Genomic DNA, 252,114 nt, shown 5'->3' with positions numbered 1-252,114 from the left:
CCAACCCCCTCATCAGAGTCCCCACTCAACCCCAGTTAGGGAGAGTGGGAAGGATGTCCCCAGGGTGGAGACCAGATGGCTCTGCAGACTGCAGATGGGAGGGCTAGGAGGAGAAGCCACTGGGGGATGGGGGATATCCTAGCTGTTCCCGGCCAGCCCCTTCTCTTGGAGGGTGTGGTCCACCCACTCACCAAGGCACCACCAGGCCAGCACCAGGCCAGCTGCTCCCCCTGGTGGTCACCATCTGTAGGACAGCTGCCCTGCCCAAAAGCCAGACCTCGTCCAGAAAATCGCTGTAATTAACTCTATGAGGGCTGAGATCTAAGACTGTATACAAACACTAATGCCACCTCTCCCACATCAGATCTATCGATCTTTGTCCTAAAGTTTCACCGCCAGCGTCCCAATCTTCTCACGACCCTCTGATCACTGTCGTTCTCATGACTAATTTACAGCCCCAGAAAGCCAGCTCAGGGCCCCGCCATGTTGCTCCGTGTCCTCTCCTTGGAGGTTGGAATTTGAGGATATGTGGATAACTGGCTGCTTTCATCCTTATAGAAACTAAGACAGATTCCCTCCGTTAAATGAGAAAAATCTGTAACTCACACACAACCCAACCTAATAACCGGTCCTTCCCATGCCCCTCCAGCTTTTTTTTTTTTTTTCTTTTCCCTCGATTGCTTTCTTGATTTTGAGACTGGCCCAGAACTCATTTTGTAGCCCAGGCAGCCCTCAAACTCAAGATCTCCTGGCTTAGCCTCCCAAGTGCTGGGATGACACCATATTCGACTGTGTGTGCCAGGTTTTCCGTGAGTTAGCTCACTGATGTCACAACAACCCTGTGAGGTGGGGTACCGCAGTCCCTGATTTACAACCCCTGCTCTAAAACGGGGAAAGTGAAGCATCAGACTCTTAAATGATTAGCTTCATAGGGCCAGTTGGTTCTAGCTCAGTAGGAGCAAACACTTTGTTGCCTGGGGTTGGTAGGCTGGGGAACACGTAGCCTCTTGCCATTGAGGTGCTGTTGGAGGACCTGGGGTCCTGCCCAGTGCTGTGCTGCCTCAGTAGAGTTGCTCAGTCTCTCTGGTCCTCACTTTCCTCATTTGTCAATGGGATAATTCATACTATTCATCCCCAGACTGAAGAGAGGGCTCAGTGAGCTAACAAAGCAGCTTTGGGGTTCAGTCAGGTTTGGGTTTTTTTTTTTTTTTTTTGATGGGATTTCATGTAACTCAGGCTGGCCTTGAACTTGGTACATAGCCAAGGATGACCTAGATCTCCCGACCCTCCTGCCTCCGCCCCTGTGTTATCATCGCCAGGTTATGTGGTCCCGAGGACCAAGCCCAGGACTCCATGGGTACTAAGTAAACACTCCGCTAACTGAGCCACATCCCCAGCCACACACAGGGACATGTTGATAAAGGCTCAGAGTGGGGATGGCAGCTGTCGTTCCAGCCTTCAGCAGATGAGGCAGGAAGGTCAAAAGTCAGAGACTAGACAGACTAAGCCACATAATGAGCTTGAGGCCAGCAACAGGGCGCAGGATAACAGCCTGTCTCAAAACAAACACAAGAGGACAATCAGAGAGCTTTCTGCTAGGGCCACCAAGGGGCCAGTGATGGGCCTGAACCATGCCAGCAGCTTCTCCCTCCAGTTTGCCACCAGAAAGATGAAGGCGACGTGAACACATACAAACAGACCTTTACTGTGCACCGACCTGGGTTCTTGATGCTTTGCATGGATTGTTCTAGATAATCACACCACCTCCCTCTGGGGGGGATAGTGCCATTCTTTCCGTTTTACAGAAGGAACAACTGAGGCACGGAGAGGCGAAATCATCAGCCTAGCGCCACATGGTGATAAAGCATTATGCTGTCACATCCAGGGGCAGTGAGCTCTCGAGAGTCACTCTGCCTGGATAGGCCTGGAATAGCTAACTGCCTGTCTCCCCTTCCTGGCACTGTGTAAACACCAGGGTTCTCTTTAATCAGGGATGATGCTGGCACATAGGAAGATTGAAGGGACGCAGATCTCTGAGACTCGCGACAGTGTCTATAGAGCATAGTGTCTGGGCTGCTGTTTGTTTGCTTGAGGCTGGGGACATTTGGTTGACCAGGAAGACGACTTAAGGAAAATCAGTTCTGCCTACCTAGACCTCAGTTTACCAGTCTCTAAAATGGAGATGACAAGAAAATGTCAAGTTCACGGACCTCTGTGCCTGGCCTGGAGTTACAGATATGGTGTTAGTGGCTTCTCCATTTTGTAGTCCAGGGCAGCTGAAGGGAACCAGTAAGGTGTCAAGAGTAGCCCTGGGTCACACAAGGAATCTTGAACCCATGTCTGGCCCCTGGTTTCTGTCTGTAGAGCCTGGGAGAGCATCGGCAGTGTTTTCCCCAATGGTGTCGCCAGGGCTACATGTGCTAAAGGCGTGGAGATTTCAAGATGAAATGCAAGTCTGTGGCTTTGGAGAGGGTGGCCCTGTGTCTGTGACTGTATAGTAAACACACAGCTATTTACTGCGTGCCAGTTTACTGGTGGCCCGTGTACGGGGCACACACACAGTGTGTGCACTGCCAATGGCCACGTGGAAGGAGAGCCTCCCCAGTCAATCGGTTGGTGTGCTCACACGCTCCCGTGGTCTCGGCTGTGTGTTCACCTCCTTGTAGTGTGGGAATGGGAGCACTGGGTGTGAGTCTGGCGTTGACTGTTTTCCTGTGTGTCTGTGTGTAAAAGCAGACAGAGGCACACCAATGTCTTTTTTTTTTTTTAAATGAGAAGGCAGGTGTGTCTATGTAGCTCAGGCTGGCCTCAAACTCACTCTGCAGGTCAGGTTGACCTTGAACTCTCTACCTGAACTTCTGCCTCTGCTTCCTGAGTCTCCTTATATAGCCCGGTTATATTGCTGCACACATAGCCCAGTGTGTGCATGTATGTGTGTGTGTGTGTGTGTGTGTGTGTGTGTTACTCCTGGTGAATTTGAGTCAGCACAACACGCATGCAAACTAACAAAGCAACAACAACAACAAAACTAGTTGTCAAAGGCTGGCAGAACACTGGGTCAGAGGTCAGCGGCCTGGTAAGCTCTTAGGCTGTGTGACCTTAGGCCCCAGCTGGGCTGATTCCCAGGAAGCCTAGCAGAAAACACTCTGGTCTGGAAGCTGGCTCTCTCTCTCTCTCTGTGTGTGCCTACATATGTGTGTGTGTGTGTGTGTCTGTGTGTGTGTGTGTGTGTGTCTGTGTGTGTGCGCGAGCGCGCGCGCATGTGCGTGTGTCCCCTCTCATAGTCCAGTCCACATGCAGCCACATGCTGCCCCTGGGGCCGTGCTGAGAGAGTTAATCTAGCTAGCGGACCAGGGCAGTCTGGGCTGGGGGCCGCCCCCTGGCCCCCCTCCAGCCTGGGCTCCAGTTTCAGTTGCTAGTTGGGGAGGGCAAGAGTGGGGTGTGGCCAGGAGGGAGCCTACGGGGGAGGCGCATCCAGTTCTGGGCCAGGGGGTCCAAAGTGCTTAGCTCCCAGGGTGCACAGCTGGAAATTTGGGGGTCTTCTGTCAGCAGGGGACAGCGTGAATGGGGTGAGCGTCCCCCAGCCCTCCCTCCAGGCCTCTCAGCTCCCCTAGCTGGGAGGCCTATTTTGGGAACAAGAGTGGCCAGCCTGTGGCTTCTCAGGCAGGCCTGACCCAAGAGGGAGGAGAGAGCCTGGGGACAGGGGTTGCATGGGGGCGGGAGAATTAGTGACTCCTCCCTTATTCCCCGGGCTGCTGTGAGACCCCTGACTGGGGGTGAAGCTTAGATACTCATTTGTATATGTCTGTTTCTGTCGCTGTTTAGGGGCATATTAGGCCTAGAGCAGGAGTCTGTGCTTATGTCTACACCCTGTGTTCTTCAGACCAGCAGTTTGGGGAGAGGGTGTTGTTTGTCCCCATTCCAGCCACACCCATCCTGCCGGGGTGTGTGTTTGTGTGTGTGTGTGTGTGTGTGTGTGTGTACCTGTACATAAGTGTGTCTGTGCCCATATGTGTGTCCCTGAAACAGCATTTGACTTCTCTCAGGCATGGGCCGCTTGTCACTCACTGGCCTAAAGTCTTGTTATGAAAGATGTCACCCAGGGGCAGGACAAAGGGAGGGGTGTTTCCCCCTTTTCTCACAGCTTCTAGGAAAGGAGATGGGGTGGCCTGTAGGGATATAACTTCTGGCTGGGCCTCACCCCAGCAGTGTTATACAGGACCCCCCGAGTCGTTGGGGGGGGGAGCTGTTGCCATGGTGGCCCGTGTGCAGCAAATTCCTCCCGGGTGAAGTGGGAGATATTTATACCCAGGGTCAGGGAGAGAGCGGGCAGGCGGCCGAGGGCAGGAGAACTGGGACTGCCTGAGTACGGAGAGACCACTGGCTGAGGTGTGTAGGGGCAGGTGAGGCTGGGCATGTCCTGTTTGTCTCACAGCATTCCACCTGTGTCCGGAGATAGCTTGCTTCCCTTTCAAGGGTAGGTTTGGGGACTCTGGGACCACCTGTCTGTTGGGGGTAGCCTGTGGGAAGCCCCTGAGGAGTCTGCCCTCCCCACCTCTGCCTCAATATTCTGTATGCTGTGTAGTCTCCTGCCCCCATTATGGACTTGTTTTAGACTTGGTTTGGGGTGAAGCAGGGGAGCTAGTCAAGTTGAATGGCTGACAGTTAAGTCCTTAGGCCGCCCTTGACTTAACCCCCATGGGTTCAGGCCCTTTATAGAAGGGGAAGAGAGCAGAGCAGAGGACATTTTTTGACCCTGGATGACTCCTTAGGGCAATGGCATCTCCCGGCCACATCCTGATTGTCTGTGTGTGTCTCCTCTCCATGGCCAGTGCAGGTGAGTCCAAAGGAGGTACCCAGCATCTCAGCCAGGTGGGTGGCAGAGGCAGGGAAAAGCCCCCCAAGAAGACCAAGTGGGAGACCCCAAACTAGATCCCATGTGACAGGAGATCAGGGGTCTCCACATAGGCTCTGATCATGGCTGGCATCTAGGGGAGAGGGGAAGATGCCTGAGTGAGGTAAAAGTGGGAGTGGATGGAAGGTAGGTCTCTGGGTGACAGAAATATGAACAACCTGCAAGGTGTCAGGGTGCCGGGCCAGTGCCGGAGGTTCCAGGGTGCAGAATAGGCTGGAAACCTGCCGACGGCTCAGTAGCACCCAAACTCCGGGCTCAAGAAGATAGGCAGAGCCCCTCATACCTTTCCCTGCCACAGACCCCAGGAGCTACTCTAATTCGGATCTTTATTTTTCTTTCTAGAAGCTCCGCAGGAACCAGATCCATTCACCTACGGTGAGGGTTTCGAGAGGGGGTCTGGGTGTTCTATTCTCTCCTCTCCTCTCTCTCTCTCTCTCTCTCTCTCTCTCTCTCTCTCTCTCTCTCTCTCTCTCTCACACACACACACACACACACACACACACACTCAGGCACACTCTTCCTCCACTCTCTCCTGCTCTAGTTGTCTGAGACTCCCTTGCCTGTCTATTTGACCTCTCTGTCTCACTGGGACTGCACTGTTGGGGAGATGGGTGCCCCATCCCCTACGGAGTGGCCATCCTCGCCATTCCTTCCCCCTTTCCACCACCTCCTCCCTCCCTCCTTCCTCTACCCTGTCCTCTCCTCCCCTCACACATCTGCTCTTTCCCCTTCCCTCTCCTCCTCCTGGCCCTGCAAACTATACCCTTCCCCATTGGTCACCCTCCTCCGGGGCTGCCCACAGATTACCACACCCTGCGGATCGGCGGCCTCACTATCGCTGGGATCCTCTTCATCTTGGGCATCCTTATCATCCTTAGTGAGTGTCTGCACCTGTCTTCTCCACCCCGCCTCCAGCCTTCCCTCCCCAAGCCCCACTCCCAGCAACACACACAGCCTGTGCACTATACACGCCCAACACAGGCTCAGTCTCCAAACACTTCTCCCACATCCCACCCTGACTCCAACCTCGCAACACACAGACCCCACCCCCACCTCAAACCACGCCCCTCAACTCCCACCCAGACCACGCCCCCACATCCTACCCTTCCTCCAGCCCTGCCCCAGGTCCCACCCCCTGCGGCCTCCCCAGTTTGGAGGAGAGCCTAGGGATGCTGGAGCAAGAGGGAATCTCAGCCTATACCCTCCCACTCCACAGGCAAAAGATGCCGGTGCAAATTCAACCAACAGCAGAGGTGAGTGGTCCCTCTGGACCTCCCTCGCTCCTCCCGCAGTGGAGAGGCGGTGGGGGCGAGGCGGCAAATGCACCCATTCTGCAGTCGAACACGTATTAAGCGCTTAGTGTGTGTTAAACCCTAAGCCAGGCTCCTGGGTCGGAGCGATGGTCAAGCTCCCTCTCTGCCTGGCTCAGCGCCCAGCCAGTGGGGGCGCTGGGCTCCCACCAGCCCCGCAGATGGAAACTCAAGCGTGGTGAGGCGAAGCTGGGCAGAAGCAGCCGCGCTGAAATGAGATCACCTCACAGGGCGGCCCAGTTTAGCTCCAGTCCGGATCCTCGCGCAGGATTCCTCTCGAAATAAACCTTTAAAGCACAGGCAACGTAGGCATGCCTTCTGCGTGCTAAGACGATCACAGATGCCTTCCCACCGACCCTCTAGCATGGTTGAGTGCGCACCACGAGCCAGGCGCCGTTTTCTATTATGTATCCCTTACCCCACCCGGGTGAGGTGCGCTCCATCATCCATCCCGTTTGTGCATATGAGGAAACTGAGGCACGGGGAGGTAAGGTGACTTAGGGTCACTCACTGGACCCAAGTCCCAAATCTCCCAAGACCCTGTGACCGTCCCTCTCCCCAACAATGTCAAGTGCCTTCCCCAACACCCCGGAGGCCTCCACCGCGCAGGCTGGGAGCACCTCCTGCCGCACCCTGAAACAGCAGCGGGAAGCTTCTGTTTCTGACGGACCGCGTCTATGTCAAGTCCACGGTGGGGGTCTGGAAATAAGGCCTGCACTGGGGCTTCTCAGAAGCGGCTACCTCTCCTGGTCCATCCGAATTCCTCTGTCTGTTCCTTCCCAGAACTGGGGAACCCGACGAAGAGGAGGGAACTTTCCGCAGCTCCATCCGCCGTGAGTTCGGGGATACTGCGGGGGTTTGTGGGGCAGCTGTTTTTAAGAGCCCCTCTTCTTGGGCTTAGAATGGGTTTGGCGGAGAGTTATCCCTGGTTGCAGACTCCCCCTGACCCCAGAACTCTCTGCATCCCTCTCAGGTCTGTCCACCCGCAGGCGGTAGAACCTCCACCTGGCTCCAGGAAACTCAGCCAGGTCCTGCAGTTGATGGGAGGAAGGAGGGAGAGAGGTTGGCGGGTTGGAGGGAGGCAAGGGGCAAAGTGCCAGTGTGGGAGCGTGGCGAGGAGAGCTTGCCACTCACTCTCTTCACCCCCGCAGAGCCCCCTTGGCACCTGACACCTCTCCCCACCCAGCTGCTCGCCTGTGACCACCTCCAGCGTCCCCTGCATCAGCCCTGCTTCTCGGACACCCCTTGCTGCTCAGACCTCCAATAAAACTCGGTTTTCCTTCTTGATAGCGCTTAGTTGATCTCAGTGCCTCTCCTGCGAAAACTCGGGAGGCCCCCCCCCGTGGCCCCGGCAGGGGGCGCCCCCACCCTTAGGGAAGGGGCGGGGACGTCAGCAGTGGGCGGGGGCGGGGGCGGGGGGATGGCTTGGACGGGGGCGGGCTCTTCGGGCCCCCATTGGCTACAGGCCCCCACTCTACCAGGGCTCCCCCACCTTACCCCACCACATCAGTCTGTCCTGCTTCCAGCTGCTGCAGCCGCGCCTTCGCTGCCTCAGCATTCAGCAACCCCCTGCTCAGGCTCAGCATGGCCACCCCAACCCAGAGCCCCACAAACGGTGAGCGTCGCCTGGGGAATGGGTGCTAGGAAGGAGGTGGGTGAATCTAGGATCTAAGAGCTTAGGGGACAGGATGTGGGAAGAATCCCATACTGGAAGGAAGACGAAGGGGAGATATCTGTCCCTGTCATGGGCAGAAGCCCAAGATCATATTCTTTGACACCCCTTGGGGTTTCTTGAGCACCCTCTCCCAGGTGATATCCTCCCTGTGCGGGACCTATGATTAGAGAGTGACAATCCCAAGAGAAAGGATGCGCGGACCGGTTGCTATGGCAACCGGGTGCCTGGTCCAGCACAGCGGTGGAAGAGATGAGGTTTAAGGATGGGAGCTGATGGTTCTGCAGTCAGAAGAGGTTCTAGAAGACTTCAGCAACCCAAGATGGGCCAGCAAAGGGAGGGATTCATTATCCCATGTTTGCCTAATATAGTGTTGATATTTCTAAATTCCTTGACAGGCAGATGCTAAGAGACAGAGGGACGGTTGAAGGGAGAGAGAAGAGGATGGTGGTGTGACCAGAGATGGACTAAGAACCCCTGAAAGAGATAGAGACTAAGAGAAACTGGAGAGACAGAGGCACAAAACCCCGGGTGCCAGGCTTTCAGAGATGCAGAGTTGGGAGGAGACAGACAGACAGACGACAGACAGAGGAAGGAAGAGGGGCTGAGGCAGAGGAATATAGACAAGTATGGAAGGAGGGGAACGGGTGGGGCTGCAGCACTGCGGTGAACCTGCATGGTGGGAATGGAATGTTGGGGACCCCCTTTCCCAGCCCACATGCACTTATGGTTTCATCGCGGAGACACACTTGTCTTCCCGCATCCAACCGCACTGGGTTTACACTTCCCACCCATTAACCCAGATCCGCGTTCATGTTCATGGGCTTAAACACTCTCTGACTCCCTCCGTGGTTTCCTGATCTCCCCCCTCTGTTGTGTGGTCCTCTGAGGAGGAGGAGGGTAGGATGCTTGAACGGGGCTGGGGGTGCTGTGGAGTCACTGAAGGTGGAGAGAATCCTAATTTCACTCTTACAGCACCTTTCCTTTCCTCTTTCCCAGCAGGGGGGAGGGGGAGGTGCTGTGCGGAGCCCTAGCTGCAGAATCCCAGGCAGGGCGGGGTGAGGGGCTGCAGAGACTGGGAGCCACCCCAGAGAGAGGGGGCAGGGCTGAGCCAGCAGGTCTGGCGGGAGCCCAGGGCTTCTTTTTCGCAGAGGTGGTGGTTAGCAGGATCGATGGCAGCAGACGGGTAGAGGTGGGAGGGCAGATGCCTCGCCAATCCCCTTCTCCCTGTCACAGCCTGACAGGGGACCGCAGGACTTGGGAAACCCCGGGGGAGGGAAAGCTCGGGTGCATTCTTCTCAGGCAGCTTACGGAAACAAATTAATGAATTGTTGAGGAAGAGAACAGAGATGCGGTTCATGCCAGAGAACAGGAGGGAGAACAGAATGAGGATGTGGGCATACCCGGGTCTAGGTCCCTATTTTGAGGAGCGAAAACACTCAGGTCGGCCAGAAGCCAGGTCTGCAGGTGCAGAGAAGGGAGGTAAGATTGTCCAGCTCCAAAACATCACACAGGACCCCACCCAGCCTGGAATACCAGGACCCCATCACCTCGAAAGATGCCCTGGTTTCCATAGCAACCACCTCCTTCCTGATCTCTGCCTGGCAAGTAGCCAAGAGTGGTGTACGTTGCTTTTCCTGTCTCCTGGCTCCACCCTTTACCCAGCCACACCCTGAAGACTGGGACTCCTGTGGTCAGGGGGATCCTCCGAGGTTCTTTGGAGGAGCTCAGGAAGATGCTGGGACAGGCTGGGAATTACCTGGAAAAGGGATGTATGGGAAACCAATGCCTCCATCTTTGGTGCAAGTACCTGCAGCCTAGAAGACTCACTCACTCACTCACTCACTCACTCACTCATTCCAGAAAACTTCCTGCGAACCAGACTGAATGGCTGAGACCAATCTGCCCACCCTCTGGTGGCGACACTAAGACTGCAGCACAGATGACTCTCAAACGCTAGGTCTGAGCTGAATGCTTCTGCATTTTGCCCTACTAAAGTATTCCTTTTACTGATGTTTATCTAAGACTTTTCCTCCAGAGGATCAACTTCTTAAAAAAAAATATTACTGGGCTTTATTTTTTTTTATCACCACTACAAATGGAAAAAAATAGTATTTTTTTTTCTCTCTCTTGCCCTAAAGTGAGGCAAGAAGCAGGTGTAATCCATGCTTGTAATCCCAGCACTCTGGAGACCGAGGCAAGAGGAATGTGAATTTAAGACCAGCTTGGACTACATAGTAGGATCTTTTCCCAAAGAGCAAAACTAAATCACATTCCCCAAACAACAACTCACTTGGCAAATATTAAAGAGACATCAACACCAAACCAAGAGACCTTGGAAGACACACCATACAAACCAGAGCTAGTTATGATCCTGTGTCATAGCCCGCTATATCAGTCAGTTTAGGCTCCAGGTAGCATTGGTAACAAATAGTACCAAAAGTCTCAGTGGAGGCAGACCGCTGGTGTGACTACTCACTTACGAAGATGTAGGTGGAGGCAGGAGGCCTCCACACCCAAAGACAGCCAAAACACTCACGATCTTGAACGTTCATTGGTCAGATCCAAAGTCACGGCCCCACCCATCCCCAGTAGAACCCAGAAGAGGGAGGGCAGCAAAACCATTACCCAGCTCCTTTTCTTGTGGTACAAGCTGCAGAATCCTGTTGTAGAGCTGCAGGAAGAAGCCAACAGCTACAGGGTGGACATCTTTTAAGTTAATCTTTAAAGACATGGTACCACTATGTAGCCCCGGCTGGCCTCACACTCACAGAGATCCACCTTCTTCTGCTTCCCTAGTACCGGGCTTAAAGGCATGTGCTATTGTGACTGGCCAAGGTGGGCATATTATGTGGAAGGATGTCTGAGTTCCTCCTCTCCCTGGCAGGGTCTCATGATAGCCCAGGCTGTCCTTGATGTCTCTGTCTTATTTCCTGCTTCCAAGTGCTGGGGTATAGGTGTGGGCCACCAGCTCTTATGGCCTGCTGGAAGGGATTTAGAGCAAGGTGCAAGGTGAGAAAAGGTTACACGGGCACGTGTGCACACACACACACACACACACACTTTCTGAGGTTAGGGGGACCCACTTAGGGTCTTATGTTTCATGTGATGAAGAAGACTCATTTACAGTACAGAGTTACCACAAGGTTGATCCCAACTCTCAAAGCTGCTGGTGTCTTAGGTGACAGGGAATATAAGTATCAGCACAGCTGCCCATAGTGCACTTGGTGGCAGCCTAAGTGGATAGGAAAACAGGTGGCAGCCTCATGACCTCAGGGGTCCTTGGGTGGCTGGGAAGGTTGAGGGAGTCTTCATGGAAAGCCAATGCGTCCGTCTGGTGGTCCTCTTGAGGGACTGGGCTCTGATAGGTCCACGGCCAATAGGGGTGTGTGTATGTGTGTGGTGTGTTTGTGTGTATGGTGTGTGTGTGGTGTGCGTGTATGCATGTGTATGTGGTATGTTTGTGTGTGGTGTGTGTGTGTGTGTGATGTATGTGTATACATGAGTATGTGGTGTGTGTATGGCATGCTTGTGTGTGTGGTATGGTTGTGTGTTTGTGGTAAATGTGTGGTGTATGTGGTGTGTGTGGAGTTTGTGTGTGGTATGCTGTGGTCCATGTGGTGTGTTTGTGTGTGTGGTGTGGTGTGGTGTGTGTGGTATGTGTGGTATGCATGGTGTCTGTGTATGTGTGCTATGTGTGTATGTATGTGTGTGTAGTGTATGTATGGTGTGGTATGTGTGATGTGTGTCTGTGTGTGGTGTGTGTGTTTGTGTGTACTGTGTATATAGTGTGGTGTGTGTGGTGTGGTGTGTGTGTGTATGTGTGGTGTGTGTATGTGTGTGTGTGTGTGCAAGCATGCATGCTCATGTGTGTCACAGAATGACTCCAAGGCACGTACCAGCTCTCTAAGGGGTCTAGGAGCAGGGTTGTCATGCACAGCTGGGTGGGTTGTGCACTACACAAAGGCATGGTACTGACTGATGGAATTAATGGGTCTGATGAACATCCTATGAGCTCTACCATGAGGCAGAACCGTCCAGCAGCAAGGAATGGCCTATGCCAAGTCCCATAAAGAAGCACTTGGTCCATCTTGCTCCTCAAAGATGTTCAGGAAGCCAGCACTGAAACATGTTTTTTCCTGTTCTCTTCCCCTGTCTTCTTCCCCACAGTTCCTGAAGAAACAGATCCTTTTTTCTATGGTGAGTGTTTTGTCTTGTGCCTGGGATAACCTAGGGCTGGAAGGGAGGAGTGCTTTCTACTGAGGCTACAGGCCACAGGCCACAAGCCGGAGAGGGGTCTGCGGAGGGCAGTGGCAGGCTGGGGAATGCGGTTGGCCTCCTACCTTCTGCAGCCTCTGATGAAGGTTGTGAGCCTCATAAAGCCTGTTTTTCTTGGATTCAGGGTAGAGATCAGCTGGGGTTTAAGCACCAACCTAAGACTTGCTCTTTGGAGACCTGGGAGGGGCAAGCACATTCATTCTGTCATTGCCACATGGACTGCAACAGTCAGACTGGGCATCTGCCTGCCTCAGTAACAAATAGCGCCCAACACATCCGTGGATTATGAGGAGGACCATGCGCTCGTGCACTGAAATAATCAGAGAGCAACCTGGGAAGAGTTGTAAAACAGCTCTAGGGTTCACATGTTGACTTAGCCACTCCCTAGCTGGGTGGACTGGGGCAGTCAATTTCGCCTCTTTGGACCGTCCTGCAAATAAGACGTAGTAACGTTTCCCACCATTGAGGACTACGGAAAGAGTTCCAGTAACATTCCTAAGACACTGAAGCTCTGGGTCTGACGGATATGAGATCTAGCTTGAATCCTCTTCTTTCTGTCCCTCGACCCCGTCCATCTTTGCTTCTGCATAAGGTCCACCTCATAGGCCTTACTACCTCAGCGCCTTTGGGCTTAGCTGTTCTCTCTGCCAGGAACATGACCCCCTGCCCCCAGCTCTCTACACAATGAGCTAAGACTTCTTTCCTTTCTGGCCTTAGATCAGATATTGATTGCTCATTGGGAGGCTGTCCCTGAGTCCCCCAGAAGGAGCAGCCACACCGCACCCTGCCATGACTTGGGGATTTGTGTGTGTGTGTGTGTGTATGTGTGTACATGTGTGCAGTTTTCATTTTTGTTAGCGATTTTTGTTTGTTGATGAATGCTTGATCATCTTGGAGCCAGCCGCTGAAGGGGCAGATGCAGGGTGCACACACCAGTTACCCCAAGTCTCCTCCCTGCAAATAACACGTAGTGCCTGTCTGTGCTGGGTGCAGGTCCTGCACCAGGCTCTGGAGACACCATGGGGAAGTTTCTAGACCAGACTTTTTGCTCCAGCAGCCTCATATCTCACATGTATTGGAGATGAGAATAATTCCTCCCAGCATTCAGAAGCCTGAAGCAGGGAGATTGTGAGTTTGAGGTCAGTTTTCACTGCGTATCTCAAAGCAATACGTTCTTATGAAGGAAACTAGGGGATGGGTTAGAGAGACCTGGGAGCTTGAGACTTTTAATTGGGACGTGAATATCAGTTAAGCCCATGGGCTGGTGAGGAAGTCCTGTACACGGAACATTCGGGTAGAGAAAGCGGCTGGTGCAAAGGTCCTAAGACAGGACGGTTGGCACGCTCTAGGAATAGGGAGGCTTATATAGCTAAGCAGAGGACTGTGGGAAGAGGGGGTACCTGAAGTCCGAGTAGGATCAGGAATAGGTCATCCACTGAAGGACTCTCATTCATTATATCAGTGCTAGACGGACTGTGTTAATCAGGCTAGACTGCCGCCTGCCTCAGTAACAAGTAGTAATCAATGTCTCCATCGAATATTGACTCCATTGACTCCAGGACTAATCGGAGAAGCAACTTGGGGAGCGCCAAAAAATGACTCCGAGATTTGAATCCTGATTTACATTGGTTTCTGCTTAGAATACTGTAGGGGCCATAGAGAGGCCTCAGGAGGCGCCTGCCCTGACCGAAAGGAACAGGGTTCTTGTGGCTGTGGGAGGGAGACGGAGGGCGGGGCAGCAGGACCATGGAGAGGTCTGCCGGGATAGTCCAGGCCTTGATCAGTGAGGCAGGACCAGATAAGGATCTGGGAAGAGGCAAGGGTAGAGCTTAGTGTCTGGGTGAGGAGTGTGGGGTAAGAGGCGCAGAGGTCTGGCCCAGGCAGAGTCTGGATTTTTTTTTTTTTTTTTTTTTTTTTTTTTTTTTTTTTTGGAGCTGGGGACTAAATCCAGGGCCTTGCACACCACTGACCTAAATCCCCAACCCCTCAGAGTTTGGATTCTTAAGTCTGCGACGGAGTTGGGGGCTCAGAGGACAGCTCTCTTGTTCTGCTGGCCTGAGGCTCAGGCTTGGCTGGGGCTGCCCTGTCCTGAGGTCCCCTGTCTCCCTTAGACTATGCCACCGTGCAGACTGTGGGGATGACCCTGGCCACTATCATGTTCGTGCTGGGCATCATCATCATCATCAGTAAGTGCCCTCCCCACTGGCGGGGTCCCCCCTGCAAGTGCCCCCACCTTAGGGGTCCCCCCTGCAAGTGCCCCCACCTTAGAGGGTCTCCCGCCCACCCCACCCTATCCCCACTTGCAAAAGTCTCCATCTTTCGAGGGTTTCCTGCTGGTCCCATCCTTACCCACAAAGGTCCTCGGCCTGCCCTGCTCTGTCCCTTCCTGCCCCACCCGCATCGCGTTGCTCCCTGCTGTCTCTTTCCTAACAGGCAAGAAGGTTAAGTGCAGGAAGGCGGACTCCAGGTCTGAGAGGTGGGGCAGCCCGGGGTCCTGGGACGGAGACTCCTAACATAGGGCTCGGGAGCCTACCCTGACCTCTGTTAAGCCTCCTCCTCTCTCTCTCTCTACAGCCCAACATGCAAATCCTGTAAGTCGGAACTGCCCTCCTCAGGTGAGCGTGGTTCTGAGGGACACTTAGAAGTAGCAGGATCCTTAGAGGGCTACCTGGGGAGGCGGGGGAAACCTGGAAACGGGGGGGGGGGGGTCAGATTCTAGGTCCCTTGGAGGCTGGGGCCACAGAGGGAGAGATTCTAGCAGTATCTCAAGGAGGTCCCAAAGAAATGCAAGTCTCAGAAAGCTTGGTGGGGTGTAGCTGGGGAAGTCTGAGAGGCTGGGAGACGCCAGCACCTGGGAAACCCACACAGACTTTCTTCACCTCTGCCTTCCAGAGGGCCCACAAGGAAAGGGCAGGGCAGGGGAGAGAAGGGAGAGGAAGGGAAGAGAGGGCAGGCCGCTGAATAAAGGCATCCAGGAGAAGCATGGAATACAGATTTAAAATGGGGGTGAGGTGAGCAAGGAATGGTGGTGCATACCTCTAATTCCGGCACTGGAGGCTTCCAGTGAGGTGGGAAGTAAGTAAGGGTGGATCTCTGTGAGTTCCAGGCCAGCCAAGGCTACATGGTGACACTGTCCTAAAGTGGGCGGGGGGTGTTAGTGGGGATGTTTAATGCTTGAGGCCCTGGGTTCAGTCCCCAGAGATGCCCAAACTGGGCACGGTGCCTGTCCGTAGTCTCAGCACACTGGAGTGGTAGAAACAGGAGAATCAGGAGTTCGAGGTCATTCCTAGCTATAGAGAGTGTTTAAGAGAAGCCTGGGCTACACACAAGACTCAAGAACAAGAAGAAGAAAAAATATTCTGGCTGGAAGGAAGTAAGGGAGAAGGAAGCTGGTGTAGAGGAGAGGAGAGAAGGGAGGGTTGGGGCACAGGGACAGGAAGATGTTAAGACAGGGGTTAAGGGGGTGGTAAGGATGAAAGTCATAAAGTCGTGAGGCGTGCCCATGGGAGAATTTTTTTTTTTAATTTTAGAGTTGTTTCCTCCTGAAGGACTTTGGAGGAATAAAAACTCTTCCTTTTACAATGTCTTACTGTAGTCCTGTCTGCACAAGAACTCACTGTGTAGCCCAGGCCAACCTTATACTCACAGTCATCCTCCTGCCTCAGCCTCCCAAGTGCTGGGGTGACAGGTGTGAGCCATTGGGGTGGCTTCCCATTAAAATCTTATGACAGCCAGGTAGTGGCTGTGCACATCTTTAATCTTAGTAGGAGGCAGAAGCAGGTGGATCTCTGAGTTCGAGGCCAACTGGGTCTACAGAGTGAGTTCCATGACAGCCAGGGCTACACAGAGAAACCCTGTATGGGGGGTGGGTATCTTATGACAAAGGGTGGTGCTTAAAGAACTAAATTGAAATGGGGGAGGTTGCGTGAGAAATTATATCATGTTTCATATATTCTAAAAGAGATTTAAGATCATCAAGGGTATCTCTTTGTGGTGCTGGAGCAGGGTGGATGCAGGTGTTTGGTCCAGCCTTGGCTGAGGCAGGAGAACAAAGGCAGCCTGTTCTGGAAGGGAAGTAGAGGCCTGGAGGAAGGACACTTGCTAGATTCTAAGTTGTCTAGGGCATATGCAGAAAAGGAGCTTGGGGGTATAGCATGAGGTGGGGTCTCTTCCAAGGAGACTTTAAGCCTCCCAAAACACTCAGGTTGGCCTTGGGTGTCCACCACAGCAGGATTCCCTTCCTCCATTGCTTGAGATGGGGCAGAGAGCAGCCATGAAGATTTCCCTTTGGTGGCCAGATACCAGGGGTGGGGAAGACAGGAGAACTCCCTAAGGCTTGCCAGAGGACAAGCATCCTTGGACTCTTGAGTCTTTCCTTCCTTAGGTCAGTAACATGGCTTCCCTTCTGTTCCCAGCCCCTGGAGGTGGCGGTGTGTAGGATCCTCTGCAGATTTCCACTGCTGTCCCTGGCCAGAGCGCAGGAGCCTGAGGACCCAGAGAAGGCGGTGGGGACCCAGCCTGGCGCCAGGGAGTGCTCCCCCAATGAGCCGCCACACCCATACCAAGGCCGGAGCCAATGCACCCTGCTCGCTCTCCCTCCCCAGGCCGTGGCAACGACGACGATCCCCAAAGAGCCTATTTGTACCCCAGACCCAGAGACTCAGGCCTCCAGCTCCTGGGATTCAGGAGTCTGTCCCCAGTGCCCTGGGATCCTCGTGTCCCTCCTTCCTGCATCTCCTGGTCTCCTTCTCCAGGACCTTCCCCGCTGTCCCCTCAGGGTCCACATCTTGAGCTTAATAAATGTGCAATCGGTTTCTCCCGGTTCTGTCTGTGTGTTGTCGTCTGTGGGCACCAGAGGACTGGGTGGGAGGCTGAGGCGGCTGTCCTGTCCCCTCCTCCTCCTCCCCCAGGGCCTCCTCCTCTCACCACATCCTTCCTTCCACACCTCCCCAAGGGGTCGTCCTTCCTCTGCACCTTTGTCCCCATCTGCGTCCCTCAGACCCTCAGGTGGAGGCCACCGCCCTCAGTCCCCCACGTCCTCCCCTTCCCCAGCTCCCACCCCTGCCTGTGGGGCCTGGAAACGCGAGAGGAAATGACTGAGACGCTCTGGTCCCCGCCTGCCTGCGTCCTCGCCCCTGGCCACACCCTCCGCCCTGAGGCAGCTCCCACGCGGTACTCTGACACTTCAGTCTGGAGACCTTGGGCTCGGACGTAAGTCCTTCCTTTGCTCTATTGCTTAGGGCCACGCATGCAGGTGGGAAGCAGCTTGGGAGGAGGAAAGGGTTCTCTCGATACCTCTGTACCTCGCATTCACTCTGTTTCCTCTGTGGGCACCCTTTCTACCTCAGTCTCCCCGGAGTCACCTCAGTCCCCAGACGGGCAGACCAGTCCCTCTACAATCCTCCTAGCGCGGGTGCTGGGCGCGGTGGTGCCTGCAGGGCTGCCGGACACCAGCTCACTTTTTCCTTTGAGAGCAGCCCTGTGTTAGTCACCCTTCCTGTTCCCTCCTGGCCCCGCTACTTTGGGCTCCAGCCCTCGAGGGAGCAGACGCCGCGGGCCACTGGCTTCCTCTACTCAGGAACCACGGGTCAGGAGGATCAACTCCAGCTTCAGGAGCAGGGGGTGGCTTCTTTGCCTCAGGGGTGTCAGGAAGCCAGGGTCGCCTGATGCTTCTGGTTTTCTTTGGGGATCAACTTGTAGAAGAAGGGGATGGTGGTTTGGGACTAAAAAAACATCTCTCCCCAAAGGCAGATACCAGAGGGTCCTTGAAGCCAGACCTGCTCTGAGGAGGCTGCAAGGGGAGGGGGTGCCGAGGGGCTATACCTCACCTTTGCCTCCACTTGCCCAACAGATGTCACCGCCCAGTCAGCTGTGTCTCCTCACCATTGTCGCCCTGATTCTGCCTAGTGAAGGTAAGACACCTCATCGGTTCCTCCCCACCCCAAACCCCTCTCCAGCCCCAGGAGGCAGCTAGGTGGGTGTTTGCAAAGCTCAAATGCCGTGTACCATTTCCTCACTCTCCCCCAACCGAGTGAGCGGGCACCAGGAAGTGGGGTTGGCAAGGCAGGCTCTGGGTTGCACTGTCTTTGGACACTTTAGACCTCGGGTGGCTGATTCCAGAGGGTCTGGCTGGAGCCTGTCCTGCTGAGCATCCTCCCTTTCACCTCTGAGAAGAACTTGCTGAGTTTGACTTGGCTGAGAGATTGGTGTCAGTTTTCTACTCGGCGGCCAGGAAACCCCAGGCTCTCAGCAAAGCAGAACTGATGGGTTTTCTGAGAATACAGCCAGGCAAAGGGGTCGAAGCTGGGGCTCGGAGACCCTCACTCTGGTCTGGAAAGTACTTCTAAAAGTGCCTAGGTGGTTGGGCAGTTAGTTCCGTACCTTGTCTGTTGTTCGGTGAGCATACACGGGGGCGGGGTCGACACAGGAAGAGGAAGGAGCTGCTGCCTGCTTAGATGGTGATGAGCCCAATGAATCTGACAGACAGTGAAAGACTGGTTGGGGTGGAATCAACAAGAAGAGGTGGGACCAGGTAAAAATTGTGGCTTTCCCTAGAGTGAGGTACAGCTGCCCTGGGCTCTGAGCCTGCAGGGTCTGTCCTGGTGTGGGTATTCACAGGTGACTTCTGGCTGCAAAGGATGCTGGGTGCCCCCGTGGGAGGAGACAGGGTGTAGCCCATGAAGCATGAGGAGCAAGCCCCTTCCCTCCCTAGCTGTCTGCCTACAGGGCAGGGAGCCACACTCAGTTATTAGCCTCTGCTTTTCAGAGAAGGCAAAGGAGGCGCAGGAAAGGGATGTCAGTGGCCCAGGTCACGGAGTGAGGAAGAAGAGGTCGGCAACAGAATGTGCTCCATGGCCCTGGCTGGCCCCTAGCACCTGCACTCCCAATGAGCCTATCCCACAAGAGTGTGCAAAGGTCCTGTGGCAGTATAAAGACCTAAATCACTCTCAGGACTGTGGAGTGACCCAGTCAAAGCCGATCTCCCTGGGACTTCAGAGTGTCAGGCATGGTAGGACAGAAGACATGAGAAGCAGGTGAGAGACTCACTCCTTCCTGACCACTCAGCCTTGTTTTCTCCAGGGCAGACACCAGAAAAACCCAGATCCAGTTTTACAGCGCACCAGAGTTCTGTGACTACTCATGTCCCAGGTAAGAAAGGTGATCGGTGAAATTCTTACTATGGGCAACACCACCACCATGCTTGAACCAATGAGGGAAATTTATATTTGTGTAACTGGGGGAAAAAAAACCTTAGGGATGGAAGTTCAGTAATGGTTTGGTCTAGGTGCTTAAAAAATGCTACTACGAGGAACCTAGAACCAACTCTTGTTTCTGGTTGTGCTGGGTGGAGTTCATCCCCAGTCAGCTTCTCATTGCCCATAATCTAGAGCTCAATCTTTCTCTATCATCCGTTGCCCCATTTGATTTCAGGGGAGGAGGATTCTCCAACCAGGAACCACCCACTGAGTGCTGGGATGACAGGCACCCCTCCGTGCCTGACCCAGGAGTTCTGATTAGAGCAGATGATAGTGGTTTGTGGTCAGAGAAGTTTGGGAAACTGAGTCAAACACCTTTTTTCAGGAGAGACATCTGAGTCTTGCTGATGGGTGTGGAGGCAGGGAAGGTCCAGGTGTCCTGCTTGAGTGCTTATCAAGGAGCCTGAATTCCTCTCTCTCAGCCTCAAAAGGAAGTAGAGGGCAGTGGGGAAAAGACTTGCCTCACAACTATGAGGACCCCGATTCAATCCCCAGAACTTTTATAAAAGGCCCGGCATAATGTCATGTGGTTGTAAGCCCCAAGGTGGGGAAACAAGCAGGCAGATAGATCCCCAGGGCTTGTCTGCTTAACTTACACGTGGTGAATCTCAAGGGAACAAGAGAGCCTGTCTCAAAGAAGGGAAGGCAGGTGGCTCTTCAGGAAAGACACGGGAATGTGCCTCTGCCCACCTTGCACACATACAGGCATTAAAGGAAAAAAAAAACTAGAGTTGCTATGGAAACCCTCCAGTCTTCACCTGCAATTCTCTGCTGCTCCTTTCTCACTTCTCTCTCTGACCCTGTTTTTACCCCAGTTCCAGATCAAACCAGCCCAGGAGTCCAGACCACTCCTCCCATCTGGACCAGTGAAGCTGGCGGTGAGAGGAAGGGGAAGGGGGAGGCAGAGCCCACACTTGCATCCTTACCTCTGACTTCTGCTGTTTCCTTACTCACCCCAGCACACCATGGCTGTAGACCCTTGCCAGCCGCACTCTATTACTTACTAATTTTGTCCAGACATTAATGCTTTGTAGCCCAGGGTAGCGTTGAACTCAGGGCAGTCCTCTTGCCTCAGCCTCTGGAGTGTTGGCATTTACAGAATGTGTAGCCTGTGTTTATCTAGCACCCAATCCCATTGACTTAAAAGCAAAGTATCTTTTTAATTGACCCATTTTTAAAAGTTGAGCACTAGCTGTTTATAGACACTTCCGGTGCCTGCTCAGCCACAGTGTCCGCTCAGGTCTGTATCTCTTTAGATGTTTTTGTTTTTTGTTATAATTTCTTTTTTTTTTTTTTTTTGGTTCTTTTTTTCGGAGCTGGGGATCGAACCCAGGGCCTTGTGCTTCCTAGGCAAGTGCTCTACCACTGAGCTAAATCCCCAACCCTTATAATTTCTTTAGTTAAATGTTTAGTGGTGTTGAAGGCATGGCACAGTGGTAGAGCCCCTGCCTAGAATCCCCCAGTGAGGGGCTGGGGGCGTGGCTCAGTGGTAGAGCCCCTCTCTAGAATCCCCCAGTGAGGGGCTGGGGGCGTGGCTCAGTGGTAGAGCCCCTGCCTAGAATCCCCCAGTGAGGGGCTGGGAGTGTGGCTCAGTGGTAGAGCCCCTGCCTAGGATCCCCCAGTGAGGGGCTGGGGGCTCAGTGGTACCAGGACTATCATGTACACAATTCTGAGTTCAATCCCAAATAACAAATGAAAGTTGTTCTATACCAGCACAGTTCTATGTCAAGCTCGGGCAAGAGGATTAAAATCTTAAAGTCAGTCTGCAGAGACTCAGTTTTCGTTTGTTTAGTTTTCAAAGAAATGTCCTGGTAATGGGCACACATTTCATTCTCCTGCAGTGTTCAAAAAGAGTCCCCACTCTATCCCAACAAAGTGTCCCAAAGTGACACCTGTTATTTCAGCCTGGAATACCACCATGTGGAGGGAGCCTGCCAGGCAGTTTGGGGAACTGAGCACATCACTCCCTGTCAGTTCTTACCCTCCCCTCCTTTTCTTTGACCAAAGTAGAAGCCACAGGAAGCCAGACAGCAGCCAAAACCAAGACCCAGCAACTGACCGAAATGGCCACTGCGAATCCAGTGACAGATCCAGGGCCACTTACAAGCAGCGAGAAAGGTAGAGAGCCCCGGGCCGGCAGCATTGATTTTTGTTTAATTTCCTCTGTTTTGGGAGTGCTTTTCTTAAAGCAGGCTCCTGGGGAATTGCTAATAAACTCTGTGTGTGTGTGTGTGTGTGTGTGTGTGTGTGTGTGTGTGTGTGTGTGTGTGTGTTCGCATGCGCGCGCGAATGCGTGCAAGCATGTGTGAAGATGTTTGGAGGATTTTGGGTTAAAGTCAGTGATACTTCAAGAACGACCTTAGGTCCTTAATGAAGCTACTTCATAGCAAGCAACTCCACGTTGGAACATTCTAGTATGCCTTGTCCCGGTGCAATAGATGAGCCGACTGACTGTCCTTTTCTCCATTGCTGGGCTGGCACTGAGAAGTGGAGTTGTGAGTTTCCTTTGTGTCTTTTTTCTGTCACAACAGAGCTTTTCAGTTGCAAAATAAACCTTTAAAAAAAGATGTATTGGCTCAAGTCTGTAAAGCCTGAAGGTAGGGTATCAGGCATAGCTGGACCGAGGAAACTAAGCATAGCCAGTATGTCTAAATTGCTTGCTGTGCCTCTCTTGTCTTCGTCCATTTTATTCCTTGGTAGCAAAGTGCCCCATACTCAAGCACACAACCCTTTTCCCATAACCCCTGCCAAGTCTGGGCTTGACTCTCATTGGCCTGGTTGAGATCACATGTCCTGGTCTGATCCAATGGAAGCCTGAAAGCAGGCTGTTCTGATTGGTCAATGAAGCCTCGTTCCCCACTGGAAAAGTCTATACAGCCCAGAACCAGGAAGGAAGTAGTTTCTCCGAGACAAGTAGGTTTTTGGTGGCAGCACGTTTTGGAAAGAGTTCAGTTGAGACTAAGGCCGCAGATGACCCCTTAACCTTTGTGTGATGTCAGAGATCAGGAGTGAGACCATGAGGCCGGCGTGGGGTACATGGCAGACCCTGCCTCCAGCATTTTTAATTAAATTAAAATTAAAAAGAGAATGCCCTGTGTAGTACTTTGGTCCGAACGTAGAAGTGATGCTCAGAATATTTTAAATAAGTATCTCCAGGCTGTAGGGAACCAAGTCTATGAAATCCCGGCTTCTGCCCTTGGGTTTTGAGTGGAGGTTCAGAGGAGGGGCCAGTGCGCTGAGCAGATGATCCAGCGTGGGGAGCGCAGGCAGGTGCTTGTTGCCAGAGTATGAGTGGGAGATGTGTGTGCACTGCACCCCAGATGTAACCCTGTTATTACATCCATATCCCTGTGTCTGCCTCTGAGGCTCCTCCTGGCTTCCACTGTCTTCTGACCATTTTTTCTGCCTATCACCTGAAGGTACCCCGGCACTCTCCAGGATCAAATCTCCCAGCCCACCCAAAGGTTACATGCCTCCATCCTACATTGAGAATCCACTGGGTTAGTACCTCTTTGCCTTGTGGGAAAATTGGCAGGGCTCATGCCACGGAGGTGGCTGTGCCGGAACACTGTGCTGTGAGACTGGGTGGCAGCACACGCCTAAATGCCACCAGAACTAGCCAGGTCACCAGGTGGCATGGTTAGGAGGTTGCTTTCTGAGCTCTGAATTTTCGAAATTGGAATTAAGGCTAGGCTCACGGGACGGCTCTTCTAGCCACTATAGGGTCATTCACACAACTTAAGATCAATTGTGGACCAACAGGGGCTCCATTTGGTCATCCCGATTCTTCCGCTCTGATATCCCCCACTTCCTGCCCATTCAACCCTCACCGATGACTTAGAAGCCATGTGTCCATGTCGTCTGTATAGTCATGCGTGTGCCAGGCGGCTATGAACAAGACAGATATATCTTTGCTGTTGGTGGGCGTGGTGGTATTATTACATCCCTGTAATCCTTGCACTCGGGAAACAGAAGGAAGATGGCTGCAAGTTTGAGGCTAGCCTGGACTACATATAGCAAGTTCCACAACAGCCTGGGCTACATAGTGGGACGCTCTGAAACTGACACGGTAGTGGAGGAAGACAGCAGATAATAGTTGGAATACTTAGATATCAGGTGATTTTTAATGTGTTCTCGAGAAAAACCGAGAAAAGTTAGGGATTAGAGAATGCAGGTACACAGAATCAAAGAAGGCTATGGTTGAAGGAGGTGCCAGGAGCTTCTCATTCTGGGAGAGGGAGCCTCGGTATGGAGGCTCTGAGGTGAGAGGCTGTCTAGTTGGACTCAGGAGCAGGGAGAGGAGTGGGTGCTGGAAGTGAGGCAGATTGAGGAGAGAAGGTATAGAGACTTCATGGCATGTCCCAGTGAGGACTTCCATTTCTGTTCTAGGGCCTGAGGAGATGGAGGCCCAGGTGTCCCCAGTCACTAGCACAGCATTTCACTTACTCACTCCACAAATGTCCGCCAAGCTCTTACTTACATATATCTTCCCCCTCTAGATCCCAATGAGAACAGCCCCTTCTACTACGGTAAGTTATCCTTCCTCTCCCTCCCCTCTCACCCCACCCTCCGCTAGAGATAAGTAGGGAGGAAAGACAAAGGCACCCCCCTCCCTGGCCTGACACCTCCATTTCTTTCTCCACAGACAATACCACCCTCCGGAAACGGGGGCTGCTGGTGGCGGCAGTGCTGTTCATTACTGGAATTATCATCCTCACTAGTGAGAGTGTGGCATGGGCGGAAAGGGCAGGATGGTGGGGGTGGGGGCGGGAGTGGGGGTGGGCTGGGCTGGGCTGCATGGTGACTGAGGATCAGAGACTTGAAACCCCTGGGCAAGGCTGTGCAAACTCAGCAGCCCTGCAGGCCACCCCAGGGGTGACTCAGCTGAGCCTGCCAGTTGTGTCCAGCTGGGCTGCTCTCCTGGTTGCAGCAGGGCTGAGTCAGCAGGGGGCGCTGTTCAGGGGGCGCTGTTCCCAGGGTGCATGCCTGGCCCCCGTTGTGCTTTTCTTCCTGGGCTCAGTCCCATGGTAGTACCCGGATGCGAGAGGCAGAGACACACAGAATGAAGCTATGCAGGCTTGGATGACTGCTAACATATCCACTAATCCCACTTCCTTATAAGCCAAGGGCCAGCTTCATTTGTGAGATGAGAAAACAAGACCTCGTTCACCCTTTTGAGACAGGGTCTCACTGTGCTGCTCAGGCTGGCCTCAAACTCACAATCCTCCTGCCTCAGCCTCCTGAGGTTTTAGGTGTGTGTCTCATTGATCAACAGTTTGGGGGTGTGGTTTGTTTTGAGACAGAGGCTCATGTTGGCCAAAGATAACCTTGAATATCTGTGTGTGTGTGTGTGTGTGTGTGTGTGTGTGTGTGTGTGTGTATGTGTGTGTATGTGTGTGTATGTGTGTATATGTGTATGTGTATGTGTGAATGTGTGTATGTGTATGTGTGTGTGTGTGTGTGTGTGTGTGTGTGCATGTGTGAGTCCAGATGCCATGGCAGACAGAAGAGAGCGTTGGATACCCCAGAGTTGGGCGCTTCAGGTGATGTGAGTCTCCCTACATGGGTGGTGGGACTTGGTCATTACTAACCACTGAGCTACAATCTTAACCTTGAACTTCTGATCCCCCTGCCTCTACCTCCCAAGTGCTTAGGTTATAGGCATAGCCAGTTAATGCAGCACTGGGAACCAAACCCATGCCAGCCAAGCGCTCTATCAACCAAGCCACACCCCTCCGCCCCGACTTCATTTATCCATGAGAGCTAGGTCAGTTGCTCTTCTCATTGCGATCAAATACCCAACTGGATCAACTTAGAGAAGTGTTAACAGCTTAGGAAGGGATCCACGGGCTTGGGAAGTATCGGTGGGCAAAGTGCTTTCTTGAGGACCTGAGTTCAGTCGCCCAGCCTGGGTATCCGGGTGATACCCACCTATGCTGAAGAGAGAGAGAGAGCCAGCCACCCCAGCTGCATCAATGTGCGCCAGGTTCAGCAAAGGACTCTGTCGTCAAAGAAAATACAGCGCAGCCCAACTGAGGAAAACACTCCATGTCCACCTCTGGTGGGGGAGGTTGTGGGGCCAAAGAGGTCACATGAAAAGACAGGAAGTAAGAGAGCAGGGAGTAGACTGGCTGGTCTTCCTATGGCAACACACCCTCTCGAGGACTAACGGGTGGGCGAGCAGTGCTCTAACCTCCTGGGTGCCCCTAGACTCTGCCTCTCACAGCTGCCAACCCTCTCAGTCCCAACCCTGAGTACTGAGGACCCAGCTTCAAAGACGAGGGACACACCCAAGCACACGCACTAACAGACAGGGAAAACAGAAGAGGAGGCCAGAGAAGCAGGTAGCTGCCATCTTCCCATGGCCCCTTGGCTTTTTAACTCTATGCCATACCAGACTGACTCTGATCCAGGTCCCAGCCTCTCATGTCCATGTCCGTTTCTTCACCACAGGAGCCTTTGCACAGGCTGTTCTGCCCCCACTGCACCCTGCAATTATTCATCTCAGTGTGTGTGTGTGTGTGTGTGTATGTGTATGCGTGTGTGTGTGTGTGTGTGTGTCTGCACGCGCACATGCAGAGATCAGAGGATAATGCTCATGAGTTAGTCTTCTCCCTTTTTTAAAACAAAGATTTATTCACTTACTTTATGCATATGGGTGTTTTGTCTGTCTGTATGTCTGCACACCAGACGAGGGCATTGGATTCCATGGACCCGCAGTTATGCACAGTTATGAGCCTCACGTTGGTGCTGGGAATTGAAACCAAGGCCTCTCAAAGAGCAACCACTGAGCGGTCTCCTTAGCCCCTGCTTTCCTCTTTCTGCCACATAGTTCCCAGGACTAGAACTCAGGACGTCTGACTCAGCAGCAAACAGTCTTGCCAGCCCCCTTCCCTGGGAGCTTCCTGAGGCCCAGATTGACCCCCCCACCCCCCAGCCGGTTCCCAGTAATTACGTGATAATCAGTACGGTTTCCAAATCATGGGCCAACAGTTTCTCTCTCTTCCAGGTGGGAAGTGTAGACAGTTCTCTCAGTTATGCCTGAATCGCCACAGGTGAGTGGGAGCCAGCACCCTGATGGGCACCCCAACTGGAGCCGCCATACCATACCAGTTCACCACCCCTGCCTCCCTCCCTCTGCTCCAAGAGCCAACAGAGTGGTCAACATAAATGGATCCTCAAAGGAAGAGGCCACCGGAGGGAGCCAGGCCTAAGGCTAAATGGTCTTCCCACCCTGAGGAGAGAGGTCTCCCCAGGCACTGCTGTGATCCTGCCTATCCTGTTCAGATAAATCCACATGGTCTCTCTTCCGTGGCCTCTGTCTTCTGTGAATTCGTGGCACAGGAATGGGAGGAAGAGGCAGGGCTGGGTTTGGAGCCCTAGGGAGTAGGTAAGGCTACTACATAGTACTTCATAGTAGGTAGTACATACTCAGACAACAAGGACAGTAAGGTTGGGGAGAAGGGGAGGCCTGGTGTGTTCACGGACGGGGGACGTGGTCAGGATCTGTCGTGGTTGACAGACAGGACCTCTGTTCAGGAGCCTGGGTTATAACCAGCATACCCTGGTATCAGTCAGGGCATGGGTAAGCATGATGTGGGGACCCCCGTGTACAGTTACCCTCTTATCTTCACACTGCCGGTCACTCTGCCTGCCCCTCAGGATGCATGCACAGGCGTGAATACGCAGCCCGCACCCTTGAGCTGCCTCCTGCAAAAGCCCACAAGTATGGCTTCAGGAGGACTTCTTGCTTAGAGCTTGTCCACCAGGGAGGCTATGGGGCTCTGGTATGGGCCATGAGCAGAGAGAGCCTGGGAGAGTCCAATGGAGGAAGGGTGGGCTCTGGCAAACAATTCCTGGAGTTCCATGGACTCCTCCTTATTGGGAGAGCCCAGGTAAGTGCAGCCACAAGACTCTTTCAGGCTCGGGGTGTTGTGGGGAGGGATAAGCGTCTTCTCCAAGATTATGGTCAGGGTCACACACAGTCAAGAGACCAAGTCCCAGGCAGGGGGTTTGCATAATGCAGCTGCAAGAACTTCAGGTCAGGGTGAGCTGGGGATTATGAAATCATGTCATCAGGGTATGAACCATGAGGAAATACGGAGAAAATAAGTCATAAGAAAGAAGAGAAGACCTTGGACAGGGTGTGCAGCTGAGCCGCGTGCCTGCCCAATACAAACAGAAGTTTGAACCGGAGCATGCCTGGAATGTCACCACTTGTAAGATGGAGGCAGGGGGATCAGAACTTCAATGTCCTGGGCTTCATATCTCAAGTTGAAGTCTAGCCTGGGCTACAGGACTTCCTGTCTTAAAAATAACCTATCTGGTATAAACAAACATTTTTTTTCACATCTCAGGGAAAAAAATCAAGCCAAATCTATCAATCAATCAGCAACAAAGGTCTCTCTCTGTCTCTGTCTCTGTCTCTGTCTCTGTTTCTCTCTCTCTCTCTCTCTCTCTCTCACACACACACACACACACACACACACACACACACACATCAAGTCATCTGAAAATGTCACTATTTAAGGAAGACCTGTCTCTGTAGCCCAGGCTGGCCTCAAACTTTTGACATTCTTCCTGTTTCCACCCCCTGAGGGCTGGTATTACAGACGTGCGCTTACCACACTCAGTTTCATATGGTGCTAGGGGCTGAGCCCAGGGTCTCTCACGTGCTTGTGAAGCACTTTACCAACTGAGCCCCGTGTACTACTGTCCTTTGTTAGTTCTGAGACAGACACATTTCTTTGCCCAAGCTGGTCTCACACTCAATGTCCTCTGTCTCAGTTCCTCAGCTGTTGGGATTGTAAGTGTGGACCAACCATGTCTTGCTGATTTAAATACATTTCGTCTAAAAAAAATTGCTATGCAATGATAATGAGATGAAGTTTATTCCCAACTATGGGTCTCTTTGTTTTATTTTATTATTTTAGTTTTGAGACTATGGGTCACCTTTAAGGACATTGCACAGCCCTAGGGGAGGAGCGGGGCATACAGACTGCACAGGGAGAAAACAGCCCACAGAGTAGGAGAAGCCGGTCCTGGTTTTGCCCCCGGCCGAGCAATCGTGCCAGAATGCAGATGTTCTAGAATGTTCGTAGGATGCTCTTTCCCAAGCATCAGCCACCATAGCCCCTCCTCCGACCTGTGCCCCATTCTCACACCACCTGCACCACAAGCTGCTTTCATGTGAGGACCAATTCTTCCTTTTACTTTCTTCTATCTTTACTTTTCAGTTTATTTTTTTTTAAGATTTTATTATTTATATGTGAGTTTGTTGTGATTCTCTTCAGACACACCAGAAGAGGGCATCAGGTCTCATTACAGATGGTTGTGAGCCACCATGTGGTTGCTGGGATTTGAACTCAGGACCTCTGGAAGAGCAGCCGGTGCTCTTAACCGCTGAGCCATCTCTCCAGCCCCCTTTAGTTTATTTTTTTATCTATTTATATTTTTATATCCCAGTCGCTGCCTCCCCTCCCGGTCTCCCCCCTCACAGAGTCCCATCATCCCCTTCTCCTCTGAGAGGGTGGGGTCCCCATGGGTAACCCCTCACTGGGGTGCATCAAGTCCGCAGTCTTAGGCACACCCTCTCCCACAAGGTAGCCCTGTTGGAGAACAGATTCCACAGACAGGTAATAGCTTTAGGGACAGCCCCACTCCAGGTGTTGGGGAACCCACACAGAGACTGAACCGTACATCTGCTGCTACACATGTGCCGGGGGCCTCAGTCCAGCCCGTTGTATGCTCTTCAGTTGGTGACTCACCAACTCCTCCTTTTAACTTAATAAATTTATTCTAAAAGCCAGTCCTGTGGGAAGTTGATACTGTTCGATATAAATAGAAGATAGCCATTAAGATAACTGCAGTAAAACTGTACGAGAACAAAGTGTTGTATCGCCTTCTCTCTGAGTATCAAATTGCTGACCAACTTCTGGGACAGAAGCCACTCTTCTCTGTTGGGTGGGGACTGTCTTAGTTGGGGTTTTACTGCTGTGAACAGACACCATGACTAAGGCAAGTCTTATAAAGAACAACGTTTAATTGGGGCTGGCTTACAGGTTCAGCGGTTCAGTCCATTATCATCAAGGCAGGAGCATGGCAGCATCCAGGCAGGCATGGTGCAGGAGGAGCTGAGAGTTCCGCATCTTCATCTGAAGGCTGCTAGTGGAAGACTAACTTTCAGACACCTAGGAAGTGGGTCTGTTAGCCACACCCACAGCGACACACCTACTCCAATAGGTCACACCTCCTCCAATAGGTCACACCTGCTCCAATAGGTCACACCTGCTCCAGTAGGTCACACCTACTCCAATAGGTCACACCTGCACCAATAGGTCACACCTACTCCAATAGGTCACACTTGCACCAATAGGTCACACCTGCTCCAATAGGTCACACCTACTCCAGTAGGTCACACCTGCTCCAACAGGGCCACTCCTCCTAAGAGCGCCACTCCCTGGGCAGAACATATACAAACATCACAGGGACCATCAGATATCAGGGACGAGATTGTCACCCTGACACCCAAAGGAACAGTAGAATTAGGGAGGATCAAGAACACCCACATCTCTGGTACCACTTGCAAGGTTAAAGGTGCCTGTGGCTTGTGGAAAAGTCATGTGTGTTGAAAGTTTAGTCTCAGCTATTGATGCTGCTGAGAGGTAATTGGACCGCGAGGGTGTCAATTTCATCAATGGAGTAAGCCCATTGGTCTAGCCAGGACTGGGTGGGGCTGTTAGGTCTGAGAAAGTAGATTTCCGGGGGTGTGGCTTAGATCCTTCCCGTGACTCAGTTTCCTGGCTGCATTGATGTGAGAACAGTGTTGTTTGAGCCACGTTTGTCATGGTGTTCTGCCTTGCCGCAGATCCGTAGCAAGGTGAATGACCTCTCTGAAATCGTGAATCAGAATCAATCTTTCTCCTGTAAGTTGTTACCCTCGGGTAGCTTGTCACAATAACAGAACGCTGACATCCTTGAGTCTGACCACTCAGGAATTGCAGAACGCACTGGGTACGGTGAGGCTCATGGGTGCCGAGTTTTTATGTAATTATTTTGCAGCTATGGGTATTTTACCTGCATATATGTCTGTGTACCATGTCTGTAGTGTGGCAGAGTCCAGAAAAGAGCACTGGATCTCCTGGTCCAGGAGGTTGTGAGACACGTGATGGGATATTAGCCTGGTTTTCTGAAAGAGCAGCCAGTGCTTTTAACTTCTGAGTCACCACTACCAGACTGTTTGTCACAGATTTTTACAGCAAAAGAGAAACATGTTAAAATATACTAAAGAAGCACTCCAGGGGTCCACGCACACTTCCAAATGGCTGTTCCCAATGCAGTCATTTGTGGACAGCGTTAACTTCAAGTGACAGAATGTGCCAGCTCTCATGGCCTTGATATCATATGTCTCCCACAGCCTCATGCTTGTCTAGCTGTAATGGCGCAACTTTGGATGGTTCTAGAAACACAGGGCCACGTCGTCGGAAGGAAGCTGGTACCGGATATACCTTCCAAAGTGATGTACTGTGTGCTGGTCCCTCCCTTAATCTCTCTGCTTCCTGTCCACAATGAAGTGAACAGCCTCGGGCACACACTGCCACCATCAGGATGTCCAAGCTCATGGGGCCAAGTGACCCAGGACTGATCTATCTGAAATCACGACCCCAAGTGACCCTTGCTCCTTTAAGAATCTTCGCAGCTTTGCAACAGAACTAACCAGAACTAACCAACCAACCAACCAGGGGTACCCAACTCTTGTCTGGAGTGTTTTCCTGGGGCTCCCTCACACAGGTGTATGAAACCACCACCACGCCTGACATTAGCTTTCAGTTGTTGAGGAAGTGGAGTTGAGACTGTGTGGCATGTGGTTTCATGCTATCTGCCTTTAGCTCTGGGAATGGGCTGTGCTAACAGCTCCCTCCCAGCTTCCCTTGAATCCAAAGATAAAAGACACACACACACACACACACACACACACACACACTTGTTCATTTTCAACTTGCCTTCTTGGCACAATTGCTGGGCACTACTATCTCCCTCCTGGAAAACTCGCCCTTACCATTACTCTTAGCTCCACTCCTCCCACCTGCCCTAACCTTAGTCAGTCAGTTGAATCTAGCCCTTGCTAAACATCTCTGACCACCTGCCTGTGGGAGCAGCCACAGCCCACTGCTCCTCCTGAGATCTCACATGATTGTCTGGTTCTCCTCTCCCCAAAGCATGATGAAGCCCCTCTCTTTCCTTGTGTCTCCTTTTTCCTCCAAGGACTTGGAAGTCCAGCCTGTACCTTCCACTCAGCAATTGGCCCGTGGCTTTCTTTACTGACAGATCGAGAACCAAGTGGGGAATAGGACTTCAGCATCAGAACTACCTTTACAGACTTTATGACCCTCACTACAGATGACACCGTTGCACCCCCTCTAGTGACCAGAGAGGGGGACATTCTTTTTATTTTCCTGAGAAAGGGTTTCCCCGTGTCTCCTTGGCTGTTCTGGAACTCCATCTGTAGACCAGGCTGGCCTTGAACTCATAGATCCATCTGCTTCAGCCTCCTGAGTGCTGAGATTAAACATATGAACCACCACACCTAAACAGACCATAGAGCAACTTTCTTGAGCATTTCGTATCCTGATAGCAGTGCATGGTATAAGATTCTTCTGGTGAAATGTCAACAAACATCTATTCACTCAAACAGGGCACTGTCGGACAGACCAAGAAATGACTCCTCCACCTAAGTCTAATTTAGTGACTCTGTGACTCTGTAAATTTATGTGGGTTGCTCACAGGAGTAGGGTAAGGGGGTTTGAAGAGCAACATGGGTGATTTAAAAGCAGCTAAATCGCTGACAATCCCACTTAGCCTTGGGGGCAACTCCTTGAAGCTGCTTACTTTACTTGTAGGCAGCTTAGGGTCCTGAGGGAAAAAAATTCTTTAGCTGTTGTTACAGGCTCTTTAACCCTGAGGAGAGACCCTGTGAATCTTGTAAGTTTCAGGAGTTTTCTGAGATGTCTGAGTTGGTTTTACAGAAGCAGGAAGCAGAGAGCAACTGTAGAAGAAACGTCTGGTCTAGAATCTTTGAGTATATGTTGGCGGCTGGGGATGGAACTGAGGGCCATGCATGTACTAGGCAAGAACTCCATGCTTAGCCACACCCTTGCCCCTCACTGGGGGACTCTGGCAAATGCTCTGGCAGACAGGATTCACCTTCTGAAGAGCCCAAAGTCTCCCAAAATAGCTCTACCACCATTTCAGATGGTGAGCCTGTTATGTGTATGTGTGTGGGGGTGGGGTGGGGGAATCTCGGGTTCAGATCACAACAACAGAAAGACATAACTTTCTTGTATGGAGAGAACCAGACATTGATGGATAAGACCTGCTGACCATTTCATGTGGTGAGAACTCTGCAGGCACAATGGTGGCTTAGAGTTTTATTTCTCTGTCTCATCACAGAAATTGAAGTATGTTCGGGTCTGAAGAAAGGTGTTCTCTCTCTCTCTCTCTCTCTCTCTCTCTCTCTCTCTCTCTCTCTCTCTCTCTCTCTCCCTCTCCCTCTCCCTTCCCCTTCCCCTTCCTCTCCCTTCCTCTGCCCCATCCTCTCTCTCTGTTCACGTGTATGGACTATCTTTTCTTTAAATATAAAAGGAAAAGTAAATCTTGACACTGCAGTTTCTTAGGACTTACAGGGCTCAGCCACATGGAATCTCCAACTTGGAGAACTTCCAGAAATCTCTCCTGGGTTCCCCTGAGGGTACTCATTAGCCATCCGAATGCTTCTGAGGCTAAAGCACCTTTTTTTTTTTCCTGCCGCCCTGTGGTCTGTCCTCCTCCTCCACTCTGAGACGAGGTGTGCTGAATGGGACTCTTGCCAAAAGCTAATGGAGTTGGTCTTGTCATTCATCCAACCTCCTGCATACAGTTGTCAAGGCTTTTGCTTTGGAGGACTCAAAGCCAAATTGCACTAGCTGGAAAGAATCTTTTTAAAGGGAAAGGTGACTCTTGACACTGTGGCCTCTTGGGACTTTCAGGGCACAAATGCATGAGCCTAGATATTCCCATGTGAAGTGTATATGCACGGATATCCCATGCCCGCCTGGGTGTGGGGTGCTGGGTCTCAGGCAGGCTGGTGAATGGCTCTGGCTGTCAGTGATGAGAGATAGGTTAAACAGGATTTGAAACAGAGTGTAAACTGCGTGTGGTGGCTCACACCTAGGCTGGGAGACAGCTCAGTTGGTAAAATGCTTACTGTGTGTCTTAGTTAGGGTTTCATTGCTGTGAAGAGACACCATGACCACAACAACTCTTATAAAGGACAACACTTAATGGACTGGCTTACAGTTTCAGAGGTTTAGCACGCAGGCAGGCATGGTGCTGGAGGAGTTGAGAGAGTGTGTGTGCGCACACACACAATTAAAAGTAATTAAAACATCTCCTTAAAGCATCATTAAAGATTCTCCTTGGTGGTTTTATACGTGTAAGGCCTCTTTGTGTGGCACAGTCGTGGTCCCTCATGGGCTCATGTTTTAAATGTCGTGCACTTAGTATATGGTGCTCTTGAAGGCTGTGGAGACTTTTGGAGGCAGGGTCTGGCTTGAGGAAGGAGACTACTGGCCGGGTGAACCCTAGCAGGTGATTCTTAGCCTTGAGTATTGACCTCTGCTTCCTGATCCTCTATAATGTGAGGACAGACACACGCACATGCACACACACACACATGTGCACGCACACACCAAGCAGATCTGCCATATCTTCCCTCCTGTAGTGTGAGGGACTCCTCCCTCTTGCTCACTCTCTCTCTCTCTCTCTCTCTCTCTCTCTCTCTCTCTCTGACACACACACACACACGTACACACACATATGCACACACCAAACAGATCTCTCTCTTTCTCTCTCACATACACACACACACACACACACACACACACACACACAGAGTCAACATTGATAACACAGCCACTCCAATGTAAGTTTAAGGGGAAGGTTTTCACATCACAGCACAGTGCAAAACAAAACAAAACAAAACAAAACCAGGTAGATGGTGCCTGAAGACACAACCAAAAACTGTCCTCTGACATCACATGTGCTCACATGCAAATGTACATCAGCACATGTATGTGCATGCACATACATGCGTAGCCCAAAAAAGCAATCAAGCAAGCAACTGAAAACCATTCCAGGTACCATCACTAACTTGGCTATTTTAAACTACACTTCCCAGAATTCCCTTCACCCAAATGGTAGTCTTTCCCTTGATCCTCCTTCAGGCTTTCCAACTATGAGTGTAGTTTGTGAACTTGGCCATCTGATTGCTCCAGCAGGACACCCACACTGTTTGTTTGTTGTATAGATACTGAAGTGTCCTAGGCCAGAGGCCTGACTATGGGTCCAGACTAATCCAGGTCTTGCTCCGGACAGGAAAAATGAATGATCAGGACAAGAGAGTTCATCAGCATAGGGACTGCAGAAAGTCAAGAGCACAGGGGTCCTCTGCTGTGAGCTCACAGGCCAGATAAGAGTCCTACAGACCTGGACTGTTAGCTGAGTTTGGTCAGACAGGGCCTTTTCAAGATAAGTTGTTGCCTAGGGGTAATTTAGGCTCCAGGCACAGGGCTTTGATTCATCACACCCATTGCTCCTGAGATCCCCGTGAGAGCAGAAGAGATTGCCTGAGAAAGATGAGTCTCAGACCCAAGGAGCAGCTGGTGCTTAAATAACAGCCACCTCTTGTGCCTTGTTACAACACTCTAAGGTCAAAGGCAACATAAACTGACTGAAGTGGCCAGCTCAATTCATCCTGCTGGCTCTAGTTTGCACGTGTGGGTTCTAAGTCGCTCTTCACTGTCCCTGATCACACCTGCCTGATCTGCTCTACGGGCTTTGAACTCCAGCACCATCCCAGGGGCCACAGCTTCAAAGAGTCTCACTAGCTCCAGGACTTGTTCAAGGCTAAACTGTGCATCTACCTGTGTATGTATAGTGTATATATATGTGTGTGTGTGTAGAGTGTATATATTTATGTGTGTGTATATATGTGTGCATGTGTGTATATGTGTATATAGTGTGAATAAATGTGTATATATGTGTGTGTATGAGTGTATAGTGTGAATAAATGTATATATATATATCTGTGTGTGTATATGTGAGTATATAGTGTGAATAAATGTGTATATATGTGTGTGTATGAGTGGATAGTGTGAATAAATGTATATATATATTTGTGTGTGTATATGTGAGTATATAGTGTGAATAAATGTATATATATGTGTGTGTGTATATGTGAGTGTATAGTGTGTATAAATGTACATATGTGTGTGCATGTGTATGTGTGTCTATGTTCATAGTATGTATATACTTGTACATATAGGTATTATATATGCATGTGTGTGTCTGTGAATAGTGTGTATATATGTATGTATGGGTTTGTGTATAGTCTGTATAATATGTGTCTTCATGTGCAGAGTGTATGTATACTTGTACACATATGTGTACATAAATATGTGTGTGTATCTGTGTATAGTGTATATATATAGTGTGTGTGCACGTATATTTCTGTGTCTAGCATGACTATATATGTGTATACATGTTTATCAGCACATATTGTATTGTATATATATTGTTTGTATCAGTTTAGTGTGTATATGTGTGTGCATGTTTGTATCTGTATATAGTGTGTATATATATGTGTGCATATGTGTGTCTGAGTATAGAGTGTGTGTATGTGTGTGTGTGTGCGTGTGTGTGCGTACACATCTGTGTGCATGTATCTGTGTGTGAATTAAAGATTAAGCTTTGCTAATACAGACTTTGGTATTCAGAATGGCTCAGAAGAACAGAGAACAGAGTTTCACTGGGGGTGGAGCTCAGTGGTAGAATGTTTGCCTAACATGAATTCCTGGGTCCCATCCCCAGCATCATCAGAGGAAGAGGAGGAAGAAAGAAAGGAGAAGAAAGAGGAGGAGGAGGAAGAGGAAGAAGAGGAGGAGGAAGAGGAAGAAGAAGAGGAGGAAGAAGAGGAGGAGGAAGAGGAGGGCAGAAAAGAGGAGAAAGAAGAACTTATAGATGAGCCTTGAGCTCCCTGGGACTGCTCTCTGACCTAATTAGATTCAAAGGAATTCATTCTTTCATTACCCCATTTCCAGTGAGAAGGAGAACGGCAATGGCCCATGGCAGGAATGTGGCTAATTGTTACTCAGTCACTGGTAGTTTCCTGTGTCAGGATCCTGTAGATCACAGGTTTTGTGTGACAGAGTTTTACCCCCACAGGACACCTCAGTAGAAGTGATATATGGGGGCCTGGTCTCACCGTGCAGAAGAGTTGAGGGACAAAAATGGTGAGCTCAGAGCTTTAAGGGTCCAGCTCAAGTTCTCCCAGCCAAGAACTAACCAGCAGACCCAGGCCTGCTTAGCTTTGGGGAACCAGGTGAGGTCAGGGACATATGCCCAGGAGCTCCATAAGGGATCTGAAGCTCCCTATAGACTTTCTACATGAACTGTGTTTCCCAGAGTCACTGGTTATGGGTTTGAATAACAATGGCCCCCACACGCTCATGTATTTTAATGCTTAGTCACCAGAGAGAAGTGGGGCTTCTTGGTAGGATTGAAAGATTAAGGTTTGGTGATAAGGAATTCGATACAGACCAAGAGATGTGGCCTTGTTGAAGGAAATGTGTTGCTGTTGTGAGGCCGTTAAGGTCTCAAAAACCCCTGCCAGTCCCAGTCTCTCTCCCTCTCTCTCTCTCTCTCTCTCTCTCTCTCTCTCTCTCTCTCTCTCTCTCTCTCTGCTCATGGATCAGGACATAGCTTCCAGCTATGGCTCCAGCATTATGCCCTGACACTGATGATAATGGACTGACCCCCTTTAAACTGTAAGCCAACCCCCCCCCCCATTAAATGTTTTCTTTATGTGTTGCCAGGGGTGTGATGTCTCCTCCCACTGACTTAAGACAGCTCTGAAAAGCAGACACCAAGTCTGATTTTTAGGATGGTTCACTTACAACAAAACGTGAGCTTCCAAGCTTACATATGCCCTTTGTCAAAGTCTGGGCCTGGGTTGAGAGGAGATGTGATCCTGCCTGAAGCATGGGGGCCACAGGATCAGATTCCAACATTCCTGGTGTCTTACTTAGCTACTGTATATTGTTGCTGGGAAGAGACACCTCAATAGAGGCAACTTAAAAGAGAAAACATTTCATCAGGGCTGGCTTACAGCCTCGGAGGGTTAGTCCATCACCATCGTGGTGGGGAGCATGGTGGCAGGCAGGTAGGCATGGTGCTAGAGCAAGTCACTCACATCCTGACCTGGAAATGTTGAGGGCAGAGAGAGGGAGAGAGGGAAGAGAGAGGCAGAGGGTGGGATGAAAGTGGCTAGTCACTTAGTCACCAGGATCTTTGGAAACGAGGGCCATGTTGATGTGAATGGCCAGTGCTGCTGCCAAGGGCCATGTCTGGGTCTGCAGTCCTCCTACAGCCAGGGTTGGATTGGTGTATGTGGCCCATGTTACTACCCAAGGTCATGCGGATGTCTATGGTCTGTGCTGCTGCTTTAAGCCATGTTGATCTTTTTGGTCCATGCTGCTACTGAGGGCTGTGATGGGTCCACGGTGCTGCTGCAGCTGGGGGGTCGTGTTAGTGTTCATGGCCCTGTTGCCACTGAGGGTCAGGCCAATGTCCATGGTGTATGCTGCTGCCTGGAGCCATGTGGTTGACTCTAGTCCGTGCTACCACCTGATGTCATGTTGATGTCCATGGGCTGGGCTGCCACAGGGGACTACATTGGTGTCATGATCCATGTTGTCCTGGAGGCCATGTTGATGATGTCCATGGCCCATGCTACAGCAGAGAGCTGTGTTGATGTGCGTGGTCTGTACTGCCATCAGAAACTGTGCCGAGATCCGTGCGGCTCACGCTGTCACCAGAAACCATGCTCCCACAGACTGAAAAGGCAAGGAAGGTACTTTAGCAGTGGCATTGATGACCACAGGTGCACAGTTGAGAAAGAGGGACATGAATGGCTTCTGTGATGATCCCTATTCTCACCCCACCCCCCAAAAAGAAACAGTCTAGACAGAGAGCCGTGAAAGAGAACCCTTTAAAATTGTGACAAGAATGCTGAAGTGTATCTCTTCATAGGTCTTGGCTCCTAGAGGGGATGTGAGTGGGGAAGGACCTGCTTTTCTTTAAGGGGCTGACCACTGGGAGTTTGACCATGCTTCAGTGAGTGTATAGACAACACAAATTGAACCTTCTCCTTCTCCCCTCCTTCTTTTGAGAGATGGAGGTCATAGTGGTGGTGGGCGGACCTGGGAGGACAAGGACGTGAGTGTGATTAGGGTGCATGATGTGAAGTTCCTAATCAATGAAACTAATATTTTGAAAGAAAAAAAAAAGAAAAAGAAAAAAAGGACGGAAAAAACCCTTAAAGTCCACTCCCAGTGACACAATCTGCAACAAGGCCACACCTCCTAATTCCTCCCAAACGTTCCACCAACTAGGGACCAAGCATTTAAAACTATGAGCCCATGGGGGCCATTCTCATCCAAACCACCATTCCTGGGGATCGCAAACCTCTAGATCCTTTTTCCTTTTTTTGGAGAAGTTTTTTTCCATCCGCACATGCAGGTGTGCCTTCCATTGCCTGGAGCTGCTGGGGCAGTTTTCCTGCAGTGGTTGCTTTGTGGGGTGCAGCTGATGCTCCCGGGAATCCCTATTACTTCTTCTCAGACCTGCTCCTAGACTTCAGGCTCAACCGAACTCAGAGGCTGAGAGAGACTCAAATGATGGTGACTTTGTGGTGACGTAGAAACTTTTAATCCCAATCCGTGGTTTCTACCCCACCTTTGACTATTTCATTCCGGATAAAAGACACACGCAACCTTTATATTCATAACAAGCCTTAAACAGCACAAGAGCTGGGCAGATGTCTACCCTCTATGTTACTAAAATCTATTTCCTGTTGATAACCTCGAGTTATTACTTACTAAGTTTTATCTGGGCTGCTCTTAACTTCGGTTGGCCAGTCCTCAGGCCACATTTTCATGACTCACCCAACCCACAGCAGCTTCTCCATTAGCCTCCTTCTCCCTCCTGGTTCTCCTCTGATTCCCCAAGCCCAGAAACCCTAAACCCTGCCTATGTCTCTAATGTCCAGCCATTGGCTGTTGAAATCTCTATTTACCAATCTGAAATAATTTGTGAGCATGGTTACATAGCTTCTACCTGTGGACTCGCTTGTCTCTGGGGCAGCCAGTCTCAAGGAACCAATATTAGCATTAGAATACAAGCAGGGCAGGCCAAACCATTATGTTGTGTGCAGGGGGTGGTTCCAATACTAAGGTCCTGTTCCCCAATTGGTTCTTGATCAATCTATAAAAATGCCAAGGGCCAATTGCTTGGTGGAAGGAAAGAGACGGGACTTCCAGGTCCCTGTAGGTAGGCTAAGAGATGTAGGAAGAGGAAGGGCGACTTCACCAGGCTTCAGAGGGAGAAAAGGTGACCAGCCACGTGAGATCTCAGGTGGAGAGGCCATAGGCTGCTTCCCCAGGCAGGAGATTAGCAACTCAACTAAGCTGAGGGCAGTTTTGGGGTTGTTGAACAAGGAGAAGGTAGCCAGGATGCTAGGCTAATGGCAGATTAAGAGGTGCTGAGCCAAGAGTACTGGGAAGGGCATGTTAGCCCAGGGAGATTAGAAGCACCCAGAAATTGAGCCAATAAGGCAGGTTGATACTGAGCTACGTGTGTTTTCATCCACAGATCCAATATTCGCTGGGCAGGGGCTGGTAGCGCCGTACACCTGGAGCTTAAGACGTGGTAGTAGGATCTACATGCTACAATTGTTAGATTCACTTATGCCTACACTCCAGAATGGTTAAGGGGCCACTTTCCACTCTGGGGCTTAGAAGTAAATGTATGAAGTGACTCACAGGAGTCTTTGACCAGCTCTGCAGTGGTCCCTGTAGGTCAGAAATTCTAATAAAATGACACCATTGAACTGGAATTTCTATGTTGGGAGGTTGTGTGTGTGTGTGTGTGTGTGTGTAGGTGTGAGTGCACATGTATATGTGAGTGTGTGTGTGTGGATGCATGTGTAGGTGTGAGTATGGAGGTCAGAGGCCAACACTGGGTGCCATTCCTTAGGAGCTGTTCACCTGTTTCTAGGGTTTTTTTGTTTTTTGTTTTATTATATTCATGGCCGGGTGTGGTGGTGCACACCTTTAACCCCAGCACTTGGGAGGCAGAGGCAGGAGGATCTTTGTAAGTTTAAGGCCAGTCTGGTTTACATAGCAAGTTCCAAGCCAACAGGGATATATAGTGAAACCTTGTATCTTAGTAAAGGTACAAGGCAGCAGGAGGAGAAAGACACTGGGCATTTGAAATCTCAAAGCCTACCCTCAGTGACACACTATCTCCAACTAAGGCCACACCTACTCCAACAAGGCCATACTTCCTAATAGTGCCATTTCCTATGGGCCTATGAAGACCATCTTCATTCAAACCACCTGTCTCAAAAAATGTTGTATTTGTAGGAGAGAGAGAGAGAGAGAGAGAGAGAGAGAGAGAGAGAGAGAGAGAGAAAGAGTGTGTGTGTGTGTCTGTGTCTGTGTCTGTGTCTGTCTGTCTGTCTGTCTGTCTGTCCTCTATGGGTCAGAGGACAGCTCTCTTTCCACCTTCACGTGGGTGCCAGAGGTCAAACTCAGGTCATTAGCATCACCCAGCACTTTATCCACCAAGTCATTTCTCCAGCCCTGAGAATTTTAAGTGGAAAAGTGTGTTTGGAGTCTGAGAGATCAAGGGTGGTTGTGGTACTCTGCTGACTGATTTGTTTACTTAGTTATATGAGACAGGATTTCACTGTGTAGCCCTGGCTGGCCTGAGAGCTCACAATGTAGACCAGGCTGGCCTCGAACTCACAGATCTGCCTGCCTCTGCATCCTGGGTGCTGGGATTAAAGGTGTGCAACCACTGTGCCATGCCGTGTGGCGTTTCATTGCAGAGACAAGGAGAACAGGTTCCTACAGGGAGTGGCGAAGCCAGAATAGCAAGATAAGCACTCTGACTCACAGGTGCAGTTGGCATCCGTGGGCTTACGTGCGATTCCTAGAAAGGAAACACTTCATCCGAAGGGGTGGGTTCCGGGTCCAGAGTCTTGAAATACAACCCAAACCGCAGAGCCAGAATCAGAGCCTCCAGTCATTTCCCACACTTGGATGTGTGACTGGAGAAGAGGCTGGGTACCTGTGAGGAAGGAATTTGGGATGCTGCCAAAATGTCATGCTGTCTGCCTCTCTCTCGGATACTGTTTCTCCAGATAGAGCTGCAGGCGTATTCAGAGGAACTATGCAGTGGAGAGAGAGAAATGATTCAGCTTTCCAAAGATTACTACACTCAGGGCCTCTTATTCCCAGGGAGTCAAGTGTCACTGTGGCCTGTTGGCGGGGAGGGGCACTGGGGAGCAGTGGGGGGATGGGTAGGGAAAACCTACCTTACAGAATCCCTGAATCCACTCTGTGGTTATTTTCACACACACACACACACACACACACACACACACACACACACACACACACACAGTTTTTTATGAGGGAGATGTCCCCCCCCCCCATAGTCTCAGACATTTGAATAATTTGGTCTGCAGTTGGTCATGCCCTTTGGGGAAGACTTAAGAGGTAAGCCCTTGCTGGAGGAAGGATGTCCCCGGAGCAGGCTTTGATTGTTTAAAGACTTTGGCTATTCCCAGTTTGCTCTCTCAGCTCCGTGCTTGCACTTCAGGATGTAAGCCTTCAGCCTCCTGTTCCTGCTGCTCTATCTCTGTTCCACCATTAAGGACTCTGACCCTCTGGAACTGTAAGCTCAAATAAGCTCCTTTTGTTGTTAGTCACAAAGGAAATTGAATTCTCTGAACTCCCAAAGACAATCCAAATATCCAGCAATGAGCTCAACCTGGGCTACAGGAGGATTTCTGTGGGTCTCCCCACTCTCATGAATCTTTGCCCAATACTGTCCACAAAGGCAGTGGAAGCAGAAACATCAAACAGGGGGTTCAGAAGCCCTGTGAGTATGCACGCTGAGTAAATCACACGGGGTCCCACAGTGGGGAAGCATTTCAGAAATCTCAGGTGATGGCTGAACAGGTTTTGTCACGTCAGAGGAAATTGCTCCTATAAACTAATTGAGTCTGTGAGACACGTCTCAGGCAGAGGCCCTCCCCTGAGGGCTTAGAACTCCTGGCCAAGGTGGAGGAGGAGAAACCCTGCTAACAAGGGAGTCCTGCCTTACTTGCTGAGCTCCAGAAGGCTACCCAGTCAATGGTAGGTTGGATAGCCTTAACTTTACCACAGATTCCTGGTGGTTAGATAAAAGCCAGCATTCCTCAGGAACTTGGCAAACTGGTCCCCATCTACCAGAAGGTATCCTTTCCCTCACCTCTAGCAGAAGCAAACCAAAGAGCATGCTGGCCTCCTGGCTCCCTCAGTATCACAAGTGCCTGCTACACATTTCAACGTCCATGCTGGCTTCCTAGCCCTTCTCACCCCTCCCCCACCCTAACTCCCCTAGCTTCCTGTGGGCTTCTCTTCCCACAACAACTCATATAACCCTGATATTCTCAATATGCGCTCTCTCTCTCTCTCTCTCTCTCTCTCTCTCTCTCTCTCTCTCTCTCTCTCTCTCCCTTCCTGCTTCTCTTACTATTTTCTCTATTCTCTCCCCCCCCCGCCCCGTTCTCCCCTTTCTCACATATATCCCTGGCCTCATCCAGTCTACTGGCCATGCTCCATCCGCTTCTTTCTTGCTCTGCTCTGGACTCTTCCAGTGCCTCTGTTCGCTCATAGCTACAATGAACCTTTCCTCATAACCATGCAGGGGAATAGCCATGTCATCATCAGTTTATGCTTCTATAAGTTGCCTTGGTCATGGTGTTTTATCACAGCAGTAGAAAGGTAACACACACACACACACACACACACACACACACACACACACACACACACTTGGCGGGGGAGCAAATAAATAAATGCAGAAAGACTGCCACATTGGTCCCTTGACTGGTGCAGTGAGGGATGTTAGGATGGGAAGGGACAGGTGAAGAAGCCATTCCAGTGCTCTCCATGCACAAACACGGCAAACCAAAAACCTGGTGGGACTGTGCATATTGGTGCCACCATGAGGGACTGGAACCAGTTGGTGAGTTTTCACAAGCAAGTCAGCTGGGATTCTGATGAGCGTTTACAACCCAAGGCCTCTGAAGAGCAACCAATGCCCTTAACTGCTGTGCTGACCCTCGGGCCCCTCTCCAGAGAGTTCTGATAGGAAAAGATAGCTTTGAAGGTGAGTGAATGTAGGAGTTTGCTTCTAAAGAGTACACACATCCCTTAGGGTCCAACCCAAGGTACTTTCACATATGGACACTTTCCAGGTGTGGTGGATCAGCTTGCCATGTGTGTATGTGTGTGTGTGTGTGTGTGTGTGTGTGTGTGTGTGTGTGATCTGAAACTGATCAGTATAAACTATGAATTTTGAATGTTGGTCCCCTGCTCCAAGACATCAGCTTACGGTGACATTCTCACATAGTGCTGGATAGCAACATGAACCTGGAATGACGGGTGGCCATTTTAGGCTGAGAATATGCTGTCCTTTGAACACCTGGACACAGCTGTACATGAATCGAAATATCCCCACACATTATGAATTACGCATAGCAGCAAGTTCTGTCTCTGTCATTTAAGTCTGTTTGAACTGGGCTTTCTAACTGTCGCCATACAGCTAGAAAGAATAAAAGACCCTACACCTTCTTCACGGATGAAGCGTGTTTGAGTTCTAGCATAAGACAGGGAGCTGGGGACAGTGTTAACAGTGGCCAACTTTATTGATCGCTTCCTGCATATCAGTGCTTTTTAAACATCAAGGAGTCTCTTACCATCCCGGAACAATCCTCGGAGCTGGTTTCTAAAGAGCCAAAGGTTCCTTCCCCCTACCCCACTGTCTTAGGGCTTTTATTCCTGCACAAACATCATGTCCAAGAAACAAGTTGGGGAGGAAAGGGTTTATTCAGCTTACTTTTCCACATTGCTGTTCGCCACCAAAGGAAGTCAGGACTGGAACTCTAGCAGGTCAGGAAGCAGGAGCTGATGCAGAGGCCATGGAGATGTTCTTACTGGCTTGCTTCCCCTCCTGTCCCAGCTTGCTCAGCTTGCTCTCTTACAGAACTGGCGACCCCCAGCTCAGGAACGGCACCCCCACAATGGGCTGGGTCCTCCCCCCTTGATCACTAATTGAGAAAATGCCTTACAGCTGGGTCTCATGGAGGCATTTCCTCAAGGGAGGCTCCTTTCTCTGTGATAACTCCAGCTTGTATCAGGTTGACACACAAAACCAGCCAGTACACCCAGCCCACGCCCAGGAGCAGGCAGGAGTTTATAAAATAGCTCGACTTTACAAGGCCTAGGCAGAGGACCAGGAGAAGCCACGACACTGGACATTTCACAACGTACAAATAGAAGTTTACTGGCTTTTTGGGCTCCTCCCTGGGTTTTCTTCCCCCTCAACTTCTGAAGCTTTACTGGAGCGAGCGTGATGAGGGCAGGACTTGCATTAAGGCACTCTGGTAGCTGTCAGGATGGCTGGACTCACAGCATGAGGTCCATCTCAGGTGGGTCATTAAGTCCTGCAGTATAAACCACCCCGTGCCCTCAGAGGTGTTTCATTAGCACCCCGTGTCGTTAGACACATCTTACCTAAAGCTCCGGGAAGCACCATATAATATTACTAAGGATATGGGTTTATTCCTATGAGTTCTTAATCTCGTGAGTAATAGAATTTTAAAACCTGGAGTAGCAGCACACACCTAAAATCTCAATACTCCAAAGGCAGTGGCAGATAGACCTTTGAGTTTGAGGCCTGCCCAGTCTACAGAGAGAGTTCCAGGACAGCCAGAGCTCGTTACACAGAGAAACCCTGTCTTAAAAAACACAAAACAACCTCCCCCACCCCACACACACCCCAAAAAATTAAAATGGATGAAGATGGGAGCTGGAAGACTATTTATTTGAGTTTAGAAAAAAGTACAACAGGGCAGATGTAAATCTCGGTGGCTGTCTCCAAAAGATAATCATTGTGAACTGCAGATGTGGGGACGAAGAGAGAGAAAGCCTCCTTCCCAGAGTATCAGGGAAAGCGTGGTCAGGTGGCGGAAAAAAGTGATCAAAAGAAAAACAGGGAAGTAACTGTGAGAAGTTCGGGCAGGCGAAAGCACAGGCAGGCGAAGAGGTGCTGCACCGCAAGTGTCGACCGGCGGAGGGATGCTTTGTAGGATATATAGTATCACATGGCTGAAATACAGCTACCTTCCTAGGATACTTCTGAAGTTTGAAGGCCAGGCTCTCTCCTGGCAGCCTGAGTTAGTAGCTCTCCAGAGTGCTCTAACAGAGACTGACAAGAGCATCTGTCATGCATCCCGGGAATCACCCCGTGTGACTGGCTCAGCATAAACCCCCCAGCGTGGCCCGCATGTTAGCATTGGCAGTCTTGTCCCTTCTTTTTCACCCTGCTACCTACTACCTTGTTTCCTCTTGGCATAGGAGTTCCTTCTGTAGCTGCTATTCATTCTATGAAACGCTGTTCCTCGTATTTCTTTTCTTTTCTCTTTCCTTTTCTTTCCTCCCTTCCTCCTCTTCTCCACCACCTCCTCCTTGTCCATCTCCTCCTCCTCCCCCTCTTCCTCCTCCTTTTTGAGACAGAATCTTGCTATATAGGCCAGGAAGGCCTCAGGCTTATGATTCTCCTGCCTCGGCTGTTCAAGTACTGGAATGACAGATGTATTTCACCACATTTGGATTTCCCAACATCCTGTTGTTGTTGTTGTTATTGTTGTTGTTGTTGTTGTTGGTGGTGGTGGTGGTGGTGGTGGTGTGTGTGTGTGTGTGTATTCTTGCATGTGGTAAACAAAGGTCAATGACAGGTGTCTTGCTCAATCATTCTACACATTTTCGAAAAGGATTTATTTTTTCATGTATGTATATGTCTGAGTATATGTCTGGACATCACACGCGTGTAGGTACCTAGAGTTAAAGACAGTTATGAGCTATCCAATGTGGGTGCTAGGAACTGAACTCTGGTCCTTTGAAAAGGCAGCAGTAGTTGTCTTAGTTAAGACTTCCTTTGCTACCATGAAACACCATGGATGGTTAAAGCGAGTCTTAAAAGAAAGGGTCTATTTGGTTTACACTTCCATATCACAGTCCGTCAATGAAGGAAGTCAGGTCAGGAACTCAAGCAGGGCAGGAACCTGGAGGCAGGAGCTGATGCAGAGGCCATGGAAGGTACTGTTTACTGGCTTGCTCAGCCTGCCTTCTTATAGAACCCAGGACCACCAGACCAGGGGTGGCACCACCCACAATGGGCTGGGCTCTCCCTCATCAGTCACTAATTAAGAAAATGCCCCACAGGCTTGCCTACAGCCTGATGTTTAAGAGGCATTTTCTTAATCCAGGTTCCCTCCTCTCAGATGACCTTAGCTTATGTGAGGTTGATGTAACACTTTCCAGCACAAGTGGCCCCTTGTAACACATCACCATTAACATGCAGCCTGTCCTTTCTCATTCATCCCATGGTCTCACACGAACAGCCTAAATAAAAGTCCCCCAGACTTCCCAAACTCAAACACATTAAAAGTTCAGACCCTTTAAATTATCCAGTCTCCTAACAAACCCCAAATCTCTTCTAAAAGTTCAAAATCTCTCAACCATGGGCCTACAATCTTGGCACCAAGGGGCTTGGGTCACTTCTCCAGTACAGCTCCCAGCTTGTTTTTAGGCTCTGGCTGGCTTCACTCCACCACTGCTGCTATTCTTGGTGGTCATTCCACAGTATTGGCATCTCCAATGCTTAGGTCCCTTGCTACAACTGAGCCACACTCTTACCAGTAGCTTCTCCTGGGCTCTCTTCAGAGACTCCAGCCCTGCCACATAGTGCCAAGCCTCGGCTGTTCTCTATGACCCCTCATGCCTTTAATGTCTGCACCAGCTAGATGACTCTTTCACTACCAAGTTCAGGTGCCAGCATGAGGTACAATCTTGGCCACTTCCGGAACACAGTGTCTGGATGCTGATCCTGAGGAAACACCTCCAAGAAAACTTCACCTCAATGGTGCTTGTCTCTTCTTAATCACAGTTGATTCTTCAGCCCCAACTGATCAGCATCCATTGTCCCAGTAAAGCAAGTAAAGTTTGACCTATGTGGCTCTGGTCTCTTGTTAATCACAGCTACAGCTGACCAGACACCACAGCATCTTCACATAAAAGGCCATGTAGAGTCTTGGCTCCCCTCTGAAACTTCAGAAGCCAGACCTGCACTGCTCTCAATATTCTTATCATCAAACCTCTGACAGAACAGCCTACTGAGCTCTCAATACTTAAAATTCCCAAAGCTCCCAAAATTTCCAAGTCCTTTTACAATCCTCCCCAAAACAGTATGGTTATGCCTGTCACAACAATACCCAACTCCTGGTACCAATTTATCGTCTACGCTTATTTTAGTTAGAGTTACTATTGCTGCAATAAAACACCATGACCAAAGCAACTAGGGAAGGAAAGTGTTTACTTGGATTACTGTTCCATATTATGGTTCATCCCTGAAGGAAGACAGGACGAGAACTCAAGTAGGGGAGAAACCTGGAGGAAGGAACTGATTAGAGGCCATGAAGAAGTGCTGCTTACTTACAAGCTTACTCCTTGTGGCTTGCTAAGCGCACTTTCTTATAGAATCCAGGACCACCAGGAATGGCACCATCCGCAATAGATTGGGCCCTTCCCACATCAATTAAGAAAATGTCCTACAGGCTTGTGTACAGCCTGAATTTACAGAAGCATTTCCTTAGTTGATGTTCCCTCCTATCAGGTGAGTTTAACTTGTGTCAAGCTGACATAAAACTATCTGTTGTGGGGTATCCACAGAGAAGACTGCTTGGACATCAGTTAAGCTAATACAAAGTCTTTATTAGCTGGCTGGTGCCTGCACTGGGTTTCAAGATCCCAGTGTAGCCCAAAGCCTTTCTTAGGGTGAACTTTTTTTAAGCACAAAAAACATTATCCTGAGTTGACACACTTCAGCTAACAAGAACAGTTAGCCAGAAGCAGAACTACAGAAGCCAAAAGCAAGGTTAGCACATTTAGAGACTTACCCAGGACTGTGGGCTTTGATGGACTAGCCTTAGTTTTTATTATTGGCAGATAGTACTATATATAAGCTGAGTTCTACATGACTGGCACTTCCACCACGGGGTCAGTTGTGCTAAGATCTGAGGACCTACTAAGTCTGGGGCCCTGTTACACTCTCCACTGGTCTTAGTAAATGAGTCAAGCCATGGACTTACCCTGTTTAAGATGCAGAGTCTAACTGTTAATCCAGTCAGAATGAGAATAGAAGGCCCAGCCAGTGCCCTACAACAGATTAGTTAGCCAGAGGGACCAAGAGAACAAAGACGGATGCCAATTATGTCCCCAACGATGGCAATATTTTTTTCTAATTACTTCTGACCAAATTAACATAGAAACAGCAGGTTTCTCCCAAAGTCACACAGCTCCCTTTGTCTCATGAGAGGTCTTCCACCTCTCTGATTTTGTAGGACTGTTTCTGCAAGGAAATGTAACTTGCTTTAATTCAGAAACTGAAGTGTAAGTCCTGATCTGCCTAGTTTACAAAGCATCAGAAGAGGCACATTTAGTCAAACCATTGGTACACACACACACCAGATAGTCTCAGGGGCTCGATAATATTGCCGTTATCCAGGTGAATTAACCCGTAAGGCAGAATAGCAGGCATCAGAATAATAAGAGGAGTGCCTAGGTTAAACGTGTTGGAAACTAGATCTTTATAAGTCCTCGAATGTTTATTTGGGCTGCCCTGAGCCAGTGAACTTTGTCAGTCAAAGGGCTGACAGTCTGTTAGTTCCTTTCTCTGTGTAGCACGGTGGGGGAGGGGGGACAGATCTAAGCATAATCAGAAATCCCAGCCAATTTCTGGCTCTGGGTGCGTCAAGTGCTTTGTAGGGGGAGAATTGTCCAAGGCTTTGGCATGGATAGGAAATCTCTATTAGGACCCTAAGTCTGAGGACCTGGAAGGGCAGGTTTTAAGGGGGAGGGATAGTAAACCTATGTCCAGGGCCCATTCCAGTGAATATAAAGTCTACTTCCCCAGGTTTTTCTTGTTTTGCAAAGGCCAGGATCTTCCTTCCAGATCTTTAATTTTATCAGCATTGGATTACATTGGAGCTGAAGGGCTGAGGCCTGCTGAGACCTTGATTTTCCACAGTCAGGGAGACAGTCCATTTGGCATCGGCAGCTGTGGCTTCTGCTTTCTTTTTTTTTTTTTTTTCCGGAGCTGAGGACTGAACCCAGGGCCTTGCGCTTGCTAGGCAAGCGCTCTACCACTGAGCTAAATCCCCAACCCCTGGCTTCTGCTTTCTTGACCTGGTACAATGGATGCATGGTGAGATGCCAGCTACCTCTATAGCTGTGGCAGTGAAAGAATCACCATGTAGGGGTCCTTTCCAAATCTGTTCCCTTTGCCTATTGCTTGATCCAGTATCATGGGGCTCAAACAAAGGGATATTGCTGGTGGACTCAGTCGGCTGGGTCTCTCAGCGAGTCCAATGCACAGCCTTTATGAAGGACTGAAGAGCCTATAGCGACCTGAGAAAGGGATGGTTAGAGAGTTCTGCCAACTGCTGGTCTCCGAGCTGGGGAAGCAGCGGGGGAGGTTTTCCAAACGTAGGGGGTAAGTCCCCCGCTACATGGGGTGCCATGGGCAGAAGCAAAGCAAGACCTCTCTATGTGTTGCTGGACTCTAGTCAGAGTTTTATAGAGGTTTTTTTGTTTTGTGTTTCTGTGGTTGTTTTATGTCCTAGTCTTTTTTGCCCCTGGCCAGAACTCTGAGGTCTAAGTGCACAATGAAGATTTCAGTCTACATCAAAAGCTTTTAGCTACTAATTGAGAGTTTTTTTTCCTATGAAAGCCAGGCTACTGCCAGACCCTATTGCTAGGGGGAGACCAAGTCAGGGGATAGTAAAAACTATCTGAGCAGTTTCCGTCTGGGTGGGGAACACTTCTACCTACCGGAAAAAGGTATCTTTAAAAACTGGCACAGCTTTTCCAAGCCTGGCAGGCTGATCCCTGTGAAGCCGGTTTTCCCAGCGTCCGCAGGTGTGTTGGCCTCTCGTTTGGACTGCAGCCTGGGCGAAGGCTCTCTGTTTCGGTTTCACTTTGTACAAACCCGGCATCTGGCTGAGACATCTGGGCTAGGCTGTCCAGTGTAGGAATAACACCTCTTGCTATGAGTAACTCAGTTTTCATGGCTCTCAGAGCCCGGTGAAGGTCAGTTACCAGAGTCCCGCCTGTTGTTTCGGGGAGAATGGTCTTTCTCCCTGGTGTCCTCCATCGACCTGTGGGTGTGAGTTGTCCAGTTCTTGCCCAGAGTCTCAGTCAGTGTATGACATCAGAATATCAACGGCCCCCCTGGTTTTAGGTCTGTTTGTCTGACAGTCAGGTCAGCAGCCTGGCAATGGAGGACCTAGCCAAATAGCCTCTAGGAGGGCCAAGACTTTTTTAATGTCCTTTCCCAGCAGCAAGAAGCCCTTTTTCTTTATAGATCATGTCCCATAGTAAGAGCACCGATTGACCGTGTGTATATGGTGGCAGACTTTCCTTTTCACCATCTGAGAGCCTGGGTCAGATCCATCAGTTCTGCTCTCTGAGCTGAGGCACCTGGCTTGGGCCCAAATCATTTTAGTCAATACATCTCCCATGTATTTAGTTTTCTCTTTAACCTTCTGACACACCTGACCACATGATTGTACCCTGTAGCCACAGGATAGCCCACCTGTTGAAGAGCTATGGTGGCTACTGTTGGTCTAATGAAACTCAGATCTTCTAACTCATAGCACCCCATAGCAGAAGGTCAAGACTCTCCTCTAGGGACACCAAAACACGAGATGGCTAAGGATTGTGTGACCCAATACCAGGTCCTACTCCTGGACCACCCTCGAGTCTAGTTTGAGAAGCCCACTGCCATCAATCCTGCTACCTTCTTTCCTGATGATGACCTCACAGGTGTCATCCATGACTGTGACAAGCAAGCACTTCTGCTCCCACACAATAGAGGTCCCCTACCTCAATTCTTGGTGACCTGGTAGAGCCAAAAGGATTCAAGTCCCCAGCAGGAGGAGGCACAGGTCTTAAGCAGGGTAGTGGAAGGGTCTCACACCAGAGAAAGCCATTGATCAATACAAGGAAAGAAAATTGTAGAAATACATAGAAACACACACACACACACACACACACACACGGGAGGGGGAGGGTGTCATTGAATACAAACGGCCCTCATAGATTCCTATGTTGAATGCTTTGCTACAGAGAATGACATTATTAGAAGGTGTGGCCTTGTTGAAGTGGGTGTGGCCTTGTTGGAGTGGGTGTGGCCTTGTTGGAGTGAGTGTGGCCTTGTTGGAGTGGGTGTGGCCTTGCTGGAGGAATTGCATCACTGTGGAGGTGGGCTTTGAGGTTATACACACTCAAGCTCTGCCTAGTGTGGTACACAGTCATCTTCTTCTTGGAACACTTGGCTCCTCCAGCCCACGTCTGCCCACATGCTGCTGTTTGTCCTGACATGATGATAATGGACTAAGCCTCTGTAACTGTAAGCCAGCCCCAATTAAATGATTTCCTTTAAAAGAGTTGCCGTGGTCATGGTATCTAGTAACAGCAATGAAACTCTTAACACACACACACACACACACACACACACACACACGCTGCACATGGGGGATGAGAGAGAGAGACAGACAGAACACAACCAGGGCGGCCACCATACTATCATACACATGAACAGTCAGAGGAATCCAGCAGCTGAGACCTCTATGTGTACAAACAAAAGGTACCTTAACCAGATTTACCCCTGGAGGTGACAGACCAGGCAACTTTTTAGTTTATTTATTGGGGGGGGGGGTAGAGGTGACAGATTCCTCCAAAATGTTAGGTAGCAATTCACTAAAGGAAGTCTTTGGGACCTGGACCTCAGGTTGCATGCCCCCAGGGGTCCCCTGGCCACGGCACTCACCCTTGCTCCAAGGGGTTCTGAGACACCCCCAGACCCCCTCAGTGTCTTGCTCTGGGACCTGAGTGGGACCTTCAGAAATGTTGTGGGGTATTTACCAGAGAAGACTACCTGGACACAGGTTTAAGCCAATAGGAGGTCTTTATTAGCCAGGCAAGGACTACACTTCGTGCTTGGGGATCCCAGGGTAGCAAAAAAAACCCCAGAATCCTAAAGTGACATACTTGTTAACAAGAACAGTTAGCCAGGAGCAGAACTTACAGAAACCAAAAAGCGAGGTCTCCGCGTTTAGAGCCTTTCCTAGAGCTACGGGCTTCGATGGATTGGGTTTTAGTAGGTGGTCCTGTCTAGGTGCTGAGTTTTACAGCCTGGGTGGCTCTTCTATCATGGAGCCAGTTGTGCTAAGGCCTGGGATGCTGTTACCCTAACCCTAACCCTGACCGCCTCTCCATGCCTACACCGCACCGACCCTGCAGCTCATTAGCTTGGCTCACTGGGTGGTTAATGAGCCAAGGGACCTGTCCGTCCTTGCCCCCACCCCCGAATGCTAGAGTTAGGGGTGCATGGCAAAGCACCTAGTGGTTTCTAGTGTGCTGGGCGGAGGATCTGAACTCAGGCTTACATGGCAAATGCTGTATAGGTTTATCCCCTCTGCCCTCTTGTTTTCTGAGATGAGGTAGTCCCATACCAGCTATATAGTTGAGGATGACCTTGAACTCCTCATCCTCCTGTCTCTACTCCCTGGGTGTTGGGATTGCTGGTATGTGCCACCACCCCTGGCTTCCCTTCATTCTTTATCGAATTAAATCTCCTCACCCTTAAAATCCCTGGTGAATCTCCTGAACCAGGGACGCCTTCTGGGGTCTCTCCAGTATCTGGCACAGCTTTACTGAATGAATGAATGAATGAATGAATGAATGAATGAATGAATGAATGAAATTGATTCCTTGCCGTGGAGGCTCCTCTTCCCAGGCTTATTCACAGTTTCCTCTCATCTGTCCAAAGCTGTTTTATCTATCTTCTGAGACAGGGTTTTCTGATTCCAGGCTGTCCTGGAACTTGCTCTGTAGACCAGCCTAGTCTCGAACTCAGAAAACCACCTTCCTCTGCCTCTCAAGTGCTGGGATTAAAATCATGAGCCACCATGCCTGGATGAAACTATTTTCCAAAGCAAAGGCACAACCAGGCAGTGATGGAGGACGCCTTTAATCCCAGCACTCAGGAGGGAGAGGCAGGTGGATTTCTGGGTTTGAGGCTAGCCCAGTCTACAGAGCAAACTCCAGGACAGCCAAGGCTACACAGAGAAACCCTATCTCAAACAACAAACACCAACCAACCAGCCAAACACCACTAACAACAAAACCCAAAAAGTTTAGATAAGATACAGTATTTTCACCAAGTAATGCATATTTATAATGAAGTAGATGTTGTGGCTTCGAAGCCCTCAGACAAAATGTGGTGAATTTTAGTCCCTGCTGTAAGTGATAAGAAGCAAGAACAGAGGAGGCTATGGGAGACAGCAGGGTGGAGAAGCAGACAGATCCACCCAGGGGTTCATAAAGTCACAGGGCTGATGGGTATCCTCATCTGGGGACTTCTCAGTGGGCTGGGAAGCAGGCAGGGGACAGCCCTTAGCTGACCCTTGAGGACAGAGGTGGGACCTGGCTGGAGGTGAAGGCAGGCTCAGGCTGCGGGTGAGCTCACATAGCCTGCCGGGAACTCTCTCAGGATTGTATTTAGCTGAGCTAATTACATCATAAATCATTGTTATATTCCACCCAGAATCCTGCAGCAGACTAGTGTCTGCATGAGCTCAGTGAGCCTGCACCACAGCCTGTGTAAGTGAAAGAGACGGAGACAGAGGGCACGTGAGTGTGCACGTGCTCGTGCTGACCCCTTTCTGCCTTTTGGGTCTAACGAGGTGTGTATACTTACTATCAAAAACAACTTCTAAAGGCTGTTATAGAAAGGAGGAGGGCTGGCGAGATGGCTCAGTGGGGGAAAGTGCTTGCCGACAAGCTTGTGGACCTGAGTTCAATCCCTGGGTCCCACACCATGGAAAGAGATGGCCTAACTCCCACATGTCATCCTCTGACCTCCACATGAGCACAGTGGCACACATGCGCATGCACACACAGAATAAACATAACGAAACAATAAATACAGTTAGGGGGCAGGAAACAGAGGGACAAAGGGCAAGAAGTCGTGTGGGAAGCAGCATGGGGTTGGGAATTTGGTACGCAGTTCAGAGCTTCTGGGTTCCCAGCCCCAGACTCTGCCAGACTCTGGGGTGACAGCTCTGACAACAGCGGGTCCCACACAGTAACTTCCGAGAGAGTAAGAAAAGTAGGGTGCTGTGACCTGCGAAGGGAGTGCATGGGGAAAGGGCATGGCTCTGAGGAAGGGCTGGGGGAGCAGGACAGAGCCAGGCTAAGTTGGAGGGGGTCCTCCCAGACAGAGGGAAGAGCTACCACAGAAGCACAGAGGCCAGAAGGAGCTGGGTGAGTGTGAACCAAAAAGAGGAAGTGGGGATGAGGTGGGCAGGGAGAGGAAGAGAGAGTGGGGGAGGGGAGGGGAAGGGTAGGGAGGAGAGGGAAGGGAGGTAGGGGAGGGGAAAGTGGGGAAGGGAGGAGAGGAAAGGGAGGTAGGGGAGGGGAGAGTGGGGAAGGGAGGAGAGGCAGACTTACAAAGGATGTTCTTCTGGTAACTCAGCTACCTCTAGGAGAGATGCACACTTGTGATCCCAGTACATGAGATGCTAAGGGAGGGGCAGTGTGAGTTTGACCCCAGCCTGGGCTGCATGGTGAGACCCTGTAGAAAGGAAAGGACAAAGAGAAGGGAGGGGGAAGGGAGGGAAAGGAGGGCAGAGGATGAAAAACACCCCATCTCCTCCTTCCTGTCCTCACAGATGGCTGTGTCTGCCCCTCACCACTTCCCCTTTAGCTCCTCTTTACACCCAGTTCCTGAGCCCCTTCTGAGCAGTCAGGGGACTTTGCACAGTCCCAGCCTATGTCATTCACCATTCTAGCCATCTATCATCTAACCATTTATCATCTATCCATCCATCATCTATCTACCTATCCATCAACCATCCATCCACCCACCATCATCCATCCATCATCTATTTATTACCCATCCATCATTTCTCCATTTATCATCCATCCATCTACCTACCTGTTATCCATCCATCCACCCATCCATCATCTATTTATCACCCATCCATCACCCATCTACCATCTATCCATTTATCATCCATCTACCATCCATCCATCATCCATCCATCCATCATCTATTCATCCATCATCCATCCACCATCCATCCATCATCTATTCATTTATCATCCATCATCCATCCATCCACCCATCTATCGTCTATTTATCACCCATCTACCATCTATCCATCCATCATCCATCTATCATCTATCCATCCATCCATCATCTATTCATTTATCATCCATCCATCATCCATGCATCCACCATCCATCTATCCATCCATTCATCAATTCATCATTCATCCATCATACATCCATCCATCATCTATCATCAATCTACCTATCCATCAACCATCCATCCACTCATCCATCATCCATCATCTACCCTTTATCATCCATCCATCTACCACCCATCATCCATCTATCATTTATCCATCCACTCATCCAACATCCATCCACCCATCACCTATCCATTTATCATCCATCCATCCATCTACCCACCCATTATCCATCCATGATCCATCCATCCATCCATCTGTTATGTGTCTATCCATTTACCTATGCCACCTATCATGTTTTCCCATGGATCACACCTACTGATTTTCCACAGGTCTTCTGCCCCATCCTTTCTACTTTGCAGATAATTTCTGTGATTGTGTGGCATTTTGGGAATTTAGGAGTTTTTCAGAAGGTATAAAAATGCTAGGGGCCCGAGAGGGTTGTTGATTGTTGTTGGTCACTCGGGGGGTGCTTGTGGTTTGTTAGTAGTTGTGCTCAAAGGAGAAACAAGAAGAAAAGGAATTAGATTTGGGAACCTCTCTCCTTTCCTCTCTAGCCTCTTTTCTCTCCTAGTGTTATGGGGTTAGAAGGATGGGGAAGGATGGTTAGAAAGAGTGGAAGAAAAAAGAACCAACAAAGTGGAAAAGATCAGCTACAAGTAAGGGGTTGGTTGAAAGGGTAGAAAAGGGATGAGGAGGGTAGAAGAACCACCCACAAAGTAGCAAAATGCCAGCTACACCCATCTATCCATCCATTCTTCATCTATCCATTCATCATCCATCTATCCATCCATCATTCATTTATCATCCATCCATCCATCTATCATCCATCCATCATCCATCCATCCATTCTTCATCTATCCATTCATCATCCATCCATCTATCCACCCACCCATTCATTTATCATCCATCCATCATCCATCCATCATCCAATCATCATCTATCATCATCATCTGTCATTCATCATTCATCATCCATCCATCATTCACCCATCCATTCTTCATCTATTTATTCATCCTCCATTCATCTATCTATCCATCCATTCATTCATTTATCATCCATCCATCATCCATCATCCATCCATTCCATCATCATCTATCATCTATGCATTCATCATCCATCTGTCATTCATTCATCCATCCATCCATCCATCCATCCATCCATCCATCCATCCACCTGTTATGTGTCTATCCATTTATCCATACCACCCATTATGTTTTCCCATGGATCACTCTGCTTCTGATTTTCCACAGGTCTTTTGCCCCATCCTTTCTACTTCCTGTGATGCCTCTCTGAGAAGGCTTTGCCATCCACTTCAGCCACATAGTGCCATGTTCCTGCCAGCTCGTCATGTTCAAACAGGACACAGCCTGTGCGGTCTCTAAGAGACATCTGTCTGCCTCATTCATTCATTCTTCCAGACTCTCCTCAACTTGATCTGTGTAACCTGGACACAACCAACCCCTCTCTCCAGACCTCAAATGAGCATGTTGTTCAAGTGAAGCCAATGGGAGACATAACTGCAGGAAAGATCTTCTCCTGGAAAGTGAACTTCTCCTTTTGATGCTAAAGTAATGTTGGGATTGCTGGAGGCCATGTTTGCCTCTAGGAGAGAATATGCAAGTGCAGAGATCAATATTAAAGAGAAGAGAGAACTGGGAGGGCAGAGGGGAGGGAAGGAGAGGGTTCAGTGAGTCACATAAGCACTTGGATTCAGCCATTCCTGAAACCTGTGCTCCCTAGAGTTGTCCATAAAAACCAATAAATTCTCTTCTGTGCTGGGGTTTCTTCCATCACTTCTGATAGAAATCCTGATTCCTGATAAAGCCTCAGAGATCTGCAGAAACTGTAGCTGAGGTACTCTAGCCTGGAGGGATATGGACAGAGGCTTCCTTCTCTCAAAAACCACTCTTAGCCCAGGGACTACAGCTCTCCGAGACCTGAGCATTTGACTTTCACTCAGCCTGGGGCTGCAAGTCAGAACTGAAGTGCAAGGTCGCAGGTAAATCGTGCAGAAGCAGCCAGGAGGTATGGAGTAGAGAGCTCAGGGCTTTGCATCTTTCATGAGCAAATCCATTTTCTTTAGTTTTTCTTTCCAGGGACAGCCCTAACTTTATTAGCATGCTTATTAATTCTGGCAACTATCCAGGAAAGGTAACCTCCATCCCTGTGTGGTCCACCCCACCCCACCCCACACACCCCTGCCTCTTTAGTGGTGATTGATCCTGGAAAAGGTTGGGGTTCATGCCGGCCAAGAAGATGCAAAGAGAATCCTGCTGGGGCTCATGGGTCAGAGGCTTTAGGGGAGAAATGTTTTTGTTTTTAAAAAGTAATGTGGCCTGGGCTAGGGAGTGGGTGGTGCTGGAGAGATAGCTCAGCCCTTAAGAGCATTGGCTGCTTTTCCAGAGGTACAAATTTGGTTCCTAGCACCCACATGGTGGCTCACAACCATCTGTAACTCCAGTTCCAGGGGATATGATGCTTTCTGGCCTCTGTGGGCACCAGGCATGCATGTGGTATGCATATACACAGTTAAAATAAATCTTTTTTTAAAAAACTAATATAAGAGATCCAGCTGTGGTGATACACATCTGTGATCCTAGCACTTTCACATTCAGGACAAGTTCAGGGCCAGCCTGGGCAACTTAGGAATATTCTTTCTCAAAAGAAAACGTAAACACATGGCTGAAAGTGGTAGAGCTCCTGCCTAGAATCCCCCAGTGAAGGGCTGGGGGCGTGGCTCAGTGGTAGAGCTCCTGCCTAGAATCCCCCAGTGAAGGGCTGGGGGTGTGGCTCAGTGGTAGAGCCCCTGCCTAGAATCCCCCAGTGAGGGGCTGGGGGTGTGGCTCAGTGGTAGAGCATCTGCCTAGCACCCACCAGACCCTGGATTCTATCTGCAGTAGGAAAAAAAATCTCCTCTTTCCCTCCCTTCCTCCTTTCCTTGCTCCCCACCTCCTAGCAACCAAGTGGGAATCAATAGCAGCTATGGAGCTCTCTCCAGCTCCTCCTCTACCTCAGACTGACATCTTTTCTTTGCTCCCATGTGTGGGAGGTGAAAGGATGGTAATAACATTCTTCTGATTTTAGCAGAGGAAAAAAAAACACTAATATTTATCCCTCTGAGACTACACGCCAATTTCAATATTATTCTCAGGGCAAGAGATTATGAAGGAAGACAACTGTTTCCAAACACAGCTTTGTGAAATGCAGTTTCACTCCACAAGATGAGTTGAGCTCTCTGAAGCTCCCTTGGCCTTCAAAGAACATGGTTGAATGGGATGTAGGCAGATGCGTTTGTGGAGGCCAGAGGAGGACACTAAGTATTCTCTATCTCTCTCTGCCTTACTCCCTTGAGGCAGGATCTCATTGAACTTGGAGCAAGGGTAGAGGTCTGACAGCTCCAGACATCTTGTCTCTGCCCCATCATTTTGTGTAGTGATTTTCTCTAAACTGAAACATTTCATATTGGAAGAAACCTGCTTAAGACTCAGGAAGGAAACAACTTAAAAGTCTTAGGAAGTTCCTGAATGTGAGCAGGTACAAAAGTGCTCTCCCCACTCCACAGATAATAAGCAATAGGAATGCAGAGGAGAGGAGACTCTCTGACCTGTTAAGTTCTCTGTGAATCACAAAGGGAGCCCCAGGATAGTAGCTTTTGTAGTCATCATCACCCCATGTGGTGGGCTTGGTGATGCGGCTGCTTCTGCAGTTCAGTCAACTCCCTACTTTACCAAGTTGGACTTTGGTGTGACAACTACTTTGGTCTGTGTTGGTATAGTGGTTTGAATAGGAATGGCTCCTTTAGACTCATGTGTTTGAATGCTTGGCCCACAAGGAGTGGCTCTATTAAGAGGTGTGGCCTTGCCTGAGTAGGCGTGGTCTTGTTGGAGGAAATATGTCACTACGGAGGTGGGCTTTGAGGTCTCCTATTCTCAAGTTCCACTCAGTGTGGAAACCCAGTGTGGAAAACCATCTTCTACTGTCTGTGCATTCAGATGTAGAACTTTCAGATACCTCTCCAGCACCCTGTCTGTGTGCCCAACCATTCTTCCCACCATGATGATAATGGACTAATCCTCTGAACTGTAAGTCAGCCCCAGTTAAATGTTTTCCTTTGTAAGAGTTGCCTTGGTCATGGTGTCTCTTTGCAGTAAAGAACACTAAGCCAGTTGGGTTCCTTATCTGAGATGAGTTTGTTTGTTGAGGTCTCCCTACCATGGAGAACAAAATCCAATAAACTGAGCACTTAGAAAGAGGGAAGATGGTAATCAATCACTCAGTCAATCAATCAATCAACATGGTTATAATATTTTGCATCCATGTAAAACAATGACTTGGAACCATGGCAAATGTTTTGCCACTATCATGGACAACATAACATGTCAAAGAGACAGAGTCCATGAGGATGCTTCTCAATTAGTGTGCCCACCAGTGGGGAACTTCCTCTCGTGATGAGACTACCTGTATGGTAAATAAAAAGCTGCTTAGTTCTTTGGAATTTATTCCTCCCTCACGTACACACAAGAGTTTCTCACATGATACAGACAGGTGGGTGATGCCCATGAAGTATGGATAAACTAGTATAACGAAGGAAATTAAATATGTGGCTCCGATCAGTGACTTCTCTGAGGATGCTCCTAGCTGGCCACATTGAGGATCCTTCCTGCCCTCTAAGCCCAGTCATAGTTGTGAATGATAAAGGGGACCCCATATAGAAGGGAACTGTAAATGTTTTTTTTTTTCCCTAGCACTGTCCCAGTTTGCTTTCTATTACTGTGATAAACACCATGACCAAAGGAACTTGGAGAGGAAATAAATTTCACCTCACAGATTATAGTCCACCACTGAGAGAAATCATGGCTGCAACCTGGAGGCAGGAACTGATGCAGAGGCCATGAAGAAGTACTGCTTACCAGCACAATTTGCCTTATAAAATCTAGGACCACTTGCCTAAGGGATGATGCTGCCCACAGTGGACTGAGCCTTCCGACATCAACCATTAATCAAGAAAATGCCCACAGACTTGTATACAGGCCAATCTGATGGAGGCATTTTCTCAAGTGAGGTTCCTCTTCCCAGTGACTCTAGCTTGTTCAAGCTGACGAGAAAACAGCCAGGTAAAGCACCAACCACAAAACCTAAGCCTGATTGCTGCTATGGCAGCTTGTCGTCAACCCTGATGATTCTACAGTAAAGTTATAAGAACAACATGACCTCTGGTGTGCACCAGGGTTGCAGAGTATCTTGGATGAAACATAAGATAGGTTTAGAACAGGTGGAGATGTTATCATTATAGGGTTTAGATTATGTAAATGTTTGCTAGGCCAGAACTCAGGCCGTTTTTTTATTGTTTTATTTTTGTGGCCCTAGGGATTAAACACAGGGCTTTGCACATATTAGGCAAGGACTTAGTCACTGAGCAACACCCCCAGCCCCTCACTGGGGGATTCTAGGCAGGGGCTCAACCACTGAGCCACACCCCCAGTCCCTCACTGGGGGATCCTTGGCAGGGGCTCTACCACTGAGCCACACCCTCTGAGTCCAACTATGTCCTTGAACATTACAAAGATAATTAATAGGAAAACATAGTATGGTCACCTTTGACAAGCCACTGCCAGCCCACTAGCCTGGTAGAGCACAGCTGCAGACACTATGGTCTTCCACAGATGTAGACGCTGTGCCCCAGCAGGGTACATGGGAAGGGCTGGGCAGTAAATGGAAACCTGCCTTCGGAAACAGGAAGTTAACAAAGAAAGGCTTTGTGGGTAACAGATGAATCACACACCAAAGGCGTAAACATCTTGCTATAAAAATCACTCACTGCAGAAGCCAGGCCTGTTGCTGGCCTGTGGGGGAAGGAAGGGGTGGTTAGGGAAAAGATGGAGTGGCATGCCCTGTGATAAGGACAGAAGGCCAAGGTCATGAGGCCTGGAACCTGCAGGGCCCCTATCTGTGCTTGGCCTCACTCCTCAAGCACCCATATCTTCCTTATGATGGCTGAAGCCAAGGACATCAAAATCAGAGGTAAGGCCCGAGGCTTCGCACCAGCCTGGGAGCTCAGAAACACGGCCTCTTAAGACCTATTCAGCTAGGTAGAGCCTGGCCAAGGATTCCCGTAGCTCTCCAGAGGCAGGCTGAAAAGCCTCAACTCCCCTGCTCCAGGGACCATCTACGAGGCCTGTGCCCACACATGTCCCTCATTCTCTCCTCACACACAGGACAGAATGAGCACTAACCTTCCCTCACACCCAGAAACACAGACAAAGAGAGACAATGCTACCAAAAGCCTTTTTATACCAGGGACCCCTCCATGTATCCTGTCCCTGAGGACCACCCGGCGTCCAACCCTTCATTGTAAGGACTGCTGACTCATTCGTTTCCCATGCCCTCTCTTGACCTCGAGCCACATGGAACCTAGCACGGGTAAGGGAAATGGTGGTACAATCCTAAGGGCACCAGACACCGAGGATGGACTGCACGGTCGCCTGGTCACTGTGTGTGCCTGGCCTCCATCTATCAGAAGGGCTATCGGTGCTGTTTGCTACAAAGTCCACCAAAGCCAGGTGAACTGCCTCATGGGAACCTCACCTGGATTTTTTATCATGGGAGCCCCTTAAGTACCAGCTGCCGTGACAAATAGCACACTGGTCGCAATAACAGAAGTAAAATGGGCAGAGCATTTTGTACTATTCTGGAGGTTCAGGCATGGGGAGCTGAGGGGGGGGGGTGGGAATCCCTTGAGCCGGGAGGTGGGTGACCACCCTGAGCAGCATAATTAAACCCTATTTGAACAACTACCGAACAAGGAACAATCTAGGTGTGGGAAATATACACCAGATATTCCAACACTTCAGAGTCTGAAGTGGGGCATTCTGAGTTGAAGGCTAACCTGGGCTAACATAGTGAGGCCCTGGCTCAAGGGGGGAGGGGGAAGGAGGGAGAGCGAGGGGGGAGGGGGAGAGAGAATATGAGAATTAAAAAGAAGCAAAAGAGGAGGGAAAACCATAAAGAGATAGAAGGGCAATACTTTACCAACAAAGAGGAAGAGGTTGAGATGGGAGGAAAGCTGGAGGTAAATGACAGAAAACAAGGAAGCCTGGCATGGGTAGAATTTACCCAGAGAATTCTGGGGGAAAAGACATCAGTCATGGAGTTGATGGCCATTTGACAACCAGAGGCTTTTTGCTGGTCAACGGTCTCTATGATTTCTGTTTCACCAACCTTTGGCAGCATGGCTATGACGAAGCAACCCCGCCTCTCTGAGACTCAGTTTCCCCACTGGAAAATGGAGACCACAGTCTGCACATCTGCAGGGTGGCTGGAGAATTTGAGACGTGCAGCCAAAGTTGATCTTACCTCTGTGGAGCAGCAGGCGGCTTTCCACAGGGAGATGCCACTGCGTCCACCCTGCTCTCGCTTGGCAGACAAATCAAAAGGCTATAAATAGACATGTCTCGCTTCTCATAAACGCGTTAAATATGACTTGGCATCCTGCCCAGGCTTCCTGTCAGGGCAGTGGGCAAGGACTGTTCTCTGCAGGGGTCTGCTGGGCGTCAAGGTCACTTGCAGTGGAGAGGGCGGGGACTGGCGATGTCCCTCCCAGACACAGGCTGCTACCAACCCTCTGAGTCCCAACCACAGCCTTGCCCAGTGACTCAGGCTGGGCCACTGGCCCGGTTGCCTGGAGTCACCTCTCTGGCTCAGCCTACATTAGGTCAGACTGTCTGCAAATGAGTCCTGGGACTCCACTCAGGCATTGGGGGAGGGGAAAGAAACAGGAAGCAGCACAGTGGTCTAGGAGAGCCTGGGATGTCCTGACTGCCCATCTGACTCCAGGAAGATCTCAGAAGTGAAGCTCACCCCTGACACCCTGACATGCAGAAGTGTGTTCTGGACATGGCACTGTGAGGTCCCCAGTGCCTGGGTTCAAGTCCCAGATGCCTCTGTTTCCCCACCTGTGAAAAGCAGAAAATAACAGTACCTCCCTAACAGGGCAAGGGGATTCCTGGCTCTCAGCATAGAGTCAGAGTAGAGGATCTGCCCTGGATTGGGGAGGGGTATGCCGCTACTATTTGTTTTGTTTGAATTTTGAGACAGTGTCTTACAGTGGAGCTCCTTGCTGGCCTGGAAATCGCTATGTAGCTCAGGCTGGTCTCAAACTCACGAGGTCCACCTGAGTGCTGAGATTAAAGGCATGCACCACCATGTCCTGTGTAATTGTCGTAGTGTTTATAAAAAGACAAAGGGAGAGGGAATATGTTTGGTGGATATGTGGTAAGGTGTGGGGTAAGGAGGTGCCTCAGTGGGCCCATGCTGACGGTATAGTATAGAATAGAGTTTATTCAGGATATGGGGAGGGGAACTGAGAGGGTAGTAGAGATAGAAAGATAGATGATAGATAGATAGATAGATAGATAGATAGATAGATAGATAGATAGATAGATAGACAGACAGAGCAGAGAAGTAGGAAAGTAGAAGCCGGCCATGAGCACATGGAGAGAGAGGGGGAAAGGGAATGGGGAGAGAAGGAAAGGGGGCGAGAGGAGAGAGTGGGAGCAAAAAGGCAAGAGCAAGAGAGAGCGGAGGGGGTGAGCGGTCCCCTTTATAGTGAGTCAGGCACACCTGGCTGCTGCCAGGTACCTGTGGGGTGGAGCTTAGACAAAATGCTAACATTCGTTATTTATTTTTATTTTTCTGTAGGTGTGCATGTACATCTGCTTGTCTGTGTGTGCGCCACATGCAAACAATGTCAGAGCATCCTGGGAAAGGATGTTGGATCTCCTGGAACTGGGGTTATAGAAGGTTCAAGCTGCCCTGTGGGTGCTGGGAACCAAACCCAGGTCTTGGCAAGAGCATCAAGTGCTCTTAACTGCTGAGCCAACTCTCCAGCCGTTATTTTGAGACAGGGTCAGACTGTAACCTAGGTTGACCTTGGCCTTGCAATCCTGACTCTCTTGGATGCTGGGAATATAGGTATGTGCCGCTCTGCTTGGATTAATATGACTGGGTTTTTTTGTTTGCTTGTTTTTTTGTTTTTGTTTTTGCTTTTGTTTTTTGTTTGTTTGTTTGTTTAGCTAGAACTGTATGGCACTCAAAAGCAAGGACTATATCAAAGATAAAATGATGGTGTGTTTGTAATTTCAGTGGTTGTAGGTATAGGCAGGAGGGTCAGGGGCTCAAACTGTCATCCTAGGCTACATGGCATTCAATGCTGGGCTGGGCTATCTGTGACTGTCTCTGAAGCAGGAAACAAATGAAGCCACCAAACTAGGTTCATTACCCAGACCCAATACTTCCAACTAGTGCACCCTTAGATGTGGATTTAGTTTCTCCATGCTTCTATTAATCATCCGTAAAATGAGAATGCTGGTTATTTATGATGTGTTATGAAAATTAATACTCTAGTTAGCCTTCACTGTCAACACAGCCTAGACTTGTCTGAAAGGATCAGATTGACCTGTGGCCATGTCTATAGGGGTCTGTCTTGATTGCTAATTGATGTGGGAGGAGCAGCCCACTATGGGCGGCACCATCCCTAGGCATAAACAAGATCTAGCTGAGCATGATGAGCCTGAGAGCAAGCCAGCAGTGTTCCTCTGTGGTTTTAGCTTCAAGCTCCTGTTTTGAGTTCCTACCTTGACTTCCCTCAGTGGTGAACTGTAACCTATGTACAAGTGTAGGCCAAATGAGAGTTTCCTCCCCTGAGCTGCTTTTAGTCAGCATTTTGTTACAGCAACAGAAAGGAAACCGAAACACTCTGTACTTAAAACAGTACTCAGCACACAGTACCGAGACATGGTTATGGACGCTGTTGGTCATACTGATCTAAAGGTTCGCTCTACTTCTGTTGAGACCATGATTTAGCTGAGCCGAGGAAGAAGTGTCTGACTAACACCTAAGACATGCAGGAAAACGTAGAGGCAGATAGCTCTGGAGACCTAAACATCTGGATCTAACTGTGCCTGACTTCTCTGAGCCCGTCTTAGTCTAAGCTGTTTTGCCTGGATTTCTGTTCCATGTAACACATGCGTCCTGGCCCATACAGAAAGCTACCGAGGGGCTCTGCACATAAGTGAGGACCATGCGGAAGGCAGGAGGGGCAGGGAAGGGAGCCAGGTCAAGAACAACAGGCTGGTGTGGGGCAGAGTGACTGTGTTGGGGGTCCCAGCTGGGTCAACTTCTTCCCTATAGAGAGTGCCTGAAGACCGCTCCCCCAGGGGTAGAGCCTCACCATGTGACACTCACCATTTGCCCATCACAAGCCGGAGTCCATTTCCTCGCCCTTGCATCTGACTTTGTAAGCTGTCTGGCCAGCAGACAGCGGTGAGAGACAGTGCAGGGGACTGAAGCTCGAGCTCTGGGGGACTTTGCAACTTCTGACTATTCTTTTGGCCACTTGCCCTGATCTTGTGAATAGAACCAGGCTAGCCTGTTGGAGAAGTTGGGGGGTGGGGCTGGATGCTCCCCACATGGGTTCCCATGCATCCTCCTGAAGCACAGTCACTCAGAGATGATGATGTAAATAGATGTGAAGGAGCTGGGCCAGGCCCTAAGAAGTGCCCAGCTGTGGGACCCTGTGACATATATACCTAAGGAAAACAACTTAATGGCAGACGGATGTATTACAGTTCAGGTTTGAGAGCTCTTGGTTTGTGGCTGGCTGGCCTGGTGGCTTTCAGACCCGTGAAAAGCACAGCATAATGGGGGTGGGGGGAGAGCTGATTAGTTTGTGGCAATCAGGAAAGGGAAAGAAGGGGTCAGAGTGAAGATAAGGGAGGGGGGAGAGGGGAGAGGAGAGGAGAGGAGAGGAGAGGGGAGGGGAGGGGAGGAGAGAGGAGAGGGGAGGAGAGGGGAGGGGAGGGGAGAGGAGAGGAGAGGAGAGGAGAGGGGAGGGGAGGAGAGGGGAGGGGAGAGGAGAGGAGAGGAGAGGGGAGAGGAGAGGAGAGGAGAGGGGAGAGGAGAGGAGGGGAGGAGAGAAGAGGGGAGGGGAGGGGAGGAGAGAAGAGGGGAGGGGAGGGGAGGGGAGGGGAGGGGAGGGGAGGGGAGGGGAGGGGAGGGGAGTAATTTGAATCTCCAAAGGACACTCTTCTAAGCAAACTACTTCCTCGGACCAGATCCCACTCTCTAGTTTCCGCCATTTTCCAAGAATGTCACCTAGAAATCACAGCTGGGAAGATGAAAGTTCCTGCCAGGCCAGTGTGATGGCCTGAGTTTGAATCCCTGGGATCCATGTTAAAAAGCTGGATTTCCCTGCCTGCGCCTGTAGCCCTAGCGTTGGTGGGCAGAGACTAGTGCGTCCCAAAAGCTCACATGCCAGGCAATGAGACTGAAACAATGAGTTTCTGGTTCCACCATCAATCCTGCCTCAAGGCAATATAGAGGAAGAGTGATGGAGAAAACCCCCAAATCCTGCTCTGGCTTCTGCCTCGTGCAGAAGGCTGTGCACACACACATGCTCACAATTTATGACATCATCCACGGATGAATCCACTCATCCGCTCAGGCCCTCATTACCCAGCAGCCTCCCTAGGGTTGCATCTGAAAGCTGGAGACAAGACCTTCTTGGGGATACTTCAGGTCTAATGCAAACTACCAGGGGGGCCCAGCCTGCAGCCTGCACCGTGGTGGGGAAGCACTGTGCTGTTATTTGAAGGGGCTGATTCTGGGCCGGTCTCTTATGTGATAGTAGGTAATTATTACATCTGGCTCATTCCAGTTTTGTCAGATGTTAGAAATATCATCTGATGCTGGATAGTGGTGGTGCACACCTTTAATCCCAGCACCCTGGGAGAGGCAGAGACAGGGGAATCTCTGAGTTTGAGGCTAGTCTGGTCTACACAGCAGGTTCCAGAACACAAAGAAACCCGTCTCAATATATATATATATATATACACATGCATACTCTGATGTGTCTGGAGCCCACTTAGGTGAGCTCCTAACAGTGGAAACATTAGACTGCTGCCAGTGCTGCTAGTTTGACTATCCCCCACCACTCAAACTCCACTAAGTAACACCCAGCTCCCCTTACCCTCCCATACCCTCCCCCACATACAAACTAGAAGTTGAGAATAGAAAAAAAAATAACAAAAAACAAAAAAACAAAAACAAAAACTACAACAACAAAACCAGCCAAAGCCAGGTGGTGGTGCATGCCTATAATGTCAGCACTTGGGAGGCAGAGGCAGATGAATCTCTGTAAATTCAAGGCTAGCCTGGTCTACAAAGTGAGTTCCAGGATAGCCAGGGCTACACAGAGAAACCCTGTCTTGGAAAAAAAAAAAAGTCTTGCCTACAAGGTCATGCATCTGATAAATGTCAAAATAAACACGGAACTGGAAATTTTCTCAACTAAGAGTAGGCACTGCTCTGGCACAGGTCTTGAGTGTGGTTTCCGGCACCCACATGGAGCTGTTTACGGCTGCCTGTAATTCCATTTCCAGGGGATTAGATGCCCTCTTCTGGCCTCTGGAGGTACTGCAAGCACACCGTACACAAATTCCTGAAGTTACACGCACATACACATAGAAGCAGATGAATTTTTAAAATAAAATAGTGGGGACGGAGAGATGGCTCAGTGGTTAACAACACTGGCTGCTCTTGCAGAGGACCTAGTTCAACTCCCAGCACCCGCATGGCAGCTCCCAACCACTTCTAATTCCAGTCCCAGGAGATTCAGTGCCCTGGGCTAGCCTCTTTGAACACAGCATGCACACGGTACACAGGCGTACATTCATATACACGAATGAAAATGAAATAGAGTGCAGTGTTTGCACACACCCTTAGTCCCAGCCCTGGGGAGGCACAGGCAGGTGGAGCATTGTGAGTTTGGGGCTAGCCTAATCTACATATTGAGTTCTGGGTCACCTAGGGCTGCATAGTAAGATCCTGTTTCAGAAAATAGAATAAGGAATCTCAAAAGAAAATTTAAAAACAAAAATAACCATGAGGCTGGAAAGATGGCTGAGCAATTGCAAGGTCCATATTGCCAAGGACCTGAGTTCGGTTCCCGGAACTCAAGCTGGGCTTCTCACAGCCACCTGTAACTCCTCCACCAGAGGGATCCAATAACTCTGGTGTCTGTGGGCACCTGCACTCACATGCACACGTGTAGGCTTAGATTTTTCAAAACCTACTTTAATAAGGGTTCTCAAACGCTTTGACCCCTCCTCCTAGCCCACCGTCCAAAGGTAGGGGAAGAAAAGATGGTAAGCAGGACCAGGGGAAATGGACCAATGTAGGAGGAGTTCTTTGGGGTGATTCCGATCTCCACTGTCAGGATTCCAGGAGTTCAGTTCAGTACTGTCAAGATACCAAACTTGAATCAGCAGTGGTGGCACAATCCAGCAGAAACCTCCAGGCCTCTGCCAAACCAGCAGGAGTCAGCGGAAGCCACCAAAACCAGCCAGGATGCCAGGAGAAGTTTCCTGCTGTGCTTCTCTCCATGAAGTGAAGGTCATCGAAGACCAACAGAGAGCTGCACCACTAGCCATGCAAGTGCACCGTCACTGTCTGTCGAGTCCTATTTATGTTCTCTCCAAACATCACATGTCCTCCCTCAGGTCTAGCCTCAGCAAAACACCATGTGAGTCTGCATCACATGACATGACCAAAAACTTATACTTCATACAGAGAGAGAGAGAGAGAGAGAGAGAGAGAGAGAGAGAGGAGAGGAGAGAGAGAGAATAAAAAATAAAATTTTAAAAACACAGTAAACAGGATGTGAAGGGCAGCAATGAAGTCACACATGGATTTTTATTGAGGAAAAGACAAAGCTACAGAGGGACAGAAAACTCTGGTTGATGCACAGGATCCTCCTAGTTACTCTGAATGGGGAGCAAGGACCCGTGTTGGGGCTTATCCCCGTTCTCTGTGTTCAGACATGCATGCCATTGTAGGATGATGCCTTACACCTTCCAAGATCCTGAACTACAATCCCAGGCCTCACCCTGGAGATGCTGTGTTAGGTTGCACTGAGCCCCACCCCCACCCCCTTCACCCCCTGTGGCCTTGAAACTTATTTTCTTGGATGTATGCCACCACCTTGTGGACAAGTCTGGGTTGCCCTGATTGAGAGACTACACTGAAAGCTCAGTGAATGGCATCCTAGATGAGGAAGCCCCGCCAAGCTCAGCAAAAGCCAGACTGTGACTGCTAACTTGATTGGATAAAAACCTCCTAGGAGATCAGCAGGCCCACCTCTGAGTGTGTCTGTGAGGATATTTTCAGGGACAGACTGTGAAAGGTCTGACCTAACCCATGGTTTAACCAGTGGAGAGACTCAACGTTTAAAAAGAGGGTGCTCCCCACCAGATTTCTGTCCCGGAGCACGTGACCTCAACACCCCACTAGGAGGACCTTAGCAACTGGTCACATAGCAGAGAGCCCATAGTTCTCCATGCTAATGAGGTATGTAGACTGGCCCTGTGGGTTTGGCCAATAAACTTCCCTTCCCAGACATTCCTTTCTGCAAAAGATATTTAATCTCTGGTCCTCCCTGAATAAGTCATATGCATCCATTTTCCACCGTGAATAAATAGTTTGGACAAGCAAGGGTTGTCGCTCTCATCCAGAGCCACCTCGAAGGGCAAGCAAACCTTTGTTACCCATCCAGGATGGCCTGGCACTCACCCTGAGCTAAGCCAGATTCTCACCCCCACCCCCACCCCCACCCCCACTCATCTGAGGCCTGTGGGGCTACTCTCAACTCCTCGTGGTTCCCAGCAGCATCAAGGTGCCCACCTAGGCTGGGCTCCCATCTTTGGCTGCATTTTGCCTCCCCTGAGCGGTGTTGGTGTGCCATGAGTCAGTGTCCCGATGGCATCGAGGAAGGATCATAGCCAGGTACCCTCGAGTTTCATCTCCCCTCCCCCAGTGACATCTCAGCTCTGCAGTGGGGGCAGAACGTGGACCCACAGTAGTGTGAGTGTGAAGGAGATGAACACTGTGTGTGAGTTAAGGTTGTGTGTCTGAGGGGTGTGACACACCGTTCTGAGTGTCCACCTCCTCTCTAGTCTGTTATTGTATGTTTACCGAGACCCTTATCTTCCAGCTCTTTCAAAAGTCAGGCATACCACAGGGACATAGCAAATTTCTGACCTAGAATTGTTTAGCTAATTAGGGAAAAATATTAATTTTATGAAAGTATTTAAGAGGAAGGGACAGGTATCAGTCAGCATGCACCAGGCTAGGCTGTGGTGACAAACATCTCCCATGTCTTAGTGGCTTACAATCACACCAGGTTATTTCCTGGCTGCCACATCTGCTGTGGCTTGGCTGCAATTCTGGTGGATGATTAGCCTTTATCTCCAGCACTGGGGGGCTCTGCACAGAGAGCAAGAGAACCCTGGGCTCTCGGGTTCTCTCTCTCTCTCTCTCTCTCGCTCTCTCTCTCGCTCTCGCTCTCGCTCCCTATTAATTTTAGTCTGAAAGTGTCTTGTGTTAACGCTTCTGTACCATAATGAGGTCAGAAATCGCCACCTTATCCTATGCTGAGGAAGCAGAAAGCCAGGGAAAACTGGGAGCTCCCCGACTGATTGTTCTAAAAAAATAGCTATGTGGTGGGAAGACTCCATGTTGTTGGAAGGACTCATTTCTTGCTGTCTATAACTGAGAGATCAGGCTGATTGCTGGCTGTCAACTAGAAGCCGTGGCAAAATCCCAGAGGCCATTTACAGAAGTTTCTATGGTCCATAGCCCTGCAGTTCCTTGTCACACAGTTGATGAAGGAGTTGGCCTCCTTGCTGTGACAAAATGCCGGAGATTATCAAGTTAACAGGAGAGGAAGTTTACTTGTGACTAACAGTTCCTAAGACCTGGGTGCAGGGTTGGTTGGTTCAGCTGCTTCTGGGCCAACCTAGCAGGGCAGCAAGGCAAGGGTGCATGGCACAGGAAGTTGCTTACTTCCTAGCAGCCGAGAAGCGAAAGGATGGAAAAGCACCAACAGCCCTTCAAAGTCACAGCCCTTTCCCTCTGAAGGTCCCTCTGTCTCCCAGTGATGCCACGGGCTCTGTGCCAGGTTTTACCAGGTGACACTATGGGGGGACATGGATTGAAACCACAGCAGATGTACATGACATCAGGCCATCAGACGCTCTGCAAAAGTCTGAGACAGACTTGTGTGATACCACCTCATCGAGACAATGACCGCCCAACAGCTTTGTCAGAAAGTCAGAAGCAAGGGCCCCGGAAAGACAGTTCAGCAGTTATGAGCGTTAGCTGCTCTTCCACAGGGTATAGGTTTGATTCCTAGTCCCCATACGCCTGATCATAACCATCTATACTGCAGTCCCACGGAAGCCCGTGGCTGCTTCTGGTGTGCAGACATACATGCAGATAAAACATGTATAAAGTAATGCCAACTCTAAAGTCAGAAGCAGGGGCCTCATCTCTGTAACTCAATGCCTGACAAAAAGCAACTTCAGGAAAGATTCATATTGTCTCCCTGTGGGGACAGTCCCTGGTGGTGGGAAAGGCACAGGGTGGGCAACATGGGGCAGCTGGTCACATTGCATCTGCAGTTGGGAAGCAGAGAGATCAGTGCTGTGCCACTCTGCTTGTTTTCCCCTTTTAGGTCATCTGGGAACCCAGCCTCTGGAGTGGCAGCCACCCACCATTAGAGTTAGGTTTCACCGGAAATCTCTTCACAGGCTCACACAGAGGTGCATCTCCTGAGTGGTTCTAAATCCATTAAGTTGACAGCTGGGTGGGAGGTCACAGAGGTCCCATTGGTGCTAAGATCTTCCACTTTGGTTAGGAACCTTCAGTGCTGTGTAGACAGGCCACTAACTCGACGAAGAGGTTTCAGTTGGTTGTCACTGTTCCTTCTCATGCTGCCACTGTGGGGTCTACTTCGGGTAGAGGACACCTGGGGGTTCCTGCTGGGGAGGATGCGTTTGTATGTGTGTGTGTGTGTGTGTGTGTGTGTGTGTGTGTGTGTGTGTGTGTGCAGGTGTGTACATTCAGGTGTGTAAATGTGTGAATACAGGTGTGTGCAGATGTGTACATACAGATGTGTGTATGGGTGTGTGTTCAGGTATGTGCAGATGTGTACAGATGTGTATGCAGGTGTGTATATACAGGTGTGTACAGGTACGTGTGCAGGTGTATGTGTATGAGTGTGTGTTCCTGTGTGTGTTATATGTGTACAGTAGGACAGTGTCCTGTTCTCTTTCCCTCTCTCTCTCTCTCTCTCTCTCTCTCTCTCTCTCTCTCTCTTTCTTTCTCTCTCTCTCTCTCCCACCTTATTCCCTTGAGACTGAACCCAGAGTTTGGCAGCCAAAACCCCATACCCTCCTGTGTAACCTGAGCCCCAGCTCTGAGGTTACAGGCACGCAATGGCCACACCTACCTTATTTTACATAGAACCAAACCAAGTCCTCATGATTTTACCCACTGAGCCATCTCCCTAGGCCCTGAGATCTCTTTTGAGTGGCCCATCCATTACCCACTTTCCCCCAAGCTCACTGTGTGACCCGGGCCTTAGTGTGCCTTCTGCGCCTTAATGTTCCCAGCTATAAAACAAGAGGCAGCTGACAGTAACAGTCACTAGCGGTGGCTTGTGGGGACTTGATGTTTATGGGAAAGTTTATGTCTTGGCACATGAAGAGAGCCAAAAATGTTGACTATTTTTATCATTGTTGTTCTCGGCATCTGCTTTCACAGCCAGTCCCAACTCACTCCAGAGAACCTTCTCTCATTCTGCAGGAACCTTTGAGTCTGTGGTGTGTCACGTGAAGCCTTGTGGTACATGTGGGGAGCTTTACCCTGTTTTCCTGGGCCTACATTCTGCCCTAGGAGTCCTTCCTATGTTCCCTGTCAAGACTTCACCATGCAAATTTAGGTCAACAAGTCTTAAGAGGCATTAATATTTCATGTCTTGCTCTTGTGTTCTGCTAAACCGTGTGTGTGGTTTCTGGGAACAGTCAGGTCCAGCCGTTCCTGCTGATCAGCTGAGCAGGGCCCAGCGTCTTGTCCCAGAGCAACACTAGAGGCTCTTCCCTCACAAGAATCCTGAACAATAGCATGTGTCTAAGCTAAAGGGATGATGTGTGAGTGTGTGTGTGTGTGTGTGTGTTGTGTACTGTGTGTATGCAAGAGAGAGACGGACAGACACATACAGACAGACAGACACACACACACACACACACACACACACACACACACACACACTGTGGCTATATCTGTGACTTAGTAGAGGAAGATGTCCTAAGGGACAAGCAGGGAAAAGCACCAGGGATCCAGTGCAGACCGAAAGGGGAAAGGGTGGTGCTCAGAGATGCCCATATGTGTCCTCCATCTTGTCCCTGGAAGAGAGGGTTGAATGACAAGGACACAATATACAATGGAGACACCCGTTGGGATGTTATTAATATCCCTTTCCAGTTGACGTGTTCCTTTTGGGTGGGGGGAAGGAAGACCCAGACTCAGGAAACTTGGAAAGTTCCATGGTTCACAAGACCCTCCCCATGGCTGCACAAACAGCAACCATTCTCTGGGGAAGAGCAGACTCTTCGGTGGAGCTGTCTACAAGTTGTACAGAAAGTCTAAGAAGGCAGCTTTCATGCGTGACATCACCTATGCGGGATCCTATGACATCACCTATGCCGGGCCCTCATGAGTGACATCATTTATGCTGGACCTTTGGGTGATGCAGTTGCTTTAGAGTCACTCTCGCTCACATAAGTGCACCCCCCCATTCTCCTGTAAGGAACCCCAATAAACTCACTAGTTCACCAAACCAGTTTTACATAGTCACTTCTTTAGTCTGTCATTAGTGTCTGATCTGGGATGAATAGATGGTTGTTCACACCTCCTCAGAGAAAGTCATACCACAGAACGCTGCGAAGGTTCCCTCCCTCCCTTTCTCCTTCTGGGGAACCCAAGAATTCCAAATCTCCAATGACTAGACAGACTCCCCTCAGTTTTCCTATCTGTACAATGAGGTTATCGATAGATTAGCCGAGTAGGGAATACAACAAGGAGTGAAGGGGCCCCTGGATTTCACCCTGGTCTGTGTTGGCTCACACCCCTCCAGGGCCTCACGTGGTGGGTGCTGCTTATGGGTGGCTAGAGCTAAGGACGGGACAGTGGAGAGATACCAGGTCCCCTTGGCTACAGAAGGCTCAGTTTATTTCACCAGGAGGACCTGATTCCTCTTCTGGCCGCAGGCAGGACGGAAGACCACCTTACAGAGAAACCCTCCGACGGCCAGCACAGAAACAATCAGCAGCAGTAACTTCAATCCCCTAAGAACGGAGTCCGCCTTGCCTGGCTGGATCCTGGACCTCCAAGGTCCCTGGGCTTTGGCTTGTCCCTCAGCCTCCAGCTGACAGGCAGAGGGTGTGGGGTTGAACTGGGCTATGAGCTCCTGTGCCACAAAACATCTGTAAGTGGCCGGCTGGAAGACCTTGAGGTGCTGGCCACCGCTGTGTAGGTCCATGACAGTGTTGATCTCCTGGCCAGAGAGCTGGTCCTGCCATGTCAGAGGGTTGTCGTTGACTTCCCAGTGGACGGGCCTGCATGGGAGGAACACGGGGTCAAAGTTGTTCCCTCCACGGAACACTATAAAAGTTACCAGCGGGGTGCTCAGGAAGTACGGCCTGGGAAGTGTCTGGACCTCTACCTCTGACTAGCTGGGTGGCCTGAGCCAAGGACACTAGTTTCTCACGAAGAACATCACCATTTACCCACAAGGCCCAGGCTAGCTAGACCTAGGTCTTGAGATGGGAGGTTGTCCACCCAAAACTCCATGCATTTCCCAGAACCTCAGGATGAAAGCACATTTTGAAACTGGGTTACTGTCAACGTGTTACAATGACATCATATGGGGGGGAGTGGCCTTGAGGTCCAGTATGTCCGGTGACCTTTTAGAGCCAAGACAGATAAAGATACCCAGGGATGAAAGCCAAGAAAAGATAGAAGGGGGATGAGCAATGAAGCTTCCAGCCCAGAAATGTCAGAGAGCCTCTGGTTCTCACAAAAGCTAGGAAAAAAAAATCAGCAATGGACTCTCCCCAGCATCTGAGCTTGTGAGGAGTAGCCGCTCCCCCCACCAACCCCCGACAGCTTGCTTCGGACTTCCAGACTCCAATGTGATGAGAAAATACAATTATTCAGTATTCTGGTTGTTGTTGTAACATTACTTGTTTTTGAGACAATGTTTTGTGTTACTATGTAGCCTTGGCTGGCCTGGAACTCACAGGGATCCACCTGCCTCTGGCTCCCAGTGCTGGGATTAAAGGCGTACACTACCATGCTGAGCCACCACCATGCTCAGCCAGTTCTATCGTCTTAAGCTGTAGTACTCTGTGCTGGCACATGAATCCAACTCAGGGTCAGTCTGAGTTCTCATTGCGGGCCAACACACCAGAGAAAACCAATTAAGGAAGCCAGGAAACAGAGAGGAATGGGAAGGAGGTAGAGACAAGTCTGTCTCTCTCTGGCACACCCCACTGACCTACTTCCTTCAGTTTAGTCCTCACTTTTTCTCCCGTCTCTCAAAAGCGCCATTCAACTCTGACTCTATCAAGGAATTAATCTCAGGACCCAATCACTCTCCTAAAACCTGTCAGTCGGTAACCAAGCCCTGAACACATGGGCTCTTGGCAGGGGGGAACCCTTCATATCTAAACAGTAACAATTCACATTCATCCTCTAACAGTCCGTACTCACCTTAAAGCCAAATGCATTCATTTAATCCATACCCGAGAGTCCCCAACAATTATGTGTTCATGTACATGCAAACATGCACGCATACATGAATGTGAGGCCAGGGGTCCATGTCTGGTATCTTCCTCAATCACTGTTTACCTTTCTTTTCTTTTAAGGCTTTATTCATTAACTCAGCCATTTATTACATTTATTACGTTTATGTGTGGGAGTGTTTTGTCCCCATCTATGTGTATGCACCACACGTGTGCCTGGTTTCCACGGATGCCAGGTCTTTAGATGCTCTGGAACTGGAACTTTGAGTAGCCACATGGGTGCTGGGAACTGAACCTGGGTCTTCTGAGAAAGCAGCAAGTGCTCCCCCCGCCCCCCAGAGCTGGGGACCGAACCCAGGGCCTAGCAAGCGCTCTACCACTGAGCTAAATCCCCAACCCCGCAGCAAGTGCTCTTAACTGCTGGGCTATCTATCACAGGTGTATGTCTGTGTTTGCATGTGCAGAGTGCAGATGACTGAAGAGCAAGGTCCCTCTGGAGTTGGGAGTTATGGGTAGTGGTAAGCCACCAGACATGGCTACTGAGAGTCAAACTCAAGTCTGAGAGAATGGTAAGCGCTCTTTACCACTGAGCCATTCCTCCAGATCCTTAACCTCATTTCTTTTGATAGGGTATCTCCAAATTCTGCTAGGCTGGCTAGTAAATGAGCTTCAAGGATCCACCTGTCTCTGCCCTAACCCCTTCCAGAGCCATTGTTATAGATGGAGGCTCTCAAGCCTGGCGGGTGTTGGGGATCTGATCTCAAACCCCAATACTTGTCCGGCAGGCATGCTTTGGGTAGGCGTGGCCCCAATATGGTGCTTTCAGAATGCAAGGCAGACTCAATCAAGCCCTGAAAGGTGAAGGAGCCAACAGAGGCCAATTGTGGAGGGCTGTTAGTGCTGCCGCAGCAACACTAACGAAAGAAAGAAAAACGTACTCTGCTAAGACTCCCCTCCCCAACGTAACTGACAGGAGCCGACAACCCGACCGTGTCATCACCAGGACACAGACAATTTTCCACACTTGTAGAGACCTGAGCACACCTTGACCTGGAACTTTTAACAATTTTTGCTTAGTTCTTCCTTCTCCAACCAGATCTGATGAGTCCACCCTCATTGGTCCTAGTTCCACCTGATTTGCATATGCACACTCAGTGGTGCCCTGGGATCTCTCTGAAATTGGCCTCCCTGCAGTTTTAGGAACTGCAGGAGTTAACAGAGGAGGGAGGGGGAGAAAATTGTCCCTCCAAGATTCCTCAGAGTGCCCGAGGCAGGGAAGTCTCTCCAAAACTCTAGCAGTGGCTGCAGACAGACAGACTATTGCCTACTTCTGCTTCCAAGACCCCCAGACTCCTTCAGGCTACCAAACTGAATTCGTGCCTTCAGTGGCTTCCCATCCTCCAAGATCCACTCCTTCTGAGCCCAGCGCACTGTTCTTTGAGACCTGCAAGTTCTCTGAACCTCGTGTGGGCTCCTCTGACCTTCGCTGGATGTTTCGTCTGGCCATCTCTGTCTACATTCTGACATTGACGGAGAACACCACAGTTATACTCAATTAATCTTGAACCACAAACCCCATACACTCATGTCTTCCTTCCCGCTCTGGTCTATCCTGGACCGTTGTTTTACTCCCAGCACCCTCCACCAGATCCTTGAGAATCTCAAGGCCCCTGAGAAGTTAGCCACACTTCTTGTGTGAGCAACCCAGCTTTCTATGGCTTTAGGGCTTGAGCTCCACAGAGTGTGTGTGTCGCTAACACTGACGGTCGTGATGCTCTTTCTCAACATATGCTTTACAGGGCCATCACGCACTCAGAGGTCCTCTGGCACTGACTACCATGGTTCAGATTGATGGGTTTGTGGAGTTCAGATCACCTTTATCTTCCAACTGCCTCTCTGGAGGCCATCCCAGGGTGGATGGTGGTGGTGGTGGTGTGTGTGTGTGTGTGTGTGTGTGTGTGTGTGTGTGTCTGTGTGTGGCCTGAAATTGCTTGTGCAGACAAACCTTCCTGGAAAACGACCCTCCACAGCTCCTGCTTTGCGGGGTCACACCGTTTGGGCATTGTTAAGGCTGTGCTGAGGGGAGGACCCACAGAGGACATGGGGAAGGACCTTGGGACTTGTGTGTCACCTCACTGTTGGGCTTTTATTCTTTAGGGCTACATAATAGCTGTCCACACTCTACCTCAAAGCAAGGTCACAGAGAATCACAGGAAACCCTTCCTCCTGCTCTATGCTGTAGTGATACCCTTGCTCAGTCCTCTGATCTACACCTTGAGGGATCAAAGTTCAATAAAATGGTTGGTGGCCAAAGACTCAAGTTAGGGAGAAGGAACACCTCGTGCACATCTTGGCCTTGGGGGAGGATGATGCTTTTAGGCGATATCTAATTATTATGGTTTTGATCAACCTGAAGAGATGGCTCGGTGGGTAAGAACACTGGCTGTTCTTCCAGAGAACCTCAGTTTGATTCCCAACATCCACATGGCAGCTCACAAGCATCTGTAACTCCACTTCTAAGGGATCCAATGTCCTCTCTGGCCTTTTTAGGCATCACAAACACACACATGGCACACATACATACATGCAGACAAAATAATCATACATATCAGATAAAAAAAATTAAAAAAAAAAAAAGGTATAACGGCCTACTGGGAAATCACTACGGCCTAACAGTTTGCTGCATTTCAGCGATATCTGCTCTTGCTCTCTATAGAAGGGGCATCAGGGTTAGAGACGGTTCAGTGGTTAAGAACACTGGGTGCTTTAGTCCCTAGGAGATCTGGTGGGGATTGGTAGGTTGATATTGTTCTTCCTATGGGGTTGCAAACCCCTTCAGCCCCTTCAGTCTTTTCTCTAACTCCTCCATTGGGTCCACAAGCTCAGTCCAATGGTCGGCTGCAACCATCCTCATCTGTAACAGTAGGGCTCTGCAGAGCCTCTCAGGAGACACCCATATCTGGCTCCTGTCAGCCAGCACTTCTTGGCACCGCAAACCACCAACCAATGAGTACACATGGAGGGACCCGTGACTCCAGTCACACATGTAGCAGAGGATGACATTGTTCATCATCGATAGGAGGAAAAGCCCTTGGTCCTGTGAAGACTCGTTTCCCCAGTGCCAGGGCATTGAGGTTGGAGTGGGTAGGGATGGAGTGGGAGCATCCTCATAGAAGCAGGGGGAGAGAGAAGAGGGTACGGGAGAGGGGGGAAAGGGGATAACATTTGAAATGTAAATATATAAAATATCTGAGAAACATAAAATAAAATAAAGAACCCTGGGTGCTCTTTCAGAGAACTGAGATTACAGCCCCAACACCCATGTAGCAGCTCAAAACCATCCATAACTCCAGTTCCAGGAGACCTGACACTCTTCTGGCTCCCAAGGGTGACATACACACACACGTGCGCACACGCACACACGTGCACACACACACTTTAAGTATTGCTACTAATCCTGAATATTTAAGTATCACAAAATACATTAATAAACAACAGAAATGTTCCTCTTTGTCACCTAGGGCATATTTTAACATCATTTTATAGAATAGGTGAGATTGCTTTTCTTCGTGTTTACAATGACCTTATTTGTTCTAATAAAATGATTAATAACTTTAGCATTTCTTTTCCTTTTCATGTGTATGTGCGTCGTGTTTGCGTGTCTGTGTGTAAGTGTTCACCTGTGTGCAGGTGCATGCACATATGTGTTTGCGTGTATGCCCAAAATTGATGTCTGAAATCTTAATTTTTCTCCTGCTTTGTTCATTGAAGCAGGGTAGAGTAAAATCCAGAATTCATCGATATGAGAACTCTATCTAACCAGGGATAACCAGGCTACTCTTTCTCCAAGGACTCCCTGTCTTAATTTCCAAGGCTTAAAGAACAGGTGAGCCACCACACCCACACGACATTCCTGTGGGTTCCAAGGATTCGAACTCTTGTCTTATAGATTGCACAGAGAATGTTTTAACTATTGAGATATCCTCCCACCTCCAGCTTGGGCCGTCTAAAAAAAAATGTAAAACATTAGTCTTAGGAGATATGAACTCGTGAGGCAGAGGTAGATCATCTCTAGGAGTCTGAGGCTAGCCTGCTCTATATTAGTTTCAGGATAGCAACATAGGGAGACCCTGTCTCAAAAAGAAAGCAAACCAACTAAACAGACAAACAAACTATTCACTTTGGGGACCAGAGAGATGATTCAGCGGTTTGGAACACTTCTGCTCTTGCAGAGGACCCAAGTTTGGTTCCCAGCATCCATGTGAGGGGGGTTAGTATTACCTAATTTGAGCTCCAGAGGACCTGACCTCTGCAGGTACCTTCAACTAATGTACACATAACCACAAACATACAGACATTAAAAAATATAGGAAAGAATTAGTAAATTTAAAATGTTCGCACTGCTTTTAAAACATTCACAAAATATCAGCCCACAAAACTCCTAATTCTCGTTGCTCTTAGTGATGCTACACTTCACCACAGACGATTTCATGAGTAATGTTCCGTTTAAAATGCTTTCAGCAGAGAATGGCCCTACAGATTCCTCTATGTGAATATTACGAGCTGACTTAAGCAGAAAAGCAGAACTTAACTGGAAGCCCTCAATGAGACAACCGGAGCCTTGACAGAAGCCGGCCCCGTGAGTGATGTCAATCCTGTTCACATTCCAGAGAAAATCTCACCGATTTATTTGGAAGGCCATGTTGCCAGTGAGCAACATGGTCCCCTGAATCTCTGAAGTATCTTATCATTTCAAACAATCCATAGAGAAATTAGTAAATATGAGTCTTAAGAAAGCAAAACAAGGGCTGGAGAGATGGTTCAGTGGTTAAGAGCACTGGCTGCTCTTCCAGAGGTCCTGAGTTCAAATCCCAGCAACTACACAGTGGCTCACAACCATCTGTAATGGGATCTGATGCCCTCTTCTGGTGTGTTTGAAGACAGCTTCAGTGTACTCATACAAGAAACGAGAAAGAGAGAGAGAGAGAGAGAGAGAGAGAGAGAGAGAGAGAGGAAGGAAGGAAGGAAGGAAGGAAGGAAGAAAGAAAGAAAGAAAGAAAGAAAGAAAGGAAGAAAGAAAGAAAGAAAGAAAGAAAACAAAACAAAACCCCTCTTCCCATAGAATCAGTATCCTTTTGGACATACATTCTTGCTGTTATGTTTCAGATTAAAGACATGTATCCAGCATCCCTGGCCTTGTCTTTGCTTTCAATGGGCTGACCTACCAAGATGCCCCTACCAGCCTGGCACAGATTCACCATGAAGAACCCTGGGGACAAGGGACCAGGAGCATGGATGGTGTAAAGGTCCCATCACCTGTAGATGGTTGCGAAGGGACAGGTGAGCAGTGCCGATTCAGACCCCTCCGTGAACCTGAAGTTATCAAAGATGATGTAGTGTCCACCCATCAGATTGCCTCCGCAGTTCTCATAGCAGGTTTCCACCTGCATCTCAGGCCTTACTCGGGCATAGAACACGTCCACACCTCCAAGGTAGAGCCCGCAGGGTACAGGTTCCTCCAAGGGCTCCTTGATGTAGCAGTAACCCAGGCGTTTGCGCTCTCCCAGACTGTCACATTTGCTGCATCTCTGCCAAGGTCCCCACTGGGTATACACTACCTCTCTGTGGCCCAGATTCAGTGTCTGATTCATTAGGGGCTTCTGCTCCAGGTTTATATGGGTGGCATGCAGCCTGTTGATGTCCTGGAAATCAATCTTGTAACTGGTCACTTGGTTTCCATTCTCGTCCCGGCATTGGTAGAGGCCCGTGTTGGACGGTAACGGGTTTTGGATATGGATCCCACCGTCTGGTCTCTTTCTTATATTGGGAACACTGGACGGGTTGATGGGCTTACCATCTTCACTGGGCCCAGAGATTAACCAGTGTGCACCGGAAACACTGCATTCCAAGACAACGTCATTGCTGGAGAGGAGGGCCAGGACACATTCCTTGGCCTTGGGGCAGCTTACAGGGATGTGGGGCCCCAACACTGGGAGAGCAAAGCTGAGCAGTATCCACAGGATGGTAAACATGGTGGACTGGGAAGATGGCTGTGTATTGGCCACCAGCCTGCACATTGTGAGGTCACTCATGAACTCAAGCCTCTCAGTCTTTGGCAGTGAGGGGAACCGAGAGGCTATGAGGCCACCAACTCCCTCCCTTTGTGACAAGTTGAGATGTAGTTTGCCTAGTCTGGTCTTTATCACCTGTTTTCCCGAGAGATGAGTTTCAGGCCCAGGCGCTGGTACCACACATGTGAACATTAGGCAACTGTTCCTACATGGGTAGACTGTGTCCCGACAGTCTCACTGCGTACGTAGCCCAGACTGGCCCGGAACTCAGAGATCTGCCTGGCTCTGCCTCCTGAGGATGGGATTAAAGGTGCGTGCCATCACACTCTACTTTTTAAAAATCATTGAGAGAGAGAGAGAGAGAGAGAGAGAGAGAGAGAGAGAGAGAGAGAGAGAGAGAGAAGAGTGTGTCCTGTGGTCTTGTGTATGTACAGGAACCTGGAGAGCAGAAGAGGATGTCAGATTCCCTGGAACTGGAGTTAGTTACAAACCTCTATGTGGTTGCTGGGAACCGACCTTGGGTCTTCTGGAAAAGCAGCCAGTGCTCTTTGCCACTGAGCCATTTTTTTTTCTTTTTTGTTGTTTTTGTTTTTCTTTATATGTGTAGGTGTTTTACCTACACCTATGTCTATACACCACATGTGTGCCTTAGGAAGCCAAAAGAAAACACTGCATTTCCTGGAGTCACAGAACCAAACTCAGGACCTCTGGAAAAGCAGCCAGTGCTTTTAACCACTGAGCCACCTCTCCAGCCTGACATACTCAAACTTCTTAACCCTGGGGATGGATCCGTAACCGAATTCTTGCTGGTCATGGTTCTGACTTCCTCTATCTCTCTGACCACCCACTCGTCTTAACTTGTGCCCTGTTTTCCAGAGCATTCCAGCCAAGCAGAGGGGTGCCTGCTTCAGAACCTTCACATGGATCGGTCCCTAACTCTTCCCCCATCTGCAAAATTCATCTTAAATAAACACTGTTCACAATTTCCTCCATTCCCAATCCTTTTGTAAACATCTTGTCAGACTGGCCTCAGTGTCACCTATCAACTTTGAGGTGACCCAGACATGATTTCCTTTGGTGTCTCCTGTGCACAGGTGTTTGGTGACTATCGAGGGCCAGCCATCACTCAAATAAAGAAACAAGGCACCTGCCCCCTTTGCAACACACAAGGTCACACACTACCAGCTGTGTCAGCTGTGAGTGAATTTTTAGAAGGCTACTAGGCTGATGAATGTGGACTAACTTCTCCTAAGGAAAATGGACCCTGGTCATTCTCAGGACCTCAGCTGGTCCATATAGAGCTGTGCTTTTATACAGATTTTTGTTGAAAGCTACCTGATTTTTTTTCATTTATTTACTTTGGATTCTGTTGTTTTTATATGTATTCACTTATTCGTGTGTGTGTGTGCGCGCGCGCGTGTGTGTGTGTGTGTGTGTGTGTGTGTGCGTGTGTGTGTGTGGTGTGTGTGTTGTATGACAAAACTTTTCCTGGGGAGTCATCACATACACACATGTCCCCTCATACAACCCTAGGGCAGATGCCACCAAGTTGCTTACTTATGATTGGGGTTATTTACAGTAGCTGAAACAGCTCAAAGGCAGCTGCATCACCAAAGCCCACCCCAGGATAAGTGACAGGTCACAAAGGCAGACTTAGCAGGTTGGAGGGTGTCCTTTCCAGTGCCTCAGTTGACCTAAACCTCTTCCAGGCTGCTCACCTGGTTTCCAGGTCCAGTCTCAGAATCTTCTTTGCAGCTTTTATTCTTTACTCTGGCAGGGAGGGGCCTAGAGAATCTAGTCAGTTTCAGGGACTTCCTGAAGCTGTTTTGAGTGGCTTAGCTTCCTGCTTAAGGAGTTTCCCTGCAGGATGGAATGTTTCGATCTTGGGGGGGGGGGGCTGTTGCACACAGTTTCTTGTTGTGTATGTATGCCTGCACAAGCATGTGTATGATTCCAGGCACACATATGGTGACTGTGTAGGAGGTCAGAGGATAATTTGTCAAAGACATTTCTCTTTCTCCACTATATTCTCTTTGGGGACCAAACTGGGGTCACTGGATTTGGTGGCAAGTGCTTTTCCTCACTGAATCACCTGGAAGGTCTTGCTTTGGTTTTTGAGACAAGAGTCTCACTGTATAGGCCTAACTAGTCTGGAACTCTCTGTGTAGACCAGGCTGGCCTCAGAGTCACAGAAATACACTTGCCTCTGCATTCCGAGTGCTGGGATTAATTTAAAACAATTTAAAAGGAGATACTAGTGTTGCTCCTAATGACATAAAACGATGATAAATGGAGCTAGAAATCATGGTGTGTCTATCATTTCAATACTTAGGGGGCAGAAGCAGGAAGATCCTGAGTTCAAAGCAAGTCTAGGCTTCACAATGCATGGGGGTAGCTTGGTGGTAGAATGTTCTCCTAGAATGCATAAAGCCTTGAAAAGCCACAGAAAAGAACGCAAAGACAACAACATACTACAGCTACACACAGGTGTCTTTTCTAAGTAAAGGTGTCAGTTTCTATGGCTGTGAAGAGACGCCATGGCCACAGCAACTCTTATGAAGGGAAGTATTAGTTGGGGCTCACTGAGTTTCAGAAGTTTAGTCCGTTGCCGTCATGGCAGGGAGCATGTCGGAATGTAGGCCAACATGGTGCAGAAGAAGCCACTGATCACAGGCAGCAGGAAGAGAGAGCAATTCTGGGCTTGGCACAGGGCTTTTGAGAACCCCAAAGCCCATCCCTGCCAGTGCTACCTTCCTCCAACAAGGCTACACCTCTGAATCCTTCCGAATAACGCCACTCCCTGGGGACCAAGCATTCAGATGTATGCGGCTATAGAGGGTCATTCTCATTCAAACCACCACAGTAGGCGAGAGCCAAAATCTTCTTGATACTTTGATGGAATGGATAAATTCACTGGGGGGGGGGGGGGGTTCAACGACACTATCACAAGAAAGAGAACTTATTTATAACTAAAGAAATTAACTCAGTAATTTAAAATTTACAGAGAGAGAGAGAGAAAGAGAGAGAGAGAGAGAGAGAGAGAGAGAGAGGCAGACAGACAGACAGAGACAGCCTGCCATGGGGCTGGAGACGTAGCTAAGGATTCTACATCCAGATCTACAAGAAGAGACAATATGTCACAACTAGCTGCTCTCTACTTCCTGCTCCAAGATATGAGGTGAGGAGAGTCTGCTGTGAGGAGATCCCCCTACCATGGCGCCTACCCCACACCACATCTGCACTTTCATGATGGACTGTATCCCCACACGCTATTGCAATGTGACCAGGAAGCCTCCTGCTCCTGCCAACATACCTCATTGCCTGCTATCTTGTCTTCTCACAACCATCAACAGTGTCCTTCTGAAACTCAAAAGCTTGGGAGCCCCAACACCATGTTCTCAGCACCAGAGAGATTTATTTGACCCAGAAGGACAGAGGTCAAGGAATAAGAGACAAAGACCGAGGAGATGGGGAGGAGACAAGGGAGAGTGGGCAGGGGTATTTGTCCTGGAGTGGGACAAAGGACTGCCTCTGGATAAAGAGACGTGGCACATCTAATTAATTAATTAATTAATTAATTAATTGGCGGTTTATACTTTTGTTTTTAAAGATTTGTTTATTATATACATAGCATTCTGTGCTGCATATATGCCTGCAGGCCAGAAGAGGGCACCAGATCCCATTACAGATGGTTGTGAGCCACCATGTGGTGGTTGGAATTGACCTCATAACCTCTGGAAGAGCAATCAGTGTTCTTAACCTCTGAGCCATCTCTCCAGCCCAAATTGGCAGTTTATAAAGATACAAAGGGAAACCCCGTGTTAGGATGAGGTGTTTAATTTTAACTGGGCATGCTAATTAGGGCAGCCAAATGGGGCTTTGGATTGCTAGACTTCAGTACTTTGCTATCTGGACCTTCCTCTGGAGGAGGAAGTGGCCACATAAAAGGGAACAGACCGTGGTGGCCAGCTTTACGAATGTACGCTAACAGGTTTTAGCCAGGCAGAGAAGAGAAGGGCAAAGCCTGCCAGCCATGTTTGCCATGCTCAAGCCGGCCAGAATCCCTTCAGAATTGGCCCCTAGAATTACACTGTGTCTGTTACCTTTCTGTTGCTGTGATAAGACACTGTGACCGAGGCAACTTACAGAATGAAGAGTTTATTTGGGCTTATGGTCCCAGAGGACTAGCAATCTATCACGGAGAGGAGGCATAACAGCGAGCAGCAGGCAGGGCTGTGAGAACAGGAAGCCGAGAGACGACGTTTTTCAGCCCCATTTCGAAGCAGATAACAAACTGGGCGTGGCATGAAGCCTTAAACTCTAAGCCTGCCCCCAGTGACGTACTTCCTCCAGCAAGACTGCCTCTCCCTGTAACTTGTCCAAACAGCGCCACCAACTGGGACCAAGTGTTCACACACCTAAGCCTGTTGGGGATATTTCTCATCCAACCCCACCAGAATGAAAATAAAGAAACACGCAAGTCACGGAATAAACACCCACTAGGAAGGGGGAGGGGCCTCCCATCAACCTTCACATACCTAAGTCGGTATATACAGTCAACATGTTCATTATAAAGGAGCCATTAGGGCAGTGGTTCTCCAACTGTTGGTCCTAACCATTGGAAAACACATTATTTCCAATGGTCCTAGGAGCTGAGACACAACTCAGTGGCAAAAAAAAAAAAAAAGAAAGAAAGAAAGAAAGAAAGAAAGAAAAGAAAATGCTAGATATAAAGTAGCAATGAAGATAACTTTATGGTTGGGGGTCACAACATGAGGAACTAACTGTATTAAAGGGTCACAAGGATGGGCAGGTTGAGAACCACTAATTTAGGGGCTAGAGAGGTGACTAAGCGATCAAGAGCACTAGCTGCTCTTCCAGAGGACCCAAGTTCAATTCCCAGCACCTGCAGGAGGGGTCACAACCTCTGTAACTCCAGGTCCTGGCAATCCATTGCCCTCTTCTGGCCCCTGTGAGCACTGCACACTGTACACAGACACATGAAGGTAAAACACCCACGCACATGAAAGACAAATACATAAATCTCAAATAAAAAATAAACTGTGTGATTCTTTCGAGAATTAAAAGGAACAATTAAAAAGAACTAAAATATCCACGGTTATAAAAACCAAGGATATTCAGCAGGGAACATCTGATGAGCTATCTTCAAGAAAGTTTTCTAAGTCTAGGTTTTGGGGCTGTTTTTTGTTTTGTTAGTTTGGTTTTGGCTTTATTCTTTCCACAGGGTCTCACTATGTAGCAGATTCGTCTACATTCTTACCAATAGTTTTTGCAATCAATACCTACAACTGTTGCTATTTTTTGTCCTAAAGTTATTATGTCATATCACGTCCCTTTGCCATCCACAGGCAGAGAAACCAACAAATACGTGCTGGGTGTGGTGGTGTGCAATCTTAATTCCAGCATCCAGGAGGTAGAGGGAGGCAGATCTCTTGTGAGTTCAGCCTGGTGAATAGCAAGTTCCAGGCCAGCCAAGGCTACACAGTAAAGATCCTGTCTCAAAAACTAAAAAGGAGGAGAAAAGTCCCAGACGTCATGACATTGGAGCAAGGACAGAGAACAAACCACACCCATCAGGGTCCAGCAGCAGGACCTCCAATCAGTGTTTACATCAGCTGAGCTCGGGCCTGAGGCTCCGAGCTGCCTGTGTGGGCGGGAACTATGTCTTTCTCAGTCCCGCCCTTTCTCTGCATCGTTTGCCCAGATCCCAGCTCAGACGCTATTTCTGGTGTGGAAACATCTAAGCAAATCGATCCCTCTAGACTCTGACCATAAAAGCTTCTGGGTTGAGAGGAAGAGTTTGCTTTACTATCGGAGACCCCTAGCACCAGATAGCCTGGGAGACTGGGCTTGGGTGAGGGCCAAAAGAAAGGCTGTTAGCATCCTGCTCCTGTTTGTTACCTGTAAATGGAAGCCAAGGGACACTTGAGTGGAGCATGGTTGTTGGGCTTGTCCAGCTGATATAGGTCAAAGACGAAGTACGGCTGCTTGGTTTCTGTGGCGGTATCACAGGGCACCTGGCAGGCTTGTATCTGGAGTTCAGGCCGCAGGCGGTTATCCGTCACCTTCTCCTCTCTCATGTAGAGCCAGCAAGGCATGGGCTTTTCTAGGGGTTCCTCCACATAGCAGTATCCTAGACGTTTGCGCTCACCGGGCTTTTGGCAACGGTTACAATGTTGCCAAGGATCCCAGCGGGTAAAAACCAGTACCTTGCCTCCCAGGTTCATGCTCTCATTTCCCATGGGCTTTTGGCCCAGGTCTTTGTGTGTGATGTGCAACAGTGCTATGTCCTGGAAGTCAATCTCATATTCTACTACACGGGCCTTGTGATCATCCAGGCAGCGGTAGAGCCCTGTCTGGGAAGGCTTAGGGTTAGACAACTGCAGGTCGCTCCCAGACAGTACCTTCACATCAGGCATGGAGTTGACCAGGGACAGTTTGTCCTCTAAAGATGAAGAAAAATACCAAAGTGCTTTGGGGTAGTTACACTGTAGGATCACGTCATTGCCTGAGAGCAGGGCGTACTGACACACATTCTTATAGGGACAGTTGATTAGTTTCTGGGCCCACAGCATGGGAAGAGAAAGACCAACCAGCCACAGAGTGGCCAGCATGGCTGACTCAACTACACAAGGAACTTCAGAACCTTCTTGGGCACTGTGATGTCACCCACAGAACTTGGGCACCACCAGCCCTGTGAACCGGGGTTCAGCGAGTTTCCAGACATATACATCAAACATAACAACTTGGGCTGGAGAGATGGCTCAGCAGTTGAGCACACTGGCTCCTTTTCCTGGAGACCTGGGACTGACTCCTTGCACCCACATGGCAGCTTACAACTGTAAATCCAATCCCTCTTCTGCTTCTGTGGGCACCAGATACACACGTGATGCCCAGGCCTTTATGCAGGCAAACCAATGACTATAAAATAGAAACGGAATGAAATGTGCATATGTGTGTGTTACCTATATAACTTACATGTCCCCAGGAAATAGATAGAATTATTCACCCTCCACATATCCGGTACTCAGACAATGGTGTGCTTTGGTACAGACATCCACTAAAGTTCACACTTTGGGGTCCCAGATGGTGGTGCTAATTTTGCTGGCACTAGAAACCTTAATGTTGATCTCACTGAACAAGAGTAAAGACCGCTACCCAAACTCTTTGATCAAATCATGCAAGTTTTATTTTCTGTCAGATGGGCTCTCTAAAGTGGAGTTTGAGAAAAATAGCATCAAACACAGGAGGGGGTGGAGTTTCCGTGAGCTCCAAATCTTCAAGGCCAGAGGGTTTTTTAAGGTTTTTTGGTTATGTAGGACCTCAGAGGAACATTTCAAAATCATTTGGCAGAGCCTCTCCTCAGAGTGGAGGTCAGGGTATAAAGTGTAGGACGTGTGCAGGAGATGTGTCGGATGCAAGTTTTATAGAAATAAGGAATGACCTTGGAACAAGATGGCTCTTACTCTTAAGATGGAGTCATGCTGGTCCATCAGTGGGACGTAGGACCCAGTTAGCATTACTACGGCAGTGTCCTTAGGTCTACATTGTCCCTGTCCTCTTCCTGCCTGCCTCTCTGTGCCCTGGCCTCGATGAAGCAAGCAGTGGACTTGGTTCTGTGCCTCTCAAACCATGCAATGCAAGCCCCAAGTGACACAGCCCGCCAGCCGTGCCCAGAAACCTTTGAAACCATGAGCCCCCCAAAAAAGATTTAAACAAACAAACAGCACCCCTGTTTCTCACCAGTTATTTGTCACAGAGAAGGAAAGTACCTGACGTGGGAATGGGACAAGGGCTTCACGTCCATCCGAAGGGGGAAGGAGAGGTGCTGGTCTCCACTGTTTGTGAAGTCCAGTGGGAAGCAGTGACAAAGGCCTCCTCCCCTGGAGTTAGTAAAGACTTTTCAATCATCAACAAATCGGGCCCCTCCGTATTGCTGGGACGTACTGACTGGGACAGCCTAGATTTCATCATCTAAGAAGCCCATTCTGGACTCTTAGCTTCAAAACCCCGTTCTTTTCTCACACTCATGCCCAGCACTGGGTAGTAGAGAGTGCTCCCCCTCAAGTGTCCCACAGATGCCATCTGAAACAAGACTATTTGCAGTGGGGGGAGGGGGAGGGGGGAGGGGGGGGTCCTGTTTCACATGCTGGCTATTAAATGTTCTGAACTGGGAGGGGGAACCCTCTTCACTTGCTTATATGCTACTCACTGTAGTTGATGGGATAGCCCCACCTAACTACAGAAGGGCCAGGGAACGGAGAGGTGGAATGTTTGCTAAGCAATGTTGTCTTTGGGAGGGGATAAGCTAGGTGATGAAAATCTGATTAGTAGAATATCAGATGACAGGAAATGATTTGGAAGGAGGGCAGTGGGGGAGAGAGGTTGGGGATATAGGCTGAGACTACTCTCGGGCTTTATGTGGAAGACTTTATCTTTGGAGACACGGTCAAAATGCTGAGTGAAGTGGGGTGATTAGGGTGGGCTCTAATCCAACACATTCTTTCTTTCCTATGTTGGAGATGATGGCCAAGTTTTGGATATCGGTAACATATTGATAATAACGACATCTACAGAACACAAAGTAACACATGCCACTCACTGGTACAGGGTTACAAGCAGTAAAAACGACAGCGGTGGCAATTTCCTGGACTTAAGCCGTGATTTTAAGCCACTCGGGAACAGGGTAGAATTTTCTGAGATGCCTTTGCCTTTGAAAGCGGCCCTAAGGGAAATGATAGCAGGAGTCAGAAGCCGGAAGGGAATTCTAGTAGCCAAACCAGCCATATGTGAAATGACCCATTTGAACCAGCCTGGTTCAAATGACCCAGACCCGTATGGCTGAAGTCAACTAAGCAAAGTTGGTTGGGGAAGGTCAATGAAGCCAATGTTTGTTTGTTTGTTTGTTTTGCTTGGGAGGGACTACAGCAAAGTTTTGAGCGGAAGGATGTGACCTGACACCTTTGTACAAAACAGAGAAGAAAATGGTAGGAAAATGGTAGGTTCCCAACTCACCAGGCACTGGCCAGTTCATAATTTCCCAGAATGAGTTTCCCCTTGCGCCACCAGGGAGCAGCAGTGCTGCGCTAAGAAGGATGAGAACTTCTTGGCGGTGCCCGGAGTGCAGGTGACGGCCTGGGAACCTTTGAACCGAAACAGGTCTATTTGTCTCCAACCTTGGCTCAGGGCCTTTAAGCATCAGAACTTCCGGAAGCCTGACCAAGAGTGAGGGATACCCGAGGGGGAGGTGGAAAAGGAACAAGTTGAGGAAATGAGGGAAGTAAGGAAACTACCGAAGTACGACTGGAACTTTTTAAAAGGCGCTGTCCCCATGAGCGTCCCCTAGGGGGCCAGAGCATCTCTTCTAGTGCGACCTCATTGATTCCTCGAATCATTCAAATGGGGAGCCCAAAAAGACCGCAGCACCTCCCCCACCAGGACGAGAGTGGGAAGGCAGGCGGCGTCACCAACATTCCCTTGCCAGCCGGACCTGGCTCTGCCTGGCACCTCCCCGCAAGGCGCACCTAGGCGGGTCCATCAGCGCCGGGGACAGGGGTGTGGACCAGCAGCGAACAGGTGCGCACAGGTCCCGGCCCCTCTCGGCAGGTGGAATTCGCCCAGAGGGTCTCTGTCCTCAGGGAGTTCGGTCCTTTCAACTTTGGCCAGAGCAGCAGGTGGCTGCACAGGTCGCTTATGGTGAGGGCGCCCTCCTGGCAAAGCGGTCACTTGGTTCAGGCCCTGGAGGCAGGAGCGCACCTGAGTCAGCCCACTTCCGGGGAGGGAAGCTCGCAAGGCCCGCCCCCGCCGCCCACCCCCAAGCCCAGCCCCGGGGCTCCCACCCTTGTGTACCTGGGCGGTTCCATTCCCGGGAGTGTGCAGGGGGGTAGAATGACCCAGAGAGCCACCGCTCACCAGGTCAGTTGTCCCCGGGAAGCCGAAGGCATGAGCTTCGCCCAAGTTCTTTTTATGGGTTAGAACTCCTCCAGAGCGGGGAAAAAGAACTTGGAATAGGGGCGGGACGGAGCACGCACCCTTCTCCGCCTTGGTTCTCGCCGCGCCCCCTACTCTCGGGATACTTGGGAGGGGACGCGCGGGCACCGTCGCTGCTAGACGGCCGCGATGGCGCCGGCGGCCGGCGCGTGTGCTGGGGCGCCTGACTCCCACCCAGCTACCGTGGTCTTCGTGTGTCTCTTTCTCATCATTTTCTGCCCAGGTAAGGATTGGGGTCCCCGGTGCTGTGGGACGGCGGGAGGGCGATCCAGGAGGTGGATAGAGGGCTGCTGTTCTCACCGACCGTGGAGGACCCGCCACGAAGTCGGGGGATGGTTGGTGCAGGCGTGCAGATTCGAGATCCCCAGAACCTGCCTGGTTGGGGAGACCCCTGTGTGCCCGAGGAAGGGAGTTTCTTGTGGCGCCCAGCCCGCTCTTCAGCCTTTGTTGGAGATAACAGGAAGTGAAACTCTAGGGATCTTACGCCTGAGAGCTGTACAGAGAAGGGGACCCTTTGTGGGCAGGAGCAAGGGTCTCCCGATCATGAGATAGGCTAGCCATTGGGACCTTGGAAGCACCCCAAGATTTCTAAGTGTTGGGGTAACGGGGAGAGGTCATTCGAGGGCTGAATCAGGCGAAGAGCTCGAGAAACCGTGCCCTGGCTTGGAGTGGGTGTGGAATTGGGGACTTCCCACCCCACCTACCTCCCGGGTATCTGTAGGGTGGACTTTTGAACCTTAAATCATCTTCCGCCGGCCGGCGCTCACCTAGGTTGTTGAGTGCCGGCTTGAGTGGGGGCCGAGGGGTCCCATCTACGTTTGGATGTGCATTTTGAAGAGTCTCTGGGCAGGAGGCTGCGGGCACTATATTCCAGGGACCTAGCCCGTATGGCTACATACTTACCACTTTTCAGCCCCGTAGTGTATGAAGTGGACATGATTATCTGCCTCACCAGGCTCGGGGATTAAGGAAGAATATGCCGTGCTGTCTAAGCGGTGTGGCTCATCGCTGTCCTGGTGCCTCCCTGGGCTTGGTTATCCCTGCTGACTATGTTCTTCTTCTCAGACCCTGCCAGTGCCATCCAGGTGACTGTGTCTGACCCCTACCACGTAGTGATCCTGTTCCAGCCAGTGACCCTGCCCTGCACCTATCAGATGAGCAACACTCTCACAGTCCCCATCGTGATCTGGAAGTACAAGTCATTCTGCCGGGACCGTATTGCCGATGCCTTCTCTCCTGCCAGTGTGGACAACCAGCTAAATGCCCAGTTGGCAGCTGGCAACCCCGGCTACAACCCCTATGTGGAGTGCCAGGACAGTGTACGCACTGTCAGGGTGGTGGCCACCAAACAGGGCAATGCGGTGACCCTGGGAGACTACTACCAAGGCAGGAGGATCACCATAACAGGAAGTATGTGGGGCAGGGTGGGAGGAGGCTCTGTGGGGGCTGGGGGCGGGAGTGTTTGAGGGTCCTGTCTTAAATGGGCTAAAGAGGGAAAGGATCCTTCCAGTTACCCACCTATCCAACCACCTGTCCACCCACACATCCATCCATCTATCCTTCCATCTCATTATCCCACAATGAAGCCTGGACTGTATACCAAGTTTGTTCCAGGCTCTGGGAACATGGACAGAAATAAAAGCATCATATCACCCTCTTATAGAGTTTAGGGTGCTATAAGGGAGACAGACTAAACACACAGTGTCAAAAGCTTGCAGGTAAAACAATGAAAACTAGCAGAGATTAAAGTAGGGGTTTCCTTTGTAATACTAAAGTGCCAGCAGTAAGAAGTAATACTTTAGCCAGCTGTGGTAGCACATCTATAATCCTGGCACTTGGGAGGCTGAGGTAGAAGGATCTTGAGTTTCAAGACCAGCTGCATGAGTGAGACCCAAGGCCTGCTTTGTGTTTGCCTGGAGTGGGTCAGCTCAGGTAGACGGCACAGTAATTGAATACTCCATTCCATTATTGTCGTGTTTTCAGAGGTCCCTAGAGACAAGTGTCTTGCTGGAAGTTACACGGTTGATAGCAGCTGAGTTTGAACTCCACTACTGTAGGCCTAGTCTCCAATCATTCATTCACTCATTATTTTTGTTCTCTGATGGTGCTAGAGATGGATGGAACCCAGGGCTTGGCATATGGTAGACAGACCTAGGTGGCTAGCTCTACCACTGAGCCACACCTCCAGCCCCTCCCTGGGGGATTCTAGACAGGGGCTTTACCACTGAGCCACGCCCCCAGGCCCTCCCTGGGGGCTTCTAGGCAGGGGCTCTATCACTGAGCCACGCCCCCAGCCCCTCACTGGTGATTCTAGGCTGGTGCTCTACCACTGAGTTATATCTACAGCCACTGACTTGGTGTTTGCCAAGGATCTATTGTGTCCCAGGTGCTCTTAGAAGCCCTAGGAAAAGGGTGGTGAGCAGTAGCCCAGATCCTGTCTCTGTCCCAGATTGCCTTCTAGAAGTGAGACTGGCGGTGAGAAGGCTCAGGAAGAGTAGGCACACCAAGCATGGTGGTGCACACCTCTGATCCTAGCATAGGGCAGGGGGAGATAGATAAGGAGTTAAAACCACCCTCAGCTAGGTAGCAAGTTGGAGGCCAGCCTGGCTACATGTTCCTTGGCTCAGGGTTTTTTTTGGTTTTTGTTTTTGAAGGTTGAGAGATTTCAGATAGTTTTATGAGCTATGAAGAAAGTAGCTTGTGGTGATGTGTGGAATGACTGGGGTACACCATCTTTGCCAGCGTGATTTGAAGAATCCCTGGGCGGAGGAAAGACATAAGACAGCAGTGGGCCAGGGGTGCAGGCTTCCTGTGTAAATGGAGGCGTCCGTTTGCCTTCCAGGGTTGGTTTTAATTTTGTGGGAGCACAGAAAGCGGGTGACTCCTGACTATAGGATGTTCCCTCTGTCCCTGGCAGGACGCAGGTGAAAAACAGGGTCCCAAGGGATCAGACTTGCCTTGAATCCCCATGGAAGCTCAGCCCTAAGCTTCCGCTGCTGTGAAGCTGGGGAGAGGAGGGGCTTCTTGAGAACTCCCATGGGGCCTAATAACCATCAGAACACCATAAATACAGAGAAATCCTTGAAGGCTGGCTGGAACTGGGTGTGCTCTGAGGGACGCAAAACTCAGTAATGTCTGTCAGGATATATCCTGGGGAAACCTCATAGCCCAGAGCCCTCAAAGATTGGTTGTCTCCAGCTGGCTTACCTCAGTAATGGTAGGTAAGCGGCTATCTTTTCTGAAGTCCCAGTAGCCATGAGAGCCTCCCTCCTCTTCAGCATTGAGGACAAAGTATTTAAGAGGCACCGGAGAGGTGAACCTCTTCGTTGGTGCCCTGAAGGCCACCTGCCCTCCTACTTTTTAAGAGCGAAAGTAAATGTGACCTGTCCCCAGCTACTTAGGAGGCCGAGACGGGGTGTGCACATGTTATGTGTAGCAGAAGTTCAAAGTTGAAGGCCACTCTGGGCCACTTAGTGAGACCTTGTCTCCGGTAGTAAAAAAGAATTGGAATACATCCGGGTGGTACAGCTGTACCTGTCTAGTATAGGATAAAGACGTAGGTTATCCTCAGGAAATGCAAAAGAAAACAGTGATAGAAAAAACAGATGCCCATCTCCCAGGGCCTCCCTTCCACTTCTCTTGCTTTGGGAGCTGTGGGGTATAGTGGAGGGCCTAGTGTTAACTTCCTCGGGTTGCTTGGAGCCATGTTTCCCCCAGTACCCCTCTTCCACGCTGTCTGAACAGATCCTGAGGGCGTCTGAAATCATGAGGCATCCCTGTGCTGTGTGTGAATAAGGAGCCCAGGCCCTGTTCCCACTGGAGACCAGTATCTTGGTCTCTTACCTCACACATGGAATCATTGCCTAGCCCCTGTGACCTCGGGGGCCAGCAGGGACCAGGAACAGGGTGTGCCCCACAGGAAGGAGGTAGGCCCAGGCCTTAGGAATGATCAAAAGAAGCCGGAAAGCCTTCTTTTCATGGGTTCTGCAAACATCTGATGAGCCAAGTACAATACGGCAAGGCCCAGATTTGGTCCTGGAGGCCCCTGGTTTTAATGTCTGGCCTATGTAATCATTTCCCATGGCAGGGGGTTCCTGTTCACGCCTTTGGCTTTGGAAGAGGTGTACTGTAGAGCACATGGGTCAGGAAGGAGTAATCAAAACCATGGCCCATGGGAGATAGAACAGTTGGGTAGGCACCACAGGCAATGAGACTCCCTACCCGCTAACCCCATGGATCCTGGGTCCCCTTGTGGTATCTCCGAGAGCATTAACCATGGGTGCTCTAATTCACAACACCTGACACCCACTGTTGGACCGTAGACACCTAAGTGGGAATTCATGAGTTCAGAGAGCAGTGAAGAGAAAAGAGTATTTAGGGCAGTCTTAAGTTACTGAGCCTTTGAGGGTTCTGTGTGGAACACAGCTGCTATCAACGAGGGCTAGAAGCCTGACCTTGGAGAGGGAGTCAGTCTTCAAGGTTACCCCGGGCAGCCTTCCCAGAGCTGCGCAGCCCCTGCTTGGACGCCTGGCACTTGCTGTCACTCCTAGGGCATGTCCTTTATACTGCTTCTCACCATCTGAGGGGCAGTTTTAACTGGTCTGAGGTGCCGTAAGGACAAACTTTTCCTCCAGAAAGGTTCTAGATTCTTCTCAGGGCTTCTGAACTGTCTGATTACTGAAGAACTCTGGGAGCCTTTGTGTCTCCAGGAGTTCACTCTGCAGCCCGGGCTGGTATCGAACTCACGGTCTTGTACTTCAGCCTCCCGAGCCTCCTGTGCCATCAAATCTGGCTCAAAGCTTTTGCTTTTATAGTTAGCAAAGGTAACGTTGAGTTCCAGGCCAGCCAGCCTCAAAAGAGGAAGTCGGTCAATAAAGAACTGAACATAGCTTTTATGCAAAGTAGAATGCCAAAACTAAGAAAGAAGTATTTAAATGAAGTAAGTGGCAGCTTTGTGGGTTTTGTTTGGTTGTTTTGTTTTGTTTTGTTTTTTTTTACGTGCCTCTTTGGCCTAGCTCAGAGAAGCAAGATTTTCCAAGCAGCTTTGGTCAGCCGTGAGATTATTTATCACATGGAAAACTCCTTTGACATTCCTGAGAGGTTAAGGGGAAGGCTGGTTGGGTGTGAGTGCTGCAAAATAAGTGTGACCCTGGCGTCCCCTGGAAGGACCAGGGAACTCCAGGGGACACCCCTGGCCACCCTGTGAGAATCTCTGCTTTCTGAGGAAGGTTAGTTACACTCCTCCTGGAATGTTCGATGCACTTCTTCTCTGTTCTTTTGTTTGTTACGGCATAGGGGTTGGGGTGGTCTCACTGCGTAGTCCAGGCTGGCTTCAAACTCCGTCCCTCTGCCTTAACCTCCCCAGAGCTGGAGACACATGCCACCATACCCCCAGCCGTGTTGAATGCTGCGTGAGTAGATCGGGTGTTTATTTGATAACCCGATGGTTAGAATTCTGGGACGAGCAGTACAAGCTAAGGAGAGGGGTAGCCTTCCATAGAGTCAGAGGTAGCTGAGGCTTACTCCATTATTCTGCCATGTTTGTAAGACAGAATCAGCATGGGAGCAGGGAGAAAAGCTTCCGTGGATGGGCCGTGTGAGAGGCCGGGGAGTGAACCTACCTGGAGAGACGAAGGATGGGCTGAAGGCCACTGAAATCATGGGGACGACATTGACATAGCTAGTGACCAGAGATCATTGAGAGCTTTGCGGGCCTGGGGATTGTGCTTGGCACAGTCTAGATGGATTCTGGAAAGGGCTTTCTCTCTGAGGAAGCTTTAGACCTTAGCAGCTGGTGTCTCTGTAGGTGCCAGGTACCATGGATTTGGGCACCCAAAGTTAACTGCTATCATGGGTGTGGTGGGCAGGTTGTCATGCAGGCTCCTGGGCCCATGGGACCAGGTGACAGGCAGGTCCTCAGGAGCCTGTGGCAGAGAAGACCAAGGTCATGATCCCCTGGGATTCTATTGGCTAAGTGTGTAAAACACTAAGAGTCTCCAAGCAGAGGCTTCCCCTACCCGCCTTGCTAGGTTGATGAAAGGATGGAACTAATTAGGGCCTGAGTAGTAGAGAGGACACCGGATGTGCTAAAAGACTTTCATTAGCAGTGTAATTAGCAGGCACCTTGCCTGGGGCTGCTTCAGACCAGAGCATCCCCAAGCCCCAGGGCTGACCTGGAATGTAGGGTCAGAACTGAAGGAGATGGGAACTGGGAGTATCTGGGAGTGTTCGCTGGCTCTCCCACGCCCACTCCTTGGTGCCCAGGCATCTCCTATCTGGGATCTGGCCTACTTAGCTCAGCTGCCGAGCTTTGCACACCACCCCCAAGGCCTGATGAGGGAGATCAGACTTGGCTTGGTAAGAAGCAAGTGTCTAGGATGAAAGCACAGGTCCCAGGGTCAGACTGTCCCCTCCTTTGGCTGGATTGGGTCATTCCTCTACACCAGATGTCTCATCCCCAAAACCACAGTGATAATTATGTTCACCTCCTAGACTTGTTTTTTTATGTCAGTCCTGGAGATGTGAGAAGGCGCCCTGTGTACTAGGTGAACATTCTACCACAGAGCCACAGGCCCGGCCTGTGCTCCTTTATTTTGAGACACGATCATACTACGTAGCCTGAACTATTGTTCAGTTTGAGGCTATGCTGCCTCGGCCTCTTGAGTGCAGTATGAGCAGCCGGTTACGCCATGGCTAGCTAGCACCCAGACGCTTTCAAATAACCCATCCTTGGTGTTCAGAGCAATACATAAAAAGGTGTATACTCTTGGATGAATGGTCTCACTTTAGCTGGTAGGTACTTGTCTGAAATCCCAGCACTTGGGAAGCTGAAGTGGGAGGATTTTCCAGTTCAAGGCCAGCCCGGGATACAGAGTGACGTACTGTATCAAACACAACCTGGTGATCTGATACTTCGTTCTGTGTGTAAGTGATTTTGCCTGGGGATGTCAGCAAGGGTACTGGATCCCCTGGGACTGGAGTGGAAGATGGCTGTGAGCTGTCACGTGGGTTCATGAGCTGAACCCTGGGTCCTCAGCAAGAGCCATCTCTCCAGCCCCAACCAATGATGTACTTTTGCTCCCTCCTTAAGCTGTAGCGGGGCTCGGCCCCTACTGACCTTAAGAGGTGTCTTCATACTGTCTCCTCCTGACCCAGATGCTGACCTGACCTTCGAGCAGACAGCCTGGGGAGACAGTGGAGTGTATTACTGCTCTGTGGTCTCGGCCCAAGATCTGGATGGAAACAACGAGGCGTACGCAGAGCTCATCGTCCTTGGTGAGTGGGGCTGCGCTCAGAGGGCACTGGAAGCGGGGGAGCGGGAGCTGGTATGCCTTTTGTCCACTCTTGTGTGTCCACCCTCTGTCATCCAGCTGGGCCCTGTCGCCTGCTTTGCTCCCTCCCTGCAGCACTGCCAGTCACTTGGGCTTCTCCATGCCCTGCACCCAAGACAGGACCCTTCCTAACCTCTGTGGCGTTTTAAATCAGCCAGAGTCAGAGTCAGTGAACAGAGGAATCTACCTGTAGCTCATCTCTGGTTCTAAACCACACAGACATGGAGGCAGGTGTGGTGGTTGGTGCTTTTCATTCCAGCACTCGGAGGCAGAAGCAGAGGCAGGTGCATCTCTGAGCTTAAGGCCAGCCTGGTCTACAGAGTAAGTTCAAGGACGGACAGAGCTACAAAGTAGACCCTGGACAGAGTTAATTGGTAGTGAGAACTTCCCTGAAGTGGGGGTCTGTCCTTCTGGGTCCCTATAGAAAATAGTGGAATCGGGAACCTTTCCATCACCAGGGTTACTTAGAATCCCTGATAAAGCAGGTATGGTACAGTGCAGGCTGGTACATTGTTGCCGAGGAGATAACAGCAGGAAACCAAGTCTGTACCTGTTTGGTAAAGTCATGTATTTTGAGAGGGTGGTGGCCTATTTGGGAGGCTGAGTCAATACAATCAGGAACCCCAGGCCAGGGGCTGGGGAGATGGCTCAGCCTTCAAGAGCACTGACTGCTCTTCAGAGGTCCTGAGTTCAGTTCTCACTACATGGCGGCTCACAACCATCTGTAATGGGATCCGATGCCCTCTGGTGTGTCTGAAGACAGCGAGTGTACTCATGTACATAAAATAATTCTTTAAAAAAAGAAAGTCCTAGGCTAATCTTGAGCCACATAGTCCCTTTCAATTATTTTCATTAGACCTAGGCTACATTGAGTTTCAGGCTATACAGTGACTTTCTAGCTAGCCTGGGCTAGCTGTTTAAAAAGGAAATAGAAGGGGCATTTTCTTTTGAATATTTCCCTATGTATTCTGGGTCTGGAAGGCTAGCTGTATAACTGAGGTTAGACCTACCTTCTGCCACATCTCGAGGGTCACAGTGTGCCCTGAGTTCCTTGTCCAACACAAAGTTTGTCTTCTACCCTTTTGGGGAGGTGGTGATGTGTGTGATTTATGCAGTGTGTGAACATTTGAGTGTGTCTAAAACATGGCAGGGGAAGGGTAGAGAATTCCAGGATCTCCAGTCTGGCCAGCTGGCTTCCTTGGCCAGGCCAGTCTGAAGACAGCACAGAGTCTTTCACGACATGTGCTGGATGTGAGAGAAGCTTCAACCATGCAGTGCCACCCTCACGGGTGAGCAAGTACGTGGTGAGAACCGGGTCCAGAGGGCTCAGGCCATAGCACAAAGGGCAAATGGTGGGATCCTCCCTCTGGTGACCTCAGGACCTTTGTTGGCACACATGGTCAACAGTTCTTGGAACCACTGAGGATCTCATGAGTTTTGTGCCATGTTAGTGGCTTGTATCTAGCTGTTTATAGTATTAAAATTGAACTTGGATTTTAAGCAGGGTCTCGCTGTGTAGCCCAAATTGGCTTAAACTGGCAACCCCCATTTCCCCAGTAGCTCATCCCTCTTGAGTGCTTAGATTATAATTATAGTATGTGATCACAACTTGTTGAAACCCTGCTTTTAAAATCCCAAGATAACTCAGCTGGGAGATGTTAGCCACCAAGGTGTTGTGTGAGGGAGGGAGGCTGTGGAAAGCCCAGCTGTGCTCTCCAAGGAAGAAGGAGTGTGCCTAGTATCCACAGTTTTGACTTTTTGAACCTTCAGTACATTACGTAGCTAAGGCTGTTTTAAACTCCTGGTGCTCCTGCCTCAGCCACTGAGTGCTGGGATTAGAGATATACACCACCACACCCAGCTGCCAAGCACAACAAGGTGTGTTGGTGTGGAGTGTGTGTGTGTGTGTGTGTGTGTGTGTGTGTGTGTGTGTGTGTGCGCGCGCGCGTGTGCGCGCGCGTGTGCGCGCTCTCCTATGCTTGTTGGGCACAGGGCCTCCACCATACCCTAGAGAAGGGTCTTGAAACTTATGTGTGTGACCTGATTTGTGAACAGAACTCAATTTTCCTGGGTCACAGAACCAGGTCCATATGTTTTAATTTGCCTTCATGGCCTTTTACTCTACTGAAAAAAAAAAATTACTGTGGGCTGCAGTGTAGTTAGGTGGTAAAGCACATGCTTAGTTAACATTCATGAGGTCCTGGGTTCAAGCCCCAGCATTCAAAAATAGATATATTGTATTTTGCAATTGTGTCGCTATAAAGAATTCATTGTGATATACTTGGTATTTTTTCATACTTTACTATTTAAGTTTTAATATATTCTTTAATATTTCCTACAAGTATATATAATGTTTTGGTTATATGCATGTACATAACCCACTCCCCACCTCCAACTTGCCCCAGATACCCCTAACATGTTCCCCTTCCAAATTCAGTCCTTTTTAAAAGTCCAGTTATTGACTATGATCATGGGTGTGGGGCCATTCACTGGAGTATGGGCAAACCTACCAGTAGCCACACACACACACCGCAAAAATGACTGACTCCCCCTGTAGCCATAAGTTGCCCAGAGTTCTTCATTTTGAGCCCTGAGGGGTGGCTCTGCCTCTAATCTTGGAACTCAGGAGGCTGGGGCAGCAGGATTGCTTCACATTCAAGAGCACCTGAACTGCAGCGTGAGACTGTCAAACCATGGGGTTTTGGTGGGCTCTAGGGTTCACAGACTTCACCTAACAGGACCTGTGTAGATGGGAGGATGACGTCAAACCCTTAGGTATATGTGATGGGACTTCTGACCTCCAGGCTGGACTGTCCTAAGTCACTATTGTCCCCTTTTCTGTTAGGGACACGTTTTCCACTGACCAGTTGAAGCTGGGTGTTCTTAAGCTCGATGGCTTGAGCTGGCCATGGCCAACATAATCTTGTTTCTCTTTTGTCCCTCCAGGCAGGACCTCAGAGGCCCCTGAGCTCCTACCTGGTTTTCGGGCGGGGCCCTTGGAAGGTATGGGGTGGAATCCTTGGTGGGGCTTCTCTTGCCCCCATAGACTGCTTCTGTATCTAGTTGTCCTCCCTAGCCTCTAACTACTTCTCGCTGGAGACCTCCACTAAACCTGCCCCATTCTGTGACATCTGTGGCCTGGCTGTGGGCGTGGGGTGGTCTGGGCTGGTTGAAGAGGTTCTGGGGCATAGGCAAGGGACTCGAGTGACTGGTGCCTGCTTTGTTCTTGTGGGGCTCGGGTACGGGCTGTGGCTCTTCCCATCCTGAAGGCTACTGTTTGTTGCTCCAGCCAGGCTCCCTCTTGCTCTCTGCTTTGTCTGTTTGAACTCAGGATAAGGTCTCTGACGTGGGCACTGAAGCAGGCTGTCCTGGGGTTGGTGTCCCTCTGTTGCTGCGCCCCAGTCTTGGGCACAGAGAACCAAGCTGTAGTTGCAGGTTCTCTGAGGAGCTTTGCAGGTAGTCCCTTGTCCCTGTGCTGGCTCCATAGCACCGTGTGAAGCCTGGGTGCCCTGCCCGTCCCTGTTATTCCTTGGCCCTCCCAGCTCAGAGACCATTCTCCTTCTTCTGCAGATTGGCTCTTTGTGGTCGTGGTCTGCCTGGCGAGCCTCCTCCTCTTCCTCCTCCTGGGCATCTGCTGGTGCCAGTGCTGTCCTCACACCTGCTGCTGCTATGTCCGATGTCCCTGCTGCCCAGACAAGTGCTGTTGCCCTGAGGCTCGTAAGTGCCCCTTCTCTGTTCCCCGCACTGGAACTCTGCTGGGCACATTGGTTTGCCTTCTAGATCTGGAGACTAAGGCAGTGTGCACAGCAGACCATTAGAACCTGTTACCTTATTATTCACTTACTTCAGCCTTTAAGTTCCTCTCTCTTGAGACTTCTCTTACTGTTGTGTTGGGAATTGAAGCAAGGGCCCTGTATGTGCTAGGCAAACACACCCACTGAACTTCAACCCTAACTTGGAAGTTTTTTTTCCCTTGAGAGGATAATTTTATTGCTGTGGCTCATAGACCACAAAAATTAATAATGCCCAACATTCCAAGATATTATTGTAGATAATATCACAGGAAGGTAGAGCTCCCTCCCATTAAAAAACAAAATCCAGGTGGGTGTGGCAGTGTTCCTAGGCAATCCCAGCACTGTGGAAAGATGAAGACAGGGAGATCTGAAGTTTGAGGTTAGCCTGGGCTACACAGGATCCTGTCTCAAACAAAGCAGAAACCTCAAGTGGAAAGGTAAGAAATTAAATGGAGTTTGTGGGCACACAACCACTCAAGCTGCACATCCTATGTGCAACCTCTGTATTAGATATATATAGCCCTCACATCCAAGTGGGTACCTGTGGAGGGCTTGGGACAGAAATAAAGAGGCAGATACATAAAGCAGTGGAAGGGAGGATAAGGAAATCGGTAATTCCATCTCCGTGTCCTTTAATTTCCCCTGGGAGGCTGTGTGGATACCTCTGCACCCTGGTACGTTACCACAGAAGAGAACAGGCCAAGTGGGGCTTTGAGGCCAGCTAAGTGCCTGATGGGCTGATACAGGCACAACAGGAGCTGGAGGTTTGTGTGTGGCTAGCACTTGGGGGGCCCACATAACGTGCTCCACACCTGCCCCTGTTGGACCGTGCTGTGAGGTCAGGGAGGCCTGCTGTGTACTCTGTGTGACACTAAGAGACAACTGTAAAGTGCCAGGATGAAGCTGCCAAGCTGTGTGCTTAAACCACTGCTCTCAAAAAGCCTTCTCTAGTCTTACTGACCGTGCTAACATGGCCCGTGGGTCCATTTTACAGATGCGGAGAGAGCCCCAGAAGCTGTGAGCACTCTGCCCAGGGCTGGGTCCATCTAGACTCCATTGTCACATACCTAGGAACCTATTGCTTCCCCATGGGAATTTCCCTGTCCTCTCTGCCCCAGTTCCTTACCGCCTTACAGGAAGTATTAGCCTGATGCTGATTATAACCTAGCCAGTCACTAAATTAATGAAGGGTCTCCTCGTGGACAGAGCTGAGCTCCCAAATTAGAGGAAGCCTGTAGCGTCCCAAGGAGAGCCCAGTAACTTTTGTATTGAACAAGCATGCCAAGCAAGCACTCTACCACTGACCTACATTCTCAGGCTTCTTTTTACTGATTTCAAGACTGCATCTTCCTAACTCAAGCTGGCTGGCCTTAAAACTCTGAGCCCTTCAAGACTGGAGAGATTAGCTGGGCAAGGTGGAGCACGCCTTTGGCCCTGGTGCTCTGTGAGTTCAAGGCTAGCCTGGTCTACAAAGCAAGTTCCAGGATAACCTGGGCTGTAGCACAGAGAAACCCTACCTTGAAAAAACAAAAAGCTCAGTGGTTAAAAAAAAACAAAACAAAAAAACAAAAAAACCACACTTACTCTCATGAAGAGGACCAGAATCTGATTCTCAGCCCAGCACCGCCCACTTCAGGGCTATCTTATTCCTCTGGCCTCCACAAGCACCTACACTCAAATGCACATATCCACACCCCCCAAAACACACACACACACACACACACACTCTCACTCTCTCTTATTGGAAGTCAGAAAGTTCAGGAAGCCAGGGCTGGTAAGATGGTTGGTTCAGTTGTTCAGCTGTTTCGAAGCCCCACAGCAGGAGGTTGATCCCTAGGCCCCCTGTTGGGGAAGGAGAGCAAATTCCTGCAAGCAGTCTTCTGACTTCCACACATCCAATAAATGGGAGCAATGATGATGGTGAGAACAGACAAAAAGCCTCCAGCTCCCATAGGCCTTGAACAATTCCCCTGCCTCAGTTTTCTGGGTAGGTGGTATCTGCCACCCATTTCTCGCCTAAGAACAGTTTACCCTTGAACTGTCAAGCTAGAATCAGTGGGGGGGGGGGGGGGGGGAGTATGGCCAGCATTTAGAAACCCGGAAGGTACTCTATTCCTCTAGGGCAGGCAAGGTAACTTCTGGGGCCCTCTCACTCCACTTACTGCATCTGCAAGGTGACAGGATGTTGTGGATCCTACAGACTTGACTTTCCCAGTGTGGGCTAGGCCTAGGCTAGGCTAGGACAGAAGTTGGCCCAGAACAGGGGCTTTATTTCTGTAAAGAGAGTGACTTTGCCTGCTAATGCCTTTAGATATAGACCTGTCCTTCTTGGTTTCTATGTTTGCCAAGGCAGGAGGATCACAAGTTCAAGGTCTACCTTGGCTACAGAGTTTAGGATTCTTCCTCGGCCACAGCTCAGTGGAAAAACACCTAGGAAGTGTGAGGTTCTGGGGTCCTTTCCCAGTACCAAAACACAGGCAGAAAGACCTTGGAGTTTCACGTAAAATCTTTCCATTGTCAGCTGTTGGCAAACCATGTGTAGATTGGGGCCCTGATGTATCAGTGTGCATCACTGTTCTCCACTCCTTGAAAAGTCAGATAGGATGTAGGGACTTGGTGAAGGCTGTGTCCCCTGGCCTAGATAGAGTACTGCGGGGATGGTATGGAGGGGCAGAACCATGTCTCCCAGAATCCCATTCCAGCATGGGACTGCACAGTTTCTGATTACTGCCAATCTGCCTTCCCAGTTTATGCTGCTGGCAAAGCAGCCACCTCAGGTGTCCCGAGCATCTATGCCCCCAGCATCTATACCCACCTCTCACCTGCCAAGACCCCACCACCTCCGCCTGCCATGATTCCCATGGGCCCTCCCTATGGGTACCCTGGAGACTTTGACAGACATAGCTCAGGTAAGGCCTGGGGGAAACCAGACAAGGGGTGGGATAGGGCTGGAAGGGAGCATGGGAGATTGGGAGTAGCCAACTCTGTTCCAAATGGCAACCAGTCACTGACAACCAATGTCTAACTAGTTGGTGGCCACAGCTCCCAAGTACCCCTGCTGCGTGACGTGGATGGCAGTGTATCTTCAGGTAAGAACTTGTTATTTTGAAGTGGTTGTGCCTGGAGGGTTGATCAACATGCATCCCCATGAACCAATCACCTTGTTCCTCTCCTCAGAAGTACGAAGTGGCTACAGGATCCAGGCTAACCAGCAAGATGACTCCATGAGGGTCCTATACTATATGGAGAAAGAGCTAGCCAACTTTGACCCTTCCCGACCTGGCCCTCCCAATGGCAGAGTGGAACGGGGTGAGCTGCAGACCTGAGTCTAAGGGGGATGAAGCATGCTTGCTACCAATCTTGCGGAGACAATCTTGCATGCAGTGCTCCCAGGGGAGGATGTGAGGGGTGTGAGCGTGGGTAACAAGGTTGGACCCATCTTTGTACCAGTAATATCTCCCTTCTCTACAGCCATGAGTGAAGTAACCTCCCTCCATGAAGATGACTGGCGATCGAGGCCTTCCAGGGCTCCTGCCCTCACCCCCATCAGGGATGAGGAGTGGAATCGCCACTCCCCACAGAGTCCCAGAACATGGGAGCAGGAACCCCTTCAAGAACAACCAAGGGGTGGTTGGGGGTCTGGACGGCCTCGGGCCCGCTCTGTGGATGCTCTAGATGATATCAACCGGCCTGGCTCCACTGAATCAGGACGGTCTTCTCCCCCAAGTAGTGGACGGAGAGGACGAGCCTATGCACCTCCAAGAAGTCGCAGCCGGGATGACCTCTATGACCCGGACGATCCTAGGGACTTGCCACATTCCCGAGATCCCCACTATTATGACGACATCAGGTCTAGAGATCCACGTGCTGACCCCAGATCCCGTCAGCGATCCCGAGATCCTCGGGATGCTGGCTTCAGGTCAAGGGACCCTCAGTATGATGGGCGACTATTAGAAGAGGCTTTAAAGAAAAAGGGGTCGGGCGAGAGAAGGAGGGTTTACAGGGAGGAAGAAGAGGAAGAGGAGGGCCAATACCCCCCAGCACCTCCACCTTACTCAGAGACTGACTCGCAGGCCTCACGGGAGAGGAGGCTGAAAAAGGTGAGCTGAGACCCTCTGACTTAAGACCTTCAGAACCCCTCTCCTACAGCCCATACACTTAACAGTTCTTCTTTTCTCCTTTTGCAGAATTTGGCCCTGAGTCGGGAAAGTTTAGTCGTCTGATCCACGTTTTGTATGTAGCTTTTGTACTTTTTTTTTTAATTGGAATCAATATTGATGAAACTTCAAGCCTAATAAAATGTCTAATCACAAGATCTATGCATCTATTTTGCTGCGCGGCTTGGGAAGAAGGGGGACTAGCCAAAGAACGGACCAGACAGGATCTCAGCCTTCTCCTTGGCCAGCCGCCTGGAGTACGTGCCCCAAGCCGCCTCCGCCCTGCCCCGCCCCGACGTGCGCATGCGCCCCGCGTCCTCGGGAGCGCGAGCGCGCGGTCCCGTTCCCCATCCTCCCGGCTCCTCTACGACCTACTTTAGTCTTCAAACCCTGTGCCCCGGCGATCTGAGCCCCGCGTCCGTGTTGCCGGGCGTTTCAGCCCGGCCTGCGTTCCAGCCCGCGGTGGTCCCTCGTAGAGTCCCCGGGCCTGCGCGCGTGCGCGCCCGGCCGCCACCAAAGACAGACAGCGCGCGCGTTCCCCGGGGCCTCCCCTTCCCCTCCCCCGCGCGCGCGCCCGCCCCGGGATCGCGCCGTCGCCGCCACCGCGCGCGCGCAGCTCCAGTAAAGGAGGAAAAAAAAAAGAAAAAAAAAGAGAAGGGGGGGGTGATAGAAAGCGGCGGCAGCTGCAGCCACGATCCGCCGCCGAACCGGGCCAGGCCGGGCGGCGGACGCGAGAGCCGAGGATCTGGGAAACAGGGCGGCCGCCATCCGGGCAGGGCCGAGTTAAAAAAAAAAAAAAAAAAAAAAAAAAAAGAAAGCTCAAGTCGCGGCGGCGGCGGCGGCGAGCACTCAGGGAAGCAGGCCCCAGGCCGCGTGCGGCGGGGCGGCGGGGCGGCGAGCCGGCCGGCGGGCGGGCGGGGGGCAGCTGAGCTGTGGCCCGGAGCCTCGCGCCGCCCGGAGCCGGCGGCGGGCGGAGGCGGCAGGAGGAGGCGGCAGCTGCAGGAGTAGCGGCGGCGGCGGCGGCGGCATCTCCTCCTCACATGACCCCACTGTTTGTCCCCGTGATCAGCGCGAGCGGCTCCCGTGTCTCCTCCGTCCCCTCCTGCCGCGCGGCGTGAGCGCCGGGCTCGGGCCCCCCCGGCCGCCCGCCCCCTCCCCTCCCTCCCCTCCCCTCCCCCCCCGCCCCCCCCATGGACATGCTGGACCCGGGTCTGGATCCCGCTTCCTCGGCCACCGCTGCTGCCGCCGCCAGGTAAGCGCGCCGACAGCTCGCGCCCCTCCGCGCGCCCTGGGCCCCGGCCCCTCAAGCCCCGCGCGCGGGGGCCGCCATGATCCCGAGCGGCCTCTGGGCCCGGCTCAAAATGGAGGCCGCGGGGAGGGGATCAGGGCGGCCAGGGCTCGGCAGTAGTGCTGACCCTGGTGGGGGCCGGGCCTGGAGGGCGGGCGGCGGGCCACTGCGTCCCGGCGAGGGGTGCGGGCCTCGCTGACCCCGGGCCCTGCCCCTCGTGTGCCCCCGCAGCCACGACAAGGGACCCGAGGCCGAGGAGGGCGTTGAGCTGCAGGAAGGTGAGTGTTTGCGGGGGCCACGGGGGCTGCGGCCCGCGCCGGGGTTGCAGGCCGGGGACACCGGGAAGCCCCACGCGCCCACTGAGCGTGCCCTCTGCCCTGCTGCCCCGACAGGCGGGGACGGCCCGGGGGCTGAGGAGCAGACGGCGGTGGCCATCGCCAGCGTCCAGCAGGCGGCGTTCGGCGACCATAATATCCAGTACCAGTTCCGCACAGAGAGTAATGGAGGCCAGGTGAGGCGGCCGTGGGCCGGGAGCCCGGAGGGCCAGCGCCGGGGCGAGCTGAGGGAGGGCAGACGCGTGCGGCGGGACAGGGAGAGGCTCCGACCTGTCCCCCACCCGGGCCCCAGCGTCGGTCTCGTCGCTCTGCCGCCCCCTGCAGGTGACATACCGCGTAGTCCAGGTGACTGATGGTCAGCTGGACGGCCAGGGCGACGCGGCTGGCGCCGTCAGCGTCGTGTCCACCGCTGCCTTCGCAGGGGGGCAGCAGGCTGTGACCCAGGTGGGTGTGGACGGGGCAGCCCAGCGCCCCGGCCCTGCCGCTGCCTCTGTACCCACAGGTCCCGCAGCACCCTTCCCGCTGGTAGGTGGCCCACAACTTACAGGGAGGGGTTGGGGAGGGGGAAGGCCCAGGGGGTGGGGTATATGACACACAAATGATGTTCTCTGGGCCAGCGGGCTGTGTAAAGTCTGGTCAAAGTTTTGCACAGGCGTTGGATAGGTCTTTTGGAATTACTTTGTAAAACAGGAAAAACTTCTTAGAGAAAAGAGTAGAGCTAATGTTAGTTGAATTCCACACACACAATATAGTAAACAAGCACTGATACCAATAACTAAGGTGGGAGAGCAGGGGTGGCTAAGGGTGGCCTATGTATACTCCTCCCTAGGCTGTAATTCAAAATCCATTCAGCAATGGTGGCAGCCCAGCGGCCGAAGCTGTCAGCGGGGAGGCACGGTTTGCTTATTTTCCAGCATCCAGTGTCGGCGATACCACAGCTGTGTCTGTTCAAACTACAGACCAGAGCCTACAGGCCGGAGGTAAGGGGAGGAAGGATTCCGAGGGTAAAGCTAGGGAAACCACTTAGGCAGTTCCAACTTGACCTGTTACTGATGTCTATTGCACATTTCCTACAGGCCAGTTCTATGTCATGATGACACCCCAGGATGTGCTTCAAACAGGAACACAGAGGACAATTGCACCCCGGACACACCCCTATTCTCCGTATGTGCCAGGCCCATTGTTGGGAGGCAGAGGGTAGGGAGGGTTTGCTGCGCTGGTCAGTGTACAGCAGGCGTGGGGTACGGATTCTGTTAGCTTTTGCTTCTGAAGTATCAGTTTTGTTTTTTTTTTTTTTTAAAGATCTATTTACTCCCTCTTTTCACGGGGATTTTCTTTGCAAAGAAAATGGTGAAGGGATAGAGAGCTAACTCAGTGGTGGAGCACTTACCTAGCATTTTGCAAAGCCCTGGGTTCGATCCCCTATACCCTAAAATCAAAGGTGCTTGTCACATCTGATAGCTTGGTAAATGCTGTCATTTCCCTTCTGTTTTAGGAAAATTGATGGAACCAGAACTCCTCGAGATGAGAGAAGAAGAGCTCAGCACAATGAAGGTGAGGGGGGAGCGCTCCTGGGTGCCTTGAGCCCATTGCCCGGCACGTCCAGATGCTGGAGTAGTGCGTGCTGAGTGGGTCGGCACTGAGTGCTGATGGGTGAAAGGCAGCAAGGTGTTAGGAGAGATGGAAGGCGTGGATTGGGTTTGGCCAGATAGTTCATCTTGCCCAGCCTGTGATTTTACTTTGTCGGCCATCCTCTTGAAGAGGCAGACCCCCCAATCTGCACGTGGGTTTTGACCTCATTCGTCCTCCGTCTGTAGCTGGGCATCCTCTGGCTAGCTGAAACAAGAGGGTACTTCTGTTCCTGGAAGCTACATGTTCCCCGATGAGGTCTTGTTCTTTAGTGCCATTCCTTGGTCTCCCAGCCTTGATTAGTCACCACTGCTAAGCACATAGCAGCACTCAGGGTAAGGTAGTTCTGATACCCAAACAACCATCACTCAACAAATATTTACTGACCCTGGGTCCCGGGCCAACACAGCACAGGCCCTGTGCCAAGTCTGCAGCCTGACCTAGAGAGTCAGAGTTGCTACTGAAGGACAGCTTGTGACTTGAGGGATTGCTAAAATGCTGAAGTGAGGTCGCCCCAGGAAGATTTTTCTGGGAGCCTGGCAAGTAGAGGGACACACAGGCCGAAGAGAGTCAAGTTCTTTCAAGGGTACTGTTTGCTTGTTGCTAAACTTCTGTGCACTTTCTTTAAGAATGAGCCAGGGCGAAGGCCTCAGGTGTCCAGGCAAGACCCTAAGACTTGGGGGTGCTTTGATTTAAATGGGGTTGGGGGCACTGCTGTTCTAAGTGGCAAGTTCAGGCTTTCAGCCAATAAGTACATACCCATGCGAGCCTCCGTCTGGACCTCACAGTGGAGACCAGCATGAGACAGACTGCACACATTCGCCATGTGCCCTCAGCATGCCGGGTGAGAGGAAGCTGAGTAAGTGAAGCAGAGTTGTCAGCACACGCTCGCAGGCCTCTCGGGAATCTGATAAGCACAGATAATTGTCTAGGCCCAGTGCAGACACAGACACTTTAAGTTTGAGGAAGAGCAGAATGGGGAAGGGAAAGAGGAAGGTCTCAGTGCTGAGGGAAACCTACCAGGCTGGCTCATGCAGGGTCTCTAGGAGCTCTTCCCTAATTGGTCTTCCTGGGGTTGTAGTCTGATCACAGGAAACCATCATGGGGTCTGTGTGTAGACGAAGAATGATAAGATGATGGAAAACCAAAACCCAAGAAGTCCTGTGTTAGAGAGAACGTCTGAGAAGGGAGAGCCCTGGTCTGAAGTGTTGGGATTCAGAGGATGGGCACAGGGAGCTGGAATCGGGAGCTGCTAGGTTGAGACCTAATACCTAGGTCAGGTGGCTGTGAAGGAAAGGGGTAAACTGGAGCTGGTGTTGTTTTGGTTGTGATTTGGGGAAATTTGATGGTCTCAGAGTGGGTTACTCAGCCTCTTACAGCTCCTCTACCCAACCTGCGTCTGAATGTCAGTCTGCACCTGTGTTGTCGCATGTAAAGAGATAGTAACAACCCACAGTGTTCGAAAGGCCCAGCCTTAACTCCAGCCTCCCGCTGAGCACACCTCAGGCTGAGGCAGCCTACAGTGGGGATGAGAGCACTCACTGTGCCTCACCCTGGATTGTTTTTCATCCCCCCAACAAGTGCTTTTCATAACCTCATCCCTTCATCCAGCCTCTGGCTTTTAACCTGTAGAAGGTTTGAACCACCATCTGTCTGTCCTCCTCATGGCTTGGCAGTCTAGCCTACCAGACTGTCTCCACTGAAGGTCACCTATGACAACCTCATTGCCAAATCTGCTGGCTTTCTTTCCTGTCTGAACTCCAAACATCTGCTGTGGTTGTTAACCTCATCTCCTCCTCGTCATCCTCTTCATCTTCCTCTTCATCTTCCTCTTCATCTTCCTCTTCCTCTTCTTCTTCCTCCTCCTCTCCCTCCCCCTCCTTCTCCTCCTGTTCTCTCTTACTCATCTACCCTCTTTGTTTGTCCCTCCCCTCCCATTCCTACAACAACCTGGTATTAACAGGCTCTCCAGGCTGAGCCCTGGGGGGTCATAGGAGAGGTCCCTGGGCTGTCTTTACAGATAACTGGGAAGCAGCATTCATGGGCATTTCATAAGGCCTAAGCCTGAGTGAGTTCCTTTCCATTTACTAGTAAGTACCAGCAGAGGTGCACCGAAGCTCTAGTTGCCACAGCCCAGCCCCAGAATCTCTTATTTCTTTTATCCAGAAAGGTGGTTGCCTCTTCCCATCCTCCTAGGGCTTGGCCCAGACCAAAAGATGCAGTTTCTACTCCTTGGGCATCTGAAATTGCCACCTAAAGTCTCCCATGTTTGGCTGCCTGTAAGGCTTCTGATACCTATGTTGCCCTTGCAGAACACTGTCTGCCTTCCTGAGAGGCCCTGAGGCTTCACTGCCAAAAACTGAGTCGGGCAGCTTCCAGAGCTCTGTCTACCCTTGCCTTTCCAGGACTCTGCTAACAAGAGTTTCCACTGGCTTCTCTTTCTGTTTGCCCCTCTGGCTTTTCTGCAGGGGGTGGGAGTGGGGATGGGGTCCAGAGGGTGCCAGCAGAGGCCTGAGGAAGCTGTGCATGTTTGTATTAAGGGACTTTGGGGAGCCTGTCGTTAATGGTGGTAGAAGTGCAGGTCTTTCTGTGACTTCTGACTTTAAATGCTGGGCTAGATAGCTCTTTCTATTTTACTGATGTCCACCGTACTAGAGTCCTACTTGGGCTCTTCATTTATGGTGGTGCTTGGGGGTTTGGTTTGTTTTGAGTTCTTTGTTACAAGGCACTGGGACTACAGCCTAGGGCCTGGAGCATGCTAAGAAAGTGCTCTGCCAGCAGCTGCATCCCTAGGGTCTCCCATTTGTCCAGGTTCATCTTGTACTTGGAAGCCTCCTGCCTCCGGCTCCCTAGTAGCTGGGATACCCAAATATTTCCTTTAAAAGCTGGATATGGTGATATATTCTTGTAATCTCAGCACTGGTGAGGCTGGGGCAGAATCCAGCTGGACTGCATAGTAAGAGCCTGTCTTAAAAAACAAACAAACAGGGTTGGGGATTTAGCTCAGTGGTAGAGCGCTTGCCTAAGAAGCGCAAGGCCCTAGGTTCAGTCCCCAGCTCCGAAAAAAAAGAACCAAAAAAAAAAAAAAAAACAAACAAACAAACAAACCTTTTCCTGATGCAAGCCTATAGCTACAGACTTCGCCTGTAGACTTCCGGCCCATTTGGACAAACAGGTTCTTTTGTTCTGTTTTGTTTTTTGCTTTTCGGTTGTTTTTCTAAATCGACTCTCTCTTTTTTTCTTGTAATAATTTATTTTTATTCATTTTACATCTAGGCCACAGTCCCCCTCCCTCTCCTCCCAGATCCCCTTTTGCAGATCCCCCCACACACACACATTGCCCCCTCCTTGGGTACTACCCCACCCTGATGCATCTAGTCCCAGAAGGACTAAGTACATTCTCTCTCACTGAGGCACAACCAAACAGTACAGGTAGGGAGAAGGGACCGAATGGAAGGGAACAGAGATCAAAACACACATACACACACACACACACACACACACACACACACACACACACACACACACACAACTTGTTAGAGGACCCACATGAAGACCAAATTGCACATTTGCCAAAAGTGTGTAGGAGGTCTAGGCCCATGCTCCCTAGTGGATAGCCCAGGCTCTGAACTCCCATGGTCTTGTGTCAGTTGACTCTGGGTCTTGTGGTGTCCTTGACACCTCCGACTTGCTCATTTCTATCCTCCAGTTTCCCAGACGACTCCCCAAGCTCCACCTTATGTTTGCCTGGGTGTCTGCATCTGCCTCCGTCCACTGTTGGATGGAGCTAGAGTATCATTAGTAGTGTTAGCGGGTGGCCCTCTCAGATGAGATGGGTCTCAAGTTGGGGCAGTCATTGGTTGTCCGTCCCCTCAGTCTCTGCCCATCTCTATATCTGCACATCTTGTAAACAAGACAGATTTTGGGTTAAAGGTTTTGTAGGTAGATTGATGTCCCCCTCCCTCCTCTGGAAGACCTGCCTGGCTACAGGAAGTGACCCTTTAGTCTCTATCCCTCTCAGGTAGGAATGTCAACTGGAGTCACCCCCATAGACTCCCTATATTCTCCCGACAATTTCCATTCTCCCTCTCAGCCCTCCCCTGCCCATTTCTCTCCCCACACCTGACCACCTCCTTGCCCCCTCTCCTACCCAGTTCCCTCTCTCCACCCACCTCCCCTGACTCTTTGATTTCCCCTTCTGAGTGAGATTGGTGTATCTTCCCATGGGACCTCCTTATTATCCAGTTTGTTCTGGTCTGTGGGTCCTGAACTTTATGGCTAATGTCCACTTCTTAGTGAGTACACACCATGCCTGTCTTTCTCAAGTTCCATCCATTGTTTGCAGAATTCACCATGTCTTTGTTTTCAGTAGCTCCATTGTGTAGAGGCGCTACGTTTCCTTTATCCATTCTTCAGTTCGGGGCATCTAGGTTGTTTCCAGTGTCTGGCTAGCACAAATAAAGCCGCTGTGAGCGTAACTGAGCAAGTGTCCCTGTGGTATAGCGGGGCATCTTCTGGGTATGTGCCCAGGAATGCTATGTCTGGGCTTTGAGGTAGAACTATTCCCTGTTTTCTTAGGAACTACTAAATTGATTTCCGAAGTGGCTGTACATGTTTGCACTCCCACCAGCAGTGGAGGGTGTTCATTCCCTCGCTCCACATCCTTGCCAGCCTGAGCTGTCCCTTGAGTGTTTGGTCTTAGCCATTCTGACCAGCATAAGATGGAATCTCAGGGTCATTTTGATTCGCATTTCTCTGATGATTAAGGATTTTGAGCATTTCTTTAAGTGCTTCTCGGCCATTCAAGATTCCTCTGTTGAGAACCCTCTGTTTAGCTCTGCACCTCATTTTATAATTGGGTTGTTTGGTTCGTTGGGTCTAATTTCTGAGTTGTTTCTGTCTGTCAGGTATGGAGCTAGTGAAGGTTCTTCCGCAGTCTATACTGCGTTGTCCACAGTGCTCTTTCTTTCCCTTACAGAAGCTCTTCAGTTTCATGAGGTTGGACAAATGTTTTTATTGTCACTTATGTCAAAATATTTTCCAGTTGTATGATTTTCTCTTTGACCCTAGCTTGCTCAGGAAGCATGTTGCCCTATTTGCAGGCCTGTTGTAGGGCTTCGGATCTCATTTTTGGTTTCTCAGTTCTCTAGTCAGAGCACCGCAGAGAAGATTCCAGTTATTTGAGGGTTTGGAACTTACCTGGGCGCTGTGGGAGGACTAGCTTGGAGAGAGTGCCACAGCACCATGGTGGATGTGTGTCTGCTGCTGTGAAAGGACCTCTGTGCTGCAGGGAGGCAGGCTGGCTGAGATAGCTAGGGGGTTGTAGCCTCCTACTTTCTTGCTTTTCTTGGTGGTGGAGAGGTGTGCTAATGTCTCCCAAGGTGTTTGTCCTACTCTTCATTGGTCCTGGCAGGCTGTGCTATGAGGTATGGGGGTGGGTGGAGGGGTTGGCTGGTTGGTTCGTTTGTTTTTTGAGACCATGTCTTTTTCTATAGCCTTGGCTATTTTAGAACTCACTCTGTAGACCAGACTGGCCTCAAACTCAGAGATCTATCTGCCCTGCATCTGTCTCCTGAGTGTTGGGATTAAAGGTATGTGTCACCATACACGGCTGGGAGAGTGTTTTAAGTGCTGTGTTCTAACCACAGGGCTTCTGTTGTCTAACTGGCTTTCTGCCAGTCCAGTATGTAATGGTTTTTCCAAGCCAGGGACCTAACCATGTTACCACCTGGACACAGGCTGTGGACAGCTTACGTACACACACACATCACAAGTGATTTATTATCTTTTGTGTGGTCTTGATCTTACTTTCCATCTACCTGGGGTCCCTTCTCTCAGAATCCCAAATATCACTTCACAGTAGCATCATGAGCACCAACCAGCACAGAGCCTGGATTGAGTTCACTGAACCCCAACCCCACACCTCTATATTTTGCAAAATAAAATGTACACCTGAGGAGCTCTGCCACGCACATCTGTCCTTCTTAGCCTGGTGGGTTGAGGTGTGCCCGTCAGAGAAAGGTCATGCCTGGGCCCCAGCTCTGGACGAATGGAGTGTAGGAGGGTGGGGAAATACTTAGTGAGCCCTGTGGAACCCTAGAGATAGAGCAGTCCACCAGGGAACACAGTGGATTTCTTCTAGGCCCTAGCTAGACTCAGCTTTGCTGCCACCGTCCTCCACCAAGTCCCCAGAAGACTGTGCCACACTGACAGTGACGTGCATGAGCGAGCCCTGAGCTTGGTAGAGACATATCCCAGCACTTGCTGAATTCAGCATGGCTGAGTTCTTGGCAGGGCACTGGAAGGATGCCACAGAAAGAATCATTGCTGTGAAAAGGACTGGGTAGAGTGGGAAAATCGGCTTTGGAAAATGAAGTCACAAGTCACTGAGGCCAAATTGGGAGGCACCTGACAGTAGACCGACCAAGCAGAGGCAGTAGATGCCACCTGTTCCCAGGCCCTGAGGTCCCTTAAGGGAATGAGCAAGGCGTGAGGTCAGGTCTGAAGAGAAAGGGGACTGCCCTCACCCAGCCCTCTCAATTAAGGCTTTGCCCATTTTCCATTCTTATTGCCCTTGTTAGGAAACTCCCCCTTGCAGTTTTCCACAGCCGTCAGACTCTAGGCCCAGCTCCCCTCCACAAATGTAGCAGGTCTCTTCAGCCCTCCTGACAAGAAGGTGGAGGGCTATGAGGAGATTTGGGGGTGTGCTGTGCACAGAGGCAATGAAGGGCGGGAAGCCTTGCTACATAACAAGCTGTGAAACTGGCTCCAAGTCAGGTGGTTCCCGGCAGGCCTCCTGAGCATACAGCAGGCCAGAAGAAGGCATAGCTGTCCACTGCACAGTTGTCACTCAGCTAACGGTGGGAGGTGTGACCTCCGGGGTATGGCGTTCACATTCCCGGGTGAGGTGAGGTGCCCAGGGCCAGGCCTCCGGGGCATAGCTTGCTAAGGCTGTGGAGGAGAATTTTCAACCACGGGCAAGCCATGGTCAGATTTTCATAGTGAAGATGAAAAGGAGCCAGGATGGAGCTCTGTTGGTAGAGTGGACGTCCGTCCTAGCCCTGGGGAGAACCAGATAGTAGTGGCCACTTAGGGGATGGAGACAAGCAGGTCAGAAGTGCAGAGCCCTCCTCAGCTACATGGTTAGGGCCCAGCCTGGCCTACATGAGACACTATTTCCAAAGAGACCAAAAAAAAAAAAAAAAAAGAGAGAGAAAAGCAAAATTACAGAGGGCAGAGTCTGTGGACACACAGAGAATGAGACAAAGGGGTTACAGGAGCCGTGGGGGTGCATGAGTGAGCTAGGCAAGCAGTGGAACAAGTGTGCAGCCATCCATCCATCTGCCTTTGTGGGTCTGCCCTGACAGCCTGGCACTTAAGGGCTGGCACCTGATTCTGCTCCTTGTGAAGCAGTGTGGTCCGTGAGGAGACAGCAGCTGTGGGTCCTCATTAGCGCCATGACTGGGCATCCTGTGCCATACAAGTTTCAGTAAGTCTGTCCATAGAGCCATGGTTGTCACTGTTTCCTGTAGTGGAGCGGAGAAGGAGGGACAAGATCAACAACTGGATTGTCCAGCTTTCAAAAATCATTCCAGATTGTCATGCAGACAACAGCAAGACAGGGGCGGTGAGTGTCCCCAGTCCCTTCCAGAAAGTGGGGCTAAGAGCTGGGCTGTTCCTCCTCCTGATTCTTGTCTGCCCTACACTCCAGAGTAAAGGGGGCATCCTGTCCAAGGCTTGCGATTACATCCGGGAGCTACGCCAGACCAACCAGCGTATGCAGGAGACCTTCAAGGAGGCAGAGCGGCTGCAAATGGACAATGAGCTCCTGAGGCAGCAGGTGGGTACAGGCCTGGAGTCCAAGGGGGCCCAGTGTGCCAAGGCCTAACCCTGCTATCGTGTCCCCTGTGGTGCCTGCAGATCGAGGAGCTGAAGAACGAGAACGCCCTGCTTCGAGCCCAACTGCAGCAGCACAACCTGGAAATGGTGGGCGAGAGCACCCGGCAGTGATGCCCGCTGGCTCACCCTTCAGCTGCTGCCGGCCTCTGCTGCCCCTCCCCCAGCCCTTAGCACAGAGAGGGAGATGCCCCTCCCCAAGCTGCGTTTTTTATAGTAGATTTTTAACAAAAACAAGGAGACATAATGCATTTCTGTTGATACATTGCCCACTACCCTCCCCCATGCGGAAATGATGTCCACCTGCCCATCTGTCCGTCAGCCTCCCTTCTCGGCCCTCACCAGCCCATCACTTATAGTGGGCTCATCGGGAGGAGCGAGGGAGGAGGACAGAGGCCCCGCTGCCCGCTGCCTCCTTGGTCTCTAGAGGTATTGAGACAGGGTGCTTATGGGAAGGAGGGAGCTTTGGGGATGGGGGCCTTCCCTGGGGCCTGGACCTATGCAGGGAGGCCAAGCCCCCCCACCCCTCTTGTTTCTGGATCCCTGCTCCCCTCTGGGTGTGTGGGTGTGTATGTGTGTGTGTGTGTGTGCGCGTGTGCGTGTGTGTGTGTGTGTGTGTGTGTGTGTGTGTGTGTGTGTGTGTGTGTTTTAATTTTCTTTATGGAAAATGGACAAAAAATAGAGAGAGAGGTATTTAACTGCAATAAACTGGCCAGTGTGGCCCCGCCTTGTCTGTCTGTGTGTCCATGTTGGGCATGGGGTGGGGAAAGAGTCCTAGGGTCCTCTTCAGGTCTAAGCTTAAGTTATACTGTGGCTCTGTGACAATGGCTGGGCCAATTAGCTGAGGCCCTGTGGTGCAGATTAGGGGTATGGGAGCTGGGGTCAAAGACATACCCCCTGGTGACAGAGGGGAGGCTGGAGTCTCCTAGGTCAGTGCTTCTTGAAAACAGGGCTAGTGAGTATTCCTAGGCTCTGGGGCTGAAGCCCTCCCCTCTGCACCAGCCAATGATGGGGCCTGGCCTTGAGCCCCCCACCCCACCCCCAAGAGAGGGCAGATGGCCAGAAAGCCAGGCTTGGCCCGGCAATCTGTCGCCTCAAACTGTAGCTCTGGCGCCTGGGCTGTGACCCCTGCCCTTGGCTGATGATGAAACCTGTCCTGAGCGGCCACAGTGATGCCTGACAGTCAGGGAATACCATCATGTCCCCAAAAGACTGGCTCCCCAGTCCCAGGTCTAGGCCTGCCTGCCTCTCAGTTTCCCCTTGTTGTACTTTGTACCTTGCCACAACCTTGCTGGTCTCTTGTGTCTTGAGAACCCTGTCTTTGGCCTTACCAGTTCCTAAACCCCCCTTTGAGGGAGCATGTGGAACAAATGAGAAGCCCCAGTGAGTAGCCGCCGAGGGGTAGAAGCATTCCCAGAATTGGGAATTGGACAGGGTTGGTTCCGGATGCGCCCTGTGTGACTCTGGCATGCTGTCCAGTAGTCTATCTGTGGAGTAAACGCTTTGTACACCACGGAGTCCAGGTAATAGAAACCAAACCACAGCACACAGGCTTTAGCAGTACCCCAAGAACCAGCTACAAAAGCCCTGGTGTGGCCTGTGTACCAGTCTCTGGTGTATGGAGTCCAGCACGGCATGGGGAGGTTCTGGCATAATACCACTGCACTTGGAGCTATGTGATAGGCAGTCGCCTCCTACTAAGCCAAGTCTCACACTCTACTGTGTCACCTGTGCTTAGAGGGAGACAGCATTTGAGGACTGGATGATCATGAAGCCAGACCCCTGCGGTCAGTGACTGGAAGGCAGCTTTAAGCATAAACACTAATAGAGCCCAGGAGGAAGCAGGCAGCCACTTAGAGGCCAAGTAGCACCAGCTGTTAACACAAAAGTGAGTTGGCACTGGTATTAAAGACCCAGAATCAGTACACTCACTGGCATGTGAAGCCAGTGCGTTAGTTCATATGCTGGCCTATGAAATGCCTTGGCTCCAGCTATGAATGACTGCTGCCACTATAGGCAGAAGGTGACTCCGATGTGACAGCTACCTCATACGGTCTTCATGTTGGACACCACGGCGCATGTTGGGGCTGACACAAACTCTTGGGCATCTGTCCAATCCCTTGGCCACGGTGCCTAACTCATGCTGGGATGCACCCTGCATATATGTTCCCCATTGCTGGATCCTGAGGTGCCCAGCGAGTGACAGCCATACTGAGGACACTGAAGGGGGGAGAGGCACAATACTTCCAGTCACCAATCAATGTTTAGGGTAAAAGAGGGGGATTTTTCTGAGAGCCATGGGGTGACATCACAGGTGGCTGGCTGGAGGCTTGTTGTCCATGGCTCTGCCCCACCTTCTGAATGCACCTCTGCTGGCTGAGAGTGACATAACCCTGTCCCCTGTCACTCTGTTCCCGCTTATCTCTCCCGCCTGTTTGGCGCCACTATCTTCTTGGAAATGAGTCAGGGCAAAAGGGAGGGGGCTCAGGTGACCCTCCTCCCACTGGTCCCATAAAAAGGACTGGGACTGGCTCCTAGACACCAGCTCAAGTCCTTGGACTACACTGCAGGACAGAAGGCAAGATGGCACTAAGCACTCGGATCCAGGCTGCCTGTCTCCTGCTTCTCCTCCTGGCCAGCCTGAGCAGCGGTGCCTATCTCCGGCAACAGGTGAGCACCCTCACTGTGGTGAGAGAGCCAGGTCCCAGGGAAGCAGGGGTTCCTCAGCACTAATATTTAGGAGGGCTCAGCTGTGATGGCAGCTGTTGGCAGGACAAGGGTGGTCCTCAATGGAAGGGCTGAGAGGCTGCACAGGGGTCGCTGAATCACTCTCATCCCACTGTGGAAAATGGACAGGAGGAACATGGTGGGAGCCAGACAAAATGTTCCTCCAGCTGTGCCGTCCCGGTCAGGGCATCCCTCAAGCAGCCTTTAAAGTGACTATTTAGTAAAGACTTACTGTGGATAGCGTAGAAGACAGTGGGCAGAACAACTCATGAGAAAGGACCACAGGTGGGGCTGGGGATTTAGCTCAGTGGTAGAGCGCTTACCTAGGAAGCGCAAGGCCCTGGGTTCGGTCCCCAGCTCCGAAAAAAAAAAGAACCAAAAAAAAAAAAAAAAAAAAAAAAGGAGAAAGGACCACAGGTGAGGCTGAGAGGCTGTCAGCCAGGCAAAGTATTCTGTAAGAAAATGATAGAGAAGGGGCTGGAGGGATGGCTAGCCGTTAAGAACCCTTCATGCGGGGTTGGGGATTTAGCTCAGTAGTAGAGCGCTTGCCTAGGAAGCGCAAGGCCCTGGGTTCGGTCCCCAGCTCCGGAAAAAAGAACCAAAAACAAACAAACAAACAAACAAACAAACAAACCCTTCATGCTTGTGCAGAGGATCTAGGGTCAGTTCCTGGCACCCATATGGTGGCTCACAACCATCCTCAACCAGTTCCAGGGTAGCTGATGCCGTCTGACCGAGATGCTCATTCAGCACTAGGCATGCATATGGTACGCATACATATATGCAGGCAAAACACTCACACATAAAATAAGAAAGAAAACAGAAAATAGTACAGGTCCGAGTTTGGTGTGGGCACTCCAAAGGTGGAGTCGGGAGGATCCGGAGTTCACAGTCACTCCCGGCTCTCCTGGCTATACAGCAAGTTCAATGCCAACCTTGGCTATGTTTAAAAAAAAAAAAAAGGTGGGGCAGCAAAAAGATACTAGATTTGTGCCTTGGAGCTGAGACAGCAGAGTGGGTGGTCAAGGCAATCACAAGACCCCTGAGGACCGTAATCTGATAAGTGGAGCCGGTGTTGGAAGTAAAGAAAGAGCGGTAAAGTTTCTGCTGTGCCAAGCTTTGTGGACAGCTTTTCCGATGACGATCTGTCCTCGGATTGCTCAGAGTCCGGAGGGAAAGCCACACTCCACCTGATGGTGCTCTAAGTCAGTGTGCTATGTGGTGACCCGGTTATAAGAGCTAAGATGCAGGGAAACTTGTTGGGAGTGTTCAGCAGAGTACAAAGAAAGTGGATGCTCTTAGGAAATGGGACCTTAGGAAGGGACCCGTGTTGAGATGGAATTCCTAGAAGGGTCCCTAAGTCCCTGGGGAAGAAGCAGGCAGAGTCAGAAAGCTATTCTGGGGACTCCACAGTACTCAACACCTCTTCTGCTTTCACAGACGAGACAGACTACGGCTCTGCAGCCTTGGCATGGGGCAGAAAGCAAGACTGATGACAGTGCGGTAAGAGCATCTGGGACCTTCTCTCCCTGATCCAGCCTCTCCTATGCCCAAGCGGGGCGGCTTATCTCTCTCTCTTTCCACAGCTGCTGATGCTGAAGCGAAGGAAGCGAGACACCAACTTCCCCATATGCCTCTTCTGCTGTAAATGCTGTAAGAATTCCTCCTGTGGTCTCTGTTGCATAACATAGAGAGCCAAGAGCCTTGTCCTGACCTCTCAACACACTGCCTCCCCTCCGCCCCATTATTTATTCCTGTCCTACCCCAGCAATGACCTTGAAATAAAAATGATGATTTTATTTTCAAACTCTGGTGTCTGGGTTTTTTAGCTTCCCCCAACCCCTTGCCAAAGACACGGACTTGTTGCAAGCCCTGTCACCCAGGGACAAACAGTAGGTGGGATATACAGGTTTCTGTACATTGAGGCTGCTAGAGAGCTGAGTGAAGCATTTCTTGTCTGTTCCTCATTTTGTTTCCTACTTCAAAAGATCGGGAGTTTATGTTGCAACCCAGGAAAAAAGTTGAAAAGACTTTCCTCAGAGTTTTTCTTAAAAAAAAAAATTGTTTAAAGTGCGCGCGCGTGTGTGTGTGTGTGTGTGTGTGTGTGTGTGTGTGTGTGTGTGTGTTGATTGTGAGCATATGTAACAACCAAAATATCCCCAACTGGTATGAAACTTGCTTTGCCAAACTCACAGAGATTTCCTGCCTCTGTCTCCTGGGTCTTGGGATTAAAGGTGTGTGTGGTATCTACCATATCCAGTCAGTCGTTCTTTTCTTTTCTTTTAATTCTCTCTCTCTCTCTCTCTCTCTCTCTCTCTCTCTCTCTCTCTCTCTCTCTGTTTCTTTTTTGTTGTTGTTGTTTTTTGAGACAGGGTCTCTCACTGGATCTGGAGCTCACTGATTTCCTATAAACTGTCCGAGCAGCAGGTCTCTCAGGTCTCTAGGGTCCACCTGTCTCTGTCACACCAGCCTGTAATGTGGGTGACAGCACTCAGCTTGCACAACAAGTACTTTACCCACTGAGCCATCCTTCCAGCCTGATTGTTCTACTTTTAATAGGGACACAGATATGTGAGTCAAAACTCACTATCATCCCAGCTTGTACGATTTCAACAGCCCCAATGATGATGACGGACATTGGTCACTTGGCCTCTCTTGGATCCTGGAAGGGAAACAATAGTCTAAACATATGGTGCCCTGGGAGCTGGCAGCTATGTCCAGAGGCATGCAGAGAAGGACATCTGACTGGAAAGCTTTTTTTTGTAAGATATATTAATACTTTAAATATTGGCAGCTAAGCTGGGTATGGTAGAGTAGCAATAACAATAACAAGTTCTTTCATCAAGTGCCCTCCTCTTCCCCAGGACTGGGTTATCAAACACAGGCCTCACGTAGAACAGCCTGATACTTACCCAACTGATGGATTGATTACCTGAGCCAAGAGACAGACATTTGTTTGTTTGTTTGTTTGTTTGTTTGTTTATTGTAGACAGGGTCTTATGTAGTCTAACCTGGACTTGCACTCTCTAAGTAGCCAAGAATGACCTTGAACTTCTGATCCTCCTGTCTCCACCTCCTGAGTTCTGGGATTATAAGCTCGATTTCATGTAATGTGGTGACGCACACGCAGGGCCTCGTGATTTCTAGCAACGGCTCTACCGTCTTTATTCCTGTATCTTTATCCCCGGTTTATGTTTGAGACAGGGTCTCCCTCTATATGTAGCTCAGGCTATACTAGAATTCACTATGTAGCCTAAGTTGGCTTTTAAAAACTTGCTGCAATCCTCCTGCCTCGTGCCAACTAGAACTTAAAAAGTCCATCTGTAGGACAAACTTAGCCAAACTAGAAGCCAGCAACAACCTCACCCACCACAACCTTTCATCAGAGACTGTAAGAGGCTGGCCATCAGAGGAAGCTAAAAAGGACGGACACCCCACCCCGTCACCCCACCCCGCTCACCCCACCCACGCCTACTATTTTACAACCTTGAAACTTGGATTCAAGGGCACCCTGGTCTCTCTTGTTGGTTTTACTTTGTTTAATGTAACAAGCACAGGCTTGATGGGACACTGCAAAACCAGAGGCGCTGATCACAAGGCTGATAGAGTTGAGTTCAGGGACAAGGAGCATACTCAGTACGGCAGAAGCAAACCCTCCCCCACGCTGACAATGACGTCATAGCCCCTGATTTTTACACACACACACACACACACACACACACACACACACACACACACACACACACACACACACACACACCACAGCACGTGTACCGGAAAACGTCTGAGCTCAAGAAAAGCTCCGCCCCTGGCTTGCTCCGCCCCCTGGCTTGCTCCGCCCCCTGGCTTGTTCTTTCATACTCGCCTGAAGTCTCTCTCCCTTCACCTACAGTTTTGGGATGTGACTTGAGTATTTCAGAATGAAGGTGGTCGATAGAAGCCAGTCATCCCCGGGTGAATTCGGGTCACCATATTACCTAGATTCGGAGTTTGCTCAACCCACTGAAAGGCCTTTTTTCTTAAGACTCAAACAGCCTGGTTGCTGTAGGAGACAAGGCAGAAGCTAGTTAGGTGGTCCTTGAATGAAGACACAGGGCTTGGCTCCCCACAGTACTGGTGCTTCTTCCTGTTGAACTCAGTCAAGGAGAAGAATGTAGGTTTTGAAAACTGACAAATGCTCCCTAAACATGAACAATCAGTATCGACAGGGGGGAGGCAAGGTCTCTGTCACAGTTTCACTGTAGCCCCAGCTGTCCCGGAAGGTGCTAGTAGACTGCGGAGCTGGAAAAACGACGGGGCGGTTAAGAGCATGTGCTGTTCTTGCAGAGGTCTGGAGTTTGGCTTCCAGCATCCAGGTCAGGGTGTTCCAGCCACCTCTAACTCCACCTCCGGGGGGTCTGAAGCCATCTTCCTTGAAACTCCTCTGCCAAGAGGGGGAAGTGGAGGAACAAGCGAATGTGCAGGCTGAAGTGCAGGAGAAGAAAGATGAGGAGGGGGAGGGAACTTGGCTTGTGTACCCTCGAAGGCTGAGGAGCAGAGGTAAGGGATGCTGCGTCAGGATGCTGCCGGGGCAAGGGCTGGTTCGAGTTGTTGGACCCTGTGCTACTGTTGGTAATAGTCTCAGTAGATCTGGGACATCGCCATCGCGCTTTCTAAGATCACCCGAGAGACTGAGCGCCTTCCTCACAACCAAAACAGTCCCGCTGGCCCGCTGGCCTGTGCCTGCAGCATTCTCAACTAGTTCTGTTCTCACTTGTGCCGAGTGTAGCTCGTGCACAATAAACCGTCTTCCTCACTGTCTCAAAAATAAACATAAGGGGCTGGGGATTTAGCTCAGTGGTAGAGCGCTTGCCTAGGAAGCGCAAGGCCCTGGGTTCGGTCCCCAGCTCCGAAAAAAAGAACCCCCCCCCAAAAAAAAATAAACATAAAATAAAAAGGAAACAGGTCAGTGGAGGCGTGACTTGAAGGTTGCTGGAAGGGAGTCTGTGATTGATGGTGGCAACCGACCATTCACAGGAACCTTTGAAACCATAACTAAAACATAGGCATTCTCTGGTTTGCTGTTCTCTGGGGCTTTCTGTTACATGAGCAGAAGTGACCACCGTACAGCACTATTGATCCCACCGAAGAGCTGCGATGTTCCTTTTCTCACGTGTGGACGCAGTTCTCCAGAAAGTCCTAGAACGCTAGATGTGAAGCAGAGGGATTACAATTTTGGTGTTCGAGCCAGAGTGGTGGTGGCACACACCTCTCAGGAGACAGAGATAGGTGATCTCAGAGTTCCAGGTCAGCATGGTCTACAGAGTGAGTTCCAGGCCCGCCAGCGCTGGACAGAGAAACCCTGTCTTGAAACAAAGAAACAAAACCAAGACAACTTTGGTGCGAGTCAAGAGTGGATCTTATACAAACGTAATCAAAACTATACTGCTGAGTCCCTCCCTGGAGATTCCCGTTCACTAGGCAGGCGAGGCTTAGAGATCGCTGGTTCTGAGAAAAAGTTTCAGGATGTATCCCTGGCTGGCCTGGAACTCGCTATATATACCAGGTTGGTCTCAGATTTTTATTGATCGCCCCCGCCTGCGCCTATTGACTGTTGGAATTAAAGGCCTGTAACTGCCAGGCTTGGCTTGCTTTATTTTGTTTTATAAGGTTTATTTTTCATTTTTTATACCCATGTGCGTTTGTGTGAGTATTTGCCGCGTGCGTGAAGGAGAAGGCACTGGATCTTCTGGAGTTAAAAGAGGTTGTGAACTGACTAACATGGGCGCTGGGAACTAAACTGGAGTTCTGTGGAAGAATGTTACATGCTCTTAAGCAACTGTCTGTCTGTCTGTCTGTCTGTCTATCTATCATCTATCTATCTATCATCTATCTATCTATCTATCTATCTATCTCTCCACTCTCAATCGCTCCATCCCTTGCCTTTCTTGAGACAAGCCAAGGCTGACCCCTGACTATGTAGGTGAAGAGCATCTTGGACTTCTGACCCTCCCTCCCTCCTGTCTCTACCTTCTGAGTGCTAGCATTATATACATGAGACATTATACCCGGTATATGTGGGGCTGGGGTGAGAACACCGGGTTTTATGCATACTAGGAAAGCGTTCTGCCAAATGAGCTATAATCCCAGGCCTTTGAACTTGCTCCAGGACAACGTGCTACTGTTGCTGCCGCCGCCGCCGCCGCTGCTGACCTGAGGACCACACTCTGGTGACCCTTGACATGAAGCCAGTCCCGATTATAAGCAACAAAGGAATTCTGGTCTGACCAAGACCCAGGTCCTGGCCCAAGACGGCATTAAGGGATAAAGTAACTGACATGACCATATTGTCCGGAGATGTTTGCTCTAGTCTGCATGCTATATCAGATAAAATTGGGCTACCAAGCAAAAATCATTACCCTCTACAAAATTTCTGTGTCCACCCCCATATATATATGCGACCCTAGTTACAGATGGGATCTTTTTTGAGGGAGTGGGGGATAAGACAGGTCCAATGTAGAAGAGGATGACCTTGATCTGATCCTCCTGCCTCCACCTCCCAAGTACTGGGGGATTACAAGTGTGAGCCACCACACCTGGCTTTGGTGGTAGGTCTTTACTGAAGGTAACAGTTACGATGAAGTCATTATGGTGGGTCTTAATCTAATATGGTCGATGTCTTGGCAAAAGGGGGATTTGAACAAAAACAGATCCAGGTAGAACGAAGTGCAAATATTCAAACCTTGAATTGAGGGGGTTAGGGGAAGGGCAGGAGTAGAGGCTCTCCTCAAAGCACAAAAGGAAGTAATACATTCTAGTTTGGACCTTTGTTCCCAGCCCTCAGCCCCCAGCCCTTGCAGACGGAATATCTGCTTTCTTGAAGGCATCAGCTGATTTAGGTAACAGGTAGCCCCCTTACCTAGCCCTCCTCTCACTCTCAGTCCATCTGACCCACCCTTATGGGTGGGCTCCTAACCCCCTGGCTCAGCCACAGACTCACCTGCCCCTGTGAACTGCCTCATTCCTGGAACTGACATATCACCCACTCTACAGAAACACCAGCTCAGTGACACCAGTGTGGGCAGACATCTGTGGCATAGGGCCCCTCAGAATCTTCATATTCACCCTCAAAGTCCAGGCACCAGGTCCCTCTCTTCTCCGGAACCCAAGCTTTCAAGCCCCACCCCACTTTCAATGAACCATTGTCTCAGACTGGGAAAGGCACGGGCAGAGTCTGACATCATGAAGCCCGAGGTGGGGGTGTCGCTGCCCCCCAGCCCCAGTCTTCCCGACTCCTGATCCACTCCCTGGTCTAAGGGATTTCCCTGATCTCACTCCTGGAAGAAAGGACTCTCCCACCCTCAACCCCTGCTTTGGCCTTTGCAGTGCAGTGAAACTTCTCTGTGGACCTTGCCACCTCTAACACCCTGTGTGCCTTGCAAAGCCATGCACGATTCCGGATGACTGAGGACTCCACACGCAGAGGGTCCTCACCCAGCTCAGAAAGCCACTGTGGCCCTGTGTGCACAAATGCCTAGCTTTAAAGACCCCAAGCCAATACACTGGCAGGCTTCTGTGGGAAGTCTGCTTTCTCAGAGCTCCAAGCTAGATGAGTAGGCAGGGACAAGACAGAATGAATCCCCAAGGGCAGGGTGGCCAGCTTCAGTCAGGTCAAGCTCTATAGAAAGGACAGTTTCTAAATGGAAGGGCAGGGACCACACATGGTGGCACACATCTATAATATCAGCACTGTGGAGGCTTAATCATGTTGTATCCAAGGCTAACCTGAGCTGCAGAGTGAGCCCGAGGTCAGCCTGCACCGAATAAAGAGACAGACTCACAGAACGAATTAAAAAGGGGGGTGGGTGGGTCAGCAAGATGGCTCAGTGGGTAACAGTATTAATGCCAAGCCTGATGACCTGGGTTAAATCCCTGGGACCTACAAGGTGAAAGGAGAGAACCGAGGTACATGTGCAAAAGCACACATAGAGGAGAGAGGAGAGAGAGAGAAGGAAGGAAGACAGCAAGAGAGAAAGAAAGAAGAAGCTAGAGAGATGGCTTTGTAAGTAAAAGCACTGGCTGCTCTCTCACAGGACCTGGGTTCAAGTCCCAGCACTTACACAGTGGCTCACAACCATCTGTAACTCCAGATCCAGCGGATCTGATGCCCTCATCTGACCTCCATGAACATCAGGTCTGAAAGTTGTGCACAGAGAAACATGCAGGCAAAAAACACCCATATACATAGCATAAATAAATCAAAAATAAGGAAATCAATAAATGTAACTTTTTAAAGAGGGGGACCCGCTGGCTCCAGAGTTAAGTGCCATGCTTCTGGAAGGGCAGGCTGGGGTCCACAGGATGGCACGGGGACAGCTTTCCAGGAATGAGGGTTAAGAATGACATCTCTGAGTCCCAGGGTGCCACGGAGCATTAGAAGAATAGAAAGAAGGACTTATTTTCTGTTTAACAGGTGGAGACAGACTCGGAACAACACAGAGCCCTCCTTCTCACCAAGGGAAGGTCGTGATCTCAAGGAGACAGCGGCTAAGGTCATTTCGGAGGACAAGAAGTGTCAAGGAGAAAACAGACCAGGAGGGGAAGCACGGGGGAGGTGGTGGGGTGATTCTCAGAAAGGTGGAAGTGACTCTGGAACCAAAGTAAGAGAGGATATGTTTCCCCTTCCTGGCAACCAGTCTCTACCTGTCTCTTGGGACCAAGGTTACAATGTTGCCACCAATTCCTCAGGGACAACAGGTTCCACCTTTCAACCTGGAACTTTCGAACGATAAGGCCACTCCTCCCTCCCCAACCCCCAAGTTGGGGTGTATATTAATGGAGGAAGGGGAGGAGCAAGGCAGACCCCCATCTTCTCCAGGAAGGAGTTAGTAGGAGCTGCCCAGCCTCAGCCCTAGCCCTGTGGTGACAAGGGCCCCTTTGTGCCCCCCTCCCCCGGGGGCAGGGAGGAGCTGGGCCCTGGAGGCAGGCGGCCCCTGGCACCCAGGGGGCAGAGGAGGGGCTGGCAAGTGGGGGCCTAGACCCTGGGAGGCCAAGGGACTACAAGCCCGACCAGCGGAGCAGAGCGCGCAGAAGCCAGACCATCCAAGTGAGTACTGAGGCAGAGAGGGCTAGGGTGAAACACCCCCAGGGGGTCAGGAGCACTGGTCACCAGGGCATGTGTAAGGCCAGGTATGCCAGGAAGCAGGGGAGTGCCACTGTGAACCGCAGGGCCACTCATTTTGAACGGGGCAGGGTGCTGCTTCAAAATGGGTTTCCAAACCAACCAAAGACCTTAGTGGTGGGGGGAGAGACAGCAATGGAGCCTTAAGAAGACGAGACAGAAAGAAAGGACAAGGGGAACTCACTCCTGGACATACCTCATGAACGGTGGAAGCTTCTGGAAGGCCAGCTCCCCTGCAATTCGAAAAATTGGGAGAGATGAGACAGTGATCCGAATTGGGGGAGAAGGGGAGGGTCAGAGCCATCGGCACTGGAATCCACCATGTGGATATGGTGAGGCCAGCAGGCTGTGCACACGGTGAGAGTGACAGTGTGCACGTCCACCTCCCCTGTGTAGCCTTCTGTATCAGTGCTCCTCGTCGCCTCACTGTACTTCACGGAAGAGACTTGGTAGGTGTTTTTTTCCCTATCCCCACCCCTCCCTTGGATTTGGTTTTGTTTGTTGAAGCGGGGCCACTCATAGCCCAGGCTAACCTCCAACTTGTTAATCTAGCCGAAGCTGGTTTTGAACTCCTGAACCTCCTGCCCTTCCTTCCCAAGTTCGGGGAGTGACAGGTGTCCAGTCGCTGCTCCTGGCTTCTCTAGTGGAAAGTTAACACTATAGAGATGGGGTCTGTTTGTCTTGCAGATATTAGCCCTGTGAGTCTTTAGAGAGCTTCAAATCATTGTCCTAACTGGGGTTGCTTAGATCTACATCTCAAGACCAGAATTTGCCCAGAGGAGAATGCACCCTGTGTATGACTGTATCACCCATCTGCTTGTGCTGAATTGATTGGTCCTCACCTCTGGGTATCTCCCGTTCCTTCCAGTCACAGGTGCCAAGGCCACAGCTGCCCTGTGCCCATAGATGTGTCTGGGTGGAGTTCTCCGTAGCCCACCTCAGTGTGTTCAGGTTCTCGTGACTTACACACTTGCGAGCAGGACAGCCGAAGCCATGGCCTCCCAAGTGTGTGTGTCCAAGGCTGAGGGCAGTCAGGTGGTCTCTTCACAGCTTCTCTGTAGACAGAGGTGTCTCGGGTAGGGAATGTGTCCTCATGGGTCTCCATATCTCCATTCTGTAAGTCTGTTCTGACAGACTAGCATTTCCCTACTAGCATTTGCACGCTTCTGAGCATGCATCTGCATCAGTGGGAAGAGGGCAGCCGAGGCTGGGAAAAGCAGCTACTTCAAAATCCTGGCTCTAGTCCCGATCGACCCACAGGGCAGCAGGGGCCAAGGGGCCATCACCTCTGGCTCCTCTTGGCCCCTTACAGAGCCCAGTCAGGAGCAACCAATCTCACTCACACTCCACCTACCCCCAGGAGGTCCCTAGGATGGGGCACCCACACCCCCAAAGGAACAGGGATCTTTTGTATTGGCTACAGGCCTCTGGTGAGGGTGGGGACACCCTAAGCCTGCTGCGGGTGGGAGAGGGCGGCAGGAATTCACACGGCATGCTGGGAATGCTGATGTTGTGAAACCCAGTCATTGATGGGGCTGGGTCCCTGCCTGCCACCCCCAAGCCTCATCTGCTCCTTCACTGCACTCACCACTCACTGTCCTGTCCCCCTCATCTCAGACCTACCATTCCCTTCCTTCCCCACGGCTCTCCCACACCTCAGCTTGGAGTGGGGTGGGGTGGTGTTGTGGTGGTACATTATCTCTGAAGCTGTGTGGGAGCATCTCGGGTATCCATGGGTACCAGAGACCACAGGGGTGTTCTTACAACATGGACACCGCCCATAGTACACATGGGAGAGCAGGGTGGTGTGTGCTGAGTCTTTCACCCTGTAAGCCCTGTCTGGCTTGTGTTCTAGGTTGACTGGCCACTTGGAGCGGAATCAGGAGACATTCCCAACTCAGGGAGACTGAGGTGAGGGGTAAGACACCAATGTTTTCTTTATCTGAATAACTGCTTCTTACCCCAGGAGGAGTGTTGCTTCTGCCTTTGCCTCGTGCTCTCTGAGAGGCGGAGAAGTAGGAATGCTTACTTAGATCACTACTAACCTGCCACTGCCGTGCAGGGACAGCGCAGCCTGGCTACTAAGTCTGTAGACCAGTTACATGACCTTGAGCAAGCTATGCACCCTCTGGTAGTGATTTCACCTACCTCGAAGACATCAGAGTTGTAACACCATTGTCCACTTGAGCTATGAGAATGACAGACACAAGACGAGCAGATCCCTGAATGATCTGGCTGCCCACTGCGGGATGGTGGCGTCCTTTACTCTAGAGCTACCTGCAGTTAAAGGCAGGGGAGAACTGGGGCTCCATGTTTGAGCTGGGCGACTTTGGGAAGCTTGCTTAACGTCCCTGGGTGACTGGTTTCAAGCCTGGGGGCTGTTCCTGGCTCGAAGCAGCCAGCTCCAACTGACAGAATGTGGCAGGGTGAGACACTGAATGAAGCCTGGCATTTATAAATGACAGCAGCTAACCTTGGCCCAGCGCCCCATCCCCACCCTCATGGTCTTCTGAAAACTTGCTCTTGTCTCTCTCCAGCCCTAGCTCGCCCACTTGCTGGACAAGATGATATTCCTTACCACCCTGCCTCTGTTTTGGATAATGATTTCAGGTAATTCCTGGTGTCCCGGCCCCCACATTCCAGCCCCACGGCCCACCGTGGGAACCTTTGGAGATAACGGGATGGGCTCCATCCCTCAGCTTCTGTGCTTCTGCCCCTCTACAGCTTCTCTGCTTCTGCCCCTCTACAGCTTCTCGAGGGGGGCACTGGGGTGCCTGGATGCCCTCGTCCATCTCAGCCTTCGAGGGCACGTGTGTCTCCATCCCCTGCCGTTTCGACTTCCCGGATGAGCTCAGACCGGCTGTGGTACATGGCGTCTGGTATTTCAACAGTCCCTACCCCAAGAACTACCCGCCAGTGGTCTTCAAGTCCCGCACACAAGTGGTCCACGAGAGCTTCCAGGGCCGTAGCCGCCTGTTGGGAGACCTGGGCCTACGAAACTGCACCCTGCTTCTCAGCACGCTGAGCCCTGAGCTGGGAGGGAAATACTATTTCCGAGGTGACCTGGGCGGCTACAACCAGTACACCTTCTCAGAGCACAGCGTCCTGGACATCATCAGTGAGTCGGGTCCCCCAGGGTTGGGTGGGAAGAGAGGGAGGGGCAGGTGGGTGTCCCCAGCATCTGGACCACCTGCTCTGGATGACAGACCAAGAAAAGGTCAGTTTAGCTGGGTGGGCCACGTGGATGACAGACACAAACAAAGCAGGCCCTAAGCGGTCTGGCTGCCCTTACTCTTCCTAAAGACAGAGGGCTGGGATCAGAGATGAGGGTTCTAGATGCCTGCTTTAGTGGAGTGACTTTGTGTGCCTCGATCGAGTTCTTTGGCCCTTGGTTTCCCACGCACAGCCATCGGGTGAATGGTTTTAAGGGTGGGAGCTGTTTGCAGCACCAGCTGGTAGAGGCCGGGCTCCTGCTAGGCAGGCGCATGGTTTGCAGTAGAGACCAACACTACTGGGACTAACAGCTGACCTCTTACACTTGCCTCGAATGGTTGTATTCCTAATAAGACAGAGGATGGGGGTGGGGGTATCACAAAATGGCTCAGGGGACAATGGTCCTTGTCCCCAAGTCTGACAACCAGATCTGATAACTGGAACTCATGGGTAGAAATGGTGCAAGAAGAGAAAGAACCAACTTCTATAGGTTGTCTGTCCTCTGATTCCACGGGACATGCACATGCCCACTTGTGTCCATACACATACATCCATTTGTGCGCTCTTACACACACACACACACACACACACACACATACACACACACACATAAATGTAAAAAAACAAAGACAGGCAGACAGACAGAGGGAAAGAAGAGAAATAAGAAGACAGGGCCTGGGGGTTGGGGATTTAGCTCAGTAGTAGAGCGCTTGCCTAGGAAGCGCAAGGCCCTGGGTTCGGTTCCCAGCTCCGAAAAAACGAAAAGAAAAGAAAAAAAAAAAAAAAAAAAAAGAAGACAGGGCCTGGTGGTATAGGCCTTATTCCCGGCTACTTGGAAGGCTGAAGCAGAGACTACAAGCCCATCTGGGATACTCAGTTAGTTGAGGCCAGCTTTAAAAACTTAATAAGACCCTCAAAATAAAAAGTAACCAGAGGGATGAGGATGTATCAGGTCCAAGGGTTGATCCTCAAAACAGGAGATTGGGGGGGGGGAAGAAGTCGGGGGGGGAAAAGGCAGGGAGCTGTGACCCGGTTTGGCAGTTAAATAGAGGTCCCTGCCCACCCTCAGGGACTCTCGCTGTCTGATTTCTGAGAGGAGTCCCTAATTAGAGACCTTAGATTAAGTTTCCCAGCAGTATTTGGTCTTTGTGAGTAGGCACACTATAGCCCTGCTGTGGAGAGACCACAGCACACACCACACACTCAGCACATGGGAGTATCCGTGGATCACACCCCTAAAACCAGGCACGTGCACCCACAAAACACACAGCTCCCCACCCTTATAACACACCCGTCTTAGCTTGCGGTCTATTGCTGTGGTAAACACAGTAACCGAAAGCAACACGGTAGGACAGGGGATATTTCAGTTAATGCTCAGGTCAGGGCCCATCACTGAGGGCTGGGGTGTGAACCCGGAGACAGGACCTGAAGTAGAGACCACCAAGGAATGCTACTTCCTGCCTTACTCCTCAGTCTCACACCCAACAACTTTCCTACACCTTCCAGGACCACATGGCCGAAAACGGTACTGCCCCACAATAGCTAAATCCTTCTACATCAATGATCAGTCAGGAAAATGCTCCGAAGAGAAGACTTACCGTGCGGGCCAATCTATAGAGCCATTTTCTCATTTGAGGCTCAATCTGCCCACATGACTCAAGTTGACACAGAGCCAAACAGGACAATATCATATACCTATACAATACATCACACCCTGACAACTGTCCCTCCTCCCCAACCCATCGGCCCACCCTAGTAGGGGACATATACAGGGACCACAGAGGAGCTTGGTGAAGTAGAACTTCCACATGCCACAGAAGCATCCTGATAGGCTGTGTGAAGTGCTTGGGGTGTGTGTGTGTGTGTGTGTGTGTGTGTGTGTGTGTGTGTGTGTGTGTGTGTGTGTTAGGGGTTGGGAGTGACCAACACCTGGAAAGGATGTAACTGATGCGAGACACTCGGCCGGATAGGTGGGCATGACCACAACCTGAGTCTACTTCCAGAACCCTCCTTTTTCTCCTCCTCAGACACCCCCAACATCGTGGTGCCCCCAGAAGTGGTGGCAGGAACGGAAGTAGAGGTCAGCTGCATGGTGCCGGACAACTGCCCAGAGCTGCGCCCTGAGCTGAGCTGGCTGGGCCACGAGGGGCTAGGGGAGCCCACTGTTCTGGGTCGGCTGCGGGAGGATGAAGGCACCTGGGTGCAGGTGTCACTGCTACACTTCGTGCCTACTAGAGAGGCCAACGGCCACCGTCTGGGCTGTCAGGCTGCCTTCCCCAACACCACCTTGCAGTTCGAGGGTTACGCCAGTCTGGACGTCAAGTGTGAGCCTGGGTGCGGGTTGGGGCAGGGGCGGGGACTGGAAGAGACCGGGCACGGAGTGGCAGGATAGGGAGACTGTGGGCGGGGCTTGGATGGGTAGGAATTGGGGGCGGGGCCTTGGTGGACCGCGTACTGGGGCGGAACCGGTCTGGAGGGTGGCACCTGGAGGGAGGGGCTTGGGGCGGGGCCTACGCTGGTTGAGTTAAGTTAGATCTGGTGGGGGGTAGGACCCAGAAAAGGGGCCTGGAAGGTGGGACCTGGGGGCGGGGCCTGGGCTTGTGGAGCAGTCCTAAATTTGACGCACCCATCCATCAGCCCGCTGACCCCTTGCCTTATTCCGGGCCTCAGACCCCCCGGTGATTGTGGAGATGAATTCCTCTGTGGAGGCCATTGAGGGCTCCCACGTCAGCCTGCTCTGTGGGGCTGACAGCAACCCGCCACCGCTGCTGACTTGGATGCGGGATGGGATGGTGTTGAGGGAGGCAGTTGCTGAGAGCCTGTACCTGGATCTGGAGGAGGTGACCCCAGCAGAGGACGGCATCTATGCTTGCCTGGCAGAGAATGCCTATGGCCAGGACAACCGCACGGTGGAGCTGAGCGTCATGTGTGAGTCCCCAGCCGCGCATTTTGCCGCAGTCGTTTAATTGAAGGGCTGAGGATTCCGTAGGCATCAATCAGCCTCATTCCGTGGACCTGGTCGTAATAAGAGACAGATGCTGTTGGAGCAGGTCCCTTAACTGAGAATCAAGCACAGGCCATTCATGCATGTATTCATTCATTCATTCATTCATTCATTCACAAATATGTATTGAGGCCCAGTGCCCAGTGCTGGGGATAATAAAGACAGTTACAGCCAGTGTTCACTCAGCTCTCCCTGACTGGCATCCCCTACACCTCCTGTTCAGCTCCTGGAAGCCTCTCCTCACCATCCTACTTTAGAACCATGACCACCCAATTCCTCCTCCCTAAGCTTTCGTTTTTTTCCATAGCACAAATCTCTGGCTGAAAATGCATTTTATTTCCTACACAGCATCTTTTCATAAGCCTTACACAGCTAGAATAGTTCTTGCCACTCAACAGGGTCTTGTCCTATGTCGGATGACCGACCTTATTCTGTGAGGCTGGAATTATTAAGCCCATTTTCAAGATGGGAAAAATGAGTCCCGGCATTAAGACACAAGGTTTGCATAGCTAGGATGGGGTAGGTAGTACCAGCATCCAAAGGCAAGCTCCCAGACCACACACATAATTCCAACATTCAGGAGGTGAAGGCGGGAGGATTGATTGCCATGAGTTCAAGGCCAGTCTGGACTAAATAATGAAATAAAAGGCCAGCTAGGGCTGCATGGCATGAGCGTGTCCCAAAAGTAAATGAACAAATAAACAACATTAGAAAAGAAAACAGACAGAATGACAATTCATAGAAATAAGACAACCAGGACTGGATGGGACTGTCGCAGGTCACATTTGGTGGTGGGGGTTGGCCAGCAGTTTCCATGGGTTCTGATTTTTTTTTTAAAGGCTGTGACTGCCTCTTTTTCTTTTAAATAATTTATTTTTCATTTTATGCACATTGGTGTTTTACCTGCATGTATATCTGTATGAGGGTGTTGGATCTTGGATTTACAGTCATGAGCTGCCATCCGGGTGCTGAGAATTGAACCCTGGTCCTCTGGAAGAGCAGCCAGTACTCTTAACCGCTGAGCCATCTCTCCAGCCACAGGCTCTAATATTTTGTCTTCCCACAGATGCACCTTGGAAGCCCACAGTGAATGGGACGGTGGTGGCGGTAGAGGGGGAGACAGTCTCCATCCTGTGTTCCACACAGAGCAACCCGGACCCTATTCTCACCATCTTCAAGGAGAAGCAGATCCTGGCCACGGTCATCTATGAGAGTCAGCTGCAGCTGGAACTCCCTGCAGTGACGCCCGAGGACGATGGGGAGTACTGGTGTGTAGCTGAGAACCAGTATGGCCAGAGAGCCACCGCCTTCAACCTGTCTGTGGAGTGTAAGTGCCCCTCCCCTTCTGCTTCCATCAGTGGCTCCGTGGGGACACTTGGGTGACTGGGAGGCACCCATGCGTCCCGACCAGGGTCAGCTTTGTCTGTCCCTGATAAGGATGGGGAACAGGAGGGGAGCTGAATCCATACAAAGAATCTCCCATTGAGAAGCCATGTTCCCGTGATGTGGGAGTGGGAGGAGCTTTTGACCAATGGGGTTCAGGGTCCTGTGGTCACTGTTCTTCTATAGAACTAAGAAGGTAACTGTGTTTGTCCCTTGGAGAGCATTGCTAGGGACCAGGTGTTGTCGGATGTGCTATATGCAGGGACCTATTTCATTTTCACTCCACCAATACCCTCTTTACAGAAAAGGAAACCGAGGCCCAGAGAAATTAGGACACTTGCCCGAGGTCACACGGCTAGAGAGTAGCAGGTTTTTGAGAATCAAACCCAGGCAATCTGGCTCTGCTCTGCACGGCCTAAAGTCGGTCACCCAGAGCTCATCCATTGAGCTGTTGCTCCTGGGAGGTGGGGGATGGGACCAAGGAGATGCCAAGCTTCTTAGCAGACATAGCACAGCCAGAGGAATGCTAAGGACACACTACTAGCTAACGTCCTAGAAGTATAAGCAAGCATACACTGCCAACTAGCACCTGACCTGAGCTCTCTGTGGAGGATGCCCTCTGCTTCACCCAAACCTACTCCCCAGTTCAGGTGGTAGCAGCCAAGTTCCAGTTCTTACTTCTTCACGCTTTCTAAGAATTTCCAAACAAAGAGTGCTATCTCTGTGTTTCCAGTTCCCTAGGCTTCCTTCTCAGCCTTGCCTGCCTTATAGCACTGACCTCTAAACTGAGCCTCTTACATTGCTGCCAATGGAACCCCGGGCTTTATGTGTGTCAGAGAGGGGCTCTACCACTGAGCCCTGCCTCCAGCCCCTCCCTGAGGGATTCTAAGCAGGGACTCTACCACTGAGCCACGCCCCCAGCCCCTCACTGGGGGATTCTAGGCAGGGGCTCTACCACTGAGCCACGCCCTCAGCCCCTCCCTAGAGGATTCTAAGCAGGTGCTCTACCACTGAGCCACGCCCCCAGCCCCTCCCTCACTGGAGGATTCTAGGCAGGGGCTCTACCACTGAGCCACGCCCCCAGCCCCTCCCTCACTGGAGGATTCTAGGCAGGGGCTCTACCACTGAGCCACGCCCCCAGCCCCTCCCTCACTGGAGGATTCTAGGCAGGGGCTCTTCCATTGAGTCATGCCCCCAGCCCCTCCTTAGGGATTCTAGGCAGGGGCTCTACCACTGAACCTCACGACCAGTCCCAGCTCCTTTTCTGCAAAAGGAGATGACAGAAACACCTCACAAGTAAGATAACTGTGTATTCTTAGATATCTTTTTGTCTTGTCCCATTGGCCTTTCCTTGGGACTTAAGTGGGTGTTTGTCGCTGGAGCCAAAGATTTGTTTGCTTCCTCCTCTATGCAGAGGTAAATACATGTCTGGGATGCTAAGCATTTCCTACCTGTCTTTGGAGTCCCATAGCCTCTTAAGATTTATTTTTTATATATTAGCCCTCTATCTGCATATACACCTGCATGCCAGAAGAGGGCATTGGATCACGTTACAGCTGGTCATGAGCCACCACGTGGTTGTTGGGAATTAAACTCAGGACCTCTGAAAGAGCAGCCAGTGCCCTTAATCAATGAGCCATCTCTCCAGCCCAGAGTCCCATAGCCCCTTGTGAGCTAACAGCACCTCCCCCTTCTCCAGGGACCAGGAAGGGAGCTCGGTTGGTAGAATGCTTACTGAGCATATATGAAGCCTGGGTTCCATCCGCAGGGTTGCATAAACCCCACATGGTAGCACACAACCCAGATCTGTCAGTCAGGAGGTGAAGACAGAAGAATCAGAAGTTACCCATGGTTACCTAAGGAGCCTGGGGCCAGCACGGGTGTCTCGTGTGTGTGTGTGTGTGTGTGTGTGTGTGTGTGTGTGTGTGTGTATGTTGATGATATATTGTTCATACTCTCATGAAAACAACTTAGGGGAGACATGTTTATCTCATTCATTTCCAGGGGACAGTCCCTCATTTTGGGGATATCATGTTGATAGGAACTTGAAGGAGCTGGTCACATCACATCCACAGTCAGGAATGGAGAGCGCTGAGTTAATGCCAAGCTCAGCTTTCTCTGCTTCTCATTCGGTGGGGGGTGGAGTGAGAGGCATGAATGAGTGTTGTTCACAATCAGGGTGGGTCTTCCCTCCTTAACTCAATTAAGAAAAATCCCCCTCTGGCATGCCCACAGACCAGTCTCACTGAGACTCCCTTCCCACAGTATTGAAAATTAACACCATGACAGTGGGGTACCCAGGACTCCGCCTCTAAAATCCCAAAACCCCAAACCAAAAGTCCCCCTTCACCTTTACTTCTCCATCTTGAAGACTCACTGGCCGCACTCAGCCAGTAGATGGCAGAGTTGGGATGCCAAAGTCAGGTACCCCCAAATTTACTTCTGAAACTTCTGGGAAGCTGGAAAGATACTGAATCCGCACATAGGCAGGGCACCAGCACTCGAACATCTGGAGTGGACACTTGTCACCAGCATGCTGGTTGTGATGTCCTGGATGGGAGCGGTTCAGAAATGTTCTAGGATCGTCCGTTTTGTTCAGACTCAGTTGTACTCAGTGCCTTGAGCTGAACTGATTGCTCACCGGTACAGCGGGCAGAGTGCGCATGCGTGGTCCCTCTCCGCTTTAGCTTTGCAGAGATGTGCACTGAGGCTCCAGCCGGAGTTACCCAGCCCTGGTGCACATTTATCTGCTCCTGGGACTTGCTGCCCACCATTGTTACTGGCCCATTGCTTTGGGCTTAAAAGTGGGTGGAGTCAACGAGCTGATGGTCTTTGGCCTGCGTGAGCAGATTTGGGCCAGAATTCACTCAGTACCAGCTTGGTCTAGAACCGGCAGAGAGGTGTCAGATAGCTTAAAGAACATAGTTTTAAAAGCGTAATTTAGGGGCTGAGGAGGTGGCTCAGTGGGTTATGTGCTTCTGCATAAGCACAAGGACCTGAATTCAAATCCTATGCACAGGGTTAAAAGAAATATGTACCAGTAATCTGGGTACTGGGAACAGAGACAGGAGGATTCCAGGGACTGCTGGCTAGCCGGTTGGTGAGCTCCAGTATTAGGGAGAGACACTGTCTCAAAATGTTAAGCGATAGAGAAATGCACCTAGTGTCATTCTGTGACACTCACATAGGCATTCACCCATGATGCACAACTCCACATAACTGCACATATCACAATTCTCTTACACACACACACACACACACACACACACACACACACACACACACACAAATGCATCATTTAGCTGGGCATGGTGGCTCAAGCCTATAAGCCCTAGCTCTTGGGAGACAGAGAACCACAGAGAGTTCCAGGCTATTCAGAGTTATATAACAAGACTCTGTTTCAAAACCAGATGAACAAAAGGCACCACTCACTGTTCTAATGTAACATTTATACTGGGGAAACGAGGACAGAAACCCATTCAAGACTAGATATAGGGTTGGGGATTTAGTTCAGTGGTAGAGCGCTTGCCTAGCAAGCGCAAGGCCCTGGGTTCGGTCTCCAGCTCCGGAAAAAAAAAAAAAAAAAGACTAGATGTACTCTCATGTAAAGCTATGAGAGCAGGAGAGGGATGTTGATGGTAATGAGGAAAGGGACGGAGATTCAAGGGGTCCCCAGGTGAGGAAGCAAGGTGAGGGGCAGGGGAGAAGGAAGGAACTTGCCAAAGGAGGCTGTAGCTTGAATAGGTCAAACGACCAAAGTCCATTGGTCCCCTCAGGAAAACATTACTCCAACCATCATGATCAGAGGCCATGACCAAAGTTAGAGATGGCACAGATGGAAAAACACAGCTGTTTTGTCTCATATCCAGGCTGGAGTCACCCCAAAAGCAGAGGCAGGGGAGTCTCTCACAAGGCACATCCCAAGTCCTGTGACTCACATGGATTGGGATTCCAAAGAAGAAAGAATCCTTGGGGCCAGGCACAGTGGTGCACTCCTTTAATCCCAACACTCGGGTGGCAGAGGCAAGTGGATCTCTGTGACTTCAAGGCCAGCCTGGTCTGCAGAGTGAGTTCTAGGAGAGCCAGGGCTACAGAGAAAGCCCATCTCAAAACCCAAAAGGGTGGCAGGGCAGGGAGTGGAGAAAGAAAGAAAAAATAGGAAGAATCCTTGGATGGCATGTTGGTACCTGTTGGATGTCACAGTGGCCTGAGTCAGGTATCTATTAGGAGAGCTTGTGTGCAGAGGGAACTGTGATGTCCTCATCAGGTACAGAGTGGGAATGAGTGTCCTTCTGGGGTCCTTCCATTTTCTATCTCTTTAATCTCCTTATGACTGTTTCCAAGCACAAGGGCCCTGATGATGTGGAAGAGTGGAAGGATGTCGGCTTAGGCTGATGGATTTGTTTCTTTGAGCCAGGATCTCACTATGCAGTCTTGGCTAGACTGGAACTCTCTAAGACCAGGCTGGCCTTAAACTCACTGAGATCCACCTGCCTCTGCCTCACCAGTACTGGGATTAGAGGCTTGCATACACTATCACAGCCAGGGCTGGCCAGTGTATTACACTGTTTAGGGCATCTAACCACCTCAGCCAGGACCTGTGAAGGCCCATGTTGCTGCAGGATTGTACTCAGTTTGAATGAACAACACGAAGTGGGCAGGGTTACAAAGTGGTTGGGAGTTCCAGGTTTCTGAGCCAGGACCCATACAGAGCTCTCTAATTCACCTGACTTTGTCCCTACCAAGGAGTCCTGGAGGCCCAGCTTCGCTCTTACTTTAGCCTTGCTTTTAATCTTGCAGTTGCTCCCATAATCCTTCTGGAATCGCACTGTGCAGCGGCCAGAGACACCGTGCAGTGCCTGTGTGTGGTAAAATCCAACCCGGAACCCTCCGTGGCCTTTGAGCTGCCTTCCCGCAACGTGACTGTGAACGAGACAGAGAGGGAGTTTGTGTACTCAGAGCGCAGCGGCCTCCTGCTCACCAGCATCCTCACGCTCCGGGGTCAGGCCCAAGCCCCACCCCGCGTCATTTGTACCTCCAGGAACCTCTACGGCACCCAGAGCCTCGAGCTGCCTTTCCAGGGAGCACGTGAGTGATGTGATCTGGGGGCGGGAGCCAAGGGAAGGTGAGGGGCCCTCTCGGATCCACCACACCCCTACTCCTGCTACTGATCCAGCCACTGAGCATGGGCCAGCTCTCTAGACTGATAAAAAAGCGAAAGATGTTATATCTAGACTTGTCGTCCCAGCTACGTGGGAGGCTGAGTTCTAAGCCTTTTCAGGAAACTTAGTAATACTGGAATTGGCTCAGTGGTAGAGCCCCTGCCTAGAATCTCCCAGGGAGGATCTGGTACTCAGGGGTCAAGCATTTACTTAGTACTCAGGAGGCCATGGGTTCAAAGCCCAGTACTAAAAAGAGAGAGAGAGAGAGAGAGAGAGAGAGAGAGAGAGAGAGAGAGAGAAAATCAGTTTGTAACTGATGAGTAGAGGCTTTCTAAAAATTTGGACTCTGCCTCCCTGGGCTGTCCTGAGATCCCAGACATCCTCATGCCTACCAATAGCCCTGAGGGCTCCTGGTCCCGTTCTCTATCCCTAGACCGACTGATGTGGGCCAAAATCGGCCCTGTGGGTGCTGTGGTCGCCTTTGCCATCCTGATTGCCATTGTCTGCTACATCACCCAGACAAGAAGAAAGTGAGTGCCTACCAGGCTGATCTGGGGACGTGGAGTCTGGTAGGAGAATGTCGAAGGCTGGGGTGAGCTAGCAGGGGTAGTCCTCTATGTGCAGGGAGGGCAGTTACTGTATGAGAATGTCTCCTTGGGGACACCTAGGTCCATGTTCTATGCTCCTCCTGGCCTGCTTGAAGCTCCCCTACCCGACCTGTCATAAACACGGGAGTGCTGGAAGCAGGGAGAAGAGGAAGCCATTCCGGTGTGTGGAGAGGGTGTCCAGGAGTCCCCAGTAAAACTGACGTTCTGTTCCACGCCTCCCTGCAGAAAGAACGTCACAGAGAGCCCCAGCTTCTCAGCGGGAGACAACCCTCATGTCCTGTACAGCCCCGAATTCCGAATCTCTGGAGCACCTGATAAGTATGAGGTGAGGGCCACACCCCTGTGGCTCCCAGTCAGCTAGGGAAGGACAGGCTGGCAAGGTCACCAAGGGTGGGGGTGGGGCGAATGGGAGGCCAGACTCCTGGGTGGGTGTTTGGACTGGGTCTGGAGTTTGGGGAGGAGGCCCCTCACTGAAGCTGTGCAGGAGGGTTGAGGGGGTGGGGCCTGGGTAGCCCCGCCCTCCCTGCCTGTGCCTGTGACTGCATTTCCTTCTTCAATAGTCCAGAGAGGTCTCTACCCCGGATTGTCACTGAGAGCCCCAGGAGGTAGGTTCCGGGGGCCTCAGTGTGCCAGCCTCCAGGCCCGAGTTGGGCCTTGGGGGTTGGTGTGCATGTATGTGTGTGTCCCAGTCAAGCGTCTGAGGCACTCCGGTTAATCCCATCCCTGCTCAGCAGCCCTGGCCTTGTCTGTTCCTTCGCTGATCCCTTTTTTTTCTGTCTGTGGCCACTGCGCTATTGTGTGTCCAAACGCTGGTCGGGTGGGAGTCAGGAGTCGAGAACTGGAGAAGTGGGGAATCCTACCACCAGGATCCCCTCAACTGAGAGAAACCCTGCCTTATCCAAAGGGAGAAAGGTTTACTGAACGAGGCTCTCGCAAACTTCCAAAAGGGTGGTCCAGCCAAGGTTTAATCTAGAGAGGTGTTCTGGGGATTCAGTCATGCACCCCTAAAGCTATGTTCTCAAAGACCGCTTCTTAGAACCAGGGATTCTTAGGCAAGCACCGAGGTTAGCGACAAGGGATAGTGGTTTTACTGGTATCGGCACTCGGAAAGGCCCCGACCCCTGACCCCTAAGTGGGACCCGGTGACTGTGGAGCTCCCTGAGCTGGTGGCCCCTGAGAAAAAGGTGCCAGCAGCCCAGTCTGCATGGGGTGGTCAGAGAGACCCATGCTGATGGGCTATCTTCCTCTCTCCACAGAGTGAGAAGCGCCTGGGGTCCGAGAGGAGGCTGCTGGGCCTTAGGGGGGAACCCCCAGAACTGGACCTCAGTTATTCCCACTCAGACCTGGGGAAACGACCCACCAAGGACAGCTACACCCTGACAGAGGAGCTGGCTGAGTACGCAGAAATCCGAGTCAAGTGAGGAAGCTGGGGGCTGGCCCTGTGGCTCACCCCCCATCAGGACCCTCGCTTGGCCCCCACTGGCCGTGGGCTCCCTTTCTCTTGAGAGTGGTAGGGGTGGGGGCGGGAAGGGGCGGGGCAGGAAACAGTGAGGTCTTAGGGGCCCGGCCTCCCCTCCTTCCCGGCTGCTCCTCTCTGCCAACATCCTGCACCTATGTTACAGCTCCCTCTCCCCTCCTTTTAACCTCAGCTGTTGAGAGGGGTGCTCTGTCTGTCCATGTTATTTATTGTTATCCTGGTCTCCTGTCCCCTTACCCGGCCCCAGGACCTGTACAAAAGGGACATGAAATAAATGTCCTAATGACAAGTGCCAGTCTAGACCCATCCTTTGGAGGAAAGGGGCATATTAGTAATACTTTTCTCGTTGCTGTAACAAAATACTGGACAAAAACACTTTTGTAGTTACTTTCTGTTTGTATAACCATAAGCAACTTAGGGAAGAAAGTTTTTTTTTTAATTTGTCTGTCTTTAAAGATTTATTTATTTCATCTTATGTGTATGTGTGTTTTGAGTGCATGCATAGAAATACGCCCTGTCTGGAGCCTGCAGAGCCAGAAGAGGCCTCAGATCTCCCAGAACTGAGTTACAGACGGTTGTGAGCTGTGGTGTGTGGGTGCTGGGAATAGAACTAGTGTCCTCTGGAAGAGGAGCGAGTGCTCTTAACCACTGGGACATTTCTCTAGCCTCAAGAAAGGGTTTGTTTTGGCTTATGATTTCCCGTATAGACTTCACCCTGATAGGAAAGACTTGGCAACAGACACAAAGGCAAGAGCAGGAATCTGGCTGGCCACATTTTCATCCACGTACAAGAAGGACAGAGGGAGAGGGAGAGGGAGAGGGAGAGGGAGAGGGAGAGGGAGAGGGAGAAGGAGAGGGAGAGGGAGAGGGAGAGGGAGAGGGAGAGGGAGAGGGAGAGGGAGAGGGAGAGGGAGAGGGAGAGGGAGAAGGAGAGGGGGGGAGAGGGAGGGAGAGGGAGAGGGGGGGGAGAGAGAGGGGAGAGAGGGAGACAGAGGGAGACAGAGGGAGAGAGGGGGAGAGAGAGAGAGAGAGAGAGAGAGAGAGAGAACACTTGCCAGAGAGAACAGGAAGTGGGGTTCACACCTCCACAATGAGCATCACCAACTGGGGACCCTGTGTCCAAGTCCATGAGCCTATGGGAAAATCCTTTCACTCAAACCACCCTAGCAACTTACGGAAAAGGGGGTGTATTTTAGCTCATGGTTTGAGGTTGTAGTCCATCACTGCAGAGAAGGCATGGCCATAGGACCCTGAGATGGCTGTTCACATGGCAGCCACAGTTGGGAAAGAAGAAGGGAGGACTGCCACTTACCACCCAGCTCGCTTTCCTTTTATCTGGTCCAGAACCACAGCTCACACCATGATACTCACATTCAGAGTAGGTCTGCATAGCTCTACCTAGAAGTGTGTCTCTTAGGTGAGACCCAAGCATGTTGACAATGAAGAGTAACCATCACAGGGAGTCCGCCTGCCATCTTGTTTCTAAAATAATCTCAGAGTTTTGCCTTTACCTCAGCTGGGCCCTGTGTTGGGGGCAAGATCCTGAGCTCACACTTGGCAAGCCAAGGGCTTGTCCTGTCTGCCGCCTAGTTGTCATCTAAGGATTGTAGCTGGTCTTTGCGATTTTGTGGATTCTTTATCCCACCCTTTATCCCCCACCCCCATTTCACCCCTTAACACTAGACAGGAGAAAAACAAGGAGAGAGGGGAGAGAGGAATTATGAAAATCTCTGAATCTAATTTCTTTCCCTTTGTTTCTTTTTTGACCACGGCTACTAACAAACTAAAACCAACCTAAATGATCAACAACCATTCCCCCTTCTCACTCTAAGGGCCCTAGCATTTATATGCCCTCTGAAAAGTTCCCAGAATTCCAAACATCGCCTTTGCTAGAGCACCAGGCAAATCACAGTCAGCTGCGGCAGACAATCTGAAGCAGCCCCACATCCCCAACTTTGGAATTAAAATGAAAGCACATTCCTGCAATATTTCTTTTCTCTTTTTAAAGAAACCAAAATTCCAAACTTCTCAAAATTGTCACTACAAGGATTCTCATTTCGGTTTCATCTATGGTCACGCTGGTCACCTGGCAGCACTTTCTCAGACTCTCACCAGTTAGGAAGAAATCTGCCCATTCTGAAGAATTCAGACTCCCCGTGTGCTTCAAAGCCCGCCATTCCCTGCTGTGGGCACCTGGATGGCTTATTCTCTCACCCCCCTTACCTGTGGCTCTTGCGGATAAAGTGGGAACCATAGACCCAGCACCTCACAGGTGTCCGTGGGCTGCACTGCTGTCCCCGTACCACCACACTGCACCTCAGACCTTCAGCTTTCCAGACAAATATTAATCCCTAACTGTATACTGAACCCCTGTAGGAAGATGAGGCTGTTGGGGAAAAGGATGAATTCCCCTCCCCGAAAAAGGGCTATAAAAGGGTTCTGTAACTCAAATGGGGAGTTGTGTACAAACATCTATTCACCCTAGACAGGGCACCCAGAACAGACCAAAGAACTGACTGTGGTTAGGCACAGAAGCATGGGTGACCCAGAGACAATTGCATTCTTGATAAGCCCAGCATGAACGGTAACTCACAAAAGCTGCATGCCTGGATCTTGCAGGCCACAAACATGGCTGCCCAGAGTCTCCTCTCCCCAACGACTGTCACTGCTTTATTCCCCCCCCTTAAAGAATTATTATATATAAGTACTTCAGACACACCAGAAGAGGGCATCAGATCCCATTACAGATGGTTGTGAGCCACCATGTGGTTGCTGGGAATTGAACTCAGGACCTCTAGAAGAGCAGTCAGTGCTCTTAACCACTGAGCCATCCTGTGAATCCAGCAGCGTTGGGATTTGGGAACTTATTACACAGGCGAATCCCCACCCACCCACACGTCCCCCACCCCCAAAGGACTCAAAAACTGCAGCGGTCTGCAAAAGGTGATGTCCTCAATGTTTGAGAAGCAGCTGTCCGAGCCTGGGGCTTTAAAGTGGCTTCTCTAAATCTTCTTTCTTGCTGGTACCTGCAACGTCCACTTTTGAGCCACAAGCTTTGTCTCTAAGGCCACTCCGTTACCGTGGTGCCTCCCACCATTTCAGTTGGAACCACCAGCAATGAACAGGGTCCCAGGTCTTCCCCCACTGACGGACAGCTTACCGTCTTGCAGGTCAAGGACATGAAAGGTTTATACACAAGGCCAAACTGCAACCTGTCAGACCTGTGCCTACGGAGATGCGTGGGGCTTTCGGAGCAGGGGACAGAAGTGAGGCTTAAGGTTTTTAGGGGTCAGAGGCCCTGCAGGAGAGTTCCAACTGTGTCAAGGCCCTCCCCATACAAGTGATGGCGTGGCTTGTAAAAAATCCCAGGAGATGAACTGGGTGCGGTGGCACACGCCTATGATCCCAGATCTCATAAACTGAGGCAAGAGGATCATCATGAGTTCGAGGCCAGCTGGACTATATGGCAAGACCCAACCTCAACCCCAACACCAGGAGCTAGAACAAGAGCAGCAAGGCAAGATGAAGCTGGGGTAAATTTGTCTTTTGAGACAGCTGGGGTGGAAGTTTGGTCCAATTGCCACATGCACACCACTTGTTGGTGGGCACGCCCTGACACACCTTACCAACAGACCCTGGCTCCAGCTGGTCTGGCCTGAGAGAACTGCATCCTGAGGACTTTGCCCTTGGGAGAAGAGCAATGTCAATAAATGTCAGTAACCTCCACACGATCAAAGGACAGTGTAGATCAGTGGTTTTCAACCTCCCTGATGCTGCCGCCCTCTAATACACTTTAATACATGTTGTGGTGACCCCCAACCATAAAATTATTTCATTGCTACTTCATATCTATAAATTTGCTATTATTATGAGTCATAAATATCCAATATTCAGGATTTCTGATCTCTGACCCTTTCACTGCCACCCCCGTGAAAGGTCGTTTGCCCTCTGCCAAAGTGGTTGTGACCCACGGGCCATGAGCCATGCTGGTGCAACAGATGGTTTAGAAAGGGTGGGTGTCCTTATAGAGGCCTTATTTAGGGTCTATCAAGACGAAAGCATCATACTGAACTGGTAATTTCTTGAGCAGTAAAAGCACAGGAAGAGATCAAGTTTAAAAAAAGAAAAATTCAGGAGCTGGAGGGATGGCTCAGTGGTTAAGAGCACTGGCTGCTCTTGCAGAGGACCTGGCTTTGGTTCCCAGCACTCTTGGTGGCTCCACGAACAACAGCCATCTGTTACTCCAATTCCAGGGGATCCAGCACAGTGTATACACACGTACACGTAGACTGAACACTCGTACGCATGGAATAAAATAAAACGAAGAAAAAGGAGAGTTAGAACCAAAAAAACCCAGCCAAAAGAGAAAAAAGTCAAGGAAATTGGGGGGGGGGGGGTGTTGTACTCCTATGTTGCAAGCATTTAAAAGGCCGAGCCAGGAGGACCTGAGTTCAAGGTCAACCTGGCCTACATAGTAATATGATGTTACAATGTAACACAATGCAATACAAGAGTTGAAGTTTGCAAGGTATGTTTTTATGTGTCTGTGTGTCCCCCCTCCTTCTCTGTATGTGCATCCACAGAGGCCAGGGGAGGAGGCTAATCCTCCTGGAACTGGAGCTGCAGGAGCTTGTGAACCACCTAAGCTGGGTAGTGGGAAGTAACCTCAGTTCCCCTGCAGACGCAGTATGAGCCCTCCACTGCTGTGCCATCCCTCTGGCCCCTTGAGTGAGGTTGGCTTAAAAGAACAGAAGACGTGAAAATAATTCAGGTCATTTCTGGATGGGACCACAGGAATCGGAGGCTGTGAACAAAACCTTCAGAGTTCATGGTTGGAGAAAGGGGACAGTGTGGGTCAGGACCCGTGGAAAAGGACCCAATGGGACCAGAGAATGCCTGAGAGAAGAGAGGAGTCCAAAATGGCCCCTGCTACTTCCTTGGATGCCAAAACATGAGAGGGATGGGGAATCCTAAGAGTAGTTTCCTCTGGCCATGTCTGGGCCTGGGGACAGGAGGGGCTGATGCTCTTCCCTTGGGAAATACCAAGTGAGCAGAAGTAGGCATGAAGACACAATGACTTAGTACCATAGAGAACCAGGGAAGAAGAGGGGCTGGCTGGAAGAGGGCTAGCAGGGTCTCCTGTGTCTGAGATTGGGAGCAGGGGCTGCGTAAGTTATAAGGAGGACCACCATCACCAAGCCACTGCTACGACTTAGGCCTCTCTGCTCCGAGGGGCCCACCAACCTCCTGAACGTTCCTGGGTGCAGAGTTCAAGACGGACATTGAGATGGACTGCTGTGAGTAAGAAGTTTATTAGAAGGGTTATTTTAATGCTGTGAGCAGACAGACAGACAGACAGACAGACAGACACAGCGGTGTCAGGGGCTCTGAGTTCAGGCTCCCGAATCAGAGACAGACAGCATGGTATAGCCTCTGATAAGAGGAATCGGACCCCCGGGGGAGCTGGGTACCTTATCATATCTTTCTAAGGAAGGGTGTTTTTTTTTTTTCTTTTTTTTTCTTTTTTTCAGAGCTGGGGACCGAACCCAGGGCCTTGCACTCGCTAGGCAAGCGCTCTACCACTGAGCTAAATCTAAGGAAGGGGTTTTTAACAGCACAACCTTCCGGCCAGGATCTCTAATTTCCAAGCAGTGCGTGTTTCCAGGTGAGAGATCCCAACACCTGGAACTCTGTTAGCAGAGCCTGAGCCATCCCTCTGGGTATCTGTGCACGAGGAGGGGCTTCAGGCACTGTGGCCTCAGCAGCAGTCTGGTCTGGATTCGAGCTCCTGAGTCACTTCTGGCAGAGGTGATGTAATTCAACCCTGACCTGCTCCTACCCCTAGAAACAGGCCCTGGGGAAGGCACATCCATTATCCTTGAAAGGACTTGAAAGGCATAGGACAGACCAAGTTCACATTCTCAGCACAAAGGAAATTCATTTGTCCCAAGGGACAAAGGGCAGGGACTAAGAGACAGAGACAGGAGACAGAGGAGAAGGAGAAGAAGAAGGGACCAGAGAAAAAGAGGAAGGATATTTGCCCTGAGGGACAAAGGCCTGCTCCTGGATATAGGGTCTACAGGCAATGGTGGGTTATAAAGGGGGAAGGGGAAACCCTGGGTTAGAATGGGGTGTTTAATTTTAATTGCACATGCTAATTAAGGAGGCCAAAGAGGGTTTTTTTGTTTGTTTGTTTGGTTGTTTTTTTTTTTTTTTTTTTAATAGCTGGACCTTGGTGGTCAGCCCCAGAGGGAGGAAGTGGCCAAATAAGGGAATAGATCTTGGTGGCCAGCTTTAGGAATGTAATCTAACTGGTTTTTAGAAAGGCAGAAGGGAGGGGGAGAAAGGCGAGGCTGGTCAGAGCCATGTTTGCTATGCTCTGGGCAGCTTCATTTCTCACTTCCCTTCATTTCTCACTGCTACATCCAGAGCTCTCCTGAGGATGGGCTGGCAAGGCAGGGCTGGGCTCTTGCATCAATGGAGGGAAGTGGGGACTCACAGCCCAGAAGCAGCCACTTCCCTTTTTCCCCCACCAACTCTGCTCTCTCTCAGACTCACCTGCTTACCTCACAGGTAGGACAGCAGGAGCAGGGTGTCAGACAGGGGTTCCCTCGCCACCCCACAGGGCAATCTTTCTGAGCTATCTTCTCTGCAGAGTGAGTGGGAAACCGTACTTTATTCTCCAGGGTCCTCCTGTCCAACTCAGTAGTCAGAAGTGTGGTCTCTCAGCGCGACCAAACACCGGGCAGAAACAGCTCCGGGGAGGAAAGAATCACTCTGGCTGATGGTTTCACAGACATTTCTGCCCAATGTGGTGGGAAGTCGCATGGTATTACCAGAGTCTCCTCACATCCTGGAGGACCAGGAAGTAGAGAGCGAGACAGGGCTTGGCTGTATAAACCTTCAAGGCCCACCCCTGGGCTCCCTCGAATACCATTTCCTGGGAGCTCCATGCACAACCTTCCAGAATAGCCCCACCAACTGGAGAGTGTGTGGAGACTAGAGCCCATGGGGGACATAACAGCTACCAGGAAGTCACAGGCCCGCAGAGCATCTTCAGTAACATCACCTGCCTTTTGCAGAGCACCCGGACAATTTGTGCCTCAGACAAACGGGAAGCATTTCATGCACTTACGATTTGGAAAGGGTGACCATACAACATACCCTCAAAACTGATCACACCAACATCATCACTGTCCTTAGACTGGAGGCAGATGGAGACGTGGACTCTAAAGCCCAGGTTTGTTTACCACGCGCTGTGCTATTCCATGTATGATCTTAAAAGCCCTGGGCGGGTTGGGGATTTAGCTCAGTGGTAGAGCGCTTGCCTAGGAAGTGCAAGGCCCTGGGTTCGGTCCCCAGCTCCGGGGGGGGGGGGGGGGGGAGAAAAAGCCTTGGGGAGGGGCACCAACATCACTCGTGTATCATCGTCCGGTCCAGGAGCCTGGGGTTCACTACCAGGTATGGACTGCCCGCCCCGAACTCCCTCTTCTTCCTGGCTCCATTGCTTCCCTAGTGAGAATGTGACAGTCATTCTTAAACAGAGACTTTATCTCATTGGAGGGAAAAAGAACAATATCAAAGCTACTATTCCCTCTATTCCCTGGACTTCTCCGGAAGCCTTTGGCTACCCTGAGACATCCACGACCTGTCATGCAGTTTCCTCCTGTGACTGTGAACAGGTTCAGCATCGCGGGAGGCAGAAAACCCAGACTTCCCTCCGGGAACTGTGATGGATTCAAGTCCAAGGAAGTCCTCCAGCTAAGTCTGTTGTAACTTGGATGTCTGGTCTGGAGCCCCAATCTAAAATCGATGCTTTATTAAAATTTTTATTATCCTCTTCTCTCTCTAACTCTCTCTTCTGTCTCTTTCTTAGTTAGGACCTCTTAGGACTCCTGCATGCTGTAAAATATTCTACCACTGAGCCACGCCCCCAGACCCTCACTGGGGGATTCTAGGCAAGCATTCTACTGCTGAGCCACATCCAAACCTCATTTTAAATTTTGTGACAGTCTCACCAAGTTATTCTGGATAGCTTTGAATGAACTTTGTTGCTCAAGTTGTCCTTGAATTTGGGAATCTCCTGCCTCAGCACCTGCACCAGGCCCAGTTTTAATTTTTTTTTCTTAGCTTTCTACTTTTAAGTAATTATAGACACAGGAAGTTGCAAAGATAGAACATAAAGATGTGTGTGCTAGTCACCCAATGTACGTAATTACAGTAAGATATCCTCAGCAGGGACCACACAGTAGGAAAGTGTGTGTACCGCTCCAGTGTCTTATCTTGCAACTTTAGATGGCTATGACAGTCACACACAGTCAAGATAGAGTCCCTCTGTGACCACTAAGACCCTGCCCTCTTGTGATAAACCCTGATAGTTCAGCCCTCCTTCTCCCTGTCCTGATGCCCTGACAATGGCCCTCTCACCCTGTCCTGACACCCTGACAATGGGTCATCTCATCCTGTCCTGATGTCCTGGCAACGGGTCATCTCACCCTGTCCTGACAGTACTTGAGAGGCTGTGGGGAGAGGACTGTGAGTTCCAGGACAACATGATTGTACATAGCATGTTTCTCAAAACAAACAAAAAACCCCAAAAGAACAACAACAGCAAAACCCAAACAACCAAGCAAATACAATATTCTGTCATATCACTCCCTAACAGTAACTATTTTCCCAGCATTTACAGCATAGTATACGCAGCCAGAGAGGAGTTAAAGCAGACAGGAGCTCAGTGGTCCAGCACCTGCCAAGCACATGCAAGTCGCTGGGGTTGACTCCTAGCACCACAATAAAATAGAACAAAGTAACGAATGAGAATAAACACACCTGAGGCTGTGCATAAGTTCCAGGCGGTGTTTATATAATTGGCTTGAGCTGGCTCAGTTGTCACAGGCATAGCGCCAGCTGGTCTCCACGCAGCTCACTTTGTTTAACCACCCACCCATTGAAGGACATGTTCCTTTCCCCCAGTGTTTGGCTGTCACAAAGAGAGTAGCAGTGAGTAATTTGTTGCACAGGTTTTTGTACACAGGCAAATTGCTTAATTTATTGAGGACAAAAGGCCTAGGATATAATGGCTATGTCAAGGACAGGTACAGTTTGCCCAGTCTTTGAAGAAACTGGCAAACCATTAGCTGGGGTGGCTGTGTCAGTTTACAATTATATCTGCAGGGTATGAATGATCAGGCTCCTGCCCCTCAACAGCAGCTGACACTGCTATCATCGTCACCATCGCCACCATCATCATCTGACATCATCATCATCACAATCACTGTCACCATCATCATCACCATCACCACCATCATCACCATCACCAACCATCGCCATCACCACCATCATCTTCTGACATCATCATTGCAGTCACTGTCACCATCACCCTCATCATCATCACCACCATTATTGCCTGACATTATCAGCATCACAGTCACTGTCACCATCACCATCATCACCATCATCGTAGACAGCAGTGGGGGCCTTGTGATCATAGTCATCATCATCACCATCCAGAGCTTCATGTTTGTCTGTAACCCCAGCCTTTGGAAGGTAGAGTCAGGAGGACCAAGAGTTCAAGGTCATCTTTCCCTATATAGCAAATTTAAAGCCAACCTTGGATAAAAGAAACTATGTTTCTTCTTCTTCCTCCTCCTCCTCTTCCTCTATGATGATGATGATGATGATGATGATGATGATGATGTAGTTGGTTTAGAACTCAAGATCTTTGACCCTCTTGCCACTGTCTGCCAAATGCTGGGATTGCAAATTGTACCTCTAAGGCCAGTCCAACAGCTCAGTGTGTTTTTATTTAAGTTCTTCTGAGACCTTGTTATGGTCCTTGTTAGGATTTGCCCGATGCCTAACGGTGCTGACTGTCCTTCCAGGTGCTTAAATGCCATTGTGCATCCATCCTCCTCAGTGAGAAATTCCACACCATTACCCATTTTCTGACTGGGTTGACTTAATGACTGACTCACCAACCGTACATCAAGCCATTGACAAAGGACACTTCGGTGGTGATTTAGATTTGTTTATGTATCTATTTCCTGTGTGGCTGTCTTGTCTGCATATACATCTGTGTGCCTCATACACATCCGCTGCCCTCGGAAGTCAGAAGAGGGCGTTAGAACTGCGAGGACTAGAGTTGTGAGAGACCACGCAGGTGCTGGGACTAGAACCTTCCTCTGCAAGAGAGGCCAGTGTTCTTAACTGTTACCCTTCTCTCCAGCTCCAGTTCAGTGGTTTAAAGTATATAAATGGAGTTGTGAAACTATCACCACCTCCAGGTTTAGAACACTTGCTCCCCCCACCAACCCAATCTCATGAGCACTTGCTGCTCATTTCCTGTCAGCACCTCTGTGCTGCTCACCCAGCTAACCACTGAATCTGCATTCTGTTTCAACACCCTTTCTCGGGACTTTTCACACCAGTGCCATTGAATCTGTGGCATCAGGTGGTTGGTGTCCTCCCAATAACACGTTCCAAGTTCCTCCATATTGTTTTTACTCTTGCCGTAATTGTCAAGGAATAGTCCACGGTCTGCATTCATGGCATTTTGTTCCTTCCGACGCACTCGATGGACACCTGGGTTACTCCTTTCTGTCCTTTATTAATAATGCTTCCCCGAGCATGTGCTGAGGTTTCTGGGTGAGCATATTTTCACTTCTCAAACAGATCTAGCTGACTCGGGGTAGAGCTGCAGATGGATTTAATGCTTAATCTTTGAGCAACTGTTTGGAAGGAATTTTTTTTTCACATCTACTCTGGCAGTGTATAAAACATCCCATTTTGGCACAGGCACCCAAGCTTTTCGTATGATTATTCCTTTTCGTTTTGGTGGTTGTAATAGGTGTGCCATGGTTATGTCTCATTTGGATTTCCCTAAAGGCTAAATGATGTCAAAGGCCATTCTTTCCTCTCTCTCTCCCCGGTCTCACCTAGCCCATGCTGACCTTGAACTGACTAGAGAATGTAAACTCTGTCCCCACCTTCTGCTTGCTGAGATTTCAGCACACCTACTTTACGCAATGTGGGGAATGAACCTAGCACTGCCTGACCGCTAGGCAGCCGCTCTACCAACTGAACCACATCCCTGCCTTGACATATTTTTATGTGGTTATTTTCTATCTGTAAATCCTCTCTGGTAAAATACCCCTTCATGTTACTGTGTAGCTCTGGGTGGACTGGAACTGGCTATGCAGACCAGGCTAGTCTCAAACTCCCAGAGATCCTGCCTCTGCTTTTCAGCATTAAAGGTGCATGCTATCAGTTTTAAATTGAGTGCTTCTTTCTGTCTGGTTCTGTTAGCAGAAGTAGGGACGGAATGCAGGACTTGTGGGTGACACACAGATGCCCTACATTAACCCAGGCCCTCATTCCTGAATGAAACTTCCTCTTCCTCCTTCCTCTTCTTCTTCCTCCTCCTCCTTTCTCTTCTTCTCCTCCTCCTCCTCCTCCTCTTCTTCTCTCATTATATCCCTACTTCATTTTCTCCTCACTCCACTCATTTCACTCCCCCACCCAACCCCTGCCCAACTCCCCCACCCCAACCCCAATCCCTTCTAAAAAGAGCAGGACTTTCAGGGATATCAAACAAGTTGCAATAAGACTGGGCACAAATTCTCATTTTTCAAGACAGGGTTTCTCTGTGTAGCCCTGGCTGTCCTGGAACTTACTTTGTAGACCATGTTGGCCTTGAACTCAGAGATCTGCCTGCCTCTGCCTCCCAGTGCTGAAACTAAAGGTGTGAACCACCACCATGCCCGGCTCGACTTTCTCTCTCTCATTTTTGAGACAGACCAGTCTCGAACTTGCGATCTTCCTGCTTGAGCCCTGGAGGATTGGGGTTACAGGCCAGCACCACCATGCGTGATCAATCTGCGAACTTGTGGAAAGCCTGTCACCTTCAGCTTCCCAACTGCTGGTATGTAGCTTTGAACAACTATACCAGGCTTACGCTGAGCTTTTAATGCTTAATGTACGTAAGTGTGTGCAGACAAACACTTTCGTATGTAGCCCGGCTGTCCTAGAACCTTCTATGTAGACCAGGCTGCCTTCAACCTTCCAACAATCGCTCCTTTGCTCACCCAGTGCTAGAATAATGGATGAGCACCCTCCTGCCTGGTTGAGAGTTTAAGGAATCCTATTTATTATTTTTATTTATGTGTATGTGCCCATGTGGGTATATGCCACATTCGGGCAGTGCTCCCCCACCTCCCATCACCCCCCACCTCCCATAACCAACCCAACCGCCATCTCCACACCCCAAACCCTGCCCCCTTTCACTGCACCTAAGGTGCTTGATCACATATTGGTGAGAAGTACATGGGCAAGAAATACATCAGGATGTAAGCTTGCCCTTGATTGGATCTGATGGGAAAGATGGCAGCCTTATGAGGTTGCCTCTTTAAGCCTTTGCAAAATGTGACCCATCACCCTTTTCTGGGAACCCAGAAGTGGACCCAGCCGGAGTCCATCATCCTTGCCAGTATTAAATTATAGCTTGCTGCAAATTTGGCTCAAAATTGTAGTAGTCTTATTCTCTCCTGGCGGGATCAACAAAACCCCTGTAATCGGGGTGACAAATGGTTGTGACCCACCATGTGGGTGCTGGGAACTGGATCCAGGTCCTCTTCAGGAGTGTTCTCTTATATAACCACTGAGTCGTCACTGTCTCCTCCCTCTAGCTGCTTCAGTGCTATGTGGTGTGTGGTTTTCTCACCGAAGTGTCATTTGTCCGTTTGCTTTAAGGCTCTTTTTTCTCCCCCTAGAACTTTCTTAAATTTAGAGCTACTTTTAGGAGCTTGACTACGTGTTTTGGAACGATGTTGGAGAATTTATCTTCCTTCACTCGGCTGCCTGAATCTGCATCTGTAGACTGCAGGGATGCTATCAAATTAATAAACTCTGCTACCAATATTTCTTCAAATGCTTTTAGGCTCAGCTGTTTGATCCCCTGGTCTCCAGTTGGAGGCGCTGTTTAGGGAGGCCATGGAACCTGTAAGAGGTGCAACCTTGCCGGAGGGAGCGGGGGTCAGTGGGATTAGGCTTTGAGCATCCAGAACCTCCGGCTTCCAGGTCGTTCTCTCTAGTTGAAGATGCCATTCCTCCGCTTCCTGCTCCGGCCTCCTCCACCATTTGACTTCTCCCTCTGGAACCTCAAGCCAAACCAAACTTCCCGAGTTGCTTCTGGTCCTAGGCCTTCATCAACCGCCACGGAAAGTGATTAAGATGGCTGCCATCTTGCCCCAGCCCCATGAGCATTTTTTCCATAATGGCACCTTTGAAATCTTTGTCGGATGTCTCTTTCCTCTGTTGGCTTGAGATGTCCTTGTCCATGGTACGATGGGTGGTTTTCAGCACTATGAGCACCTGAAGTCTTGTGACCTGCACTTCAGCTGCCATCTCTGGCTAAAGCCATTTTTATTTAACCAATCGTTTTAAATCAAGGAACAAGGTTTTAAAGGTAAGGATTCACTTGTAGGGCCCATTCCTCTAGGGACAGGATTTAGCATTACGATATGCAGCAGCAGACCAAACCTCTCAACAATTCAGAGTTTCTAACTGGCTTGAGCTTTCAGTCTGCTCCTCTGAGCCTTCATGTGCTTCTGAATAAAGCCTGAGAGTTTCACTGTACTTAGCAGAAGAAATAGGGGGAAGGAGAATTGGTCTTTCATATCCTCTACTTTGAAATCTATGGATTCAGCCAAAATATGGATGGAAAATATCATTAGTCCTGGCACTAGGGAGGGAGAGGAAGGCTGATCTCTGTGAGTTAGGGGCAGTCCTAGTGTACACAGCAAGTCCCAGGCCAGCTGGGGCTACTTAGTAATTAGAATCTAGTGTAGATGGGGAGGGGCATCTGAGGCTCCACCCCTCCTGAAAGAGTTCCTGGTTGTTACTTAAAGGTGTACACCACCATGCCCAGAGAGTTTCTCCTTTTCAACCACAGTTCTGGTCAGAGATCAAATCCAGCCCTTTGCAGTTCATTTGTGGAGTTTCTCCACCTTGGTTGTGTCCTGCTATATTACTACTTGTGGGGGAGGCAGTCTGGGGTTAAAAGTAGGTCCTTGCACATATCAGACAAGTGCTCTACACCAAGCCACAGCCCCAGCCCCTCACTGGGGGACTCTAGGCAGAGGCTCTACCACTGAGCCACGCCCCCAGCCCCTCACTGGGGGATTCTAGGCAAGGGCTCTACCACTGAGCCACGCCCCCAGCCCCTCACTGGGGGATTCTAGGCAGGGGCTCTACCACTGAGCCACGCCCCCAGCCCCTCACTGGGGGATTCTAGGCAGGGGCTCTACCACTGAGCTGTGGCCCCAGTTCTCACTGGGGGAGTTGAGGTAGGGAGAAGATGGCTACTCTTCTACCATACTCCCAGGCCCCCATCTTTTACTTCAAGACAGTGTCTCATTAAACTGCTGAAGCTTGTCTTGAAATTACTCTGTAACCCAGAGCCGATCTTGTACTTTTGATCTTCCTGTTTCAACTTCCTATAAGGAAAGTGGTTCTTTTTCCCCCCAGGACACACCCATCACCATCTTCTGCAATTCTTCTTAACTCTTCCTAATTCTTTTTGTGTGCCTAGCTACCCTTGGGCTACTCCCATGTCCAGGATCACACACAGAGCACAGCACCTTAGACAGCTTGAGAAGGGCTACAGTAAAGCCTACTCCTATGTAGAGGGCACATACCATTCACGTCTTCACAGAGAACACTGGAGAAACCAGGAATGTTATAGGCACAGGGGTGTCTCCTCTGCGAGATATCATGTGTACCCTATATATTTTGGTGCTCACTGACCTATCTCAGTTGGAGGCCACACCAGATCCTAGACCCTTATGCTACAGATCCCACCTTCATGGCCACATGGACTTTGACAAGGAGTTCCCTGCCTTTTTGCGGTTCCGTTTTCCTCCGGGTCAGGAGCAACCCCTGAGCTTCTGCACTCATCTTTTCCTGACCAGCAATGACCTTGGAGACATGTTTGTGTAGCACAGTCCCTGGGCCTGCAGAACGGAGGTCAGCTCTGCCCTCATGTTCCCTGCCATCTGTGGAATTTGCATCTCTTTTTTTTTCTTTTCTTTTTTCTTTTTTTCGGAGTTGGGGACCGAACCCAGGGCCTTGGGCTCGCTCGCTAGGCAAGCGCTTTACCGCTGAGCTAAATCCCCAACCCCTGAATTTGCATCTCTCTAGTGGCTGCTGCCTGGTTCTGCCACCAATACACTTACTAATTAGAACACTCGCAGTACAAGTGACCGTTTCAGTCTCAAGACTTTCCCATTTGTAGGGCTGCCAGATGGGACAGTGGGTAAAAGTGGTTGTGGGCAAGCTTGACAACCCAAGTTCGAACCATGGAACCCACATACATGTGGAAGGAGAGAGTTGGCCCCAGGTTGTCCTCTGATCTCTACACAAGCACTGGTGCAAACATACGTACATACACACACACACACACACTCTACACACTCACACAAACACACCATATATACCATACACATACACACACAACACACACACACATACACAATGCAAACACAAACAACTATACCTATAACACATACACAAACACAAACACCAAAACACAAAAACATACAATACAAACACACACAATACCCAAACACACACACTGACAGACCACACACATACACACTCACACACACCACACACATACCACACACAGCACACATGCACAACACACAAACACACACATATAGCACAAGCACATACAACTATACACATGACACACAAACACACACGCAACACACAAAAGCATACAACACACACATACAAACATAACACTTGAACGAACACACACACACACACACACACACATACTCGTGTCTGGGCACCATCACAAATAAATAAAAAGGAAGTAAAAAAGACTTCCAATTCAGCAACTCTTCCTTCCCCAGAGCTCTGGTCCTCCCCTAGCCCATGGAGCTACTAAAGTATCCATGCCCGTGCAAGATCCCCCTGCTCCCGCCTTTGATGGGATTGCCAGTAGTGATAAGATGGTCAGCAAGCTAAAGCCACCTTGGAGAAGACCTGTTCCTTTCCTAGCGGGCTGGAGCTCCAGATCTGGGGAAGAAGGATTGTTGGATAGGATCGTATGTGAGTATTGTGTGTTCAAGTGTGTATTTGTGTATTGTCCGGCTCTAGGAAGACCTGGACAAGTCAGCTTGGAAATTCATCAGACGTGGAAGACACACAAGCCAAGACCTGACTGCAGAGAGTCAATTTGATTCCAGGCTTTAGTTCTCCACTGTGGCCTCTCTTCCCCACCTTTTTACTAGTCTCAGGGGCAGAAGAGGAAGGGGGCGTGGCCAAGCTCGTGAGAGTTTTCTTACTTTGACTCTCTCAGATCGTGCTGGGGATCCTGAAGCTCGAACACAGGGGGAAACAGGTAAAACCATTTTGATCTTTTCTCTCGCTCTCCACAAATAAATACGCGGTGGCCTCTGTGTGCTGGCCACGGAAGGGAACCTGCTGTGTTTTTTCATCTACTTTACAATAGGCACAGACAGACCTCATCTCCAACCCCCCAACCCCTATCCCTCAGCCCCCACCCCCACCCCCTATTCCCCATCCCTGTCTTTCAGCGTTCCCTTTCCGGGCTTTCTGGGTCCTCTGAGGTAGAAGCTGTTGAGTGCCAGGGAGGAAATGATGGAACCAGGACGCTAACCTCGAGGCTCTCAGAAGGTGAGCGGATCATGGGTCTGACTGTATGGCCCTGTTCTATGCCTCTGGACTTAATGACTGTTGCTGCTGCATCCCACTCTACCTCCTCATCCATCCACCCCCAGGCTCAGGTCCCCGCTTCTCATGCTGTATCGGGAGGGTAGGTAGGCAGCTTCACTCTGGAACCACCTGCTTCCTGCTCTGCTAAGGATGCGGCTGGAGGCCCTACGGGACAAGCTTGGTGGTCCGCTGGCACCTGCAGGCTGATTGTTGCTACAACCTTTGCTGTAACAACTCCCACCCCCACCCCCCACCCCCAGCTTGTCAAAGTGTCGGAAAAGATTAAAATAGATCTCACGGCCAAAGAAGCATGGCCACTGCCTAAGTTCATCAGACAGCTTGAAAAGTCCCTAGGTAAAGCCTCCGGTTGAACTCAGCTTTTCCCAAGTGTCTGTTGACCTTGAAGATGTCTCCATGCGCTGCATTCCCTGATCCTGGAAACTAAGATCAGCTCTACCTCAGAGGATCTGCCCCAGCCTCTGCCAGGCCAACCCCCTCAATAGAGGCAGAACCCAGCCCAGCTCTCTCAGCAGCTGAACTAGCTTTCCCCACATGGCCCTGATCACCCAACAGTGCTTACTACCTGTGCCCTGTGGCCGTGGAGATAGATATCTGGAGAGGAGGAGGTGCTAATACTGTGCAAGCTATGGGAAACTTTGGTAGGGTGGGTGTAAGGGAAGGGACACAGCTCTGCTCTGACACCGGAGACACACTCTGTTGGCACATCCTGCAAGATCCCTGGGGACTGACACAGAGATCACAGCTACGTGAACAGAGTTAAATTTAACTCTACATAAAGTGTGGGATGGTGGAGGCCAAGCTCAGTGGGGAGAGAGATACTGGGTATCCGTTGTAAATTCCCTTAAATGCACAGTTAAGTTCTGTCAGGCTAGTGTTATAAAGTACTACTTACTCAGTACCTACTTACAATGGCTTGGGAAGCCAGAGTAGCTTCAAGCTTGTAGTCACAGATCCAGGCTCCCAAATTCTGGGACTTTTAGGTGTACACCACCATGACTGGTCCTATGTATTGCTTCTAAAGCAAGACATTCCCCATGACAATCTGGCTTCTTCCTTTTGGTCAGACCGTGGGTGATCAGACAATGGGAGGTTCTCCCCCTCTCCCCACAATCCTCTGGTAGCAACTGGCTGATGTTAGAAAAGGGATCCCTTGTTCCCTATCAGCACCTGGGGCTCAGGAGGGGTTTGTGCAGACCACTCTCTGTTTCTAAGGCTTTCTAACTTCCTCCAGGTGTTCTGCTTATGTCATACTTCAATATGAGTTTAGTTTTACTTTTTGGTATAGTATTATGGATGGAATCTAGGTCCTTTGCTTGCTAGGCAGGGGCTCTACCACTGAGCCAAGCCCCCAGCTCCTCACTGGGGGATTCTAGGTAGGGGTTCTAGTGCTGAACCCAGCCCCCATTGCCTCCATGGGTGATTCCTGTATCACAGAGATATACCCCCAACCCTCTTTTTATTTTTGTTTTGAGACAAGCATTTTGTTACTTTGACTTGGGCCTGAACTTGCTTTGTAGCCAAGCTGACCTTGGACTTGCAATTGTGTTGCATCAGCCTCTGGAGCACCTGGAATTCCAAGCCGAACTGCCAGGCCTCGATCAGGTTTGTTTCAATGTGATTCCCCTCACTGCCACCCTACCACGCCCCAAGTCTTTCCACTCACTCGGTCTGACTCTATGTATAACTTTGCAATGGTACCCTTCTACCTGAGTCTGGCATTTGAGGCATATAACTGGCAGCACAGAGCCTGAGAGAACAGTTTTAAGAGTTATGAAAGCCATCAAGGTGGCTCAGGGGTTGAATATGCTTGCTGCACAAGCCTGGTCATTCCAGTTGGATTCCTGGGACCCACTTAAAGGTGGAAGGAAAGAGTCAGCTCCACAGAGCTCTCCACAGAGTTGTCCTCTGGCGTCTACACATGCACTTCGGCCTGCACGTGCCTCATACATCAGCTCTGCACTCACCCACATACCAATAATATAAAATAAAAATTTTAAAACATATAAATGGACGGGAGAGAGAGACAGAGGAGAGAAAGCCTGCTTGAAGAAGTACAGTGTACCCAGAAGAGGCTCTATGAGCACCCCAAACCCACATCTCTATCCCATAACCAGGTAGCTACCCCCCAAACTGGAAAAAGGAGCCAGAGTTGAGTGGACAAAGGACAAGCAACAAGATGGTTCAAAGGCAAATTCCTTCTGTTGTTGTGGCTGTTGCTGAAACAGGGTGTCAGAATGCAGCCTACGCTGGCCTCAGACTCCCAGCAATCCTCCTGCCTCAACTTCCCAAATTCCGGAGCTTACAGTCACACACCAACACAACCAGTTTTGCAGACTAACTCTTCTTTTCTTAGATCTCACCCAGACAAGCCATCATGTGTGTCCCCTGCCCGTGGCTCCTCCTGATCCTTGGTAAGTGCTGAGGCCCAGGCTGGGTTTGCAGATAACAGCGGGTGCAGAGAGGGGATGGGCCTAGGGCATCGGAGGGGAACCACAGGGAGGCAGTGTGAAGAGAGAAGGACACTCTGTGCTCCTGCCCCACCGCGTTTCCCCAGTGTCTCCCTCTCCTACTCCTAGTGGAAGTCCCCATCCCCCAGTAACAGCTTCTGACCAGATTTGTGCCTTTAGGACATGTGGCTTCCTTCCGCTCAGCAACTGGATGGTCTGTTGAACATCCCCAAACCCTCTTTGCCTGGGAGGGAGCCTGCATCCAGATTCCTTGCAAGTACAAAGTACCAAAGCCTAGGTCGCGTTTGGACAGCATCCTCCTTTTTCAGAACTATACGTTTGACAACACCACCAGGGATTTCACAGGAAAGGTCCTCTATAACAACACGAAGGCGAGCATAGAGACTGAGCTGTACTTTTCTCAGCAAGACAGAGTAACATTTCTGGGAAACAGATCGAACAATTGTACCCTGAAAATCGACCCGATACATGCCAATGACAGTGGGAAGCTGGGCTTGAGGTTGATCTCAGGGACTGACAAATGGATGGAGCACATTCACCTCAACGTCTCTGGTAAGGCATGGGAAGGCAGCTGACTGTTCTAGCAGTGGCAAAGAGGGATGGGGAAGTGCGGTGTTACCTGATCAGAGTTAGGGTCTCAAACCCTGGAAGAAACAGCTGAGGTGCCTAGTTAAAATATCAAAGAGGGCCCTGCCTCAGGTTCTCCCAGCATTCCTCAGTCCCTACTTGGTACAGAGAGAGTGGTTGACACCTGTTCCCCCCCACCCCCCATCTCTAACCCAACTCTCCAGCCCAAGGGCTGGGCTGCCCCCCATGTCTGCCTCTCCTCCCCCTCCCCCTTCCCTATATAATCCAGCCATCTGGGTAGCCTGCCCCCTCTCTTACCTTTTGCCTTCTTTCCTGGCTGCTACACCTGGTTCCCTTCTCTCCCCTCTTCCTGCCCCTCCTAACCTGGTTCAGGATCATATCCACTCTGGACTCGACTCTCTTCTTTTAAGCTAGGAGAATTAAAGGAATTCTTTTAGGCTAGACGAGGATTGCACGGGGCTCAGAGGTGACCCACAACAGCAGCCAGGGGCCTCTGCCCTAGATAGTATCACCGGTCCACACTGAGCTGTCTGTGCTGGGCCTCTTGACATCTTGGTCTAGTGTGGTGGAGATTTGAGCACTGGGCCTCAGGATCACCCCACTAAAGCAATGTTGTGCTTGGCTGACTCTTAAGTCTGAGGCTGTCAGACACGAGCACGTCACCAATGATTAGCAGTACACGGAGAATTAAACCAATCGATCAAATCAGATCACCCTGGGTGATTCTGAGGTCATTTAGAAATGTAATAGAAGAAGGAAGTGAGAAACCAAGTCAGTGTTAGATACACTCTCCCAGCAGGCTTTGTGTTCCCAAGGCCTTTCAGAGTAGTCAAACTGAACAAAAAGCTAACGATAGTCTTGCAAGGGCTTCCTCTGGGGTGCCACGGGGCAGGATGCCTGAAGCCAGGGGTGAAAGGCCTGTCTGTGTCCCATCCCCAGCAAGCAGGCCTCTCTCTTCTTTCCCCCTAGAGAGACCGTTCCAACCTTACATCCAGCTGCCATCGGAAATCCGGGAATCCCAAAGGGTTTCTCTGACCTGTGGACTGAATTTCACCTGCTTTGGGTATGACATCAGCCTTCGGTGGTCTCTGGACGGGTCCGAGGTCAGCCCTGTCACCTCTTCCATCACCTCCTCCGTTGAGAACGTCTATACAGAGAGCAAGCTCACCTTCCAGCCAAAGTGGACAGACCACGGAAAGAGCATGATGTGCCAAGTCTGGCACTTCTCCCAAGTGCTCTCTGAGAGGACAGTGCGTCTGGATGTTAAGTGTGAGTCTCTGGGTGGGAAGGACGCCACCTGTCACCTTCTTCCTAAATCCTGTCGAGTTGCACCAAGGGTGGGAAAAGCCTGTGTCAGCTGTCGGTCACCTGTTTCTGGGGGTGGCTCAGGCTCTCCATACAGTCTTTTCTGTCAGTCCTAGTCTCAAGACACATTCGTTTTAGCCTTTGCCTTGACCTGAACCTCATTCGGCAACCTAGTGAAGTGGCCTGGAATTGGGCACTCAGGAGGGCAAGGCTACAGAGTAAAACACACTGTCTCAAAAACAAAAGGGCTGGAGATGTACTTCAGCAGTATGGTGCTTACTCAGCACTTCTGAGACCCTGGGCTAATCTCCAGCACCAACCACCCAACCAGTCAATCTGAAGCCACAGCACACTTTGAAGATCACCTCCTTAGGGTTCATTGTTCTCCAAACATGTAAGTTTTTACCTCATTATTTTATGCTTCATTCATTCATTCATCCATTCATTCATTCACTCATTCATTCATTGAATGAATATTTACTGTGGGGCCTGGCATGGTGGAACATACTTTTAAACCCAGCATTCACCAGGCAGAAGTAGGTGGAGCTCTGTGAATTTGAGGCTAGCCTGGTCTGCATAGTGAGATCTAAGCCAATCAGACACTACCTTAAAACAAACAAACAAACAAACAAACAGCCAAGCCTGTGCACTGATTCGGTGCCGGTCTTGTCTTGAATGCCGGTGTAGGCTGAGAACACAGCACTGAGTTAGGTTCTGCCTGTGCGGAGTAACAGTTGCAATGGAGGAAACGCGTAAGAAACATGAATCAAGAAACACAAAGCAGAATTGCTGGGAGGAGATATGTGCATTAAGGAAAAAAAGAGGGCCGGGTAGCTAACTCTTGAGCTTGCCTAGCCAGCCCGATAAAACTCCTTTGAATTTCTTTTACGCTTAGCACTCCGTGATACTACGCCGTTTATTAACTTTTAAAAGATTTTTAAGTTTTTATTTGTATGCGTACGAGTGTTTTGCCTGATTGTATGTCTGTGCACTGACCACAAGAATGGTGTTTGTGGAGGCCAGAAGAGGGTGTTGGATGCCCTGGAACTGGAGTTACAGACAGTTGTGATCCTCTCTGTGGGTGCTGGCAACCTGAGTCTTCTGGAAGAGCAACCAGTGCTCTTAACTGCTGAGCCATCTCTCCAGTCCCATAATATTTTTTTTAAAGTACTTAGGAGAGATGGTTCCATGGTTTAGAGCACCTACTGCTCTTGCAGAGGACCTGAGTTCAAATCCTAGCACCCACACCAGGCAGCAGACGAGAACTCTGTCTCTGCAGGATCTGAGTCCCTCTGACACAGATACACACGATGAAAGGAAAACAAACTTTTTTTTAAAAAAGTACTCGCCTTATAAGAATAGGGACTTGATTTTGAACCCCAGAGCTCACATTTTAAAAGCTGAATGTAAGCAGGGTATGGTGGTGCAGGACTTTAATCCCAGGACTCAGGAGGCAGAGGCAGGTGGATCTCTGAGTATGAGGCCAACCTGGTCTATAGAGCGAGTTCTGGGACAGCCTGGGCTACACTAAGAAACACTGTCTGGAAGAACAAAAGGTCAACAAAAGACTTGAGTGTGGTGGCCTTTGCTTGTCTCAGCTGTGGGGAGGATCCTTGGGACTTGCTGGCCAACGAGTCTGGTATAATTGAGCTCTAGGTCAGTGAGAGACCCGGTTTCAAAAAATGAAAAAACAAGGGGTTGGGGATTTAGCTCAGCGGTAGAGTGCTTGCCTAGCAAGTGCAAGGCCCTGGGTTTGGTCCTCAGCTCCGAAAAAAAGAAAAAAAAATGAAAAAACAAGATGGATGGTTTCTGAAACACAACACCCACAGTTTCCCTCCAACCATATCCACTTGTGCATGTGCATGAACACACAAATACCTCAAAAAAAAAAAAAAGGTAAAAAGAAAGGGGGTTAGGAGGCTGGTGATGGTTAGAGGCTTGTGTGAGGAAGGTGCAGACCTCAGCTGCCGTGAGGGACTAGAACAGGCAGATCCTAAGATCTTAAGAAGAAGGACCAAGTGCAAAGGTCCTGAGGTGAAGCAGTGTACCCATGGCAGAGGCCGAGGACCCGAGAGGAGTGTGGGTCAAGCCTGAGCCTTTCGAGGTAAGAGCGGAAGAAGTATAGAAGGGAGGCCACTGGTCTCCTGGGCTGTACAAGCCCAATGGATAGCTTCAGTGCCAATCTCTGCCGGCAGAGACAATGTGGTCAGGGAACGGACGACTGGGAGCAGGCAGACGGGTGAGGAGCTTGGACAATCACCTGGGTGGACTAAGGAATCACAGATGTGTGCACTGCTATTGTCAGGAAAAAAGTGCAGCCACCAAGCATTCCCTGTCCTCTCTGCAACTGCTTCTCTGTCCCTGCAGACACCCCAAAACTGCAGATCACGGTCAATCCCACAGAGGTCAAGGAGGGCAACTCTGTGACCATGACATGTCAGGTTAACAGCAGCAACCCGAGTCTCAGTACCAAGAAGGTATCCTGGTTCAAGGATGGGAGCTTCCTGAAGGAACAACAGGAACAGGAGGAGCTAACTCTGCATTCAGTGACCAAGGACATGAGAGGGAAATACCAGTGCCGGGCTTCCAACAACATAGGCCAAGGACAGTCCAAAGAAGTGGCACTCACGGTGCTCTGTGAGTTCCCGTGAAGCTGGTGAGGGAGGTATGGAGTTAGCAGGGCCCTCAAGAGATAGCAGAGGCTCAGGTGTCCACGGGACAGGCTCCCCTCACCTGTCCCGTGGCTGCCATACGTTCTTTCAGATCCTCCGGAACCCTCCAAGGTTCACATCTATCCCTCACCGGCTGAAGAGGGACAGTCAGTAGAGCTGATCTGCGACTCACTGGCCAGTCCAAGAGCAACAAACTACACCTGGTATCACAATGGGGAAATGGTACCCGGAGCCAGCCATGAGAAGCTCCAGATCTCTAATGTCTCCTTGTGGCATGCTGGGAAATACTCTTGCTTGGCAGAGAACCGTCTGGGTTGTGGAAAGATAGAACAGGAAGCTGAGCTGGATGTCCACTGTGAGCAGCCGACTGACTTCTTGATTTTGGAGGAAAGGGGGAAATGGAGAAGGAAGGCAAATAGGGTGTAGGGGTGAGGGGTTGTGGGAGTAAGGAGGTGTAGTGGGTGTTGGAGGTAGGGTGAGGGGGTATTCAATGTAGAGGGTGTTGGGTTTGGGGGTACAGGGGGTATTGGGTGTGGGGGTGAGGGGTGTAGGGTATAGAGGTGTTGGGTGTGGGGTGTAGGGGTGTTGGGGTGGGGATGGAGGGGGTGTCTGTTGTGGAGGTATGAAGGTGTTGGAAAGACAAGCAAACAGGCTCCTGGTGCTTCACCGCTGCCTTCTAGACACTGACCGAGAGCCTCAGCTTACGGTAGTTACTTAGTAGATGTTTGTTGAATGGCTTTCACCAGCCTGGTGGCCCAGATCTGTCATCCCAGCTACTGGGGAAGCTGAGACTAAAGGATCACAAATGTGAGGCCTGCCTGGGCTGCAGAGAAACTTCAAGGCCAGCTTAGGCAACTTAGTAAACCTGGCTCAAAAGTAGAAAGTGGACCAGAGATGTAGCTCAATGACAGAATACTATCCTACAATGTTCCAATAAGAGACTGGGAGCGTAGCTCAGCAACCAAACATTAGTCTAGAATCCCCAGTGAGGGGCTGGGGGCGTGGCTCAGTGGTAGAGCCCCTGCCTAGAATCCCCCAGTGAGGGACTGGGGGCGTGGCTCAGTATAGGATACTTAGCATACATGAAGCTCTGGATTCAATCCCCAACTGCATAAAAGAAACAAATGTAGCAACACTTACACAAACGCTCTCAGCCCTGAAGGTACAAAGGCAGGAGGATCATAAATTCAAGGTCATCTTGGCTCTGTAACAAGTTCAAGGCCTACCTGGGCTATGTGAGACCCTGCCTACTACTAGGATTACCCAGTCAGGGGCATGGAGACATAGCATTAGTAGGCAACGGGCAAGGCCCTGAAGAAGTCCTGAGCGATCTGAGAGCCAGAGGGACTGTGTCATCCTTCTGCCCCACTGTTTGGCATTCCTTAGCACTTCACAGCTTGCTTTGGAGCTGCTTCCAAGACACAGACTTGTTTGTCGGGCACCTAATGGCTTGAATACAGACAGGGTCCTCCCACCCCCCCCCATATTCTGAATGTCTGGACATCTGGACAGCAGTAGCTAAGTCTCATGCCACTCTAAGGGTATCCTTTGGGAGGATTCTGGAAGGCTAGGCGCCCAACTTGATGGGGGCCTACAAGTCACAGTCACACAGCTTTAACCGGCATGGGCTCTGGCAGTGTGCCTCACAGCTGCAAGAGGGAGTAGGAGAGGACTGATTCAGGGACAGTGTGAAAAGGCTCTGTGAGAAACAGTCTTGCGACTGGCCCAGGGTGGTTCAAGTCAGCCATTTCAGCTATTCAGGGGGCTCAGGGGGGGATAGTCACAAGTTCAAGGCCGACCTGTGCAAGTTTACAAAACCCTGACTCAAAAATAAAAGGTTAAAAAGAAAAACAGGTTAGGGGTAGTGTAGTGGTACGGGGCAAGAGCATGGGTGTGACTTCTGGTGCTTGCAGAGGGAAAGAAAAGTAACCATTCTTCAATCACCTCTCCGTTTTACCCTAAGATGTTCCCAAGGCGGTAACCACAGTGATTCAAAGCGTCACACCAATTCGGGAAGGAGACAGCGTGACCCTAGACTGTAGATACAACTCCAGCAATCCAGAGGTCACCAAGTATGAATGGAGTCCTCAAGGTTCTGGGAGCGAGGTCACACCTGGAGTGCTAAGGATTCAGAAAGCGACATGGGATTCCCCGCCCATCAAATGTGCTGCCTGTAACTACAAGTGCTCGTGGTCCTTCCCTGTCAGCCTGAATGTCCACTGTGAGTGACAGGGATGTCCAGTAGGTGGTCACATTGAGATATGTGGATGGGAGAGTGAGGGAATGGGGACCTGGACCACAGGCCACAAGAGAGGATTGAGGGAGGACACATAGGGCTCCGGGCCAAGGAGATGGGAAGTCCTAATGAGGGAAACAGGAAGCTTTGGGGACATCAAGGTAGGAAGAGAGCCAAAACATCACCTGAGGCTGTGGCCCTGCAGATGCCCCCAGAGCCGTGAAGATACTGAAGGTGAGCCCCGCATCGGAGATCCACGCTGGGCAGCATGTCCTCCTCCAATGTGACTTCTCAGGGAGCTTCCCCACAGAGGTCCGCTTCTTCTGGAAGAAGAATGGGAATCTCGTGCAGGAAGGGAGATACCTGAACTTCAGCTCCATCTCTCCAGAAGATTCTGGAAATTATAACTGCATGGTCAGAAACTCCATCGGAGAGACCTCGTCACAGGCCTGGAGCCTGCAAGTGCTGTGTGAGTGGCAGACTTGGGGACTAGACGTGAAGATGGTGAGGTGACCCGCTGCCCTGGCCTGACTTGGGTTCTCCTTTACAGATGCTCCTCGGAGGCTGCGTGTGTCCATCAGCCCTGGGGACAGCGTGATGGAGGGGAAGAAGGCCACCTTGTCCTGTGAGAGTGATGCCCACCCGCCCGTCTTCAAGTATATCTGGTTTGACGCCAATGACCAAGACCTCCACTTCTCGGGCCAGAAACTGAGGCTGGAACCCCTGAGAGTTCAACACACGGGTTCCTACCGCTGCCAAGGGATCAACGAGCTAGGCACGGGAAAGTCACCACCCAGCACCCTCACGGTTTACTGTAAGTGCCCCCTGCCATCTTTCCTTGGGTTCCTCTCCTGTCCCGGGAGCTGCAGTCCACTCCCTCTTCCTTCTCCTGTGTCCAGCCCAGGCACACCCTGTGACCAGTAGCTCCTGAGTGGAAAGTCCCCCATCACCCAGTCCTGCTGTACGGACCTGTCTTCCTCCACACGACAATCTTGCCCTTGGTGGATAAGACCCTTAGTTCTTTTCTTTTTGATTTTTTTGTTTTTGTTTGTTTTTCAAGGCAAGGTTTCTCTGTGCAGTCCTGACTATCCCAGAACTTGCTCTGTAGACCAGGCTTCCCCGGAACTCACAGAGATCTGCCTGCCTCTGCCTCCCAAGTTCTGGGTCTAAAGAGATTTGCCACCACCACCAGCTAAGATCCTTATTTCTTATCTCTTGATATTTTAGTGTTTTAAACAAGATAATACAAGTATGTGTTTGTTTTTTTTGTTGTTGTTATTGTTTTTTTGGTTGTTGTTGGTTTTTTTTTTTTTTTTAATGTTCTCAAGCACAAAAAGGAAGCTGAAAAGGGCATTGAGAGGTCGGAGTGGCAGTATCGTGGGAAGGCCAGGGCCAGCCTGGGCTATGTAGAAAACAAAAAAAACAATCCTGTCTACAAAACCCACCTACACTCTTCTTATTTGTTTGAGATAAGGGTCTTGCTATGTAGCCCAGGTTGGCCTTGAACCCCAGGCTCAGCCTCCCCCGGGGATGTTGGGATGATAGATAGGCGTCACCATGGACAGTTTATGCCTTCCCTCTTTCAAATGACGGTAGCCCATCCCATATCCTTAGCACCCTCTTCAAGGTAGAGGGGTGCCAAAACCCTTGCGTGGGCACACCTGAAAGGACAAGATAGGGAGCTGGGTCTGCCTAGGCGCTCTTTAAGTTTTGACCATCTGATCAAATGGCTCTCGGGGCTGCATGGTAGCGACAAAGGGAGGGTGATGGGCCTTGCGTGAGAGCTTGCATGGTGGTGTCTTGCTAGAGGCGAAGATTTGTCTCTTCTCTCCTATCAGGGGTGGGGAGACAGGGACCGCTTCTCCATCCCCTACTATATCACTCTCCATATGTGGAGATCTGTAGGCAAGAAGGACCAGGCTTCACGAAGGGAGAAGGGCAGGATGTTCTCTGTCCGTCTTCACAAGGCAGAGTGGGCCTGTTTACCTTTCTTCACCAGACAGCCCAGAGACCATCGGCAAGCGGGTCGCCTTGGGACTAGGGTTCTGCCTGGCTATCTGCATCCTGGCCATCTGGGGGATGAAAATCCAGAAAAAGTGAGCCCTGTCTACTGCCCCCTCCTTCTTCCTGCACCCTCCCCACAGCCCAAAGCCTGCCAGGGTCATCCCCACCCCGCCCTCACCCCCTCAACCCTTAGATGGAAGCACAACCGGAGCCAGCAGGGGCCTCAGGACAATTCCAGTGGCCAGAGCTTTTTTGTGAGGAACAAAAAGGTAAGACTGAAAGAACCAGAATTGGGGCCCATCTAAGGCCAGTGGGAGAGTTCCACCGCAAACCTCCAAGCACAGAGACCCCTCCCTTCCAGGGAGTAGTTAGTTCCCGGAGCAACTGCAAGCCAAACTGTCAAACAAAGCCACCTGTGACTCCCAGCTGACCTCCCCTTGACTCCCAACCATCCCCCCTGGAAAGTCCAGGACAGTCCACTGACCTCGAGTCAGCTTGGAGGCCACTTTACCCCATCAATAACACCCTGCCTAGTTACCGACTGTTTGAATTCTGCCCCAATTGTTTGCAACTCCCTGTCAGAGTCTGCTCGGGGTCGTCTCCCCTTGAAGTGGGAGGACCCCAACATGTCAGAATTAAACTCCTCTTGCTTTTGCATCCATCACTGTCTCCGTGAGTCTCATTCAAGAGGTCCCGGAAGAGGTTCAATTCGGACCTCACAAGACAAGAGGAAGATGAGACCCAGGGTAGCCCTAAAGACAACAGAAGAGAAACATGCACGAGGACACAGAGGCACCTGCAGCCTCAGTGTTGGAGAAGATGAGGCAGGGCCAATTTGAGGCCAGCCTGGCTTGTATAGTGCACTGTTAAGATTCTTTTGGGGAGGGGTTGGGGATTTAGCTCAGTGGTAGAGCGCTTGCCTAGCAAGCGCAAGGCCCTGGGTTCGGTCCCCAGCTCTGAAAAAAAGAAAAAAGAAAAAAAAATTCTTTTGGGGAAAAAAAAGCCTCCAGAGAATTGTTGGGGTCAAAGGCCATGGGCAAGGCATGGGGTCAGGGAAGAAAGACACAGCTTCAACCTTGCATCTTCCAGGCTAGAAGGACCCGTCTCACAGAAGGCCCCCAGTCCCAGGGATGCTACAATCTGGCGATGGATGACACCGTTAGTTATGCTGTCTTGCGCTTTCCAGAGAGTGACACGCACGGCGCTGGGTACAGTTTGGTAGCTGTAACTCCCGAGGGGCATGGGAGGAAAACCTTGTGTCCCAGTCTGCCCTCTTTGTGCCAGGCCTGTGCCAGGCCCCACTGTCCACTCATTCCCTCATTCTTGCTGCATGGTGAGGTAACAGGCCTCAGAAGGGACCCGTGTCTTTAACTCAGAAGCTGGTGTCCCGAGGCAGGCTGCATCGAGAGTTGACTGTGTTGTAGTACATTCGCACAGCCATTTTCACTAGCTGCTACTATGGTGCTGTGCACATAAGAGAAGAGGTGTTTTCCCCTAAGGGGCTGGGGTTGCGGGAAAACTCACGGGTAGCCATCTCCTTTCTCTCAGAGGTGCAAGGAGCCCAGCAACACAGGGTCCTCCTCCAAACGACGATGACACAGTCACTTACTCGGTGCTACAGAAGCGGAATATGGTAAGAGGGCAGAGCTACGGAAAGTGGGGGGCCCTGGGGTCTCAATTGAGAGCCAGTCATGGGACACACATGACAGACAATGAAGTTGGGAAAACAGCAGCAGTCCTAAGTCTGTTTTCCATTGCTATACTTGACTGCCCAAGACCCCATGGTTTATAATGGAAAGAGATTTATTTTGGCTCATGGCTGGTTCTGGGAATCTAAGGCCAGGGAGCTGTATGTGGTGATAGCAGACCCCTGAGGCGACACAAAGTATTCACAACTGGGGCATATGTCACAGAGAACTCAAGTTCCTAAAACAGTCTCTGCCTTGATTATCTATTAATCTATCTATATAGTTACCTCCCATAGAGCCCACAGTTTATACATTTCCAACACATGAAACCCAGGGAACGGGCTGGAGAGATGGCTCAGTGGTTAAGAGCACTGACTGCTCTTCAGAGGACCTTAGTTCAATTCCCAGAAACCACCCGGTGATTCACAACCATCTGTAATGGGATCCGATGCCCGTTCTGGTGTGTCTGAGGACAGTGATGGTATATTCACATAAAATAAATAAAATTAAAAAAAAAAAGAAACCCAGGGGACACACTCACACCCCATAGTTGCTCAGGCAGAGGGCAAAAGTAGGAGCCTGGACAGGTACCTGAGTATCTAAGAGGCACAGCATAACCATTTGTAGACCAGATGACCCCATTTGGACAATGGAGACCCAGTGGGAGGGCTTGAAAGAGAACGGAGGGAGGCTGGTCACCACAAGGCCTGGCTTACCTTCACGTGTTTTGCAGGGTGACTATGAGAATGTGAGTCCAAACTGCCCCGAGGATGAGAGCATCCATTACTCAGAGCTGGTTCAGTTTGGGGCTGGGAAGCGGCCCCAGGCAAAGGAAGACGTAGACTATGTGACCCTCAAGCACTGAGGTGGGTAGTAGCTGCAGTGGCAGGTTCTGGAGCCTAAAGAAGACTACAACGTCTTCAGCTGCTGCGGCTCAGCTGCTAAGAGACAGGCAGCTCCCCACATGGTCATCTAAAAACCTGCGCATGCCCACACGGTCATCTAAAAACCTGCGCATGCCCACACGGTCATCTAAAAACCTGCGCCCGGCCAGACCTAGCGGCTGGCCCAACACTGTGTAGCACCTGTTTCTCCAACCCCAGGCACCACCGCCATCTTCTTCATTCCAAGCCTCCTCATCTGGACGACGTGTTCCTGCTGTGATCCGCTGGGACCCTCATTAACATTTCTTCTTCTCTGACCCCTTGATACTCCACCCCACTCATTAATCTTACTACCCACTTCCTGGCCCTGGGGAGAAATCCCCCAGGAAGTGCAGAAATATGGAAGCAAGAGGCACTGTCCCCAGCTGGTTTTTCTCCTACAAAGATGTCTCTGAGTAAGTCGAACCTTCTGTGGAGATCATGCCTTCCCTCAGGGGTACTGGACGCTGAGCAGACAGAACGGCATAGAAATATATATATATATATATATATATATATATATATATATATATATATATATTTTTTTTTTCACTAAATGCTTCGTATTAAAAATGGCACGGCTGCCACACGAACTCTTTTGTGTTGGTGATTGGTGTGATTATACCGGAAACCTGGAGGTGGGAATGGCTTCTTGAAGCCTATAGGGAGTGGAAGAGACTCTGGGTAATCTCATGATCTAATCAGCTCATAGGGGCACCATTGTCTTGCGGTGTTGGTATTCAACTTAGGGCTTCACGAATGCCAGGCGTGACGGTTTGACCATGCTTGGCCTAGAGAGTGGCACTACTAGGAGGTGTGGCCCTGTTGGAGTAGGGTTGCCATTGTGGGCGTGGGCTTTAGCCAGTCTTTTCCTAGCAGCCTTCAGATGAAGAGGTAGAACTCTCAGTTCCTCCTGCATCATGCCTGCCTGGATGCTGCCATGCTCCTGCCTTGATAATGGACTGAACCTCTGAAACTGTAGGCCAGCCCCAATTAAATGTTGTCCTTATAAGAGTTGTCTTGGTCATGGCGTCTGTTCACAGCAGTAAAACCCTAAGTAAGACACGGAGTAAGTACTCTGGAGCCACATCTTCCTCACTTGAGGTAGGCAGATGCTCTGCCCCTCACTGGGGGATTCTACTTCTACTACTGAGCCATACTGAAGGCCTCCTATTTATTGTTGAAAGGAAAATTATACAGATTTAAGGTTTAAAAATATGAAGTTAAAAGAGTATGTTTCAAAATTCACAACCTCAGGACTAAACACTGTGAAAAGCAAGTCCAGGCAGCCCCGCCCTGCCGCTAGAACTAACAGACCAGAAAAGAAAAGGAATGCAGAACAGACCAGGAGTACCAGATCTGACTCACAGGCCACCTGGCAGGAAGAGATAAGCCTCCAGCCCCCGACATCCAGGACGCCCCAAACCTGCCAATGTGTGTAGCTATACCTTATTACCTCATCATGTGAAATAGCCAATCATATGTGAACATGTCTATGTGCCTCGTTTGAATCCACCAATCCCCGTAACTATGCATCTGCTTCTGTACGCCCGCTTCTGCTTCCCCAATCCCTATAAAAGCCCCATGCTGGAGCTGCTGGGCACGCAAGTCCTCCGAAGAGACTGTGTGCCCGCAGGTACCTGTGTTTTCCAATAAACCCTCTTGCTGATTGCATCCGAGTGGACTCGGCTCGGTCATTTCCCTCCTGAGGGAAAGGTCCTCTCCAGGGGTCTTTCATTGTGAAACAGTATCTTAGTTCACTCTGCAGCTCAGGCAGGCCTTGAACTTAGAATCTCCTGCCGGAGCCTCCCAAGTAGCTGGATGATATGCCTGCGCCACGGGAGACGTTAGTTTTGTTTCTAGGAGAGCATAGTGGCCTGCAGCCGGGGCGAGTATTAGTGCACGTCCTGACTCTCCTGTTTACCCAGCTGAGTGATCTTGGCCAGAGCTTTCCGGACATGACTGAGCCTCGGTTTCTGCAAGATGGAGATGTTGTTATTCTCTTCCACATATGTGGCTCAAGGAAGTAAAGTTTAGTCTTCTATTCCGTGGGGGTAACACTGAGAAGCCAAGTGCAGGAGGCAAAACTCCTAAAACCCTCAACCCCGGATTCCTATCGTTAGTTCAAAGCCAGCCTGGACTACACAGGAGAGACACAGTCTCAAAAACAACAAAGAAATAAGGGGAAGGGATTCGTTCTCCCAGCTGTCCTCAGCAGGGGACCTGCCAGGGTTCTTTTTACCACCCAAGACCACCTGGATCTCCCCAGTTTGCTCCAATGATTCAAGATCCCATTCACGGGTTCAGCCTAGGGAGCGGGGTATGCCTGACCAACCACAAAGGCAAGGACGGTGGGACTCCTGGCACCTAGGAGGGTCTCCTTCCTTCCCTTTCTCCCTTCTCATCTTTCCCCAGAGCCAGAGGGAGGTACCGATTCCCTCTTTGTCCCCAAATTGACCTCAGGTGAGCACCGCTAACTTCCCTGGAGGCCAGTGGGACCTTGAATGCTGTTTAAATGAAGGGCTGATGAGAAGGCTCTGTGATCAAAGGCGCCTGCCTCCAAATCCAACAACCTGAGTTCGATCCCCAGGCCCCACATAGTAGAAGGACAGAACTGACTCCCCCAAATGGTGTCTGCACACTTTGGCATGTATACACACACACACACACACACACACACAAATGTAAAATAAATATTTTGGAGGCTGGAGAGGTGTCTCAGTAGTTAAGAATGCCTGATGCTTTCAGAGTGATTTCTCCAGGTATCCCCATTTTTTTTAACATCTATTTTTACACTAAAAAAACCACCCCGGGGCTGGAGAGATGGCTCAGTGGTTAAGAATGCTGACTGCTCTTCCAAAGTTACTGAGTTCAATTTCCAGCAACTACACGGTGACTCACAACCATCTGTAATGGGATCTGGCACCCTCTTCTGGTGTGTCTGAGGACAGCTACAGTGCACTCATAAATAAAATAAATAAATCTTTTTAAAAAAAAAAACCATCCCACTGTTTAAAGGGGAAAAGGAAGGTTTTAGGGGCTTCTATACTCACGATGAAGTTAAGCAATATTCGACTACTAACTACTCATTCAGATTTAAGACAAGCATTTGGTGAATATCTACTCACACATCTTGGGGCTGGAAATTTGGCTCAATATGTAGAGCCACAGGCATGAATGCATGTGCCCTACGTCCAGCACTATATGAAGGGGGCATAGCATTGCTGCCAATAATCTTAGCATGGGAAAGGTAGTGTGTAGGACCAGAAGTTCAAGGTCGTCTTCCACTCCACAGCAAGCTTGAGACAAGCCTGGGCTGCTTGAGACTTCCTCTCAAGACACAAACACAACAACAACAATAAAACAAACCCTATGCCAGGCAGAGCCCGTTGTCGAGGTGCAAGAATAATAAAACCCAGAGCCAGGGTCGTGAAGCTTTCAAAGACATTTTGAGAGCAAGGTCTCCGAGGAGCAGAAGGCAGCCCTGAGGTTGGCAAAATCAGGATTAGGCTTCCTGGCAACCACCAGGTACCTTCTTATCCTGTCCTCAAGGCCAGCTGCTGATATAAAGCTACTTCATGACCCATTGACCACGAGATGTGGCTGTCAACAGCTTTGCTGAGGCGTGAAGGACAGGTGGCCAGGAAGTCCAGAGGCCCGGACTCCAGAACACAAACAGTCTTTCACCCCAGGTTAAGCCATTATCCCAGGACCAGAGCACCTATGGGGCACCCTGGGCACATCAGACTTGGCACTCATGAGGTCAAGTCTTTTAGCAGGGATAACAGACAACGGGGGTCATATGGTCAGAGGGACAGGGAAGGGCCACAAAGCTATTTGCATAGGAAGATTGTGGACCCTCAGTGAAAATGTCACTGTGTAGAATTAGACCGGAACTGCCAGTGTGTGTATGTAGGCAAAACAGAAATAAAAAAAAACAAAAACAAGAAACAAAACAAAAAAAAAAAACCCTATGGGTCTGGGGATGGAAACCAGGGCCTTGCGTAAGCTAGGCAAACACCCTACCCCTGAGTTGTGCATACCCCTAGCCCCTCACTCATAGAGTCCAGGCAGGTGGTGGACCACTAAGCCATGCCCACAGCCCCTTCACTGGTATTTATTTTGAGACAGTGTCATTAAGCTCTCTGGGCTGAACTTGAACTCACCCTGTCACTCAGGTTGGCCTTGAACTTGTGATCCTCCTGCATCAACTTTCTGGAATAGCTGGAATTACATACAGGTTGTACTGCCAGCCTTAGGCCACTAAACGATTCTTTGGCTGTTCACATATGAATGACAACAGTACCTACTTTGGGTGACGGAGTCTTCAAAATGCTTTTCGTTGTTGTTGTTCTTGTTGTGTGACCTAGAAATGAGTCAATAAAGCAGGGTATCTGCCTGTGAAGTCACCCAGCACCAGCAGTGGGGCAGATTCAGCTACCAATGGGTTCGGACGGGCAGTGGGTGCGTCAGGAGGGCACAATGCCATACCCCATGAACCCTGCTTCCTTAATGTCCTCACCCAAGTCAGTCATACCCCCATCCTTGCTCTCGCTCCTATGTCTGCCCTCACCTCCCGCAGACCAGCATAGGATGCCCCATCAGCTGCTCATCCAGGCTGCGAGTGCCTCCGCCTAATGGCCACCCCGCCCTTCTCTCCCTTCCAGCTCACTGACCACCCCCAGCATCATCTGGCAGCCCTGCGAGGGGACTCCTGAGTCTCAGAGGCATCCGGCAGCACTAAGAGGTGAGTCCCATTTTCAACAGCTCCTCTCTCTTCTGGGTTTCTGTGCCCAAGATGTCCCCTGAGGCGTAACACACTGATGGGGACTGGCCTGGCCTGCCTTCGGGGCTATCTGTTCCCTTAGCACCTCCTTTGCCTGCCTCCCCTGCCTAATGTGGCCAGTATCCAACAGTGATCTCAGTGATCTCTCTCTCTCTCTCTCTCTCTCTCTCTCTCTCTCTCTCTCTCTCTCTCTCACTCTCACTCACTCGCTCTCGCTCTCGCTCTTAAACAATGCCTCACTACGTATGTAGCCCTGGAACCTGCTCTGTTGACCAGGTTGCCTCAAACTCACAGAGATCTTCTTGTTTCTGTATTCTGAACGCTGAAATGAAAGGTGTACGCCATCACTCCGGGATTTCTCTCTTAAAAAAGAAAAAAAAAGTATATGTGTGTGCAGAGGCCAGAAATGTTGCACTGGAGTTAGAGATGACTCTGAGCGTCTGATGTGGGTGCTAGGATCCATACTCCAGTCTCCTCGAAGAGCAGCAAGCACTTAACTGTCCAGCCATCCCTTGAGGCAGCCCCTGGTTTCTCTCTGTTGCAGGTTCTTTCCTACTGAGTGGGTATAGAAACTCTGGTCACAGAGTAAGGGACAAGGAGTGAACTCGGGGTCTCTGATACCCATAAAGCCTGCTTCTGACTTCCCTCTGCTCCTCTTTCCCCAGAGTCTCAGGGATCAGACACTGTCAGTTTGGCTCCGGAACCTTCTTTCTTTTCCTGTTACACCCAGTCATTATCTTCATCCAAGAGGCGATACTGTGGAAGAGCAGCTGGGAACTGAACGCTTGGACTCCTTGATTCTGATCCGAGGACTGTTGCTAACCAGAGGCCATTTCCTTCTGTAGGCCTTGGCATCCTCGGTGGCTCTAGGACTGGCTTCTGATGCTCTGGGCAGGAAGGACGCCAGTGTGAAATTCTTTTCTCTGTAGATGAACTGAATACAGTGGGCAAGAGGAACAGTGACGAGAGGCACCCACTCGGCCCCATGGACCTGCCCCCACAGCTCTCCTTCGCTCTCTATGTATCAGCCTTTGCACTAGGCTTTCCATTGAACTTGTTAGCCATCCGAGGTGCAGTGTCCCACGCGAAACTGCGACTCACCCCCAGCTTGGTCTACACTCTCCATTTGGCCTGCTCTGACCTCCTACTGGCCATCACCCTGCCCCTGAAGGCTGTGGAGGCCCTGGCTTCTGGGGTCTGGCCCCTGCCACTCCCCTTCTGCCCAGTCTTTGCCTTGGCCCACTTTGCGCCCCTCTATGCAGGTGGAGGCTTCCTGGCTGCTCTCAGTGCTGGCCGCTACCTGGGAGCTGCCTTCCCCTTTGGATACCAAGCCATCCGGAGGCCCCGCTATTCCTGGGGTGTGTGTGTGGCTATATGGGCCCTTGTCCTTTGCCACCTGGGACTGGCTCTTGGCTTGGAGGCTCCCAGAGGCTGGGTGGATAACACCACCAGTTCCCTGGGCATCAACATACCCGTGAATGGCTCCCCGGTCTGCCTGGAAGCGTGGGATCCTGACTCTGCCCGCCCTGCCCGACTCAGTTTCTCGATTCTGCTCTTCTTTCTGCCCTTGGTTATCACTGCTTTCTGCTATGTGGGCTGCCTCCGGGCCCTGGTGCACTCGGGCCTGAGCCACAAACGGAAGCTCAGGGCAGCTTGGGTGGCTGGAGGAGCACTTCTCACACTCCTGCTCTGCCTGGGGCCCTATAATGCTTCCAATGTGGCTAGTTTCATAAACCCGGACTTAGAAGGCTCCTGGAGGAAGTTGGGGCTCATCACAGGAGCCTGGAGTGTGGTGCTCAACCCACTGGTCACTGGCTACTTGGGAACAGGTCCTGGACAGGGGACAATATGTGTGACCAGGACTCCAAGAGGGACAATTCAGAAGTAGCAGCCACCTCTGGAGGAAAGGGGCACTGAGTGGAATTGGATGACTCTGACTCTGCCAGGCCCTCAAGAGGACCACAACTCAGGAGGCCTGGCACAAAGCCATTGCAGAAGTCACACGTTGGAAGGGATACACCTGGAGAGGACAGTGTCCTTATACAAAGAAGAGAGCGGAGGACAAGAGCTGGGCGACAAGAGACAGTATACCTGCCTGACACACCTCAGCTTGCTCCCACCTGCTTCTGGACTTTTTTTGTCCTAAGTGCCTGCCGTAGGCTGTGCGCAGCCCTCTCCAGAGGGTGAGGAGAAGCTCGTTCCAGATCAGGAGGAATGCCACCATCATGACCCAGTTTTGGAGTGTTCACCTGGTATAATTTCTGAGGGAGGAGCATTCTCTTGTCTGAAGAAAAGAGGCAGCACCATGGCCCTGCCATACCGTGCTCAACCATTAGAGGGCAGCACTGGAGCGGAGCGCAGAAAGCTGGCTGGAAAGCTTGCCCAGGGGTTTTGTGGGCCTGAGCTCTGTCAGAGGCAGCTGCCAACTGTGGAGTAGGTGGTTGCAGGTACCACTTGGAGTGTCTCGTCCTTTGGGTTGTCTCATTTCATCATCATGCAACCCTTCTGCTTAGCACTCCTCCTCTCGTGTGTGTGTGTGTGTGTGTGTGTGTGTGTGTGTGCGCGCGTGCACGCGCGCGCGCGTGCTTTACTGGAGAAATACAGAGGCTTCAACCTGCTAGGCAAGTACTCATTGGCTGATCTTTATTCACACACACACACACACACAGACACACACAGACACAGACACACACACACACACACACACACACACACACACACACACACACGCACTTTGTTTTAGCAGACAGAGTTTAGGTGTGGTCTTGAACTCCTAGGCTCAAGCGATTCCCCTGCCTCAGCATCCAGAGAAGCCGAGAGAATGTTGGCACAGGGCACAGTTCCCGAACTCACACAACCTGTTGGTTCAGCCAGGTGCCTGGGGTTCCGATGGCAGGTTGTAAACCAGACTCAGTGCCCAGCAGAGGGAGCCATCACCAAGGCCACTCTGTCTCCTGTTTGCTTGCCCAGGGAGCTTCTTTTCTGATTTTTTTTTTCTTTTCTTTTTTTTTTCTTTCTTTTTTTCGGAGCTAGGGACCGAACACCCAGGGCCTTGCGCTCGCTAGGCAAGTGCCCTACCGCTGAGCTAAATCCCCAACCCCCTTCTTTTCTGATTTGAGCAGACAGCGTACACCCCTTCAGCTAACTGTTCTGGGGTGCAAGGCAGTACTCTCAGACAAGGGATGCCTTCCCCAAATTACAGTGAGAAGTAGCTCCAGTCATGACCACCTTCATTTTGGGGATGGCCTATAGGAAGCTTTCTTGATGCAAAGGTGAGGTGGGATATGATCCTTCCAAACAGGACCCCTACGGCTTAGTGGACATTTAGAAAAACTAGTGGTGTCAGCTGTATTGGCCATCATTTGGAGAAGGAGAGAGCCCATGAGAGGAAGGGCAGGGGGGTAGTGGCCATGAAGGAGACAGACACTTGGGCATCTCCGAGGAGGCCAGGTGTCAGAATCAAGCTTGTTCTTCTCATGAGAGTGAAGCCTCTAATGAAGATCAACAGCAGAGGGGGCAGAGCACCCGAACTGCTTCATGGGAATTAGCCCTGTGGGCAAGTAGATCGCTGTGAGTTCAAGGCCAGCCTGGTCTACTTAGTGAGTTCCAGGACAGCTGGAAGTACATAGTGAGAGCCTGTCTCAAAAAAAAAAAAAAAAAAAAGAGAGAGAGAGAGAGAGAGAATAGAAAGAAAGGAAGAAACGATCTCTTTGAGGCTCTAAATTCGTTTGAATGTAGGGTTTTTGAACAGTAGATCCATAGCACTGAGAGGAAAAAACAAAAAACAAAAAACCAACCATAGTAGGCGTTCAGCAATCGGCATGGAGTAGGAGCTCAGCAAACATTTGCTGAAGGCATAAATACTTTGATCTCTTGCCAGAGGCGTTCCATGTTGGTTATTTAGTAAACATGTAGAGAGGAAGCAGTGGCTGAAGAACCTGTTTCATACACCAAGCATCCCTCAGTTCCTGTGGGTCCTCCTCCCAGCACTTCTCAGCCTGCCCCCAACCCTAAACCTCCCAAGGCCCGGGCTCTCCCAAGGCCCGGGCTCTCCCAAGGCCCGGGCTTCCTTAGCCTGATCCCTGTGTAACTTAGCCATTTGGCTACACCAGTCTCTTGGCTTCTCGACAGAGACATCTCTGTCAGGGGCTCCTCTCTTGTTCCCCCTCCCGCTGTCTCCTCTCATGGTCCAGTTTAGACTGCCAGCCATCGTCTGCCTAGACTTTCTCCTTCCTCTGCCTGCTTTCTCCCTTATATCTACAATAAAAAAAAAAATCTTCTTTATACTTTAGAGTAGCCAAGTCCGTCTTTCATTTCATTTTTCATTCACCATGAAAGCCATAAATCATAGTCCTGGCTTCTGGGCAGTGGGGACACCAGAGCATCTCAGCAAAGGTCTGTGCAGCACCACTGCCAGTCACAGAGCGGCTAGAAACCTCTGTCCCATGCCCCAGGGCACCTGCTGGGGTGGGGGCCACTGCCCCCAGTTACATGGGCTTCCTCCCACTTAGGGAATAATCCACTTCCTTCCCCGGCCCATGAGAGAGAGTGATTCACTGGGTTGAGCCACCCTACCTCCAACTAGATCTCTTGATACCCAACTCCCCCAGGAGACGAGCCTCCTTTTAGCATCTCTGTCTTTATTACTTAGTCTCTCACTAAATGTGAGCCCCGAAGCAATAAAAACTGCCTGGCTTACAGCAGCACCTTTAACAACACTGGGAAAATTCACCCATGCTAAGTATAGGAGCCAGTCTTTTTTTTTCTTTCTTTCTTCTTTTTTCTTTTCCTTTTTTTTTTTTTTTTTTTTTTTTTTTTGGAGCTGGGGACCGAACCCAGGGCCTTGCGCTTGCTAGGCAAGAGCTCTACCACTGAGCTAAATCCCCAACCCTGAGCCAGTCTTTAAAGAAGAGTTTGCAGGTGTGTACTCCATTTTCACAGCCCCAGAAAGATCCCTTCCGTTCCTTACACCGGGTCTCTCCATCTTCCCCCTCCCAGCCTTGGCTCCCAATCACTAATCTACTCTCTGTCTTAAAATATTTGCCTATTCTGCACATCTCATGCAAATGAAAACGCGTGAGACGGAGCCAGTTGTGCCCAGCTCGCTTCACTTACCATAAGTTTTAGGGCTCATCCATGTGGTATGCTTGGGCAGTTCCCCCTGACCATGCTGTTATCCCGATGCGGCTGCTTGTGGAAGGTTCGTCTCCACTTGTGAGCCAAGGTCACTAAGGCTGGGACAAAGTTGATGCATGAGCCAGCCAGAATGTGCACGTGTTCAAGTCTCTTTAATAAATATTCATGGTGGAATTATCGGTGTTGTGTAAATGTATGTCTGACTTTTTTAGAGACACCACCAAACTGACTTTCAAAGGGTCTACCCCATGGGGCGTTCCCCTCAGCCGTCCACAAACACTGTGGTGTCTCCCCATCTTTGCCAGAACTTGGTTCTGTCTGTTGTTGTGCTAATAGCCATTCTCATGTACACGACCTGGTTTTGCGCTCTGTTCCATAAGTCTGTGCTCCAAGGGATGGGGGGTGGACTATCCTTGATGATAAGCAGAGCCAGATGTGAAACACGTACCCCCCACCCCAACCTCGTGATGCTTAAGAAGGAAGGGGGCCTAAAGAGTCACTTCCCTGTCATGAGCAAAAAGGACAGTGGACACAAAACAGTGGTACCCTGAGGGCCTGTTGTGGACGGACTATGACCCCCACGAAAGATAACTACAGTCGCCATGGTCTGCACCACCACCATCACCATCAGCACTGTCATCCCAGATCCTTGCCTGCACCACAAGGACCCCCGAGGGAAGAGGGGCTGTACTGCTTTATACTATGTACATAGCACGCGTTCTTGTATTTGAGACAGGGCTTCGTTTAGCCCAGGATAGCCTGAAACTGTGTGTAGCCAGGAGCTGATGGTGACCCTGAACTCCTGATCTTCCTCCTAACTTCTGCATTCCAGGTACGTACCACCATGCCTGGTCTACATGCTGGAGCTGGAACTCAGGGCTTCAGGCACAATAGGCAAGTATTCTACCGACTGCTGTCAGCCCAGTCCGAGCGCTCTTTCCACTGAACTACCTGCCAGGCCAACGGGCAATGCTTCAGTCGATGACATTGTCTTGGCGCCTCTGTTCTATAGAGCAGGAGACACAGGGTTGAACTCATTCGTTCCCAGATCGCAGAGTTCACAGGGAACAGAGCTGGCTGCAGCGCCCAGCCCTCCACTTCCCACTCTGACGAGTGCTGGCTTCGCATCATCGTTCTAAAGAGGCACACGGAGATCCCGCTGAGGGAGATAAAGGCGAAGCAGGATGAAGGAGGGTCCGCCCTGCGACTGTCTTCACTGTCTTCGCAGACAGGCACACATCCTTGGAATTTTGCCCTTTCTTTTTGCATATGGACACAGCCCTGATAACTAGCTCAAAGCGGCTTTTGTGCAGTTCTGCAGCGAGTGATGTCATAGGCACAGGCAAGTCTTCATCATTTCTGCTGGACAGCCTAGCTCACTGCCCTGGTGCTGTAGGAGCTAGCTGGGTGCTGGGCGGCAGCGTGCCAGCTCTCCAACACTCTGGTGAGTGTGGGGCTGAGGGTTACACAAAGAGGTGGCGCCCCAGTGATGTCTGCGCTGGGTGAGGGACAGGAAACCAGGCAGGTAGGCAGGACCACCTGCAGGGGAGAGTATGTGGGGATATGGTGGTGGGATGCAGGCAGTGTTGACAATAATCTTGTCTCCCTGTGAGGGAACCTAAAGACTCCCCAACTCCCAACACGATCCTCATGTGTCTCTCTGTCTCACCAGCATCTGTGACCATGGACACAAGCTTCTTTCCCGGCAACCACTGGCTTTTCTTTTCAGTGGATCTGTTGGTGTTCCTCGTGGGACTACCCCTCAACGTGATGGCCCTGGTGGTCTTCGTGAACAAGCTGCGTCGCCGCCCGGTGGCCGTGGACTTACTTTTGCTTAACCTGACCATTTCGGACCTGCTTCTGCTCCTCTTCCTGCCATTCCGTATAGTGGAGGCGGCCTGTGGCATGAAATGGATTCTGCCCTTCATCTTCTGCCCCCTTTCTGGCTTCCTTTTCTTCACCACCATCTACCTCACCTCCCTCTTCCTGATGACGGTGAGCATAGAACGTTTTCTGAGCGTAGCCTACCCACTGTGGTACAAAACCCGGCCCCGGCTGGCCCAGGCTGGTCTGGTCAGTGGCATCTGTTGGTTCTTGGCATCAGCTCACTGTAGTGTGATTTATGTCACTGAATACTGGGGAAATGCAACCTACAGCCAGGGGACCAACGGAACCTGCTACCTGGAATTCCGGGAGGACCAGCTGGCCATCCTCCTCCCCGTGCGACTGGAAATGGCTGTGGTCCTTTTCATGGTGCCCCTGTGTATTACCAGTTACTGCTACAGTCGCCTGGTGTGGATTCTGAGCCAGGGAGCCAGCCGGCGCAGGCGCAAGAGAGTGATGGGGCTTCTTGTAGCCACGTTGCTCATCTTCTTTGTCTGCTTCGGCCCCTACAATATGTCCCACGTGGTGGGCTACGTGCGCGGTGAGAGTCCGACCTGGCGGAGCTACGTGCTTCTCCTCAGCACCCTCAACTCTTGTATTGACCCTCTGGTTTTCTACTTTTCATCCTCCAAGTTCCAAGCCGACTTTCATCAGCTCCTGTCTAGGCTGATCAGAGCTTGTGTGCCTTGGACTCAGGAAGTCAGCTTGGAACTGAAGGTAAAGAACGGAGAAGAGCCATCCAAGGAATGTCCGAGCTAGAGAAAAGAGTGGACCGGAGGAGGGGTGTGGAAAACACTGGCTCAGCGCTTTGGCCAGCAGAGAGCTCTCCGGGGTCAGGAAGGAGTGGGCACGCCTTCGTCTGCAGGTTGTTCCCTACCTCAGACAGACTAGAGTGCACTGTAGACACTGCAGTCACTCAGCTTGCCCTGGGCGGGTGTGCTCGCATTCGAGACTCTCCATGTAGACCCCCTTCCTACCCTTTCATAAGCCCTGAATTCCACTCTGAAAAGTTGTGAGAGACTTCGCTAGAAGACAGGGCCACGCCTCTGCCTTGGCTGGCCAACTTCAGAGCCTCCCTGGGTGGAAAAGGGAGGGAGGGGATTGCCCAGGGCTGGAGCTGAGCTGAGGACTTGGGGCGGGGGAGGGGTGCGAGCCACTGACTCCTCCTAGTGGGATTCCAGGAGTGGGGGAACAACCTGCCATTGTGAGGGTTTTCCAGACAGTCCCTACTCTTCTGAAAACTCACATCTTCTGGGATACTTAATGAACAATGGCGAGCAATGAGAAAAATTATCCCAATAAATTCAGTACCTAGGCAAAAGAAAACAATGTTTCCTTATCTCCTTGGTTTTTCTGGGTAGGGTATGTGGTGGGTGGAAGGACCCATTCAGACTCTGAAGGAACCCAGGTGGCCGCAGAGGATGGGGCTGGAGGGCTAAAACAAACGAGAGCTTTATCTTTTTTTTTTAATTTAGGGTTTGGGGGTGTAGCTTATTTGGTGACCGAAAGTGGGGTTCAGTGTAGAAACCAAAACAGCTGCTCCGTGGGTGAAGAAAGGAGAAAGTTTATTCCAAACTGCCAAGGCTGTCTCCTGGAAAGCAAGGAGGTGGGAGCGGGAAGATCCTCAGGGTTAAATGGGACCTGGAGAAAGGGCCCGTGGGGAACTCATGCCTCAGCCCAGCTTCTCAGCCAAGAGGGATTCTAACACAGGGCATGAGGCCTGCGTGTACTCTCCAATGCCTAATGGATGATTTCCAAGGCCAGGAGAGCAGGGCTTTGAGGCTTCCACTCCCAGACGCTTCCAGCCTTTCTGGTGTCTGCTGGAGTCCCCACAGTCTTCTTTACAACTCTTGGCTGCAATGCCGCAACCCTTTAACACACTTCCTCCTGTCAGGATGATCCCCAACCATAACATTATTGTGTAGCGACTCCATAACTATTAAGTTGCTGCTGTTATGAATCAAAATGTAAGTATCTGTGTTTGCCCATGGTTAGGCGGCTCCTGTGAAAACAAGGGGTCTTCACCCACAGGTTGAGAACTTCTGCCTGAGAAGTCTCCCTGAGAGTCATTACTAAAATAAACCCAGGCAGAGAATGGAGGAAGACACATGTCAGGATCCTGAGTTCAAGGATAGCGTGGGTTACAGATTAAGACCCAGTCTCCCAATGAAATAAGGGCTAGGAATAGAGCCCCGCCCTGGATCCCTGGCCTAGCAAGTACGAGACTCTCTATTTGATTCTCAGTGTGGCAAAATAAGTAAGTCTTGCTTGTGTTAGCATTTCTTCTAGGCTCCACCCAGCAGTTGCCTAACGATGGCCAGGTCCAAGCTTGGCTTGCTATAAAAGGACTGTTTGGCCTTCCTCTGTCTTTCTCTAGCCTTTCTCTCTCCCCGTCCCTCCCAGTCCCCCTCCTTTCTCTTTCCCAGTGGCTTCTTCTCTTCTTTCTCCCCTCTCTCTGTCCTCTGTCACCTCTCTTTCTCTGCCTCTACTCCCTTCTCAACCCTCCCCCGCTTCTCACTCCCCAAATAAACTCCATTTTATAGTAGACCAGTTATATGTCTGGTACTCGGGGGGGGGGGGGGGGATGCCTTAGCATCCGATAAGACACCGCCTCCTGCTGCATCATACCATGTTTCACAAAACACATTAATGGTCCCAAGACTGGGATTTGTAAACTTGAAGGTTCACGGTCTCACTGTCCCATGGAGTTTCTGGTCATTGGATTGCTAAATCTCCCCATCCAAACATCAGCGCTTTGGTAATCTACCCCGCTGGTCAGTGTAAATAGTCCCTAGAGAGGGCTGTTGAGCTCCCAGTCACCCTCTGGTGTCCTCAGGGACAAAGGTATTCACAGTCTTCACGGCTGACCCTTCTCCGTGATCTCCTGCCTGAGGACCTCTTACCTTGGGTAAGATTTCTCTCTCCTTGGGACAGGGCTCTTCCCCTTTTGCTCAAAAATGCCAGTACTGGGTGACCTGGTCTCTCTTGGGTCCCAGCCCCCAGCCCCAAGTGATAGAAATAATAACTTTTATTCTGACTGCGTGGGTCTCTCCTCTTCCCATTACCTCCAGACTGCCTATGGGATGCTTTCTGGACTTAAAGGCTTCCAAATTCACACACTAAATTGGGCCCCAATACCCACTAGATGATACCTGTGAATGGCCACTTAGCAGCCTTTTTGAAGAAGCTTTTATAACTCTTGCTCCCAGAAAAATGGAAGGTTTTCTATGCACAGGCTTTTCCCTACGTTCACGCCAAACCTCTTTATTCTTCCTGACCCTCGACTCACGTCCTCTCCTTGATCCAGTAGACTTGCTCTCTCACTCTCACTCCCTGCTCCTGAAAACATTCTCCAGATTTTGTTTCGAACTTCACTTTCTCTGCCACACCGCTGCTGCCAAACGGTTACTCTAAGGGGCAGTCTTTTTTTTTTTTTTTTTTTTTTTTTTTTTTCGGAGCTGGGGACCGAACCCAGGGCCTTGCGCTTCCTAGGCAAGCGCTCTACCACTGAGCTAAATCCCCAACCCCTAAGGGGCAGTCTTAAACTGGACAAAAAGCCTTAAAAGGGCTGGACAGTTACTAGATCCCTAGCCGGAGCAACTGCTGTGTGCTGGCTTCAGACCTGCCTGGAGGTTCAGCCTGGCACAACATGGTAGCAGGGGCTACTGCAGTTGCAGGGAGAGATCTCCTCAAAGGCACAAAATGTCCTGCCTGTCAGGGAGAAAAATGTCTGTTTGTCTCTTTATATGTCTAACAATTTGTCTCTTACATCACCACACTTCTGTAAATAAAAGCCATTCCTGGGGGATGGAGAGATGGCTCAGCGGCTAAGAGCACTGACTGCTCTTCCAGAGGTCCTGAGTTCAATTCCCAGCAACCACATGGTGGCTCACAGCCATCTGTAGTGGGATCTGATGCCCTCTTCTGATGTGTCTGAAGACAGCGACGGCGTATTAAATAAATTATTTTTTTAAAAGAGCCATTCCATTCTAAGAACATACCATTCATAGAACGTGTGATCCCCGCCACCTTTGGTAAGGGTAGGGGAAGAGAAGTGGAGCTACAGTTTCAGCGCCATCTTAGCTAAGGGCGATCACATGACTGTCCACCATCTTTATTATGGGCAGTCACTGCTCCACCGCCTTACTTGAGAAGAGCCTGTCTTTAAAAAAAAAAAATTTATCCCAAGATACTTTTCAGTTAAGACAAGCTTTTCATGCAGTTTCTATCCTGACTCAGTAAATAGTAATTTTAGTATTACTTTAAAGATTTACAACATTAAAAAAACTGAAGACCACTGCCTTAAAGATATGTTTAGTCTTTTTGCTACTGTTAAGTTTCAATGTAACCTTTTTTTTGTTAGATACAATCTAGAGCAAATAATTAAAAACAGACACAAATTGTCTAACTCAGGTATACTTAACAGATACTAATTCTCAATCTTGTCAGAGATCTGCTGAATAGAACGTTAAGTGTTTAGGCTTACTAAGACAGACAGAGACTCCCACATCCTAACAGTGACCCACAAAGGTCTGCCAGAAGATATGGGCACAGCGACCAAGGACTCTATCTGGATTGGGGTGAGATAACCACTGAGACACACTGCTCTATTGCCCTGCCTACTGCCAGGGCTCGGCCTAAACTGTGGACAAACAGACAATACCTAGAGAATTAAATGTCTCATATTGCCTAAGATAAGGTGAGGCAATTCTCCCATGTTCGTCCTCCACAGGGAAAGGCCTCTTATCTTCTGGGCCTGATGACCAGACTACCTCTGCCCAAGTTGTGATGAAGACCATAAGGACCTGGGGAAAACTATTTAGGGAGCGGACTATAGACCAATGCTGTCACTTTAATTATTATATAATATCTAGATTATAATTTATTCTCCCCAGCTTTCTGATTACATTGACAGTTAGAAAACAGACAACTAGGGGCTGGGGATTTAGCTCAGTGGTAGAGCGCTTACCTAGGAAGCGCAAGGCCCTGGGTTCGGTCCCCAGCTCCGGAAAAAAAAAAAAAAAAAAAAGAAAACAGACAACTAGATCCTTACCCCACGGTACTCTTCCACCATATCAGTTCATTAGTCAGTTTGTTAAACTACCGGAGACTACCAGATCTCATATCAAAATGGCAGACAAGTTTGCCTTTCTCACAGGCTGCATGATAAAAAGGTAGACAAGTTTCACAAGTAGCCTTCCGCAAATGTCACCTGCTACTTACTTCTCTAAAAAAAACCCAGTTTGCAGTGACTGCTTCCCAGTGATTAACCCCGTGTCTCATGGTCAATAATCAAATAAAAGGCTTCGGTTGTGAAGATCTCAGTGAGGGTCTAGAAAGGTGTTTTAAGATCAATAATCATAAGATATAGAGGTTGAAGGACACACGAACTTAAATGATGATAAATGACTTAAGGCATAAAGTGCTTCATATTTCTTCCCCTTGCTATAACACTCTTATATTGAGACTTCAAAGGCTCAAGATCCTACCCCAATGGAGTACTGATAAATTAGCCTAACTCTAATAAAACACTCCACTATGTGATCCACTTTCATAATCACACGTTTAGATTTTAAGTTTCCCTTGGTTGTTTTTTAACTATAGACTTAAGGTGTTTCTCATGTTAAATCTATACGACCAACTGGCATATTCACAAGGTCAAATTTTTAAGTTTCCTTTATTTGTCTTTTAAACGTAAACTTAAAAATGTTTTTCATTTTTGCTAAATTAGTATTCATTCAGTCTTCTAGACAGAGGAGGAAATCCCCTCCTGCTCCACAAAAAATCCCTTCTGCTCCACAAAAGGTTTTGGTCTTCCCTCAGCTCATCTTAAAGACTGTTCATGCTGTTAACAAATTTATCTCTTTTGTATATTTATAAGGAAACCCACTCAGATCTCTCTCTTCTCATGGACCAAACAGGTCCCATCTAGATAAGTACACATGCCAGCCAATAAGTTCCTACCTGTTGCCTATTCCAGAGGGTGGGATTCCTCCCCTGGTCCCTGGTTTTGGGACTCCCCTTACCCCAACCACCAAAACCTAAGGATACCAAATGTACACCTAAAACGAAGTTTTTTTTCCCCAAACCTACCTAACTTTATTTTCTGCCTCTGATAAATATATGTGTTTCAACATCTTGTCAAATCCAGGCGTTTACTAAAAAATCTACATCCAGGACAGCTCCAGAGAAGCAACCCACAGAAGCTCCAATCTACTCCCACAGACGCTTCTACTGGGCCTTCACCCTCCTACCAGCAGATGGTCCCACAGACCCTGGACAGCAATGAAACAGCCAACCCTCCTGAGTCTGGACCAACGTCCCCATTCTCATTTCCTTAGGTTTCTCAGAGACAAAATTGTTGCCCCAAAGTCAGCAGGAAGGAGGTAAAGATCATGATGACCCTACTCCTGCTTACCGGCACCTCTTCCTAGTTTCTCAATTTTTAATTAAACCAAAATGGAGGAACATTAGCATTTCTTCTAGGCACCACCCAAGAGTTACCTAGCAACAGCCAGGTAGGAGCCCGCCTGGCTTGCTATAAAAAGATTGTTTGCTTGTTCTCCCTCTCCCTCTCTCTTCTTCTCCCTCTCCCTCTCTCTCTTTCTCCCTCTCTGCCTCTCTGTCCCCCTCTTCTCTCTCTACATGTTCCCAGCTGGCCTCTTCCCTTCTTTCTTTCTCCTCTCTGTCCTTCTCTGTCCCCTCTTTTTCTCTGCCTCTCCTCCTTTCTCAGCCCCCTTCTAATGCCCCAAATAAACTTTATTTTATACGAGACCCATCGAATGGCCAGTACCTCAGAAGGCAATGCCTGTGCATGGGCCCTCTGCATCATGCTGTCACATCATGTCACTGCATAACATATCAGCGTATCCTTAGAAAGTTAACCAGAGCACTGCTGTCCCCACCCACTGCCCTGCAGAAGACCTTCCTTGCTGTAGCCTCTTTTTGCTGCTCTGTTTGCTCTTGAGCTCCAAGGAGGACTCCACATATTTGGTTTCAACTATCCTTTGGTTTTATTGGGGTACCCCTTGACAGAAAGCAGATCAGTGGTTGTCATGGGCTTGGAATAGCTAAAATGGAAATAGAGACAGGGGAGATGCCCCCGGGACATTACTGAGCAATGGAGAAATTCTGTAACTTGATAGAGCTGGAATGGCAAGTCCTGAGTCAAAGCTATAAGCTTAGGGTGAATGAATATTCTTGCCTCGGTAAGGTTTTGTGTGTGTGTGTGTGTGTGTGTGTGTGTGTGTGTGTGTGTGTGTGTGTGTGCACTTGTTTGTGTGTGCCCATACACAAATGCACATGAAAGTCAGGCGTTGACATCTGGTATCTCCTGCCTGAAGATCTGAATTTGATTCCCAGAACCCACATGGAAGGAAAGAGCTAACTCTCCTAAGTCATCCTTTGATCTCCACACACAGACTCCAAGCCTCACTCAAATGAGCCAATAGATAAATATCCCAAAACTAAAGTTAAAATTTTCTGTCTTGTTTTGCTTTTGAACCCAGGTCTTGTGTACTGTGCATGCTGGCTTCAAGCTCAGCATGTAGCAGAGAATGACTTTGGACTCCTGACTGATTTCCTTCTTCACTTTCTAAGGGCTGGGGTCACAGGCTCCAGCCGACCACACCCAGGAACAAAACTTCCCACAATACAGCTCCTTACCCCATCCTTGTGCGTCGTACAGATGCCAGCATTGTTTTATTGTAATGATTGACAGTGTATCTGCTTGTTTCGGAGGAGCGTGTGTGGGTGCATATGTGGAGGGAATGAGCTCTCTCCCTGACCATGTGGGTCCCTGGGGTTGAACCCAAGGGACCACACCCTGCAGCAAGCACCTTCACCTGCTGACAGCCACCCCACAGTCCCCTTATTTTGAACCAGAATCTTGCTATGTACCCTGGACCGGTGCCAAACTCATCAAGATTCCCCCCACCCCACCCCGCCTCCCAAGTGCTGGAATCGTAGGCTTGCAGCATCAAACCGTAGTTATGCCTTTATTGCCTCAAAAAGCCCCATGGAGGGGCTGACCTTGACATTGGAGCTTATGTGAGTCACTCTGTGGTGTCCACTAACTCGGTTTCTCAGAACATGTTCCCACTGTTAAGAGGGGCAAGGGACCTGCTCACTTTTCAAAAGTGTTCTTACCAGGCTCTGGTCTCAGTCAAAGTCTCTGCTCACCCTGCAGAGCTTCTCTGAGGACCGTGTCCCTTACTCACAGAAATGGAGAACACAAGTCCTGCGTGTGCGTGCGTGTCTGTCCGTGTTTTGACTGTGTAGCCCGGGCTAGTCTCAAAATCACAATGATACTCCAGCACCTTGAGTGATGGGGTTATAGGTACGTACCAGATTTTCTTTCCTTTCCTTTCTTTTTCTTTCTATAAAATAAAAATTATTTTATATGTACGGTTTTGCCTGCATGCATGTGTATGCACCCCTTGCACCTCACTTGCACGCCAGGTGCCCAGGGAGGCGAGAAGAGAGCATCAGATCCCCTGTAACTAGAGTTGTAGTCGATTGTGAGCCGCCATGTGGTTGCTGGGAATTGATCCAGGTCCTCTGGAAGAGCAGCTAGTGCCCTTAATCCCTGAGCCATCTCTCCAGCCCCTAGTTTTATTCTCTTAAGGATATGCTAATTGTGCAAAGGAATTGGTGTGGCTCTGACACGTTCAAACCTGTATACAATGTCCTTTGCTCATCCTGACTCTCTCCTTGTCTCTTACTCTCTCCTCGCTCCTGTACGTCCCCTTCCTTCACCCAAGTCATTTTCTTTTTACTTCTGTCACTTCCCTTTTAAGATCTCGACTCCAGATAAGAGAGGAGACACACAGCATTTGTATTTCCCGCAAATGACCAGCGCGCGGTCTCCACAACGCTTCCACCCCATTGTTGTCTGGCTGGTTCACCTCTGAGTGAACCTCTGTGGAGAGGCAGTGCTGCCTGCTTGCCCAACCTCAAATGTCCTTTCTCTTTGATGTGATTTCACCTTGCATTGTGACTAGGATTTACTTCTGTGTACTCATTTGTGGGATGTGACTCTTCTCACTGAACAAGGAGCTTACAGCAGCCAATACCAACTACGGTTTCTCTACACCATGGCTATCCTTGGTACTAAGACCATCGCCGGTTTTTACTGTTTTGAGGCACAGCCTCACAATGTAGTACACAGGTACATGCTTGCGTGAGTCTGTCTCTGTCTCTCTGTGTGTCTCTCTCTCTGTCTCTCTCTGTCTCTCTCTCTCTCTCTCTCTCTCTCTCTGTGTGTGTGTGTGTGTATACACATAGAGGTCAGAGGGCACTCTAAATTCCTTTTAACCTCTGAGCCATCTCTCTGAATGAAAAAAAAAAAAAAAAGAGATACAAAAAGGAAGAACATGACTGCTCCTAGGTATGGTGGAAGAGAAGGTTTATTGTGGATATGAGGAAGAGTATAGCCGGAGACAAACACATCTGGCAGAGTCCAGAGTGGACATGACCCTGAGCCAGGTGAGGAAAGGGGAGGTGGGGGGGAGCCAAGAGAGCAGGAGGGTAAAGGGTAGACCAAAAAAGGGCAGATAACCAAAAGGGCTGGATTATATGAGGAAAAGGGAAGGCCAGCCCAGCACCTGGGCTGGAGAAGTTTAGGTGGGGACAGGGTTTGTCAGCCACACCCCATAAGGGGTAGGGACTGAGGGATGCTGGGAGAACCTGGCAACTAGGTCTGCTTTGACATGTTAACTAGGCACCCGGGCCACTTGTCCCAGGTTTGAGGCCCCATATTCCCCAACTAGAAATGCTGCACAGACTTAAAATATTGATCTTTTGCAGCATACCTGCGACTCTGCTGACAAGAGAAAATACCGTGTAGTGAGCAGCTTTTTTTCTTTTTTTTGGAGCTGGGGACCAAACCCAGGGCCTTGTGCTTCCTAGGCAAGCGCTCTACCACTGAGCTAAATCCCCAACCCCTAGTGAGCAGCTTTTAAACTTGATCCTTAAAACTTGGTAATTGCGGGTGTTAGGATTCTCCAGAGCATTGACACATGCTCACTGGCTTATGTGCATAGGTGACTAGGGGCAAACCGGAAAGAGCTGGAGTTGCAAGTGAACAGCAATGCCTTCTGCTGGTGAAGTCCTTGTTGGAGGAGGTCAGCCTCTTGTCCTCGTTAGGCCTTTGACTGACTGGATGAGGTCCACCCGCACTGCAACACACCACCTCTTAAGTGTAAATCTTATTCTAGAATATCCTCACGGAAATGCCCAGGATAGAGCCAGGCAGGACAGCCCAGACTAGCGACCCCAGGAATTCATTAGTCTTCATTATTCTAATTCCAATCTCCCTGAGGGAGACCCGAGGTGGAGCTCTGGGTATAGCTGGCTGGTAGGGAGCTTCACTGAGGTCTGGGTCTGATTCACAGTAAAAGTAAGCCCTGGGAGGAAATATTTGCATAATGAATGAGAGTCATTTGCATTTCCTCCTGTAATTGCTTTTCCTTATTTGACTTGCAAGAGTTTGGTGAAGATCCTCTGTGTGGAAAGCTTGGCATCTTTCAGTCTGCTAGTCCTGCTAGCCTGATGGTTTTCCTGAAACATTGGAAGCTCTGAGTTCCCTCCTGTTCCCTGGGGAAGGCTTTCTTCTTCTATACATCTCATACTACTGGAGTTTGTTGTAGTTCCCTGAGTTGCTTTTAGTTTTTGTGAAACCAAAGGGGAGCCACATTGTCCTAAGTTGTTACTAAGTCTCCGTACCTTACAAGAATGAGTTTCTGTTCCCTAAACCTGGTGTAGCCTGCAACCCATGTGTCTCAACCTATGTTGAACTTCTGACCCCAAGGTGGACGGACGCCCACTCCTTGACCTTGCTTAAACTCCTGAACCCGAGATATATGACTGCCCTTAGAATGTGTCTTCCGAGGAACCTAGATACCTTCCGTCCCTGTGATGCAGTTCCCACACTTACCCTCCCCACAGGCAGCCTTAAGCCCTGGGTCCCCCAGTCTTCTGTCCAATGATCTCAATAGCTGTTTTCTACTAACCCTAACCCTTTTCCATAAAAGAGACCTCAAAAGTCAGTGAGGGGTCGCCCTCTGAAATTCCTACTTGGAGAGAGGTAGCTGACTGTTCAGTTCTTAATACAGTTTTTAAACCAGATGGTCGTGGAAATAAGTTTCTCCCTCAGGTCTAACAGTTCTAGCTATCATCTGTCTGTCTGTCATCTATATATCATCTATTATCTACCTATCTATATAATCTATCTATCTATCTATCTATCTATCTATCTATCTATCATCTATTCTCTCTCCTCTCTCTCTCTCTCTAGCCCTAGTCTCACTATGTAGCACAGGCTAGCCTTGAAATCAGAGATTCGCCAACCTCTGCATCCATACCTGGGATACCTTTATTTTTTTGTTTATTTATTTTAGACAAGGTCTCTAATAAATTATTCTCCATTGGTGAAATGAGCCAACTCAAGCCAGATTAGAGTATATAAAGGCAGATTGGGGGGGGAGGTCGTCAGCCCTCAGGTAGATTCACTGATCAAAAGGAACAAGGCCAAGGAAGTCACCTCGGGGAGGGAGGCAGAGGAGAGGGGAAGAGAAAGAGAAAGAGTATGTGCACATAGGGAGAGACCAATGTGTTTAGATGATATAGGAAAAAGCCTCTGGGGGAGGAGAAGCCCCCTTAGTTGGCAGTTCAGGGTAGAGGGCAGGGTGTGCTAGCCATACCCTATAACAGGTAGGGAGTAAGGGTCCCTGAGGGATATCAGGAGGCCAGGCCTGCTTTGGTACGTTAAATATGCATCAGCAGTGTTATATAGCCCAGGTTGCCCTTGAGCTCCCTAAGTAGCCAAAGATTGCCTTCAATTCTGGTCCTCCTGCCCCTACACCGGGGATGCAGGGATGGCAGGTGTGAACACACGCTTGGATCCTTATTTCCGTCAACAGAGTTTTAAACAGTTGTTCTTTTTTTTTTTAAGATTTAGTTTTATTTTTTTAATATTTTATTTATTTATTATATATATGAGTACACTGTAGCTGTTTTCAGACACACCAGAAGAGGGCATCAGATCTCATTACAGATGGTTGTGAGCCACCATGTGGTTGCTGGGATTTGAACTCAGGTCCTTTGGAAGAGCAGTCGGGTGCCCTTAACCACTGAGCCATCTCTCCAGCCCTAGTTTTATTTTTAATTATGGAAAAGGGGGGTTGTGTACGTAAGAGTAGTGCTCACAGAGAGACTAGAGGCTTCAGGACCGGTGACATCACAGCGCTGTCTTCTTAGGCAGGTGGCTGACCCTGTGAGTGAGGCAGCCTCCTTTACTGCCCTGATTTGCCTCAGTGATGGACTGTGGTCTACAAGCTGAAATAATCTTTTCCTCCTCTAAGATGATGCAACTCAAAGTGTTTACCCACAGTAATAGAAAGAAAACAGAATACTGAGTTAGACTAGACAGTGAGGTGGGGGGTGGGGGGGAGAGGGGGAGAGAGAGAGAGAGAGAGAGAGAGAGAGAGAGAGAGAGAGAGAGAGAGAGAGAGAGATGCAAGTTGCTTGAAAACACAGGGAGATTATTAGCCAGACTGAAGAATACATCACTGAACATGAAGGCACCTCCTTCTCAGTCAGCAGAGAAGTAGAATCCTTCAATGAGGGGCTGGGGGTGTGGCTCAGTGGTAGAGCCCCTGCCTAGAATCCCCCAATGAGGGGCTGGGGGAGTGGCTCAGTGTTTGAGTATTTGCCTAGCATGCATAAGATCCCGAGTCAAATTTCTTTCCCCACAAAACAAACTGAAACTCCATGGTATAACACATTTATTGGGAAGGAGGGAGGAGGTTTTCAAGAGCTGTTTCTCTAGTAGGACAGAGTTCTGCTGTAATTTCCTCTTGGGCATGCAGTATCTCCATTAGTATCCAGTGAAGATCCTGGCTGGCTGGTCCAGTGCTACTGCTCACAACAGAGCCCTAATGGCGGCCTCAGGGCATCTGGGCCAGGCCTCACCATTCATTGCTTTTGCACAGTGATCCCTGACTGAGACACACTAGAAGACCCAAGTTTTAAATCCACAGTCCATTCTCAGCTCTTGACTGACCCCAAACCGAGTAAAATCTTAGAACTACTGATACGCTGCAGGCGACTCGGCTCCTCCCTTATTTCCCGGTAAGACTATGACATGACCATGTAATAACTGTGTGGTTAGGTAACCCCGTTTTAGCAGTTATCACTTTTTTCCCCCTAGAAACTGAGCACTAGAAAAAAGGGAAGTGGGGACTGGAGAGATGGCTCAGTGATTACGAACACTTGTTGCTGTTGCCGAGAACCCAGGCTCAGTTCCCAGCAACCATGAGGTGGCTCACCGCCTTCTGTAACTCCAGTTCCAGGGAACTTGACACCATTTTCTGGCTACCATGGGCACTATATGAACATGGGACAACAGACATGTAGGCAAAACACCCATACACATAAAACATGAAAATAAAAGAAAGGTTGGAAAATGGCCTAGGCTGAGTTAGCCTCTGAGAGACACTGCTGGGGTTGCAGGCCCCCTCCCTGTGGCTGGCACACTCAGAGCCTGCCTCGATTTCATGACCACTATACTCCTTAGTGCCTCATTTTGTTTTTTATTACATGCTGTCCCAATACCCTAGCACGCACATCCGTGTGTGTGTGTGTGTGTGTGTGTGTGTGTGTGTGTGTGTGTGTGTGTGAATGATGGTGCATAGGCAGAGGCCAACTTTGGAAATCAGTTTTCTCCTTCCACCCTGTGAGTTCAAGGGACCAGACTCCATTTTGCAGCCCTGGCAGCTGGAAGTGAAGGCACAGTAAAGAAACCCCACTCCCCTCTCTGCCTTCTGTGTCCTCTAAGCTGCCTGTGGAGATCTAAAACAACATACTCTTTTTTAAATTTTTAAATTTATTTTTTTAAGATTTTATTTTATTGTATATGAGTACACTGTAGCTGCCTTCAGACACACCAGAAGAGGGCATCAGATCTCATTACAGATGGTTGTGAGCCACCATGTGGTTGCTGGGATTTGAACTCAGGACCTCAGGAAGAGCAGTCGGTGTTCTTAACCACTGAGCTATCTCTCCAGCCCAACAACATACTCTTTTAACACTGAGTCAACTTGCTGGCCCTGGTGCTCTGTTTATAAGAAGGGCCTTCTGCCTCTAGGGTTGACCATGAACCCCTGATCTGCCTGCTCTAACCCCCAAATGCTGCCAGGACAACTGTCCTCATGCACCCTTCCTCTCCGACTCTTCCAAGCTTGATCTTTAAGTCGCCCTCCTTTTACTTTAACCTGCTCCCTCGTTGTTATCACAAAATACCAACAAGAAGCAACTCCAGTGAGGAAGGGCTTCTCGTGGTGTACACTTTGCAGAAGTACAGTCTCCCGTGGTAGGAAAGACATGAGGCAGGAGGGAGGGGAGGGTACAGGAGAGGGGGCCAGCAGGAACCCATTGCATCCACAGCCGGGGGTGTGGGGGCAGAGGAAATGAACAGAGCCAGGCTGGGCTGTGAGACAGCAGGACTCACTTCTGCTGTGTCCAAACATTTCCCGATGGACACTCACTCTTCCAGCTTTTTTTTTTTCTTTTCTTTTTTTCGGAGCTGGGGACCAAACCCAGGGCCTTGCGCTTGCTAGGCAAGCGCTCTACCACTGAGCTAAATCCCCAACCCCCTCTTCCAACTTCTGATGCAGTCTAGTACCTGCATCTCATGTTCAGGGAACCATCGGGGTGTGGATCTGAGCAGGAAACAGAGTCCATCTTCCATCAGAGATGCTGGACCGTGCTCTCCACGATCCCTGGTTTTATCCAACTGGAGAGTGGAAGTCTGCACCCGAAGCTCATAGCACAAGAAAGAGAAAGCAAGAATTACTGGACACGTGAACCTGCAGCTTGTCCAAATACAGGTGTACATGGAGGTCTTCACTGGACTGTGTTAGTCAGAAGACTTTTCATCTGGCCCTGGCTGCACAGCTTCCTTTATTCCTTGGAAAATCTCCAAGCCACTCAACGTCTTATCATTAAGGCCCTAAATGAGCCAAACTTGGCTTCAGTTGCTGCAATTAAGAATCAGCGCTGTGGGCCTGCCCTGCTAAGATAAGCTAAGAGAGTCTGCACTCCCCAGAGAGTTATCCACCCATTAGCAGTCAGAAGGAGACAGGATTTAAATAGCCCAGAGATGCTGCTACATTGTGTCATGGGCAGGTCTCACAAGCTACGTGACCCATGAGATGCAGCCACCATGAGGCTGGCGGCTAAGCCCTACTTCTTCTCTATGTACATGGGTCCTGTTTATTCAGCAGACAATGTGGGTGAAGGGAGTGTGGCTGGACAACGTGTGGCATGGGGCTCGCCACGGCAGTGCTAAGCCTAAAAAATAATCTCAAGGAGAAAGACCAAGTCCGTGATTGTCTAGTTCAAGCAAGCTTTATTTTAGAGGTGAACCCGGGACAGGCCAGTCTCACCCCAAGTCAAGATTTTAGAAAGAGAGCCCAGGATGGGAGGGAAGCGAGGTTTTTATATCTCAGGGGTAGGGAGCTTTCCAAATGGGGGATCTGGCAGATAAAACAGGAAGGGTTACAGGAACAGAATATATGCATAACAAATTAGTCCTTGTTATGAAGAATAACATGGGGAGGGGTACCATGGTGGCCCTTCCCAGGTGTACCCCTGAGAAATTATGCATGCAGCAGATCTAGTATAAAGGGGGATTATTGGAGGAAGTGAGGGGAGTCAGGGCCTGGGAAAGAGGTTGAGGCAGAGGAGTGGACATATAGTCAGGCAGACAGAGGGGAGCAGAGCCATGAGGGCAGAAAAGGGAGGGTAAGGCAGAGAAGGACAGACAGGGAGAGAGAGAACTGTCTGATGGAAAAAGAGAGAGAGAGAACTAGAGTTCTCTTTTATATGCAGCCCACACTGGTGGAAGTGGCAGCTAAGGCAGGTTATGATGGTTAGCAATTGCTAGGTCACCAAAGGCAGGCCAGCAGAACAGCCTGCAGCCTACATGCTAACAGTCATGATGGTCTCCTGAAACAAAGGCATGATTGCCATTCCTGGAGCAGGCAGTACAGAATCATTTGCCCTTAGGGTCACAGGTTGGGCAGAAAAACAGGTTTAATCATTTCAAGGCTGGGGTTTGGGGAGATGGGGATGGGGGGGAGGAACTGAGGTGGGGTGGGGATAGAGGCTGGGGACATAGGGGGTAGGGTGGGAGGATGAGGGGGGTATCCCTGACACCCAAGGAACTGGCAGTTTTGTAGGTGTCTCATGCTAGGAAAACACTGAATGAAGTCAGATGCTGGCTGGAGGGGAAGCTTGTCTCCACTCAAAGAATGTCACACAACTCTAACAACTTGTCAGAGACCTTTGTAGGGGAGGAGGATCCAGACAGCGATGGATCAGTGATGGACAGACTCACTCTCAGAGCCAAGACTGCTCAGTTAGGCAGACCTTTGTCCCTTTATTTAAACCGAAATCTCACACAGGACCCCCAAGAAAATGAACTTGGGCATCACTGGACATCTGTATTCCTCTTCCCGGTGTAGCCACGTGAAACAAATAGCTTTCCCTCATTTTGGCCATTGCTTGTCGCTTTGACTGGCCATTGAGGGCGAGAGACCCTTTCTGATTGGTTGGGGCTGCCAGGTTCCAGGTTTTAACCCTGCGTGACCTGACAGCATTAGCCTTGCCGGCTGCTGTTGAGGTTCGGCTTACTGTTAGGTACTGTGATACTAAGCGCAGGCGTCCAAGACTTGCTTGCCCCAGGGATGAGATTGTCTGCCCATTGACCCAAGTGACACTATGTGACCTTGCCCTCAAGTTATTTCTGATAGGTGAATAAAGACACTAACGGCCAATAGCTGGGAAGAAGAGACATAGGTGGGGGTTAGGGTTCCAGAACCACAGAGAGGAAGAAGAGGGGAGAGGGGAGAAAGACACCTTGGGTTAGGAGTCAAGAGCAGCCCAGATGAAACATAGTAAGTAATAACTCAGGGTTATGGATAGGAAAGTAGATTCTAGTGGCACAGAGGGTAGGTATCTGCCCAGCTCTAGTGCTGTTTAAGGCTTATTATAAATATAAAAGTTGCGTGTGTGTGATTTATCTGGATTCTAAATGGTCATAAGCGGAGTAGAAACCCTGAATTGAGATCAAATAGTTCTACAACAGGTTGGTTTTATCAGCGCGTGGGAAGAGGAATCTCAGTTGAGAAAATGCCTTCATGGGCCTGTTGGCAACTCTGTGCAGACATTTTAATGACTAACAGTTGGCATGAGACGCAGCCTACTGCAGGTGGGTGTGTCAAGCTGGGTCCGTGTCTCAGGGTCTCATCAGAAAGCTGACTGAGCAAGCCGTGGGGAGCAAGCCAGTAAGTAGCATTCCTCCGGATCCTCTGTCCCTCACTTCCTGCCTCCAGGTTCCTGCCTTGAGTTCTTGTCCTGACCTCCCTCAGAGATGACCTGGAAGTGTAAGGCAAATTAACCCCTTCCTCCCCAAGTTGCTTTTGGTCACGGCGTTTATCACAGCAGTAGAAACCCTAACTAAGATATTAGCTGAGGGTATCTTTGCTTGCCTTTAACTTTACTGGGTGGTATGTTTAGATTAACTTTTGAAACAAATCTACTTGTGCAAGCATGCATGCATGTGTGTATGTGTGGTGTGTGTGTGTGTGTGTGTGTATGTGTGTGTGTGTACGCGAGTGTACATGGACGTAGGTGTCCTTGGAGGCCAGAGAAGGTGTCTGTTCCCCTGGAGCTAGACTAATAGGAAATTAATTATAAGTCATTTGATGTGGATGCTAGGAACTGAACTTAGGTCTGTGTTTTTAATTTCTGAGTCATCTCATCTCTCCAGACCCTGGCAAGGGTTGGGGTATTATATACATAAATGTATCATCAGAAACTCTTTCCTATGTACAACAATGCCAAGCAACCAGAGCTTCCAGGGACTAAGCCACTACCTAAAGACTATACATGGACTGACCCTGGACTCTGACCTCATAGGTAGCAATGAATATCCTAGTAAGAGCACCAGTGGAAGGGGAAGCCCTGGGTCCTGCTAAGACTGAACCCCCAGTGAACTAGACTGGTGGGGGGAGGGTGGCAATGGGGGGAGGGTTGGGAGGGGAACACCCATAAGGAAGGGGAGGGGGGAGGGGGATGTTTGCCCGGATACCGGGAAAGGGAATAACACTCGAAATGTATATAAGAAATACTCAAGTTAATAAAAAAAAAAAAAAAAGAAACTCTTTCCTAAAAAAAAAAATGTTCCAGGCAATAGTGGTACAAGCCTTTAATCTAAGCATTTGGGAGGCAGAGGGCAGGCGGATCTCTGAGTTTGAGGCCACCCTGGTCTATAGAGTGAGTTCCAGGACAGCCAGGGATACACAGTAAACCTTGTCTCAAAAAACAAAAACAATCAAACAAACCCATAGAGAAAATATCTTGTGTCCGTACGGGTGTGGCGCCCGTCAATAATAAATGTGATGGCCTATAGCTTAGGCAGGAAATAGGAGGTGGGACATCCATTAGGCCAAAAGGATTCTGGGATTGTGCGAGGAACAGCAGATTCACCCTGGCTGTGAGGTGACAGACTCACGGTGCCCGAGCACAGGTAACCAGCCACATAGCAGAATGTAAATTAGGATGCATGGGTTATTTTAAGTAATGATCTAGTCAGAGAAGGTGGCTCTGTGGCCAAGGTATTTGTCAATGTATTTTGAGCTTATTTTGGGGACTATGGGTTGGGAGGTAGAACCAGACCTCACTTCAACAGAAATAAAAAAAATTTGAAGATTTTCATGCACATGAATGTGTACCAGATGCATGGATGGTGCCATTGGAGGTCAGAGAAGACATAAGATCCCATTGGATCCCCTGGCACTGGAGTTACAAGTGGCAGCGAGCTGTCCCCTGTGTTCTGGGAGCTGAACTCTGGTCTTCTAGAAGAGCAGCCTGTGTTCTTTACAGCTCAGCCATCTCTCCAGCCCCATCCTTGGGGTATTTATCTCTTTCCCTTTGTTTCTGCAGTGTTTGGGGAATGCACTCAGGACCCGTTCGTAACAGACAAGTGTGTCATAGCAGATCTATGTCTCCAGCTCAAAGCTTTCTCCACAGCAGCAACGATTCTTCCGGGAAAGGTAAGTGTTCCCTGCAGGTAGTGTCCCTTCCCGGACTTCGCACTGCGCTGAGAGCAGTTAATGGGTATCCCTTCCCACAGTCCTTTTCCACTCACCAAACTGTACCCACCTCTGCTTCCCCCTCATTCCCTGGCCACCATTCTGCATCCTGACATGGCTTAGGAGTCCACGGGATCTGGGTCCTGCCAACTGCCTAGACCTCATTCTCTATCTCGGCTCTTATTTGGTTTCCTCATGGTCACTCTGGCCCCCCTGGCTACTTTGGACCACGGCTCACTCAGGGCTTTCTGTCCCTATGCTGCGACTGTCCCCAGACAGCTTCTAGCTCCTACCTCACATACTCTAAGATCGTTTGAATGTGAACTGTCCCTCCCAGGCTCATACGTTTGAGCACTCAGTCCTCAGTGAGGAGTGCTGTGTTGGGGGTTGTGGAACATTCAGGATGGGGATCATGATTCGTAAAGACATTTGTAAAGAGGACACTCGGGTTGGCCTCTAAGAATGATAACTCAGCCTCTCTTCCAGGCCTACCACCACTTCCTGCTGTGATATAAGCAAGCCACAATCTCCTGTAGCCATTAACTGAACCCGCAGGCACCATGTCTTCCCTCAGATAAGCGACTGTTTTACTTAGGGTTTCCGTTGCTGTGAAGAGACACCCTGACCACAGTGACTCTTATAAAGGAAAGCATTTAATTGGGGCTGGCTTACAGTTCAGAGGTTTATTTAGTCCATTACTGTCATGGTAGGAAGCACAGGTAAGAGCTAGTGATGATAACCTAGTGACCTTGGATGATCTAGTGGCCACACATGGAGTGTGCCTCTTCGAGCTGATGGGATCAGTGTTAGGTCAAGACAAGAGTGAACGGTGCCTCTTAGGATCTAGGCCTAAACATCAGAAGGATGATGCGGCCATGTCTGTATCATGGAGAGGGACGGGTACCACTCTCAGGATGTTGGAAACGAGTGCCTGGAAATCCTGCTGTTTTAGCAGGGGATGCTTCCTGCCCGTAGCCCATTGGTGGCTTCACAAGAGGAGTGGTCAAGTTGAAGATGGAGTTGCTGTGTGGAAGGTTCAGCTTACAAGCCATTGGAGAAGCATGGCTGGGCACAGGCAGCGGCCTCTAGCTCTTGGGCTGGCCAGCGCTTCTTCCTCCTTCCTCCTCTCTTCCCTCTGTCCCTCCCTCTTTCCCTCCCTTTTGGAAAGGGTCTCACTATGTAGCTCATACTGGTCTGATCCTCCTGCCTCAGCCTGAGTGCTTGGACAGCAGGCTTGCACTGAATTACTGGCTCATTCTGACGTTGCTGCAGCTGTTGCTGCTCGATGCAGAGTTAAACACTGAAGCCCTGTGTGGACTGGTATCAGAGGGAGCTGCGGACCCTGATTGGCTGGTAAGAGGGAGCTCCGGACTCTGATTGGCTGCTGCAGCCTATCACGACTCATCGGGACTAGAAAAGAAGATATGACCATGGAGTGGGCGTGGAGGACGGACAACTCTTCAAGGGGGGTGTGGGGGAGAGAGCGTCACACTTTCCAGTTTGCTCTTCTGCACTCTTCTCCAGTTCCAGGGCAGGCAGCCAGTCCAGGCTCCTGTCTCAGCCTTAGTGGCCCCTTCTTGCCCTTCAATTCGGAAAAGCCTGGTCCTGCTGCAGGATCGGTCTAGGTACTCTAGACCTGGACACTCCTCAACATCCCCCCGCCACTTGAGCACCCCTTCCCAACCCACATCAGGTTGTTCTTATTGCTACCCAGTCTGTTTGCCCCCTTGCTCAAGACCTGTCCTGCTCACTCATGTCTCCACCACTCAAAATGGCCTCCCTTGTTGAAGGAAGTCTCTGCATACCTGACAAGCAGACAGCAATAGTAGGGAAATACTGTTGGCCATTTCTTAGCTCATTTTTAGATTCTTATATCTATCACCCTTCCAACCCTTATCAAATTTTCCCAGAATTCCAAACAAACTATCTGCTGCTGGCAAAAAACACACCCCTCCTAGTGCACGAGATAAATCGTAGTCACCTGCTATGAGGCAAGCCCATATCCCATACTAAACATAGTCACATAACATAACTGTTTTTTGTTTTTTTGTTTTTTAGGAAACCAGAATTCCCACCTCACACCACAGCTATTTCTAACGCTGCAATGGGCGTGGCTCTACCTAAGTTGTCACCGAGTGGAAAGGTCAGATGCTGCCTTCCCATGATGCAACAGCAAAGGCCTAAAATCCCGTTCCACACAGAGCCTTCACTGCGGTTTCCCTTTCAGCGTCTGGGTGCGGAGTGAGAATACGCAGGGCCTGCAGAATGCGGGGTGTGTGTGTGTGTGTGTGTGTGTGTGTGTGTGTGTGTGTGTGTGTGTGTGCCAGGCGTGGTAACTACCGCCAAGGGGACCGTGCAGAGAGGGCGGCTAAAAGAAAGACAGCCTGGAGTGGGCGGCTGGACCTCGTGGTAGAGTAGCAGTCAGAGTGCGGGGATCTGGCTTGTGGGAACTGATAGAAATGTTTCATTTTTAATCATACCGTAACAGGAAGGGCTCCGTGGTTATGGGAACTTGCTGTGGAAGCTCCTCCATCAAGTTGAGGGCCAGGAAGAAAACACCAAAGGGATATGCCCCCTTGGAGAAGTCCACAATCTCATTAAATAGTGTCAGCAGCTGGGGTCCCAAGTTTGGAAGCAGCATTATTGGAGTTAGGGAGGAAGGGGGTTGGTGGGGGGGTGTGGGATGTGGGGGATAGGAGTGGGACAGTGGGGCAGGGTGGGGGATGGGTGTTAAGGAGGTGAGCAGTAGAGGTGCATTTCACATATAACAGTGACCCTGGAACCTCAGCACCAGGCTGTCCTTTGACCTTTCTGTGACTTAGATTTGGATAACAAAACGGGAATAATGGACAAAGCGAAAAGTGCAGGCACTGGGCTGCTTTTGCTTGTTCCTATGGGAAAGCACTCGTGGGCTAGCCCAGGGCTCACTGTCCACGGAGACGTCCAGATGCCTGGTCCAGGCATGGGTGCTAGAGTTTTGGTTCCCTAACGATGAAACTCTTTCCAGAAGTTATCCCACATCAGTACAGACACAAGGTGCTGACAGGCACCTGCTGAGTATCCCACCTGTCCGTCTGTAAGACAGTCTCATGCTATTTTGCCCAGGCAGACGTTGAACTCCTGGGCTTATACCACCCTCCTGGCCTCAGCTTTCTGAGTATCTGGGAGATGTACATCACCACAGTCTGCCCCATCTTATATACAAGGCTCAAGCCCCTGTGAAATTTGGTGTCTTCAGGAAGTAATCTTGGAACTAGGCCTTTTTAAAAAATTTTTTAAAGATTTATTCATTTATTATATGTAAGTACACTGTCGCTGTCTTCAGATACACCAGAAGAGGGCATCGGATCTCTTTACAGATGGTTGTGAGCCACCATGTGGTTGCTGGGAATTGAACTCAGGACCTCTGGAAGAGCAGTCGGTGCTCTTAACCGCTGAGCCATCTCTCCAGCCCCCAAGAACTAGGCCTTTTTAAATACCAAAGAACAACTACACTCACCGCGGCATGTGCATTACACACATATTTGTGTTCACGCATAGCTATATGGTTATACATGCATGTATATGTACACACATGTAAGACAAATCCATACTCATTTCCAGGCTCACAGCAACCCTCCTATAAAAGTGGACTGTCATGCCCATTCTACAGGAGAAAAACTGAGGCTGGAGAACGCGAGCTATCCTGTCCAAGGTTATGAAGCCACCCAGGTTCCAGCCTCCATGCTTGGTAAGTAGGCCTTATGGATCAGCTATAGGTTGGGCAACTTGGCAAAGCCTCCAGAGAGATGGTAACTGTGATGGTTTGTATATGCTCAGCCCAGGGAGTGGCACTATTAGAAGGCGTGGCCCTGTTGGAGTAGGTGTGTCACTGTGGGCGTGGGCTTTAAGACCCTCATCTTAGCTGCCTGGAAGTCAGTCTTCTGCTAGCAACCTTCAGATGAAGATGTAGAACTCAGCTCCTCCTGCACCATGCCTGCCTGGATGCTGCCATGCTCCCACCTTGATGATAATGGACTGAACCTCTGAACCTGTAAGCCAGCTCCAATTAGATGTTGTCCTTATAAGAGTTGCCTTGGTCGTGGTGTCTGTTCACAGCAGTAAAATCCTAAGACAGTGACCCAGCCTTGAGTCTAGCTGCTCTTACTCTTAAACCTGTCCGTGGTCTGCATGAAAATGGCCCCCATTGGATCATATATTTCAATACTTTGTCCCCATTTGGTGGAACTCTTTGGGAAGGTTTGGTGGGTGTGGCCCTTTTGGAGACTCATGAGTGTAAGCATAGAATCTTGCTAAATTGTCCAGGCTGGTCTCATACTTTGATTCTCCCACCTCAGTCTTCCTAGCAGATGGGATTAGATAGATACAGACCTCAGATCCACTGCCTTCTGCTCTTAGTCAGGGCTGGGAAGCAAACCAAGAGTCTCTATATAAATATTTCTGGGCTGGTGAGATGGCTCAGCTGGTAAGTAAAGGTGCTTGATGGTAACCAACCCAAATTAGACCTCTGATACCCGGGGGGGTGGGGGGACGGACTGTGCATAAATGTTTTTGGGCCTAAGAAACGGCTCAGCAGGTAAAGACACTTGCATCCAAGCCAGACGACCGAGTTTTGATCCCCCAGGACTGGACCAATGGATATGATGAAAATGAACTGACTCTGGAAAATTGACCTTTGCCCTCCACAGGCATACTGAAGTTCTGATTCGCAAGCTCCCCTTTCAGCGTCTGGTGCTGGAAATTGCTCAGGACTTCAAAACAGACCTGTGCTTCCAGAGGGAATCTATTGGTGCTTTGCAGGAGGCAAGCGAGGCCCATCTGGTTGGCCTTTTGAAGATACCAACCTGTGTGCTATCCATGCCACACGTGTAAGAATTATGACAAAAGACATCCAGCTAGCACGCCCCATACGCGGAGAACGTGCTTAAGAGTCCACTATGAGGGGAAACAGTTCATTCTCAAAAATTTTTTTTCCTCTTCTTCCTGTTATCAGTAGTTCTGAATGTTAGATATTTTTCCATGGGGTGAAAGGTACCGAAGTCTATAATTCCAAGTGGAAACATAGGGGACAGAATCAGGTATTGGCAGTTTCTCCACGTTCATTTGTGTGTGAATTTTTAATATAAATGCAAGATGTTAAAGCATTGATGCAAGCAAAATGTTTCAGTGAACACATTTCAACAGTTCAACTTTATAACAATTATAAATAAACATGTTAAAATGCTCTGGACAATGCCAGCATTTGGATTTTTTAAAAATAAGTAAATTTCTTATTGACAGCAACTAAATGGTGTTTGTAGCATTTTGTCACACAGTAGACTCCATCCATTCACTGTACTTTTCTAACGGAGTTGTCCTACATGCGAGTACCTATTTTTAATGTTGTCTGTGTTCTGTGCTGTTCTGTATGTTTGCTATTAAAATACATTAAATTATATAAAAAAAGAATACATAAAGTCCCTTAATACTATGTAGGCTGGTGGTGTGACTCTGGCTGAGCACTTCTGAGGTACTCAGGAGGCCCTGAGTTCAAGTCCCAGCAATGCAAAAAGAAAGAACCCGCATGCGGGCATGAAGAATTTAATTTCCAGAAGGGCTCCCAGCAGCTGCAGGGAAGATATGTACGCTGGATAGGGGTGGACCTGACATAGAGGTGGGAGCTTTCTTGGTTTTAACAGACCAGAGGCTTGTAAAAAAAAAAAAAAAAAAGAAAGAAAGAAAGAAAGAAAAGGAAGGGAGTGAGGCTGACCTGGAAATCAGTAAGAGCCACACCCCACACCTCAGTCTGGAATTTTCCTTCTCCAACTGTACCTTCCAACCCTTCCTGGTTTTCCAGGCTTACCAGCTGGACAGGAGCAGACCAGGATACAGCAAGAGCAGCCAAGGTTGCCAAGGTGGTAGCAAGGTGGAAAGGCACCCGCATGGGTCTGAAGGTCATGGGAACTCTGCGGTTTGACCTCTGTCCCAGAGATGAGAATCTGGGCCTGTGGTCTTCCTGCATAGGCAACAGTGGGTGGGGAAGGAGGCAGAACTCGGGGGGTGGGGGTGGGCGTGGGCCTCTGGCCCAGATATTTTCTCGACAGGAAGTCTGTGGCATTCGTTCAGATCCAGAGACGTGAACAGCTATAGAAAAATAGAAGCATGACAGATGGAGAACCCAACTGTGCTGTCAGTCAAAAGACAGAGGAGGGAGGAGCAACGGCTTAGTGACTAAGAGCACTGGCTGCTCTTCCAAAGGACCCCAGTTCAATTCCCAGCACCCACTTGATGGGTCACAACTATATGGACCGCCAGTCCCAGGGCATCTGACACCTTCTTCTGGCCTCTGTGGCACTGCGTTCATAACAGTCAAGTGCTCCACAGATAACTTTGCATGCAAACAAGAATGCCCTTACTCATAAAGGACCCATAGATGAATCTAGAGAGGCAGGTGACAAGCTGCAGGTTTTCAGAGGAATTTCCTGAAGGATTAGCCCTTTCCCAAGAAGACGAGGGCTCAAGACAGTGGAGCATGAAACGGTGTGGTGGAAGCAGGGGGATAAGGACTTCAACGTGGTCCTCAGGGACGTACTGAGCTCAAAGCCAGTCTAGGCTGGCTTCTCCTTTCCCTCACTAAATAATCTAAGGGACTTCAGGGAAATCTGAGAAAACTGAGGTTGCTGTTCTGTCCCAAAACTCATAGAGGACATTTTGGGGACAATAGGTGGCTGGGGAAATCCTAGACCCACTGTTGGAGTAACTGTTGATTCCCAGCTTGTGTATATGGAGCCGGTGGCTCTATTCAGAGCCGTCTGGACCACCTGGGATGGAGAGTCAATTGCCTCTGACTGTATGAAATGTACCTGCTGCCCTTGGAATACCAGGTGATGCAAAACTGGGGGCTTTATCCTGCTCAGCCTAGTGCTGAAGGAACAGAAAGCTGGTGTGGTGTGGCAGGGAGCAGAGGGTGATGCTTATGTAGAACACGGAGAAGGAGAGGAAGCTGGAGGAAGAGTCAAGGTTCAGATGATAGAGTGCTTGGCTGGCATGCAGAAAGCCCTGGTTTCTTTCCCCAGCACCGTGTACACCTGGCATGGTGACCTGTAATGCCAATACTTAGGAAATAGGGAAAGGAGGATCAGAAGTTGTTGTGGAGTAGCCTCCCCCCACAACATAAACTTTCCCCTCTGGGAGGAAATTTCTTAAGACATAGGATATAAAAGGGAAATGAAAATTGGGGTATGTTAGGGCGGGATGTTTACAAGGAAGCGAAACAATAGGTTGTCCTAAAGAGGGAAGCAAGTAAACAAGTCAGCTTCAGGAAGTTCCTAGAACTGACCAGATTCTTTAGGCTCCTTCCTCCTTACAGGAGTATGTGAACAGTTAAGATTGCTTACTTGAGACTTATTCTTAGACAAACTGAACTGCTTTGAAGAGGCTCAGACCAAACATCCTAGAAGAATCACCAGCTGTGGTGATTGAATGGGAATGGCCCCATAGGCTCATATATTTAAATATTTAGCCATCAGGGAGTGGCATTTTTTGAGAAGGATTTTTTCTTTTTTTTCTTTTTTTTGGAGCTGGGAACCGAACCCAGGGCCTTGCGTTTGCTAGGCAAGCGCTCTACCACTGAGCTAAATCCCCAACCCCTTTGAGAAGGATTTTGAGAATGATTAGGAGGTGTGGCCCTGTTGGGGTAGGTATGTTTTTGTTGAAAGAAATGTGTCTTGGGGTAGGAGGTAGGGTTTTGAGGTTTCAAAACCCAGGCTCAGTATTTCTTTCTGCTTGTGGATCACAATGTAGATCTCAACTACTTCTCCAGCTGTGCCAAGCTTCCCACCATGTTGTCAATGGACTAAGCTTCTAAGCTGTAAGCCTGCCCCAACTGAATGCTTTCTTTCACAGGAGTTGCCTTTTTTAGGAGGTGTCTCTGTGGCAATGAAACAGTGACTAAAATGCCAGCCAAGCAATTAGCTGAGTCCCCAGAAAGGTCACTCTCCTTTGTTGAGTTCCTACAGGCTGTGCAATTGCTCCAGGTCCCCAGCTTTGTGAGTTGTCACCATGATGGGGTGGGCTTTTGTCATGCAGCTATGTTTGAGTCCTTCCTGCACCTATAGGTAACCTCTCACCCATACTCCTATGTCACCAAGGTAAAACTCACTGATTCACAAGGTCAGACTCTGGTCCATCATCAGTTCCCTACTTGGGGTTCACATCTCCCCAGGAATGGTCTCACACAGCTGAAGTGCAGAGCCGTCTTCTGTTATACAGCATAGTTGAGGCCAGCTTGGCTCAAGCTTGGCTATAAGAGACCCTACTTTTTAAAAAAATAAAAAAAGTGCCATGCCTTTAATCCCAGGGAGGCAGATCTCTTAGTTTGAAGCCAGCCTGGTCTACAGAGTGAGTTCCAAGGCAGCCAGGGCTACACAGAGGAAACCTGTCTTTAAAAGAAAGAGCCATTGGGTACATACCTTTAATCCCAAGCACTAGGGAGGCAGGAGAAGGCAGATTTCTAAGTTCAGTGTCTACAGACTGAGTTCCAGGACGGCTAAAGATAAGCAAAGAAACCATGTCTCAAAAAACAAAACAAAACTAAAACAAAAAACAAGACAACCAAAATATTTTTAAAAAGAATGAACCAGAGCTTGGATTTCTGAGAACCGTCAATAGTGCCGTAGAGGGTAATGTTCTGAGAAAGCAGAGTGAGCTGGTCTCCTCTGAGGAAAGCCCACAGCATGCCTAGTGTACATTCTTGAGATCCCAGCACGTGGATCACTGAGCTAGAAGGGTCAGCCTGTTACATGACTGGGGAGGGTAGTGTCAGGGAAGACCTAACGGATGGCTGTTCATGTGTGTGATAAGTGCCCTTTGACCTTCCCCTTCCCCGTCAAGAGCCGTCTGGTATGATTGGTTTTATGTCATCTCAACACAAACTAGAGTCATTTGGGAAGAGGAACTCTCAGTTGAGAAAATGCCTCCATCAGATTGACTTGTAGGCAACTCTATAATGTATTTTCTCAATGACTAATTAGTATGGGGGTGCTAGTCCCACTGTGTGTAGTGCCACCCTTTGGCTGGTGGTGCTAGGTTGGGTAATTAAGCCTACTGTGCAAACTATGAGGAAACACCATCGAGCAACATTCCTGCATAGTTCTGCTTCCGTTCCTGCTGTGAGTTCCAGGTCTGCCTTCCCTTGATGGTGGACAGTTGCCTGGAAACCTAAAATGACAGCAGCCCTTTTCTCCCCAACTTGCTTTTGGACATGGTGTTTTAGCGTATTAATAGAAATCCCAGTTCTAGGGGTTGGGGATTTAGCTCAGTGGTAGAGCGCTTGCCTAGCAAGCGCAAGGCCCTGGGTTCGGTCCCCAGCTCCGGAAAAAAAAAAAAAAAAGAAATCCCAGTTCTGAGCAACCCGATTCAGAGAAGTATCAAATCCCCCTGGATATCATGACAACCCATCAGGTGTCAGTGTCACAGAACAGAGCGTGGGCTGTGAGCAGTCATGAGGCTGCCTAACCTGCCCTGAGCACAGCCATCCTCAGGGGGACCCATGGATACTGGGCAGCCAGAGGCTAGCAAAGTTCCTGGTCATGTGGGAAGGATCCGTCTCTGTGAGATTGAGCAAACAAAGAAATGAGTTGACTCAGTCACCGGCGGGTACTCCTGCTGTCTCTCAGATTCCCATGGGAACTCTGACCATGTAGACAACGGAAGGAAGAAGTGGCAGAGAAAAGGAGGCCGGTGGAGCAGCCAGCAGACCGTCGAGGGACATCCCAGGAACACAGACGCGATGGCCAGCGCTCCGGCTTCACTCTGCATGGACTGTGAAGAGAGGGGCTGCCCTGGGACCCGTCAAGAAACTTTGGAAATCGTCTGATTCAACAGACAGGGTCTTGCTGTGTAGCCCAGGCTGGCTGCAAACTCTGGATGCTTTGGCCTGCACCCCCCAGTGCTGGGATTACAGCGTGTGCCATAATACTTCACGTCTACTGCCCCTTTCCTAGGTATCTGGAGACTCCAGTCCAGGGCAGCATCTGACGCCATCTAGTCTCTCCACTGCTGTGACACCTACCTCTGTGGTCCTTCCTGGACCAGCACTGAAGCACACAGCAGGTCCACCCCCTGCTACCACCTATCACTTTGGCTTCTATTGCTTGATTTTAGAGCTCCAAGCACCTATACCACACTGCCGTGGATGACCAGATTCCTATATTGTGAAATAGTGTGGTGTCTCAGTTCCACCCAATTACTGAAGCCAGGGTGCCACCTAACACAATGATGGGCCATGTGACTTTGTCTCTCGGAGTCGAAGCTGACAGCTGTTTACCTTGACTTAAATTGCATCCACCCGATGCCAGGAAGGACTCCCAGGACCACACGGCTGCTGGCTCTGCCTAGCATGAGGCATTCTCTTTCCCGTGTGCTGAGGACTTCCTTTGTAAACTCCATGAGTCTGAAAAGCAATGTCTCGCTGTAGGAGACACAGTACTGCCACAGAGGGGAGCACGAGGGGACAGGCAGAAAACACGACTGCCCTGCTCCTCCAGCCTGCCTTTCCAATAAGCTTCTACTCTAGAGTTAAATCTAGGTCTTCATGAATAATTATTGTAAAAAATCATAAACAAAACAACACGGACTAGCAAGCAATAGCAGGTCTCTTTCTTAGTTCTCCTGTGCTATGGTGTGAGTCTGAAATGTCTCCTGCAGGCTCCTGTTTTTACTGCCCAGTTGGCTGAGGATTATTTTGAAGGCTGTGGAGATTTTAGAAGGTTGGGCCTGCCTAACGTAAGTAGGTTACTAGGGGAAGGCCTTCAGTTTTAAACACCTCACAACCCCTGCCACCCCTCAGCTGGTTTCTGCTTTCTGATCTGAGGGCAGTGAGGGGCTCAGAGCACCAGCCTAGAATCCCCCAGTGAGGGCTGGGGGCGTGGCTCAGTGGTAGAGTCCTTGCCTAGGACCTCCCCAGGGAGGAGCTGGGGGCGTGGCTCAGTGGTAGAGCACCAGCCTAGAATCCCCCAGGGAGGAGCTGGGGGCGTGGCTCAGTGGTAGAGCCCCTGCCTAGAATTCCCCCAGGGAGGGACTGGGGGTGGGGCTAGAATTCAAATGGCCCTAGAACCCATTTCTAAGACTAGAAAAAAAACAAAAAACAAAAAACGAAAAAATGGAGGGGATGAAGGGAGAGAGGGAGAAAGGAGGAGTGGAAGAGAAGGCAACATGCTCTTCTTGCCCATGTTTTCTCACATATGTGTTTTGGGGGGGATTTTTCTTTAATTTATGTAAGTGTCTTGTCTGCATATAGGTATATACAGCATGTATGTTCAGTGTTCATGGAGGTCAGAATAGGCAGTCCAACCTGCCGAAACTGGAGTTACAGTGTGAACTGCCACATCAAGTGGCTGCTGGGAACTGAACTCAGATCCTCTGCAAGAGCAGACAATGCTCTTAACCACTGAGCCTTCTCTCCAGCCCTGCGGAGACCCTTGGGAAGACCATCTAACACCGAGGAGCTAAGGACATGGAGAGAACAAGGGTTGGGGGAGAAGAGTAAGAGGTGAGGAGTGTTTCTGAGTGTGCAGCCCTTCTGAGAGCAGCCGCGGGGACCCCTCACAGGGAGCGAGCCTCCCTGTCTGTCATCTGTAGCCCAGCTGGCCTTAGCCTGCAGAGTAGCCAGGATTCAGGCCTATGGCCCCACTCCCAGCTCTTACCTTCTAGGAAGGTGCCTGACGCTTGAGGGAAGGACACACCCCCCCACCCTGATGCTCATGCCTTTAGCCTCACTGGATCACCCTGGGGGTGCAGTGCTGTTAGGATTCCCATGCTGGTTTGCAGGAGGAAAGGAAAGTTCATAAAACCAAATCTGACCCAAAGTTCCCAGTGCAGAGGCTTGGACGGCAGCCCACAGCGGCCCGACTGTGCACTGAAAACAAGACACGAGCTAGGGAAAGCCGGTCTGTCCCAACTTCAAGGCCGAAGGAGATTTGGGGTGGACAACAGGAGACTACAAGGAAGTTAGACAAGGGAGGAATCAAAAAAACGGGAAGCCTCGTTCTGAGGGTGAGACTGACCTGCTAGACATTGCTAGAAGAAACAGATGAGAAGACAGAAAAGCGTCTGACAAGGGGTAGGGCTGGAGGGTGGGGGCGGGTGGGGGGCAGGTGGGAGGATAAGAGGGAGGATAAGCAGGAGGCAGCGTCTAAGGGTTTGGGGGCAGGGAGACAGGAAGTAGGGTCAGAAAAATCTGTCGAAGTTGGAATAGATCAGATCTCCAGGGAGAGGACAGAGCTGCAGGCCCCCCTGCTTTGGGTTTGAGAGGAAATACTGCTCAATCAGACCTGCCTTTCTCTCTGGTCACATGACCCACGCTAGTATAACAGCTTCCTACCAACCAAGTTCCTTATGATTTCTGGCTCCCCCTCCTTTTTCTGTACGAAATTGGCTGCGACAACTGCTAAAACTCCTCTTGCACCTCAGGAACCCCCAAGAAACCTATCAGAAGCCAAGCAAGGCAAGCCAGCTTAGCGTGTGCAGGCAGGGGCATGATGCTGGGATTGAGGAGCGGCTGTGGGGTGAGGAGGAGGCTGGAGGATGTCTGTCAGAGCAAAAGAGTAATGATCAAACCCAGAGGCTGGGAGTGGGGAGGTGAGGAACCACAGAACTCACAGAAGAAGTGATGGGGACGGGGGAGAGAGAGACTATGTGTTCCCAGCAAAGGTTACTAACCAAGTGGAAACAGAGTCACTTCCTGTAGAGAAGAGTCCTGTATACAGTCAAAACCCCAAGCTTAAGCCAGCCACCTGTGCCCTCTGGGCTTCCATAAATGTGTGTCTAAAATTTGGGGAGAAACAGGCCATAGAGCAAGGAACTGGCTTAGGCTTCCTCATTGGCTACCCTAGTTCCCCCCTTTTTGGTAGGATCCACAGCCCTGGACCAGAGGAGAACCAGGTGGAAGAAACCCCTGAACTTGCCCAAGGAGGTAAGCTGATGGGATGGGAAAATGGGAAAGGGTGGGGAGTGGGCACCTGAAGCTGAGGAGAGCCAGGGTCGGCAGGGCTTGTTTGCCTTCTAGAAGTTTCCTTTTTCTTCCAAGACACACCTTCCTGTTCTTTCCAAGCCTCTATGGCTGCCGTCCTCTCTCACCAGCCACAGCTAAGCAGCAAGAAAGGGAACGGATCATCGCAGCCACTTCCTATGAGCTGTGAGGCTACGGGAGGAAAGGGGCCCTGGAAAGCAGAGGGGGAATTCCCATGGGAAGTCGAGTTGGTCTCCGCCAGAGACACAGGATGGTAAATGTAGTAACTGCAGCTTAATATCCCGCCCAAGGCTAAGTCAATAATTGCTCTGGGCAGTTCTGGCAGGTGGCTTGAGCAAGCGGTGGTGAGCAGTTTGGTCTGGGGACAGGAGAGAACCAGAGAGGATGTGAGTAGTCTGAACCCTGCAGAAAGAGGCTGTACGCTCTACAGGTGGGGAGCCCCTGATCCTGTATCTTTCCCCCATCTTCCAGAATGACCCCAGACTGGCACAGTTCCTTGATCCTCACGGCCTACATCCTCATCTTTCTTACTGGGCTCCCTGCCAACCTGCTGGCCCTGCGGGCCTTCGTGAGCCGGGTTCGCCAGCCCCAGCCTGCACCCGTGCACATCCTCCTGCTTAATCTGACCCTGGCGGACTTGCTGTTGTTGCTGCTGCTGCCCTTCCGGATCGTGGAAGCTGCATCCAACTTCCGCTGGTACCTACCAAAGATCGTGTGCGCGCTCACGGGCTTCGGCTTCTACAGCAGTATCTACTGCAGCACGTGGCTGCTGGCGGGCATCAGCATAGAACGCTACCTGGGAGTGGCTTTCCCGGTGCAGTACAAGCTATCCCGCCGGCCACTGTACGGAGTGATCGCTGCTCTGGTGGCCTGGATCATGTCCTTTGGCCATTGCACCATCGTCATCATCGTTCAGTACCTGAACTCAACCGAGCAGGTGGGCACCGAGAACCAAATCACCTGCTATGAGAACTTCACCCAAGCGCAGCTGGATGTGGTGCTGCCCGTGCGACTGGAGCTGTGCCTGGTCCTCTTTTTCGTCCCCATGACAGTCACCATCTTCTGCTATTGGCGCTTTGTGTGGATCATGCTCACACAGCCCCATGTTGGGGCTCAGAGGCGACGCCGGGCGGTGGGCCTGGCTGTGGTGACGCTTCTTAATTTCCTGGTGTGCTTTGGACCTTACAACATGTCCCACCTGGTGGGGTTCCACTTGAGGCAGAGTCCCTCGTGGCGGGTGGAGGCTGTGGTGTTCAGTTCCCTCAATGCCAGCCTGGACCCTCTGCTATTCTACTTCTCCTCCTCCGTGGTACGCAGGGCCTTCGGGAAAGGTTTGCTACTACTCCGCAATCCCGGCTCCTCTATGCTGGGCAGGGGAGCCGAAGAGACAGTGGAGGGGACCAAGACAGACAGGGGTGGGAGTCAAACAGAAGGGGCACAGAGCTCTGACTTTGTCACCGAGTGAGTATAGAGTCGCCCGGATCTTCCCGAGCGTCTAGGTCACTCAGAAGTTGGGCTGGTTAGCAGAGCTCCTGAGACTTGGTAAAAGATAAAAGGTTATAAAAAAAAGAAAGACACCCCTTCACACACACACACACCCCACCCCTTTGCCACTGTTCTCTCGGATCTGCAGAACCTCTTGGCTGAATTTTCCTGCCCAAGGAAGCACAGCTCCAGGATACAAGAAGAAATGGCTGCACCCCTGCACCCCTTTTCACACCTGTGAAATTACACTGGAGGCAGGGGCTCAGAGGCAAGGTGACTAATAGGAGTGTGGCTGTTTTCTTCAAGGTTGGAAACACCACCTAGAGACATTGGTCTGGCTGGTGATGCTGGGAAGAAGCCAATGGAAAAGACAGGGGAGAGATGGTGGGAAGAAGAGGAATTCTGGGAAAGCTCTAAGCCACGGGCTTGCGGGGGGGGGGGGTACAGGGCTCCCATCTCTGGTGATCTTGGTCTTTCTGTATCCGATTGAGCTGTGCCTTGCACATGTGCTCCGCTGATGTTCGTATTTCGGTCTTGTCTCCGCCGTTACACTGGGATCTGGGTTACCCAGTGCCTGGTTTATCCTCAGTGTCACTGCCCCGGGACTAGGTGCAGATCCATGTCTTGGTACCCATCTGTCTGACATTGACAATGACCTGCATGGAAAGAAAAAACAAATCTGGTTTGGCAGGTTTAAAATAAATATTATGAAAGTCTGAAGCAAATGTTCAGTTTTTGGCACATACTTTCAAATGACAATATCGTAAGGGCCAAGGGGTTGAGGGTCCCACCTGGGCCTGCTGATCTACCAGGCAGCTTTGAACCTGTTCCTTCTGGCTCAGAGCTCACAGTTCTCTGTATCAAGCCTGTCTTCAGAATCCTTTGCCTGCCCGGTGCCCTCTCTCCCTTCTTTATTTTTTTTTTCTTTTCTTTTTTTCGGAGCTGGGGACCGAACCCAGGGCCTTGCGCTTGCCTAAGCTCTACCACTGAGCTAAATCCCCAACCCCCCTCTCTCCCTTCTTGATCTGCCTGCCTAACTCACTTCTCCCCAAGGAGCCCAGTGACCTTCCTCTCTAGTGCAATTAACTCTAACATGACTGCAGAAGTTGAGAAAGGAGGATTGTTAGTTTGAAGCCAGCCAGAGGCTACGCAAGAAGACTGTCCTTTTTTAAAAAGTATGTTAAAAATGTAAAATCACCAGAAATGAAAAATTGTTGAGACAGGGTCGCCCATAGGTGGCAGAGGTTGGCTTTGAACTCCCTGTGTAGCCAAGAGTGACCTTTAACTCATCATCCTCCTGCCTCTACCCACTCCCCAAGTGTAGAATATAGGCGTGCATCACTTCAACTGTTCTGGAAATGAATTATTAAACTCAAGGACCAATGAAATTGGCCCAGCTGGTAAAAGCATTCACTTGTATAAATCTGATGACCTGATTTTGATTCTTGGAACCCACAATAAATAGGATGTGATGGTGTGTACCTATAATCCCAGTACTCCTGAAGCAATGGGAGTTAGGGACAGGGGTCCAGCTAAGCCTGGACTACAAACATGGCAGAGACAAGAGATTCACCTTTACAAAGTGGAAGGAGAAAAGGGACTCCAAAGTTGTCCTCTGGCCTCCACATGCATACATACACATATACAGGCACACACACACACACACACATAGTCACAAACACACACACAGACACACACATACATAGACACACACACACATACACACAGGCACAAGCACACACACAGTCACAAACACACACACAGACACAAGCACACACACAATATTAATAGACTAAAGTTATTTATTTTTGAGGCAGGTTACTGTGTAGCCTTGGCTAGTCATCAGCTCATTATGTAGACCAGGCTGACCTTGGATTTACAGAAACCCATCTATCTCTGTCTCTTGAGGGCTGGGGTTAAACCATGACTGGTTAGAATAAAATAATTTAAAAGCCAACTATAGGCCGATGTGGCAGGAGAGAAACGCAGGCAATGTTCTTGCTTACAGTGAGTCTGACACATGCATGTAGCTTGCAGATGAGCTCAGCAAACCACGGAACTGAGAATGGGACCCCCATCGAAGGAATCAGAGAAAGGACTGGAAGAGCTTGAAGGGGCTTGAGACCCCATATGAACAACAATGCCAACCAACCAGAGCTTCGAGGGACTAAGCCACTACCTAAAGACTCTTCATGGACTGACCCTGGACTCTGACCTCATAGGTAGCAATGAATAGCCTAGTAAGAGCACCAGTGGAAGGGGAAGCCCTTGGTCCTGCCAAGACTGAACCCCCAGTGAATGTGATTGTTGGGGGGAGGGCGGTAATGGGGGGAGGATCGGGAGGGGAACACCCATAAAGAAGGGGAGGGGGAGGGATTAGGGGGATGTTGGCCCGGAAACCGGGAAAGGGAATAACAATTGAAATGCAAATAAGAAATACTCAATTTAATAAAGATGGAGTAAAAAAATTAAAAAAAAATCAGATAAGATTTTGAGGGCCTGGAACACAGTTCAGAGTGTTAAAAACACTGCATGCATGGACCGGAGTTTGGATTCCTAGAACGCACATTAAAAAGTCAGCGGTGTGGTACACAGCTGTAATCCCAGCGCTCCTGTGCTGAGTTTCCAGCCAGAGACCAGAAGATCCCCTGGAAGTGTGTGAGTGGGCAGCTAGCCTGCAGATAGGACAAGGTAGAAGAGAACACAACCCAGCTGCCACACGCACCATGCCACACCCATCTCCTAAGGTCCCAATGACCAATGAAGGCGCAATCCTGCCAGCATTCATGCTGTGGAACCAAGGAGTTTATTGGGCTTCCTTACAGAGCATAGGCGAAAGCTTAATTACAAGGCTGTATGGCTGCTGCTCTCCCCAGCAGGCTATCCCTGAAAAGCCTTTACCCGGCTTACCTACAGTCACATAGATGGAGACTCCCTCTCCTCACTGCCCCCCAAGACCCCGAAATATAGGCTGGCCTCCTCCCAAGGCCTTACTCAATTAAAACAGGGTTGTATACAACCGGTGGTAGAGAAGGGCTTGGTACTTAGGCCAGGGTCTCTCCATGAAGGGTACGAACAGTCAAGAAGGTCATCCAGGGCAACCCTTTTGCAAGGGTGTGCCGTTGAACTCAAGGTGGCGGTTTCTTGCCACAGAGGTTTGGCCCTTGCGACACCCAGATCTCCACACATAGAGCAAGTGTATAACATCTAATGAGATAAAAGTTAACAGCATTGGGAGCTCACTGATAATGTGAAGGGCATTAACTGCTCGGCACTGTGGTAGAGAACGGGCTGGAGAGGGTTCCGGTAAAGACCAGGTCAGGGGATCAAATCCTAGGCCTTCCCCCCAACACACAACGCCTGCTCTTTCTTTGCACTGGATTGGTCTAACTATTTGGCCACGTGGCTGGGACCTGATAAGACCTGTTTTATGGAAGACGCTGTTCAGTGTGGCCCCACAGGGTAGAGCAAAGACAAGAAGCCACTGGGGATGTTCAAACACATTAACTGCCCCAGTAAGACGGTCACTCCCAATTTCCATGAACGTTGGAGGAAGAGACAGCAAACACACACACACACACACACACACACACACACACACACACACACACACGAACACTGAGTAAGCGGATTTCCGATAAGCATTGAGCCGACTAATTGCTGGACCTCCAGCCCTGCCATCCCTGGGTCGTTAGCAACTACATCTACGTGAGCTCTTTTTCTGTTGGTAGGACAAAACATAAGAAAGGAAGCCTTTGGAAGAAGGCTCGATGGTAAGAGTCCTTTCTGGGCAAGCATGGGGACCTGGGTTTGAATCCCCAGGAGATGCATAAAATGCTAGGCATGGCTAAGTGTGCTTGAAGGACAGAGACAGACAGATCCTGAGAGTGCCTTAGCGAGGCAGCCTAACCAAAACCAAAATGATGGGCTTCTGGATCAATGAAAGTCTCTGTCTCGAGGCAATAAGATGGACAGAGGGGATACCCAAAGTCTTTCTCTGACCTCTCCTTGTACACAAGGCATCCTCAGGTGCATATCACACACACACACACACACACACACACACACACACACACACAGGAGGGAGGGGGAGGGAAAGGGGGAAGGAGAGAGAGAGAGACAGCGCTTTTTTTTTTTTTTTTTTTTTTTGGTTCTTTTTTTCGGAGCTGGGGACCGAACCCAGGGCCTTGCGCTTCCTAGGTAAGCGCTCTACCACTGAGCTAAATCCCCAGCCCCGAGAGACAGTGCTTTTACTATACTGAACAGCTTAGAGGCACAGCATTGAGCCTTGGCTATCCCCCGTATTAGTCATGCTGTTCCCTGGGAACTGTGGCGAGCTGCCACAAGGAAGAATCACACAGCATGCATAGCCTAAGCACAATAGAAACTCGTAACTGGAGTCCGGTTTCTACTGAGTCTATCGCTTTCACCTCAATTTCATAAAGTCTAAAAATATCATTGATTTGGGTCATCTCAGGTCCAGGACCCTCTTAGAAGTGACAGCTTGCTGAGGGGGTAGAGATCCCGAGGACACGAACAACAAGGTATCTGTGCTACCTGGCGGCTTCTGTAGTCGGGGAAGGAAGTAGTTGAAAACCTGTTGAAAGCCGGAGAGACGATGATGGCTCCATGTCCAAGAGAATATGCTTGCAGAAGACTGAGTGCAGTCCCCAGCACCATGTCTGGTGGGCACAATCACCTGAAGCTCCAACTCTAGGGGATCTGTCGTCCCCTTCTGGCCTCCTTGAGTATCTGCATACATGTGCGTGTACCTGCATGCAGACACACGGACACAGATACACACAATTAACTGAAAATAAAATAATACCTCAAGAAGAAAAAAAGGGGGGCTCAAGAGCCAAAAAGAGTTAACAAGTAGGTCGACTTTGTATTAGGGATGTGGAGGGGAAGGGAGGGGAGGGCAGGGCAGGAGAGGGGAGGGTAGAGGAGAGGGAGGATGGAGGGGAGGGGAGGTTGGGGGGAGGTTGGAGGGGAAGAAGGATGGAGGGGAGGTTGGGAGGAGGTTGGAGGGGAAGAAGGATGGAGGGGAGGGGAGCTTAGAGGGGAGGGAGGATGGAGGAGGGAGGTTGGGGGCAAGGAAAGGCCCCAGCTTGCAGCTCTTGTCAGTTTCTAAGCCCTACAAACACCTCACCCCTGGGGCCAGTTTTTGCCAAAATTAGAATACTGAGTATGATTTTGCCAAGGGATGCTGATGAGAAACTCATGCACACCAACCCAGCAATCAGACCCTGGAGAGGAAACTTCCTCATTCCCTAGCAGCAGGCAGAGAGGGTCTGCTTGAGGGTTTCCATAAGCATCGCTCAGCCTTGCTGCCTGGGCCTCCTCCAGGAGCATCCGGGTGACTGTAGAATTCTGGGGCTCTGTCGGTACCCCCTTCCCTGCAGCACGATGACAGATGGGTAAACAGAAATATTAGTGCCTGGTTAATGAATAACACAGACGGCAGCTGCCAGCAGGAAACAGAAGTGGAGGGAGCTGGAGGCAGACCTGCAGGAGCGAGGGGGTGGGGGGTGGGGGAGTTGGGGGATGGGGGATGGGGACTGGGAGATGGGGGGTGGGGGATTACCACTGAGCCCCGGCTTCCCTTTTCAGATGCCACCATACCCCAATCTCCAAAACCTCTGACCACAGCAGAGTTTGTGTACATAAAGTGTGGGCATTCTGGTCCATTTCTGTGGTCGGAGACAGTTGGGGGATGGTAATGGCCCAGACAAAGGCACCCTCCAGTGTTTCATCTCCACTGGCTTTAGCCTCCCTGCCTCTCAGCCCTGGGCCTCTGAATGTTTTCCCTCCTTGGCCTTGCTTTTTACCTCCTGGGGTTAAAAAGACTTTTGCCCTGTTTTCTTTTCCTTCTCGTTGTTTTCCTATAGTTACAGGAAGTGAGGCCATTTCTCATCTACAAATTGCACATCTAACCAGGAAACTGGGGCAAAGATCGCCAAGCCACATAGCAGTAGCCTTCACCCAGTTACCCACTTGGCAATGGGTGGAGTGTCTGCTGAGGCAGAAGACTTGATGATGGTGGGACACTGTGCTGGCCCCGGTCAGCTGTGGTCTTGCAGCTTACTCAAGGAGGGGCTATCCTCAGCTCCAGAGTAATCTCAGGCTCCCTCTCTCCGTGATCCGCCACCCCCTGCCATCTGTCATGCTGAATGGTGACCAGCCTCAAGGAAACAGGAAAGTAAATATACGGGTCACAGGTTTAGCTGTGTTCACTGAACATGTGTGCAGCTGTGTGCTGTTTCTATGGTGTCACGACAGACACAGGCCCACCTGACCATCAGGGTCATGGACACTCGGTCATCCACAAACTCTGACCAGGGCCAGGACTGATCTCATGCTAGCGACCCCGAGGTGGATAAGAAGTCTGGGATCCTGAATACAGGTGGCTGGCACTCAGCAGAAAGGGAGACAGACTGAACAGTAAATAAATACCTTATCTTGGGGGACACGGGGAGGGGAGCACAGGAGACAGAGCTGTGATGATACTTGTGTTAGAAGATGATATGATGACTGCTGTTAGTGTGTACGCAAAACCAAGAAATGAACAAAAATGCGAAGACAAGATTTTTGAAAAGGGAGAAAGAGGAGGTAGGTGACTTTGGAGGCAAAGGCGGGAGGTGGTCTGCAGGGGAGACAGGCCTGGGGTCCACAGGAAGATCTTGTCTCAAAGAGAGAGAGAGAGGGAGAGGGAGAGAGAGAGGAAGAAAGAAAGAAAAGGAGGAGAAAAAGACAATAGGAGAAGGGGGGAGAGGGCATGGACATTGAAGGAAACGAAGGGAAGGATTCCAGGGAAGGAGGAAAACCTAAAAGCCTGGAGCATACTGTGACCTCTTGCCTTAAAGGCCAGAGAACAGGAAAACAAACAGAAGACACTCAAGAGGAGATACCCAACACTGTGAAGACAGGAAAAGCGAATCAAAAGTAGAAAATGACTTCTCCGGGCACAGTGGGCAGCCGCTTTTAAACAAGAGGGTTGAGAATGATGCAGACCGATCGCACCAGTTGAGAACCAGAAAAGGAATGCTCCAAGCAAAGAGCCTAAGACCAACCCACGGCCTGAGCCGGATGACCGAGTGCCCAGAAGGTCTCTAAGGCTCAGGGCAAGAAGCATGTAAACCGCCACACCTGATCTTTCTTGTTAGTTTTAGAAAACTTAGGTAAGGATTGGAGAGGTTGCCCAGTGCTTGTTGCTCTCACAGAGGACGCTATTCCCAGCACCCACAGCTCAAAATCACCTGTAGCTCTAACTCCAAGGGGGATCCAACGCCCTCTTCTGGCCTCTGAGAGCAACTGCACACAGGCGTGCATACACACACACACACACACACACACACACACACACCTACATACACACGATATAGTAAGTGTGAGATATTACCATCCTTAGCCCTATGCATCATGGCCACTTCCCACTTTCTGGTGGCAGCTGCTTCTGCCTCTTTTCAAGGGAATATTATCTTACTTAGTATTAAAGAAATGTGCTGGCTTTATTATAATTCTTAATATCTTCTTAACATCTATAATTCTTAGCTTTTAGTTTCTGATTTGATCTCTTAATTTGTCTAATGGTGACATTGATCTAGCTCTTTTTTCTTGCGCAATGAAACGTAGTGTGCATGCATGGTCCTTCCAGCCTGCATCTTCCCGATGTGTGGTAACTATGTCAGAGTGACACCCTGTGTTCACATTATCCTCAATGCATTGGGTCCACTCAGAAGGAAGCACTACAGCTCCTTTTTCTGCCCTATACACTTTCCCCTTTGTCTTTCTCCCTCCACCCCCAGAATAAATAATTTCCCGGTTCTGTTTGTTTGTTTTTTAAGATTTATTTTATGTGAGTACACTGTAGCTGTCTTCAGACACACCAGAAGAGGGCATCAGATCTCATTGTAGATGGTTATGGGGCGACCATGTGGTTGCTGGGAATTGAGGCTAGCTGAGATATCCCAGTTTCCTTCTGTTGTAATAAAGCCGTGACCAAAAACAACTTGGGGAGGAAGGGATTTATTCCACTTTACAACTTTAGCACATTATTGGGAAAGTCAGCACAGGAACCCAGAGGCAGGAGCTGAGGCTGAAGCCACGGAGGAACATGGATTTCTGGCTTTTTCCCAATGGCTTTCTCAGCTTGCTTTCTTATACCCCCAGGACTACCAGCCCAGGGTGACCCCGCCCACAGTGGACTGGGTCCTCCTGCATCAATTAGCAATTTAAAAAAGAGCCTACCGGATGTGGACATGAGCCAATCTGATGGAGGCAATTTCTCAGGTGAGGTTTCTTTCCTCTTCCCAGGCGACTCTGGGCCGCGCTGAATTGACCTCCGAAGCCGGCCATGACATAAGCAGAACCAAACATGTGTGGGCTCTCTGCTGTGGGTTCGATGTGCCCAGCTGCTTCAGTTCCGGCTTCGACTTCTCTAAAACGATGGACTGTACCTTGAATTTCCAAGCCAAACAAACCCTTCCCTCTCCTATGCGGCGTAACTGACACGAAGCTTGAGTAATGCGGGGCCTTTGTGCCATTGCTACTGCACACCTAAGCATTAGCAGGAAGTCAACGCTCTGATGGGGACCGCGTCCTGGTTACCACCCTTAAAGCCCATCTCTCCCTTTTCCCTACTCATTCATTCATTCATTCATTCATTCATTCACTTTACATACTGATTGGAGCCCTCTCTGCCCAGTCCCCGCCTCATACAGGCTCTCTCTCATCCCCTTCTCCTCTAAGAAAGGGTAGGACCCCCTGGGTACCAACCCAACCTGACATATTAAGTCACTGCAGAGCCAGGCATATCTTCTCCCACCGAGGCCAGACAAGGCAAACCAGTTACGGGAACAGGATCCACAGGCAACAGTCATGGTTGCCCACCCCCGCCCTCGCTCCAGTTGTTGGGGTACCCGCATAAACACCAAGCTGCATAGCTACATATGTATGGGGTTGAGGGAGGCCCATCTCCTAGAGAGTCACTTCCTCAAGCCAGGTTAATGCCTTCTAAACGCTCTGCACGGTCCCCCGCACAGCGCCCCCTGCTGGGCACTGGGTGTTTGAAACCATGAAGACATCTCACATTCAAACCACAGCTGCATTCCTCAGGCGTCATATTGCCACCCAATGTCCAGAGGCTCCACGGCCACCGCCAGCTCCTGAGCCTTCTGTGGATTTCACAGTGGCATCTTGGTCAATGCTTGGCCTTTCCCACTATTAGCTTACAGTCTAAGGTCAGCCATGTTCATTACCAGTGACTGCTCAGTCGTGTTTCCAGCTTTCCGGTGTTGCGCATCTACTCACATCCTCCTTCAATTTATGGGTACCTGTTTCTAGGCAGTTTATTGTCCTTAGGTTCTGGTTTCAGGGGTCGATAAAGGGAAATTCGCCGGAGTGAAGAAATGTCACAGCAGTTAGGTTGCTCTGGTAGAGAACCAAGTTCAGGTCCCAGCCCCACATCACACAACGCACAACTGCCTGTAACTCCAGCTGCAGGGATCTAGCTCCCCCTTCTGGCCAGTGCTGTCACCTATACACATGTGGCAAATACTCAGACACATATATTAAAACTAGACCTTTAGCTTCCTGTCTGGCCTCCATCCGAGAGCTGCAGTCATGGCCCTGCGCTACCCCATGGCCGTGGGCCTCAACAAAAGCCACAAAGTGACAAAAAACGTCAGCAAGACGAGACACAGCCGCCGCCGCGGGCGCCTCACCAAGCACACCAAGTTCGTGCGAGATATGATCCCGGAGGTGTGCGGCTTCGCGCCCTACGTGCGGCGCACCATGGAGCTGCTCAAGGTGTCCAAGGACAAGCGAGCACTCAAGTTTATCAAGAAGAGGGTAGGCAGTATGTGGCGGAAGCATGGGTGGGGTGTGACTGATGGCGATGGCCATGGCTGACAGGCTATGACTCCTCACAGGTGGGCACGCACATCCGCGCCAAGAGAAAGAGGGAGGAGCTGAGCAACGTGCTGGCAGCCATGCGGAAGGATTGATGCGGAAGCAGCCAAGAAGGATTGATGACCCCTCCCCCAATAAAAGATGGTTCTTTTTTTTTTTTTTTTTTGTTAAAGGTTTATTTATTTTATGTATATGAGTACACTGTAGCTGTCTTCAGATACACCAGAAGAGGGCATCAGATCTTACTATAGATGGTTGAGAACCACCATGTGGTTGCTGGGGATTGAACTCAGGACCTCTGGAAGAACTGTCAGTGCTCTTAACCCCTGAGCCATCTCTCCAGCCCCCAAAAGATGGTTCTTAAAAAAAAAAAAAAAGACCTTTAAAAGTGAATTCATGCATCGAATCCATCCCTCATATTTTTCTTTTTTCTTTTCTTTTATTGGATATTTTCTTTATTTACATTTCAAATGTTATCCCCTTGTCCGGTTTCCCCTCTGGAAACTCCCCATCCCATCCCTCCACCCCTGCCTCCATGAGGGTGCTCCCCCACCCACCCACTCCCTCCCTCCCGCATCCCTCATAATTTTTATTTATATATTTTATATAATATATAAATGCCTGGCCAAGACTTAACATTTTGTTTATTTATTATGGGGGTGATACATGCTAGAGAGCACAAGGTGTTTGTGTGGGGGGGGGGTGCCACCATCCCTTGGAGAAGTAGAAAGTGTGGCCTTGTTGGAGGGAGTTTTGAGAGCTTAAAGGCCTTTAGAGTCTCTCTACCTTAATTCTAGCTCTCAGCATCCTGCTTCTCCCAGATGGACTTATTCCTCAGTAACCATAAGCACAACTAAACCCCTCCTTCTGTTAGTCACTTTCATCCTTCTATCACGGTCTTTCATCAGAAAAGTAACATTCTGCAGATCCTCTTCTGGGCTGGCAAGAGTCAATCAGGCCCTCTGTCAGTCACTCATGCTAAAAGCTCCAAGAGGCCCTCTTTACCAAGAGCGCCTTGTTGGCTGTGTTCTAAAAGTTCCTTCTTTCTATGTCTATTGTGTCTCTGAACTGAGCTCAGCTCTGAGAAGAGAAAGCCACACCCATGTTAAAAGACCCGTTAGAACTTCCTGATTGTGGAGGGTTGGGATGTTGCAGATCCAGAGCCAGATTATGGTCTATCTCTACCCAACTCTTCCAGATTTAATAGCTTTTTTGCTGCATGACACTCTCTTAGTACATAGTTCTGGCTGGCCTAGATCTGCAGCCCAGACTGGCCTCCAAGTCAGAGATCTATCCGCTTCCACGTCCCTGGTGCTGGGATTAAAGGCTCCTGCCACTATGCCTGGCCAAGACTTAACATTTCTGTGCCCGTGAGGTGAAACCTTTTGCAGTGTAACTAGCAGATCCCTGGCTTCTGCCAGATGAAAGCTAAGAACCCCATCAGACAGCCCCTAAGGGGCTATCAGCCCTAACAGAGGGCATCCCATCCCTGTGTTGCTACCCTGCCTACCTGACACTTCCAGCAGCAGATTCAAAAGATATCTTGATTTATGACTTTCTTTGGTTACGTAACTGAAAACCTGTAACCACATTGGACCATGGAATCTGGGGCAAGCTAGATCTGTGTTTCCCGGCCACTCTCATTGTTTAACTCACTTCCCTTGAGGTGACAGGGTTCGCTCCCCCCCCCCACCCCCTCCAGCCGAGCTCCAGGAGGCACTCAGCTCTTCACGGGGGAGCCGTCTGGAAAGGATGTTTACACAGTTTTACAACGTGTTAATTCCACACCCGCCACTGGGCTGAGCCTTGCAAAGCTTCAATCAAGTCCGGCACTGCCACAAACACCAGTGGAAGCTGTTCTCCGGTCTTTAATTGTCCAATAGGCATATCAACAGGTGGAGAGAGAGAGAGAGAGAGAGAGAGAGAGAGAGAGAGAGAGAGAGAGAGAGAGAGAGGAAATCGACAGAGGAAATTGACATTAATAATATAGAATCCAGTGGGGGTTGGGGATTTAGCTCAGTGGTAGAGCGCTTGTCTAGCAAGTGCAAGGCCCTGGGTTCGATCCCCAGCTCCGAAAAAAAAGAAAAGGAAAAAAATATATATAGAGAGAACCCAATGTGTCCTGAAGGTGCTACCTCAGAATGTAATTGATAAAGAGCTATTTAGAAGTGGGGGTGTAGGGGCTGGGGATTTAGCTCAGTGGTAGAGCGCTTGCCTAGGAAGCGCAAGGCCCTGGGTTCGGTCCCCAGCTCCGAAAAAAAAGAACCAAAAAAAAAAAAAAAAAAAAAAAAGAAGTGGGGGTGTGATGCCTTATTTGGGAGGTTGAAGCAGGAGGCAAGAGGAGTGTTCAAGGATAACCTGAGCTACATAGGAAAACTCTGGCTCGATTTATAGTGTGATGCGTGTGTGTGTGTGTGTGTGTGTGTGTGTGTGTGTGTGTGTGCGCGCGCGCGCGCGCGCGCGCTCATATCTATCTGCCTCCTCTCTGTCTCCTGGTCTCCAACGAATTTTTTCTTTTTCCTTTTCTTTTTTTCGGAGCTGGGGACCGAACCCAGGGCCTTGCGCTCGCTAGGCAAGCGCTCTACCGCTGAGCTAAATCCCCAACCCCACGAATTCTTTTTTTAAAGACTTGTTTGTTTGTTTGTTTGTGTACATGCGTCTTTGCTTACATGTCTGCACACCATATGCATACCGTTCCCAAAGAGACCAGAAGAGGGTGTCAGATCTCTGGAACTGGAGTTACAAAGGTTGTGGGTGGGGCTCTGGGCTCCTTGGGGCTCCTCACAGAGATCTCTCGCCCGGCTAGGTGTATGGGTTCGGGGGTGTGGGTGGGGGGAGGGAGACAACTCAGGCAGGGAAGGGGAACAGTTTCGGCCGCCACCGCTGTTGGTCCTTCTCCTTTCCGCCGCTTTGGTTGCTCGGCGGAGCTGAGCCAGCAGGAGACTGACTAGCCCTAGCCGGTGTGGGGTGCAGGCGAGCTTCTGGCAGCGATTTCGGGAGAGCAGATCTCTTCCCCAAGTGGCGATGTTACCGCTCTTCTGACAGAAGCTCTCAGACGATGAGTAATTCCTGCACACTTTTAATCCTGAACACGATTCTTAAGTACAACTTTTGGATGGGTCAGAGTCTGACAGCAGGTGCTTCCTATTGGTTTGGCCTGAGAGCTTGGGAAAACCTCATCCACATATCCAGGGGCGTGGTCCTGCTTCTGCGACTGATCAGTCTGAGTCCACAAGACCTGTGGTCACGTCCTCACCAGTAGAAGAGGGGTTTAGGGCGTTGTCCTCAGTTACTGATCTGTCTAGAGCCTATGTAACCTGTGGTTACGTCCTCACCTGTGAAGGAGGGGCTTGGGGCATTGCCTTATGTAACTGGTCTGTCTCAAACCTCTCTACAGGGGTGGGGGTGGGGCTGCAGCTAATGAGGCCTTGATCTCCTGGGAGATTGGGAAGACCTTTGCCATCTCTTTTAGGGTCTCTGGGGATTCGAACTATCTCGACCAGGAATCAAAGTACCTTTCACAGCCCACCACCCCACAGTTGTGAGCTGCTATACGGATGCTATGAACAATGTCTGTCCAGCCACCGAAAGAGCAGCCAGTGCTCTTAGCCACTGAGCCATCTTCCCAGGCCCTGGTGCCCTTTAAATTTGTGTTATAAGGTGAGAGCAGTGGTACTGACCACAAAAGTTAGAATACAGGGTAGTGACCCTCTGAGTATCTGCCACACAGCTTCTATAATTAGCAACTTCACTAGCTCAGTGTCCTCATTTCAGATCATTATGGTACAAATCAGTGTGTCCCTAGATCTGTAGGTTTATTATTATAAACTTCTAAGGTAAAGACTCATTTTAAAACTACAATAACTCTTAAAAATAATAATTTGCATGTATGTGTGTATCTGTGTGTACCTGCGTGTACATGTATATGCCACTGGAGAGTCAATCCAAGCCCTCCCATGTTCAGGGTATGTGTTCTACCACTGAGCCACGCCCCCAGCCCCTCCCTCACTGGGGGATTCTAGGCAGGGGCTCTACCACTGAGCCACGCCCCCAGCCCCTCACTGGGGGATTCTAGGCAGGGGCTCTACCACTGAGCCACGCCCCCAGCCCCTCACTGGGGGATTCTAGGCAGGGGCTCTACCACTGAGCCACGCCCCCTGCCCCTCACTGGGGGATTCTAGGCAGGAGCGCTACCACTGAGCCACGCCCCCAGCCCCTCACTGGGGGAGTCTAGGCAGGGGCTCTACCACTGAGCCACGCCCCCAGCCCCTCACTGGGGGATTCTAGGCAGGGGCTCTACCACTGGGCCACACCCCCAGCCCTGTTAGACTTAAGCTGCTAAAAGACTTTAAGCTGCCCACTTTTAGACTTTGACATAGGCCCTAAGTACTTGTAAGCCTGAGTACACAATGCACACGATCACAAGGCCACACATGTGCACATGTCCATAATTATAAATAAAAAAATTTCATATGGGATTTCACAAGAGGCATGATGTCAAATACATGATGGGAACAGGCAATCCTGCAAGGCTGATAATCTAGAAATGACATTTAATGAAATCAAAGTTAGTTTGCAGCTGGGCAGTCATGGTGCCCGTCTATAATCCCAGTACTTGGGAGGCAAAGGCAGGCGAATCTCTCTGGGTTCCAGGCCAGCCTGGTCTACAGAGTGAGTTCCAGGCCAGCCAGGGATACACAGAGAAACCCTGTCTCGTTTGAATAGTCACATGGCGTCTTGCTATTTCACATTGTGCTGTGGGACAGTGGACCGTGCCGGGAAACTTGGCAAGGTTGAGTGCGTTTGGAAGCCCCGGTACCTCATACCAGAGGATGGCAGGAGCTTCACCTGCTCCTGACCAGGCCCCTGGTCCGCAGCTCCCCATGGAAAGGATCCCCATGTAGGGGCAGCACCCCAAACCCATCTACATGCAGATGAGGCCATCAGACCCCAACCTATCCAGAAGGAATGAAGGCATGAGAATTACTCCACAGATATCCGAGAGCTTTTGCCACTGTAAGAGCTGCAACACTTCCTGGGGAAGAGAGTTCTCCCCCAAAGCATTTGCTACTGGAAGCTGCAGCCCAACTCACTTAAATCTATGGATGCCTCAGATTCCAGGAAGAACAGACTGACCCCAGAGAGCGATGTTACCCATGAGGGGACAGCTGCGGCCTGGAGTAACAAGGCAGAATCAGAATGGAGATGATTAATGATCTTGGCCAAGACTGCCTCATTCTGCCACCCTCTGACTGCCTCATTCTGCCACCCTCTGACTGCCTCATACTGTCACCCTCTGACTGCCTCATTCTGCCACCCTCTGACTGCCTTATCTGCCACCCTCTGACTGCCTCATTCTGCCACCCTCTGACTGCCTTATCTGCCACCCTCTGACTGCCTCATCTGCCACCCTCTGACTGATCCATTATGCCACCCTCTGACTACCTTTATTACACCCTCTTCCCGACTGACTCAGTCCAAAATTGAGTCTAGATTCAGCTCAACCTGTGGTCTGGCAGTTAGATGAAAGCAAGTATTCCTCCAGAACTTGTAAACCTGGTTTCCATCTGCGAGGAGGAGGCATTTCCCTTACCTCTAGCAGAAGAGACTTATGGCTCCATTGGCGTATACCCATGGCAGATAAGGCACCATGTTTGCCTCCAGGGTCCTTCAGTCCCTATTCACTAGTATTTGTTATACATTTCAAAGACCACACTAGCATCCCCAGGCTCCCCTCCTCCCAGACATCCATTTGTTCTCTTTATTTTTTTTTTTTTTGGTTCTTTTTTTCGGAGCTGGGGACCGAACCCCGGGCCTTGCGCTTCCTAGGTAAGCGCTCTACCACTGAGCTAAATCCCCAGCCCCCATTTGTTCTCTTTATAAAGGCAAGGTTTCCACCCATGCCCAATAATTCTCACTGTTCTCTCCCTCCCCTCACCATCTCCTCCTCCCTTCCCCCTCTCCTTCCCTCCCATTCCCTCCCCCTCCCCACCTCTCTGTTCCCCACACTTCTTGCTTTTTATAACCCCTATTCTTTTGGGGACCACCCTCATTGTGTCCAGTCTGTTTCTCTTTCTCTCCACTCTGGATTCTTCCAGCTGCCACAGAATCAGTTTACTCTTTTATATATGATATAAAATATCCCCCTTCCCCTTAACCATACTGTGGAGTGGCCATGTCAGAGGTTCTTTACTGTGTCCCCATCACATAATAGACCTATGTGCATATTTAATAAACCCTTTCTACGTGTGGATTTATCATTCGCACACTGCACTCAGGCAACATGGAAAGCTGAGGAGACATTGGGTTTGTTCATTTCTGTACACTTGCTTCTATTCCTATCCATGCTGGCCTGGTTCCATCATTTCCTTACCTTGTAGAGAATAGAAATATTCTCTCTCTCTCTCTCTCTCTCTCTCTCTCTCTCTCCTTTTGCATCTTTCAGCCTCAAATTTTTGTGCGAGAAAAACTCTTGCCAAGTTTGGTGGCACATACTTGTTCTCCCAGCCCTGTAGAGGCTGAAGGAGGATGATCACAGGTTCGAGACCAGCCTGGGCTACAGAGTGAGATCCTGTCCCAAAGGAAGAGAGATGTCCCACCCACAACGTGCTGGGCTAGATTTCAGTCACACCTCCTTAGAGCCTCTAAGAGAGCAGAGAAGAAGACTGAGCCCCTAAACCTTTCAGGTGTTTGTTTGTTTGTTTGTTTTTTTTTGGTTGTTTGGTTTTTGCTGAGGATCTTTTTAAGGACAAGAATCAAAACATCAGAATGGCCTTCCAGTCCCTAGAATGATGCCGGTCTGGCTTCTTTCCTGTGTCCCCATCAATCTGACACGCTGTTGAAGCTCCCTTTCACTGGAGACTAGTTCATCCTTTGGAACCACGTCCCACATCCCACGCCCCACATCCCACGCCCCACCCCCTATACCCCACCCCATGCTCCACCCTTATACCCCACCCCATGCCCCACCCCTATACCACCTCAAGCTCCACCCCTATGCCCCACCCCTTACATCCCAACCCCATGCCCCAACCCCTATGCCCCACCCCCATACCCCATCCCCATACCCCACCCCCACACCCCACCCCCTACTCCCTGCCCCGTATGCCCCACCCCCACGCCCCACTTCAGCTTTTTCCTTCTCCCTACATGAAGCTCTTAGAGAAATTGCCTTCTAGGAGGAGTCAATGTTTTAACAGCCCGGTAGCTGAAGGCGTGTTTCTTTGCAGAACGTCCTTGGATCTCTACCAAGATGGTTTTAGCAATTGAGTTGGTTTTCATTCATTGCCTCCTTTAATTTGTGTGCTCTGACTCAAAGCTAACTCCTCAGGCCTGGAGAGAGAGCTCTTCGGTTAAGAGCACTGGCTGCTCTTGCAGAGAGCACTGGCTGCTCTTGCAGAGGACCCCCGGTTCAGTTCCTAGCACCTACGTAGCGGCTCACAACTAGCTGTAACTCCAGTTCCAGGAGATCTGGCGCCCTCTTATGGCCTTGAAAATAAATACAAAGGTAGCCTCCCTCTGTTCTATCTAAGGCTCTGGCACTTTCTCCCCTGGTGCCTCCTTCATTTGCAGCTGGGTCAGGCTTCTTGAAGGTGGCTGCAGAGTACTTACCACAATGACTATGGCAATGCTTCCCCAAGAGACAGCCCCACCCCCACCCCAGGGCACCTTGTTAAGTGTGCATTCTGATTGGCTACCTCTGGGTGGCCTGAGAAGCCACATTACTAACACGCCACCACCACATGATGGGGTGCTGCCGACCTGAGGAGAATCTAGTATGACAGACGGCATTACTCAGTAAACGTTATATGCTCCTTCCCTGACCCACAAGTCTGTGGTAGAGACTTGATGCCTTAAGTTACAGGAGATTGCCATGCAGTTGGATGCTTCTACTGTTTGTAGAAAGAACCAAAAGGAAGATGGATCAGTGATGGACTAATAGCCCTGAACAGGACTATTGCTGACTGAAGCATAAAACTCTTGTCATGGGGTCGGAGAGATGGCTCAGTGGTTAAGAGCACTGACTGCTTTTCCCGAGGTCCTGAGTTCAATTCCCAGCAACCACATGGTGGCTCACAACCATCTGTAATGGGATCTGATGCCCTCTTCTGATGTGTCTGAAGAGAGCGATAGTGTACTCATATACTTATATTTAAACAAACAAACAAACAAACCCTTGTCAGAACCCTGAACACGGACTTAAGGGTCACTGCAAGGTAAAATAAGGTAGAAAGTCTCTCTCTCTCTCTTTCTCTCTTTCTCTCTCTCTCTCTCTCTCTCTCTCACACACACACACACACACACACACACACACACACACACAGCACGATGTAGATTTATACAAAAATACACATAAAAAAACTCAAAACCAAACTGCTTGTAAAATGGAGTTCCTCGGGGCAAGAAACGGTTTGAAAAACTACCCATGTTACAACATATGGGCTAATTTAGGGCAGGGCACTGTCTGATCTCAGCACACCACTGAGTCCAGCAAGGTCATAAAAGTGCTTGCCACACAAGCCTGACAACTTGCTTTGATCTCTGACGCTCGTGTTGGGAGGAGAGAACTGATCCCCAAAGCTTGTCCTCTTGACCATACATGTACACTATGATGCGCTCTCTCTCTCTCTCTCTCTCTCTCTCTCCCTCCCTCCCTCCCTCCCTCCCTCCCTCCCTCCCTCTCAAATAAATTAAGTTCTAACAGAACTCCTGAAGGACCTGCAGCTTTTTTTAATACTAAAGCACACAGCCTGATTGGCTCTGCCTGGCGTGGCTTAGGATGCTAAGGAGACAAGGTGCATGACGTTGTATGCAGAACTGCATACAATGGACAGCTAGTGAGCAAGAACTCTCCACCATACAAAAGCCAGAAAGCCTTCAAGATGTGATGGGACAGCTCTGTCTTTACCCTCTCGCTTCTGAACTTTCTCCCTGATCCACAGGCTTTCTCCCTGGGAGCCCCATTGTTTGCTAATACACCATTCTTCTTTTGAAATAGCCACTTGTCTTTGTCCAAGGCCTTTGCAATTGGCAGATTAAACCCTCCTGCTGAGAACTCTCTCCAAGCATTCAAAGATTATTAATAAGGAAAAAGTTCTTTAATAATAGCCATGTTCTGGTTCTGACTAATGCCCAAAGAGGAACCACCCCCAATAGAAAGTTGTTACAGTGTATATAGGCATCTGCAGGTGGCTTTTTAAGACCCCACCCTGTTACAATCTGAGCAATTAGGCAGGAATCTTTTTTAAAATATCTTGTTTATTTTGTTATTATTATTATTATTATTATTATTATTATTATTTGTGTATGGATTTTTTTGCCTGTATATATGTTAGTGCATCCTGTGCATGCAGTCCTTGTGATGACCAGAAGAGGGCACCAGATCTCTGAAGCCGGAATTACAGATGGTTGTGAGCAGCCATAAGGGGCTGGGAACTGAACCCACTCCTCCACTAGAGCTTCCAGTGCTCTTAACCACTGAGCCATCTCTCCAGCCCCAACGAGGCAGGTTTTACAGGAGCTGAAAGGACAGGGTTCTGTCTGCTGTCACAACTGGGCAAACGGGAGGAGCCACAGAGCAGAGACCTCTCGCCATTATCCTTGACGCAGACCAGAACTGCGTTTCCAGGTAACAGCTAGCCTGGCAGACTTATGCTTTTCCTGATAAGAGGTTTAATGAGCATCCCTGGCAAGCAAATCTCAAAAGAAACATAGTCTCAGTGAAGCCATGTTAGTCTAGCCATGCTATGACTCGAGGCCTGTGCTCCCTAAATTAGAGTTTCTAAGAAGTCTGGCTAGCACGTGACTTATCTTGAGTTGTATCTGAGGCAGTGCCTCCACCCCCCTTCAGCTTATAACTTAACATTTCTTAGGCAAGTGCATCAGTAAATCTATGACATTGATCTAGCATGTTTATTTTTCCCTTCTCCTTATCCTGAGACACAAGAAGCGGGGACCCTTCCATTTCTTTAGAGTTGTCAGGACTAGAGTCCCGGCCATTGGCAGCTCTCACATGCTGGCTCAGGTCCAGTCAATAAACCAACTACACGGATGAATTGCAGAAAGTGAGGTAAGTTTTCTGGCTTCTCTGGAGACCCAGTTTTTGTCGTGGGATGTTTCTCTGGCGTCCGTCTTAGGAGAGGCTGTTTTGCTGAAGCAGACCTGGTTTTTAGGAAGCCGCCTGGAAAGAGGGTATGGGATGTTTTGCTAGAACAGATGCTTGAGAGGACCCGTGATGCTTAGAAGGATAGCGAACTCTAACCCAGCAGGTAGTGGATGAGGCTATGGCATTGGTTCGCCTTGCTTTTTCGCTGATCATCTTTTGTCATGACTTCATAGAGAGAAACGCACCAGAGAGCTTTTTGTGATGTTCCGGCAGCTTCTTCCCACCTCTGCGAGGACCCGGACTGATTGGCAGAGCCTCTTGGTTTCTTCTGGATTGAACTGCCATTGCCAATTTGTAAATGATGTTTGCAAGTGGGTTGAGCCACCACTGCTGCTGATTCCTGCGAGCTGACAAGGTCAGAATTACCCCAAAAACTACTTCTAAAGAGCCCACATCCTCTTTTGCCATATTAACCTTTCATTTCTACTGCCTCTGGTGGGTGTGGGCTAGAAGGGAGATTAAAGCATCCAAGAACCCATAATAAAGCACTGGAAAGATGGCTCAGTGGTTAAGAGCACTGACTACTCTTCCAGAGGTCCTGAGTTCAATTCCCAGCAACCACATGGTGGCCACAACCATCTGTAATGGGATCTGATGCCACCCTCTTCTGGTGTGTCTGAAGACAGATATAGTGTACTTATATATAATAAATAAATCTTTTTTTTTAAAAGGAACCCTTAATAACCCTTAATAATAACCCTTAATAAAAAGGAACCCTTAATAAAAAGGAACCCTTAATAAATAGGTTTTGAAAAATTTAAAGCCTACAAGAATTAGAAGTGGAGAAAGATTTATTCAATGTGACTGCCTTGAGAGGAAGAAAAACTTAAAAAGTCCAGTATAATCTGCAGAGGGAGGTGTTGAATCCCTAACTGTGTCAATAAAGGAGGCAGAAGTCAATTGCTGGGTGACTGGAAGATGGGACTTCCGGGTTCCAGGAGGAAGAGAAGGGAAGCAGAGAAAGAGAACTTCAGACCAGGCTTTGGAGCGAGTTGGAAGCTCCAGACGTGTAGGTTTGGGGTCATCTAGAATTTGTAGCCTCGGCCGCGAGCGACCAAGCAGGAAGGAGGGAACTAGCTGATAAGATTAGGGCAGGAAAATTTTCACCCAGCGATTGAGTTATCTGGCTAGTTCAAAATAATAAAACTGTCTAGTGTTTTCCATCTGCCGTGCTAAAGTGGGCAGGAGGAGAAATCGGGCAGCTGGGGCGATTGGCGTAGCTAGACAGTGGGTTGCTAACAGCAGCTCCTGGCATTCTCAGGAAAGGCACCAGTTGGCGAAGCTAGCCATGAGGGGCTAGGGGAGCGATTGTAGCTCCCAGGAAAAAAGGGCCAGCTGGCTGGCTGTTTGAGTGAGACCAGCATCAGATGGCCGCGGGCAAAGGAGTAAGTGTAGGGTTTTTTTTGTTTTTGTTTTTGTTTTTTTCTTTTTTCTTTTTTCCGGAGCTGGGGACCCAACCCAGGGCCTTGTGCTTGCTAGGCAAGCGCTCTACCACTGAGCTAAATCCCCAACCCAGGTGTTCGTTTTTTGTTTTATTGTTGTTGTTGTTGTTGTTGTTGTTGTTGTTGTTGTTGTTGCTGTTGTTGCTTTGTTTTGTTTTTCCAAGACAGAGTTTCACTGTATAACCACCTGGCTGTCCTGGAACTTGCTTTGTAAACCAGATTGGCCTCAAACTCAGAGAGATCTTCCTGCCTCTGCCTCCCAAGTGCTGGGATTAAAGGCGTGTGCCAGCACACCCAGTGAGGACAAGGTTTAAGAAGATGGTCATTCTCTGCTCTCTCTTGCAAGATGTGTTGCTGACAACTGTGTGATGTCTCTCTCCAGGAGACAAGCTCCTCCTCCAGCTGCATCAGGCACCCGTTTTGTTTTTGTTTTTGTTTTTGTTTTCCTTCTAGCAGGAGGCTCCTGGGGGATATTGGGGCTTCTTGTGAACCATCCATCTTTCCAACAGCTTGATAGTTGAAGGGAGGGTCACAGGCGACCGTCCCTCTTTAGAGCACATGCATTCCTGCTAGGACAGTTACATTCTCAGATGCCCGCCAAACTCCGATTTCCACTGGCGTCTCTCTTGAACCAGCCAGGAAACGAGATCATCGCTTCTAATTTCGCAAACATTCTGCTCTGGGGGGCACCTGGAAGGAATTACTCCCGTTTGCAGGCACAGATGGGCTATTACACACTATCACGGTGCCTGCTGCTTGAAGACTCCCACAGCGGGATAATCTGATCATGAGCTGAGGTTAGAAATGAGCTCTCACCAGATGCAAGATGCATCAAGATTCACCAACATCACAGCCAGGCCTGCAGTGACCACAGCTCCCTGGTGAGGGCTGATAACTTCAGCCTGGCTGGAGCTTCACTCTGTCTCCTCCCTAAGGCTTTTCTCCTTAGCAGTTGCTGCCTTGCCTTGTCTCCTAACTCAGTCTCCCATCATCGGCAGGGTCAGTGAGCTGGGGTTCAAGGCAGGAAGGGTACCATTTGGTTTCTCAGGAAATTTGGGGGTGCCTTTGAGCTCTCCAGAGGTCTCAGGTGGGCTCAAACTCGGGAGTGAGGGTGCAGTGGTCACACAAAAACTTCCAGAGTCAGTAGCCTCTTGGTTTTTGTCCCATAATTTGAAGGAGAAAATGTACAGACCACAGTGAGTGAGTTGTGGGGAGAAATTTACTTAGATTCATAGGTGAGAGCTTAAGAGACAGAGGGAGCCATGGTTCTCCGGAACACAAACAGGTCCCAGAAAATTGGCTTCTGTTGAGGTGTGATCTGGTGACTTTTGTTTTTAAAACCTTATTTATTTTTATTTTATGTGTGTTTTGTCTGTATACATGTCTGGGTAGTATAGAGTACAGTATCTGCAGAGGCCAGAGGAGGGGCTAGGATGCTTTGGAAGTGGAGCCACCATGTGGGTCCTAGGAGCTGAGTAACAAGGGTGTGGGGCTTTCTTTCTTTCTTTTTTTTTTTTCCTTTTCTTTTTTTCAGAGCTGGGGACCGAACCCAGGACCTTGCGCTTGCTAGGCAAGCGCTCTACCACTGAGCTAAATCCCCAACCCTGGTGTGGGGCTTTCTATGTAGCTCTATCACCTATCTATCTATCTATCTATCTATCTACCTACCTACCTACCTATCTATCATCTATGTATTCTCTATTCTTTGTCTATATCATCTATCTATCTACATATATATCATCTATCATCTACCTATCATCTATTATCTATCTATTATTTATCTATCTTCTATCTATCTTCTATCATCTACTATCTATCATCTATCTATCCTCTATTCTTTGTCTATCTATCATATATATATGTACATATATATATATACCTATCATCTATCTATTGATCTATCTATCCATCTATTATCTATCTACCTGTCTCTCTATCTACTTATCTATCTACCTGTCTATCAGTGTGTCTATCTATCTATCTATCTATCTATCTATCTATCTATCTATCATCTACTTATCATCTATTATCTATCATTTATCTATCTTCTATCTATCCAACTATCATTACCTATGTAGTATCCATCTATCATCTATCTACCTATCATCCATCTATCTATCTATCTATCTATCTATCTATCTATCTAACCATCTACCTATTTATCATTAATTTATCTACCTATCTATTTACTTCCCTGTCTATCTACCTATTAATTGATCTATCTACCTACCTATCATAAACCTATCTATTGATCGACCGATCAACTATGTGTCTACTATCTACCTGTCTGTCTGTCTATCTATCTATCTATCTATCTATCTATCTATCTTTTTTTTCTTTTTGAAGACACTACCACCCCTAGCCATGTGTGAGTTTTTATTACTTCTACTACTCAGGGTCTACTCAAGTGATTAGCTTAGGCTCTGTGTCTTGGAAATTTAAGTGATCTGCTTTGGCTCTGTCGAGCTCTGTTTGTGGAAATGCACACTGTGGGTTCAGGATTATGTGGTGTTATTCAGGGAATAGATCAACAGACTAACATAAGAACGAAAGAAAACAGAGACAACAAAAACAAAAACAGGCCAGTGGCTGGAGAGATGGCTTAGCAGCTAAGAGCACTGACTGTCCTTACAGAGGACCTGGGTTTGGTTCCTAGCACCCATAAGGAAGCTCACAGCATGTGTAACTCTAGTTCTAAGGATCCGACCCTCTCCTGGCCTCCATGGGCACCGCACACACATGGTGCACAGACTCATGGGAAACTCTCCTGGTTGGTAACTACCAGCCTGAACTTCTGGTGGACCTGTCCCTTAACTCTCCTTCCTTTGCTGGCTCCAAGCTTCAGTGCAGACTCAGCAGAAGAACTTGTTAAAACAGATTGCTGGGCCCTGCCCTGACTTTCAAACTTAGTAGATCTGGGGTAGAGCCAAAGAAATTAAATTTCTGGCAGTTCCCAGGCGATCTGTTGCTACTGGTCCTGGTATAACAGGGACTTTGAGGCCATGTTTGCTAAAGACACTTGTTGTGCAAGTAGCATGCAGATGGGTGGTGGAGTAAGGTAGGATAAGGGCTCAGGAGGTAAGGTTTCCTCTGCACCTGTCACAGAACCTGCTCGAACCTGAGCACGCTCTTGTTAGTCACTTGAGCTGTGTTTAGGTCTGGGATACAGCGCTTGCCTCACACGCCTGAGTCTCAAGCACCAGTAATGCAAAAGGAGGATGGGCTGGAGAGCTGACTCAGTGGTTAACAGCACTGGCCGTTCTCGCAGAGGATCTAAAGTCAGTTCCCATATGGTGGCTCACAACCATCCCCAACTCCAGTTCTGTGGAATATGACACGCATTCTGAATTCTGTAGAAACCAGGCATACATGTGGTGCACACACATACATATACATGGGCAAAATACTCTGTTGCAAATAAAAAGGCAGATACATCTAGCCAGTATAACAAAAGTTATGTTTTATTAGGCTGAGGATCATTAACACGAGGTTCACCCCCTAAATTCCCAACTACAGTCCTAAGCCGATCTCCCCAAGGCTACCCTCCTCTGTGACTTATCTTAGCTGAAGGTCAGGTCCACTCGCTAACCTTAGTCTTTGATTTGAGGGTTAGCGTCCTGGGGGAGACTCTCCAACCACAGGACAGCTCGAGGTGGCCTCTCTCCAGACGTGCAGAGCAGAGCACTGCTCTCAGTCTCTGCTTATACACTGTTCAGTGGGCACCGTGGGGTTCTAGGACAATGTCTGGTTGTCGTGAGTGAGTGATGTCACTGGGTTCTGGTGATCAGGTGCAGCCCTGGGTGTAGTGGGGTTCCTTGACCAAACATTGTTTTTACATGTCTAAAGGGCAATATTTTTAATATGCTTCTTATACACTCTATGCATAAAACAAATAAATCTAAAAAAAATATTTAAAAATTGGACTATTCAAATCCAGCTGCTAATCTTCTGCTTCAAGGGAGAAAGCATGCTTCTGAGATTCGCGGAGATGTCACAGCCCGCTGTCTTAGTTTGCTTTCTCTTGCTGAGATAAAAATGTTATAACCTAAATAAATAAATAAATAAATAAATAAATAAATAAATAAATAAATGTTATAACCAGAAGGAACCTAAGGAGGAAAGTCTGTATTTGGTTTACAGGATCCAGTCAATCAGCAGAGGAAGCCGAGGTGGGAACCTGAAGGCCGGAGCTGAAGCAGAGACCATGGAGGGGTGCTCCTTACTGGCTTACTCCTCGTGGTTTTCTCATACAACCCATGACCATCTGCCTAAGGGTGGCACCACCCACAGTGGACTGGGCTCTCCCACATCAATCATCAATGGAGAAAGTGCCCCACAGGCATCCTGATGGAGACATCCTCTCAATTGAAGTTCCCTTTCACACCCAGCTCTAGATTGTGTCAAATTGACAAAGCAGCAAATAACTGTCACACATAGTGCTCCAGGGGCTGGAGAGATGCGTAACAACACTCGTCACATAAACCTGGGACCTGAGTTTAGGTCCCAGCATGTAAAAAGCTGGATCTGGCTGTACTCAAGTCTATAAACCCAACTCTGTGGGGTAGAAACAGGAGGATCACTGGAGCTTGCTGGCTGCTGGCTAACTCCAGCTCAGTAAGACACCTTGTCTCAAAGGAGTAAGATGGGGAGCAATAGGGCCAGTGCTTGACTCTCTCCTCAGGCCACCATGAGTATGCACAGATGCACATGCCTCCTGCACTTACATACATATGCCTCACACTCACATATATTCCCTCTGTGACTGACTCTCTCTCTCTCTCTCTTTCTCTGTATGTCTGTCTCTCTGTCTCTCTCCCCTTTCTCCCCTCTCTCTCTCCCCTCTCTCTCTCTCCTCTCTTTCCTCTCCCCTCTTTCTCTCCCCTCTCTCTCCCCTCTCTCCCTTCTCTCTCTCTTCCCTCTCTCTCTCCCCTCTCTCCCCTCTCCTCTCTCTCTCTCTCATCTCTCTCTCCCCCTCTCTCCCCTCTCTCCCCTCTCTCTCCCCTCTCTCTGTCTCTCTGTCTCTCTGTCTCTGTGTCTCTCTCTCTGTCTCTCTCTGTCTCTGTCTCTCTCTGTCTCTGTCTCTCTCTGTCTCTGTCTCTCTGTCTCTCTGTCTCTGTCTCTCTCCTCTCTGTGTTTGTGTCTGTCTGTTTCTCTCTCTCTCTCTCTCTCTCCCCTCTCTCTCCCCCTCTCTCCCCTCTCTCTCCCCTCTCTCTGTCTCTCTGTCTCTCTGTCTCTGTGTCTCTCTCTCTCTGTCTCTCTCTGTCTCTGTCTCTCTCTGTCTCTGTCTCTCTCTCCTCTCTCTCTGTGTTTGTGTCTGTCTGTTTCTCTCTCTCTCTCTCTCTCTCTCTCTCTCTCTCTCTCTCTCTCTCTGTGTGTGTCTCACACACACACAAAACAAAACTAACGTCCTGTTCCCACTGGAATACCATCCAGATGTTTCTCATCTTCGTCTTCAGTCTAGAAGAACTAGTTCCTTCTTGTCTTTCTGCCTGCTCCATCTCTCTGAGTCACTCTCTCTTGCAGTCACCTTAGAATCTAGGAACAATAGATCTGATGGTTAAACACCTTGTGATGAGTCAGAAGTTCCCTAAAGCAGTAGCAACTTTCCCCCTTTGCAAGCTCCATGTGGCCATTCTGAAGTCATAGACAATAGTTTGACAAAGACGGCTGAACTCTGCAAGCCTCTGCCTCACTCCCTTCTGCACCTTTTTGATAGAGCCACCAAGCTTGTTTGTTCATTGAAGACATGGCTGGGGATACTTGGTCTCCTAAGTCCCTCCCAGTGCAGCTACACTGATAACCCCCATTACGACACCACCATACTTTTATATCGAGTACCACGGTATGTTAGGACTCTCCAGTGTCAGACTTCTGCCTGAGGAACCCAGTAACGGATCTGGTGAGGGTTGGGGACCACAGTCTATAAACCACTGCCTTTCCACAGTGACACTTGTTGTTGATGCTTGCGTTTTGTCTTCCTCTGTGTAGCCCTGGCTGTCCTGGAACTCACTCTGTAGACCAGGCTGGCCTTGAACTAGGAGTTCTACCTGCCTCTGCCTCCCGAGTGCTTGGATTAAAGATGTGAGACACCTCAGCCTGGCCACAGCAATGATGCTGCCTGCAGTGTCAACTTTGGTCACCTCCATTCTTTAACCACAGATACACGGAATGACATCAATAATCAGATAAAGGGGTTGGGGATTTAGCTCAGTGGTAGAGCGCTTGCCTAGCAAGCGCAAGGCCCTGGGTTCGGTCCCCAGCTCCGAAAAAAAGAAAAAGAAAAAACATAATCAGATAATTGTATTGTGACTGGAAGCTCAAGATATGTATTCCAGGGTTATTGGACTCCTGTTTTATGAATGTTTCATCCTTTCTTTACTTTCTTTTCCTCCTCCTCCTCTTCTTCCTCCTCCTCCTCCTTCTCCTCCTCCTACTCCTCCTTCTCCTCCTCCTCCTTCCTCTCTCCCTCTCCCTCTCCCTCTCCCTCTCCCTCTCCCTCTCCCTCTCCCTCTCCCTCTCCCTCTCCCTCTCCCTCTCCCTCTCCCTCTCCCTCTCCCTCTCCCTCTCCCTCTCCTTCTCCCTCTCTCCGTCTCTGGTGATTTGAATAGGTATGGTATGGCCCCCATGTGTTTGAATGATGCTTGGATTAGAAAGTGGCACTATTAGGAGTTGTGACCATGTTGGAGGAGGTGTGACTGAGGAGAGCTGTGTCACTGTGGAAGTGGGTTGAGGTCTCATATGTTCAAACCAAGCCTAGTGTGGCACCCACTTCTGCTGCCTTCAGATGTAAAACTCTTGGCTCCTGCTCCATGTCTGCTTGGTCACCACCCTGCTTCCTGCCATGATGATAAAGCCTGAGCCTCTGAAGCTGTAAGCCAGCCCCAATTAAATGTTTACCTTTATAAGAGTTGCCTTGGTCATGGTGTCTCTCCACAGCAGTGAAACCCTTTCATGAGCAATTTCTTATGCCAAAAACATTTATTAAGAAGGACGGGGGGGGGGGGGGGGCTGGGGATTTAGCTCAGTGGTAGCGCGCTTACCTAGGAAGTGCAAGGCCCTGGGTTCGGTCCCCAGCTCCGAAAAAAAGAACCAAAAAAAAAAAAAAAAAAAAAAAAAAGAAGAAGAAGAAGGACACAGGGGTTGGGGATTTAGCTCCCCAACTCCAAAAAAAAAAAAAAAAAAAAAAAAAAAAAAGGACAGCATCTTCTATACTGTTTACCGAGGGGAAATGGCCAAAGTCAGCAGAGAGCTAAATCAGATGGTGTTGGCACAGAGAACACAGGAGGCTACAATCACCGCTGCCTGAGGACTGAGAACCACAGCCCAGGGGGAAGAGTTGTGTCCCCAGAAACCGCAACCTTGACTCCTGTGAGACACTGGCTCCATCTTTAGACACACCTTGCCAAGTTCCTTCCTGGACAAAAGGACTAAAGTCCTTTTGTCATTTCATCAGAGCCTCTAAGAAAGCCTTGAGCAGCCTGACTCCTCACCCAGGCCCATGGGTTAGACGGTCTGATTCCCCATGCCTGCACATGTGTTATTCTCCTCATCTACGAGCACCTTGAAAGCAGGTATCAAGTTTTGTCAGCAGATGCATGCATGGATGCATGCTCGGGTGGGCGATGCATGCATGGGTGGGTGCGTGCATGGGTGGGTAATGCATGGGTGGGTGGGTGCATGCATGGGTGGGTGGGTGCATGGATGCAGGGATGGACGTAGGGATGGATGCACGTATAGTTAGATGTACAGACAGAGAAAACATAGGTACACAGATGGATGGTAGATGTAGGGTATGTGCATGAATATCTGCATGGATGTGCAGGTGCATGAGTGAACACATGGGTAGATAGATGCCTGGATAGGTGGGTGGGTGTGGGGGTGAATGAATGCATCTTTGCGGGAGTCCTCTGGCTGAGCGGGAGCTGGAGAACACAAATAAGTATCTACCGTGAGCAAGAACCTGGATATTCATTTCATTTAATCTTCACACAGGAACTGTCAGATTATTCATTTATTCCTTCCCTAATTTCAGAGATGTGTACACAAACTTCAAAAGGGTCAGAGTCACATCACTAGTCTTCTGCATTTGTAACTTGCCTGGTGGGTGGGGACGAGAGAGAAAGGGATTTCAAACAGGTCGTGTGATTTAAGCTGGGTCCCGAATCTTGGGTTCTAGACAGCTCTATTATACTAAACTGCCACATTTATATTCTCAGAAGGCAGGTGGGGAAGGTGTCTATAGGTCAGGGAGGAAGTTTGAACTGAGGCTGTCCACAACACTAAGGGACCAGGGCCAGGGCGCCAAGTATTGGTCACTTGGTTTTGGAACCAAATACCCAAAATGAAATTAGCAAATTGTTTCTCTTTGAGCCATTCTCCCTTCCAAGTGAAAGTTTGTTTCTACTTTATTTTATTATTTTATTTTCAAGACAAGACTTCCCTATATAGCCACAGCTCGCCTGGAACCTGCTATGTAGACCAGTCTGGTTTCTAATTCACTGAGATCCACCTGCCTCTGCTCTCTGAATG

General features: G+C 50.0%; 13 protein-coding genes and 6 long non-coding RNA genes across 62 annotated transcripts; 14 read left to right on the top strand and 5 right to left on the bottom strand.

Annotated features, from left to right (window-relative positions):
- Positions 1 to 3,422: 3,422 nt before the first annotated feature.
- On the top strand, positions 3,423 to 7,512 carry Fxyd1 (FXYD domain-containing ion transport regulator 1). Of its 11 annotated transcripts, none has more exons than XM_017589629.3 (9): positions 3,449 to 3,569; positions 4,293 to 4,403; positions 4,773 to 4,837; positions 5,258 to 5,290; positions 5,718 to 5,792; positions 6,132 to 6,168; positions 7,009 to 7,058; positions 7,199 to 7,253; positions 7,377 to 7,512. In XM_017589629.3, the coding sequence occupies exons 1-8, from the start codon at positions 3,565 to 3,567 to the stop codon at positions 7,219 to 7,221; spliced, it is 399 nt and encodes a 132-aa protein (XP_017445118.1). In that variant the 5' UTR covers positions 3,449 to 3,564; the 3' UTR covers positions 7,222 to 7,253; positions 7,377 to 7,512. The 11 variants fall into 11 exon arrangements, with proteins under 11 accessions (XP_038944710.1, XP_063128262.1, XP_017445120.1 ...); XM_063272185.1 differs by having other exon boundaries at positions 3,451 to 3,569; positions 4,313 to 4,403; XM_039088782.2 differs by lacking the exon at positions 5,718 to 5,792 and having other exon boundaries at positions 3,423 to 3,569.
- A 148-nt stretch (positions 7,513 to 7,660) lies between these two features.
- Positions 7,661 to 16,997, top strand: Fxyd7 (FXYD domain-containing ion transport regulator 7). Of its 2 annotated transcripts, none has more exons than XM_063272563.1 (6): positions 7,661 to 7,840; positions 12,068 to 12,097; positions 14,287 to 14,361; positions 14,609 to 14,642; positions 14,750 to 14,790; positions 16,591 to 16,997. In XM_063272563.1, exons 1-6 carry the CDS (start codon positions 7,810 to 7,812, stop codon positions 16,611 to 16,613), a joined length of 234 nt encoding a protein of 77 aa, XP_063128633.1. In that variant the 5' UTR covers positions 7,661 to 7,809; the 3' UTR covers positions 16,614 to 16,997. The 2 variants fall into 2 exon arrangements, with proteins under 2 accessions (XP_063128633.1, NP_071291.1); NM_022008.1 differs by having other exon boundaries at positions 7,723 to 7,840; positions 14,609 to 14,651.
- Positions 16,998 to 17,345: 348 nt separating this feature from the next.
- On the top strand, positions 17,346 to 26,741 carry Fxyd5 (FXYD domain-containing ion transport regulator 5). Of its 4 annotated transcripts, none has more exons than NM_001270688.1 (9): positions 17,346 to 17,386; positions 18,027 to 18,087; positions 19,256 to 19,324; positions 20,247 to 20,309; positions 21,442 to 21,549; positions 22,851 to 22,931; positions 23,931 to 23,960; positions 24,077 to 24,151; positions 26,441 to 26,738. In NM_001270688.1, the coding sequence occupies exons 2-9, from the start codon at positions 18,027 to 18,029 to the stop codon at positions 26,488 to 26,490; spliced, it is 537 nt and encodes a 178-aa protein (NP_001257617.1). In that variant the 5' UTR covers positions 17,346 to 17,386; the 3' UTR covers positions 26,491 to 26,738. The 4 variants fall into 4 exon arrangements, with proteins under 4 accessions (NP_001257617.1, NP_068709.2, XP_063128492.1 ...); NM_021909.2 differs by having other exon boundaries at positions 17,923 to 18,087; XM_063272422.1 differs by lacking the exon at positions 17,346 to 17,386 and adding an exon at positions 17,411 to 17,429 and having other exon boundaries at positions 26,441 to 26,741.
- Positions 26,742 to 32,168: 5,427 nt separating this feature from the next.
- Positions 32,169 to 42,934, bottom strand: LOC134483095 (uncharacterized). Its single transcript, XR_010059985.1, has 2 exons — positions 41,485 to 42,934; positions 32,169 to 38,360 (listed from the first exon to the last, which is right to left on the bottom strand). It is a non-coding gene; the product is annotated as an uncharacterized LOC134483095 (long non-coding RNA).
- Positions 42,935 to 75,127: 32,193 nt separating this feature from the next.
- On the bottom strand, positions 75,128 to 92,586 carry Fam187b (family with sequence similarity 187, member B). Of its 3 annotated transcripts, none has more exons than NM_001401682.1 (2): positions 88,712 to 89,432; positions 75,128 to 75,530 (listed from the first exon to the last, which is right to left on the bottom strand). In NM_001401682.1, the coding sequence occupies exons 1-2, from the start codon at positions 89,422 to 89,424 to the stop codon at positions 75,143 to 75,145; spliced, it is 1,101 nt and encodes a 366-aa protein (NP_001388611.1). In that variant the 5' UTR covers positions 89,425 to 89,432; the 3' UTR covers positions 75,128 to 75,142. The 3 variants fall into 3 exon arrangements, with proteins under 3 accessions (NP_001388611.1, XP_001069328.3, XP_063130617.1); XM_001069328.6 differs by lacking the exon at positions 88,712 to 89,432 and adding an exon at positions 82,035 to 82,830; XM_063274547.1 differs by lacking the exon at positions 75,128 to 75,530 and adding an exon at positions 91,826 to 92,586 and having other exon boundaries at positions 88,708 to 91,535.
- Positions 82,849 to 83,776, top strand: LOC134483094 (uncharacterized). The gene is made up of 2 exons (XR_010059984.1): positions 82,849 to 83,099; positions 83,666 to 83,776. It is a non-coding gene; the product is annotated as an uncharacterized LOC134483094 (long non-coding RNA).
- Positions 92,587 to 92,596: 10 nt separating the features above from the next.
- Lsr (lipolysis stimulated lipoprotein receptor) lies at positions 92,597 to 108,238 on the top strand. 3 transcript variants are annotated; one of them, NM_032616.2, is made up of 10 exons: positions 92,714 to 93,023; positions 93,866 to 94,210; positions 99,956 to 100,075; positions 103,078 to 103,134; positions 103,702 to 103,848; positions 106,673 to 106,834; positions 106,955 to 107,014; positions 107,103 to 107,234; positions 107,397 to 108,025; positions 108,113 to 108,238. In NM_032616.2, the coding sequence occupies exons 1-10, from the start codon at positions 92,930 to 92,932 to the stop codon at positions 108,146 to 108,148; spliced, it is 1,782 nt and encodes a 593-aa protein (NP_116005.1). In that variant the 5' UTR covers positions 92,714 to 92,929; the 3' UTR covers positions 108,149 to 108,238. The 3 variants fall into 3 exon arrangements, with proteins under 3 accessions (XP_006228907.1, XP_006228906.1, NP_116005.1); XM_006228844.5 differs by lacking the exon at positions 103,078 to 103,134 and having other exon boundaries at positions 92,619 to 93,023; XM_006228845.5 differs by lacking the exons at positions 103,078 to 103,134; positions 103,702 to 103,848 and having other exon boundaries at positions 92,597 to 93,023.
- Positions 100,734 to 119,959, top strand: Usf2 (upstream transcription factor 2, c-fos interacting). 2 transcript variants are annotated; one of them, NM_031139.1, is given in 10 exon segments: positions 108,750 to 109,334; positions 109,602 to 109,648; positions 109,763 to 109,881; positions 110,030 to 110,230; positions 110,535 to 110,685; positions 110,782 to 110,869; positions 111,201 to 111,259; positions 118,867 to 118,961; positions 119,046 to 119,174; positions 119,255 to 119,959. In NM_031139.1, coding segments are annotated over 10 exon segments (1,041 nt in total). In that variant the 5' UTR covers positions 108,750 to 109,272; the 3' UTR covers positions 119,345 to 119,959.
- Positions 119,960 to 121,796: 1,837 nt separating this feature from the next.
- On the top strand, positions 121,797 to 123,736 carry Hamp (hepcidin antimicrobial peptide). The gene is made up of 3 exons (NM_053469.2): positions 121,797 to 121,900; positions 123,398 to 123,460; positions 123,544 to 123,736. Exons 1-3 carry the CDS (start codon positions 121,814 to 121,816, stop codon positions 123,646 to 123,648), a joined length of 255 nt encoding a protein of 84 aa, NP_445921.1. The 5' UTR covers positions 121,797 to 121,813; the 3' UTR covers positions 123,649 to 123,736.
- Positions 123,737 to 125,481: 1,745 nt separating this feature from the next.
- LOC120099789 (uncharacterized) lies at positions 125,482 to 138,407 on the bottom strand. 2 transcript variants are annotated; one of them, XR_005498986.2, is made up of 5 exons: positions 138,238 to 138,407; positions 133,266 to 137,345; positions 131,960 to 132,172; positions 131,314 to 131,350; positions 125,482 to 127,302 (listed from the first exon to the last, which is right to left on the bottom strand). It is a non-coding gene; the product is annotated as an uncharacterized LOC120099789 (long non-coding RNA). The 2 variants fall into 2 exon arrangements; XR_005498984.2 differs by lacking the exons at positions 131,314 to 131,350; positions 131,960 to 132,172; positions 133,266 to 137,345; positions 138,238 to 138,407 and adding an exon at positions 128,937 to 130,840.
- Mag (myelin-associated glycoprotein) lies at positions 130,935 to 146,340 on the top strand. Of its 5 annotated transcripts, none has more exons than XM_017589054.3 (12): positions 130,938 to 131,042; positions 132,973 to 133,035; positions 133,655 to 133,727; positions 133,867 to 134,235; positions 136,358 to 136,654; positions 137,001 to 137,258; positions 138,401 to 138,661; positions 143,518 to 143,805; positions 144,313 to 144,409; positions 144,713 to 144,812; positions 145,048 to 145,092; positions 145,744 to 145,848. In XM_017589054.3, exons 3-11 carry the CDS (start codon positions 133,682 to 133,684, stop codon positions 145,078 to 145,080), a joined length of 1,749 nt encoding a protein of 582 aa, XP_017444543.1. In that variant the 5' UTR covers positions 130,938 to 131,042; positions 132,973 to 133,035; positions 133,655 to 133,681; the 3' UTR covers positions 145,081 to 145,092; positions 145,744 to 145,848.
- On the bottom strand, positions 141,060 to 144,719 carry LOC108349549 (uncharacterized). 2 transcript variants are annotated; one of them, XR_001835712.3, is made up of 3 exons: positions 144,422 to 144,719; positions 143,493 to 143,640; positions 141,060 to 143,071 (listed from the first exon to the last, which is right to left on the bottom strand). It is a non-coding gene; the product is annotated as an uncharacterized LOC108349549 (long non-coding RNA). The 2 variants fall into 2 exon arrangements; XR_010059983.1 differs by lacking the exon at positions 141,060 to 143,071 and having other exon boundaries at positions 143,482 to 143,640.
- Positions 146,341 to 151,637: 5,297 nt separating the features above from the next.
- Cd22 (CD22 molecule) lies at positions 151,638 to 178,283 on the top strand. 9 transcript variants are annotated; one of them, XM_063261594.1, is made up of 19 exons: positions 151,638 to 152,052; positions 153,047 to 153,204; positions 153,647 to 157,884; positions 162,126 to 162,369; positions 162,566 to 162,665; positions 164,243 to 164,327; positions 165,079 to 165,136; positions 165,353 to 165,745; positions 166,751 to 167,050; positions 169,454 to 169,723; positions 169,850 to 170,113; positions 171,722 to 171,979; positions 172,200 to 172,463; positions 172,545 to 172,808; positions 173,994 to 174,090; positions 174,192 to 174,267; positions 175,088 to 175,206; positions 175,547 to 175,631; positions 176,420 to 178,283. In XM_063261594.1, exons 7-19 carry the CDS (start codon positions 165,100 to 165,102, stop codon positions 176,549 to 176,551), a joined length of 2,559 nt encoding a protein of 852 aa, XP_063117664.1. In that variant the 5' UTR covers positions 151,638 to 152,052; positions 153,047 to 153,204; positions 153,647 to 157,884; positions 162,126 to 162,369; positions 162,566 to 162,665; positions 164,243 to 164,327; positions 165,079 to 165,099; the 3' UTR covers positions 176,552 to 178,283.
- Positions 178,284 to 182,378: 4,095 nt separating this feature from the next.
- Ffar1 (free fatty acid receptor 1) lies at positions 182,379 to 183,283 on the top strand. Its single transcript, NM_153304.2, is given in 1 exon segment — positions 182,379 to 183,283. A coding segment is annotated over 1 exon segment (903 nt). The 5' UTR covers positions 182,379 to 182,380.
- Positions 183,284 to 187,923: 4,640 nt separating this feature from the next.
- On the top strand, positions 187,924 to 189,264 carry Ffar3 (free fatty acid receptor 3). Its single transcript, NM_001108912.1, has 2 exons — positions 187,924 to 187,975; positions 188,204 to 189,264. Exon 2 carries the CDS (start codon positions 188,215 to 188,217, stop codon positions 189,172 to 189,174), a length of 960 nt encoding a protein of 319 aa, NP_001102382.1. The 5' UTR covers positions 187,924 to 187,975; positions 188,204 to 188,214; the 3' UTR covers positions 189,175 to 189,264.
- A 17,823-nt stretch (positions 189,265 to 207,087) lies between these two features.
- On the top strand, positions 207,088 to 212,855 carry LOC102554169 (uncharacterized). Of its 7 annotated transcripts, none has more exons than XR_010059979.1 (4): positions 207,088 to 208,925; positions 209,631 to 209,715; positions 211,176 to 211,302; positions 211,392 to 212,855. It is a non-coding gene; the product is annotated as an uncharacterized LOC102554169 (long non-coding RNA). The 7 variants fall into 7 exon arrangements; XR_010059977.1 differs by having other exon boundaries at positions 207,091 to 208,291; positions 208,525 to 209,844; XR_005494315.2 differs by having other exon boundaries at positions 207,096 to 208,925; positions 209,631 to 209,844.
- A 6,613-nt stretch (positions 212,856 to 219,468) lies between these two features.
- Ffar2 (free fatty acid receptor 2) lies at positions 219,469 to 222,791 on the top strand. Of its 5 annotated transcripts, none has more exons than XM_008759135.3 (3): positions 219,469 to 219,672; positions 220,463 to 220,524; positions 221,053 to 222,791. In XM_008759135.3, the coding sequence occupies exon 3, from the start codon at positions 221,054 to 221,056 to the stop codon at positions 222,044 to 222,046; it is 993 nt and encodes a 330-aa protein (XP_008757357.1). In that variant the 5' UTR covers positions 219,469 to 219,672; positions 220,463 to 220,524; position 221,053; the 3' UTR covers positions 222,047 to 222,791.
- Positions 222,792 to 226,081: 3,290 nt separating this feature from the next.
- On the bottom strand, positions 226,082 to 230,722 carry LOC134485108 (uncharacterized). The gene is made up of 2 exons (XR_010062978.1): positions 230,317 to 230,722; positions 226,082 to 226,838 (listed from the first exon to the last, which is right to left on the bottom strand). It is a non-coding gene; the product is annotated as an uncharacterized LOC134485108 (long non-coding RNA).
- A 925-nt stretch (positions 230,723 to 231,647) lies between these two features.
- On the top strand, positions 231,648 to 232,212 carry Rpl36l2 (ribosomal protein L36 like 2). The gene is made up of 2 exons (XM_008759257.4): positions 231,648 to 231,918; positions 231,999 to 232,212. Exons 1-2 carry the CDS (start codon positions 231,691 to 231,693, stop codon positions 232,071 to 232,073), a joined length of 303 nt encoding a protein of 100 aa, XP_008757479.1. The 5' UTR covers positions 231,648 to 231,690; the 3' UTR covers positions 232,074 to 232,212.
- The last annotated feature ends 19,902 nt before the right edge of the window (positions 232,213 to 252,114 follow it).

The sequence above is a fragment of the Rattus norvegicus genome, chromosome 1 (assembly GCF_036323735.1).
Source record: "Rattus norvegicus strain BN/NHsdMcwi chromosome 1, GRCr8, whole genome shotgun sequence".
In the NCBI taxonomy this organism is placed as follows: Eukaryota; Metazoa; Chordata; class Mammalia; order Rodentia; family Muridae; genus Rattus; species Rattus norvegicus.
Note: the sequence above shows the minus strand (reverse complement) of the source record. Positions and strands in the feature narration are given on the sequence as shown.

Excerpts from the sequence above, each read along its gene's own strand:
- Fxyd1 (XM_063272174.1), top strand. Across the intron at positions 6,169-7,008 it reads AAATTCAACCAACAGCAGAG|AACTGGGGAACCCGACGAAG; the intron begins GTGAGTGGTCCC and ends GTTCCTTCCCAG. Across the intron at positions 7,059-7,198 it reads TTTCCGCAGCTCCATCCGCC|GTCTGTCCACCCGCAGGCGG; the intron begins GTGAGTTCGGGG and ends CATCCCTCTCAG.
- Fxyd7 (NM_022008.1), top strand. The coding sequence starts at position 7,810 with ATGGCCACCCCAACCCAGAGCCCCACAAACG. Across the intron at positions 7,841-12,067 it reads AACCCAGAGCCCCACAAACG|TTCCTGAAGAAACAGATCCT; the intron begins GTGAGCGTCGCC and ends TCTTCCCCACAG. Across the intron at positions 14,652-14,749 it reads GCGGACTCCAGGTCTGAGAG|CCCAACATGCAAATCCTGTA; the intron begins GTGGGGCAGCCC and ends CTCTCTCTACAG.
- Fxyd5 (XM_063272422.1), top strand. Across the intron at positions 22,932-23,930 it reads CTACATTGAGAATCCACTGG|ATCCCAATGAGAACAGCCCC; the intron begins GTTAGTACCTCT and ends TTCCCCCTCTAG. Across the intron at positions 24,152-26,440 it reads TGGAATTATCATCCTCACTA|GTGGGAAGTGTAGACAGTTC; the intron begins GTGAGAGTGTGG and ends TCTCTCTTCCAG.
- Fam187b (XM_001069328.6), bottom strand. The coding sequence starts at position 82,810 with ATGAGTGACCTCACAATGTGCAGGCTGGTGGCCAATACACAGCCATCT. Across the intron at positions 75,531-82,034 it reads CCCTTCGCAACCATCTACAG|GCCCGTCCACTGGGAAGTCA; the intron begins GTGATGGGACCT and ends CCTCCCATGCAG.
- Lsr (NM_032616.2), top strand. The coding sequence starts at position 92,930 with ATGGCGCCGGCGGCCGGCGCGTGTGCTGGGGCGCCTGACTCCCACCCA. Across the intron at positions 100,076-103,077 it reads CGCAGAGCTCATCGTCCTTG|GCAGGACCTCAGAGGCCCCT; the intron begins GTGAGTGGGGCT and ends TTGTCCCTCCAG. Across the intron at positions 107,235-107,396 it reads CAATGGCAGAGTGGAACGGG|CCATGAGTGAAGTAACCTCC; the intron begins GTGAGCTGCAGA and ends CCTTCTCTACAG.
- Usf2 (XM_039092335.2), top strand. The coding sequence starts at position 109,273 with ATGGACATGCTGGACCCGGGTCTGGATCCCGCTTCCTCGGCCACCGCT. Across the intron at positions 109,335-109,601 it reads ACCGCTGCTGCCGCCGCCAG|CCACGACAAGGGACCCGAGG; the intron begins GTAAGCGCGCCG and ends GTGCCCCCGCAG. Across the intron at positions 109,649-109,762 it reads GGGCGTTGAGCTGCAGGAAG|GCGGGGACGGCCCGGGGGCT; the intron begins GTGAGTGTTTGC and ends CTGCCCCGACAG.
- Hamp (NM_053469.2), top strand. The coding sequence starts at position 121,814 with ATGGCACTAAGCACTCGGATCCAGGCTGCCTGTCTCCTGCTTCTCCTC. Across the intron at positions 121,901-123,397 it reads GTGCCTATCTCCGGCAACAG|ACGAGACAGACTACGGCTCT; the intron begins GTGAGCACCCTC and ends CTGCTTTCACAG. Across the intron at positions 123,461-123,543 it reads GCAAGACTGATGACAGTGCG|CTGCTGATGCTGAAGCGAAG; the intron begins GTAAGAGCATCT and ends CTCTTTCCACAG.
- Mag (XM_008759138.4), top strand. The coding sequence starts at position 133,682 with ATGATATTCCTTACCACCCTGCCTCTGTTTTGGATAATGATTTCAG. Across the intron at positions 137,259-138,400 it reads GGTGGAGCTGAGCGTCATGT|ATGCACCTTGGAAGCCCACA; the intron begins GTGAGTCCCCAG and ends GTCTTCCCACAG. Across the intron at positions 138,662-143,517 it reads CTTCAACCTGTCTGTGGAGT|TTGCTCCCATAATCCTTCTG; the intron begins GTAAGTGCCCCT and ends TTAATCTTGCAG.
- Cd22 (XM_063261594.1), top strand. The coding sequence starts at position 165,100 with ATGTGTGTCCCCTGCCCGTGGCTCCTCCTGATCCTTG. Across the intron at positions 165,137-165,352 it reads GTGGCTCCTCCTGATCCTTG|GACATGTGGCTTCCTTCCGC; the intron begins GTAAGTGCTGAG and ends TTGTGCCTTTAG. Across the intron at positions 171,980-172,199 it reads TGTCAGCCTGAATGTCCACT|ATGCCCCCAGAGCCGTGAAG; the intron begins GTGAGTGACAGG and ends GTGGCCCTGCAG.
- Ffar3 (NM_001108912.1), top strand. The coding sequence starts at position 188,215 with ATGGACACAAGCTTCTTTCCCGGCAACCACTGGCTTTTCTTTTCAGTG.
- Ffar2 (XM_008759135.3), top strand. The coding sequence starts at position 221,054 with ATGACCCCAGACTGGCACAGTTCCTTGATCCTCACGGCCTACATCCTC.
- Rpl36l2 (XM_008759257.4), top strand. The coding sequence starts at position 231,691 with ATGGCCCTGCGCTACCCCATGGCCGTGGGCCTCAACAAAAGCCACAAA. Across the intron at positions 231,919-231,998 it reads TCAAGTTTATCAAGAAGAGG|GTGGGCACGCACATCCGCGC; the intron begins GTAGGCAGTATG and ends GACTCCTCACAG.